We start from the raw sequence: 288,358 nt of genomic DNA on the forward strand, positions 1-288,358 counted from the left end.
GAGAAACACTATCGTTGCGCGGATTGCATAGAGTCACGGATGTCTCTTTGTGCGGAATTTAATATCGGTGGTGCTCGATTATTTTTACATGTCACTCCTTCCCACCCTACCCCTTGGGGTGCAAGGAGTGTCTTACCCCAAAATATTATTTCCAGATTGCAAGTGATAGGTGTACCAAGTTTGGTCGAAATTGCTCCAGGCGTTCGAGAGTTATGCCGGAACAAACAAATATACACACCCACACACACACACACACATACATCCATTTTTATATATAGATATATGTAGAAATAGATAGCATGTTAGATAATGAGGTTAAATGTAGCTTGTTGGCTGGTTGTCATAGGAAACTCGTAACAAAGCATAGATGGTTACGTTCTCAACTTGAAATCAAGGAGTCGTGCTTTCAATACCCGTTGGAGGCACAGGATAGTTCAGATCCAACTTTATAACTGTACGCCCCGTCCTGGTTAGCCTGTCTGTGCATAAAATGAACTTCAAAACAAACTCAAAGAACAGGGTATTTGGAAAAGATCCGAGTGTCGCTCTAGTCACAATTCCACACACAAACTACACGCATTAGATAGGGAATTGTCCAGCCATCTAATGCTTGTACAGTACCATATGTATAGTGATACGCAGCGCCATCTGTACGTAATAAATGAAACTAGCATTTTGTAATGAAGAAATAGTGACAAAAACTATAGAGGATTACAATAGTCGGTTCATTCCTAATTTACTGCACCAACGTACCTTCGGTGAACACCATTTATGCGGTATAGGCTTATCAATTGCTTGTATATTTCTCGCCGGAAAATATGTAGAAGAAAGAAGTTTGAACGAACTAACTTCAGGGTTGATCTTTGAAGAGACACTGAAGATTTCAAAGATAATTCTTGCACTCTCGCAATTCCATGAATCATCAAAGAGTATTAAGATAATAAAGCATGGTAATTTTCATCACAAACAACCATAAAATCGCTTTCGTGGATGTGAGCCGGACGTCGCCCGTCGAAGATTTGCATTGCTCAAATTCTGTCTCCTCGTTGCCTGGGAAACAGGCATCAGTTGGACGAGTAAGCAGTGTTGCCAATCCAAATTGATAGAAAAGAGCTAAATTTCATCTAAAGTGGAGATTAACATTGCATACGGAGAACTGAATTCACAAAGACACACACTTTTTCTTGTCCTGGGTATGTTTTAAGCACACTTGTGAGACAACTCAGGTTGTGTATATGGGACACTCAGCACGCACATGGATATCACGTTGAACAATACAGAACCGCGCTTAGGATTATACTGGTTCTTGATTCAATCGCCAGAACCTCGTTTGTCTCTTAAAATTGTATGATATTGATGGAAGTAACTACTCGTAGTTGCTTTTAGCATAGTCCATTTTAGTATTTTAGTTTTCATAAATAGAAAGTTAGTACAAAATAGTTTTCTTTAACTATATATACAGTAAAAGCTCATTAATCCAGACTAAGGGGGGGGGGATAAGTTGACCGGTTTAGCGAAAGTCCGGATTAACTGAAATAACCTAAAAGAACAGTAGAAAGTGCATTAAAACTCCGTTTATAGCAACAAAACACGTTTATTATGGTGTATTTAAAAGACATAGGCCTAAATACACTATACAGTACAGTACAAAGTCTGCGGGAAACAGAATTTCGTCAGTGGTTGACTGCTTTTCTTTGGGAAGTTCTCTTGTTGACTTCTGCCCACATTCAAAACCTTGTATTCTGCTTTTTTTGTTGCCTTTTGCCTGTCCGGATTAAGCGAAGTCCGGCTTATCGGGGTCTTGATTAACGAGGTTTTACTGTATTTTAATTTTTTTATCTGACATGAAGACTACAGGGGGAAAGGAGGCAAGTCAGTAAATGGTCGAAAATGAGTTAACAGCAGATTCATGTAGCTTGAATGATATAGTTTATGTGGACTCAATATCAGAGCAACAGAGAGGTTAGTCACTGAGAAATTTAATCTTGAAGATTTCGCATACAGGGGAAGAAGGAGGTAAGTCAGTTGAATACAGGGGGAAAAAGGATGCAAGTCATTTTACTAAAGTAACTTCACCGTCTGATCATGCATCTGAAACACTACAATGCAGCATGGATTTCCACAATTGTGTGCGGGAAGAAAAAGACAGAAGCCTTGCACCTCATCTGGAATCTAACGAATTTCTAGACCCTGCTAGAGCTTATTGGGGACTTCTACAAATATCAGACGAAAAGTTCTAAGATCTTCAGGAATTTGAAAGTGTTCTGCACAAGAGAGGCTCAGTTTTACTACACAGACCTGCCACATGGACCTAAGGGGCAGAAACAATAAGGACAGCACTGCCTAAACCTGAACAAGTGAATTTGTGCACCACTTCATAATGCTGTAAACTGTTACATTGAGAAAGTTTTTGTCATAACTTGTGTACTCTTCTTGAATCAATTTCTTTCATATGTCATTTTCATACAAAGAAATATACGCTTGCTTCATAATACATGTAATGAAGAACATACATTAATAAGAATAAAGATTATTTGGTTTCAAACTTTAAATTTGCTATTCTGTACAATTATGGAAAACTGACTTGCCTCCTTTTCCCCCTGTAGTCTTCACATCTAAACATATTATTTTATGAAAATCGATGAAAGAGAAGCAGTGCGTATTTTCTACAAGGTATAACTTATTTTGAATTGTAATTGCAAATGTAACGTACAGTTCATAACTTGTAAGGTACTTTTACATTAACATCATGTGTACGTTACTTCTACAGTTGCTTCATTCTACATAAGTAACAACTCGTAGAACGTGCTCCATGGAGGAAAAGCAAGTGAACTGTTCATTTGTTTCACAGATGACCACATCAATTTACTTCCGATGAATTTTAATACACGTACATTCTTAGGTATGAAAATATGGAAGTAAAAAATAAAAGGGAACATAATTAAGCTACTTTTCCAAATGTTACTTTGGATGAAAGTAACCTTAAATGTAACCAAGTTCGTTTTAGAAAGTACATATCCAAAATCTGATACACAACCATGAATTGTAAGCGTTGGTAACTTTGTTATTTTACATCATTCTTCTGATAATTTTGGTTAATCGCAACAATGAAATATGATTACGTGAGAACGATGAAAGCACACGCCAACGACACACATGCGTAGGCAGAGACCGCCACTTAATGGGCTCAGCCACCGAGGCTGCCTGAATTATATGCATTTCTTGGTAATGTGATGAGACGTTGATTTCATTTTAAATATACCATCGTAGAGACAGAAAGCTGCCTGAGGAACATGGCAGTTTTAGGATCTGAACCAGGTTACGGAGTTATATATCTTATTATTCAACTTCCTGATCCCTAGAGTGTGTACCAGGCTAGAAAATGTTCCTTCCCACGCGCTGCGAAGGTGGATATGGCAACTGGAACGCGTTCTATGTATTTCGCTACTATTCTTGGCTAGATGCTGGGAGCAGCCAATAAGAATCAACTTCAATCAGGCTGTAGCCTATATACAGCATAATTAGTGACTGCATAAACAGAATGTGTCATTTGAAACATTTAACTGCCAATAACTTTTGAAGAGCGAACAAAACAGGTACTATGTGGTAATATGCACATACTTCTTATGGTTTAGAGAAAACATGTTTTACATATTCCATTAAATGAATTAGTTGACAGAATAAAAACAAGAAAACGCCTACGTGACAGTCATATTTAATTGACACTGATCTATCTCTATCTCTCTCCGATCATAACATCCTAACAATTTGCTTCAAAAATCATATAAACACGGAGCAAACGAACCCCATAAGCACATTTTCGAAATATCTCTGAAACTTTTTATTGAAGAAGGAAAATAACACTGGTCTACAAATTTTCATGAACTTTCTGCTTATGTATATTTTTCAGTCTTATTTTCATAATTTGGACCCGCTGAAGACGAATATGACATTGGTTTTGCTGTAATGTCAGTTTTTAGGATAATATGGGTTGTTTATTATTTCTTATTCAAAGTGCAACGTGTAGCCTATATGTCATATGTATTATGTAGAGAAACATAAAATTACAAACACAGTACAGTCAGTACCCAGTAAATTAAATATATAATGAACAGTATAACAATTAAAAATAGCTAAAGTAATACAATGAAATGAAAATAATACATTAATATTACACATCAGTCCCTTAATTTAGTTCATCTTATGTGACAACATGCTCAAGACTGAATATTTTTTTGTTCGTTGTCTTTTTTGGGAAACAGTACCTTCCCCTTCGTCACGAACTAATCCCCAAATGTAATCACCCATCATCGTACAGTCCCATCTTCCCTGGTATCTGCCTTCCATGAATTGAATTCCTTTTTAAAGTGCTGGTCGTGTTCTTCGCTTATCTCTCCCAAATTCTGCCAAAAGAAATCAAGATGCGAATGAAGCATGTGTAATTTTACAGACATTATACAGCTTAGTGCTCTATATCTATCAATTAGTGTCTTAAACTTGATCGTCAAGAGCTTTACTTTTGTTGTGGACAAGAAATCCCTTCACCAAGTTGTGGAAGGCCTTCCAAGCATTTCTTGCCAGCTTAAGTTTATTACTATTTAGCATGAAACAAATCTGTTGTCCTGTAAAAATGCTACCCACAAGTTTTGCCTCTGACAGAATAGATTTTTATTTCATGTACTGTAGAGCAGCTGACTCACTATCCAATGCTGTCACAAATTGTTTTGCCAACCTCCGTTTAATATGCAGCGTTGGTAGGGGAATCTTCTCTCTGGGCACTTAAGCTTCGCTTATCACATTGTGTTTTCCTAGAATTAGCTTTATTCTTTCAGACCCCACAGTTTGTTCGTACTGTCCCAGACACAGAGAAAACAAGAATACTTTGTATACCCACTTTGTAACCCAAGAAGAAAACCGATTATTTTGAAATCACCACATAGGCTATGTCCCACTGGTGTTAATCATATTGGATTTTCTCCAACATCAACTTCACACTTGAGTAACTTTCCTTCAAGTGGATAGATTACGCGACTGGAATTAGTTCTTACTGAAAGTCATTTGCACTAAAGAGACCACTTATATCAGAACAGTAGCACAGCGACTCTTCCACAGATATATATATATATATATATATATATATAAACACGAGAACACCTGGTGTCTCTTTCAGAATTTTGTTACTCTACAGGAAGGAAGTAGCAAGTTGCATTCCTTCAGCTGTGAAGCTAAAAGTTCGGACTTATTTTTTGGTAAATTCAGGGCTCGAATAAGGTCGTCTAGCTCTTTCTGGTTTAGTAAATGAGGTTTCTTGCTATCCTCATCATCAGTAACATGGTCAACAGAACTGTCCAAATCACTACCTTCTTCCGCAAACGTGGTTTGGATTGGAGGCGATGGTATAGGAAGATCTTCACTCTCAGGAACAGGTGCTCGAGAGGATGGTATGTCAAGGTATTGTAGCTGACGCCTGTTCATTCCTCTCTTGAAGTGTGGCAGGTCGATCATGCAAAAATAACAATCATCATGATGATTTGTAGGTTCCCTCCACACTCGCAGAATCAATGACATGTTTAACTTGCTTGTGCACAATATACAGGGTGGCTCAAAAAGTCACTTAACAACCTCGTTACAAGGCCACTGCAGCGTGCAACGTGGAAATGGTGATGACCAATCGTTGCCAGGCCAAGGAGGAACCACATTGATGCCACCTGCGCGGTCGGCAACCATCTTGATGTCCGCCATCATCAATTCAACTTCAGAATTTTAAATGGGAAGGGGGTGATATGATATATCAAATCAGGCTAGAATTTAACGAGAAATGCAATGGTGAAGGTTTTTTCGACGTATCTTTAACCAGTAAAACGTTATGACTGAATTCTTGTACCAATTTGCTCCTTTTCGAGGTGTTAGAAAAATGCCTTAATATTTGTTTGGCGCATCGGTAATGCATCGAGATCAAAGTGATGTCTAGGGAGATAAGTTCGCATGCCATTGCACACGATTTTAATGCGATACATCCATGAAGAGCTGCGCATTATGAATGGTTGTCGCGAACAATCACCAGTGTGATGCTTCCATTAAATGAAAAGTCCTTCACAGTGACAAGGCTAATATTTATGTTCATAAGGAAGTTCATAAACAGAATATTCGATGCTTTTTATCTGATAACCCATTTTCGACAGATCAAAGCTGAATGGTTAGTGCTGGTAAGTTAATGGTGTGGCGTGCTGTGTGGAACACGATTGGATAGTCAATTTTCCATCAACGGAACCTTAAATGCTTAGGGCTACTTGGATTTGTTAAATAAACAGGTTTTTTCATCCTTGCTTATGGAAGAAGGTACTTTTTACAGAGTTTTCTCAATACTGAGGAACGCCAGAACACTATTGAAACGTTGTGAAGTAGTTTCTGTCCAAAGTTATTTTATCAGATGACAAGGGTTGCATATTCTGTTTATGAACTTTCTTATGGACATAAACATTAGCCTTGTCACTGTGAAGGACTTTTAATTCAATGGAAGCGTCACACTGTAAATTGTTCGCGACAATCATTCATAATGCGCAGCTCTTCGTGGATGTATCCGATTAAAATCTTGTGCAATGGCATGCAAACTTCTCTCCCTAGACATCACTTTGATCTCGATGCATTACCGATGCGCTAAACAAATTTTAAGGCATTTTTCTAACACCTCGAAAAGGAGCAAATTGGTACAAGAATTCAGTCATAACTTTTTACTGGTTAAAGATACGTCGAAAAAACCTTCACCATTGCATTTCTCGTTAAATTCTAGCCTGATCTGATATATCATATCACCCCCTTCCCATTTAAAATTCTGAAGTTGAATTCAAGATGGCGGACATCAAGATGGCCGCCGACCGCGCCATGTTAAGTGACTTTTTGAGGCACCATGTAGTATCCACATACATAACAGAACGAGTCTGCATGTAATTTGCACTTCCGACCCTCTGACATGCTGTTCCATAACAAAGCAAATTAATTTAACACAGATTAACACACACCCAGACTGAAGTAGTAGACATGGTGGCGAAGAAACAACTTTGAAACACACAACCACAAAACCAAATTAGGAATTCAGGTGAGCGCTTGTACTCTTCAAATTTGCTACGCACCGATAAAAACACACACATACAAAAAATAGATAAACAACACAGACGGGGTAGACATGAAGGGGGAGTTTCGAACCTTTACACGAGTTAAAATCAACAGCAACTGTGCTTCCATCTAGGGACTGTAAGAGTAAATACATCCATATTGTTGTAGCTAAGCCAGCAGTGCGAGAGAACAAAACATTCTAATATCTTTCAAAATGTTGATATTTCGACAAAATCGTTGCCGGATTCGTGTTTAGTGGACTGAAAACTTCTAGGGGGTGGGGTGACACTTCATCTTCTTTCTCTGTAGGTTCTGATGATTGCTGATCTTGATCATGCACTTCGTGGACAGTTGAAGGAACAATTACTGTTCATGCAGGCGCTGTGGACTAAATGGAACACACATTGAACCCAGGTTCTATACACATTAAACCCACAGCGGTCGCACACTTCAGAAAATATGCTACAAAAGGTTCCTTTATAGATATTTTCCCCCGTATTTCTTTCACGTACACTCTACTGCCTGATATTCCTTAGATGCATGTTTATTTGCCTCAACAGTAGCCCGTCGGTAGCCTCTGGCTGTAAATTATTTTTCAAAAGCATATTTAAAAAATGGCAGCAGAGTGTTTGCAGTGCCCGAGTATCTACGGAGGAAGGACCGTAGTCACCAAACTTCAAAGCAGAACTTTGGCCAGACTATCATAATCCATACAATCCTTAGGTTCGCAACGCGTTTCTTACTATTCAGGTTTCTGCATGTAACATTGTCCTTACCTGGTCAGGCATTAAGGCTTGATTGCCGTTTAGGCCTCCCCGATGGCGCAGTGGTAGCATCGTTGCCTTGTAATCAAGGAACTCCGGGTTCGATACCCGGTGTACTCACACAGTGGTCCAGATCCCACTTTAAACTAAGGTCAAGTCCCGATTATCCTTACTGTGCATAAAGTGGAATTGAAACACCAACTCAATCAATGAATTGAGTGCCATTTGTTCTTCAAGATTTGTACCGATGATGTTTAGCCTACACCCGCTCGCACACGTTCTTCAGCTCACAAGTACAACTGATGCACTTTTACCAATGCGTAAATATTCGTACCCTTCTTAGGGGATGTCCGTTTCCCCCTCGTTACCCTATAATTTATAATTTAAAATATAATTATCATATATACCATAATCGAAAATATGAGATGAATTGAATCTTCTGCAAATTTACTGTAATAGGAAATGAAATACACGGGTATGAGCCAATGCCGCGGTAGAAGCTGTGTGAAGGCAAAGCTAACAACAAAGTAACAATTTGGTACCTAAGTAAGCTCTCAGAAGGACTTACTAGTAAATATTCTAGCTCCGTGGGTTTTGTGAGAGTGCGACAAGGGAGTGAGGTTGGCAACACTTCGGGCTAAATCCAGTGGCGCCAGCAGCGTCTAGCGCCCGAAAAATAGCCGAACCGCGGGAGCATGCGCCGTCACCATGGCAACGGCGAAAGGCCCCCACGGTGGGATGTTGATATTGAGACGTGAATCAGTGACAGGGTCCAGTCGGGCTAGGAACGTTGTGGCTAAAGGGTTACCACTGCACTCTCTCTTTCTCTATCTTCCCTTCTCTGCTGTTCTATCTTTCCACGTCGTCGATTCCAACAACCTCGCTTCCTAAGGAGAGTGAAGATGACCTAAAACAGGCGACTTTGCTGTTCTACCAAGTGAATCTAGCCAGAGAACCAGTCTCCATCGCAGCTGTGTTTCCAACATGCAGGCCACGTGATATAAACACCGCGACCGCCAGGACCTTCTATCGCAGCCGTGAGGACACAGTGACTGTGTATCAGACTTACCTATCCCTGCTTACCTTGCTATGAAGCTGAAGCAAGTGCTTGACGTGGGGAAGATTATAACACACTTGTTGGCAGGACGGAAGAAACCGGACAAACAGGTAGGTGCATTTCCAGAACAGTCCTCCTAGGATTTTCTATTTCTGCAATAGTATTCTAGAGATACAATAGAAATGCTGTTTTTGATTCTCATAATTTTCAGTCTGACTTGTTTTAATTGGGTAACGTTAGCACTAAACTGAGGCTTTTCTGAAAACTTTCGAGGGGTGTGCCGTCTTTTAAGGGCAACGGTGTTGCGGTGCGTGAATATACATTGCTGAAATATATGATATAAACTCAAAACATAAATTCAAAAAGCATCCAGTACTTCTTAGGTTTTTAATTTAGTTTATCGCGCTATAACCAGGAGTAAATTTCTCCTGAAGCAAAATATTTTTTTTAAGATGTATTTTAGAACAAAATTCTTCACGTGTTGTACTACTATAACCATCACAATAGTTTCTGGTATGAAATCAACCAGTGCTTTGTTTACATTAAACAAGCATTGCAGAAGAAAATATGTTATAAATGCTTGTTTAGATGGTAGTTAATACTTTGAATACGACAATAATTAAGTATATAGCTATATATATACACACGTCACTGGCCTCGCCAATAGCGTAGTGGTAAGGTACATAGTGACATGGATCCCACTTTAATTTGTAGGTCCAGTCCCGATTAGCCTATCTGTGCATAAAGTGGACTTTAAAGCAAACATATGAAAACTTTAGAACCCTAAAATGCCAACCTCCGTGGCGAAGTGGCTAACGAGACGCTCAACGAAGCTAAAGGTCCCACTTTGAAACCCTCATTAAGTCATGAATGTATCGTTGGCAGTAGAGGCAAAAATGTTTATCCACCCCAAGGATTATTTTATCCCTCTCTTAATAAAATATATTCACATTGGTAACAAATATTTCCTTAATGTTAACTTGTTAAAGCAAGTAAGAATCTTTCAAGAGACCATTCGCTGGCAACAAATCCATATATTGTGAAACTGACAACAATGCCCAGGTTACATCACGAGATTTGTTATTGTGGCTAAAACTGAGTAAAATATAATAAATTTGAGGTAGAGAGTTGATAAGTGTGGAAATATTAGTGTTAATTTAATTTGAATATTGACCATAAAATTTGTTGCTTTACAAATAAATACCTGTTACAAAAACTGCAATATCAATTTGTAAAAAATATTAAATTCAATAGTGATGAACAGTGGAAAGTGATGCAATCATAGCGCTACAAATGGTATTGACAGCTATAGCCCAAAAACCAAGAGACAGATTAACAATGACAGTAATTAAACAAAAAAAAACACCATTAAGCCTTGTTTCCATGATAACCAAAAACTCAATATGCTGACCAAGGGAGAGATTTATTTAATTTTAAAACACAAACTAAATGTTACGTTTCAACCTTCTAGCAAGGTATTCTTTAGACTCTGTGCCAAACTACAGATAAACTACTTTCTAATAATCTTGTGTCTGGAGGGGAGTGATTTTTGTATATATCTTCCTGTTTTGTACGTTACTTCTTTTGTACTTGGTACAGAGTCTGAAGAAGACCTTGCTAGAATGTTGAAACGTAACATTTAGTTTGAGATTAAAAAAATATTCTGTCTTGGTCAGCATAGGTATTGAGTTCTTAATAAAAACATGTTCGTTCTTTTTATTTGAAAATATAAATCAGTACAATTCAGTTCTGTGCTTATGTAAATTGGGATTAGTTTCCTTTGTTTCGTATATTCAACTTTCTTTCTATTTATTGAATTAGTCCGTTACTAACCACTTTCATGTGATTAAATTTATCCAATTTGTTCTTATTCTAATCAGCTTAATTTCTATTGGCAATCTGTGTCAATCCAAATTTCAAATACTTCACTCACTCAACTTCAACCTCTGAGAGTACCTTCCCACCAGATTCACATGCTTGTCTTCCTTCCACGTGTATCTTAAGATATTTTGATTCAATTATTGTTACGATATCAGACGACGTATGTAGTTTTACTGTTTCTTTTTCGTGTGGTGTTTCTTTTTAATTTACTTTCTATTTTTTCATTAATTCTGCTTTATTGTATTTTCAAATACCGGTACCATTAAATTTTATTCCAATTTCTCTACAGGACATGTTCGATAATCAGTAAGTTTGCACAAACAAAGAACTCTGATAATGTGACATATAACACGGAATAAATATAAACTAGTTAAATTTTAATAATTATGTGTTCCTTTTTATCTGTGTTTATCACAACGAAAGTCATGGTAAAGTGAAAGAAATAAATTATGAGAAAAGCAGGAAAGGAAAAACTTGCCAAATTTGAGAACCTAACTCAAAATTCCTGATGTATGAGTAAGTGATTTCAAACCCCTGATGAAATGACTAGGAACGCTTAGTACGTAGAAGTGCAATCAGGAGTTTTACAAATTGGGGGGAAAGGGACAAAAAGTCAAAATTTGTTTTAAACCCACTTCATGCTAAGATAGGCAGATCGGAACTCCACCTACAGTTTAAATTGAAATAGAATTGTTCAATGTACACCCACCGGCAAAAATATTGGAGACAAATCATGAAATGCTGGCTTACCTGCAAAGGTGTTGTGGGCGTTGCCTAACTCTATGGCGATAAGAGGATCTTTATGGAAATATTTTCAATGACAATTCTACCACTGCCGAAGAGTTAGGCAACACACATAACGCCTTGGCTGGAAGCGAGTATTGCAGGATCTAATTGTCCCATTTGTATTACCGGTGACGATATCTTTTTCGGAGATCGAACAAGGGTCCCTTCCATTACAAGGCAACAGCGGTATTCGTCCGGGAGAGCCGGATTAGGAAGTAAGCTACTGAAGAGAATTCATTCTTAAATCTGTAAAAGAAACAAATTGATAATATTTAAGGAAGGCTTTTCGGCTGAAAGTCTCTCAAACACAAGCCTAAGAAATATACTTGCTGACATAATTTCGTCTCATCAGTCCACTAACTTTGGAAAACGAAAGTTTGAAGAGGAGAGTTCGGCTTGCCAACAACCACCTTTCGGCGCGCCATCGTTAATAACAAAGCAGTCTCAATATTCGTGTTTACGCGGGAAAGCACATTGTTATTTCTAGAGGTTATTCCACTTAGCCTAAACGTCCAAACACACCTATGAATATATTACAAGAGTAAATTGCTTGTGGTAAAAGCAACGTCGTGCAATTCACAGTTGCCAGATATAATTAAATCTGAAATTCTATTAAAGAGCGATGAATCCGAGGAAGTTGCCACGCAAACCACCGATCAATGCTTAAAAATATTTTCCTTGCGTGCTGTCGAAGAAAAAGAAATAAATCTTGAACTCAACAAACCTTGTGGTCGATATGGCAAGGTCGAAACATGGTCTAGGGGAGTCTGCGAGGAAAGTGTGGAGTGATCACTGGCATAAGTGTAGCTTCCAGAATGGGAGTTTTAAACGGATGAAGAGAATGGATTTTATAAAAAGTACGTTTTGTGTTTATCATTATCAGTTTCGTTTCAATTCAACCGTAATTTAAACCAAAAGTGGCGTTTAATTCATTGGCATAAAATTGAACTCGCAAATGATCTTTTGGAAAACTACTGCATCTGAGAAGAGTGAGATAACGGTTGTTACGTGCCAGCAGGCTGACTTATTCCTTTGCAATTTAGGGTTTGATTTACACTAAAGGAGGCACATTGCATAGTGGCATAAAGTCCACTTTCAACTGTACACTCTTCATTGCGTGAACATAAAGTGCACTTAAAAGAATATTTTGCAATTCCCGTAGTTACACCAGACCAGTATGAACTTGCTTATTGATATTGACACGTTCTTTTAGTAAAAAGAATATGATTATTTAACTAAAGCACAATAAAGATGATCACACGAAGTCTCGTAGCATCCACGTGATGCCTCTCAGGGTATTGGGTAATAATATCTCTGATCGTTCATCAAATAAGAATAAAAGTCAAGTTTTCACTAAGAGAAAAGAAGTATATTTTACCTCTTAACAAAATAAATACTTATGTGCATAAAGTTTCATTTCACTCAAAGAAATAACAGCTTCTTATAATCCAACTTGATCACTCTCTCCAAACTCAAAGCCCGAACCAAAAGTAAAGACAAAACACAATCGTAATTCCCATGGCAACAGCTCTTACAAGATATGAACATAAAGGTCAGTCACTATCCTGACATTATCAGTGATAGGTTTGAATATCACATACCACAAGAATCACAAAATAAATAACAGAGATTAAGGTTAATAACAATAAACAATTGTATAATAAGAAATGAAATTAACAACAATAAATATTGGTCCAAGCGGAAAGGACTTGTCAGTAAATTACTATAATCAATCCTATTTTTCATATCTTTTGGTGAAGGGGTTCATTTGTCAAGGCTAGCCTTAAATTTTAAATTTCCGGATGCTCATTTGCCTGTCTACGGAATTATTCTCTTCTAGCTCCTTTTCAATCGACACTCAATCCACCATTAAATATAATTTTCTATGTTTATGACTGATTTCAGTATCATACATTCACAGAAACTACAAACCTTACAATAGATCTGCTGATTAATCTATAACAATGAAGACTTCCAATGGATTGGCACTTTCAATAGTTTCCAGCACTGAGTTACGCTTGCCAATTCTAGTTCCGAATTCTAAAGTTATTCTAGCTCTCACTGAATTTTTACATTAACGGTCTTCATTTACATCCAAATTCATTTTTTTGCTGATTTGTTACAAATATCAGCTTCGTATCTTCGTCACCAGACTGGGAAATCTCTCTTCTTGCCACCAGTTCCATCCGAGACTGCCTAACATAAGGAACATTTCTATGTCAGGCGAGGGGTGAAATCCCGATCAGATCTGCTGTCCCACCAGAAGTTGCTCGTTACGTCCACACTACGTGCTTGCTAAGCGCTTGGATATGGTTCAATAAGTCTGCACGCAACTACTAGTCACTTAATCCTGGGAGAATTATTGCTATCTCTCGGTGGAGATAAACGTTGTCTTGGCGAGGAAAAAACATTATGATATGGTCTATCATAAGGATTATCTCTGGATGTTGAATATTCTCGTTGAGATCTAAACTGACGCTGCTCACGGTTTCGATTTCTTGGGTCTGAACTTCCAACTTGGTTACTGCTGTTTTGCCGCTGAACTAAGCAAACCCAAGATGTTCTTTGGACATATCTGATGTCTTGTTGAGCTCTCTTATCTCGTCTCCATGCACACCACCAAGCATCTTGTTCCTCTGCTTCCTCATCTCTCTTAACAAAATCCGCTAAATGATTCATGGTGTTCGGAGCATGAGCCAATTGATTTACTCTACAAGGCAACTGTCGCAACTCAAAAGCAGATTCTGTGAGCTTCAAACAACCCTGTGAAAACTTCTCTTCTAAGCGCCGTTCCAATTCCACCAGATTTCTACCACTTTCCTCTAACCTTAAGTTCAAACTGCGTTCCAACATGGTTACATTCTCCTGAATCTTAGCTTCAAAACTTCTGGAGTTTTCGCTAATGTTTTCACGAATTCTTGATTGAAGAGCACTGAAGTTTCCTTGTATCTTTGTTTCCAGATTGCTGGAATTTTCTCTAATGGTTTCCTGAATTCTTGATTCCAGGGAATCCAGAGCACTGGAGTTTTCTTGCATCTTTGTTTCCAGACCCCTTTTACATTCCTCCAACATAATCCGTAAGGAAAAAGCGGGTCCGCTGTAACTGGAACTGGCTGCACTGGAGATTCATTCTCCTCAGTGGACGATTTACATGCACTTCTCAATATCTTCTTATCCATATTGTTCTAGTACAAGATTTCCATCACAATCACAAATCAATTACACTTCACGAACACACAAAAATCAACACCACTGACAAAATAACAGATTTCGAGCCCCGCGTTGTTGCGCCAAAATCATGACACGTTCTTTCAGTCAAAAGAACATGATTATTTAACTAAAACACAATAAAAATGATCACACTCGTAGCATCCACGTGATGCCTCTCAGGATATTGGGTAATAATATCTCTGTTCGTTCGTCAAATAAGAATAAAAGTCAAGTTTTCACTAAGAGAAAATAAATATATTTTACCTCTTAGCAAAATAAATACTTATGTGCATAAAATCCATTTCACTCAAAGAAATAACAGCTTCTTATAATTCTGCTGACATACCTAAAAAAAGCATTAATAAAATTTCCAAATGGTTTAAAAGATTATTTAAATTAAAAAAAATTCTCTCGCCAAACTCAAAGCGCGAACCAAAAGTAAAGACAAAACACAATCGTAATTCCCATGGCAAAAGTTCTTACAAGATATGAACATAAAGGTCAGTCACTGTGATAGATTTGAATATCACATACCACAAGAATCAGAAAATAAATAACAGAGATTAAGATTAATAACAATAAACATTTGTAGAATAAGAAATGAAATTAACAACAATAAATATTGGTCCAAGGGGAAAGAACATGTCAATATTATTATATTTTGTTATATTGTATGTTCTAACGTGACGGCAACTCATCAACATTATATCTTCGTTCCTTGCATATATGTGGGTGTTTCAATTAAAGGGTAACTGAAAAATTGTGTTTTGGATACTTTCAATTACTTTCTCATTGAAAAACCCTGCATCTTATAATTGCAGGGTAGCTTAATTTGTCTTTGTCAGGATGTAATGGCGTTCTTGTAATGTAAAGTGACCCGTGATATTGTTTTTTCATTACTATATTGTCACATGTTTCAAATTGTTTGTCGTCATATTGATCCCCATTTTCAGAAAGAATACAAATTTCGCGAGTGAAATATAACAAGTGTAATATTTGTAAAGAATTATGGCCCATGAAAGAATTTTGTTCTTTAGAATGCCTTTTGCATTTCTCTCTCTCCAAGCCTGTATGTACATTTCCCTTTTTGTACATTGTATATTTCGCGAATTAGAAATGTTACACAAATGGACTCACAAAATATATTTCATTTGAGCGATAATGGTCAAAACATTTCAACATACAGGACGATGAACATATTTTTCTGCTGTCGGAATAGATTTTTCAAATCTGCTGATAATCTCAGATGCTCCCAGCAACTTTAGATAATCGCTTTAATTGCAATTTACTAGTAAAAAATACAAAATATAGTTTTTGGTATATAATGGACTTGGAAAGGGTACCGGAGGTGGCAAGTCGCCAAAAGTTGTAACCATGCCAACTGTCGTAAATTTACAGCTTTGAGCCAAAGTTTAAATCACTGCAAGCAAGCTATCTTTGAGTCCAATTATATTCTAGTAAAATCGTTTTCTTTTTTGTAGATTGCAGACAATAAGACAATTTTTCTTGTATTTTGCTGATACCATATTCTGTAAATTGAGGAAAGTCGGAAAAACATTTAAGAGAGCAAGACACTCCAGATTTACATTTGACCCAAAATGTTTCCACATGTTCTATTTTTGTGACGTTTTTACCTTACTTAACTGATCTTCAAAATTACACTTACTCTAGTGATATATTTTGTTAGCATGCAATGTTACTGGACATTATACAGGGTGAGTCACCTAAAATTACCACCACACAATACGTTCAACTACGTAAGGAAGTACGATTTTCAACAGAAACTTAGTTTTTTTTAATAGAAACCCCATTTTATTTTCAGCTCATTTGAAAGTACGGAACAATTCATTAAGAATGGAGTTTGTTACATTGAAATACGTCAAATAGTTCTCAAGTAATTGTAACGTGAAATTGACGCTTGAAACAAACATTCTCAGAAGTTGAGTCGTGTGTCCTAACATACATATCCCACTTTTAACGCCATTCGAGTATCGTAACAAACATGTTACTCTTCTGCATACTGTGCGTTGTGGTTTGGAAAGTTGTTACGTTCAAATAACTGCGTGTTACAATAAAATGTGTAGTTTGTACATAAGTAAGCTTTGACAAATTATCTAAAAGGTTCAGATACATCTTTCTAAGTTAACAAGTATTTGTTAATTAAAAAGTCAACTCAACTCAACAAATGTTTATTGGACTTACAGTTTACAGGTGGCTGTTTATGCCCAGCATACATTATAAGTACATAAGATACATTTTTTAATATAAATTTTACACACAAATTTCAAAAACGTTCTTAAATACAATTTTATATAGCTACATTAACTCATTCAGTAACAGAAATACATTATAATTTTATATCAGATTTTCTCAAAAAAGCAAGTATAACATATTCAATTCTAACATCTGGAGCATACAACATAGATGTCATATTAATGGGAAAAGGAACATTAATTTTTAATAATGTTTTGCGATTAACTTTATCCTGACAAAACGAATACCGGTATTCTACTGACTCCATATATACCACTACATTAGGAGTACTGGTCATTAATATTAAACATCTTTTTAAAATTTTTCGTTGCTGGACTTCTAGTGGAGAAAGTTTTGTTACTGGAAGATTACACAAGACCATTAATCCATAATCTATTACTTCTCGATAATAATTCTTATAAAACATAAGCATGCTGGTAGGATGTGCTCTCCATTTGGTATTCGCCATAGCTTTAAATAAATGAAATATTTTATCGGATCTATTTTTCATCATATTTATTTGATAATGCCATGATAACGAAGCATCAAAGTATACACCTAGATATTTTACTTGTGAAACAATTGGAATTTGTAATCTCCTAGGGATAATGTTGGAACTATTTTGAAGACCCTTATGCTTATACTACTATTTTGGACTTTTCTAAAGATATTGATATTTTTTTCTGCTTTAACCAATCGTTAAATTATATTAATTTATATTCAAACATTGAAAAATCTTTTAAGTGATTGTTTGAGTCTAAATATATACACACATCATCAGCATATTGTAGAAACTGAAATGGGGAATCTATTATTGTTTTAATATCTGCTAAGTAAACATTAAATAATAATGGGCTCAGAGGACTTCCCTGTGGTAGTCCTTGTCCAATATATATTGGACCTACAAGTTCTGAACCAAAATGAGAATAAAGTTGTCTTTTAGATAACAATTTCCATGTCAATATGAGTATACAATGTGGCACTTTTAGTAATTGTAGTTGTCTCAATAGAATAGTATTATCTACGTTGTCATAAGCACTTTGAATATCAATAAGGCTGAAAGTACGGATTGGTTTATTTTAATAACGTTATAAATATGAGAAGATAATGTTACTAATGCATCTTGGATTTCATGACCTTTACGAAATCCCATTTGTCTAGGAGAACATACCTTTTGACCTTCCATAAACCATTCTAATCTTTATAATAAAATCTTCTAGAAAATGTTTGCCAATACGGAACTAAGAGCTATTGGGCGATATGCCTGAACTAAGGAAGGGTTTTTCCTGGTTTTAGAATTGGAATAATAATTTGAGAGGTCCATACAACAGGAAATTTACCCGATAGGAAAATATGATTGGAAATTTTACGTAATATGCTTAGTGCATTCTGTGGAAGATTTTGTACCATAGAACACGTAATTCCATCAATGACAGGAGCAAAATCTTTAGACCCTTGAAGAATTTCATGAATATCATTAACAGTGATAGAGGATGTGAACACCTTTGAGTATTTTGATGTAGATGGGAACGTGTAGAATATATTAGGAAGTTCACAGGTTGATTTAAAGGTTGTAGGAATTACTTTATTAAGAAAATCGGTTTTCCATTAAGTGGACAAAGATGAAGTCCTACTTGCATGTGCTTTTTAAAGTGATCTGAACTTGTTCCATACGACGTCTAATTTTGTGTTAGGGTTTATTTCTTCGCAATATTTTTGCCACGAAAATCTCTGAGCCTTTATATATACTTTTCTAGATTTCGCAGTAGATCGTTTTAAATTTATCAAAGATGCAGGTGAATGGACACTTACAATTTGTTTTAGTGCTTGTATTCGCTTCCATTTTGCTTGAATATTTTCTACATTCCACCAATCTATTTTATGAAATTTTCGATCACATTGCGGTTTCAGTCGGGGACAGGCACAATCCATAACTTGGGTTATTATGTCCACAAATTTTTCATATTGTACAGTATATTGGTTTTGATATTTTTAGCTGAAATTTTAAGTCTAAAACTGAATTATATTTCATCCAATCTGCCCTCTTTACGCTACACTTACGAATTGTTGTCTATTTTATTAACTTTGGAAACTTTTCAGATGATGTTAGTGTGATGAAACATGGAAAATGATCACTAGTTCGTAAATCAAAGTCTATTTCCCACACAAATTCAAAACACTGATTATCAGATATTAAAGTTAGATCAATTAAGGACATATTGTTTCCATTTGGTGGTGCATGTGTTGGAAATCCATCATTTATAACTGCCAAGTTATTAAATTCCATCCAATCTACAACTGACTTTCTCAAAGTATCAATTCTATGATCATCGTACAATGTATTATGACAATTAAAATCTCCTGTTATGATAAACGGATGTTGAAAACCGGACAAGAGAGAATTTAGGTGAGAGCTCTGTATTTGTTGCGAAGTATAATGAGATGGAATATACAAGCTAATAATATTATAAAGTAAGTTGTTCAACTGAAATTTTATACCGACCACTTCCTGCATTATATTTGGAAAATAAATCATGTGTTGAATTAAACTGGATTTGTTGAAATGGTACACTCTCATGAAAAAAAAATTCCCACACTCTTACTTACCACATTATAATCATTTAAAATACTATGATAGTGAGCAATATGAATATTTTCTGATTTTAAACCCCATACCTCACCGACGCAAATAATAAATGGGTGACACTCATATATTAATTTAATTAATTGGAGTTTCCTTGCAGAAAAGGATCTTAAATTACATTGTATTATTAATGGCAAGAACTTTCTTTGCTGGTAACACATTGTTGTTTTCATTTAAGGGGTGTCCCCGAAATCTTGTAAGTCTTGAATTAGTTTTAAAATTTGTACAGAAATTTCGTTACAGTTTAAGATTATTTTCCTAATATATAATAAATCATCACTCACTGAAATTGTTGTGGTAAGTTCAGCTATTAGACGTAGCAGATTTACTAGCGATTGTTTCTGAGAAGGACTCTCCGCTGTTTTCCGGCGTCCAATCGAATCTGATTGTCTATCCTGTTCCTTAGAGGAACACGTCGTGCTCACAGGTTCACTTGAATTAGCCAATGCTGATGATGTTGACGCAATTTGTGGATCCTTGTGTTTATTTTTGTCCTTTATCAAAACAGGTTTAATTGTTTTCCTCAATTGTGAAGCAGAATGCATTCTAAAGTTTTCCCCGTGTTGTTTTTTAAAACTTTCATAATATCGGTCAGATTTTGATGTCACTTTCTTCCAACAGAGGTTACTTAGATATGTGTCATTTCTTCTATTTTCCAAATCGGTAACAGAATTAAATCTGTTTATATTAAGACATTCTGATGTGCAAGGGGTTTCTTTGTTTATTGATTCCTTCCTTATCTCTAGAAGTTTATGAAAGTCTTTAGCAGAGGTCGCATATGTTGGCTGCTCATTTCGTGGATCAATTCCAAAAAGTACTTGTTTCCTTGCATCTTGATAAGAGATGTTGTTATAAGCAATCAGCCTTTGTATTTCTCTATCTTGCTCACATCTTACACAAGACTTATCCGTAGATAAGTGGTTTCCCTTGCAATTAATACATTCAGGACTGGCATTGCAGATTCCATGTGCCGCTTGACGGCATCTATAACACACGGGAGAGGATTTACACTGTGTTTGTGTGTGTGAGAAACGGAAACATTTCTTGCATAAAATCACAGATCTTACTTTTGGCTTTACTTCAAATATTTGTCTCCACAACTTCACTTCTTTTGGTAACTGTTGAGATTGAAATGTTACACTAATCAGTTTAGTAGGTTCTTGACGTACTCCCCCTTCTTCATTGAAAAATGTTTTCTTCATCCTTATTACATCTATTATTGGAACTTCAGCTCTGATGTCTTCGATTATCTCGACTACGGGAATGTCGGTGGGTACACCATATATTAATCCTTCTCTCACTAATAGACCATTTAGGGATTCTGGCTTCTAAATTGTATTTTTCCTTTATGAATTCATTTTTAGCAAATTTATTTGCATCATATGCTGTGCGAGAGATCAATTTTGCCTGCTTCAAACCACTTTCTTTAACGTATTCAACATCAATCTTCTCTTTACACAAATTATAACCCAATTTTACCGTATTCAAGCTCTGTGATCCAGGTAATGTACTGTCCACCAACACTATATATGGGCCTTGATGTCGCTCATAATATAAAGACATGTCATATTCCTCACTGCTGTATTTAACGACACCAATATTTGTACTTGCACTAACTTTAGGATTTTTTGGGTTCTTCTCCATTTCAGTTTCCGTGCATTCTTCAGATCGACCTCTTTTGAAAGAAGTCTTATCACTAACTTCCATTTCCGCTAAATTTTCAAGTACAATCACATTCATTTCACTCTGGATTGCTTGCAGTATATTTTCATCATCAATCTTCACATCCTGAGCCATGCTAGGAAATTACAAGCGTTTTTATTTCGCTTTTCTCCTTCACATTCAAATGTGAAATGAACAAATAGTTTTAATCTTGTAACTCAACAGTTGTCTTTAAATCAAACACACAAGATTCAAATCTTAATTCTCAAATTTAAGAAAAAGACAATTCAATTCAATTCACAAAGAATCACTAAGCGAACTCACAACGCACACCTCTTTTTTCTCCTAATTTAAATGTCAACTCAACCCAACAAGGTTTATTGGACTTACAGCTTTACAGGTGGCTGTTTATGCCCATCATACATTATAAAGTACATAAGATACATTTTTAATATACATTTTACACACAAAGTTCATAAACGCTCTTAAATACAATTTTATATAACTACATTAACTCAGTCAGTAACAGAAATATATTATAATTTTATATCAGCTTTTCTCAAAAAAGAAAGTATAACATATCCAATTCTAACATCTGGAGCATACAACATTGAAGTCATATTAATGGGGAAAGGAACATTAATTTTTGACAATGTTTTGTATAAAGTCTTTCTTCTCTCTGAGTGAATTGGACATTCCAAAATAATATGATGACCATCACCCCTTAAATCACCACAGTCACAATTCGGAGATTTTAAAATGTGTATTTTAAATAAATGATGATATGTTCTCGCGTGACCACTTCTTAGTCTATTTATTAAAACGATTGAATTTCTTGAACCTTTACAATTATAAAACCAAGGTTTTTTCCTAGTGTAATCAACATAAGGACGATAACTTTCACCAACACTTTCTAATGCATTATTACACCATAAATTCCATTCTTCAAAAAATTTCTTCTTAACCCTCGGCAAAAGATCTGTGTAATGCAATGGTAACTGGATTGTTTCATTCATCTGAGCAGCTTGTTTTGCATATCTGTCTGCTTGTTCATTTCCGTAAATATTAATGTGTGATTTTACACACACATAATGAACTACTTTTCCATTGCTAATTAAACTATTAGTTGCACGAATACAATTGATGATATATGGTGATATTTTAAATAAATTTTTATAATTAGATTGTATTGCTTGTAAAACACTTTGCGAATCAACTAGTATTAGAAATTTCTGTTCAGGAACTGTACCAATATAAATCAAAGCTCGATATACCGCATATATTTCTGCTGTAAATATGGATGCCTCCACTGGTAACCTAAACATTTTTTATATATTTCTTTCAGTATCATAAAGAGCTGCTCCTACTCCACTTTCAGTTTTAGACCCATCTGTATATATGTGATAAAAGTCTTCCCAAGATTCTCTAAACTCAGCTGAATGATTATATTTCGGAAAATATATATTTTGAATTGGTTGTGTGGGAAATTCTAACGAGAATACTGGCAATGTTCTTGCTATGAGTACTTGACTACATTCATGGTGATATTTACTAAATAGTTGTACCCGAAGCATAGCTGATTTATCATTGGTTATTCATGAATCATGCAGCTCTAAAAGATTTAACAAAACATCATTGAATGGATGCCATGGTGAATGTTGTATTTTAAATAACATTTTTATTGCGATTAACTTCATCCTCACAGAAACCGAATATTCTACTGGCTCCATATATACCACTACATTAGGAGTACTGTTCATTAATTTCAAACATCTTTTTAGGATTTTTCGTTGCTGGACTTCTAGTGGAGAAAGTTTTGTTACTGGAAGATTACACAAGACCATTAATCCATAATCTAATACTGCTCGATAATAATTCTTATAAAACATAAGATAGCTGGTAGGATGTGCTCCCCATTTGGTATTCGCCATAGCTTTAAATAAATAAAATATTTTATCGGATCTATTTTTCATCATATTTATTTGATACTGCCATTATAACGAAGCATCGAAGTATACACCTAGATATTTTACTTGTGAAACAATTGGAATTTGTAATCTCCTAGGAATAATGTTGAAAATATTTTGAAGACCCTTATGTTTAAATACTACTATTTTGGTCTTTTCTAAAGATATTTATAATTTTTTCTGCTTTAACCATTCGTTAAATTCTATTAATTTATATTCAAACATTGAAAAATCTTTTAAGTGATTGTTTGAGTCTAAATATATACATACGTCATGAGCATATTGTAGAAACTGAAATGGGGAATCTATTATTGTTTTAATATCTGATAAATAAACATTAAATAATAATGGGCTAAGAGGATTTCCCTGTGGTAGTCGTTGTCCAATATATATTTTGCCTACCATTTCTGAACCAAAATGAAAATAAAGTTGTCTTTTAGATAACAATTTCCATGTCAATATGAGTATACAATGTGGCACTTTTAGTAATTGTAGTTGTCTCAATAGAACAGTAATATCTACGTTGTCGTATGCACTTTGGATATCAATAAAGGCTGAAAGTACTGATTGGTTTCTTTTAATAACGCTATAAATATGAGAAGATAATGTTACTAATGCATCCTGGCTTCCATAACCTTTACGAAATCCCATTTGTCTGGGAGAAAATATCTTTTGACCTTCCATAAACCACTCTAATCTTTTTAATAAAAGCTTCTCGAAAAATTTTGCCAATACGGAACTAAGAGCTATTGGGCGATATGACTGACCCAACGAAGGGTTTTTTCCTGGTTTTAGAATTGGCATAATAATTTGAGAGGTCCATGCAACGGGAAGTTTACCCGATAGGAACATTTGATTGAAAATAATACATAACGTGCTTAGTGCATTCTGCGGAAGATTTCTTACCATAGAATACGTAATTCCATCAATGCCAGGAGCAGAATCTTTAGACCCTTGAAGAATTTCATGAATATCATTAACAGTGATAGATGATGTGAACCCCTTTGAGTATTTCGATGTAGATGAGAACGTGTAGTATATATTAGGAGGTTCGCAGGCTGATGTAAAGGGTGTAGGAATTATTTAAAAGGTGTACATTTTAAATATTCCGCCATCAGTTACATACATAAATGTTAGTACATTTACATCTTTCTCATTTTTAATTGGCGTTCATTCGTTTACGTCACAATTTTTAGTAAAGCAAGGGCGTAACAAAGTACACTGATTAACCAGGCGTTTGTGGTTGTGAACTTACCTTAGAACTGTTGCTGAAAAATAGTATTTTCAAACTCTGAAAAGCCCAAGATGATACTTATCTATAGCGAGTGTAGGGAAAATGCAGCACAAGCGTGCAGGCTGCATGTGCGACGGCATTTGCGTTCGGCTATGCCGACAGGCATACTGACGTTGCACCTTCACGCTCAACTTTACGTTACAATTACTTAAGAACTACTTGACGTATTACAATATAACAAAGGCCATTCTTAATGATTTTTTCCGTACTTTCAAATGAGCTAAACATAAAATGGGGTTTCCATTAGAAAGCTAAGTTTCTGTTGAAAATCGTACTTCCTTACGTAGTTGAACCTATTGTGTTCATTAATTTCATGAGCCCCTCTCATAATTATATATCTGCAAAAGCTGATTTTTAATATTTTTTGTTGTACATGAAATATTTCCGGTGGTAATTTTAGGTGACTCACCCGGTATACTGCCTAATGATTGTACTACTTATAATACTCTAACACTGTTTCGAAAGAGGATCCGTTCTCTTCAGGTGAAGAATTTCAATACCCCGTGGATGCACATAGTACTTCGAATTCGACTTCAAACTGTATGTCCAGTCCCGATTAGCCTTTCTCTACAAAAAGTAGAATTAACCCTAACTTACCCAAGAGAAAATGATCGTCGCCTTGCAATCAAGGGGTCCCGGGTTCGATACCCGGTAAAAGCACATAGGGGTCGGATTCCACTATAAACTGTAGGTCCAGTCCCAATTAGCCTATCTGTGCATAAAGTGGACTTAAAACAACAAATACATCAAGAGAGAATGAGGGGCTGTGAGGCTCACCACTTCTATTTTTTTTTTTCAATTTTTCAACTTTGAAAATGTTTATAAAAATTGGAAATATATTACAATGTTCCCTAGGATGTTACCAATATTCCTGTATTACTTTTATTCACAAAAACATAAATGTAATGTATATAGGAGGCAAAATGTACATGGTGGGTCTATCAGGCGCCATCTTTGAATGCGTGTTATTCGAGACACTCATGCCAGTGACAGTGTACAATTGGCTAGTAATGATGGTATTTTTTGTAAATATTATAATTAATAAAGAACTGCACCTCTATAAACAAAAAGGTATTAATGAAAAATTATTATGCTTTTTGTAAGTTACAGTGGCGGCGATTGGGTTCCACCTCTGCGGGGCAAGGACGGTTTACTTTCCGTCCATACATAAGGTTTAGCAGAGTGCGGGGGCAAAAGTAGCATAAAATGGAGGACAACTGCCCCCACGCCCTCTTCCTAATCGCCGCCACTGACTGGTTATTATTTTTTATTAACGATGATAATTTTTTTAATTATTATAATTAATAAATAACTGCATATATAAATAGAGGAAACAACAATTCAATAACAAAATGTTTTCTTGAATTTTGGTGATAAAGAAACTGTGGGCTATGATCCCCCCACACCTCAGGGAAGTAAGTTTCTCGTACGGCACGGGTAAGCTAAAGCTCTCGCCACGAAAACAGTCCAGTCAAGGTCATGCCATCCACATACAGTGTTGGCAGTAAGCAACAATTTCATTGATTCATTGATTGATTGATTTTGTGTATCTTGGCTAATTTGCGTAGATGGGGATAAATGACGAAATGATGGAATTGATGAATCGACATTCACAAACAACCAAGCCCGAGCTGGATTCGAAGTTTAAACGCGCGAAGTGTCGACTGAGCAGCTTAGAAGAAGTGTGGCAACCCTGGAGAGCCAGGGGTGTGGAGGAGGCAAGGGGAAGCTCCGACCTTGACTCGACTGTTTTCGTGGCGAGAGCTGTAGGGTTAAAAACAAACTCAACAATAACAACTCTTCCGGTTAAAGGAAAGGCGCGCAATCAATGAAAATAAACCGTTGGTTTTTCACTAGCAAACAGTAAAGTGCAACTTTGTGTGCTTGGGGTAATAAAATGATTGACAAGTGAACAAGAGGGGGAAGTTTTAGAACTCGTGGTTTATTCCAAGCCAACCACGTGAGGTGATGAGAAACATGGTGTATGGAGAGGGGGAGAGGTGACCTTGTAACGTAAAAAAGAATGAAGTTTTTAAGAAATGTACATTCCTCTGTGTGTTCTGCATGCTAAGCAGACATTTTATCGCCACGACAAGTCCAATGCATTGTTAAACATTGGAAGCGATTTAAATACGAATGCCTTCTGCGGAAAGAATTACGCAACACAAAATCCAAAGAAAGCGATAAAACGGGCGTGCACAAAATTCATAAACAAAACTTTTATCTCCAATTCGCCCAGAAAAAATACAGTGATAGAGAGAATGAATTAGTTGAATTTGAATATAAGAAATATACATATATGCATTATGTTATTCAAATATCGCAATATTTCGTCAACGTTCTCATACAACAAGCGTCTGTGCTATCTTTCAAGACATGTGCTTCACAGGAGCAATTTGTCACTACATGTAAAAGTCTAAAGGTCACACTTTCGTCCCAGTAAAATTTTACAGTACGACGTAATTTATACATTACTATATTTCGTTAGTATTATGCTTCTTTTGCTTCAGTGTCCAATTCTGAGGTTTCTTTTCTCACGATTTTTCCCTCTCACTTCGTATTTTCCTTCATTTATTACATTCCCTGTTTCCTGTACTTTCATATATACGCAAAAAGTAGGCGATGACACTAGTTTATAGTATATAGTCTTACTTTGCTGCAAGTCTAGATTTTACCAGTTTTGTCAGAAGCAGCAGCTACAATTTACGAGGTACAAAAGTTCAGTTTTCATCAAAATCGTATCTTTTTTTCAGAAAGGAATGAAATCACGATAACAAAATTTTATCTGTTACTATTATAAATAGTAGTAGAATTATTATAATTATTTACGTTCATTCATTGTTTTCTGACCAGGGGCAGGCTTTTACTTGCAACCTTCATGCTGTTCGATCTTCAGACTTTTCCTTTGTAGCAGTGTAGTACTAATTTATTTTGACGTCGTCAATAATTTGGTTTCTTCTCATCCAGTGGCCCAACCAATTTCTCTTTCTCTTCATGATTATCTCTATCATTGATCTTTTTCCCCCAACTGTTTCTAGCACTGTTTCATTTCACACTTTTTCTGTCCATTTAACCCGTTCCGTTCGTCTCCATAGCCACATTTCTAGAACTTCCAATCGCTTTTTCTCACTTGTTCTCAGTGTCACATGTTTCCGCATCAAGTACAGCTACAAAGCATTTCATTAGTCTTTTCCTCAGTTCTTTGTTCTTAGATCCACAAAAATATTTTTCTATCTACTGAAGTCTTCCTTCGGCATTGGCACTCTCACATTTATTTCTTGCCTGCATTTCATATCACTGCTTATGATACATCCAAGATATTTGAAGTTGTCTACTGGTTTCTTCCGATCAATATTGCATTCGTCTTATTCATATTTTTTCTCATCCCGAACAGTTCACATGGGTATTTATTTTTGCTAGCATTGCATTTATGGTCCTTTCATTTTCTGCAAACAGGGCCATGTCATCTGCAAATAGTACACAATATATTTTCTTTTCTCCTACTACTACTACCCCTGACTTTCTTCTAAATAGATGTTGAATAATGTAGAGGAAAGGCAGCAGCCTTGTCGTGCCCCTCTTCCAATTTCACTTCCTCGGCTCATTTCTTCTCCTATTCTCACTTTTACACGTTGTTTCATACATACGTAGGTTGCAGATAAGCCTCCTTTCCTTCCAATCTACACCAATATTCATAAGGATCACTGAGAGTTCGGTCCAATTCACTCTATCAAAGGCCATCTCCAAGTCAACAAAGACTACAAACATTTCTTTACCTTTTTCGGTGTCTTTCTCCAATTGTTCTCAGTAGTACTATGGCGTCTCTTGCATCTCTTCCCTTTCGAAAACCAAACTGTTCTTTCTCTATATCTCTTATAGGCGTCTACTTAAAATTCTCAAAAGAACTTTTGCTGATTGTGATGTCAAACTGATTGTCCTGTATTCAGAACATTTCTTGGCGTTACTTCTCTTTTTTAGAGGTAATAAGATTGTGTTCACGAAATCTTCTAAATCTTAGTTACGTTGTCTCGCAAAAAATCATTGCTCACAGAAGTATTTATATCTTATTGAATAGACGCGAGAAAATAAGAAGTAAACACTTTAGCTAATTTTCTCAACTTTTAAGTTAAGATTTATGAACCTATTACAACTACTTAACTAGTCATATGATAATGGGAAGATATGAATTGCTCCCAATAGACGGTGTTAAAGGCGGAGCTACTGCGGAGCATGCGCACTCGTCTGGCCCCCCTCGAACATCCGGTTACGCTTACGATGCCATGGACGTTAGTATGAATGGGCAAAGTGGAGATTCTTTTACAAGGAAATAGGGTGTCAGCTGTGTAGCATATGTTTGTACAGTTCGATCGGGAACAAATTTATTGAGTCAAGTATCACTTCGTAGGTTTCCGAAGGACGTAGACGAAACCTGTTGATACAAGCAGAACGAAGAAAGGATTGCTATCCGGGAAGGATTTGTACGATTTGCATTTTGTTACTAATATGTTGATCGTTTATCTGCGTATTGTGTATTGGGGAAAAGCACGGCTCTTAGTGAGGTTTCAAACCGAAGCGACACGCGACAGCAGTGGTTCGTAGCGAAGTGACAAGCGACACAGGCTCATTTAGTCTATAAATAAGCATTTACCGCTCATGGCAAAATCAAGTCTCAGGCAGCACAATACACGCCATTGGAATTCTGAGCGACACGTGCAGCTTGTCGTGTCGCTTCGGTTCGAAAAATTTCATTGATCACTGAGGATTCACTTTTAAGTGGCACGGAGATTACACACCGAAGTGACAAGCAACAGCCCCTTTACTCTAAAGGAAACATTTCACCTTGCATACGAGTACAACAGACCGACGCGACACAATGCATGGTACTGAGAAAACAACATTCCAGTCCAAGCCATACGTGCATTTTCTCGTGGTGAATTGGTTCGAAAGGAAGCTTTCAGACTGCAGCGATACGTGTCTCTTGGAAACCAACATTCAAAAATAAACAACACCTTCCAAATTAAAAAGACACGACAAATTGCAGGTGTCGCTTGTCGCTCGGAATGGGCCGTTTTATCACTACCGTGCATTGTGTTGCCCCGGCCTGTTATTTGCGGAAGCGTACTGGTGAATGGTTTGCTTTAGATCGAATGCTTCTGTGCGAAATCGCGATATCGCTTGTCGCTTCAGTCTGAAAACTCCCTTGTTGTTTGAAGTAAATTCGTGCAAGTGAAAGTGGCTTGCCATATCATAAGTTTCCCCTAAATCCCTCAGGCGGAAAGGCGACGTTGAAAGCACATATATTTACTAGCATTTGATATGTGTAATTTCATTACTTCTGCAGATTTGTTGGCAAAGATTCACTTAAGCATACTTTATAATATAATAATATCACTAGTTTAATAGAATTATCTTTCCCTCACTTTTCCATTTACAAACTACGTAATTGAATATATCTAAACTTTCGTACGTTTTGAGTTCACCGTGCGTGTACATGAGATACTTGTATGTAGTATGCTACACAACTGGCGGCCACAAAGACACATCATATTTTAATAATCTGCTCTGCAGTTGATAATCCGACGGATTCTAGACGTCCACGCCTTCATAGTAAAACTCTAACAAATACCTTTCTTGACTATCGTCTCACAACTGATGAAAACAAGCGCCCATTTCATACTTCGTATGCCGGTGAATATGCACTGGCAATAACGGGGACTGGACTAAACCGGAAGTTCCGGGGGGACCGGGCAAGACTTCACCAATGTTTATGTTTACATTTTTAACACGGTCTTTAAAAAAAATATATTTAAATTATGCTCTCGTTTTGGAGGTGTGATATACTAAGCAACGAAATTAGGAATATGTGTTTCACATTTCAATCAGATTGAATTTCATGCGTGAGATAGACTTCAAATTGCCCAGAAATGTTGATACTTTTCATGAAATATCTCTCTTCCCCTTTTTACCTAAAATTTCCCTTATATCTTCTCTGCAAAAACATTTGGTTTATCTCTATTAATACACAAACAAAATTGCATGTCCGACCCTAGTAAATTATATGAACTTGACCACACTTTCACATATTTTTATATTACTGTCGAATTGGGCCATAATTACTAAAAAGATCGGGCTGGTGAAAAGTAATTGATTTGTTGTTTACTTAAGTAATCGTTTGATCACCAGCGCTAATTTTCCGGTTATTCCAAACAAATATTAACTTCTGTGTAATACAATACGAAATTGTCTTGTAATCAAGGTGTCTCGTGTTTGAGTCGGCTCACGGGAGCGAAAATTGACCGTCTTAGACAGTAATATCTCCAGTCAATTAAAAGTACACTCTGGAAACTGTAATCTTCCAGGCGAACGAGACTCTAGCGCCTGGATGCACAGCAAATTCTTTGTGGAGTTTATGTTCTGTGTTGTGCCGACCAGACTAGTCTCACAATAACAAAAAAAATAGATAAATACATGTCTCTTAGCCAAAATACGAACATTTGCATACTATTTAGAATATATTAAATATGACTATCACCAGGAAAAGAAACTCTATCGTGAAGGTTCATAGATACTTTATAGATTTTGTTGTTTCTAAGTCAATTCTATCTTGATACTATGATTTTAGTAGGTTGTTTTAGTTTCCTAAATATATCTACAATTGAGGTGACAAATCCTGTTTTGTATACTACTTATGTTTTTTTTTCTAAATTGGTGTATTTGAGGAGAATATTTCCAACTTTTGGAAAGTGCAAGATGGAAATTAAAAATGGAAGTTTTGTATATGGATGAATTTAGTACAGCATCGCTCCTGCTGTTCTTCCGTTGGTGGATTTGGGTAAGGTTTCAAAGCCTGAAAGTTGACCTAGATCGCCATCTTCCTCAGTGGCGCATTTCTGGAAAAACAAACACCGGGCCATGCGGCTGCAGAATCCTGATTCAGGCGCCCACCTTCCATACAGCTCAGTGGCCTCATTAGGGCAAATTCCATTTTTGTCATTCGCGGGTTGTTTACGTTGCGGGATGTTGAATAACGCACCGCAGAGGGAAGGATTTGGCTTCCAGCCCAGGTCAAGAAACCGCAGGCGTATTCTTACGACACTCAACTTTACGTTTTCATCTGACAGTTCATCTCCGACTCAGTATAAGAAAAGCACTGTTCCAGCTTGTTAAAATCATTTTTCGTGCAACTTTTAGCAGAGTAAAGGGGTGTCAAAAGTTTATTTTTAGAGCTTTTCAGCTCATAAGATTAAACTGATATTTGAACCACTATACCCCTCGCAATTCCAATTGGCGCTGGGAAACAACAAATCAGCGATCAGTTAAATTCTCTTAGACTGACATGGGACATTTTCGTGTCACAAGGCACCGAAATTTCCTGGCGGGACGAGGGCAAGATTTGGGAACGAATGCCTACAAGATGCACTGCAGAATTATCTGCCTAGATTCAAACCACCTTCCTCTTCATACGGAGATGGCGTAACTATAAGTCTGGCAAGATTTAGTAGTTATTCATGGATCTGCTCTACCGTTCTTATACACAAAAATTACTACATTTTACAAAAGTTCACTTTTACAAATATGAGAAAAATGTTTTGACAGCCAGGGAATGACAAGTAAAGGCAACGGGCATTATATTCCCATGACTACAAGCGTTTGTTATATGTATAGAATGATGATGGAGTGGAATATTATATTTTTGTGTATTCATAATTAAATCAGTGTTGTCACATTGAGAGTTTTTATACGCGACTTTATTATCAAATGCGGTACGTATAACAAAACGGATAATATAACCAAATAAATTTTAAATATCTAAACAAAAAGTAAGTGTCTAACCCTTGAGATTTGATTTCCTCGCATATATTGCCTGTTAAAAACTAAAGCAACGTCAAATGGACAGAACTAACATACACATTGTTGTTGCAAGGGAACCATAGCACCAGTTTTAAAATTTACGATATTGTACAAATACTAAATTTTATTTTTATAATTTATTTTATTTGTTTTCCGTTAGTGGATTTATACGTCAGAATAAAGATAAAATACATTTCTCATGGTTAAAATTTTCTAACATGTCCTTGACCTTGTACGTTCCTTCTCGTCATGCTTTTCTGAATTTTTTTTCTCGGCTGTCACGCTACTTAACATGACCTCTCTTTTATTATTCCTTACGCTGTTTTCTGAAACTTGTTCTTATCTTCTTCTATCGCATACAGGATTGAATGTTCATGTGTAATAATAGTACACTACTTTGTTGCACGAAGGTAGCAACTACAATAAAAACCTACTTGTACGATAAAAAATTAATCACGAACACACCTGTAAAAATAATTACACTATCGTACAGAACCAGAACGTGTTTGTAATGTTCACCCATCACGAATATTTAATCCAGAAACAGGACAAAGGGAATTGGGAGATTCTTGTTAGTTTGTTTACAATAAATGTAAATTTCTATTTCATATGAACTGTTTAAATACCTCTAATTTACTTTACAATTAGTAAAAAATAGGTATTTCCAAGTCAAAAGTTTTGTTAAAAGATCAATATATCCTTATAGTGACCTACTATTTCATTCAGGAAACTTTCAAATTCATCTCGATTTGTTAACAATAAATACCTCACATTCCTGATAGAAATTCTAATTAATTGAATTTTCAACATCGTTGCCAGGATTCTCTTCCAAGCTATTAATAAAATGTATTAATACTTAATTATCTAAATATTTCACATTATTTTATTACTTTAAATAAATATGATTTGTTTATTATACATATATTCTATTTAACGAAATAACATGTATGTTGTGATTTCTTTACATCCAATATATATATTATATATATATATATATATATATATATATATATATATATATATATATATCCCCAATCCCACCACTCACTGACATAAATGTTCTCCATGAAGGAAGCCCCGGAGGCAAGAATGTTCGATTACAACCCTCAAAATACCGAGAAAATTAAGAAATCGCTCAATCGGCCCTTTTTAAGGGTGAAAATGCCCTTTTTTCACGTCCTTAACAACCGTTTTCACGGGCATTTTTTGCAGAACATATTGTTTCCTTCTTAATTGTCTAGCTACATTATATTTCTCACAGATCACACGCAGATGAATGAACTCCAGGTTTTGAAAAGGTGCCTCAAATAAGGGTGACCTCTACATAAGAAGTAGATTCAGATACAATTACGTATATATTAGTGTACTCCATGCGAAAATATCTACATCGTGCTTGTTTTAACTAAATGTTTAGAGACATAATAACAAACAATTCTTTAGAGCTTGTCGTGCTTGTTGTTGGAAACGGACGTTGCTAGGGAACTTAAAGAAAGTTTACTTTCACCCCGAAAACTACTGTAAGGGAATTATGGTAGACTTTTCGAATTTCAAAACATGAGCATCAGAATTTATTACAGAGGAGAGGTAGAAATTATATGGGAATGACGGAAACCAATTATTTTTTCATTACATTTAAAAATGTGAAAATGACAAAAGACGTAAATATTGCTTTTTCAATTTATTGTCGCTGTTGAATTCGTTTATGCAAGAAATCTAACCAACTATTTTGAGACGGTTATTGCTTACTCACTTTATTATTAAGAACATAGGCAATTTTGAATATTTTGTATATTTGTATGCTCCATATTAGAGCCCGTACACACACAAAATTACGTTCAAAACTTTCCAAATATGCGAACCACGTCGGCGAGAGCACGAAATGATGGAAAACAATTATTTTAAAATTACGTATAAAAATGTGAAAATGACAAAGAACGTAAATACTGCCTTTCCAATATAGTGTCGCTATTCAATTCGCTTATATGAAATATCTAACTATTTTCAAACGGACAATATTTACCCAGTTTATTATTAAGAAAATATACAATAATATATTGAATATTTGTACAATATTAGAAAACACACACAAAGCTATTTTCTAAACTTTTCAAATTAGCAAAGTTATACACTTGTTCCCCTTCATCCAATACAACATGCAGATATTTTCAAAGTGATTAAGGTCATTGAAAAACCCCATCTATAACGTGATTGCGTTTCACAACATGGCCGAAGGTCATGCATGCGAGCGTATAAGACGTGGCCGAAGGCCACGTCGAAAGTACGCGAGTATATGTTATAAAAATGCATCTAGTAATTGAACTATTGTAGAATTTATGTTAATATTATATAACATTAAAAATATTGTAATATTTATGACTTGTAGAAAAGAAAACGATATTTTTGTAGAAAAAAGTTGTCACATTATACGTGTTTAATGATCAATATTTAAAAAGCAGGCAAATTTTGCTGATTGCAATAAAGTATTCGATCACTTAACAATAACATGGCATTAATTTAGAAATCAATTTCGTTGACTTAACCTCTGATTATGACTATTGTAGATTTCTCCGAAGCAGTATCGAAATCAATTTAAAGCTAGATAGATTTCTCATAAATATTCCAAAAAGTAATTTATTCAATTCTCTTTCGAAATTTAGTAGAGCCAATTGACGGAGAAACAAAGGAAAGTCGTATACAAAACTCCAGATACCCTTGCGTGTTTCCATAGAATTCCTATCATGAATCTTTCCTGACTAATATTTCACTCGCATGGTTATGAACGTCGTTATCAATATCTTTCTTTCACACGCACAATCATAATTGCAAATTCTGGAATATATTTTGTTCTGCTCAGAAGTTTTAGTGCTTATACCAGTATGTTTCTTGTCAATAATTTCGTGGCGCATGATCCCTCGAGGATCAGGATCTGCGAAGCAGTTTTTTCATTGGGTGATGTGTGGTCAGCGCAAAGAGTCCCCTCGACACTGTTTTCTGGTTTACGAAACCGGAGCGTACATTAGGGCTGAGGCAATACCAGAGGTGTCAGTATAGAAAAGAATCGGTTGGACTTCATCTACCGATACCAGACGATACTTTTACGGCATATTGGTCTTTCACGGGATCAGCAAAAATGCAGCGTGACATTTTCGCGGAGTCTAATTATACTGGATATTATGCAAAATTCGAAGTTTCTTTTTAATTTGCACAAATCTTGCACGAAGAACTGTATTGTTTTATAACATAACACCTAATTTAATATTCTTGAATATTCGAAAGCAAGTTTCTTCGTAAATGTTTACACACCAATATTTATCAATATTTTGAACAAATTTCAATTATTGCTATTTTCATGTATCGGTATCGGTGGGAATCGGTAAGAGTAACGGTTCAAAGTGGTATCAGCTCAGTCCTAATATATATATTAATTCCATGTGTATAATTATTTTCGTGAGGTATTATATAGGGCTGAGCCGGTACCGATGAACGATGCTAGTGGTTGACCACATCACCGTACATTAATCCAAGCAAATGTGTTTAGATGAAACACAATACTTGTAAACTTTATTTGTTTTTATCTCATAAATACATTTCAATCCAATTTTATGAATTTGACTGTAGTGCAGATTTTAACGAATATATTTTCTTAATTTCATCCTCATAGAATTGGTTTGCATTAATTTGTAAAATTGGGAAGCATTTGTTCTTTCACTTGAATATATGAGAATAATATAACGTTACAGTTTTCTTGACATTGCATTGCGATGAATACATCCGGCAGTCTGAATGAAAAATGTGATATTGCAAAAACTGTTTCATGAACATTAAAGTAATTACGGTCCGTCGAGTCTACATTCGTGAATATATATTAAGTCAGAGCTAGTGCACAGCTGTATTGGCTAAACTCCAAGATGCAGCCGACGACCGTCCGTTTCTCTTCCGATTTTCTGAAGCAGAGGAACGGAAAAATACGAACGTCTGTCCCTTGAAGCATTATCCCCTTAACCTAGCCCTCAAATTTAAATAAATATCATGACTCCAAAAGCCGAAGGATTTATGCAAGAAACTAGTAGCATAAACCGAATGAACTGACAGATTTGACTCACGAGATACTCCAAGAAGTAATTTCAAGTGAATACATAGCACGTGCAAACTGACACTGAAAGATTACCATTCAAATGCATGCATTTGTTCATAATTAGTATTTTATTTGTATTTATTCGAAAAAAACTATATAAAAATTAGTGTTTTGTTTCTCACCAGAGGAATATGATTTATGATAAAGCATTCACTGATTTATAAAGGCAGAAGCTTCAAAAGCATACGTTTATTATCGATATTTCATTCATAGATCATCGATTTGAATCATTTGTCACCTCTTCCACATTTAATATATTGTATTTTTCTTCCTGAATCTTGAAAGTAGCTTTGGATCTAATGGAAAAATTTTCTGCGAAGTGGGGAATAGGAGGAAAAGGACACTTGTCTGCAAGAAATACCATAGCATAATTTTCTATAAGTAATAGCAAAATATTTGTTCGCATAATAGTAACTTGATATAATTTTCTCAAGTCAAAAAGAAAAATAATTCGTGTAAAAGGCCCATAGTGTAGTAGTGTACCAGAAGAAGTAAGTTTAAGCAGAAATTCTGACTTTCATTTAAGCAGACTGAAGCTAAGTAGAAGCAGGAATACAGTCATTTACTCATACATGAAAAGAAGCTGCTAAGTTTCAAACTGAACTTATGTCTGCTATATGTTCTATTCTGTGCCAAATTGTAGATATGGTGGCTTTTATTTATGTACCTAGACTCATTATAGCCTGAGATATGTTGTTTGTTATCGAAACTAACAGAATATGTCTCCAAATACCAAATATTCGCATTCTGTCAAAGCGAACCGTAGATCCTATGCTGTGATAATGATAACCAGCGGGCTACGAATGCACTGGCTACTACTCAAACAGTTTTGTCCTAGACGCTTCACTTGCTGAAAATAAAAGATTAGTATTTGCAATGAAAACCGATGAATAAATAACCCCTGAATACCTTTAGGTTTCAATTTAACATGCTCATACATTGCGTCCAGAGATGGGATTAATTGATTTCTATTTTTATCACTTAAGATAAAGTTAATGTATTTTGCCTCGCCGTTAATCGTGAACTTTGATTAGTTTCGTGCCCACGCAATCCTATTGAACCCTGCCGAAGCACTCTGAGGCTCACAGCAAAGGTTTTATCATTATTAATCACTACTTGAACGGAACATAGCTTTGTCTCGTAACATCTACCGTCCTCATTGTCGACAAAGAGAGTGTTCTACGGTGATAAAGGCTTACGGGAGACTTATTGCGTAATATATTGGAGACTCAGGTTTCTCTACGATATTCAGCGACGCTCTGGGTGGTTTCGGAATGAAGTGCTAAGGTTACTTCAGGGCAATGACACCCCGCACATCTATCATCTCCACTCAGAGAGAAAAATATACGAGTATGAATCATATTATATTATTCCTGAGTTTTTGCAAACGATTTAATCTTTCACAGCTGTCACATTTCCCCTTGATTGAAAATGGAACATCGAAAGCTCATTAAATGAAGGACATGCTATATATTTTTTTCATTAAACAAATATATCATAGTACAAAAAGGATTAAAGTGTAATGTTCGATATGCTTACATTCTTATTGATATTTTAATCCTTACATATCCATTGATGAAAAATGATTTTGATATTTCTGACTACCTTGAAAATACTGAATTTGATGTATTCTCGAGGAAGTGAGTGCATGGTTTACGGTTAAAAGAATCGATTTACAAATTCGTCTGAAATACAACGGGTCGACTTCTTAAAGTTCGTGTATAATGAATTATTACGGACCATTTCCAAATTATCATAATCTACCTCGAAATATGTCATTATTATTATTATTATTATTATTATTATTATTATTTCTACTATGTTTTTATTATTATGTAATGGATGAAACTGTTGACCAGCATTGAAGCCTTATTACAATGGTTCTTTATTTAAATACAATTATACATATATCTAACCTCCCCCAAGCGTCATTGCCTTGTAATCAAGGGGTCCCGGGTTCGATACCCGATGGAGGCACAAGTGGTTCGGATCCCACTTTAAACTGTAGGTCCAGTCCCGATTAGCCTTACTGTGCATAAAGTGGACTTAAAACACCAACTCAAACCAAACCATACATATATCTAAGTTTAACAGCAAGATATACTATAAACACAATTAATCATTAAATAGAAATGAAATTAGAAAGTTCATATTATAAGCTTTGACGAGTTAATTTAATTAAATATTTTATTTTGACCATTTTCAAAACAAACGATTGTGTGTATTTGTGTTTTTGTGTGTGTGTAACTCTCTTTTTATTAATGATACAGTTTCCACTAAAGATTTTCTAATGTCCCAAAATGTAATTGAATATCTGAAATGTGTAGTATTATTATGTAGTAAATTACGCGGCACTTTTCCCTTGCATAATTGTTGCTATCAATGGAAAATGAGACCAAATATGCTAATTGGTTAAGCAAAAGCATAATTCCCAAAACACCCTGTGCCACGATAACAGGACGGACGTTTCTTTTGTAACTTACCTCAGTGTTGAAGACATTGACTCAATAAGTTCCCGCGCAAAACTCTGAATGCCGTAGGGTGTAATTAAGTTTTAATTAAACGTGCTCAGAAAATCCACCTCGAAGAGGCAACTTTCACTACAAAGCGGAGTAGGTTAGGAGTTGCACTAGCAACAGACGGATTTACAGAGCAGCGCTGTGAAACTTAATTGATGCTTTGTTAACTCATATTCTTACTCTCTCTCTCTCTCTCTCTCTCTCTCTCTCTCTCTCTCTCTCTCTCTCTCTGTCTCTCTCTCTTAGTTCCTTTCTCTCTTCCTTCTCTCTCTCCTATTTCAATCATCTGTGTCTTTCTCTTCCTCTCTCTCTCACTTTCTTTATATATTTTAACCTATCTTTCTCTCCTCTTCCTTTTCATTCTTTTGCCCTATATTTCCGACTCTCCTCTCTCTTTTCCTATTTCTTTCTTCTCAATCTTTATATTTTCTATATTTATTTTACTACTTTCTCCCTTTCTTTTTATATCTCAATCTCTCTCTATTTCTCTCTCCCCATTTAATTTGAGAGAGAGAGAGTTCTGAATCTTGTGCCTTGTTAGATATTCCAACTCTAAAAGTGTGTCTGGGTGTTGTGTGTCTGTACTGAAACATATAGAAAGAGTATCTCTCACAAAGCTTCCCAATTTTGTTTCTTTACTATCAGAAATATAAGGTTCACGTAGTTACAATAAATTAGTTGGCAAATATATGTAACTCGCCACATTTACTTACAAAAGTTAATAAACTTCGACGTGTGTTTCTTTGGTGCCATAATATCCAATAGGTTCACTTTTCACCAATTGGAGGAGCCAAGGCGTTTTTTTTCTTGGATGTTCCATCGATGTTGGCATTTCTTATAACACGAAACGCTACAACCTGAAGATTATAATTGCGCAGATCGCATGCCGTGAAACTTCGTCAGATATACAATTACACGCTTTCGCATATTGATAATCAGGTATCCTATCCTGATTTGAGAGTACTTATGTTCCAGCATTCGAAACTAGATTAGGAGAACGAAAATCAGTAATAATGGCACTGATTCAAGGAATTCAAACCTACTGAATTCCTATTCACATAATTTTGGATTGAGGTAATTCAGAATCTAACACCTATCTCCTAAAGCCCGAAATTATAAGAACTATATCGAGTTCTTTGATTGTGAATGCTGTTTTCTCGTGTTTTCTCAAATCCAACACATTTTCAAACATATAAGCCAACTGGGGCACACCATGGCACACCATGGCACACCTATGTCTGAAATGTCTATCTTTCAGCAATTGTAACAAGTTGTCGATGGTTAGAAGTACATTTCGAATCTTTTCACCACGAAGATCAAATAACAGATTTCCTTTCGATAAATTATTCTATGACAAATTTTAGAGACATTTGGAATCTTACGTGGAAGAAAGTTTCTAATCGTGGAAACCAGTGGCGGCGATTGGGTTCCAAAACTTGGGGGGCAATGTGCAAAAACTGTGGGGGAGGGGGGGGGCAACCGGCTCCCTCGCCGCTAGTGATGGAAACAGATAATGTTATAGCAATGACAAATTATTTATTTATTTATTGTGAATTGAAACGTTTATCTGTATTTAAAGATTATACATCTGACATCTGTACACAGGAACAAAACTAACTGGTACTTATGACATTATCGAAATTTTAGAGGTTGGGTCTGTTAAGAGAAACCGAACACATTGCTACAAACGTTTATTCCTGTGTTTGTATTGTTGATTTAAGAACTCAAGAATAAATATGCAAATATTTCCATCTCCATGGGCCACTCAAAAATCACCTTTCTGGTTGTCGTTTCAAGCAATGATGCAGCCAGTCTTTTTTCTGCAAGACTGGTCGAACAATGTGATAAGCGTCAAAGAGTGCTCCTATAGTCAAGGACGTATTTAGGGGAGGGTCCTGGGGGTTGGTCCGGACCCGCCCTCCCCGATAGACTTGCCAAGTACTTAAATTAAATAATGAAAATGTACTTGTTTAGTATTTGTTGTACAATCGATGCGTATTTATTTCCTCTATACTTACTGGAAGGTAAGGACTATATTCGGATCATACGGCTTTGGAGGACAGTGCAAAAGAAGAATTATGCATGCTACTACTTATGATAATTTGCACAAAATAAAATATTAATCACGAACTTTACTTTTCGTCAACAGGTTCTAACATACTTTTTTGTTATTCATTAAATATTAAATTCTATTTCTATTTGGCAATAATATTCTTGCCAGGGCACTTATTTCTATACAAATTTTGGTTACCTTGAATACATATGCAAGCTAGATTATGAATACGTGTTGTTGTATCTCTATTCTCACACCGTCTTTTTACCTATTGATGCAATAATAACAATACATTATTAATTAATTTATTTTTTAAAAAAATAATTTAATATAATTATAATTTAATAATTTTAATTTAAACATTCATGTATATTATTATTATTATTATTTTTTCTGAGAAATTGGTTCTGACCCCTTCCGAAATATATTTCTAGATACGTGTCTGTCAGAGAGGTAATATGTGGGCAAATATACGAAATATTAGGCAAGTACTCGCAGTCGTTTTTTTTCTGTCTTCCGTTTTGCTACTTATACAATGACTTAACCTTCTGTGATAGGCTACAATAGGGGAGGATATTACTGCTTTAAGTTTGGTATAAAATTTAGATGCAAAGAATCTTCACTTAGATGTAACCTTACACCTTTACCAAGAATGGCCTTAACCTTTTCAGAAGGCGAGTGAGATTTCAAATTGTGTTTTCAACTTTTCAAGCAGTGGAAGTAATAAATATGCATGAAACGAACCTTGGCCAATAGAACAAAGTTGATGTAAGAGACGCAGAAGCCATATATCTCAAGTACCAATTGAAGGGTACGGAGGCAACAAAATTGGTCAGGGGAACAAACAAGACAAGATCTTGATACGGTATTTTCGCATGCAATCTCCAATTGCCGTGACGCCAGCCATGGAACGGAGCTTGGCGTGGAAATTTCTCGTCTAATAATGGCGTCCTTGAAAATGCAAATTGACTTGCAAATTAGCTCCTCGTTCGGAGCTAAGATGGCACCACTTTACGTGATCTGGAGACCAATTCTTGTCATCCAGCACGAGCGCAAACATGGAATGGGGGGGGGGGAGAAGTATGAATATTATTAGATCCAAATTGAAGAACTCAACTTGCAAATTTCAGCTTTAGTATTACAATCTAAAATACATGCAAATTTACCGAAAAATAACTTCGATATGGCATTGTACCGCAGACACTTCTATAATGGCTCGAGGACATGACATTTTCCCTGCAGGTTCGATCCTGTACATGAAGCATGTCTAACTCTTAGCCGGCGAGACGAATGGGAGAGACCCTAACCAAATATTTCAGAAGCCCTCTTTAACTCAATATACCGGGTGATCCGTTTGGGATATCACAAAAGTAAAGTATTATACACACAAGATTAATGTACATATCTCTGAACAGTTTGCCGTACTCTAAGCAGTAAGGTCGTAAGGTTCGAGTGAGCGGAGGTTTTCAGACTTCTACCGCGTGGCGGCGCTAGCGCGCGTGAATGAGAGACAAGATGGTGGTCACGCCACAAAGCGTGCTCAGAGCGTCGTATGGTATGCAAAATTGGGATACTGCACAGTGTGTGCAGTGCACACCATTATCTTTCAACAGGACGGTGCTCCGCCACATTGGGCTCTCATAGTGATGGATCATCTTAATGGGATATTCAACGATCGCTGGTGTGGTCTTGGTGGACCCATCCCATGGCCTGCGAATAGCCCGGACTTAACGCCTCCAGATTTTTTGTGTGGGGGTACGTCAAGTCATTGGTGTATGCACAAAAATCACAAACTGAAGCCGACCTGCGATTGCAAATTAGAGCAGTCTTTCAACAGATCACTCCAGAAATGCTGCAGGCCACGTTTGCGCAATATGTCTGCGCGGTTTGAACTGTGTCATGACCGCAATGGCGGACCTGTTGAGTGCTAATGAGCTGGGATACAAAAACTGTGACTCTCCTAACCTGTGCGTCAAGATAACTTTGCAGCAGGTTCTCGCATATGTAGACCAAAACGTTCGCACATAAGATAGTTCCTCTGAGACGGGTTCTATTCCGACATACCTGTATACTTGAAAGAAAACAGTTATTTCATTTGTAATATATAGACCAAATAATACATACATTAATAGGTATGGATTTGATTTGTTGCAATCACTGAGCAGACGAACTTGGGACCGCAGATCCGCCAAATGGACTGTCGGTTGCACGAGAGGAACACTTAAACTAAAGAGCGAGTCGAGAGGGACTGGATCACGTTGCATGGTGAGTGGAATCAGTGATACCAGTGTTGCACAATCCACTATTTTCACCCTGTATTTATCGTGAATCGTTGCTAATCGTGCTACACAGTGACGAGAATGGCTGAATCGAAATCTGTTCAGTGAGCGGTTTTGCCCGAGTGTTACTTTGGAAAAGCTCCTCAAAGTCAAGCAAGTTGTTTTAAATGTATATTCCTCCTTACAGCAACAATATCAAAATGAAACAAAGCTTGAGGTGACGAAAATAACGCCAGTGCTGACAGGTGCCAGTAAACATCCCATCGCCGCTGTTTTACTGACTTTCCACTATGAAGTTTGGTACTATTGCTTCAAAGCAGCTATCCAACAATACCCAAATTTTGGAGTTCCGCCGGGGATCGAACGCAGGATCGATCGCAACAAATGCGAAAGTGTTAACCATTTTTCGCGGATCGTTTTCGAATGTTGAAACACATATATTAGTCACTGTGTTCCTTGTACAGAAGATTTAAATGCTTTTATAGAACTCAGTATTTAAAGATAATTAACATTTGTATATGAAAGTTCCGAACGGTTATCAACTCCGCTTTCAGTTCAAAGATGTAATGTGAGAATAATGAAATAATAAGTCTGTAAATGGGGTAAATTTTCCACCTCTAAGATCTTTTTCAATTAACTTTATTGTGTATTGCTCTTCGTACACCAAATAAAGTATCAAACACTTAAGATACTGTTAAGTACTTGTTGATGATAAGTTTTCATATCTGGCGTACGCAGAGGGTGCTGAGGGACTACAGCCTCCTCCGAAATTTTGAAAAAAGGAACATATTCAAACAAAAGTAGTGAAGAGCTCGGAAAAATCAGATTGTTAATTGCAAACTCGCCTTAAAGTGACCTCCAATTGCCCTTTTTGAGAGTGGAATTTCATTTTAATAAACGAAATATCTTATTGTGTATGCTTCCACCCTAGAACGCACTATCCACCTTTACAATTCCAGCCCCTCCCGAAATTCCTGCGTACGCCAGTGTCATAGGCTAGTATCGTAAATAGTTTTATACATAAATTTGGACAAGTTCTTTCGGCAGTTTGTAGCAAGTTAATTCCAGAGAAGATAGGGATCTTATCTTGCTACCATCTGAGTACACAAACATTACATGTACACTACCGACAAAAAGTTTAAGACCACCATGAAAAATGGCCAAAAAATCAGTGTGGAGTGTTGTATGGAACCAACGGTTCCTGTCCAAGAAAGACGTGACGATGATACAAATGGAAAATTCAATGTAGTCTAGTTTGAACCTCGCAAGATGCGAAAACAAATTTTTTTCCGAATTGTGTAGCATGTAGTTGACAAAATGGAAAGTGACAAAAACGTTGCTGAAGCTGGCAGCATTTCAGCTGTGTGTGTGAAACCGGTCAGTACAGTAGCCAGCCTTATGCACATCCTTATCAGTGGCTCAGAGTCATTTGCTCTTCATACAGGCGACATTGTGAGCCCATTATTGTGTGTGAGGTGTGCAAGGTAAGTGGAGCTGTGTGAAATGGGCCGTCATCGCGGGGAACAGGCAATTTTGGTTGAAAAGCGTGCTGTGATATGTGCACTGAAAAATGAAGGTTATTCGGAATGCGAAATAGCAAGAAAACTGAATATTTCCAAGACTGGTGTTCATTGTGCATTGGACAGATACCGTAAAACCAACAGTCATGCTGACCGTGAACGTGGTGGAAGAGCTGTAACGTCTGCAGCTGACGATAGATATATTACAGTAACTAGCAAATGGAACAGGCACCTAACAGCACCAGTCATCGCTGCTTCCCCGAATAACAGCAGACTGGCACCTGTGTCTGTGTCAACGGTGAAGAATAGGTTGCGCGAAGAAGGGCTGCATGGCAGAGTAGCTGCTAGAAAGCCATTGTTATGACGTGTGAACAAGACGAAACGATTGCCTGGGCTAAAACACATCAAGGTTGGACTGTGGATAACTGGAAATGGGTACTCTGGATCGACGAATCCAAATATGAATTATTTGGCAGCAATAGGCGAACCTTTATGCGTCGAAAGGTCGGCAAGAGAATGAAAGAAAAGTGTCTTGTTCCCACATTGAAACATGGGGATGGAAGTGTAATGGTGTGGGGATGTTTTGCCAGAAACCAGATGGGGGGACCTTCATAAAATTCAGGGAACATTGGTAAAAGAAGGGTATCATCAGATATTGGTGCACCATGCCATCCCCTCTGGTCGTCGTCTTGTTGGTAATGGGTTTATTTTTCAACAAGATAATGATCGCAAACATGCATCCAAATTGTGCACATGGTATTTGGAACGCAAGGCAACAGAAGGGGCATTAGTTCTCATGACGTGGCCACCACAGTCTGCTGATCTTTCACCAATTGAACTGCTATGGGACCAAATCGATAGGGACATCAGGAAGAAGTTACCCAGCAACACTCAACAGCTATGGGAATTCATCAACGATGCCTTGCGTAACATTCAACCATTCTATCTGGACAAACTGTTGGAGCGCATGCCACATGTTTGCGCTGCTGTCATTAAGACCCATGGCGGACATATTGATGAAAGCAAAATATGAGGTGACATTAGTATGTATAGTGGATGTGCCTATGTTTGTACATTGCCAAGCAGATTCTTACATCTGTTTCTTCTACATTAATTACAAAATACATTCATTTCTACTGATTTTGGCACTTTTTCCTGCTGGTCTTAAACTTTTTGTCGGTAGTGTATTAATAATAATAAACACGTTTTCTCGTGATATCCACCAAGTGATTTCCGGATAGACTTCCGAGCTTTCGAGAGCTAACGTCACTCTCATCATCAATCCCTGAAGTTAAGAGTAACGTTAGCTCTCGTAAGCTCGTAATCCCGAGGAAACCTTTTTAGCATTCAACGCCAGGAAAACTTCAAGTATTATTTTATTATGTTATTAGCTATAATGAGATACGTTTTCATTTATAATATTCGAAAGCATGAGAGGACATTAACGAATTAATAATAAGGTCTTCTTGGGTACTCTACTGCGAACTAAAAGTTTGTAGACTGGCATCAAGTAAATCAAATTTCTTTGCAAGCTTCATTTATTCCTTTTGAAAGATGCATTCAACATTATTTACATTATTTTGAATTTGGTATTTAGTTCTACGAAATAAATATTTCTTTATTCAAGCTTTGCAAACTTACTTGAAGTCCGCTACAAGCCTTTGCATCACTCTGAATATCAAGTCTCTTCAGTTCTAGCCCGAGAACAAAGGCTTGATTAAAATATTCTTTTGAAATGCTAATGTACCTGTAGATGCTTCGTTACCTCCCTCGCTATCCACCCTTCATCTCCTGGTTCTCGTCGAAAGCAGGTGAGGGAGGCGAAATCTGGGTCACCAACAACAAAACAGCGCATGCGCAGAAGCTAGGTAGGTCATTGCTACCCTCGTCTCCCCCGGGGGTCTTGGAGGGAGTATTGCCCTCACGCACTGCCAGGGTCACAGCGGGTCAACCTTCCTTCGGTTCTGCTGTAATCTAGCAGCTTGAAACTGTGTCACGTACTTTATGTTCATAAGGGTGCAATTACACTGCGTTCTCGCACGATTCTGAGCTTTGCGGTTTCGCTGGAGTAAAATGTGGAGTAAAATTATGTACAGTCATTCGGCTCGGGAATATTTTGCGGGCTCTAATCAAGCTTAATCTTACACAAGAGAACCTAACAAGTAGGATTGTATAATTAGTCGTGATAAGCCAGCTTGTAAGGCTGAAAATGTTGGAGATATAGTCTGTTTCAAGATTATAATTCAAGAAATTTGTGTCATGGTTGAATAAGTTAAAATTATTATTATTATTAGATTTGAAGTGTTGTAACATGCCTGTCGCGGATTTAAGAACTAAGAACATTATAAAAGTAAATAACTAAATAACACTCTGGCATTCCTAAACCAGAAGGTTTATTGACACAGCAACATATATATCCCTATCCTGGGCAAGACCAATACACTATTGGCCATCATTACCAATTTCCTTCACACTCATCCTAATGTTGTCATTCCATCTTCGTCTTGGCCTTCTCACAGGTCTCTTGCCACCAGTTTCCAAATAAACTTTTCTTTCCTCTCTAATGCGTGATACATGATCTGCACGCAGAATTCTTCGTCATTTAATTATTATAATAATATCAGGAAATGATTGTGTAAAGGGACATTAATTAAATTTGTGAACAGTTATACAGGGTGATTCAGAATTTTTATTACACATTTCTAGGGGTTGTAGAGGGGACTTAGTAGACAAGTTTTGATAAGGAATCCATGTCCGGAAACGTACTGTTTTGGTACTACACAGATGACAAGATCACATAATTTCACATCTCCCGCTTCACGGTAGGCAACCCGCATTGACGGAGGACGACGTCTTCAGTCACCTGATGCCATGTGTGCTGGTTCCAACGTCCTCTGTTTACAATCCGGTATGCTTCGACCTTCACGTCAGTTGCTATTCAGTCGTTGTGGAAGACAGTACAGTGTGCTTGAATACACGTTTGCCGAGAACACCGACATGTTGTTAATTTACGGCGAAGCTGAACGTAATGGTAGAGCTGCGCAACATCTGTATGCAGAGCATTTTCCGCATCGTGTCACTCCATCACATGCCATTTTTGCCTGATTAGATGATGATGGAGATGTGAAATTATGTGATCTTGTCATCTGTGTAGTACCAAAACGGTACGTTTCCGGACATGGATTCCTTATCAAAACTTGTCTACTAAGTCCCCTATACAACCCCTAGAAGTGTGTAACAGAAATTCTGAATCACCCTGTATGTATCAAGATATAGTCAGTTATTTTAATCAATATAGAAAACATTTTATTACCTGTTTGAAATTAGATATAGCATATCACATAAAATTGACATTTCCTTACACGTTTTCTAAATAGTCAAATCGAAGTGATTAATATTTCACGAAATTATTTTGTGAACATTTCACTCCATGAAAATCAATATTGGTGTTTTTAATTGGTGCATTTAATTTACGGTCCTTTCAAATTCGCAGATTTCATATTTGAAGCTTGAATATAGCGCATAATTAAAAATTCATCGATTGATGATGATCATTGATTTTCGTAAATAGGCAGACGAGGTGGCGAAATTCAAACAATTCATGTCGCTTTAAATTAGCATTTGGTTAGTCGTCTTCAATTCTAGAAAATTTCAAATCTTCGCATTCCCTAGCTTTCCGAGATATGGACAGGTCGATTGTTGTCTCTCAGTGCCATTTATTTTTTTATTGATCTAGCTATTATTTGGAAGATTTATCTGTGCATCAGATTTCACCGTTACAATTCTGGTAATTTCCAAGATTGCAATAATTGGCAATTGAGGACAGACAGATTGACACAACCATTGTAGAAGGGAATTTTGAATATTTTGCTGATAATATTCCAAAACGTGTTATCCTGACAAATTAATATTTTTTTAAAAAAGGTTATATTTCATAATGTATAACGTTTATCTTTTGAATATTTATTATCCTTATTTTGTTTCCTTACTTCATTCCAACATTATATATTTCCTTAGTTGATCCTAGTTTATTTTTTAAAAAATCTTCTTCACACTGTTATTCCAATTTCTTTAAAAATTTCACTACATTATACGTTTAACTATTCTAAATATTATTAACAATTTGTATGTATGGTAATAAAAATAGTGATTGAATGATTTAGTTTATTTTACTTCACTTTTCTGCCACTTTTGGCTAATCGCTAACATGATCCAATTGATGAAGGAATACCCATGGCAAAGCTGCAATTCGAACCCGGGGACCCTTGTGTCGTCTCACGCTGTGATTACCACTCTTAGTAGCAATATAAATACCAAAATATTGACGACTACTGGAATATGTGTCAACAAAATAAGGATAATAAATATTCAGAAGATAAGCGTGATACATTATGAAATATAACATTTTTTTTAAAAAAAAATATAAATTTGTCAGGATATCACGCACCTAGTAGCGATGTACCCTTCAAAAAGTTTCTGCCATTTATTTAGCTGCGAAACCCACGCGTCTACGTTTTGTGAGAGCTTGCTGAAGGCACTCTGTAGGCCTACGCTATTCATGTTTAAAACAGGAGGAAACTTGTGTAATGATTCACACCGAAGGCATGACGCCAAAGATCTTGTAAACAAACACTAAATCAACAAACGACGCCGACTTTCCTGGTCGGTTAAATGCTGGAAGAACCCTTCTGAGAGAACAATCGAACATCCTAGCGTAAACACTTAAAGGTTACGAGCGGTAGGAAAAGAGATGATACACAGAGACGAGTAATCTGTGACAATAAATCATTGTTCGATGTGTCAAACGTCATACATAAGATTCATGTTTCAAATATAAAAAAAATAGTTACTCGAATACGGAAAAATGTTGAACACAAATGGTTGCCGAACACCGTTGCATACGAGTAGAATTAATGAATGAACAAAAATAATCAGTTAATTACAGTATTGGAATATTGCAAGACGTGTATGAAACAACGTAACGTGAGATGTGGTGATAATTATTGAAAAAAAAGGAACAGAAATATAATTACCTCATTATTTTTGAGAGAACCAAACCAAATAATTTAACTGCCAAAAACCAACCAATTCATCTGATATATTGGTTCAGTGTCGTCGTGGATGAAGGGTTGTTTTCTAGTGCTGTAGTTATACTATTTTCTACATAATGTACTATTATTGAAGAAAATATATTGGGATTTTAGTTCAATATTGTTACGTATTTGTGTCCTGCAATTACAACTCTTTGGTTCCTTTCAGAATAATATTCGCTTGGTTTGTTTTATTATTTATTTGTTTGATTCGCTTTTCTGCCACTTTTGACTAAGCGTGAAGTTGAGGATGATATGATGAAATTGATGAAGGGACACTCACAAAGAACACAGCCCGGAATTCGATCCCTGTTCTGAGGTCGGCAGAATAATATTCGAAATACTTCTTTGAAATCATTGTTTGCTAATAGTACTAATGGTAAATTAATACCACTTAACTGCCTGAGTGACCGAACGAGTTGATATTGGAGGTTCCGGTTTCGCGATATAACATTGGTTTAGGTGCTCTTCCATAATTTGATCTCATCTTCATCCCGCAATTATACTGAAGAGGCAATAAAGCAAAGTATAATAAGAAATATTTCAATTATAATAGTCCATTTCTTTGTATTTTGGTTGCAAATTTCTGGATAGCAATGCTGCACTCTCTATTAATTTTCATAATGACAATTTTCTGAGGCTATTAATGCTGACGCATTCTATGTGAAAGTACCCTTGAAGATCAATTTGTAAAATTTAAAGCAATGCTGTAAAATTATCATTTATTATGAGTGAGCAATCTGAAGTTGTCTGTTGGATAAAAATTCAAGTATTAGACATACCTAATTAAGTTAGAAAGCAGTACATATTATTCGTTTTTTTAACTTTTTCTATTTAGTTGTATTTTCTATTGTGTCCCACCAGTGACACCTTTAATTGTTACATTTCCCCCTTCAACTCCACTACAATATTCAAAGGTCCATTACTTTCTCTCTTAAATAATATATTCTTCATAATTTGACAATTCACATAAATTAAATAAACTTCTTATTAAGTGAAGATGCAGTGTTTCGTCTGCCCCAACACGTGATACAAAATTGTTCACTTGTAGCTACAGATCTGGGACAATATTTTAAGGGTAGTTATGTTTAATCAACAGTGATAAGTTTCACATTTCATTGCACAGAAACTGTTAGAAAAAAATGTTGCTTAACTATCAGTAGAATAGTTACTTCAATTAAAAAATGTAGTCCGCGTGTCCCACCCGTGACAATGGAATGCCCCTGCTATAAAAGTTAAGGGGGGGACTAAAATATTATTGCAAAATAGGACCTAGATATCAATTTTGCAACCCTGCCCTGATATAGGGGTAACATTACCCACACTTACTCCCATTACTAAATCCAGATTCATTTATTTTGAAACACTCTTTACTACCTAACTACCTCACCCAGACCTTTGACATATACGTGTCATGTATTTCATACCCGATATACAGTAAAACCTCGTTAATCCGGACCCCGATAAGCCGGACTTCGCTTAATCCGGACAGGCAAAAGGCAAGAAAAGAAAAAAAGCAGAATTCAAGGTTTCAAATGTGGTTAGAAGTAAACAAGAGAACTTCTTAAAGAAAAGGTAGTCAACGGCTGATGAAATTCTATTTCCCGCAGATTTTCTACTGTACTGTATAATGTATTTAAACCTATGCCCTTTAAATACACCATAATAAATGTGTTTTGTTGCTATAAATGGAGTTTTAATGCACTTTCTACTGTTCTTTTAGGTTATTTCAGTTAATCCGGACTTTCGTTAAACCGGTCAACTTATCGCCCACATTAGTTCGGATTAACGAGGTTTTACTGTATATTTTTAGTTAGACTTAACAGAACATCATCTGAAGATGAAGTAAATGTGCTTGGTGTTGAATGAACTCATGAACTTTGATTTATATTTTACCCGTTCCTCTACAAAGTTCAAGACACTGGGAGGCGGTTTCCTGGAAGGATTTCTATGAAAAATAGACCATTAAAGTGTGTTACAATAACGAGAGTCATATTGTAGCTCCCGGCATTTTCATTGTTTACGAAGTGGTCTACTTTTTCAGAAGAAACTCGCGTATGTAAGGAAAAGATTCCTGGAACCTCCACCAAAAATCTGCTTGACAAACTTCAAGGGTATTTTACTAAGTTACTAGCTTACTTGGAGAATTTAATTATGAAAGTCTTTCTCATACGTAGAATTCATGTATTGCAACAGGTATTCTTGATGGCTATTTTGCACCCATGGCATTATACGGAGTCCAGCACCTTACCATAACTAAAATAACATAACTGTAATGTCAGAGAACTAAAATATACTTACTTTTGTTAAACGCTAGAACTTTAAAGGGGCACTCAGCACATATAAGGATTGATTGATTAATTTGCTTTATTTTACTTCGCCCTTTGTGACACTTTTGGCTAATTTGCGAAGATAAGGATGAGTAATGATATGATGAAATTGATGAATGGATACTCACAAACATCCATGCCCAGGCCAGGATTCGAACCCGGGACCCCTGGCTTCGTAACGGGGGCTGGCTCATATGCGGATAAAACACAGGACTGATGTGGTCTTATTCCCCGATGATTAAACTTATTGCATGATAATTAAAAGTCATTAGGCACATTATTGAACTTAACATGATTGGTTTAATACTGTAAACTTACACATAACTAATCACAATAATAATAATATATGCATGCATCCTTTGAGTCCATTTTCAGCTGCAAATATGCAAATCGTGTCGTCATGGTAACCAACACAGAATACAAATTCGGTTACCTTTTCTTTATAAACTGAACCTATCAGTCGTTATGGCGTTTGACTACCATGCGAGAGACCAGGGTTCGATACCCGGCGGGGGAGAACCAGGACTTTTTCAGCCTGTTCAAGCGGGTCCGGCGCCCACCCAGCGTCGTATAAAGTGGCTACCTGGAGGAAACTCTGGGGAGTAAAGCCGGCCAGGGGCATGGTGCTGATCACATCACCCCCAGCTCGGTCGAGATCAAGAAAGTGTGGGGCCCTAACCCCACACACCCTATATGACTTCATGGCGTGGTGCAAAGCACAGGGGAGCACTTTACTTTTACTTTTTTACCTATGACAACACATGCACAGTCCTATAGATGATTATTCTGGCCAGGCGCCAGAGCCTCGTTAGTGTGCAAAATGCAGTCCAGGGTGTATTACGTGGAAGTGAGGTTGTCAGTTGGGTGTACTAAGTGAAGGGTCACCTCTTACACCCGAACAGGTATTCTTATATAAGACAATAACTGGTACATTAGACAATACAGTATTTCTTCAACGAATGCACCTTACGTTGGAGACAGTTACTGAACAAATAATTAATCCAAAACAAAAACACAAGAATTGTCCATTTTTTAAAATGTTATTCACAAAACGGGTACAATAGAATCTCGAGTTTAGAATCAGACATTGACTTCTCATTTACAAAAACTGATTACAGGATATTGAACTTTGCTGTAGCGTTGGTTCGGTGGGAGAGTGCGTTAAGTGGTCGAATTTCGAACTCTCCACCGATGTTTGAGTCCCTTCCTGGTCATAGGGGTTTCTTGCAAGTGTCTCTTCACAAATTTCATCTCATCATGATCATTCATACTCATTGCCACAATTAGCCAGAAACGGCAGAAAATATAAACTATGTAACAAAAATAGGAATTCAAAATACACTAATTGATAGCGTCCAAGATTATAGGCATTTTGAAAGGCATGTGAGGGCTGAAAAATCGTGATATCTGAAAATATTTTATGCACCTTATTTCTCAAAGCGTGATTATTATAAGTGATTGCTATGGTTATGCAACTCGTTACAACATTCTATAAGTGCGACGCTTATGTTGATGAGTTGAGTTGAGTTGGTGTTTTAAGTTCACTTTATGCACAGAAAGGCTAATCGGGACTGGACATACAGTTTAAAGTGGGATCCGAACCACTATGTGCCTCCACCCGGGACATCTCGATTACAAGGCAACGACGCTACCACTGCGCCATCGGGGAGGACCTGCGCAACACTTATGTTAGCTTACTTTTTGCAGGTAACTTTGTGATTGTCTCACATGTTTTTAATTTCCTTTCTGTCATTACATTAGTGCAGTATTATATATATTTATATTATTTTATTGCAATTTTCTGAGTTTATATAATAGACCAGCAAGAGCTGACCATTATGTAAAAATAATGAAGTAAAGTCCGAGCTGCAAAAGTTATTGGATGGCCAGACGAACAGATTTTAATTTAGTCCCATCGCCATTGTTATCTAAGTTTCTAGACAAGATAAAAACTACTACTCTTTGAAGCAGCACTTTCAATTATGCCTCCATTTCATAGCTGTACGATAAACTTGGCAACGCTACATCACATGCTCTGACGTCACGCTATGTAATCTCGAGGCCTCGTGCCCGAGCCAGTAGAATCGTTCGATCACTTGGTCTTGGGTAGCGAAGCTACACACACACACACTGGGGGAAAGTTCTACTGCAGTTAAGTATTTCAATTAAACTATGAATTAATCAATAACATAATCCGCGTTAGTGTAGTTATTGCCATTAGGCCAAAAATTAACCTACTTTTTTATTTTTTTCTTACAATAAACTTCCATAGTTGTTTTATGGCAGATAATATTACGTGTCTTAATGTAAAGAATTAATATCGTCCTATTCCAACATATACAGGGGGTGAACACTTAATCTAACGTTATTTACTGGTTATTTATAGAAACGTTAATGATGTTAGAATTCTTGTTATTAGTACTGTAATTACTATTTGCTTGTCAATACTTTGGTTGTAATAAACATGAAATTGGAAAGACACCTTTGCTTGTAATTTACGATTACTTGATATGGTCTATTGCTCTCACTACTAGGTGCGTAGTTGTAAGGCTCTAGGAAAATGGGGGTCCAGTCAAACTATCCACTGCGTGGTACGATGTTTGCACGTAATTTACTTCTTATATAGAGGCAAAATACGTAGGGATGTCATAAGGTACTGGGTGTGCACAGAAATTCAGCGGTTCCCATCGGGAGTCAAACACACACGAACGAAACGGGAGAATAGAAGGTATATTTCAGTACACGGACCCAAATCAATTGGATCCAATCTACAAATGATTATTGAGATTTATATACATCTATTTAATATATAGCTATCAGACCAAACGTCGAATTTGTATTTATAGACATGACTCTGGACATACAAATTCTTCTTCTTCTTCCTGTCATGTGTAACCAGGAAAGTACCTTCCCGGTCATGTGGCTATCATCACCGACAGGAAAACTCCGCCACGCGTGAAGCATCACTCACTCGATCAGAGTGTACAGAAATGTAAACCAGCTTTGTGTAGATAGCTCTAATGTTCTTATATCAAAAACATAAGAGCTACAATCCCACCACTTACTGACATAAAAGTTCTTACCCCTTTTCTTAGGGTGAAAATGCACTTTCTGACGTCCCTAGCATCGTCATATATCCAACATTCATTTGTCATACTTTCTCCTCGAGATAATCAACAAAACAGACGATTCAATTACTAGTTAGAAAACGTGCGTCATACAAGAGTGACATATACATAAGAAGATTCAGTCCAGATATTACATTAACAGTCATGGCTGTTTTAGTGAAATGTTTAGGAATGTAACACTGTGTTGTTCGTCAATATTGTTGCTGATCATAGAATCGGACGTTCCTAGGGAACTTACAGAAATATTATTTTAACCCCAAAAACTACGGTAAGTGAGTTATACTTGCTTTTTGGTATTTCAATATATGAGCAATATATAACAATTATCTTTAAAATATTTATTTCAAAAAGTAAAAATGACAAAAAATGTAAATATTACATTTCCAATTTGGTGTCGCTATTGAATTGATGTATGTAAAACATCTGCCAGACTATTGTGAGTATTTTTTACACTATTTCTACATATATATGTATATATACTATACATGTATATATATATATATATATATATATATATATATATATCGGTACAAGTACCCCTTGTACATCGCAACTTGGCATGAAGGTATATGGTGTTATGACCACCATGCTCCATCCACGAAACCCCCCCCCCCCCGCCTCATTTCTGTGGTTGTCCTGGGGTGTCCATTTCTTAGAGGCTGGGCAAACCCCAGAGCCGCCCTGAACTTCATTTCAGCAGTTCCCTAATTGTCCGCAATTTTAGGCTCCCTGAAACCCGAGATACTCGCACCAAAAGAGGAGAGCTCTAACGACTTGCCTTCGCGAAGTCCATATATGTACACACAGTTTCACATGTACATACATACATAGGGTGATTAAAAAAAACATACCATACTATTCAAATCTATGAAAGATATAAACACATGATCAAATGGTAATTGAAGAAATTCAATAAAACTTTATTGCCATTTAAGAGCCATTAATAAGAGCCATTGGCAATATGTTCTGGATCATCAATAAGGTGATTTCTGTATCATATGTAGATGGCAAATCTCCTTGGAGGAGTGGTGAGCACATGTGTTACGACGCCAGGGGCCTCGGGTTCGAATCCCGCTCTAAGCATGGTTGTTCTTTGTGAGTGTCTCTTCATCAGTCCATAACTCATCCTCGCGATTAAACAACAGTGAAGAAAAATTAACCAAATTATCCATCACCTGTAGGGACTGTAATGCAGGCTGAGAGATGAGTGTATGGAATTGATAAAGTGACACTAAAGAAGAACAGCCATTCCCACGTGGGAACTCGAACCCGAGACCTTTTGTGGCGAAACTGAGGTTGACCACCTAGCCTGAGGCTGTAGGAAGTAAAGCAGTGTATGCCATTACTGAACTCGTCCACTAAAAGAAAAAAAATTGTTATATTTTTGGGGTTTTGTCATAAGCAGATAATTGATTTCAAGCAGGTTAAGTTGTTCGTAACAAGATGATATATGGATAGGTACTGAACAATCTACACAATGCTCTTATTATAATTGAATTTCAATATTGTAATTTTAGTTACTGCCTTCATTAAATTTGCATCCAGTCGAAAAGAAAATTTCCCATGTGCAAATAAATGGAAATTTCACATTCAAATATAGAACGGGTTAGACAAACAAAATAAGCACTTTCCTGGTTTTCGAACCGCATGAACCCACGTGTTGCCAATTCCACAAAAGCGAAAGGTCAGAGGTTATGTGACGTCACATGGCCATTTACCAAAACGACGGCTTCTCCACGACTGCAATCCCCAGGCATTATTCCAACACGTGGTGTGACTTTGCCACAGACCATTCTCCTCCTCTGCTAGTCGTCGGCAGGCTATCGATCTGCTCACTCACTCTTAGGCTCTGTCCGAAAGGTACAAAGTACGGACTTGACGTATGGTCTCAGCGGAAGTGACGTCACCTAGTACAGTTCGAAAGCGCCAAGAACAGGAGTACGCAAGTGCACAGCTTGCAGTACAGACGGGAGCTGACTAGGTCACGTGATTTCCACACTCGTTGTTCATTTGTTTAAAATCACGGAGGTAGAAAGCAAGCAACACAGGTAAAATATACGTTATGGGCAAGCAAGTTGTTGGTTAAAGTTGGTGAAAAACAAGTGTTTAAAACGCGGGGAAAACAGTGAGTCCTCAGTTTTATCTACTGATCGTATTTGGCGCTGCAGTCGAAGTGCAATTCGAAAGACTTTCACTTCAAGTCCACGACTTGAAGACCGCACTCCAAGACCATACTCGGAGGATTCTCGCTTCAAGTTCGCTCTTGTACCTTTCGGACACGGTCTAAGTCGCTTGGTGCATAGTCTAAAGCACTATTAAAGAAAACGTGGCATTGTGAGAATCAAAAACTATTTCGCTTTGGGTGCTGAGAGGGAAACCGTAAATTTGCTGGGTTAATTTATATTATAACTCTGGCCTATATTGGAGCTCGTACACACATGACGTGGAAAGTGTTCAAATACAGTTTGTGATATGACTGCGCCTCAATGTGAAAAATGTTTATCACAAAAAGGACTACAAAACGTTGTGTAAACATTTTGGTTTGGACACTTTATTTAACAGAAGAGTTGTCAGTCACGTCATTTTTCTACAGAAATTGATTAAAGGTGATTGTTAGTGTACCGAGCTATTACAACTACCTATAATTTTTAATGTAGGCCGCCACAGTGCAGGACAACGAAATATATTCTACACACAGAGATCAAGAGCCAACATGCATACATAAGGCCGGCCCCCGTGGCGGAGTGGTTAGCACATCGCGCTACGACGCTAGGGGTTCCAGTTTCGAATGCCGTCATGGGCGTGGATGTTTGTGAGTGTCCATTCATCAATTTCATTATATCATCACTCATCTCCATCTTCGCAAATTAGCCAAAAGTGGCACAAAAAGCGAAGTAAAATAAAGCAAATGAAGGAACCCTAAACGTGGCCGAAAGTCACCTTGGCGAGCGTACAAGACGTGGCCAAAAGCCACACCAAAAGTGTGCGAGTCCAACATCCCCAATCTCACTGACTCGTTCATCCACTCAGACAAGAATTCTTGGCAAGAAGGAAGCCTCGGAGCCATAAAATGCTTCATTACGACCTCTAATGAAATTGCCTCAGAAGAGCGAGGAAATTCAGATATCGCTCATTTTCCATAGCTTTAACAACTTATTTCCAAACATACTACTCCCTCTGTCCCATAATTATAGTCCGGTATGCCAAAATGGTGACTTTTTATTTATGTTCTTTTGGATACTTGATCGGCAAATTTGTACTGATCCTTGAGTAATAACGTTGTATGACTCATTCCCGTGTTTAATTTTCTTCTTCTGTATACACCAATGTCACAAATTTCCTATCGGACAAATATTATGGGACAACAAACAAAAGTGTACCGGACAATAATTATGGGACAGAGGGAGAATTTTATTATGTGATGTTCCTCTTAGCAGGCGTTAAAGATATAAGGGCTTTATACGTATACGTTGGATTATTTGAGAAATTTTAACTATATTGTTGCCACGACAATACCTTCTGTACGTACAAAACTATTTACTTTATATTTACTTCTTTGGTATCACTCGAGAAACATTCTTAGTAATTCTCTCTTCTCACACACGTAAACTAGGAAATAATTGGAAATTCGATTTCATCAGGGCGAATCCTGGCTTTTAAAGAGCACATTCTAAAATTACGCGAAGAATAATCTTAAACGGACATTGGGAACTACGCTCATTTCTACATACATTCCAGGATGTTTTCTTATCTCATTTACAAATTTATGAAATATGTCTGTCAAAAAGTAGAGAAGAGCCAACTAAAATTCTAAACGAATAGTGATATTATTATTATTATTATTATTAATAATAATAATAATAATCTCCGTATCGAGTTGGGTTGAATGATGAACTTCAATTCTCACTATATGTTTTCTTTTGTTATTGTATTACATCACCAATTTAATTTAATAATCGTTCACTTTTATGAATCTAATAAGTGGAAGTACTACTTTCTCCTTTGCTGTCTGACATGGTTGCTGTTGAACTATTACTTCATACGTTTTGCTCCCAACTTTTAGGAAACGCAGTTGGTAGTCTTCCGAACACCGGGAACGCATCTGAAATAGTAATATGACAGGAAATAAAAGTCATAAAGCACAAAAATATCCTCTGAACAAATACACCTGTGTGTCCTGCCGCCCCCGCTAGCAGGTGTAGCAAAATTCCGTTTCAAGAGAAGATAACTTTGCGGTTTTCGTTCGCTGGCGTCGTGCCTCACACGGCGTAGAGAAAATTCTGACAAGCCGAGGAGATTTATGTCCAAGCGGACACTAAAAATACGCTTGCCTCATGATATTCGCCACCTGAAGAGTTTCTCTCTGCTTGACCTTGAAGTCTCTGTTACTGTTACGGAGGACAAGCCGGTGCTTGAAGTCGTCTTTTGTTGGCTTCCTTTTTTGATTAATCTCGCGCATATTCCTGGCAGGCGACCATGAACGTGGTCGAGTGGAATTCCCTCGCCTCTCCACGACCCGTAACTTCGCTGACGTCTTTGTAATTGAAGTTGCTGTGACCTTGCTCCCCTTTGCAAACTTCTTCCCGAAAGGACAAGTCAGAGTCGTTCTTACCTCAAGTTCAAGCCGGTGAAACAAATTCCTGCGGACACCTTTGCGGATCTTCTGTAATAGATCAAAGGAAGAGAGTTTCGCCACACCACCAATGGTGTTACTCCAAGTCTTCTTTACCCGATTTTCATATCGTAAGGAACTGTGAGGTTCGTGGGATCTTAGCAAGAACGTTAACCATTGAGGTTGGTGTTGTAGCTCCCACCCCAACAATAAATCAATGGGTGATGTAACTTATTCATCATTCATCATCAATGATGAGAGCACTCGTCATTGACATGACAAGTCAAATGCTTGGCAGTGCGAAAGGCACAACTAAAACTAAACAGCTTAACAACTAGAAAAGGCAATGGTCACTCATTGGGTTTTATGAACCTTCGAACCTGAATCATGACTGGGTTAGGATAATTACCTGTCTATCTGAAGAGTGATGATAATTTCGAAGAATAAAATAAACTAAGTCCTCTCTAGGCTTCGTTGCAGGTTGACCAGGACTCGCCTCACTTTCCCTCAAGTCCTTTCTCCAAGCTCCTCTCCTCCATCCAAATCAAAAGTCAGTCCCTTCTCAGTCTGTCTGACCTCTATATCACCCAGGCTATGGAGACCTTCCTCCATGCCGAATCTTGATCATACTACCTCTATTGCAAACAGCTGACTCCATAGGCTGATGGAACTTCCTATATCTTGAATACATCAGGAAGTTTGCATAGCACAACACTGTGCATTATTTACATACAACAGAGGTTGAGACAACTGAGATAAACAAGTGAATGCCCTGGTCAACATGAAGCATCCAGAGAGAGTTTAAATAAAATATAATCTTATGGATTAATACGATATCCTGCAAGCCGCCCCCCGTGGTTAGCACATCGCGCTACGACGCAAGGGGTCCCGGTTTGGAATCCTGGCCTGGGCATGGATGTTTGTAACAGTCCATTCATCATATCATCACTCATACCCATCTTCGCAAATTAGCCAAAAGGGGCACAAAAAGCGAAGTAAAATAAAGCAAATCAATCAATAATTTCATATTTTTCCGCACTTTTTGACACTAGGTGTAGTGCAGGTGTATCCCAGTGGCAGGCTGGTGCAAGGAAAAGACGTTCAACCAAGTAGACGAATAACGGTGTTCAAGTTCAGAAGATTAAACAAATGCCTGTCTGTTGCCTTGAACGTTCACTTCATTAGTTAGCACGCACCACATGGTCATACACCACACATTACACCGCTCCAGGACGTAGTGCAAACGGTGCAGACACCAAACTACACTACTTGACACCAAATCAACTAAATAGACGAGTCGGTGTTGCACCGTGTAACCAATTAGATACGTGAGTGCAGAGAGAGTCAAGAAGTGAAGCGAATTTCTACAGGTTACCTTACGCCTTGGAAAATTACAAATCTGCATTGAAAGAATTGCCTGTTACTAAATATGTGTTTAAACATTCAACGACCAATTTTGGTGAATTGATGGATTTGGTTCATTTTACTTCGCTTTTCTGCCACTTTGGTTAATCGTGAGTATGAGGATGAATGATGACATGATGAAATTGATGAAGGGACGCTCACAAAGAACACCTATGATCAGGTCGGGATTCTAACCCGGGTTCGAACAATTCACAGTACATTTTGATTTATGATTGCCTAAAATATCAATCAATATATTTGACTAATTCAAAGTAATTCGTGTTTTCTTTATTTTTTAATACCTCTTTGGGTATGGTAGATGGAACAATCCCATATCTTTCTTTGCCTTACTGTTTACTAACCTAGGACTTCTGGCCTCTTAATGATCGTTAATCACTGTACCAAGTGGATGAATACATATTCTTTTTATTATATTATTTATATGTAATTTCGCCGTCTCCCCCATTAATGTTGCTGGGTAATCACCAGCATAGATGCAACATTACAGTGGTCAGATCACACTTTAATTGTACATAAAAAAAAGTAAACTTTGATTCACATTTGATAAATTACTGTTATCGGTACTACCTCGTTTGATTAGCAGTTAGCAACAGGAAACTGTTGATCACGTGACAGCGGGTAATACTGCGTCTTAGCGTGTTGCATGCCTTCTATTGATTTCCTCTATCACTGTTCGTTTGATTCCTAGCACTCAATCTCTGCCGGTAGGTGGATGCTTTCAGGGGAAACAAATGTACAGGGTGTAGCCGTACAATGTCGGCAACGCTTTTATCACGTGTGGAGAAAATAAGGACTAAATACTTCTCTCAGCAGCGTTTTGTTTATTGAGTTAAAGTTTCCATGTTATGAGTCCTGAATAAACTGCATTTTCTATCATGTATTTATCCAGTTTTTCTGTATAAATTCACAGTTCGTACTGTGATCTTTTTCTATAGAAAGACGATACAATTTTTAATTCATTACGAAGAAACTGTGTCAATAATAAAAGCAAGCAAGTGTGAACACCGTTGGACAGAACTTTCGAAGCTTTCTTTGTTTCTCTTTCCTTATATTCCCTTCTATTCTCCTGTACTCTTTTCTCTTCCCTTCTCTTCTTTCCTATTCTCTCTCCTCTACTATTCTTTACTACAACCTACTCTTTCCGCTTCTCTCGTCTTATCTACTCACCTCAACTGCACCCTATTTGTTTGCTCTCTTTCTTCCTCTTTTCCTTCACTTCCCTCCTCCTGTCGTCCCCTCGTCTCTTCGCTTTTTCTCCTGCCACCTTTCCCCTATCATTTCTTCCACGTTTTATTCCTCTTCTCTTTGCTCCTCTCTTCTCCTCCATCCGATTCCCTTAATTTATTTTCTTTGCTTCTCGTCTCACACTCCTGCTTTGATCTATTAACTTACATTTTTCATTTTCACAGCCTCTTTTTTACTTCCATTCACTCAACCCACCATATCCTTCCTTCTCTCCTCTTTTACACTTTTCTCGTCTCTCCCTCTCTTCATTTTTCTCCTATTGTTGACCATTCTCTTCTCTTCCATCCTATTCCCTGCTTTTCTCTTTTACTTCTATTTTCACCTCCTCTCCTCTTTTCTTCTAACTTATATTTTTAATTTTCGCAGCCTCTTCTTAATGAGAAAGTCTAACCTGCTAGCTTCATTGTATTCTTCCATTATGCTCGCCGGACCGTTTAATAATGAAAGTGCACCAGGAGATGTTGAAGTTGAATAACTTCATAGTCCTTTCCCAACATGCAACTTTCCTCGAGTTGATGGGCGTGGCGGGCTGCTGTCAGAGTTTTCTAATTGGCTGCCAGAGGATTGAGTTGCGGATGTAATTTGTCAGCGCAGAGACCTTGACACTGACCGCCGCCACTGACAGGCGGAGGCGCTATCGTCCGTTATTGCTTTTTAACTTGATTAGGCAACCGACTTAAGAGATGAACGTGCCGCAAGTTCCGCCTCAAGGTTGGGCTCAACGCTCGTCGATAATTAAGGGGATCCGCGCGAATCGCCTTCAATTAGGCTTCCTGAGAAGATCTGTTAATGTTTATTGTTGAGGGAAGAAGCCTTTTCTTCTCTTCACTAGAGAGGCTCTTCTGGAAAAGTATCTCTCGTAAGTTCATTTAGTAATGAATTTCTTTGTCATCGTGGGTTGGCTTCAGTTCCTAGCTTGTCAGTATTTTAAATCCAAACGTTACTTTCTTTCTCGTATTTCGGAAGAGTAGATACTGCAACATGCCATGGAGACATAAGAGAATGTTTTCGGCCATTTGTGAAGGTGATGTTATCAGCACCACACTTCCACTACCATGCAGGTTCATATTTCCTAACCTAGCACGAATCTCCGCGTTCGTAATCTTAGAATAATTCTGTGTAAGAAATAGTCTGTTTTCTGCGTAAGCACGACAGCGTTCGTTAGTCTGAATTTCTAACATGAACAACCGTAAGAGACACTTCTGCCAAAGATGTCTCTCTGGCATCTGTTTTAATTATCGGAACAAATGCTATGCTACACAACATACTAACGAACTAATCAATTTTACACAATTAGTATTCTGCAATTAGGTTAAAAATACAAACATGATAAAATTGTACAATGTCTGTCCAGTAAAAATGGTAAGAAATATTTTTTGTGAATTTTATTTGTAAAATTTTACTTACCATTTAAATTACCCAACTTTCTTAAACACAATTTATAATCACTAAGCTGGGAAATGGTAAATTTCTGATTATTGTCGAGATAGAACAAATTACCTTTACATGTAAACGCAGTCTCAACTTCATCTATTTCTCTCTCTCTCTCTCTCTCTCTCTCTCTCTCTCTCTCTCTCTCTCTCTCTGGGCCTCCCCGATGGCGAAGTGGTAGCGTGGTTGCCTTGTAATCAAGGGGTCCGGGGTTCGATACCCGGTGGAGGCACATAGTGGTTCGGATCCAACTTTAAACTGTAGGTCCAGTCCAGATTAGCCTTAATGTGCATGAAGCAAACTCTCTCTCTCTCTCTCTCTGTCTATCTGTGTCTGGCTGCAACAACAGCTTTCCATCTGTCCCTATCCTGGGCAAAGAACAATCCAATCTTTTCCATCCTTACCGATTTCCTTTAGTCCCATTTCAACATTATCTCTCCATTTTCTCTTGAAAATTCCTGCAGGTCTCATACCATCAGGTTTCCCAACAGGAATCCTGTAAACTCTTCTTCGTGCCACATGACCTGCCCATCTAAGTCTTCTTCATTTAATAATTGTAATATCTTCTATTTCGCATGACATTACTTTGATGTGAAAAACATTTTATATTTCTTATAGATATTAATAGTATATCAAGTACATATGAGTTTATGGTGTTATATTTCTGTTTGTTATTATATGAATGAACGTTATATTCTAGGTTAGCCTGCGTGGACTCCTTCCAAAATAAATTTCTGAAATCCAGACTTCTGAAATCGTATTTCCCTTCTGTACCTAAGAATAGAGAATGAACTTTGAAATGAGTCACTAAGAATGTTCTTTTTACTTAGATGGTGGATCTATAAAATGTTTGACATGACATTTGAAGTCGAGTTATTTGAAGACCACTTGGGAATCAAAACGCAGCATAAATCCCTGGAATTAAGGTCCGCGAAGACAAGACTTCATGTTCTTTTTCTACTAAAACTGCAGCTCGTCAATCACAGTCAGTTAGATTAATGCTTCTTCCATCAACCGTCGCGCCGCTCAACCATTAAACAAGATTTCACACACTTCCGGAATCTCTGTCGGGTTCCCGGGTCGTCGACCTCTGTCCCTTTGTTACGGAGCATTATTGTGGGAAGAGGAGGAAAGAGATTCCGGCCATCGTGCAAACTTTGCGAGCGGGTGAATCCGATGCACTGCTTCGCAAATGCTCCGGTAGGGGGGAATTTTGCGAACAATGACTCTTTTTCCTGTTACTGCCAGACGGTGGAAAATTTTGCAAGAAGCCAGCTGTGCAAATCGCTTGCGAATCTCGTCTTTTGCTCGGTCCGTGCGCCTCTTTGGAAGTAAATGGCGCAAGCAAAACGCCATGAATAAAGTGATTCTGTACCGAAGACGCATTGGGATGCTTTGAATCACTCAAGAAGAAGAGGAAACTTCATCATTCCTATGACAAAAGGCACGGAGAACATTTCGTTGATAAAACTCCACGAAGAATGCAAGCCTGTCTCTTGCACCTCAAAAAAAGAATCAGGAATATTTTAATAAAATAGTAGGAGAAAGTTAACATAGACATTCTTCAAACTTTTTCTACGTCCCTGGGTTCAAAAACCTTCAGTTGAAATTTTGTTACCGAGGCTGCATACCTGCATACCTCCATACAGCTGCGCATTTTGAATGGAATCATCGATTCATTTCCAGAGATAGCGACACGTTCATTTTTAAAAATATTGATTTTATTTCACGTATTACAATTGAATATTTTGCACGTCACTTTCTAGAGTGAGCATTATAGTATATTTCGTATTACTTTCATGCGAGTTTCTGTTTGGCATTTGTAATGCTCTATTGGTGTGCTAAATCTGCCATTCGTCTCTTAAAGCAAATTTTACTTCATCATTTCAATATGTTGTACGTTGTAGTACGTATCTTGTGGTTCTACCCTGACTGTCGTGAGGGTATATGTTGTTATCAGCGTTTTGCATATCGAACGAACCCGGCTCTCTCGCATGATAGTCTGAAACTCTACCAACTAACCCGAGCTTCGTGGTCCAGTCGATATGGTTTCATATTGTCGCGCGGAGATGGCTGATTTCAGACGGAAAATTATCCAGCATTGTTTCTGCATTGAGTGGCTCTGGGGTTCGCCCAGCCTTTAATAAATGGTAACTGATGGGTTAACGGCGACTGGAGCGCGATACTGATCACATCGCCTGAGATCGTGAATGTGTAGGCCACACCATCCTTATAATCCATCTATAATGTGCAGGGGATGCTTCGATTTTCTATTGCTTCTGGCTATATATTATTGATCGGATTTATTTTATTTTTTTCTTGCATTTTCTGCCACTTTTGGCTAATCGGGAAGATGAATATGAAGGTTGAATGGTGATGAGATGAGATGCATGCAGGGGAAATTATAAACACATAAGAACAGCACACAATACCAGCCCAACGGAGGATTATACTGTGGCCATGAGTCAAGACGCCAGAACCTAGCTAGTCTCCAAGTGCAGTCCAACGGAGGTTGAAAATGGGGTTACATGGGACTTTAACCGAACTTCAACGTAAAGTACATAACATAATTCCAAGCGCTCTAAACAAACATAAAAGCTTTCTCTCTGTCGACACAGCATATCTTGTTACAGCGATTGATAAGACGCCGTGAGCCATTACCCTCACATAAGTGAATTCCAAAAACAGTCCCTCAATGGATCTCATCCGGCAGATAGGAAAAATGCTATTTGACGAGAAAGAAAAAGGTGGTTGTTCCACCAGAAGCTTGTCGAAGAGAGAGCTTTCACTTCGGGGATAGAAATGTCGTCAGCCGAAACGTAAACAGGAAGTGCTTTCCTTTGACACGGCTAACAAGGGAAGATATCGATCATGGCTTCCAGCTATCTGTTCCCGTGTTTATCTTGTCAGCGGAATCCTCTTCTCCTGTTCTGGAAACAGGTCAATTTGATTTTTCCATCGAAAGCAAAACGTGTAGGCGGCTTTTATGTAATTTCCCTCAGAGACAAAAACACAATTTTGTCATTGTTATTACGGAAATGTTTTAAAGTCATTTTCTTTCCTTTACAAGATATTTGAAGTATGAGCGGAAGTTTTCTTGACCTCACGAGTAAAATTAGGGTCACGTCAACTACACATACGGTAAAGAGATTTTGAATGGGTACGTCTCCCTACACACCCTTATATGCTTCCAAAACATGATGTAATGTCCAGGGGATATCATTATGTGTATATGTATGAGAAAAATTGTTCATCTTAAGTTTACAATTTTAGTTCCTTGAAGCAAATTGCTAACGCCAATTTTCTTTTATTGACCATAATATGATCTGAATTACTTACACCTCTTGACGATTTATATTCACAAGAATGGAAACAAAATGACAGCTTCTTGTACTAGGCTGCAAGGTAAAGTGATGACAATATTACCTATACACCTCTATCGGTATGCCTTTACAGTACGGGTTATTCTGCGAAATTCGTGTTATTTTCTGTGCTGGAAAGTTCTAATATGTTTACCTATAAAACACGTCGCTACCGAAAATTACAATGGTTTTTCTTGTTTTTAAAGGAGTATCATAGGCTAAATCAACCTTGCGAAGTTTATAATCGGGTTCTCAGTCCTACGTATCCTGAAGAGAAACTTCCCCCATTACATTCCCCCCAGGACCCGCCCACTCCACATGACCCTAAGTTTCAAGGCTTTATTAAAGCGGAGATGCTCGCTTCAAAGTAAGTTAAATAAACAGAAGTGGATGCTGAGAGGAAACGTTGATGTGTAAGGTCACTCGAGTATCTCCAGAGAACGGCTGTCTTCGTTTTTCATCAAGAGCTTTTACAGGCATTTACGAAACCTGTAATTTTTCCTTGCCCTAGGTTAGTATTCGCTAGACCTTCCGAAGTCTGATTTTACGTAGGAACGTAATTTCTCCTAACCATATCACATTCGTGCTCATTTTGTTCCAGCTAACTTCAAAGAATGCATTTAAGTTCAAAGGATAAACGGAACATTCATGGATTTTGAAAGTACAGGGTGTTTGAAAAGTACGGTATACTACAGAAACAAAAGTGGTTGTATCATATATAGTGTATTTCGTACTCTGGGCTTACTTTCACATCTTGAAACGCTTTCAACATTTCTGGAATTTGTTTATATGACATTCTTGTAAAAGTTAGAAAGCTTCGGATTAACTATTACTGCTATTTCTTTTGTGAAACTAACATTCTACCACATGGAATATTTTATGGGATTTATTAAAGCATTTACCTTAACGTCTTACATTTGTGTTAGCTTGTAATTGCCGCTGTAGTACAGTCACGGATACTGTTGAAACGATTCCATTGAAAGTCAATTATATCTTTACAATTCAGAAGTGTCCGTCACTGTACATGGGCAAAATGATTTGAGATTGCTTCTGGGACATCAAGGCGAATAACTTTTCCAAATAAAATGCTGCTCATTGAGACGTTTTTGAAGCTTACAGACCTCACAAAATGATAATTTTATGCCATATGTGCATAGTAAGGTGTCACAAAAACATCAGGATACCGTTTGTAATGATATAAGAATACTAATGCTTCATATTAGTCTGTTTTAATTTATTTAAAGTGGTAAAATGTTTGTGAAATTTTGAGCATATCTCATTAACACAAGACATTAGACAAACTTTAAAGTGATATGTGAATTACTGGGAATGTATCCATGACATAAAAGGCTGACGAATTAAATACCTTCTGCAACTTTTGTGCTAAAGACTCCAAGTCAGTCTACTAGTCAAACAAATTCTTCCTTTTACCATCTGAATCAATAGATATTTATTTGGAACGCTACATCCAAATGCCAGATCTCAAGTGTCTACATTTCACTTACAAAATTACATGAACATGAAGATAAGGTATAATCAAGTTGAAATTCATTATTCAATTTATATCTTATTTATTTACAATTTACAACTTTAAAGTATTTACTTACAAAACTACTAGAAAATGCACAGAGATAGCTGAATTTTCTTAATGAATGAAATCTCACTAAATGAAATTCAGAAGGAAAATATAACATAAGAAACAAGATTTACGATTTTGATTTACGAAATCCCACACTAAAGTTACATTTACACCTACGTAAACTAGGCTCAATGACTTGCACATCCTCCTCATGGATTCCACTTCTTCCATCTGCGTTCTTCCATAGAGGGTATGAATATCATTTTAATACCCTATCTGGGTATTAAAATAAACGTCGGATCTTTGGAAGTTATTTTCAAGAATTTGAGAAAGATGGATGAATATATGTTTCCAGTAACATGATCAGTACACAACCAGTTCCTGTAATTTATTCACTCGCAAGGAAATATTTATCCCTCGGTAACAATATACGTAACGAAAGATTAAATTCTAAGCGCGTGACCGTGTCTATTTACACAAACACTTCGGAGAGAGAGAAAAATGCAGCAGTTGTGTGTCACTTTCCACTGCATCCTGGAAGCGACTCCACCCAACCGACGCTACGGTTATGATGGTTGCATACAACAAGGCTGACATTTCGAGCTCGGAATAAAAGCTTCTATTACAACAATTTCACCCGGCTACGGCCGACATTTACGAAGCGCGGAAGTGCTCGTTTTAGAGAGAAGCGTATATCAATGTTTTTCATAAAAGTCACAGCGTGCTTTGCTTGTCCCTCTCTGCAGAGCACTTTTTTTTTCTTTGGCATTAAAATTTTCATTCTCTTCATCTCGCTGGAATTTAAATTACTAGGTCACCGAAGTCGACCAATACCGTGCCATAAGCAATAAAAGGGTTCCATTATTGATTTGACTCCAATCGCTAGGCGGTTGGGTGTCGAATCCTGCAAGATGCTGGCTTTCGCACCTCGGCAAGTTAACCCTGGAAAAAATGGTATGGTCCCTTTTTTAGGTTGCAATATCCGTTGTACCCATTTTTTTTCTTTTTCTATAAATGATCAACGATGGCCTTGATTTTTATGTAATTGCAAATTTTTCATTTGTTTGCAGCCAATCGAAAATAATAAGTGTCGTCGAATTACGATGATATGAACTAAATCTGTGAATTGTATACATATTGCATATTTTCCGATTATCGCACCATATCTAAAGTGTAAAGTAAAAAAAAAGTAAGTAAAGTGCTTCCCTGTGCTTTACACCACGCCATGAAGGCCGAAGGTGGGGGTGATGTGATCAGTGCCACACTCCGGGGTGCCTTTATCCCGCTGAGTTCCCACCAGGTACCCACTTTATACAACTCTGGGTGGGCATCGGAACCGCTTGAAAAGGTGAAAAGTATCACATCTCTAGTGTCCATTGAGTATTTCAGATATATTTGTGCGAAAAATATATTCATAACATTTACCAAAACTTTTGCTCATTTTTATCTGAGTATGTTCATTGTCCAAGACTGGATACAACATGTTCATAAAACCTTCAATGAGCAAGTCATCTATGTTTAACTGTTCTAATGAAAACTTTAGAAGCTGGAATTCTTTCTCAGCCTGTATTGTAATGCGTTCTGTAAATAGTTGTACAAATGTCAGCTCCGTACATCAATATGTAAATTGTACGGAGAAGTAATAGGTTCATTAATATGAAATATCGCCTTTTTATTTACATTAAAAGATGTTATTATGTTGCTTCTCGCTTCCCACGAGTAATCCAACTGAAGCAGAATCACTACATAATTCCAAAGCTGATGGATGCACGCGTATTAACTGTTTTAGTATTGTCCAAAACATTACGACTTGTGACAGCAGCCCAGTTTTATGTTGAAATGAAATTTAATTACTATCATTTCATTACATAATCTTTGCTGAATCTTGTGTATTAAATTTGAAATGTGTAAATTGCATGGCGCATTGTCATGTCAAATATTATGACTTATTAGAATGCTAGTTTTCTTGGTGCACCATAAAAATGTAAGCTGTGGAAATAGTTAATAAAATGTAGCAATGAAAACTACTCTTGTTTTCCTTTTTGCGTCCTTATTTCCATACGGAAATCTTAGGCACACTCATGATCGTATTTAAGTGGGGGTTCAACGGGTCCAAACCCCTCCCTTTGGTTCAGTAAAATTACCAGATTACCTGTTTTATCAGATTGTTCATAAAAGTTTCTTCGGACTTACTTCTCCTAAATTAGAGACATATAGGACGTGATACGGATGGGAAGGAAATTACGTAATTTCACACACCAGATCGGGCTGCAAACTAAATGTCTAGAATTTTCTTATAGTTTTGGAATTTCTGCTGTAAGAAACTGCATTGGGAATGTCAAATCAGTTATAATTTTTTCCCTTGAGTTCTCTTAAAGCAATTTGTTTTTTAAAAAAACGCAATGCAAGAAAACCAGGGAAACAACGCAACATTCTCAAGTTCTTTGACAAAAGATGGATAGAAAAGTATCAATACTAAGTAGCGTGAATTGTTGAAATGTAGAAACTTTAGAGGCTTTACAATTTACCAGTACAAGAGAAACATTTCAGCAAGCTCTTCCGATTCTTCAGTGCGTAACCTGTAGTGTGTTAGAAATATCGCCACTTGTTCTAACTAAATTGCTTTATGCAGTGCAACATAAAGTGGCACCTCAAAAGATGGACTGTTCAATATTGTGAACATGTCAAGATTTTTTTTACAAAAATCTAAGAGAGAGTTCTGGGAACTTAATGAAATTTATTCCAAAGCAGAGGAACTACTTAGAGACTATGATAAAGAAATTAAGAGACCTACAACTCTCAGCCGTCAAATAGGAGGAACAATGCACCAGCTGAGAGCAGAAAAGAAAATTACAAACTAAACCATTATTGTCCATTTTATAACCATTTTATAGGGGAATTGAACTCACGTTTCTCTGAACACAGTCAACACATTGCAAAATTGCAACTTATTCCAAAAATGTGAAATGGCTATCCCTTATTCATTGGAACAGTGTGTCAAACTGTTGGATGGCCTGGTTGATAGATTGGATTTTGATAGCCTGATCATACCTAGGCCTGCTGTATGTCCCGGATTTTCCTGGGCAATCCCGGAATGATATCATTTGCCCTGGTGTCCCGAATAGTTTATTCGAGATGTACAAATATCCTGGAAACGGGTGGGAAAGAAGAAATGAAGAAGACTATACTTTCCTGAACTTTATTTATATTTAAATGCGTAATATTAAAATGCTCATTTTACTAAACAATCGAACTGTACATTGAACAGCTCCCTCTCGATGATACAAGAGTTATCGAGTTACAAGAAGATGCTGCAAAGTCAAACTTCACGACAGCGCCGACGTCTGCTAGCAGCACTGAATTTCAGTTGCACGTCTCTTCCATTGCATAGTAAGCTCTGTAAACAGTCAGTGCTTGGGTGCCCGCACTGTTCAGTCCGCAGTTCTCAAATAAAGTTTTGACATTGTGAAATAGCAGCTTAGTTTATTACGACACCGAGAAGAATTGCAAGATTAATGATATAGTTCGAAGTGGATTTCTGTTGTTTTTTTTTTTTAAGAAGTGTAAAGAATATGATAATGGATGTGCACATACACACAACCCCCCCGCTCCCCAACAAGCTTCCGGTTAGCAGTGTCCCGGATTTTCACTTATGAAATATAGCAACCCTAATCATACCTAAAAGTTGACCCCCCCTTACGTGAACTATATATACGCCCATGGGCACACTACTGGTTCCATTTATGTGTAATATTAATTTCTTAATGTTTAAAGGTGCATGGTCAGAGTATGTTTTAAGTTTAGCCTTGACGAATTGTACGCGATGTTATCGTTTGTTTGTTTGTAGGGGAGACCAACAGTTCTTACCCACGCCATGACCAGAATGTGTAATCGATCTACAATTTGTAACACTTTCTCCTATTTGTGTGCATATCCACTCGTATTGCCACCCACGTTTCACACCTGCGGAACAGCTCTTTAATGCCAAAATTGTAGAAGGTTGCAGATTTTGAGACAAACTACCTCTCCTCAGCGGTAATGAGCTCCTCATCATGGTGGAAACATTCTTCCGGTAAATGTGTTTATTTTCTTATATTTGGGAACAGATGGGAGAAAATACAGTGGATGTGTTAGAGATTCATAGGCACAACTTCACTCAACGGTTATTCAGCTCGGTGTGCAGGTGTATTTTCAGCTAGTTGCAAGACCGGGAGACCTGGTTCCATTTCTGGAATGGACGTTTTCAGATGTGAATTCTTCATATAACTAGTCTGAGGTTACTCAGCCCCCAATAAATGGATACTTGAAAAGTGAAGACGGCCGGAGTGTGCTGCTGATAACATTTCCTCCAGAAATTGCCAAGACTCTGAATATGTTGGACCCTATCTCCGCATCCCCACCCATGCGCCTTCACTAAATGTTATGCAAATTTGCAACTTTACTATTTACCTCGTACATGTGTGTGTATGTAAGGTAAAGGTAAATGTCCCTGTGCACATAGCACCGTGCCATGATGGCACATTTTAGGGGATGTGAGGTTAGGGCCAAAAAAATTCTCGATGTCGCCCATTTTGGAGGTGATGTGATCAGCACCACGCTCCGGTCGCCTTTACTTTTCACGATTACCCCCAGGTACCCATTGATTTGAGGCTGGGTAAGCCCCAGTGCTCCTTTGTGTGGGGAAAAGACCGAAAATATTCCACCCGTACATCACCCACCCCGGGAATCAAACCAGGGTCTCCTGCGTGGCAGTCAGACGTCATACTGTCTACACCACCGGATCGGCTAATGAACGTTTATTTCCTCCCTCAAAGAGATTGAATATGTTGCAAAATGAGTTAAGTGCTTATAAGTCTGACTTCTTCAAATTGAGGACTGAAAGTTGAATCAGTGACTAAAGCTTAATTGCGTTATTTCTCAGGAACACTAGGCGAATGCTAGAATGGTAGCTTTAAGGAAGGACACTGGTGATTCCTTACATTTTCTTTGCCCTTTTTTCCTCGTCGTCATAGTTACAAATGATAATTCTGTGATCGATTTAAAATCTGACTACATTCAGAGCATCTAGAACCATCTGGATTCAGAATGAACGTTATGAAACACTTTCGCAGGATTCTATTTTCGGGAAATCCCTTCTTTCCTCTACGGTCTCATCAATTCCCGCTGACGTCAGGATTATTTCCTTTCCGAAAGAACGGAGAGAGGACAGTGGACTTCCGTAAACCATGTGGAACGGTGATAGGATGTCACAAGCCTCAATTGGGTCAGTGGAGGAGGATTGTAGAAGGTTCACTGACCGGGAGACGGAGCTTCACTCTTCCCTTCTACTGAATGGTTTGTTGAACCAACAAAACTCGCATCTCTCGTTCGCGATTGAAGATAATGGACGCGGAAGTTGAGTAGAGGCTTCAATTTTAGCCGGGGTTTATTATTCACTCAATCCGTCGCGTAAATTTCAACAACTTCCAGTAGATATAAATCCGCATTTCTGAGACGATTCCTTCCTGAATGGCTTGTCTGCTATTGCATGATGTTTATTTAGCCATTAGGCTGAATAACGCTCATTTAACGATTCGCATCTTCCTCAAATATTAGGAATGGCCCATTGCTTCTCATTTGACCAATACACGTTAGAAAATGTAGGTTATGTTGTGCGTGTGTACGTTATGATTTTTGGCAATAAAATTGGTTCTTACTAGAGACCTACATTTTAGATAGGAAAATCATGAAATGCTTTGTTGTTATAATCACGAAATTCGAGTTGAAACGGGATATAAATCATTCATTTATCACTACCATGAATATTTCAGTTATCCTATTTCATGTCTTTTTTACCTTTATTTATTTGCCTTCGGGGAAGCATTTTACCAACTAGGTCGACGTTTACAAACAATGAAGTCAGTGACGGCTTGTAACCACACATTCGCAATTATCTCGAAAACGTACACCCCCCCCCCACACACACATATATATATATATATATATATATATATATATATATATATATATATATGTGTGTGTGTGTGTGTGTGTGTATGTCTATGTATATATGTATGTATGTATGTATGTATGTATGTATGTATGTATGTATGTATGTATGTATATCCCGAATGCGAGCAACCTCTGCATATGTTTGCAATTGCCACTCATGGATTAACTATTCAATCACATTAAATACATTATGTGACGTAAACATGAATAATCTGGTAAATATTCGCTTGGCCTGTCTGAATAAGTCCCATAATTCTGGTTTTCAAATGTCATAATTTATAATTGACCAAAGTCTCTGACACTATCATCTCAATTTTACAGTGCCCGTTCTCTATCATGGCTGTATCGATTTATATGGCTGTATCGATCTCGGTGTCGTCGTCTCGAATATCGCGAAGCGACTGATAAGAGACCGAGATTTGTACCTTTCCCTATTCCATCTTTCATTGGAACTTGCTTCACTAGTTAGTCATAACCAGAATATTATACAGGGAGAAGAGTATGCTTGAAAAACAATTAGGGAATAAAATTTTCGGGTGGCTGAGACCGTTTAGAGCATACACATCTAGCTTACGAAGCTCTGTGTGATGAATATGCTGTGTGCAACACCACTGGCGTACGTGAGGGAAGCTGATGCGGATACAGCACTTCCAGAAATTAGGAAAAAAACTTTTAAATGAAAACAATACATAACTCCGAAAAATTAAAGTGGTAGATGCAAACCCAGATTAAAATGACCCGTCTATCATTTTTGTCTTTCAATAACGAAGGTAAAAATGGTAGTTGAGATATATTTTACAGCATTTAAAGCCAACAACTTGGAACGAAGAAATGTTATATGCACCTTCATATTGATTGATTGATTGATTTGCTACTTCGCTTCTTTTGCCACTTTTGGCTAATTTGCGAAGATGGGGATGAGTGATGATATGATAGAGTTAATGAATGGACACTCACAAACATCCATGCCCAGGCCGGGATTAGAACCGGGGACCTCTGGTGTCGTAGTGTGAACCACTCCGCCATGGGGGCCGGCCCACCTTCATATTTCCAGCCCCCTCCGAAAAAGAATCCTTCGTATGCTAGTATCTAATTCTAACAAGTTTCCCTCTCTTTCTGTTTCTATGTTTGTCTTATACTCTCTCTCTCTCTATCTCTCCCTATATCCCTCTCTATATCTGTCTCTATCTCTCTCTCTCTCTCTCTCTCTCTATTTCTCTCTATCTATCTATCTATCTATATATATATATATATATATATATATATATATCCCTATCTCTCTCTCCCTCTCTCTCTCTCTCTCTCTCTCTCTCTGTCTCTCTCTTTCACTCTCTCTCTACCTATCCATCCAATTATTTTTTTTCCCATCTCTCACGTTCAATGTCTCTCTTCATATGCAAAAAAAGTAAAGTGCTCCCCTGTGCTTAGCACCACGCCATGAAGGCGTATAGGGGGTGTGGGGGTAACGCCCCACACTTTCTTGATCCGGTCGTGAGTGGAGGTGATGTGATCAGCATCACGCCCCTGACCGCCTTATGCGGTCTCTTCATATTCATCTTTTTCATTTTGTCCTCCTTCCTCTCCGTTTATACCTTTACATCCTGATTATGACTAACTGGACCAAAGGAAAAGTAAGATAAGTTGTACAATGGTTACAATAGGTAGAGAAAAGAAACAATGAAATAATTGTGCGTCAAGTTATTAGAACAAATTAATTGAAGTTTTAGTTTGAAAAGTTTCTAGGAACTTAAAAAAACAGCGGAGTCGTGTGGAACGTTCCTTGGAGGAAGAAAAAGAGGACGAAATTGAAAATAAGTCTTGAGGACGTCGATTGCGACTTGAGCTAAAGCCCCGCCGCTGCAGAGAAACAAGTGTTGAGGAGGAAAGAGAAGTCCTAATCTCCGAACGGGTCAGAGCGAGAGGATTTGTGTCGGCCATCTTTCTCCTCCTCCGACATCCGGAGCGCCAAGGTCTAGGTCATTTCCTCCCGTAATGGAAAGACTGCCCCGCGGAGATAACAAACACTTCCCTCCAGACGATCTCCAACATCTGAGGCCGCTCCAGCCGCCTTGTACGAAGGGAAGCAAACATAATAGGAAAACAAACCTCGGTGTCGCACAAAGTGGCAACAGTGATTTATTTAGGAAAACCTCCCTGGAATTGAAATCCGCATGGCCTGAATTTTTAAAGACCTACAAACCTTTGAAGGTGATAAGAAATTATTCTACCCTTTTCCACGATTGACTTCATCTCTTGAGTGTAGAAAAGGTCTGTCGTTCACTCACTCTGCCTGTCCTGGAAAATTATATCATTCATTTCAAAGCATAAAAAAGTAAAAAATATATGATATATTTTAGTTAATTCGTTTTTCAGCAAAAATAATCTAAGAAATTGTAGCGTATCCGTTCGGTTTAAGAGATATTGACCTTGGCAGACCTTGCCAGAGCCTACTTAGAAATGTGTAGCATAAGACTTTTACAGGAAATTGTAAGAACACTGGCCTCTGGCTAGAGGTGACGGGAGCCCAGGAGAGGGATTAAATAGATGCGCATGAGAGCGACACGGGATCTTTTTGCCTGGAATCGTCGGAGAAGCAGGAGCTATTGGTCTGCTTTCTAAACCGATCAGGGTAAGCTATCCTTCGCCCTTATCTGCCATTCGCATTGCTTAGTTCAGTATAAAACCTAACCATGAGTTTATATCAATGTTAATTTAGATATTTGTACCTGCCCTTTCAGGGCTATCTCTACCATAAATAGGATTTATCTGGAGGGGCAAGTTACATCTCTATTTAAGATCCCCGCGTTCATGTTGGAACGCTACGAAATAAACGAATTAACCAAAGCGTAGAGTGTAAAAAGCAAATATAAATCTATAACAATTTCACGTTAAAATGTTCTGTACTTGTTCAAAAGAATAAATGGTTCCATAAAGATGAGAAAGTTTTCAATATTTTTGAAAAAATATATATTGTTTTGGAAAGGAGCCAAATAACAAACTCGTGCCTGAAATTTTCTCCTAACTTTCAAAGATTGATAACGAAATATACGAAATATGAAAATGTTTCTGTGTATTATTGATTCGTAATCAAGAAAAAAAAAACAGTTGTAACAAATATTTACTTCGTAGAAAGTTAAAGGGAAAATGCGCCCAGAACTCAAACCCGGTCCTCCAGCACACCGTCCCTTATCTTTATGAACGTTTCTAATTTTAGAAGTGCTTGTCGTATTTTATTTTCATTTTCTTCTTTCTGTTACCCAATTTCTCTCCTCCACTTCCGACAGAACTAAAGACACAAATATCCATGTCTTACCCAGAATTCGAACCCGAGATCTAAGGAGTAGTAACACGCTTTGCTAACTACTTCTCCATCGAGGCTGACTTAATAGACAGCCTCCCCTCCCCCTCACAACACGTAATTTCTGTCAAAGCTCATTACTTTAGGGCGGTACGAATATGATACTTGGCCTCGTCTTGTCTCGTCTCGTAATAAATAAACCAGTAGCGTAACTAACACGCTCTGCGCCCCTTAGCAACTTTCAGTCTTGCGCCCTTATCCGTTTTTTTAATAAAAGCTTTACTTTCTAAAGTATTAATTCACGCCTATTAGGTATATGGTACAAATCTGTAAATACATACATGTAATTTGAATTAATGTAAAAACTGGTACGAAAGGTTAAGACAACAGATAAACTGTAAAATTTATATATTATAATTATGTATGAAAATACACTGTTACTATAAAAAATACGATATTGTTGTGAGCTGAGAATGTCAGCGTTGCCAGCGCATTTAGCTACTTGCCTGTCATCTATCTTTCGGCGACGTAAACCATTCAGTTAATGAAGGTTTTCTTCTAATCTAATTCACTTTCTACTTTTCTAGTAACATTTTCTGTTTGCAGTTCTAGGGACATAAAAAAATAATATGTTCGTTTGAAAATATATTTTAACGTCGAAAGGAAAACTGGTGTGAACCCCGCGGGGGTTACGGAGATTTTATTTATGCCACTGAAAAAACCTAGTGCGTTCTCGTCTAGAATTGAAAGCCTTAATTTCCTCTCGGTCGTTTCACGATTTTGAGTTTTTGTTTTATGTTCACTCTATACGCTGAAAGTCAAATTGGGACTAGTTTATATTGAAACCCTTTATTAAGATGTGAAGACAGGTCATACCACGAGTTTCGAAAGTAATATTAACTCATTGGTAGATCAGGCGTTTGAGAACCAAGGTTTAACAAGTGACTTTCCATTGGATGATGATGGTAGTGTGGAGCCGCTAATTCTACTTTATATGTAACTCACTAGGATAGAATGAAAATAATATTGTGGTAAGTGGTCGATCAATCACAAGGCTTACTACCTAATTTTCATTTAGGAACTTCCTCCGGTTTACCAGATGTTCTACGTTTCAAATGTGAACCTTCATTAGATCTTTACGTTAAGCAAATAAATAAATAAGGAGTCGTGTGAATGCATCAGTACAGTGGTCACTGTTTCAATACTACGCACTGGCATTGTTAGTTGGTAGTTGCTTTTTGGCATTCTAGTCTATGGTCTACAACATCTATTTCTCTTCATAAGTGCCACGTCCTCTCACGTAAGCACCTACCAGCTTAGCACAGGGGAGAGACAATGAAATACCTCTGGGTACAGACCAAGGTTACTAACGCTAAGAATATATGAAAGGAAACAACAGATTTAACCCACTACGGAGGGTACAATTCGTACTATATTCTTGAATCATTATATACAAATATTAATATCTTGGTAAATCCTTTTATACAATATTATTCTTCTATTGTAGCTAATCTTCTTTAGGCTTCTTCTTCTTGTAATCAATATGGCCTCTTCTTCTTATGGCATCTTCTTCTTATAATTAATGTGGCATCTTCTTCTTATAATCAATATAGCATCTTCTTCTTATAATGATTAAAGGCTTCTTCTTCTTATAATCGCTAAAGCTTCTCCTTCTTTTAATCAATAATATTTCTTCTTCCTTTTCTTTGTCCCAAATTGACGGAAATATTAATAAAATCAATCCCCCAGACAAACAAAGAGAAAGGGGTTAGTTAAAGATCGCCGCCTAGCCGGCGCTAACCTTAACTTGGAGCTACAATGTATGCGCTTCCAAATGTGCTTGGGTGCCTGCCGTGAGATGGCGCTACACCTGGGACAAAAACAACCCAAAAGCCGCACGAAACTCTCAGTTCGTGGGAACCGAAAAAGACACAGAATGGTAATTACCATTCGACTTCTTTACTTTTGTATATTAATCACTTATGCCATTACTGAATGATAATTCCCCTTTTCTCCTTATTTATATCCTGTTATAATGTTAAATTTATTTATTTATTTCCTCATAATTAGTATTAATATATACAATCACTATTTCATCATATCTGCTCTTTCCGTTATCTCTATTTACAATCGTATAAGTTCTCCTGGGTGGTGCCATCTCTTAACCACTTTATAAACTGCTTTATGCATCACCTCATATAACCGTTGTTCCTTTTGCATGCTGCCATCTATGGTTCTTTATTTCAAAGAATAGCAATGCAGTTTGTGTACGTGACATAAGTTGCACAAATGTGAATTGTGAATGATATTTAAGATACACTAATATGTGCCAAAATGATTGCAGTTTGTTTGTAAAATGTTTTCCCCAAATATTATTTTGATACATTCTATTATCTTCTTTTTATTATTTTCGTGTCGCTTGTTTGTCACTTTTGTCTAATAGCCCAATGAGGATGAATAATTATTAGATAAGTGCGATGAAAGGACAATGAAATAGCAGCAACAAAGTTCATAACTCGAACACGGAATCTTCGCTGGCAATATCTCTGTTAACACCGAGAATCCTACAGTAAAAGATGCTGATTGGAAAGAAGAATGTTTAATGTTCTATCCTTTACTCAGTGTTAGGTTGTTGAGAGATTTCTGTACGTAAGTATTGTTCATCACAGAAATATGTTGTTAATGTCCACTTCCTTTCTGGAGGTAGGGGGGGGGGGCAACACTTTGTCAAGTTCAGCAATTATTTGAGGTTATGTGATCAGCACCAAGTTCCCGATGTCTTTATCTCCCAGTGTTGACTCAAGGAATACATTTATTAGAGACTGGGTGAACCCCAGAGCCTTTCCTCACTATTGGATAAATTTCCTACCTGAAAACACCTATTCCAGAATTCGAACCCGGGTCTCTTGCATGTCAGTCAGATGCCGTGCCAACTTTACCACAGAGGATATAAACCGTGTGTATTGCGTATACCTTTGTCGGCATGATTGACTTAGGGCGACGAAAAGAGCGACGATAAATTAAAATGGAAACAATTTTTCAATTTCCGTAACAGCTTGGATCCCATTAGAATTCACGGTTGGGGAAATGATATCAGGAGAAAAAGAGGACAAGAATTTTCACACGTACAAAGCAGTGATAATAGCAGACTCAACCCCCCTCCTCCCGCTCCCATTGCTTCCGAGGGTTACAATTTTCGATCATAAGTCACATCCCTGGCGTGTTTCGCAACCAGTGTTAAAAAAGGGGGCGCTCTAAATCACTCGGAGAATCTTCTCTTATCTCCCTAGCTGTGCTTTAAGAGAAAAAGCCGGCTTTCTCGCGAAGCATGTTCCTTCGAGGCCGACATTAGCACCTTCGCGTGATGGAAGATGAATTGAGGATCGTCTGCAGCGCTTCCTGGGAGCAAGTGGGGACCGTGCCCCGCCCACACACTCTTAAATCCACTCGTACGCTGGGTGGGTCACGGATGATGCGCCTGCAAGTTAGGCTTCCCGTACTACTGATTTCATTACCACGCCATCTGCTCGAAATGCTCAAGAAGGGGCGTGGCTATCTGGAGCGTGGTGCTGATCACTAAGGCTACGATTTCTATAAACTAAAAACGTTAGGAGCATGTATGGTATTTGTGCTCTCAAATGACGAAAATATGATTTCAAACCTAACTTTACAACTTAAAAATATTATAAAAATACAAAATATAATTTTTTGAGTAAAGCGTACTTTGCGATATATTACTAACCCTGTGTAGAAGGAAATACAAGCTGAAAGACAAAAAATAAATAAAATGTTATGTATTTTAGATTATTTAAAAAATAGATCATGGTTGAGCATATACAAGTAACGTCATCTGCGAACAACACTCAAGCCTAACCATGTTTAAATAATCCAACATTGAGATATAAAAGACAGAACATTAAACATAATAAACAACATTTGATTCTCACGGTTTATTTTGCAGAATTGTCCTGGTAAATTTGATTTCATATTCTTAAGAAAAGGTGGAAAAAGCACACAAAATTCTCTTCATTATCGGAACTAATATTATTGGAAGGACAATATATTGTGAAATGTTAAGATGAAACAAAATGTAACTACAAATATGCTATTTTTTAAAAAAAAAATAGTGTAATCTATTAATTTACCTAACCACCGTGTTCACATAGCTTAGAAATGTGTTTTGCCTTCGGCATAGAAAGACAGGACAGGTTAAAAATATGACATCATAAAAATTCGAACAAAGTCCATCTGTTTTGTTCTGCACAAAATACTTATCAAAAAGTATTATTAATATCATATTACTCAACTCGCGAAAAAGCTTTAAACTATTATGTAGACTTTCTTCCGAACAAAATTAAATTATTTTGAATACTTAAAACAAACACCTGATAGAATAAGTCAGGAAATAATGTTCTATATATCATAGAGTATAAAATATTAGTCATTTCCAACTTTAATTGTAAGAGATCTTCATCAAAAAAATTAAAAAATGGTATTAAGAGAAACAGAAGAAAATTAATTAATGATACAATGAAATGCATAAATGCAAGAAAACGCATTAATATTTGATTCACGTACAAGAAATCATAACGCATCGTTGTCAACTCATACATTAAAAATGCCTGAGAAATTTCGATCAGGGACGAATCAAGGAACATACAATTTCATGCACAGCAGAATCAATTGATTTATAAATGAAATTCGTGGCATTTTCTTTCCTCTGTATACGTACAGTACGCTGTTGAAAAACTTTCACAACACATTTAGTTCATCAACTTATTTTAGTGATTTCTCTTGTTGGAATTCCCTTGCTGTACCCTTTTTGTACCCAACAAACGTTTCCACGAACGCCTCGCTTCTACGTACTAAACTACAAGCTGTTACGTCCTTATCAGGACTCGTGTTGCAAATTCCTGGAACTCGTGAGCGCCCTTTCGGCGAAACTTCAGGCCTCACAGTGGAAAAGGTTGTACAGACGCCAAAGCCACTCCTGCTTGTGAATGCTCTAAAATAATAAAATTCTAAAATACTGAAACTGTTCAGAGTTAAAGAAATGTTTTATTTTCTATTTAAGCCAATTTGGACTCTACGTGTACTTTCGAAATGGGATCCGACTCAGCGAAAGGTCAGTCTATAGGCAAGCTGTAGTTCCGTTTCCCGTGTAATCGCGATGCGAACTAAACAGAACATACACTCTGTCCCAGGTAACTGTGGAGCAGGCGAACGATAACAAGTCCAAGTCTCTGTGCAAGTAGTGACGTAAGAGGGGTCCACCAATGAACACGTGAGAGGAACGGGATTGCGTGGAGGGGAGCGACTGCAGTTACCAGCCTTCCCAGCAGCATGCTCTGCTTCGCTCTGCTCCTTCGATTTTCCCCTCCTTAATTTTAAAAACAAACACATTCTCGAATTGTTATATTTTTTTTACGTTCGTAGCGATATCCACGTCAGACAATACTTCACAAATGTGCTTACAAGGTTTTTCTTTTAAATTTTATTTTAAGTTCATATTTATACACAGATAGACTAATCGTGACTGGACCTACAGTTTCAAGTGGGATCAAATGGGATCCACATATAACCACTGCGTGTCCCCAACGGGAATGGAACGCAAACGAGTTGGAGAAGCCAAATAGGCGTCTCCATCAAGTTAATTTCAGGGACTCGTGAGTGTTGTTCAGATTTAAAATTAACAAACAACATGGAAACAACATTAAGAATATAAAAAGCTTGTAAATACATTTTTTTATTATGAAAATAAATGTATGATTTTAAAATACCTTTAGTTACTTTCATAAACGTAGAAGGTTACTCAACATGAAATAAGAGATAACGTAATGACAGCATTTTAATTGGATTTCGATATTTAATATTTAAAATCGGTATTTCTCGACATTTGCTAACTAGCCAAAAGGAGATAATTAATTTCTGGTAAAATTATTACTCTATTGGTATTGATCAAGATTTTAAATATTTCATTATGGACAAAATTGGTATTTCCTTCGACACCGAAATTTCATATATGTAGCTCCTGATTTTTTTCAGTTATGAAGAAGTGTAGAATATTTCGACTCCAACAGATTTGTCCATTAGGGAATATTTTACCAAATCCGTTTGTCACTGGATATTTCTTTCGCTAAACTAAATTATATGTTTCGGCTTCAATAAACAGATTGATGTACAGAATAAGATCTTTTAGATTGCAAATAAATTTTTCAATTCACTAAATTTAATCTTTGTAACGCTAGTCTTTTCTGAGTAATTGATAGGTGTCAATTGCGTTCACTAGATGGGATAAATGGGCAACTCAATCTGGGATATTTATATCGTATTACGATAATTACTCTCGGTTATTTCAACTCGGCTAACTTCATACTCGTGTCTTGAATATTTTCGATGACATCACAATGTAAAATATAATCTATCGTTGACGTTCGATTTCACTTTACTGGAAATCTATATACTTTAAGTCACTTAAAATAGGCAATTGAAAGGTGTTCAATTTTGAAAAAAAATATCCACATTTTCTACTATATGAGATATTCACAGGTCAGTTTAGACCAATCGTTGCCAATCACATCCTGCGGATGGGACAATCAAGTTAGTCTATATTGTTTTTGAGCTACTATTACAGCAAAACCTCGTTAATCCGGACCCCGATAAGCCGGACTTCGCTTAATCCTGACAGGCAAAAGTAAAAAATAAAAGCAGAATGCAAGGTTTTAAATGTGACTGGAAGTGAAGAATCGAATTCGTCGTACGTACTGCATTGAATGTGCAGTATTGCTTTACATTTTACTGTACTTAGTCCCATCAAGTGGGACTAATGTGCATAAAACTTGTATGTACAGTCACCGGCAATACAAATTGCACTTAGATCCTGAAATACTCGCTTCCCTGCAAGGCGTTATGTGTGTTGCCTAGCTCTACGGCGGTGGAAGAACTTTCCATTGAAAATGTGTTATTGAAATTCACTTATCACCGTACAGTTTGGCAACACACATAACAATTTGCAGGGAAACGAATATTTCACGATAAAGTTGTCTTTTTTTATTGCCGGTGACTGTACCTTTGCCTATGGAAACCCTTCTAACGTGGAGAACGATGTGGCCTTGTAAACAAGGGGTTCCGGGTTTGATTCCAGGTGGAGGTACATTGCACATTGGTTTAGATTCCACTTGAAACTCTACGTCCAGTCCAATTACCTTATCTGAGCATAAAAGGAGCATACACATAAAAAGAAAACAACTTTGCCAAACTTGTCATTTGCTTAACTGGAAACAGCACAAGAAAGTGTTCGGTAGTAAACACGGTGCACTATCTTTATTTAATTGTATTTCTATGTCTAGTACATAATTCTCAATTACGAAATATTATATTTTTTAGGTCCATCTATAAAAAGAAGCTTGAACATGACGTATAAGTTATATTTTATTTTTTAAATACTTTTAATCTTAAGAAAAGTTTTGAAAGTGTAGTTGATAAAACTTTCTTTTACATTCCAAAATGTCTTCCTTATACAATCTGTTTTAGTGACAGTGTTGTGTCTGGTAATTTTAGCTTATACGTTTCTATAATTTGGATTTACCATAAGTAGCCCAACAATATATTATTGGAATCTATTATTATTATTTTTAAATGAATAGCTATCATATTAATATGTCTTCTCTTATTTTTCACAATATATTTCAATTTCTTTAAAAACTATTCATTTACCATTTCCACAAATAGGTATTGATTAGGCTTTATGATATTTCAGAAACATGAATAGATAAAATTTGGTAAACATCACTGAAGTGACAACAATTCGTTCTTGAAACATTAACATCTCCTTTGAAATAAAGATGCGTGAATTTTGTTATGTTATATTCTGAAGGCTTTCATGGTGCAATCTGACCCCAGGGTCATCTTAAATGATTCTCTCTAGCAGAAACAACGTGATCTAAAAGTTGCAAATAAAATGTATGGTTTACGAGGATTTAAAGTGGAGAAAAGTCTAATTTTACAACAATTACTTCCGTTTATTTGGAGATTTTCAGCTGAAATTAGCAGCCGTCGTGTACCGTGAATCATTAATCGAAGTTGGGTTTTGAATTCAGCTCACATATTCAAATCTATGTATAAGTTGTCAGAGCTTAATAAGCCAAACTCATTACAATTTGAGGGTAGCACTCGTAGTACTACAATTCGATTAATTAAAGAAATATGGAAATGTAGCGCGTGGTTGAGGAAGCATGAGTATACAAAGAGAATAAGCCATTATCTTTTGACCATGACAAGTTCCGTAAATTTAAAGATTGTCATATCCTATACATTTCTATGACGACTGGTTTAATATTATATTTGGGCTGAATCAGTTGACATGTTCCAAGCTTCACCCATTTATTTCGTAAATAAATATAATGCCTTTAAGAGAGTGACTATTTTTGTTCAATATTAACCCATACCGACTAGAACCAGTGTATATGGATTTTGTGAAAAATTCATTGTGGAACTGGGCAAACTGCGTCTTATAGTTGTGTATTCGGAAAAAATGGATGAATTTGTAAATTAATGAATTCTTTATCATAATTATCGAAAACTAACGAAAATCAACCAATCTGGATAGTTTTTTGTTTAAATTAAAAATGTGTCGGTACAATTTACTCGAGCCATACAGAGTGTCCCAAAATAGTGTTTACCCTCTTTGAACGTCAATAACAGGAACACTAATAACAGCAAGCACAAACTATTTTTGGTGTTACTACCTTGAAGATATAGATGATCAAAATTACCATCATTTTTAGTAATATATTATATCGTATTAATCCATACGATTGTATTTTATTTAAACCTTCTCTGGAAGCTTCATATTGACCAGGGCATTCACTTGTTTACACCAGTCGTCTACCCTCTGTGGTATTTCAATATTGCACAGTTAAGCGTTAAGCAAAACTTCCTGATGTGTTGAGGATACAGGAGTTTCATCAGGAAAATAGGTGGTCAGCTGTTTGCAATAAACAGCTAGAAAACTCACGATTCGGAATGGAGGAAGAGCTCCATGGCCTGGGTTTTTAGAGGGTAGACAGGCTGGGAGAGGACTGACGTTTGATTTGGATTTGAGAGAGAGAGAGGAGGATGTCGAGAGAGAGGACTTGAGACGAGAGGTCAGAGTGTCGCTGGCCAACAAGCAACGAAGTTCAAAGAGAGTTTAGATTAATTGTATTCTACGTCATTTTAAATCCATCATTATCATTCTTCAGATAAATAGGTATTTATCCAACCAACAGGTTTGAAGGTTCATAAAACCGAATGAGTGACCATTGTCTTTTCTAGTTGTTTAGAGATTTTATTTCAGATTTGCCTTTCGCAGCCAAGCATTTAGACTTGTCATCTTAATGACAAGTGTTCTCCCGTCATTTATGAGGATGAATGATGAATAAGCTACATCACCCATTGATTTATTGTGGGAGTCGTAGGTTTCGATCCCATCATTCAGTAGAATGATACGATATGCAATCTGATCAGATCGATAAACAACGCATACGGTTTATGCAGGAACGAAGGGTAGATGGTCTCAATTGCACGTCCCACGTCACTCCGGTGTCTGTGGCCTTGTGATGTACACAACATTCATCACAGTTCCCCACATGTAGTAATTTAACTGTGTTGAATCAGGAGATTTCAATGGATATTTCTCACCCCTGCGGTTTTGTGTACACAAATGACTACCGCTTGGCAGTCTCTGACGGACTAAAAACAAGAGAAGGCCTATGAGCTCTCACACATGCTCAACATGGACATCGCAGCTTCAAATGCAAAACAGTACAGTCAAGTCATCATTTATAGTTTCTCTGTTATTAAAGTTGAAAGAATTTAAACATCATTTTGGGACACTCTGTATATCGTTACGTACATGAAACACTAAAGGGTTGGATTATATCCTATGGGCAATGAAAACAGGTAGGACCAAATTTGCAGATATATAAAGGTATATATATTTTAAAAGAAACTTTACACTTGGCCTGGTTTTCGTGCGGAAGCGATTTTTTTTTTTACAATTTCTCTCTCCACTACCTACCATTGACGTCACACTTCTAGAGTAACGAAGTTACACGGGAGAAAGAGAGAGAATTCTTACAAGAAATTCGATCACTTGCCATCGGCATTGACTCATCAGCAAATTTATCTTGGTATTGATATATGTCCGAATTACAAAGAAAGAACCTTCCACATCCATTGGTTGCTCGCTATTATTGAGTTACGACCATGATTCCGATTTATCTTGAGTGCCCGTCTGTTAATGAGAGCCAAAGGCCGAGACAAGAAAAATGAAAGAATTCAAGGTTTCTTGTGACTGCTGACATTGATCAACTCCCTCGCAGCCAAAAATCAAGGTCGCCAAAGAAATCAATGAGCACAGAGCTGTGACTTCGACTTCACTCGCTTCTTCTTTTGGAAAAGGGATTTGAATAGACTGTGGACCAAGGACTCGGCCATACGTTCTTCTGCCTAGGACGTCCTTAGCGGTAATAATTCCCCATCCTTGATGAAGCTATTAAATCGAACATCTTTGACCTTTTACCCTTAGATTAATTTAAGAACAAATTCAGAAGAAATGGTAGCTTGGAGGTAAAAGCTAATAGAGGAAAACGAGGAATAGCTTGTATTTTCATTGCTAATTTTGAACAATTATAGCGATTTCTAAGTTAGTTACAGGATGGGTGAAAAGTAACTAGACATTGAAAATTTGCTGTAGTTTCTGTACATATACGTTATTGTATAGGATTACATAGGTGTCAGCTCAGAATTCAATGCACCGCCGGCATTCACAAGCTTCCTCCAAAGAACGGGGACGGAATCCACGGTGCTCTGTAGGAATTCCTTCGGGACGTTTGTGATAACATCTCAAGTCCGTGCCTCCAATTGTTCCAGAGTACGGGGTTTTGTCTTGAACACTTCCTCCTTTGCCCAGTTCCACAGGAAACAGTCGCGGTGCGTGAGGTCTGGACTTCTGGCAGGCCATTCGTAAGGCCCTCGTCGTCCCAGCCAACGTCCCGGAAAATTGTGGTTCAACCAGGCCCGTACGGTAAATACTAAGTGTGGCGGCGCACCGTCTTGCATGAAAACAAGCTCAGCAATGTTTCCCCAGCGAGATCCGATAGACCAAGCCTATCCTTGCAACGTTTCATGGTGTCATGTAGAAAATATAGACCTACGACCCAATCGGCTATGTTGAGAAATTTATATGCACATATGTGATCCTATTCCACAATGTATGCGTACAGAAAGTTTCGTTCGATTCCCGGTGGGAGCCCTGAAAATTGTTGTGTTGACCCAGCATAGTGAGGACAATTAAAAGCTACAGGGAAAGAAGAAGAAGCAGGCCTCCGTCTCTAAAGCCAAAAGGCAGCGGTAATGACGCTCGAATCGTTGACTGTAATGTTCCTTGAAATTTCTAAAAAATGTTTAAGTTCATTTTCCTACCACAATTTGTCACGAAGTAATACAAAATTAAGTTTAAAATGTGAAATAAAGTCTTAAAATAACAGTTTTAGAATTCATGGACATATTGTACATTCCTGTGAAAATAACGAAGATATGCGGGTCAATCCATATGAAATCATACCAGCTGGTTGCTTGACCATTTTTTAAAAAGTTTATTTTTTGAGTGGTGTGAGCCTCGTATATTGACAGTTCAGAACCACTCTTATTTTATTTTTACTATCACCGATTTGAAGATGGCGGGCATTTTTTTATCATGGCGCGCGTCATTTTCTCCATTCGTAAGCATAAGCGGAAACTTTTTTTTTCTCAGCTCTGGTAAGTCCTACGACAATGAGACAAAATCTGTGATGTTAAACACATTATAGGCTACAATTATATTTCTGTGTAATTTTCTAAATATTATTCCTTCATAATAAATTTTAAGGTTAAAATTGTGTATTTTAATCGCTCAAAATGACGTTTTCGGACATTTTTTTGAGGGGGAAGGCAGTTTACTTGACACTTGAATTTTTTTGCGCAAGTACCTGTGTACCAATAGAGTGCGTCAAAATTATTTGAAGCTTGAGACTTTAATATTTGTTTTTCTACAGGGTCATAAACATGTACTTTTTGTTAAAAAAAAATCCAAGTTCAGGGTTAAATATCTCTGGTGGGCAGTTGTTTAAAAATCTGAAATTTGTACACAATACAGTAGTTCAGGATAAGTAACTTCAGTAAAAATTTTGAGTTTGAGATTTAATTGGTTTAGGAGATACAAAACTCGTGAAAAATTCAAAATTTTGCATTAAATATGGCATGCCTGAAGTTACTTATCCTGAGGTACTGTATTGTGTACAAATTTCAGATTTTTAAACAACTGCCCACCAGAGATATTTAACCCTGAACTTGGATTTTTTTTAACAAAAAGTACATGTTTATGACCCTGTAGAAAAACAAATATTAAAGTCTCAAGCTTCAAATAATTTTGACGCACTCTATTGGTACACAGGTACTTGCGCAAAAAAATTCAAGTGTCAAGTAAACTGCCTTCCCCCTCAAAAAAATGTCCGAAAACGTCATTTTGAGCGATTACAATACACAATTTTAACCTTAAAATTTATTATGAAGGAATAATATTTAGAAAATTACACAGAAATATAATTGTAGCCTATAATGTGTTTAACATCACAGATTTTGTCTCATTGTCGTAGGACTTACCAGAGCTGAGAAAAAAAAGTTTCCGCTTATGCTTACGAATGGAGAAAATGACGCGCGCCATGATAAAAAATGCCCGCCATCTTCAAATCGGTGATAGTAAAAATAAAATAAGAGTGGTTCTGAACTGTCAATATATGAGGCTCACACCACTCAAAAAATAAACTTTTTTAAAAATGGTCAAGCAACCAGCTGGTATGATTTGATATGGATTGACCCATGCATTACTTTTTCGCATAAAAGTTTATAAAAAAATAATTATGATTTTCGTTAAACCATAATACGGATTCTCATAATTTCTGAAACAGGTGCTGCATGTCTATAAAAGTTAGTAACTATACTCTGTCCCTCATCTCTCTGGGGCAAGGCCGCGTATAGCAGCAGACAAGGGGGAGGAATCGAGTGGGCAGAGCAAAGCAGTACACGCTGCTTCGAAGGCTGGTAACGTCAATCGCTTTCCTCCCCTCCACGCAATTCCATTCCTTCTTACATGTTCATTGGTAGAGCCGTCTCGCGTCAGTACTTGCGCAGAAACTTGTTTTCGTTCGATTCCTCCAGAGATATAGCTGGGACAGAGTATGCATCGATAAGATGTGATATCGAAACAATTACTTATTGTTCTGTAACAGCATTTTTGAAATGAAATTGACCTTACGGAAGAAGAATTCTGCAAGTGTAAGTTATATTCTATAAATAGGAAGATTACAACTTACCACCAACGAGGAAAGCGAACCATCTATCATTTCCATGTTGGCGAGTAGACACTTCAATTTACTGAAGCACATTTGCGTGGAGCTCGCAGAACTTCCGTTTGTGTGAACGATTAATGATCGCCCTGGTGTTATAGTCTCTCCTTTCTTCTGCTCACCACAAAATGGCTTATGCTAGTCATGCGAGATTGCAACTAAACTTATTAGCACAGTTTTGTCAATTTCTTTCTAGGTCTACGGATTTATTTTAGCAACTCGGGTATTAAATTCGATCCTTGTCTGAACATGAGCATTTCTGTTGCACTAACGTCTATGATTATAATTATTATACAAATGGATTTTCATAATAATCGCACTGTAAATCAGTGTGTCGCTCTGCAATTAAATATAGTTTCTTCATGAAACAATTCTTTCAACAATTATTTTAACCTTGTCTTAATTGACGGACATCTGATAATATTATACATGACAAGAAGAAGAAATAGAAGGGGTAAGCTAGAAGAGAGCTTATGTTCTCTGATAGCTAATTACAAAGAATCAGACTCTGGTTTACAAAAGTTAAAGGTACAAGGGATGCGATAGCATTGCTAAATCGTATTAAGTTAAGACATACAACTACTAAAAGTCATTTACAAAAGATTCCGATTGTACAAAACCCAAATTGCATGTGTGGCAATAAGGAAGATGTACATCATATTATATTTGAGTGTAATAGACAAAAGATACATACATGAAAGAGATACATCCTACAAAACACTTATAAACTGTGCAATTCCTCTTCCACAGTATTTGGAAACTTTGTTTTGTGAACCTAACCTTACAGTTTCATATACATATATATTGTTATCATTGTTTAGAAAATGTGGTAAATCAGTACATGAATATTGGAAAAACTGCAAAATGCGATAATCCCAAATGAAGGTAAATAAAATAAAATAAAATAATGAGCTTGTGTTGTGGAGAGAGAGATAATGGAAATTACGGAAGAGTCCAGGAATTCGAATGAAGTTGAAGTTTTGAGTTAGTGACGTCAGTACTTCGTAGAATCTACACAACCGTAAACACTCTTTGCCATTAAGGTTTTTCCACGAATACGCGAATGTAAAGTTGGGCTATAGATTAATTACATCACTGACTTACATGTAATTTATAAGGTAGAAATGAAAGTGCAGCAAATCAATCCTTGTAGATACATTTTATCATCCATTACGGTAACTGTTATTTTTGTTACCATAGCAACGTCATGTTGGCAAATACACGAGTGCTATACAACTTATTATTGATTCAAAAACATTGTTGATCCTGTGCATTGTACGTGAAGGAAGTATGAAACTTGGAAGATAATTTGTGAATGATACGCATCAAGTTTGCAACTAATGATGAGAGAGCATTTGTGATGAATTTGTGCTCTTGAAGAGGACAGAGGCAGGTTAGGGTTGAGCTGGAGTGAAGTTCTTATCATTGAGATGTTACATAATTGGGGATTGCACGGAAAATCAAGGTAAAGGATCTTAAATGTGCATTAGCAGTATTTTTAGAACTAACATTTAGATGTATGCGAATTAAGATACAGTGTTAAATCATTGTCATTGGAAAGCATTTAAATCAATATTGTTGAACCATTTTAGACACATTCACCATAAGCCGGCCTCTGTGGTAGAGTGGTTAGCACATCGCGCTACGACGCCAGGGGTCCCGGGTTCGAATTCTGGCCTGAGCATGGATGTTTGAGAGTGTCCATTTGTCACGGTATCTAGTGACATGTGAAACGCAGTTCGATATAAATTATTTTTTTGTTTATCGATTCATTGAATGTTCAAATATAAAAGTGTGAGGTTTGATTTTATTTTGTGGATAAATTTGTATCCGAGCCAGACGTCGGGAGTTGGGAGACGGGTTTTTCTTGAGTGACAGCCGAACTGTCATTTCGGCTTAGAACATAACATATTTGCACCAACACGGAGAAATGGAAAGATTATTTTCGTCGAGACCGGGGCCAGAAATCGCAGAAGGTGGCGAACCCATTTGTCACGGATGACCAGGAAAATCAGCTGGAGCCCAAGCCTGAAAGGATCGAAGACACGTTGGTGAACGCGTTTCAAGACAATAGACAGAGGTCATTTCCACACCCTCAGAAACCGAAGCCAAGCGACTTTGGCGTGCTTCTCAACGGACGAATTTGAATATCTTATAAGAACAAGCGAACTAGGATTCCAGACATAGTTTTTACCCGGATTTCATAGAGAGAGCATCTCCGCGCTACACTCTCGCGTGATTATTGTTTTGTGTCCGTGGACTTCGTTTTCTTACGTACCGTGAGCGAATTGCAGATAGAGAGTTACCAGTGTGCGCCTTATTTTTGTGAAGATTACGCGGTGATTTGTTTTTGCCAAGCGTGGACTACATAATAATGGAGGGCTAAAGGAGATAGAGAAGGGGGGCCGTCGCCTCCCCGGCACCCGCAACGATGCGTCGCTACCATCCGGTGAAGCCAGCACCAAAGACGACATCAAAGCTGAAGACTGTCCAAAGCCCGAAGGACGTTTCCAGATCGACGTTCCAACCGAAGTCCGTTACCAGAGAGAGAGAGAGAGAAGGACGACTCCAGATCGACGCCCAATCGAAGCCCGTTACCAGAGAGAGAAGATTCCAGATCGACGTCCAATGGATACCCGACACTAGAGAGATTCCGGACCGGCGCGTGACCACGTACACCCGACGCTAGTGACAAAAGGAACGCCCGAAGTACTGAGGAGGTGCAAGTACACCATATCGTCTCAATTATTCTTCGTCGCGATCGACCTCGGAGAACAATTTGGCCACAAAGGAACCGTGTGCAAGTCCCGCGTCCAGGAGAGATGAATGACCACGCAATGTAGCAGAGTCCGGTACAGTATTCTTCAGAGGGTCTATGTCCATGTAAACGTGCATCGTTAGTATCAACACCGTACTTTTAACGCCGAAGTCTCACTTATTTGCAAAGTGACTCAGGAACCCCAAACCTAACTTCCGTGTCTGAAAATTGTTTGGTATTTTTGTAAAAAAGGATTTTTTCATGTTCAGATGTTGTAATTTAATTGTCTGCATTCAGGGTTACAAGCTCCATTTCATTTCTTTAATATTTAGTGTAAATTGTCAAAGTGTGCTCCATTTTTTGTGTAACCGACCGCCCCAAAGCGCCATTTAATTTGTCAATTGTTGACTGATGAGTCCTTTTTAATAGTGGAAAGCGTAATTTTTATATTGCAAGGTCGTGCGCGTGAAGTAGTATTATTTGTTGCATAGTGGTTATTAATGTAATTTTTGCTTGTGCCGACGATTGATTTGTGTATTCCGGCAGCTGGAGCCAATTAAGTTTTTGCATCACTATGTAATTGTGTAGTTGTTCTCATTGGACGAGAGAGGCTTATGTATATTACCCCCGTCCGAGAAACTTGTTAAATGTCGTGCTTACGACTGGATGCATACGTTCATTCGAACGAAAGATTTAACCACGCCGACCCAATTGTCTTAGTTAACCGCTTTCCGATGGCTGGCACTTAAGTTAATTTAAAAGAGGACAGGAGCTGGCAGACAAATGCCCTATATTCACATAAAGATTCAAAAACTAAAAAGGAATTATATGTTAATGAGATCCATGATTTGTATCTATACTTCACATGTAAAAATACCTCATAGGTGTGAAAGAGAGAAGAGTGAATGAGTGAGCGTTTGAGGAGGCTTTGTAAAGAGTTGTTGATTGCAATATTTTTTTTGTTGTTACAATATATATTCACTTTTTACCGTTCGTCAGTGTTGTTATTTGACGTTTTTCGGGTACCGGATATTATGCTATTAGTGTGTTATGATTGTTCGAATCTACATATCAAAGGTAAACAAAACAGTGCAACATTTCAAGGTATTTATCTCCGCCTCGCAATAGTACGACAATAAACGACCGTCTCAGTACCGAACTTAAAAACCTGGACCGTGAGAGTCAAGACCGGTTTCCCGTACACATAACGATGTTTGGCCCCGTGCCGGGGTATGATTGACACGTAATTTCGGGGACCGTGAGTGCACTCGTTACACATTCATCAATTTCATCATATTGATTAGTTGAATATCATGAAGGAGTCTCCCAAATGAACACACTATTTTGGTCAGGACTTCAATCAGGAACTTTCTGAGACGATACGAGTCAACCAATCAACACGCTCGGACACTGAGACACTGCGTTCCACAGAAAATCAAATATATTTCCTTTGTATAATATTGTTAGATATTTATGATGATGATTATTATAGTATTCAATTCAATTATAAAGTAAAGGCAAAGCAACATCCTGCACGTTATAACATGCCGCGAAAGCATGTGGGGAGATGTTGAGGTATTTTTCACACATTCACAATGTAGACCATGTGTGAAAGTGTGGTGTGCACTTCCTTCCGGACGCCTTTATTCACCCGGGTTACTCCAATGTGCATTTATTAGAGACTGGGTGAATCCCAGAGACACTTTATTATGCTGGGAAATTTCTTATCTGAGATCACCCATTCCCCAGACTCACAACCGGATATTTTGCCTGGTAGTCAGAGACAGTCAATTATGATACTATTTTTATTAATTATTAGTTTACTTATGATTTTGTTATATTTTCGGTCCTTTGAAGGTGCATAAAATATACCCTTCACTCAGTAGTACACTTAATTTGGTAGTATATTAACAAAGAAATATTTTCAGTATTTCGTAGAAGGACAATTAATAATAATAATTTAATTAATAATAGAATGTATCGCTTTACGCATTTAGAATTTTTTAACTTCTCAATTGTATATACGTAGTATATTTTGGGGAAATGCCATGCGTACTTGTGCTCATATTGGTCCTGTTATAAAGAACGACATATCTTAGAACCTTGGATTAAATTCTGGTTTAGAAAGCGAGACATTTCGATCAACGAACCCAAAGAGACAACCATTTCCCATTATGAGAATACTCTCTTTTTAATACAGTTGAAAGTTTTGTATCAAGAAAATCCATTTCCTGGTGGTGAAAAGAACTCTTTTTTCCCCCGGTACATGGCGAGTGGTGGATGAAAAGTCTTCTGGAACTGTGGCTGCATGTCCGCAGTGCAGTGCCAAATGTCATTTATGCAATAAGCGCTGTTTCCCCCAAGGTTAGATGCAGCAACAGAAATTGCTTCATTAGGGGGAGAGAAGAAACAAGCGGGGGGAAAGTGGGAGCAGGGCAGTGGGGGGAATGGGGCGGGAGAGAGAGATTAAGAGAGGGACGAAGGAAGAGAGACGGACAAATAAAAAGGAAGAAAGACATCCAGACAGAGAGAGATAGAGAGAAAACGAGGAGAGGGAGAGAGAGAGAGAGACCGGAAGAAGTAACGGAGAGCTGGCAAGCAGTCAGAGAAGAATGCAGAAGGACCCGGCCTTATGGTCGTCTGCAATAGTTCCCCTGGGAACCCTGCCAAGCGAATGGGGCATTGTATACGTACAACCTCAAGCTGTGTGTATTACTACGAATGAAAAGTGAATGAGTAAAGCATGACGGAGCTTGGAGTGTTTCATGTAAAAACGTAAGTATGGTAACATGAAATCTCACTCTAATCAAGCATAAATAGCTTATCAGAGAGAAAGTGCGAGAAATAAATTCCCTCTTTGAAAATTTTAAGTATTTCATGCTATTAAATAATGTTCACAACCAAATGTTTAGTAATTAAACATTCTTATTTTGCATAATACGGTGTGTCTATAAAGTCACTTAACATTTCAATGAACTAATAACAAATCTTTTCGTTTTTCAAAGTGATCTGATAGAATGTACTCTATAGAAGAGATAATAGCCGTTGTTTGTGTTTGTCTGCGTGGAATGACGTATGAACAGGTGCGGACGGACTTCGCTCGGAAATTCAGAAAACCAGGCCCCACCAGGCTGGCTATTAAGAACCTGGTCAACAAATTCAAGTGAATAGGTAGTGTAGAGGATGAAAAACGTCCTGGTAGGCCAGCCACAACACCACAAATTGTGGAAAATGTACAGGACGCGATCACACGTAGCCCCACCGCATCGACTACGCGATTGAATATCCATAATCCCAGTATCTACCAACTGTGGCTCATAGCACGGTGGATTGGGGCACACCAAGCTTCTTACTATGCACCAACAGGATGGGGCACCACCCCATCTTGCCATTATTGTTCATGATAACGTAAGCGAAGTTTTCACCGGTAGATGGATTGGTCGTGTCTCGCATCGGGGAGTTGCCCCCACCCCTCGATCTGACTCCCTTAGACTTTTTCATTTGAGGATTTATCAAGTCTAAGGTGTACGGGGCGAGGTTCCACAGCATAGCCCAGTTGAAACAACGCATTACGGCCGCAGTTGCTGAGATTACACCAGCTATGTTGGAGAAGGCGTTTCGGGCTGTGGTGGATTGTTGGCATATGTGCCTAGACGTGAGGGGTGGTCACATTGAGTTATACTGATTTTGTGTCCTACTGTGATATATGTTTCAGTACATATTGTATTTTGTACCATAAACCTTGTTCATGCAGAAATGTTAAGTGACTTTATAGACACCCTGTATAATTTATTTATGGTACAGCTACCGACAATAAAAATGGGACACGTAGACCCTTAAATTCTCGCTTCCCTGCAAGGCGTTATGTGTGTTGTCTAAGTTAGCTGTCCCATTTTATTGCTGGTGACTGTACATAGCATCTGGCTAGAGTATTGATATTTCTATGTGAGTGTTCGTGACAAAACAATTCATCTAATTGCTATATTAAAGAAGGGTAAAGGTACCGCTTACACATTGCAACATGCCATGGGGTGTGTAGACAAGGTCCCACACATTCACAATCCTAGCCATTTGTGATTATGTGATCAACAGCATGCTGCAACGACCTTTATTCCAGAGTTGCTGTCGACTACCAATATAATAGAGGCTGGGTGAACCTCAGAGCACTCCATGCAATGATTGCTGCAATTACCCTAAAATTAGTGAAGAAGTTACTAAAAAAAACAAAATTAATTCGGAAGTAATAATGTGACAACATTGCTATTAAGAATCAAGGTCATTCCCAGGGGAAATATTTCGGTAGGGTTTTCAGAACAGTGCACTCACACACATACCAAGTGACGTAAGGGGGTAGCAAAGAAAGCTAATGTTTCAAGTCTTGGTATTAGTTTCTTCGGTATTTTGGAAGTATTTCGGGTAGACTGACCTCTCATGTCCCTCTCCCGGCACACCATTGTGATAAATAGTAAAACTGTTAACTATTGTAAGAATTCTACTTCGCATAATACGTTTGCCCCTTGAAATGAAACGATATGAAATGAAAGGAGACAACAATCCCTAACACATAAGACCTTGGTTTGGACTCATTTGGAATGCGATGTGTAAGTGAGAGCTATTATTAAGGGACAGAAAACTTTTTGATGATACTGCTCCTCTCCCCCCCCCCCCCCCGTCAGGTCCGAACTTACGCCCATGCGCGACATTCAAGCTTATCTCCTTGCTATGCACCGAAGCAACAAACTTTACTCATTTTCACCCAAAAAGGAAGAGTTTTTTCTATTAGCTGCGTAGCCGATATTGTATTGAAAGCATCATCAATTACTCCTTCTCCTATTTTTATTGTTTTTTTTTTCATGAGATATATGTTCAAATTACTATTTGAAACCTTCGTTTTAAATTTTATTCAAAGACAAAAATGGTTATCTGGGGTCATTTTAAGGGGGTTTGCACTTACCACTTTGGGTTTTCCAGACTCCTTTACTGCCTTCATTTCAAGTTTTAATTTTTATTTTTATTTCTCAAACTTTTGGGAGAACTTTAGCCCATTCATCCCACCCCAGTTATCTACAGAATACATTTTTACACGAATTTGACCTCTCCTTGGCTTACCCATGGTTTATATAATCCTTAGGAAACGTAATGGTAAGAGGCCATTAAAATCGGAGAAGGGGTGAAGGAGAACTATCTTCAGATAGAACTAAAAGCAACTGGTTAATATGGTCAAAAGTTTATTGAACTTGATTTTGATTTGATTTGATTTGCTTTATTTTACTTCGCTTCTTGTGCAACTTTTGGCTAATTTGCGAAGATGAGGATAAGTGATAATATGATGAAATGGATGAATGTACACTCGCAAACATCCTTGAGCAGGCCAGGATTCGAACCCGGGACCCATGGCGTTGTAGAGCAATGTGCTAACTACTCCGCCACGGGGGCTGGCATTATTGAACTTGCAAGACAATGCAAACGACAGTCGACAGATAGCTATGCTAAAGAGTCAATTGTCTAGTTTTAAAAATGAGTGAATTATTTTTCAAAGTTAATAACGTCAAATGAGATATAAATGTAGCTGTAGTAACTAACTAACTCAGTTACATTCGAAAGTAATATTCCAAGAACTGCGTTAGTTGTACTTCTGATTTACCCGCTAACGTGCTTAATCCTGTAAGTAACAGATGTGTCCGCAGTCTGGAAATAATCTGGAAGGAGGACTTTCGCTTCCCTTGGTTGAAATTTCCATTACGCCTGACTACAAGCTGGCTCATTGGTTACCCGCAGGAGCTTTGGCTCGAAAACTGCTCTCTGATTGGTACCAAGAACTGAAGGGCAATGTCCTAGGGACCGGCCGTAATGAACAACCCTTTCGCGACAATTGCAGAACAATTGTTTTTCGGCGGCGTTCAAGGCACAAGAGATCAGATCGATATATCGCAGTGCTTCTGCGGTTTTTCCCAGACTATTTGACAATTATCGCCGCAGTGAAGGTTACGTTTATGATAGATAAATTCTCTTATTCGTTTCTAGTATACTTATCACCAAAGGAGAGACACCAAACTATCAAATCAAACTTGACGATCTAATTTAAAGTCTTAGTAAATGTTAATAATAACGCAACAAAAATTATTGTGATTGGGCCATCTGCGTACTGGGATCAAACAATTCAAATTGACAATCGACTCATTTTTAATGCTTGCATATCTCCGAAACCATTCGACCTTTAATTATGGAAACCTGGTGGATTGAAATAAATATGAATTATCTGATTCATGCGATTTTCATCTTCTCCTTAAGCATCTCCGTTTTTTATTCTCTAGTGAACAATGAAAACCAATTTTAACGTATTGTTTTCTCAGAAACCACTGAAGATAGAAACATAAAATTCAGTGGACAGGAGCATCTACCTAACAGTAAACCTAGCGTGACATAATGGATCTTGATCTGAAAGTCTGTCTGTCAGTCAAACAATCGATATCAACTCGTATGTCTCTGTCGTTCGATATTCTCGGAAACTACACATTATAGAATGGAAAATGCATAGTGTATTCGGATAAAAATTATCCTCAGCTAGTAGTTCGTTAAAAAAATATATTACCAATGAACCGTTGTACTGGTTAGTGCCGACTCGTAGGTACTCGTACTAAACGCAGCTCTTGATTACTTAAAAAAAAATGAGCACAATGCTTTCTTCAGAGTTCCCACTCAGTACAATTAGTGACGGCGGCAGAAAAAAGTAACTGGGGGGGCGGAAGAGGGGCGATAAAACATTGTAGAGGGGGCAGTCACATTAAAATGCACGAAAACACTACATACATATAATATATATAAATATATAATAATAATATAATTAATATTATATTCATTACGGTCTTTTGTGTTTGTTCTTTATTCAGAGTGGACGTTTACTGCCTAGTTTAGATCCATATGATTCGTTTTAATAAATGCATTAATTATTTTTTTATTCGTAAGTTTCGTTGTCTCTAGTGGCCTATTTCAGTGTTGGAAGACAGGTAGAAAATGGTCTAAAATAGTTTCTCCTTTTATAATTTTATAATTCATCGTCTTTCTTGAGATGAAACTACTGTTATAAGATAATAATGTAAATTACGGAAAAAATGTTTCGAAGAGTTTAATTTTCTTGAAAAATAAAAATGATGTTGGAAGAAATTAATTTTCTTAAGTATTAGAAACAACTAAAATCACTTAGTGAAGTGGAATTCTCCTATAGGAGAATTCTTCTACATCTGCTCTTGAGAACACATTGTCCACCGTCGGTACGTCCAAGACTTGACATGTTCTTCTCAATAGGAAGGACATCCAAATAAGGCAGCTGGCATCCAGAATCCTGTTTCGAACAAGGCTTTTCAAAGGTTTCAAACAAGAAGATTTTTTCGCATGAGGTATTGGAAACTGGGATTGTTACAGAGAATACAACTAGAGTGTGAACCTTGTGAAATGCCAATTTATATTTTCCTAGGATATCGAAGAAATACATTATGACTACTTTCATTCCATCTTCGTAACGCTGAAGAGTTTTGGGCAAAATCTACGTTTCACCTTTCAGGGAAATCATATCACAGGAATAAAAATCTGAAAATGTTTACACTTATTTCATAATTCAATATTCTCTCTCTACTACTCCAAAACATGTTTGTGCTACACAATTACAGACATCTATGGAAATCTTGGAAATAAGTTCTTTGATTTTGATGTCTGCATAGAGCGAACCTCATCTAATGATTGAGGAACTGCAAATCCTAAAAAGCGTTCTTTTACCTGCACCCGATACAAATATCTGTCCTGTTCCTTTCTCGCACTGTATTTCGTTTCATCTGACATCAGTGTGAATACTTTCGCCTCTTCCACTTTCAGGCTTATTTTGCTCAGAATAAGTGTGGACATTACGCAAATTAATTTGCTTTGAATCGAATTTTTAGTGTGAATTTTAAGGTTCAAGTTCAATACATTTCCGAATAATATCGCCTCAGTTTGAAATTAAATTCAAGAGTTCCAAGAAAATTCTTTTGTTAAGGCTTGCGTCAGTCTCATCATCATCTCGAAAAGCAAGTCCCTGAATAGTACGAAACCGCGATGCGTCCACAACAGCGTCCATGTAGTGTCGGTTTTCTTGAATCACTTTTGAATATTTTCACTAATTAGTGTCGTCACTAACGATCCTATATTAGAATACGCGACCAAACGCACCAGCGACAAAACGAACCTACCACCTGACCGGCCTGTGAAGGGTCTTCCAATGAGTCTAAAATTATTAGCGATGCGACAAAACGTACCACTTGATGGTTTTGCTGATTTCCATCACACTTTATCCACGCTTTAGACTGGCAAAAGTACTTAATAATGCATATATAGCCATTTGGCGGGTTTAAAATCAGCTGTGGTTAAGCTGTTGTCCACAATTTTTTCTTTTGTTTTATCTTTTCGTCTTTTTTCGATTTTCGTTTTAGTTATGTCAGTTCTAACCTAACCTAACCTAACCTAACCTAGCCAAACCTAACCTAACCAAACCTAACCTAGCCTAGTCTAACCTAACCTAACCTAACCTTTGTCGTGTAGGTTGCCTAGAGTATCGTTCTAAATCTTGGTAATTGGCGTGTCTTCCTCTCGAACCCTTTTCTTCGTCTCATGCATACGCTTCATCACATCTAACTGAGCATCATTTGGGGCTCCACAAACGTGATCACTCGGTGGGCCACTAACCACTTTATTCTCTTTTGATTTTAAGTTCAAGCGTTTTCCTTGAAGTGGTACGTTTTGTCGCGGAGTAAATATCTTGAAGGTAGGTGTTTATCTCAGTGGTACGTTTCGTCGGGAAAACCCAGGTGGTATGTTTTGTCGCTGGTACGTTCTGTCGGGACACCATTTTTTCGTACTACAGGTGACGTTTTGTGGTCCTCAGAATGTTCGTGATGTTTTAAAATCATCTACATTTAACGCTTTTTTTCCAGTTGTTAAAACTGCTTAAAACTTAGGCTAATCGCCACGATTACAGAACATAAATGAATGAGAAATCCCCTATCCGCAGGTTGGCGCTGGAATCTTGAACGAAAGTCAAACACACACATATATATATATATATATATATATACTAAAACAAAATTATTTTTTGTTAGTCATGTTGGTGTTATAAGCAGGAAAAGAAATATCATGAAGAATACACCACTTAGAAAAGATGAAAATCGTCATAATCTTAGAAATGAAATCTCTTATTATATGATATTTCATTACCGTCAGTTGGGGGGCGGAAGTGGGGGCAAAGTGTTTGATGGGGGGCGCCCACTGCCCCCTTCTCTGGCGTCGTCACTGAGTACAATAAGCTTCCAGAAAAATTGGATGTCTTTCTAGAAAAACACCTTTCGGTCAACCAAAAACGTCAAACGTAAATTTCTTAATGTGTGCCACATTAAATCTATTATTCTGATTACCATGTTTTCCTTTGAAAAGTATGTTGTTATGGACAGCCATCATGAAGAAATTTGACACCCAAGTTTGGTTTTATGCATCAAATTTGAGGTGTAGAACACAAGAACTATTGGTTTGCGAAGGACATGCGTATCTCGAATGAAAGAATCCAAACACGAATGGGGAAGTAGGTAGAAAGATGGACTAAAACACACTGTAGATTTCAAATCGGTTTTTCGGTTGTATGTGTTGGATTGTTCATTACAACGGTTTCTTTTTTTTGTGTTTGTGGTTTGTAATAGCTGTTATAGTTGTTGTTAAAAAACGCATTCGAAGTGGATGAAAGACGATTTTAGGTGGAGCAGACTTCTCTATCTGCGTGCCACTTGTAACCATCATCCCCTGTTTTGCCACTGAACTCCTGAATGGAACGCATTCCAATGAACACTTTCTTTCTAAACCTACCAACGTTCCATGCAGATGATTCTTGCAGCTTTCCTAGTACAAGACATTCCGACATGGTTTTAGGCTGACATTGATGTAGGGAAGTTGTGTGAGATCCAAAGGGATGTAACTCCCAAGGTGTTTTTTTTTCATTTATTATAGGTATTATCAAGGTTCAATAATTTTTGACCCACACGAAAATTCATATGACGCAGCCTCATCCTGATACCACCTCTGAGCATCTGATAATGCCCACAATAGGCCTTGATCTCGCTTTTCCAGCTTGACAGTCTCACGTCATACTGATTTTTTATATCTCCGATCAATTTAAATACAGCCATGTAAATCCAAAGAACTGCATTAATGTATATTTTGGAACACATGACAGTATTCTTGAACTGTATTTAAAATAATGTTTGTACCAGATTCGATTGAAGGCATTGTACTTGATTACCTCCATTTTCTTTGCTTCCAGGTGAACCTAGCAGAATGGCAGGTACGACAGCTTTGCTTGGTGACAAGGGAGATCTATCTGGAGCAGCCAATGCTTCTGGAACTGGAGGCTCCAGTGAATATAGTCGGGGATATCCACGGCCAGTATGAGGATTTGCTCCGTCATTTTGACAAGCTCGGATACCCACCTGATGCTAACTACCTCTTCCTTGGAGACTATGTCGACAGGTAAATGGTCAAGATACTTTATGTTCAACACACAAAACTGATTATTACGCAAACATTTACACATACTGTCCTCTCTTCATATTTTTTGTGAGCCCACAATTGAAGACTAAAATTGGTAAACACTGTAAGTGCCACAATAATTCAAACACCGTTTTCCACGTTAAACTGTGAAATGTGCCATGCTTTATAATGTGGTAAACGTGAAATGTGGCTGGTAGCTCTCTAAGTACTTCAAAGGGCGTGTAACGAGGTCACTAGTGTGCACGTTCTTACAGGCTGATGTGCGGAACTATGCGATTTCCCAACACTTTCGCTTTTGGCAGTTACAACGTTTACCACTTTTAGTCCTTAATTTCATTTCTGTGTAACACGAATGTTCAGTTAATGTAGATGTTACTGTGCTATTTCGGAGTGTGGTCTACTTGTTGAGAAATTACCTATGTGGCACTCTCTCATTGTCTATCTCTCTTCTCTCTCTTTCAAAGGTTTATTTTATTTGTCCTTTATTTGTTTCTTACTCTGATCTCTCTCACATTGCTGATATTTCTCTTCCATTCACTGTGTTGTTCAAATTACAACATCTTGAAGGTGCTGGAGACTAAAAAACTCTTTTCATGCACTAACTATCCACCATTGACTTTCTCTCTCTCTCTCTCTCTCTCTATCTCTCTCTCTCTCTCTCTCTCTCTCTCTCTCTCTCTCTATATATATATATATATATATATATATATATATATATACACACACACACACACGCACAGGGTTTGTCACCTAAAATTTCCACCAGAAATATTTCGTGAACAACAATAAATATTGAAAAACTGCTTTCGCAGGCAGATATGAAGGTGTGAGAGGGGCTCATGAAATTAGTGGACACAATTCGTTCAACTATGTAAGGAAATGTGTTTTTTTTGTGGTTTTTTTTTATGGAAATCACATTTTATTTTTAGCTCATTTGGAAGTACGGAAAAATTCATTTGCAGGTGACTCACACTGTGCATATATATATCCCTACTATTGCTTACTCTGGGGAACAACAATTACTTTTTTCAATTTCCATAGTTGCTACATCTCATTGGTAAGGTTACTTCTTTCTGACATTTTAATGTTCTTGTGGAGAGGTATGTGAAGTACTTCGTTTCACTCATCTTGTCTATTAGGTCAATGTCCAGTTTATCTTAGTTGGTGGCATGTTTTTTCTTCGATTTGGATATCGTTTCCTTTAACAAAACGTTGTAAGTGACTCTTGCTGAATCTTCATATCTTATTATACATGTCTTGCAGTGGCGGTGAATGGTGTGTTATGTTGTTATTCTTGAATTGAAGGTTAAGACTTTGTGCAGGTTGATTTGTTGCGGGTGGTAAAATGTAGCACCTCCTAATGGTATTTTCACATGCACTGGAGGTGAAATTAATGTTTAGTTTCTTACGTTTCTCCGGCTCGCAGCCAGTATATACCGATAAATGACCTTTGATTCCTTAAAGACGAACAGTAAGACTTAAGCTGCCTACTGTGAAAACGTCTCAGATGTAGGACAAACAATATGATCTAATACTATTCATACTAAAGTACATAGATTCATTCATTAACTCTAAACACTACTCTCACTAATATTCGTTTCATATTTAAAACATTTAAAAAAAACATTAAAACAAAGATGGAAATTTAAGTGATATTGAAAATTATAGACCAATAACCATTCTAAATGCAATAGCTAAAAATTTTTGAATATATAATTGCCTATTACATAGGATTTGAACATATAATTGCCTATTACATTGGATTTTCTCTCAAACAATATATACATGTAAATCAGCATGGGTTCATAAAAGGTGGATCTACGGTTACACACCTTTTAGAATTAATTCACTCTATACAAACAACTGTTCTGAAAAAATCTCAAACTGATATTGTATTTTTAGACCTGGCTAAAGCTTTTGTTACTTCATAAACTTGATATATTGGGAATTTCCCCAAGGTTTTTGAAATGGTTTCAGAGTTATTTAATGAATGGAACATTTAGAGTGAAATTAGGTCAAACAACATCCAATATTGCAAAAATATCGTGTGGTGTACCACAAGGATCTCCTCTTGGTTCTATTTTATTTGCAATTTTTATTAATGATGTTATATTTAGTGTTAGAGAATCATTCTGTCCTTTATATGTCGATGGCCTAAAAATATTCAGGGAGATAAAAAAATGGATCGGACGTCTTAAAATTACAGGATGATCTTAATAGAGTAGTAAAATGGTGTGACTTAAATGGCATGTAAATTAATTTAGCTAAATGCAAATTATTGAGATGTACGAGAAAAACAAATTGTATTGTTTCTCAATATGTTATTAAATCTTATAAGGTTTCTATTTGTTCTAGTCATAAGGATTTGGGAATAATTATTGATTCTAAATTGCTATTTGATGAACATATAATTGAAGTTTGAAAAAAAGCTAAAAAGGTTGTAGGTTTCATATTTTTCTATTGGACTTCCTATAATAGAATGGAAACTTTTAGATTCCTATTTATAGTTTTGGTTCGACCATTAGTGGAATATGGAAGTCAATTATGGAACGTAGCAGCGAAGTCACACCGAGAAAATTGAATCAATTCAGAAATTATTTATTAGGTTACTTTGTATGAAAATGAAGAAAAGTTAGATTTCACTAAATTATTTGAAGTGGTTGCAGATACTTAATTTACCAAATTGAGCTCAAGAAGGAATTGTAAAATTAATTTACTGATACAAAACATTTTGTCAAATAGGATTGATAGTGAATACTTTATAAATGCAATAGTATATAACGTTCAAAAATACAAAACAAGAAAAAAATCATTATTATCAGTAAATTTGAAAAATTGTGGTAAATTTATAAGAATATTATTTGATGATTTCAACTATGGCTTCCCTTAAAGTATTTTCTTTAGGTATAAGATGAGATTTACTGTAACAACCATTATGAGTTACTCCATTTATATTATTCATTGTGACATAGTGCTGTACAAGGTTTATTTTTTTAACTGTTCTCAGTACTTTAAAATAAGCAAATATTATTATTATTATTATTATATTTTTGTTCTACTGAAAGAAATAATAATAATATCAATATTAAACAACTCTTATTCAACCACATTGGTTAAAATTACACAAACTAAATCATAATACAACATGACGCCGGCATATCTTCCACTTCGTAGTCTCAAAAATAACAATATTAATAACCTAATATTATTTTCTGAAATTAAATAATTGCGTCATGTACTAGAATTGACGTCATAACATAAGAAGAGCCTTTTGTTTTACCTAGCATTTTAATGGTCCAACTACTCAATTATACGGAAACGTAAGATATTGTTGTTTATGCAATCAGCATCTTAGTTGATGGGAATGTCTCATAAATTTATTCACCCTTCGTGTATATATATAATACGTAATCTTCAGGCAAAATTGAGAAGGTTCCAATTTTTATTACATCATTATATCACTACATAAAATCTACCTTTAAGGTACCATGTTTTTCAAGATGGCTTCCAATATGCAGGAATTCTAGTTAGAGCCTCATCACGTTTTATTAAAGGAAGTATCACAAAGAGAACGATTATTCCCAACGTCTCAGAAGCCCCACTATATTGTGTACCCTTTATTACCGCTTAGCTCTTCCGCCAATGATTACTCAGCCATCAAGATCAAAGTTAAAGGAACTCTCTGCAGATTCCACGACTTAATGAAATTCCTTAAATTTCTAAGGAAAGTATCTTTCTAGAAAACGTCCGGTAAAGATTAAATCGCGAGCGGTAACCTAAGATGGTTCTGTGCTCAAGTTTCGATAAGTCTTTAAGTTCTCGGTAAAACTGTGACCCACTTTCTGCAAAGACGTAGAGCGCAATTATTTCCGTAACATCACTGGCTGGTCCGACTGTACATACACACAACTTTGTCGGGCTCAGCACCCCCCCCCCCCACACACACACTCCCAAACAAGCTTCTGATCAGCAGTGTTCCGGATTTTCACTTATGAAATATATCAACCCTAATCATACCAAAAGTTGAACCCAACTTTATGTGAACTATATATACGCCCATTGGGTAATGACATTGGGAAGTCGTTGTCCCTTATAAACCTTTCTGTGTCCGAATATCGTGCAGGCATGGGCGTTTAGGTATAGTCAATTCTTCATATTTTTAACTACATGCCAATTACAGGCTCTCCCGTAGGTCACCTTACAATGAAGGGGTTATTGGATGGAGACACAATTTACACTGTAGGTCTAGCGCGGATTGGGATATCGGAGAAAAAAGTGACTTAACTGTGACAAACATATTAAAAATTCATTCCCAAGATTGAGGTTTACTCAAGGAAGTAGAGAAGCGCCATCAAATAAAAAAAATACAAAGAATCAATAATTGATTTTAATAATCCTACTCGTATATTTGGTTAACTTTTTTCGATAAACATAAGCAATAACACATACCAGAATTTTCAAAATTTGGAAAGGCTGACTAAATTATTTGGTGATTCTAAATAAATAGGCCAGATATAGTCAGAATTACTGAACAAAATTCATATTGACGAACAAAGATTTATTTGTTGACATTTAAACAATTGATTCTTCACTACGACGTACTTTTATTATTCCATGAAAACATTCTTCTATAATTTCTCTAAACGAATAACCTTTCACTGCACACTATTGATTCCCTTGAATAAATTATTTTTTTTTTACACAAGGAAAAAACATGTAGATTTTGTGTTATGTTAATAACTTAATTGTATTATTCAACTCCATCGTCAAGAATAAATTTGAAACGTCATAAAAGCGACGTAAATTAGCTGAAATTGCAACGTTCCCCGGTTGAACACCAGTCGTTACAAAATTAGTCCGCTGCCCCTTGTGTCGGGAACATGAGACTCTCTTAAATTCACTAGGGCTTGCTGGGTAACAAGAAATACAACACGGTTTTCAAAGTTAGACGCAGTTTTATAATTACTTATCACGTGCGGACTCACAAGCAATGTACAGATTTACACACATTTATACACATATCACATCACAATCACTAACACACAACGTTAGACAAAACAAACCAAAATACACGAAGGTTTCTGCACGTAATCATTATTTCAGCGTATCGCCTTAAAGAAACACAATTAATGCAAACCAATAAAACTATTCTTGCATTCCATTTTCTCGTTACCACATGCTTATTGATTTTTCTACCTTCGCTTGTTTTTCAAATCAGTCCGTCGTCAGGAGAAAACATTCAGGAGGGTTCATACACTTCCTCCGGCGAGATAGGAAAGTGACGTCAACATGAACAGATTATGACGTATTTTCAAACATATATACAAATTCCAACCACAGCTGTATAAATCTAAATAAAGTTGTCTGTGACAGCTTGCACATTATTTGAAGTAACAAACATTTTAAAACTCTTAACTTCTTACAAATATAAAACCTTAAACGCTCAGGTTCGTTACAAAATGCACAATATGTATTATTAAGTGTACCCAGAGGCAGGAACCAAGTTAAGTAACAACCTATGGTATTAGATATTCAGCTGCATGATGAGAAACAAATGAGTAACATTACGCGATTTAACCTAAATCTATCCAGATGGGACGAAAATTCTCTCCCAACAATCTCGCATTAAAACTTTCCCCATTAAGTCGAGTTTTAAATACTTGGAGAGTTAGCGAAAGAGAGGAATTTGCTTCGGATAGAAAAAAACTGCTTTGGAAATTTTTAAACCAGATATTATTTAGGTCCCATGAGCTTAGCTGGCCATTCCAACTATGTGCGAAGTTAGGAATTTAATTATTTGACATTTTTGTTCTAGTTCCGTAGATTCTAAATTTGGAATTCATATATCCACTTTTGTGCGGGCGGTTCTGAGGGTTTCTATTTGTACTGTTACTTGTCTTATTTTACGACACTTTCCTGCATCTTTTTAATAATAATGACGATTAAAATGAATAGTAGGTAGTTGAAATTCGTGACGAGACATAAGAAACACACATACCCACAGCAGGAATTGAAGCTGGAACCTTCGTTAGCAGAGGTGAGTCGATCGTTCTACGCGCTCAGCCACCGAAGCGGAACCTCTATTTATGTTGTTTTCTTTCTCTACTACATCCCTATTTTTTTATTTATTCCTCGGTGTATTGTCTACTCTCTTCTCTCCATATCTTATGTCCTCTAACACCCTCCCACCTCATTCTTGACTACACTCCGACCTCTATTATTTTAAATTCTTAATTATTTTGACTGTTCTTTCTCCTTTCATTACGTGGACATGATAATGAAATTTTATTCTCGTTAATTTTTAATATTCTTTCCATCATTTTTACGTACCTAAGTTGTTTACTTATGTATACATGAAGCAATTCTTAAAATATTTCTGTTGATTTGCCTTATACCACGACATTATCAGTATATATAACAGCTGAGTCTGTAACTTATAGCCGACCGCCGTGGCGGAGTAGTTAGCATAGCGCGTTACGACTGCCGGGCTCCTGGTTTGAATCCCAGCTTGAGCATGCGTGTTCTTTGTGAATTTCCCTTCATCAGTTTCATCATATCATCAGGCACCCTAATCGTGGCGATTAACCAAAAGTGGAAGAAATAACAAATGTAAGTTTGTAACAGGCTAATAGCTTTGAAAGGGCTACTATATTGCATAGACTATCAACGCCATATTACAAATGCGCAAAGGCGAGATCAACATATGTGGCGCCCCACTACGAATGTATGCAAAGATACCTGGAAAATTCAAGGTGGCAGGGTGAAATCTCGTTTAATAGGTCTTTCCATTTCACAAAATTTTTCACATTAGTTTTTCGAATCAGCGACCAAAAACGATTTTACGGTTTCATTGAGTCCCCAACATTGTAAGAAGCTAATTTTTCAAAGCGGAAAACAAATCGTAAACATTTTAATGTCATCACATGAAAGCATTTTCTGTGACGACAATTTGAAACTTGAGGAGACCACGTAGGAGTAGATGTGTGCCGGGGATACCTCGAAAGGTTCAAATGTGAAAGTTCTTCAAGTAACATCTTTTTAGGTTTCATGGTTAAAATGCATAATTTTATCGATTAAAGCATTTTTTTCAGTAGTGATCTCCAAATATCCTTAACATATAAAAGAGAGCAAATTTATTAACAAAAGTAAGCTTCTATTTTAATTGTATTTCGGGAATTGTTATAGTTATAGATAGATATCCTTAGATATGTCTAGCTATGTTAATGCCCGTATAGTTACTCCTTTTTTGACACATGATTCCAACATCGACAATATACTTAAAAATCAATTTGTAATGAACAATCACTATTTATTGGACTATTTTCATCTTTATTGTTCTTACACGTGCTACTATGACTTTGTAAACTGTTGCCATGGATTCGAATCGATGCACAGTAATTTACAGCGTTCTGTAATATAATTCATTGATGTAAGTTTTAATGCCTTTTCAAGGTCGTTCGAGGTTACCTTGTAAATCCAAATATTAATATTTCTATTTATAAGTGAATCTGTAACTAATTTTAAATGTTCCTGCATTTCAGGGGTAAAAACTCGATAGAAACCATTTGTCTACTGCTGGCCTACAAAATCAAGTACCCAAACAACTTCTTTCTCCTCAGAGGAAACCACGAATGCGCCAGTATTAACAGGTACGTCTGAGAAATGCACTTGTCTTGCTGCACGTACTAGTAAAGAAGCACCTATTGGCGAGATCTTAAGGAATGCAATGTAGATGCTGTATTTTTAGGTGTAAATTGTTTGTAACTAGAGTCCACCTACATTAGTACTTGAATCAGGAGTGAAACCGAGACAGCGCAGTCTCGTCCCGTTCTCGATCTGATCTCGCTCCAAAACATTGTCATCAGTCGTACAATCAAGCATGCATACATGAATTGTAATTTTCTGCGGAAATGTTTTGTTTCCTGCCTTGGAAAAACATTAACGCGCTTCTGGTAGGTACGGAAGCAAATGTATCTTATCACCAGGGAACGATGTAAGATATGTAAATACATATTCAGTTATTTTAATCAAAATATGGAATTAAATATGGATTTAGAATTGTCAAAAATGACGATTTTAATAAAGTAACCTGCTCATTTAGGTGAATAAAATATATTAGACTTGCATAACATTAACTGTAATGCAAAACCGAAACACAAAAATAGATTACCAACATTTGCTTTGAGTTCTGAATCTTGAATCTCTTTATTGGCCCTCCATTGACCGAAACTGCGTTCAATATCGCATGAAATAATGGGACTGGAATGTACGTAAAATATTAAATGGATTTCACCACGAAAGTTCGAGCTTATTGTTGACAAGAAAGTTACAGTGACCGATGCATTGTCTATTGCCACGTTTCAAAATAAACAGAGTACGAAACGAACAAAATATAGATGAACGGTAAACCTTTGGTACTTAACGCAAGAAAATAAAATGTAGTATTAGCATGAAAATGAAATACATGCCGGAAAACGTGAAAATATGGACATTATATGTAAAAATTACTAAAATATGTAAAATATGGGCTAATTGCTTATATGTAAAAATATGGAATATAAAAACAACATTTCTGGAGCTTATATACCACGATTCGCAGAGATAAAACACAATAACATTGATTTTTGCATTGTATGAAGATATGTATTTACATATATATCCGTTCCCTATTATCACAATCTCGCCATGACCATCGACTTACCCTCAACGTGGTGCAAGGACGCCTGCAGAATAAATGAACTGTGGCCGGAGGAAAAAAGTGTGAGTCACTTTCATTGGTGGGTCACCTATTGTATAAAAGCGGAGAAGCATATAATTACTTCACAACGAACACTTTGCGAACGACAATTATTAGTGCGTAGTTAGATATCGGTGAGTTCACGGAACTCTCCAGCCTAACTATTGCCTATTTTTGAGGGGCCTCTCCCATGGCGCAGTGGTAGCGTCATTGCCTTGTAATCAAGGGGTCCCGGGTTCGATACCCGGTGGAGGCACAAGTGGTTCGGATCCCACTTTAAACTGTAGGTCCAGTCCCGATTAGCCTTGCTGTGCATAAAGTGGACTTAAAACAAGAAATCAAACCAAACCAAGCCTATTTTTGAGGGAGCAGGAAAAGGTTGTATAAGTCCTTGCCTTGTCTCATTCTCATCCAACATGTCGGTAGGTGCGTAGCTTGCCCCGAGTTGATACCTTCCTGGAGATGAGGCCTGCTCGAAAAATGTTTTATAAAATATATAATTACTTCCTGGAAAACTTATCAACTTAGATAGAGGTGAATGCCTCGTTAGACAAGTACTGATAATGTATTCTGCTGCAAATACGCGAAGTCGAAATGGAGGAAGTAGGGGAAAAAGAGAAATGGGGCAACTCTGTCATTAGCTTCGGGAAGTTTGCCTGTGTCTGCAAGAGTGCAAATACTGCGTTATTGATTTCCTGCAACAAGAAACATTGATTGTAACAGGTGTATACCTTGCCTGCTTTAGAGCCTTCATTTTAACACTATAGACCGGAAACTGTTACTGACATTTTAATGCCGTTCTTGCATACAAAAATAATTGAAATCTGATTTTGAAAGATTTTGATTGTTTTGCTTAATTAAAAAAATGATTTTTTTACATACAAATCACCGTTGGGGCATTTGGAACCTGTAGGGTGTTCAAAGTTCATATCATTTTGAGTTATTTTCGAAATTTACATTCAGAATCGGTTAAATGTTGTCATTGGAATAAATAGGCACGATAATCGATTCTAATTTTTATGTTGAATTGAAAAACTTATTGTTATCAATTTAATGAACGTGACCCCATTAAATTTCAGGTAACATCTTCAGAAAATATATTCCACTTATTATGTGTACAGAACACAATCCAGCTTATTTGTCACCTGTCAAGTTGGGGTGGGAATATTCAAACTATTTATTCATAATCATTCCAATTTCTACGTATTACACAAAGAAAATCCTCCCTGGGGAAAACTTGATTTTCCATTACAATGTAGGGAACATTATTTTCCATGGAAAGTGATCGTTAAATGGCAGGACGGCTTTTTCATTAATGTGGTTTGAACAAAGGAAAATGTCTCTATGTCTTTACATTGATATTGCACCAATTACGTTCATTCAAACCCGTGCTATGTAGGGAATGACCGGGTGAGCCGAGCAACCCCTTAGGACACCGATGGAACTATTTGCTGAAATTGAAGGGGCAGGGGGGAGCTTGGACCCCACTAAAGGCTATGTTACAATTCCTCAATATCCAAATAGTAGTTGTACTAAGATTATAGGTCTTAAAGTTATACCCGGGATAAGTATTCTCGTTGGGAATTTTCCAGACCATGCTACTCCATAAGAGGTTCACCCAGCTTCCATTTAAAATGTGTAGTAGGGGAGGGATAAAGGCGGTCGCAGGTGCAAATTGCCTAAGCGCTGATGCACAAAAAAGTAAGTACAGTGCTCCCCTGTGCTTTGCACCACGCCATGAAGGCGTATAGTGGTGTGGAGTTGGGCCCCACACTTTCTTGATAACGGCCGAACTGAGGGTGATGTGATCTGCACCACGCCCCTGGCCTCCTTTACCCCCCCCCCCAGAGTTCCATCCAGTACGACGTTGGGTGGGCGTCGGAGCCGCTTGAATAGATGAAAAAGATCCCGGTTCTCCCCCGGCTGGGATCGAACCCGGGTTTCTCTGATGGTAGTCAAACGCCGTAACGACTTTTCTATTTTAAGGTATACTCCTAAGCGCCAGTATCCCCAGATTTTCACATGATTCACAATTTTCTCTGTATTCTCATTGGGACAAACACAAACATCCGTTTCTTACCCGGGATTCGCACCCGGGACCCCAGGAGTCGCTGTGCTAACCACTCCGCCACGGAGGTCCACAGACGATTGAGCCTCATCTGCGCCGACGCACCTAAAATTTTTATTTTAACCAATCAAAACATGTTCGACGATATCTTCCCCACCTTCTTGACGAGGCGTTCTCTAATATGTAACCAATAGTTGCGTGGACACTTCAACTGCCCCTTAAGGGTTTTAAGTTTAAACAAAATTAATTTTAAAAACCGCCAGACCAAGTAATGAAAACTTCTATTCTCTCAATTTCGCGCTAACATCGGCTTATATTCCGGATAAAAGTGCTGCTGGAAAAGTTAACAAAATTAAATTAAGGTAATTCCTGAATTCCTGGAAGATATCGGAGAGGTTCCAATACTTCCTGTAATGTATTTTTAGCTTTCGACAACGGAGATATAGCGCGGCCCTTTTGAGGCAAAGCAAACAGTCCTGGAGGGGGGATTAAGAGTTGTCGAAGGAGGCCGGTGCTCGATCATCACTGCTCTCATCTTTTCCCGGGAAAAGGTTGGCTCCAGACAATTCCTGGAATCCGACCCCTCACCCTCCAGTGTCAACGCTCGCCAGGCATCGGAGGTATATGATCTGAATCTCAATTTCCTGTTCTCTTCAGCTCCGTGGATTTCGCCGAAACTCATCTAGAATTTGCTCATGGTGGTGTTTCCAGTGTTGCCATCCTATTGCTTCTAGAACCATGTCTGGTCTCTTAAACAGAGGCGCTATTTCACAGGGTGGGTTCTAGTATGTCCACCCAAATGTTACAAATGAGATTTTTTATGGAGCATTTATAGTAGAGCAAGATACGTGCGTTAAAAGTAGTAAGAAAGAGGCAATGAGATAAGAAGAGGGAAGTATATAAAAAAGTGATAAAGATAGACGGAGAAAAGAGGAAGAAAATTGCAAAGAAAATGTGGAGAAATAGAGAAATACATATAGTATATTGATTGACACAGAGAGAGAGAGAGAGAGAGATAGAGAAAGAGAGGGAGAGACAGATAGAGATAGAGGCAGAAGAGAGAGATAGAGAGAGAGAGAGAGACACACACACACACACACTCTCTCAGTAACCATGACAACCGATGCAGATTCACCTGAAAAGACTTCGGCCACTCTTGAGTCTATCTGAACTCTCTGTTGATGCTATTGCTCCTAAAATCACAATGTAAAGTGGTTGACTTGATTGCAGGTTCTACTCCTGACTCCTGACCTGGGCATGGGCGTTTCTTAGTGTCTCTTTTCCCATTTTATCTAATTTCCATTCATCCTCATAGTAAGAGTACATGGTATTTCATATTCAATGGAGAATGGTTTACGCTGCTGTTCGTGGAGAGCATCGCATACGAACAAAGGACAGGCGAGGAACACTGAGGCATTTCTTTCCTCGTGTTTTATGAAAAATTCATAAAAAATACGAAATCTTGGAGGAGCATACTAGCTTAACGAACGAAGAGCTATAGTCGGGGACGCAAAATTAGGCGGCTGACAAAATTTGCACAACAGGTTTTCTTCCCCAACATTGGTCTGTTTCCCTTTGGCGTGAGGGTTGACACTTTAATTAAAGAATGGCGTTTGAAAGTCGCTACTCCGTGAATGGGAGCCAACGATTCTTCTGCTTTGCTAGCTTTGCATTTCCCTCTTGTGACACCAGCACACTTCCTCCAAAGTCACATGAATTAATACCGGTAGATTTCAATATTATGACTGGAGGGTATCAGTTCACTCATCCACTTTGGCGTTGCGTGTGTGGCACCGATACACAGGGAACAGTAATATAATGAATGCATGGCAGTTTCATTTCGTGAATCTAGTTCCTTGGAACTAACTCCAACTCCATTTTTGGATTCATTTAGCTCTTTTCTACTAATAAGTCCTGGCAACCCTGCTTATTTGCAGAAACGGAGATAAAGACTCTCCGTCTCCAGTGCACTCTGGTCCTCCTGTCAGAAGCCAGACAGAATGTGATGTAATTAGTCACTGGCTGTGACAGGATGACCTAGCTTCACAGGAGCAGATGCTTTTTCTCCCACGAGAGCTCTGGAAACTGAAATAAGCTCCAGGAAATAGAGGGACAAATTGACGAATCTCGCATGTTCTTAATTCTCCAGCGTCCAAGAAGTTTATATTTTTTGGGATCCTTTTGAAGGAATTTACTACCGCGCGAGGAGGCTGCAATAAAATAATACATTTCAAATTCTTTTTTTGTAGATGGAATTCTTTATGAGTAGAGATTGTATTTTCGTGTTCCTCGAAACGTTTTAAAACCTTTGCCAACATTTTATTTTCGAACCATCAATATTGGCACGCTGTTAATGTTTGTAAGGTCTCGGAAGTTGGAGAAATGCATTTAACTCTTGCTAATTAAGTCATTCTTTGAAAGTAGGAGATTAGTGAGGGTGCACAAAAGAATTTTCTTTAATTATTTATTGTATCTAATGTTTAAAGTTTAAAGGAGTATGTAAAAAAAAAAAGTTAAAGCTACCCCTATGCATTGCAACATGCAGGCATGTTTGACGTTTGACCCTAGGGTCCCATCCATTAGAAGCTGGGTGAACCCCAGAGCCGCTCCACGCGGGACAGTCCTGGAAACATTCCCCTGGAATCAAAGCTGGGTGTCTCGTGTGGCAGTTAGACGACTGTACTATGAACTTTAACGTAAATAAGACACAAGGATTGCACGATGATGATGATGATAAAACAGTAATGCCAGTGGTATCACCTTTCAAGCCATTTCATTTATTTTTCCAAAGGGGTGTCTTGTTGTGGATGTGTTTGTAAATCGGAAATTCAAATTGTTAATATTAACAATAACTAAAAATGTAAAATAATGTCAAAACAGCTTACAGTGGCGTCACCAACGGAACTACCTTAGCCCACACAAATAGGCTACGTCAGAAATTTTCATATGTATTTATAGTAAAACAATAAAATTGCGCAGGGACAAAGAGATGACAAGTAAAAGAGAAAGAGAAAATGAGATACAGAAATAAGTAGAGAAAATGATAGAGAAGTGGATAAAGAAAGTAAGGAACAAAGAGAAACAAAGAAGAGAAAGAGTGAAAAAGAAAGATAGAAAGGAAGAGTCAGAGTGAAACGTGGAAAGATAGAGATAAATAGAAAAAGAAAGAGAGAGAAAATGAAGAATTGATAGAAAAACGGAAAGAGAGACAATGATAGAATCGTAGTAGGATAGAGAGAGTTATAGAAATAGAAACGTGAGGAGAAAGAAAGTGTAGTCAAGAGAGAGCAAGAAAGCTACGTAGGAAGATAAAAGTATGGAGATAAATGGAGAAAGAAGGATGAAAAGGATTAAAAGAAGAAAGTTGGAAAGAGAAAGCAAAGGGGGAAGGAAGCAGAGAGAGAGAGGGACAGAGGGAGATGAAAATTGAAAATAGAGAGAAAGGCGATTCTTAATAGCCATGATTAACAAAGCAGAATTCATCTAAAAATATTTCGGCGACTCTAGTATACCGACAAAAATGAAATTCTGGTGATAGATCAAATAACTCATTTTCTCACAAACCTCTTCATTCCATTTTTCACTCCAGACATTTTAATATTAATATTTAATAAATAAATAACACTTGTAATGCAGGCATACTACAAACAAACATTTCTTGTATTTTTACACTTGAACTTTCGAAAATAATCAATCCATCTTTGTGCATGAGGATTTAATGTGAGTTTTATATCTCTGTGGATGTTACCATTCTTTGAGTGTATTGATACATTATTATATTTTAAGCGACAAATAGTTCATTTTGGTTAAGTTACTTCGCTTTCCAACTTATTGGGTTAGTCGCGACGATGAGTATGAATAATGAACTGGTTAAATAGACGATACTGCAGAGGCAACGATACAATCATGGTTCAAACCTGGGACATCTGCCTTGGCAGCGCTTTCTGCTCTCCACTCCACCACGGAGACCAGCACCAGCAATAACAAACAATTCAATATCGTTAGCCTATTTAATAATACGTTGTCTTGCATATTGCATATTATCGATTTTAAATCAGCTCATGCATTGATGACTTTAAAAGCACGAAAGGATATTGGCTTTATTAACGCTTCAAAAATCTAATGGGAATGTTTCCGCTCCAAATGACTCTTACTTTTTGTCTTCGTTGCCATGGATCCTTCGATGGTGGGGATAAATATTCCCCCTTCCCTCTCCTATTCTTCCTTTATTGATTTGGTTTTGTTTAAGTCCACTTTATGGGACTGAACCTACAGTTTAAAGTAGGATTCGAACCACTATGTACCTCCACAGGGAATTGAACCCGGACCCCTTGATTAAAAGGTGACGACGTTATCAATGCGACACCCGGGAGGCCCCTCTCGTTCATTCATGCCCTGGAATAAAATCATGGTCATCTCAAGAGTTTTTCTTGTAGGGTATATCACTACAATTGAATAGTAGAAATATTAATAATCATCAACTTAACTATTATTATTATTATCTAATAACAATAAAATATTATTGCATTGTCAAATTATTCCATATAGTTACTGCACTAAGTGCATAGTTATTACGTTACTAACTTGTACACACATCATTCAAAAAATATAAATATGCTGACCAAGGCAGTAATTTATTTTATTAAAAACATAAACTAAACGTAACGTTTCAACCTTCTAGCAAGGTCTTCATCAGACTCTATATCAAGTACAAAAGTCTTGACTTTGACTTTTGTACTTGATACAGAGTCTGATGAAGACCTTGCTAGAAGGTTGAAACGTTACGTTTAGTTTATGTTTTTAATAAAATAAATTACTGCCTTGGTCAGCATATTTATATTTTTTCATAATAATGGAAACAAGGCTTAATGGTGTTACATCGTTCAAGAGAAGTCTTTGAGAGCAAAGAGCAAATTTTAGTCAAATTGTTCATGTTATGGCATTCCTCACAAAAATCGCATCTTTGGAATTTTTAAAACGAATGTAACAATTCATTCTTTGGATTAAGTAGCAGAATATCAAAATATTAAATTCTGACCTGTTTCCTGAGTGTTTACACTCATTTTTTCCCCCATCTAAAATATATTTACTGTGTTTTCTTGAAATACTAATTTAAGTTAACTTTCCGTTATTGACGATAAAGAATAACATTTTTTTTCTCTAATATATAATGAACAATGCCATTTCCCGATAGGGGGGCGGGTGGGTGGGAGTTAACTGACTGCTTCAACCCCCATCCTCTTGACGTCCAGGAATAGGATCCACACACAAGTAAATCCTTTTGTTTAAACTCTGCAAGAGCAAGGTAGTATTCACAACTTCATCGGAAGTTTCCTTGATGGTGACCGATTCGACCTTGACAAGGTCAACTAGTTCCTTCGGCGGGTTTCGATTCTTTTGCAGCGAGGGAGGGAGGGTGTGGATTCGGAATGCCGGGAATCCTGTATTGATCAGAGCATGCGGTTTCCATGGAAACTAGTCTCGTGTGCCGCTCGCAACATCTTTCTAGTTCCACCGTAAATTTTATCACCTGGTCACGAGAGTCCAGGTGCGCGAGACTCGTTTTGTTTACATCACATCCTTTCTGTCGAATTGACGCGGCCATGATCACTGGAAGTATATTAGAACTCTGAGAATAATCTCCAAGCAACGGATTTACATGTATATGTAAATACATACCTTCATATGATGCTAGAACCAATGTCATTTTGTATCATCTTTGCGAACCATGGTACGTAACTTCGAAAATGCTATTTTTATTTTACGTATTTTTACATACATTACCTTTAGTACATATTTCAATTAATATTACATGTAACTTCAATATTTTCATATTTAATATCCATTCTATTGCTACATTTCCTTTCTTGTGTTAAATATCAAACATTTTCCGTTCATCTGCACTCTGTTCGATTTGTACTCTGTTTATAATAATCTAGACAATGCATTTGTTATTCTAATATTCTTTTGTACAATGAAGAATGGAAGCTCAAGCTTTCGTGATGAAATCCACATAATATTTTAAATATACTCCCATTACTTCACGCGATATTGAACGCAGTTTTACTCAATAAAAACCTGTCTTTAGCTAGATTCATTTTAGGAGATTTGTTATTCAGCATTAAAAAGTTTCCCAATCCATTGTTTTGATAACAAAAATAAACCACATTTTTAATTCTGAATTTTGCATTACAATTAATGTCATGCAAGCCTGTTTTGGTAATCCATTGTTTTGGCAACAGAAAATAAAGCCCTTTTTGTAATAGAATTTTACATTACCCTTAATGGCGGATTAGTCTAATGCATTGTATTTACCTAGGTTAGCCACCTGCTTAATGAACATTCTCATTTTTTTTACAAATGTAACTCCATATTTAATTTCATAACTAAATATATATTTTCAAAACACTTTGTGGGTACATATAAATCCGTCCATGAATGTCTTACTAATGTAGAGATTTTTTGGATGTATGTGTGATATTAAAATATAAAGCTACGTTAAATTGCTTTGGTCATTCGAAATATTAAACCAGATATACTTTTCAAGTGTTTTACCACTATATGGTTTGTATGTAGCCAAAACATACGAAGCATGTACGTACATGAGAATGTAGAAAAATCTGAAATGTGTAAAAATATATAAGTAAATTAAAATAGTAATAATATTTTTCGAATTCGTGGATCATTTCCTACATTATTGAATTTTTTTAAAAGTTTGAGCGGATCGTCGAAATTCGGTGCGTCTGTTCATAGAATCAGAAGGAATTATTTGAAAATATGGCAGAAGTGTTAAACAAAGATTTGATTTTCTACCATGTGATTTTCATTGTTTAAAACGAGATTAACTGAAGAGTGAAGTGACGGGGGTGTCACATTCAGGTAAAATACCAAGGTTCATGAAATTAATATTTTTGTACATTTGTCCCGGTGATGTATCCGCATTATTCAATGATGTATAGGAACATGGAGCAAATACTGCGGTTTATATAAAACTGTACCTCAAAATATGCATGTAACATGAAATTCATGTATATCTCTCGAAACATCGTAATTCGCCAACATTTGCCACTTTTATTTACTACACACAGAGAAACGTTTTATCACTAAAACGACACGGTTTTGCGGTTCTTTGCTAGCAAAAAATTCATATGCATTTAACAGAATAATAAATGTCCCTTGATTTTCATTACTCCGGTTTATGATACTTTTCTGAATGTTAGTCATGATAGTTGTTTATCATACAGAGTTAATTTTACATACGAGAGGGTGTAGTGTTTGCTTAGCATAGTAAATCCCCGTCGTAGGTTTGCTCCCCCACCAAAAGAAATTTGTTTATCTGATGACGAGGGAAGAGGTGTTCTATCGCAACATAATGCTAAAATACAGGTGTAAATAGTACAAGCACTAGGAAATGGAAGTTTACAGTTATTATTGAATGATACTCTGGTGAAATTTTGTAGTGCATATTTGAGATATTTGTGCATATCTTAGATTAACGTACAGTGGGATCCATGAGTATTACCGTCCAAATTGTCCATCAGCATGTTTGTGCAATTTATTTTACCCAATAAGAGCTTCAAGAATGAAAAGAAAACTCTAAACAAGCTGTTGACAACTTCCGCACAAGCATACATAGGAACACATCGCTTTTACACATAGAATGTAAGAAAAAATTAATGAAAATAGACAATTTTCCGAGCAATACTAGCGGATCACACTGTACATATAAATTCATATAGTGGCAGTTATTTCCACATAATCGTTCAATTCAATCTTCGTTGCTTGAACATAAAGGAAAAAACTCATAGCATTCCTCGCCTGGTTTTCCAGATTTTGAGTGCGATGTTTGTTTTTCGGAGATAAGTCAGGTAAAGGTATAAATAAAGAGGCAATATACGGTCTAAGGTTGTTTTTCATGATTACTGTAAAATAATGACAGCAAAATTACTGTAATGTAATACTATATAACAACTGCCTTCGGTAAATGACTGAAGGCAGTTATGACACCAGTGATGCCACCGTAAAAAAAGAAGGCAAACACTCACTAACTGCAGAAACAACAGGATAAGCACAGGATAAGCAATTCCTCGGTGTTCTTCCTCTTTCATTTGGTGCTCTTCCTTTGCAGTAGCACAAACTCGTTATTAAACTTTAGTATCAACTTTCATGTACTTTTATTTAAATTATTATACATTTTATGTCATTCTGCATGTTTCACAATAAGAACAAACGTTTTACAATTCTACAATACATGATAACTCCTCCTCCGTGGCCTTGTGGTCTAAGGCGCTATGCTTTTGACTCCGACAGCTGGACGGCATGGGTTCGAGTCCGCCTGGGTTCAGTCTGGGTTTTTGGCCTGTGTATAGGACCGATGGCAACCCACCATCGTGAAGTAATTGAGGAGCTACGAGTGAGTAGCGTAACCCGGTCTTGGAACTCTGCTATAACAGCTGGGGGTTCGACGTGCTGACCCCATGTCACCCCATTACTGGTTGAAGATCTCCACATCTCTAGGTAGGATTGTTGGAGTAAGACTGGCAGTCGGGAGATAGACCACGGGTTATTATTATTATTGTTGTTATTATTATTATTACAATACATTATAAATTGATTCTCGTTTTGTATTGTACTTGTAGTTTAGAAGTTGGATTCAATGCTTTTTAGTTTCTTTTATTTACCCTGAACCATCATCAGTAGATATTACAGTGTCATCACAGTCAACTTACGAAAATTTCTTAAAATGCACAGTGTAAGTTGTAGAAACTTCAGCATGTTTTTCAATATTGCACAGCAATGGCAAACCATTCCCGACTGTGGAGCAGCATAAGGAAACTTTAGTGTCCTGAAATTGAATATGTTTCCCAGAAGGCTTCACCGTAGATTTAAAGCGATGAGTTATATTTGATTAGATATATTACATTTTAGACAAACTGCAAGAAATGTATACTACGACTGTACCTCAAGAGCCGTCTTATTGGGATAGCACTAATATGTATAAGTTGTTCGCAAACATGTGTTACTGATATTGCTGTACTTTAGAGTGCATAGGATCAATATCCAGGCGCGGTTGAATACTTTTGCTCCGAACTGTACGTATGTCCTCTTTCGATGACCTACCTCTAAATTAGCATATTCTTTCGTGTTTCACGACATTTGCAGAAGGGAAGGGCAACGTTGTATAAAGGCTTTATCAAGCGTTCACGTGGCTCAATATTGGAACAATCAAGATTCTCTCACTCCACGTGGCCTATCTTTTCAGCTCCTCTATTCAGCAGCGACAATGGGCTGTCAACAAAGCGAAAATCGATCTCTTTTTAAAGAAACGCTGTATTCAAAGGCAGATTATATATAGGCTTGGGGTTCAGGGTCTGACATTTTAAAATACGAGTTTCAAACACAATTCGGAAAAGGTATTAATATGTTATGATTAATTACGACACCGGAAGAAGGCAGGGTGGGTTCCACAAATGAAACGTAAAAGAAAATTTGGTGACTTATACAGATTGTCTCCAATATAAAGTTTACAAGGGGTTCAAAAAATGGAGAAGTTTGTCCTCAGATGGGAAATATTGACATTATGAGAAGAAACAAATTTTTCAAAGAGACAGAGGAAAAATGAGATAGGAAATAAGCGATAGAGAGCGAGAGAAAGGAAGGGAAACAAAAGACACAACAGACAGAAAAAACAAAGAGAAGAGAAGGACAGACAGATAGTTACAAACTATAGAAAAGGAACAGGAGAATAGGAAATGATTAAACACAGAGAAAGTAAAAGCAAAGAGATACTAAGACCAAGAAAATACATAGAGTCATAAAGAAGCGAGTCAGAGGAAGAGAAATAGAAATGATAAGAAATAAAGATTTCACGAGGGAGAGAACGGAGAGAATAACAACAAAATATAGATAGATAGGCGGAGGGAGAGAAAAGGAACGACAGTGGCAGAAAGAACAGGGAATGTTCAAGAGAGAAGGGGTTCTAAGATCGGTAAAAGAGAAAGAGCGAGACAGAATAAGAGAGAGAGAGAGAGAGAAATATAGAAATACAAAAATGAAGAATGGAGATGGAGAGAGAGCAAAGGACAGAAAATATTTAATAGGAAATTATAAAGGATAGAGAAAGTAAGCAAGAACAAAGGAATACCAAGATCGGGGAAAGACAAAGGAGCGTTATGAAAGTGGAATATGGGAATTCCGTGGAAACAAGCAAATACTTTCGAAACGGAAAAATAATTGCACGAACTACCAACGTCACTTCTCGAAAACGCATCGATATATGGTAATTTGCGGTCCAAAAATAATTTTGCAGGAAGCATTTTTTTTGTTTTCGCTAGCAGTTTGAGAACGGCCAAGAACGAGTTTAGGGGTGTCCCAAAACAGATTCCTAATCCGAGAATAAAAATGCAGAAAGTATCACTTTTTTAAAATTTTGTAAACGTCAGTTTGCTGGAATAAGCCGTCAAGTGGTAGACTTTCAATCTCGCGCCCAAGTTCGAATCTGGCCATGAATGTTCTCTGTGAGTGTCCTTCCATCATTTCAGCTAACCATCACCCATTCCCATCTTGCTATCAACCAAAAGTGACAGAAAAGTGACTTAATAACAAAAATATAAATGCACACCTTTTCTAGAACCAACAATGTCAGTGTATGGATTTCGAAATCATCAAAACAATAATGAGGGCTGAACGAAATACATTGGCTCATAAGAAAATTAATCACTATAAAATCTGCTATGTTAATTAAGAAATCTATCAAATAATTGCCACTCGACTCCTTTACTATTAGAAATTGCTATTTGCCCCTCTCCTCTCTTTCACCTAATGCCCTTTCTAATTACAGGCTTTGGACTCAACTCATGCGGTTTATTGAAGTAACGATAACTTATGTAATTTATTATTTGTCTTCCAACTATGAACATTTTACGACGTTTTAGGTTACTATACATATGGTAAGCGTAACGCACTAATATTCTGGAGATCTCAGGTTCAAATCCAAATCCCTTAATGAGGTTTACTTGGTTTTTCCCAGCCACTCCAAGTGAATGCTTGGATGGTTCCTTTAAAGTTCGTCACGTACACTATCTGGCCATTCGTCACCGGACACCCCACCAAAGGCGTGTGGAAGCGCCTGGGCACGTGACCACGAGCTATAAAAGGCGTGGCAGGTGGAGAATAGCCACACAGTAGGTAGAGCAGCCACTATGGACAGACGACGCGAACTTGGCGAGGCGGAACGAGGAATGATTATCGGAGCCCACAGGTTTGGGCATTCAACACATGAGATTGCCAACAAATTTGCGATACCCCGATCGACTGTGAGTGATGTTATCGGGAAGTGGAAGCAGGAGGGGGTTGTCAAATGCCCACCCAGACCACCTAAACCGAAAATATTAACAGATCGGGACCGTCGAAGCTTGAAACGTGTGGTGAAGTCAAATCGGATGGCCTCGCTCCAGACGGTGGCACAAGAATTTTGTGCGGCTACCAGTAGTGTTGCAAGTGATCGTACTGTCCGCCGGGAAATCAGTGCACTTGGTTTCCATGGTCGTGCAGCTGTTCACAAGCCGTTTATCACATCCCGCAATGCGAGCCGGCGTGTCAAGTGGTGCAACGAACGCCGCAATTGGACCCCTGAGCAATGGAAATCCGTCCTATGGAGTGATGAATCGCGCTACCAGCTGTGGCGGTCCGACGGACGCGTGTGGGTGTGGCGTATGCCCGGAGAAAGATTGCTACCAGAGTGTCTCGTACCCACGGTGAAATTTGGCGGAGGTGGCATCAAGGTGTGGTCGTGCTTCTCCTGGTATGGTCTTGGTCCTCTTGTGTTAGTCCGTGGAAACATGAATGCAGATGCATACCAAACGATCCTGGACAATTCTGCGCTACCGACATTATGGGTACAATTCGGTAGTGGTCCTTATCTGTTTCAGCACGACAATGCCCCATGTCATAGGGCAGGTGTGATCAACACGTGGTTCGAGGATATGGGTGTGCAAAAACTTGATTGGCCCGCCCAAAGTCCTGATCTCAACCCGATTGAGCATCTTTGGGACGAGTTGGAGCGCCGGTTGAGAGCCAGGCCACACCGCCCAAAAAACACTAAAGAGTTGTTCGCTGCTTTGCAAGAGGAATGGAGCAGGATTCCCGTCGAAACCCATCGCAATTTGGTGGACAGTCTTTCTCAGAGGGTTGCGGCTGTACTTGCTGCGAAAGGTGGCCCCACACGATACTGACGGATGCCTGAAACCGGATTAAAGTACTCGTTCCAGGTGTCCGGTGACGAATGGCCAGATAGTGTATTTTATCTCCAACCTTCTTGCCCCTTTACTTTCATCAACTTGGATCTCGTCGTTGGCATAGTCGACTTGTAATGAGGACGTCAATGATTCGATACCCAGTGAAAGCACATGGCAAGGTGATTCGAATTTCAGTGTGAACTCTAGATTCACTTCCAGTCGACTTGTCTGAGCATCAAGTGGAATTAAAGCAAAATTTGATAGAGAAATTTTGACTTTTGAATCAGTCACTGTAAAAGTGGCTACCTTACAAAATCGAGATATTGTTTAAAATAATGATAACTGATTTTATCAAAAATCAAATGTTATTGAAGTTATACGTTTATGTAAGCGAATGATGTAAGATAAACTTATATAAATGTTTAGTTGGCTTTGCTGCGACGCTTTGACAACCGACTCTTGTGGTGCACGAAACCAATTTAAAGCCCTATAGGTTAGGTGAAGTAGGTCTGGTTTGATGTTCTCAGATTTTAGTCTCGACGCTAAAAGGAAAACTGCTCTCTCTCTCTCTCTCTCTCTCTCTCTCTCTCTCTCTCTCTCTCTCTGATATATACAATCATACAGCACATGATGACAATAGGTACTATCGGATTGACTTTGTAATAACTATAAACGAAATGTATAACTGGCTGTAAATAATCAGGGACTCCCCGATAATTAGGTGGTAACGTCATCGCCTTGTAATCAAAAGGGGTGCCGGGTTCTATACCCCGTGAAGGCACCCCGTGTTCGGAAAGCACTTTGAACTGTAGGTCCAGTCCCAATTAGCCTGAAATGAACTTTAAGGAAACAAAGTCAGTAAATAATCAGGTACCGAAATCTGGGGTGAATTCGGATGAGAGTGTATTTCTTCCGTTGTCGAGACTGCAACACTGCAACAGTGTGCTGTCAGTTCCTGTCTTATCGCTTGTGGCATTGCTGAGGTTTGTGGCTGATAACCTTCAGTTGAACTTCTTCACGTGTGTCAATGTGTGTGTGAAACGTGTCGAAAGTTAAAATAAAATTTACATTGTTGTCCTTAATAGCGGAAACTTACGGCCAAAGCTTGCACATGATGGGAGTTAGGAATAATTGTTCCAGGAATGTGTCAACAATGGAGGTGTGAGGACAGTTCTGTGATAGTATAATCTAAGTGCATTTGCAAGTGAACGTGTAGCAGGAATCAAAGTGAACGACGGGGTGAATTCGGACAATGCTGCGTGTGTACAGAAAACAAGTTGGAGGACAAAATTATGGAAACTATGACAAGAAAGATTTAGAGAATGCCATAAGAGATGTGAGGGCAGGAAAATTAGCACAGAGCAGTGCACATACATCAGTGATGAATCTGAAATGCCAGTTCAACAAGAGGGCCATGTCAGAATCCAGCAATCATGTTCTAGAAGAGGATGTGTTTGTAACAGTGCGTTATACACGTAGACAAAAAAAAAGAACAAATACGAACATATGCTGGTGTTGTAACTGGTGTGTGTGCAAAAAATGTTGATTTGAAATTTCTATGTCCTTACAATAACAGTATAGAAGAGTCTTTGTGTTTCTTGCTGTAGATGATGAGGATTTCATTGGAAAAGATCAGATCATGGAGATTCTTCCAAAGCCGCAATAGAAGAGAGGAAAATTCACATTTGGACATGATGTTATGCCACTTTTTTACTGGAAGCATGCTTTAAGATAGAACAATTAAACACGAAGGGATGTCATTACGATTGTCTTGTTTAATATGCAGACTATGTAATGGATATTTGTATCTATGCATGTATTTTGTCTCGGTGTTGCCCTTAACGTTTTTTAAAACTCATTTTTGTGTCCGAAATCAGCCATAGAATGGTACAAATTCAGACAAATTGTTCGAACAATTTGTACACCCCACAACACGAGGTGACTTCGGACATCAGATATGGGTTAATAAAATTTCAAGTATTCACTTCTCATGAAATGTTTTATCTTAGTTTCGTTTTTCATCAATATACCCAACAATGCAATGCATAACGATTACCCATACTCGAAGCTTGTTTGATATATATGTGAAAAACTCACCAAAGCGTCCGAATTCACCCCAAATTACGGTATACTCTGTCTCCGGAATCTGTAGAGTAAGCGAACGGAGTAGTGACTCAAGAGGGCTCGACCAATTAACTTCGTGAGAAGGGAGGTCAAAGCGACAGTCATTTGCAACAGTGTGTACTGCTTCGCTCAGGCCACTTTCTTTCTCCCCTTCTGTACCGCTATGCGCGGCGTTGCTAGATTCATGACACAGAGTATACAGTTTCGTTTGTCCGAAGAAACTTATAGTAAAGGAAATTTAGATCATGTAAACCTTTCAAGCGAAGTCTCGAGAGAGTGTTGGAGACTACGTGTCTGTGTCGTCTCGACAAGCCTTGAAGAACCTAGCCTCTATTTGCCGGTGACCGAGACCTCAGCAATAACGATACACGTCTTCCGTCGGTACCATCCCTGCCAAGGAGACAAACTCACAACCTGCCGAGTCCAAGGTCACGATGAAAGGAGACTGGAGTTTGTTGTAGACATAGTGGGCGGCCAATCTTACTGTTCACGGTGAATTATAACTTCAGGGGGAAAGGAAAGGGGGGGGGGGCGAGATTCATCGCTCTCTCCACACTCTACACAGGACACTCGGCGCCTCGCCTCTTTCCGCACAGAAAGATCAGAAAACGAATCGCTTCTCTTTCTTTTATGCACCCCCTTTAGATCTTCAGAGAGAGGCAAGCTGTTACTCCCAGCTATCTTTTATGAGTTCTTTTATGTCTTGCATGTCAGACCGCTCCCTGCAGTGTGAAGGGACCGCTTCCAGATATCTCTCCTCGGTTACGTCAATCTGACGACGAATAACGAAAACTATCTCTGCAGAACTTGCATTTCTCTTTCATTTCTGTGGTTTATTTCTTCGCTTCTTGTCTCGAACTTCTTCAAATGTTCCACGGACTGCTAAACAAACACAGCAGGCTGCAGGGCAGAAGTACGTGGGTTGCTTTTCGAGTAAGTTACTGCGTAAACATGACAAAAATTGCCTAGCATGCTATCTTCATGATCTCATTAAGTTCAAAGATTCATGTTTCAATTCAATTTGTTACAAACTCTCTTACGGAATAGGTAATTTGTTTCGCAAGCAACAACCAAGGGTCCTGAGTTTGAATCATTCGCAAGCCGTTGGTTATTAAAAGTTGTATTGAAAGTTTAAAACCATCAAATGTCATTTTCACATAAATATATTGTTGATTCCTTGCAATTGTGGCCAAGGTAGTATACTTAAAGTACCTGAACCGAATATGGCCTACCTAAGGTTTGCGATTGTTTCAAATGGTGTGCAAAGTCAGAAAGATAAAATTAATAGCAAGATTCAAAAGAGGGAACATTCTGTATGTTCGCTGAAAATTAGAGTCAGTTCCAAATAATATTATGGGTGCAGAGAAGAGTTTATTAGAAAGTAACGTTTATACCATATTGGATACATATTTACCCAATATGGCCTATTGGCCTATTGACATAAAAAAATCAAAAAGAAACTACCACAGTGCTGTTTTGAAAGGTAGATAAACATATTGATACACTTACAGATTATTTACATAATGGCACATGAGATTTGCACAAAGAAATAACATTGCTTACAAACCAATTAACAAGGGAGTGATGTGTTACTAGAATACCATGGGATTTCACGTCACAGTCTGCGAAATAAAAGTCCCTTCATCATCCTTAGTGAGTCTCACACACTCTACTTGAACATAAGAATAACAAATGTCACATTTGCTCATGTTTTTCACGATATATTCTCATGTAGGACATATAGGCCATATAGAGTCTACCTTGCATAGTGTTCCCGTTATAAACAGGACTTTAGATTGAAGTACATTGTTGTAAAGTACAAAATATGAGCTATCATAATGTGTACTAGAGATATGAACACCCAATACTTAGAAGATGTGGTAAGTAATAGTTTTCATCTGAAATATCAGATCACGAGGTCCAGCTATTTCGCTTTATTATCCTCAAGTTGCTGCACTGTAGGTACAGCCAACAGATTCAACCCTGTCATTGAGACAGACTAAATAACATACTAACGTCATCTATTCACCTTGTAACTAATTGAAAACAGCAAATAGGCCATATTGGGAACTAGACCATATTGGGTTCAGATACCTTAGTTCATATTAAATTGAAAAAATTTGCATTTGATTAATATATACACGCGCTTATAATTGTGACGAGTACAAATATAGATTTGTTGACCTGAGTTGTAATTGATGACTTTCTAAAGTAAATTTATGAATGCGGATCTAAAAAAACATCTGAGAATCGAAAGAAGTAAACAGTGAGTGAAAACCTATATACGGGATATGCATAAAGATATCTACTTTATTTGAAAAATAAATCTAATTACTTTTGTATTTATTGAAGAAATTTGGTTTCTTAATTGTACTGAGCGCCTGTGGCATATATTAACGTTGTATGCTGATTGAAAGACAGATGATCATGAATGAGTTAATCGATTTGTATGAAGTAACAAAGTGATATCTCATGAAACAACAATGAGGCATTACTAAGGTAATGGGACCTCAGTTCCCCTGACAAGATTTGTCCATTTAGTTCTTCAGATATTTAGTGTGTGTAATTAAAGAACACTATTATGGTTCTTTGGACAAACTGTATGTTGGATGAAATGAAGCTTTTGGTACGATTACATTCATTACACATCATATGAGAAAATTTTCAAATATTGTATTATATTTATGTATTACGAAATATATAATGTTGAAATTTGTTATTGTTTCAGGATCTATGGATTCTATGACGAGTGCAAAAGACGATACAGCGTGAAATTATGGAAAACTTTTACAGACTTGTTCAACTGCCTGCCTGTTGGTAAGTGTATTTAGTTAGTCATACTTACCTAATTGTCTTAATAGCTTGATATTAATTAAGTAATTAATATAATAATAAGATATTAATCAGCAATTACAAAGATTGTTTTCAAAAATATTTACCTACATTTGAGTTATCTTGTACACGCACCTTTCATTAGGCAGAATGTAACAGAACATATAACTGTGAAATACAAAACAATCAAAGGTAAACACATTTTATACAAGTAGATTTGGAACAATAATTTGCATTTATCTAAAATGTTAAACAACTTTGATTATTTTTAATTGTTGGCGTTAAAACTTCAAATATATTCATGATAAATGCTTCAATTTTTAAAAAATATTAACAGGAAAGAAATATCAGCATTACTTCACTTTGAGGTTAATTAAGTTGTATTTATGTTCCAATTTAACTTGATTCTAAAATGTGGGTATTCAGTTTTATTTGTGATATCACTTGATTGGTTTATGTAAAGTTTCGTAATGGAAACTGCTTGAGAACGTTCTACATTATGTTAATGCGAAACAGGCCGGGTCAGACCGCCGTATATGTGGAAAAGTTCTCTCAGATGCACCCGTGGATTGATGAGGGATCAGCGGTACTGAGGCGTTGTGATAGAGGCTCAAATGAGCAGTGAGCGAGGTAGGTGGTTTCGTACAGTGGGAAACAGTGCAATGAAGTATCACAATCATGAAGAGGAAGGGTTATTGTGTAAAAAAGGGCACCTTCCCCCACATTATTTTTACCTCTAGATGCAAGAGGCTCCTACGCTCGCCCGACCCTGTGGCCGAGTGGTTAGCACATCGCGCTGCGACGCCAAGGGTCCCGGGTTCGAATCCCGGTCGGGCTTGGTTGTTTGTGAATGTCCATTCATCAATTTCATCATTTCATCAATCATCCCCATCTTCGCAAATTAGCCAAGAGACACAAAAAGCGAAGTAAAATAAACTAAATCAATCAATCAATCAAGCTCCTACGCTCGAACTCTGCTGCTTACTGGCCTTGAGGTGCAGTGTGCAGGTTGTAAGCTCGCACAGCATGGAGGGCTCATTGGTCTCCACAAGTGCAAACTATGTAAGGCAACCCCAGTAAACAAAGCTATTGTATATTTTGGCAATTTAAGTCCTATAACACGAGTAGAGGGGTAGAAAAGATAGGAAAGAAAATTGATTTGGTTTGATTTTATTTTTGTTATTTAGCATCACTTTTCTGCCACTTTTGTCTAATCGCGACAACGAGGATGAAAGATGATATGGTGAAACTAATGAAGGATAACCACAAAGAACATCCATGCCCATGTCGCCATTCGAACCCGAGACCGCTGACTTTGGGAATGAAATACATAAAAGTGTGTAGGGTATGAAAGAGGAGACAAAAGGGAGACAAAAGTGGAAGAGGAAAAGATAGAAAATTAAACTGTGAAAAAGAGGATAAATAGGAAAGAAGTGAGCGGAAATGGAGAAGTAAAGTACAAAGAGAGAAAATAAAAAAGAGGAAAACATTCGTACAAAATAAAACAAAGAGAATGAATAATGAATAGAAGAAATAAAGAACAGATGATGAAAACAGAATTAAGAAAATGAAGTAATATTTTAATACAAATGACGACTGGGAGATTTATTCTCTGTTCATGGGCACGTGACCCCTTGGCAGTCCTCTGTTGGCATGCAGAAACTTGCTTTGAAGGAAACATGTGAAATCATGCAGTATAACATTTCTTACATCTGTTGCATACAACTGCCTTTCGTATCCCGTGTGAAAGTACACGGCATTGCGAGATCTGAGGGCAATTCAATCCCAACCTGTTTTGTAAGTTCAACATAACGTATGGGAGAGATGCAGCTGCCCCTGCTTAGCATGTGAGATGAAATACTATAAAATGCAACGAAAAAATGAACGCAGGTGTGGCAGTCCGCATGCTAGGCTTTAGAAATACACAAAGGAACTCGGAATATTCCCATCATTTAAAAAATATTCAAAACGTGGAAAAAATATAACCATATTTATATTTTCGCAGTAGTTCTTCTGTTAGAAATGTGTTGACGCAGAGCTGTCGCATACCCGTCTAAGTGAAGGCCCTGCGTAATCAGAAAATACTAACAGATGATAAATTACTTCGTAGAAATAAGAATTATTCCATTGTTTTAGATATATTGATAGCTTAATACGTAGGGTTCTTGTTTACGTATATACACACAAGCACTAATTCGCTCACGTAATTCACATACTCGTATACTTCATATTTCCACCGATGTAGATGGAACATATTCTCCAGGTATTTGGAGAATACTCAATAATATGGAAATATACAATATATTAGAAATGGGAGATATAATGAGATTTGTAAAATCAAATAATTTAAGATAGATTCGGCATATTGAGAGAATGCAAGAAGGAAGGATACCAAGAGCTATTCACCGTGCCAAGATGGAAGGGAGAATAATAATATGAATACCACGAGACCGCTGGCTAGATGAAGTGGAGAGGGATCTGAAAACCCTAGGAGTTAGAAATTGGAGAAATGCTGCAAAGAATGTAGAACTGTAATAGGGTATATTAGTGGTGACGTCACAGCAGACGACAAACCGGGATTTGAGTCTAACAACGGGCGAACGTGTTCTCTTCCTATCCAAATCAATGGGATTTTCCATCGGAAGGGGTACATTTAATTATTGTGACAGCAGTTATGAAACAAAATTATGATGCGTATCGCACGTCAATGTAAAGATGAGATTTCGGAGAATACGTCTATATATAACACATACCTTACAGAAAATAATGTAAAGAATAACCGGAGTAAGAAAATCATGCATTTTTATACAAAAGTTGGACATTCCAGTTCCGAGCACAGCCGAAGCCGGCCCGAAGCTCACCCGATCTCAAGTCGGTCAAGCTGCCGCTATGGATGATGGGAAACCAGCAGCCTCAGGCGATTGAAGCGACGGCGCCCATTGGCTGCGATTCCGGGCCGGATTCCGTTTGGACCATTTACTTTAAGCGATTTCCTACTCCTTTTATTCTTTACATTCTCATCTGTAAGGTATATGTTATATACAGACGTATTCTCCGAAATCTCATCTTTACATTGATGTGCGATGCACATCACAATTTTGTTTCGTATCTGCTGTCACGATTCTCAAAGTTAGTCTTTGCAATGGGAAACTGAATGGATTTGGATAGGGAAAGAACACGTTTTATTTGTTTAGACTCAAATCCAGCTTGTCGTCTGCTGTGACGTCAAACTAATATAACCCATTGGAGAGGCGAAAGTTCATCCATAACTGTAGTGTCGGATAAGAAGAAGAAGAGGATGGAAAATATTGGACTATGAAAATATAAGATAATTGGAGAAGCTCATTCCTCTTGATTAAGTAATTCATTGTCCTTAAAAATAAATCTTCGACTTGAAATACGAGGAACAGTAAGAAATTACCGCAATGGGGGAATTCCTTTTTTTACCATTGTGGAATAATGGCCATCAAATACATTGAAAATGATATTACCCTGAATACCTCTTACAACTCCAATAAAACCACATGGTTTTTCCAATACAGGACATTCAATATACGGGGCGAGTCAAAAGTCCCAGGGCACCCTAATAATTTGATAACGACTTGACGGAGGGCAATGAAATTTCAGGATATGGGTAATTGGGGTGAGAGCACACCAGATGGAGCTAGTATGTATCATGGCGGCCATCTTGAAAGCCGCCATCTTGGAATTACATCCAGATTTTCAAATGGGAAGGGGGTCAGGAAGCATTTCATTTTACATGTGCGTTTTCTCACAAATAAGAATATGCAGTTATTTTTCCACTAACCTTATTTGGTGAGGATATGTTCACAGTTGAAGTAAACATTTTTCATCCTACAAGATGTACTCTATGTGTTGCCCGTTCTCTGCTACCCACAATGTAAGACGTTTAAGCCAGTCCTCACGAACACGCAATAACACTGCAGGGTCGACAGAGTCACATGCTTGTTGGATCCGGTGAGATCAGTTATTTTCTCTTGATAAACTATGGCTTTAAGATGACTCCAAAGGTAAAAGTCAGCAGGAGGCGCGCCGTCCTGCTGGAAATAGGCGGGTAACTCGCGTCTAGGTTCATCAGTGAGGGGAACACATCTTCCTAGAGAATATTCAGATATCTCTCCCAAATTCAAGTTGCCATGGATGAGGACAGATCCCACAATTCGGGTGGTCCATATCCCACACCACACCATTACCTTTGCCGCACCGACTTCCTTACGAGGTCTGTCCACGATGAGTTGGTATCTGACCAATAACGATGATTCTGCTTATTTACCTCACCGTTAACGAAGAATATGACCTCATCACTAAACAGCACACTTTTCGGGAACTGGGGATCCTCGTTGCAACGATCCAAAGCCCAGTCTGCAAACTGTAACCGCCTGTCTGGGTCATCCTCAGTTAAGAACTGTTGCATTTGAATTTTGTAGGGATGCCACTTGTTAGTATGCAACACAGGGAGTATGGATCTCTGACTGACTCCTGACACTGAAAGCCAAACGCCGGGTACTGCGTTTCGGGCTCTTGACCAAGGATGCTACGATTACCGTTGCTGTTTCCTCGTCGGTAGCTGTTCTCGGCCGTCCACTACGTTCTGTGTCGCACACGGATCCCGTCTCCTTAAACGTCTGCATTACACGCAACACTGTGCTATATGAGATGTCCTCTCTCTGGATGCCGGGCATTGAAATCTTCTGCAATGACCATGGCACTGCGTACCCCACATAACAACAATTTCGATCCGTTGTTGGAGGCTTAGAGCCATGTTCTATCACCTGGAACAAATAAATATCAACCCATTACATTACGCCAAATGTGAACTTAACTGTGAAGATATCCTCACCAAATAAAGTTAGGGAGAAAATAACTGCATATTCTTATTTGTGAGAAAACTCACATGTAAAATAATATGCTACATGACCCCCTTTCCATTTGAAAATATGCATGTAATTCCAAGATGGCGGCTTTCAATATGGCCGCCATGAGAGACACTAGACCCATCTGGTGTGCTCCCACAGAAATTACCCATATACAAAATTTCATCGATCTCCGTCAAGTCGTTTTCAAATTAAAAGAGTGTCCTGGGACGTTTGACTCACACTATATTTATATTATATTATTATATGGTTTACTTTAACAGTAGTTTTAGTTTATTTGCTCAACTCTTTCATGAACTCGGAAGTTGGCATACAAAGTGGAAGTGGGTTGAATTCTAAATCCTTCATCATGTTTCTTGTTTTTCTGACCATTTTGAAGTTTTTATTTAACTCATACACTATTGCATTTACAAGGGCCAGATATGAATTAAATGCTTTCGGTTGTAGGAACTATTTTGTTAGTTTGGACTCGCAACCACTAGGGTAGATTCTCGTTGGTGACTTGATCGTGCCTCATGCATGCATGTAACATATCAACACATATATATAATAAAATACAAAGGTACTTAATAACCTTGTGCTAGTTTACCTCCCAATCAGTGTGATAGAGGCTCACAAGTTGCTTCGAACATTTCTCTCTTTGTAGGAGTAATTGCTCACTTACTTTTCTTCGTTGATATACCAGTGTAATTTGTAGTTGAAAATAGTACAAGTTTAACAACTGAACTTTCTCCTCTATGCTATCCGAGAGGCCAATTTTCCTCAGCTATGACATTCACTGGAGTGTAATTTCAGAGCTTACAGTAAAGGAAATTGAGGTGATAAAATTAGCTTTTCATTTTTATGTATTGAGATTTTATTCAATATATTTTTTACGTGAGGCACTTTGAGTTATCACGTGTGAAATTGGTAGCGATGTCGAGCCAAGATCCGACGAACACGTAACTTAGAAAATAAAGAATTGGTTTAATTTCTCCGACAATTTTAGTTATAAGAACCGCTTCTATAAGCTGTAGATAGGTAAAATATTCCACAACTTTTATTACAATTGTCCGGACATAATCACTTGAGTACCTATTGACACGTCTTTCTGTTTCTTTTCAGCTGCCTTAATTGAGGGAACCATCTTTTGTATGCATGGTGGTCTCTCGCCAGAGCTTGTCGACTTAAATCAGGTAGGGCATTTTTCAATATAATATATTTATGCACTTGAAAAATATCTTATATATATATATATATATATATGTGTGTGTGTGTGTGTGTGTGTGTGTGTGTGTGTGTGTATGTATGTATGTATGTTTGGAGAAGAGGTATATTCTCTTATCTCTTGTTTTCAGGTGAAATATAATACTTGTATGTACATCGACGGAAGTGCGCATGCGTAAGCTGGGCGAGTCCAGTAGTAAAATAGGAGTATGCGATGCAAGTTGAACGCGGATGGAGAAGCAGGTTTAGTGAAAATCGTATTCGTTCCACTCGTATTATTTAGCGCAACTTTTCAGTCACGTTTGGCTAATCCCGACGGTGCTGATGAATAGTGACTAGATGAAATCTAACTCGAAAGTGAAAGCGAAGTGATTACATGGAGGGCAGTCATAAATATCACGCATGCTCAGGCCGGGAAACAATCCCGACAACTACGGTGGCGAGATCGCAAGTCGACCGCTTAAAGCCAGCTTCTTCAACTCTAAAAGGATTTGTTATAACAACCACATAAACAGAACAGAGCGAACTGAACTGAACACATATAACTCGACCGAAATTCGAATCTGAAATACACAAAGCAGTTTCGCACAAATTTCTACCTACTTCCCCTTATTACGTTTGGATTCTTCCAGCTAGGTGTGATGTCCGCGGTCGAACAGTAGTACAGAATTCAAGGTTCTGAATTTCACCACTATTAAACGAGTTGAGTTGAGTTTTTGTTTTAAGTCCACTTTATGTACAGATAGGCTAATCGGGACTGGAAGTACAGTTTAAAGTGGGATCTGAACCTCCATATCGAGCCCAGAACCTCTTGATTAAAAGGTGACCATATACTAAGGCAAAAATCCAAGTGGTGGCATATGGTGCTTCGGATCCCACACGTTCCTTTAGGTGTGCGCCACAATATTACTACGTCACGGTAGTTGTCCAATCCTATTGTGCGGCAGAGTTATGATGAGACTCCTTTATCTTTGGGTTACGACGAGCCCTCTCAGAACGTGATAGCGGAAGAATTAAAATATATTTTTCTTACCTTTACTAATGTTTATTGTTGTTCTATCACTAAAGAACACTCGCAGTTATTTAAAACCACTATATGTACATTATACACCATAAAAATTCAAAGAAACTTTCTGTATAAAAGAGTTACTTAAAATAGAACTTCTTACACATCGTAATCAACATTCTGTTTCATCGTGCACTGTTGTCATGGCAACTCAATCAACATCAGATATATCTATGACAGACTGGATAGTTTTTCAAATGTCTAGAAACAAAAAATAACTTCCGCTTCCGGTATCACTTTTAATCACAAATAAATAAAAGAAAACTATAAATTTGATAACACAAACCAATAAGGACAGATTAATGTCAAAATAAACAAAGAAATGAAACATATTCATTTTGAAAATAAACAAGGCTTAGCAACTGTACGTGGAGACCCGATTATTCTTTTTGTCCGTAAAGTGCGCTTAAAAACAAATTCAAAATGCAAAGGCAAAGAGTGGCTGAAACAGAAATATAAATATGCAAAAGTAAGAAAGACGTAAGTGGAAAGAGTGAATGGCAAGGAAAGGATTAAGAGAGGAAGAAAGGAAGAGAAATAGAGAACGATAAGAGTTAATGTAAAATATGGAGAGACAAAGGGAATAAGAGGGATTAAAACGTATAAATAAGATAGAGGGAGAGAGTTTAGGATAGACTTACAGAGAAAGATATATAGAAAGAAAGAGAAAATGATCATGTAGGAGAATAAAAGAGAACAAGATCGTAGGGAATGAAATCGAAGAGAAAGATCGCAAAAAGTGTGAGGAAGATGACCAGATGTGCCACACAACGGGTGTATTGTAAAAGAATCTGTCCGAACAGACAATTTTATGAACGATGAATTTCTATGATTGGTTCAAAATTTTTTTTCGGAATCGTCCACTCCCCTCTCAATAGCTCCATATTTACGTTTGTTAACGTCTATGTTTCTGCACAGTATGTGTAAAAGCCTGTTGGAAAATACAAGAGGCAATACTATTATATGAGTATAGCCTAATGATGATATATTTTCTAGAAATATTTTCGATCTTCTAGTACCTTATAGTGAGTAGGCAAATCTATGTTAATGTAATATTGATAAAACGAAATACAACTCAAATTAGCAGTGGTGGCTATAACAACCCCCCCCCCCCTCAATTCTACGTAGAACTCAATAAGGTGCCTTATATTAATGAAGTTTCATGACTTGTCGCTCTAGCTTTCAGTACATAAGGTACCACACTTCTTGATTTTGCGCGTGAAAATTTAACGAAATACATCAATGAAAACGGCATCGTTAATATAAAGCTTGTTTCAAACCCACTTCTTCAGATAGGCCAATCAGAACTGTTTAAATTGAACTCCTAACCTGTCCATTTGGAATAGACACCTCGATTACAAGATGGCAGCTTTAATATACGAGGGAGAATCGTTGAAAAGAGCAATCATTTTTTCCCACTATTTTACTGCAGCGATAATGTTTGTTTGTACATTATATTTCTATATAGTCCCCTCCCAGTTCAATGCACTTACGCCATCGGATAGGTAGTGCTTCGATACCGCGTGAGAAAAATTCTTTCGGTTGACTGTGTAGCCACTCGTGCACCGCCGATTGCATGTCTTCATCAGTCTTCAACCTCTGCCCTCCAAGCTGCTCCTTTAATGAACCAAAGATGTGGAAATCAGATGGTGCCAAATCTGGTGAGTATGGCGGATGTGGTAGGCACTTGAAGCGTAGGTCATCGATGGTTTTCATGGTTGCACGAGCAGAATGAGGACGAGCGTTGTCGTACAAGAAAAATAACATAAATGAAATAATAGTAATATGGTTACTTGTTACATGCACTGTATTGAATATGACATTGGGAAATAAAAGAACCCAATTTCACAGAACAGTTCCTGCATATCGATCGTTTTGCAAAATATAGTAACTATGCATTGATAGTGTGTTTATTAGTAACAAAATGTTGGTTTGACACTCAACAAAGAAATAGGAGCCCTTTTAATAACGTAGAATTTCTTCGATTACAATGTCGGTGATGTTTCATATTTATTTTCTTTGCACACACAAAAATAACTTTCACGTCTGCAAGGAGTTTTGTAAGCTGAGTGTTGTTCTTTACGGACAACTTCCGCCACACTTTTCAACTACATCAATTGAAAAATAGATTTTAAATATACAAGTTATGATTCAAGATTCCTTCTGTTATAAATCACTCCTCCTTCCGGTAACGTAGGTTCCCACGGGCCCTTCGACTGTTTGCCAGAATTGAATATAAGAATAAAACATAAAACACACATAATGGAATCCTTTAAAACTACATTTATTTGTGAATAATATTGAAAACTCCAAAACGTTTTAATTATGAAACAAGGAGTTCCTCTAAAGAGCTATGCTTGACCTTGTTCTGATGTTGACATTGATAACCTCAAAAGGTCAACCTTTAATTGTTAATTATAGTACCAAATTGTGGGGTCTCTTTGTAGCTTCAATCTAATAATTGGATATCAGAATTACAATATATCGGTTTTCATGGAACTTATTGAGGTTTGATAATCCAATAATTTGACCTTTTAAACTGTGTTTCACTTCTTAACATTGTCAAGTTCAATGTTTGAAGCCCACTTTATGCTCAGATAATCTAATCGGGACTGGACATACAGTTTAACATGAGATCGGAACCGCTGTGCAATGTGCCTTTAATCCATGTATATATATAATGGGACCTCCCCAATGGCGTAGTGGTAGGGTCGTCGTCTTGTAATCAAGGGTTCCTGGGTTCGATTCCCGGTGGAGGCACATAGTGGTTCGGATCCCACTTTAAACTGTAGGTCCAGTCCCGATTAGCCTTACTGTGCATAAAGTGGACATAAAACAGCAATTCAATCAATCAATCCATGTATATTGTGGCATATAGTACTATTGCTTTGGTGGTATGACGTGGTAAAGGTAAATTTTGCCTAGCTCGAATTTAGCCCACGGATTTTTTTTACCACTGTTTGAACATATGTAAAACAGAGTACTTACTGATGACCCATTTATAAGGCTACGATAGGCTGTCGATGGAATGATATCTCCTTTGCATCAGCTTCTGTATTTGTACAACAATCCAACTGTAGACTATCCTGGTTTCTAGAAACTTCTACGAGGTTCTAAATATCTGATGGCCGTTTAGCTTCCGGTGAAATCGTACTACATATCCATAATAACTCCCTTGTCGGCATTGTTATCATAGTGAAACATTGTTGCTGCCAATATTGGGAGAATTGTTTAACGAACGAGTCATTGACAATAGTCTACAACGAATAAAAATAACATAATAGTTAGCATTGTCGCTTTGTAATCAAGTTTAATATCCTGTGTAGGAATATTGAACCTTACTTCAGATCCCACTTTAAATTGTAGATGTATTCTTAATTAGCTTATCTCAGCATAACATGGACTTAGGCCCTCATTAGACGAAAGCATTTTCCTTGGCAATTTTCTTAACATTTATGCCATGACCTAAAAGCTACCGTGTAAAGTGAGAAATCTTATGGCATTTCAGATGCCATGGCATATTTCATGGCATTTCTCAAGGATAGAACCGGCTTTATTTCCGTAACATTTTTCGTAGCATAACCAATGAAAAACGACGTCTAGATCACGAGGGTAGTTGTAATGGCGGCCGCGCGAGATGTAAACAACGTATCACTTCACATTTTTAGAACACGATAACTATTCAACCGAGAGGAATATCGCTTCGTATTAAATGGTTTCAGTTAGAGAAGAATGGCGCTGATTAAATACATACTTTACAACGTTTACTGTACACGTACGGAAGAATATATTAGCTTTTTCAATTGTAAACATCGTGAACACACAATTGACGGTGTAACTCGACGTGCCTTTCGTGCTGTATGTATTGTATACATTGTAATTGAAACAGCTAACCGAAATGTTCCATAAAATGTTTTCGTGTAAAAGTACTATCTGTTATAACATTTTTGGAAGCATTTACCTAGCATTTATGCTAGCAAAAATATTAAAGGAAATGCTTTCGTCTAAAGCCGGTTTTAAACGTTTTTGAATTTGCAAATACAGGGTGAGTCATAAATATGGCTACACATTTGAAGTAAATATAGTGTGTTACTGTACAATGTAGATGAAAATAGTTATTAAACTTGAAGAGTCATGCGCACGAGCTTACGTCATTAGGCATGATGGCGCTCGTACTACCCATTGCATTTGGAATGTTAGCTGCAGGACCATGCTCAAGGTGTGACAAGGGGTCCTTTCTCCTCACTTTGAGCTACGAAATATTTAAATGTGAACCTATAAAAATCGACGAAAATAACATTGACGATATTTCAGATTTTGCAAGAATTTATATTTTCTTCCCCCTCCCTGTCGTGTGGATTGACGATAATAAAAATTGTTGCTTAAACTTCGAAATTATACTAAATGCTTCAAAATTGTGATAGGATTTATTATTAATTATTTATTCTTTCGGATAATTGTAATTCTGCATCTGCTTTTCTAGAGTTTTGAACTTGCGTTACTTATTTTTAACAGTTATGTAATAGTGTAAATTTCCCCCCAAAATTGATTAAAATCGTGCAGCAAACGACATGGGTTCAACATCGAACATATAAAGGTTTGAGAAAATTGTTTACCCCAATTTTCTACCGATTTCCTACCATAAAATCTCCTGACGAACTAAATCGGGCAGGATGAAGAAAAGACAGAGGATGGATTGTGACATGGTTGTATAAGAGCTTTCTGCTGATTCGGCATACTTCCTTTTGTTTGAAACATGTCCGCTGGTGAAGTAGAAATAAGATTTGGACATCATTTTATTTTCATTTCCCGAAAACATATTCCTCTGAATTCGATTTCCCTCTCTCAGGGATTGGCGTTTGCAGATTATGCTAGAAACGGTGCTAAGTGCCAACAAAGATCAAATTGTGTTTGGTTTAGTAACATTTTGTTGGAGTTGGCATCGCTGATTGAGGAAAGTCTTGCAGGTTCCTCGATCCTCGCCGATCTTCGCAACCATTCCCCACTCCCTTGCACTGCCCCTTCCACCCCCACCCATCTGTCTGTAGGATGGCCGCCGAGATTCCGCAGCGAGCGGCAGAAAAGCCCGTGTCCATCGTCTTTGGATTGCTACTGGAGCGACCGAGAGCAGTCAACTCTTGACAGTAGCTAACCTAGGCAATTGTACGTACATAATTTTATAACACGCATTAAACTCCTAAAAAGTAGAGAACTGGAAATAAGTAAAAATGAACTGTAGGAAGCTCACTTCCTACATGGAGGAATCGCCCCTGCTCGCCAGTCTCACGATCATTCTGGTATGCAATTGCCCACGCTCCAACTGTAACTTGCTGCTGCATGTTCAACGCCATATTTGCTAATGACGTAAGCTCGGGCACGTGGCTATTTTGAAATGATATAATGAAGTTTAATATGCCATTCACCATTACCCTCTGCATTGTACAGTAACTCACTCCATTTACTTCAAACGTGTAAGCATATTTATGTTTAACACTGCATATTAACATGTAAACTGAAGTTATTTCAAAAATGAAAATAACCATATGATGTTGATGAATGAATCTACTTTAAGGAAGCTTTATGCATTTAAAATTAAAACTGTCTTATTTTTAAACATGATGCGTAAAGATTGTCTAAGTCACCGGGTACATTAAATAAGATTAAATACCAACTGCAATGAGTGAACAGAGGTTTTGCTTGCTCTTAAAATAATAAGCATCAACCTCCGTATATGACGGAGAGCAGATTCGTTTAATCAGTCTGTGATAATCAGGAAGTAATCTGTGGCGTTTCTCCCATGAAAGCATCAACTCCACGTTTTTGCACATTCTGCAGAGCGTGGTTGGAGTGAGCCTACCCTTCAACTCTTGTTAATTCACACTCTCCAGGCACAATCATTTCCAGTTTCGGTGTCTCGGAAATGTGTGCCAAACCTGCCCTTCATGACGGCGCTTTGGCTCACTTCCAGGTTTCCTTCTTTCCCAGGGAGTTTCGGAATCAAGTTTCATGTGAATAGAAACCTGCCGTCTCAGTGACAGATTAAAGTATCACCGTCAGGTTTATGATGCCCTACGGGTGTTTCAGTTACCCTGTTGTTTCGTCTATTCGATCGAATTCTTATTTCTTTGTTGGAAAAATTTGAGATAATGGTCATTTTTATGCTGAAACCAATAACAGAAACAACAATAAAAAATAGTGCCAAAAAAATGGGGAATACTACCCAGGACCGGATTTACCTCTTTTCCGCTCCTATACCAAACAAGCTCTGCCGCCCCCGTTACAGTTTATCAAAAATGAAAAAATCATTATTTTCTGTATTATTATGTTTACTATTAACGGCATGGAGTATTAGTTAAATGATAGTTACATACAAAAATGTAACAAAGCGATATGACAAATTATATAAATTACATTTTAACATTTACCTTATTTTTCAGAGAAGAATTTTAATTTTAATCATTTAAGTGATAGGACAGAACACGCTCATCAACGGCACGTTCCTCACTTTTTACCTGATTACATTTCTGTATAAAAAAAGAACTGATTTTCGCAACCTTCTTCAGAAATGCATCCTGCTTTTCATCTTTCTCCGCTTTTTTCTTTTTGTATTGTGGCCCACCGAGTCTTACTCTTTGATCACTCGTAATGAGCGTAATGACGTTTTAAACTTACCCCAACAAACGCACGTCGGACTGTCGGACTCTGACACATGCGAGACGCGGCACACTACCTACTTCTTGAATAATATTCTCGAGCAGCTAACAGTAGAATTGTACAATGCAAAACCTCTTTAATAATGCTTGCGCCGACAGTTTAATTCTCAACAATTCAACGCGAATCACATGCTTTTGATATGCGACCAATGCCGGCAGTAATAAGGAACGGCGAAGGGTCCCGGTTTCGAGTCCCGCTTGGGCTTGCTTGTTTGTGAATGTCCATTCATCAATTTCATCACTCATCCCCATCTTCGCAAATTAGCCAAGAGGCACAAAACGCGAAGTATAATAAACTAAATCGATCAATCAATCTATCAATCAACAAGAAACGGCGTTCCTGGAAAGCAGCCAAGCCGGTGTTGTCTTTCAAAATCAAGCGGCAGGCTCCACGTTCTTGCCGCAATCGCCGACCCGGATCAGCACAATACTGTAATAAAATAAAATAAATAAAACAACAAATCAGTAAACTAGTTCCGAGCCCTGCTAGCCTATCTCTCTTAAGAAATATTCTTCGTTAACTTATATTTACAATACAACTACATTAAGTCATTCCATTCGTGTGTCCGGAGGAAAAAAGAGGCAATCCGAGAATTGGGTATTCCTTATAAATTTAAAACCGCCCCTAGTATCACTCAAGGCCCGGGTCTATGAGGCCTATTGGGAAATCCAGGCCTGATACTACCGCATAGGGGTATTTCGTTCTAAAAAAATCGTTGACGCATGACTACCATGCAAGAGAGCCAGGGTTCGATCCCTGGTGGGGTAAACGGGGATGTTTTTCCACCTGTTCAAGCGGCTCCGGCGCCCACCCAGCGTCATATAAAGTGTGTACCTGGAGGAAACGGGGGAGGGGGGTAAAGGCGACGAGGGGCGCGGTTCTGGTTGCACCATCCCCGCCTTCGGCCGTGCTCAAGAAAGTGTGGAGTCCCAACTCCACACCCCCTACCCTTCATGGCGTGGTGGAAAGCACACAGGAGCAATTTACATTACTTTTACAATAAAAAATAAACGAAATAAGGTAAAATACAAGGAATTCAAAGATTGCGCGATTTACATTATCATTTAGTCTGATTGATGAGAGAAAGGCGTACTATAGGGAAAATATACTCATAATGATGGGAGGTCATATTAAGTAGACAAGAGATCGTGTTTGGCTTTCAAATCTGCTCCGTAAAAAAATCCTTCACTTTACGGTGATGACACTGTGAAATTGCTGATGACGTTAAAAAAATTTAAATGTATTTTTGAACCGATATAAAACGTATATTGGTAATTGAGCTTTGCCCATAAATAATTTATATTTTTTAAAAAAAAAAAAAAAAGAAAACAAAGAATTGATACACTTGAACTGCTGCCGCTGGAGAGCACGCATGCGAACAAATAAAAGACAAAGAACACGGAACCATTGTTTACCCTGTGTTATGGTGTCGTTAGTTGTTTCTGCAGTTAGTGTTTAGTTTTTGTACTGCGGGGTAACTATAATTTAACGGTGACATCATTGGCGTCCTAGCTGTGATTTCACTGTAAAATTACGTTTATTTTTTTAGTGTGATTTGCCCCGTAGAAAAGATGTGCGCATAGGAATTCCAAACTAACATACTTGAAGGAGAAAGTTACAGCGAATGTGTAAGAGTATATTTAGTTTAAATCATTCAACGGCCGGCGCTGATAGGGATAATGAATTTTAATAGTAAGTTCTCAATGGCAACTTCTACCACCGCCGTAGAGTTAGTCAACACACATAACGCCTTACAGGAAGCGAGTATTTCAGTACTTAGATGTCCCATTTTTATTCCTAGGCTCTTCTCGAAAGGTTCATGTTGAAATAACCCTGAAACTAACTACACATAGGAAAGTAATGAAAGCTGAATCCCTTCTAAAGATAAGAGAGGGCATAGTTCAGATTGGAGAACAATGTTCTCTTATAGGAGAATGAGTGATTTGTAGTAGTGAGATATCACTGGTTTCTACTCTTACGTCTAGTTTTAAAGTTCAGTTTATGCACAAGTAGGCTAATTGGGACTGGACCTACAGTTTAAAGTGAAGTCCAAATCACTGTGTTCTTCAACAGGGTATCGAACCCGTATCCCTTCATTACAAAGCGAGGACGTTACAATTATGCTATCGGGGAAGTCTTGAATTGTGCGGTAGCGATTGAATAAAAGAGATTAATAAAAACCAAAAATAATTAAATCATAAGAATACAACCAATTGAAATCTGTGAAAATTGTTAAATTACAGCAAGTTTACCAGGTTTTAAAACATAATAGATTAATGTTATTCAATAATCATTAGTTTCAATATTGCATGCATCTAAAATCACCCTTGCACCCTTGCACTTGCTATTCATGGTAAATAACAAACATAATTATGAATACGATCTATCGTCCTGGAAAAATAATATCAATAGTACGGAAAAATACTCTTACGCTGTGGGTAGGGTTAAGCTAGGTGCAGTTATTAATTTTAAAATGTAACTAGTAAAAAGTATGAGTTGCTTTTTATCGACAGAAGTACCTCGTTTCTTCCAATTATACTTCTACTGACCACTTTTCCATGTTTTCTAACTAGCCAATGTTTACAGTGTAACTTTTTAACATTCGAGCAGCATAGACAAATAACCATTTTTCAGCTAAACATTTCTTCAACATGACCTTGCCCTTCAGTGCCCTCTGTTAATGTTCTATGAAGCTGCCAGGTGTAGGATGAAAGATGAGTGATAATTGAGACAAGGAAAGCAGAGAAGAAAATTACTCAGAAAATAATGACCGAATACAGGAAAATGTATTTTAATGTATGCTACCAGTTTATTACATGACGGCACTGGACCACGTGAAGGGAATAATTACTAAGTGAACCTAAGGTTACGTGCACGCCATTGTAGTCCCGTGTCGTAATTTACATTAGACGTAATTTGCATATCCATTCAGGGGGAAAAAAGGTTTAATAGCGTCTTAATAGCAGTGTTGCGTGTCTCGCGGGAAGCCCGTGTGAGGAAACATTTGCATTGTCTCGCAAAGTTTTCTTCTCTTTTTCGTGTACTCTTTTGCGACGCAGAAGAAGTGTTATCCTCTATTTTGTAACCTTTCTAAGCATCACTGACTTAGAAAACCACGATACTTAATTGTGTATTTGCTTGATGATACTGTATAATGAAGTAAAATATAGGAAATGAACATGGGCATAATACCGAGAAGGAAGCAAGCCTCGATATCTTAACAAACGAGACGAAAGCGAGATCAAACATTTGGAGACTCGTCGAGACAATACCAAATACGAGACAGGCTCTGGAAAATCGAGACTAGAACGAGACTTAGAGTCTCGGTCTCGTTCTTGACTTGAAAAAATTGCCAAATCCAAATTTACTTTAGTATGCTACTGATTCAGTCATACGAAGCAAATATTTTCAGTCAATCTTTTAGTAACAATAATTGTTATTGTGAGCCTCTGCTGTGTCGTTGCATATATGCAGGACAATTTCGTAGCGTCGAAGTGAGGCATAAACTTTGTTAGGAATAGTTATTTGCCTTAGTGTCCTCTATATGCTGTGAAAGTTTGTGTTGTAACACGCTGTATATCGTAATAATCCACAAATAATGCAAAAACATTAATATAAAAGAACTTCCAAATTTTCCAGACAGGAACTCGACAATAAGGAATGCAGTGTCAGACATGACCTAAGCTTTCCGGGTCAGCAACGGCGTAAACATGTAAACATGTGAGACTCAGGAACATGTCAGGTGACTGACTCTGCATTGCTTAGTAAAATCCATCACATTAAATATCTGGAACAATAGAGGTCATTGGTCAGTTTGAGCAATCAGTCAGAAGGTGCAGGATTACGATCAAGAAGGAGAGTGAAGTCTGAGGATTCAGACGAGCATCACAGACAGACACCTCGTTCATTAAGCAGTCCGTAGTCCGACACTTCGATGGAACACTTCCACACGGTAGAGACACATTTACCAAGCGGATCTAGTCCTTGAGGGCATCGAACTCAAGTGTTGTGTTTTGCTATTCTTATGTGTATTTATCACCTCTCGCACTATACCATTATGCTCACCATGAGCAGCGAGTATGCCATCATCCAGGATGAGTGATGAATGAAGTACACCACCCAGATTCGATCCCAGTTCCTTTGAAAACGTTACGATATGTTGTTTGTACTATACAGGGTGACCAGAAACAATAGGGACAAACTTCAGGAGATGATTCCTGACAGGTAAAGGAACAAAAAAAGTCCATATCAACATATGTCCGGAAACGCATATTTGCCAAGGTAGATGGCACTGAAGAACGACATCATCCTCTCATAACAACACTCACAGTGTGCTTTCTGTGTTGTAGATTGTGTGATTTTAGCTATGCCGAAGCACCATGGTCCGTTATTCTTAACAGAAACAAGCCGAGATGGTCTTCGTATACGGTCAACCATATGGAAACGGTCGAGAGGCCGCACGGATTTATTGAGCCACGTACCTGGACAGGGAGCACCACCCAAACCACAAAACCTTTGCAGCCATTCTTGGGCCTTTCATACAGGCGACCGCGGCATGTGCGTACACCAGATCTAGAGGAACATGTGCTACACGATATTGAGAACAACCCCAGTACAAGCTCCAGGAAGTGACCCGCCAGCATGGTGTAAGAAAAACGCCTGTGTTGTGTATCCTGTATGAAAACCGCAACGTGTTCAGGGATTATCACCAATGGATTTTCCTCCAAGAGAACGGTTTTGTCGCTGCTTTTTGCAACAGGCCACCACCCACCACCATATTGAGATTTCTGTCGTCAGTCCTCTTCACCGATGAAGAGATCTTTGGTAGAGATTGCATCGTCAACCTTCACAATCGTCTGCTGTGGGCTACAGCCAATCCTCGGGGAATGGTTGAATCGTCTCATCAGCAACTGTTCAGCATCAATGTTTGGGCAGGGATTATTCGCGACCACCTACTTGGACCATTTGTTCTTCCACGACGCTTTAACGGACAGACGTATCTGGAATTCCTGCAGAATATTCTGCCTCTTTTGCTTCAGAATGTGCCTTTGGCAATACGACAGGTAATGTGGCTGATGCATGATGGAGCGCCAGCCCACTTTCGCATTATTGTTGGTCAACACCTAAACAACGCCTTCCCCAGAAAATGGATCGGACTAGGAGGCCCTGTGGCATGGCCCGCTCGATCACCAGACTTAAACCCCTTGATTTTTACTTGTGAGGGCATCTGAAAAATGTTGTGTATGCTGAGCCAGTTCCTGATGTGCAGACCCTTTAACAGCGTGTCCATGTAGCCTGTGACGCTATTCAGGTACAGGCAGGAACATTCGAACGAGTGAGGCAATCCATGACGACACGTGTGGACGCTTGCATTGCATCTTGGAGGCCACTTTGAACACCTGTTGTAACATGGATGAAAGTTATGCCATGTAATGTGTACCGGTACTAATTGCTTTATTGCAGACTCACCGTCCATTTCCGGACATATTAATATATAATACTATTTTTTTTGTTCCTTTACCTGTCAAGAATCACCTTATGAAGTTTGTCCCTATAGATTCTGATTTGATTTTGATTTTGAATTTAAAATTTTGGGAGCGTCAGCACTTTAGCTATTTTGCTCCCGTCACATTATACGGGGGCCAGCCCCTTATCATTACAAATAACAACTCTAGCGTTGCATAACGAAAAATGTTAAAATGTTCTGACTTCTGTTAAAAGCTGAGGCCGTAAACGGGCACTCAGCACACACAAGGACAACAAACAGGACAACACACACAAAATTATACTGGCCATAGTGCCAGTCGCCAGAGCCTCGTTAGTCTTTAGTCCAGGGTGCACTACATGGAAGTGAGGTTGACTTTTGGGCGCCTACGTGGAAGGTCACCCCTTACACCCCGTCCCTATAGATTCGATCCCAGTTCCTTGGGGAACGTTACCATATGTTGTTTGTACTATATATTCCGCGATTCGAGACGAGACCAACACTTGTCCTTCGATAGCGAGGCGAGAACGAGGCTGAAGTTTACAATCGAGACGACACCGACAATCAGATCCATCAGATGATAGTTTCATTTAACCAATCTCGTTTAATTGATGGATTGATTGATTGATTGATTTGGTTTATTTTACTTTGCAATCTGCCACTTTTTGCTAGCCGCGAAGATGAGGATGAGTGATGATACGTTGAAATTGATGAAGGGACACTGACAAACACCCATGACTAGGCCGGGATTTGAACCCGGGATCGATCTCGAAGTTTTGGTCATATGTGTCGTAGGCTTTTTGCATCTTCCGAGTTTATCCCAGCTTGCTGACCTGTGATAGACAATGTAAACAATAATTGTCAGCATAGATACATATGTGTGTGTGTGTGTGTGTGTGTGTGTGTGTGTGTAACAAAGTGACATGATAGATTGTTACGTTCCCCGGATTATTCTCAATGGAACAACTTACGTTTATTCCTCAACGGCGAGCCTGAGACTTATCAGCCTACTATGAAACCCTCAGGTTGTGGGAAATGAGATAAGGATATGCTTACCTAAACCTAACTAACTCTCGCACACAAAAATATATTTAGAAGTCAGTTAATGTTAATATATTACACTTGCACTCGCAATTAAACTCCTTATTAGAAACAAAATTGTATTAAGATCATAATTTTCTCTTCACTACACAAATTAACACATTCACATTTCCAAAATCACTTCCATTATTCCAGCAACATCCATAATAATATATCTCTCCTGACAACCCACAATCAAATGTTTTTAGGTTAGTCCATAACCATAACAGACTACCCAATTGAACAAAACAAATTACGTCATAATAGACAATCAACATATTAAACATATCAAACACTTAAAATGATACAATAAGTGGGTGCGTATCAAGATTTCAGGATATTGACAATCCTTCTAGGTATATTTCCATATTGTCGAAAGCTTTAGTTCTAATTGTATCAAATCCAGTTGTATTACAAGGATTCGATTGAGAACATCACCCCTCATTTACATAGATTGGTGAGAAGTGGAAAGGAGAGGGAAAAGGAATATTAATCAGGATGGTTGGGGGGAAGAACATCAGACATGGATGTCCTGGAAGGAGCAAGAAACACTACCCCTTGATCAGTGCAGTAGTTCCACAGAGTATATGCTAAGCTTCGTGAAGCATTAAACGGAGACTACATTTCAAAATTACTGATAACTGGAAGTAACACTGACATAGAATTTCAATTAGATTTTTCAGTGGGTGCACGCAAACATGTTGCAAGTTGACACACACACACCAAAAGAATCTAAATTTGTCCTCACGGGAAAAAAATCCATAACATAAAAATCAGCGTCTTCATTTCTTTCAGTTATTCCATTTTGTGATCAACTTAGACTGTAGTTAGAACCAGTGGCGATCTTGGAAACAAAATACATTGCACTGGCTCCCAAGACGAGGAATGTCGTGATGCGGAGAATAAACATTGCGTGAGACTGAATGCAAATGCTTCATGCGAAGGAATAATCTGAGAGGGGAGGGGATGGATGGGCCAGATGGAATAATGAAGGACAACGAAGTGGATATTCGACAATAAAAAAGCCATTACCATGCCCTATATCGCGACGTAAAATCAAAGTGTTGGTTTTGAAAATGAATGTTATATGATTCCATTATAATATTGGTACACTGTAAAATCTTTCTTACAGGATCAGATAAATTCTCGACTTCTATTCCTTGCCTGAAATCTGTTAATGCAAACAGTCCTCGATTTAGGGTGGTTTAGGAAAGCTACACCTGCTGGGAAAATTGTTTTGAAAAGGGACACAAATGTAAAAAGGAGAGATACTGGAAATGTGGCAAAAATATAAGAATTATATCTAACTATGCGGTATAATCTGGTATAAATGTTATATCTGAAATTGAGTTGATACCCTCGAAATGCCTATAGGTTAATTTTCGTGGATCCTACATTGAGAAAAGTTATTAAGGGAGCCGTGGTCTCCGTTCATTTGCAAGTAAAGTTCCAAGTGATGATGAAGTAGCACTGTGTTACATAGCCTATAGGGTGATCATAATATTTTGTCCGAAAAACGGGACATTCCAAGGAGGTCCGTTTACCCCTTCCTGAAATATCAATTAGGCCTAATTATAAAATTATTATTATTATTTATTGAAGTGGATCGTATAAATTGTACATCATAAACAACCTATATAAAATATGATCTCCTGTTGTCAAAAGAGTATTATTAATTGTTCTAATGTCTGCATGACTTACATAGTGTTTCTGGTCTCTTATAATCAACCTTTGATGTTAGTCCTAGAGTGAAGTTGAGGGATGCCAGAAGTATTTGTCAGAAGAACGAATCTTCTTGATAACAACCTTATTCTTCATTAACCGTTCTCCCCGAAAACTTACCTCATATATCTAACACAAAAAGCGAGATTTGTCTTTTGAGATCCTGTATAGACGCAGGAATTCGTTCTTTTTAAGACTGTTCGTGCTAAAAATTCTAAAATACTGTAATTTAAGTTTTTTGTTATCATGGACTATCTCTCAAATTTAGACTTGGTTTTAAAGCTAACTCCTAGACTTTTATAAAACGGGACAAATAGTATATTTTGCATACAATATCGACGGGACGGCCGGGATACGTCTCTGAAACGGGACGTATGGTTACCTTAGTTATAGTTCTAATTAATAGACATCCAGATTTTAAAAAAGTAATGGACTCTCAAGGCAATTACAAACTATTGCATTTACCAATCAAACGTTAAGTTTTGCAGTTTTATGCACACCATACACTGCGGAAATTGCAAGGAATTAGTGAACTCTTATATGAAAATAGTATATCGAAGTATTACCGAATACAGTTTTAATGACCATTAACCAACGGAAATCAGAGAGAGGAAGATATCTGATAATTGTACAGTCACGCTATGAGCGCGATATATAGCATAGCGCTAACTCGCTCTTGTACTTTGTCTCTCAGGAGTCTCTACAAACGCCATTTATGAGAAACTAGCGACTGAATCCTATCGAACTGTATGCTCAGCTGTGGTATACTGCACTCTCCTGTAGAATTGAAACTGGGTATAGGTCTATGACGTCATGCTTTGGGCACAGGTTCGAGTCTACTTGGGGAAGCGAACAACTTTTCCTCTGAGATTTCGGCCTTTGTATGTGCCATCGTGAGGATATTGGGGAGCTACGAGGGAGTAGCATACCTCGGTCATGGAAACCTACAACAAAGACTGGGGGGTTCGTCGTGCTGACCACACGTCACCCCAAAACTGGTCTGATGATCTCCCACCACGGCAGGTGAAAGTGAGGCACCGGCAAACGGTAGGTAGGCTCTGCCCGTCAAGGGCTGTTGTGGCACGGGTTGATATACACCCGACAACTTGAAGTTCGAAGTTTCAAGTCCACTTTATTCACAGATAGGATAATCGGGACTGCACTTTCAGTTTAAAGTGGGATCCGAACCTGATCCTCTTGATTATACCCGACACTGTTAAAACACACACAACAGTTGGTATAATAAATAAAGTTATAGTATTTATTGGCACGCCAGAATTCATCCAAGTTTTTTCGGATACATCGTAAACTTTTACGTGCAATTGAGTATCATTAAGTGCATATTCGCCTGAATGTTCTTGATTCCGTGTGAGATTGTAATGTTTCGTGAATGATGTGGTAATTAAAGTTTGCCAGCCGGTTGCACTTTGAACCGTGGAAGTTTCAGTATTGAAGAACAACCACGCCTACTAGAGTGGTGAGTTTGAAACATCTCTTACGAAATCCCATTGACTTTATTCATGGCGACGCGAATCTAGTTTCACGGCATTTTCGTTTCCAGCTGGTGGTGCGGTGGAACAGCTCTTTCCATTGAGGCGTCTCGTGTGTATTTAGGAGCGCTCACAAAAGCCGATCTGTTTGCTTCTCGCAGGAGGATCTCCCATTTTTCTCCGGAAGATTTACTTTGAGAGAAGAGAGCCGATGGTGGACGGCTTCTCTCCGGTCGTTGCCCTTCGGATAATTGAATTGCCTTTCCTTCCTTCCAACACACGGGAACCTCTGTTATTTTCATTCATCTGTGGAGTTATTTCGGATTCATTTCATGCAACTCGGCTGAGAGAGGTAGCTCAAATAAGACTTTTTGCCTTTCGTCGTGTTTCTTTAGCCTCTTCTCTAAGACCAGTCGCACACCGGATCCGACACGACGAGACGCAAATGACAAGTCACAGGCGACACAACACGACGCCGCCAGACGAGTAATTTGTTGGCTAAAATCTGATAGCAGATTTCATCTATGTATGCAGTAGATCTAGGTCTGTCTTTTACTATAATTTGGGAAGCGGGTAACGCATTATAAATATAACGATTAGCAGCACCATCAGTGTATCAGTGTGTACGTAGAATTAAAGTATCAATTTTTATGTTGTGAACTGAGTATATTTGTAACAATTAATTGTTTAGAAAACATGATATTAACCATTTGATGTAAGATTCAATGACTAAATTTAATTACTGGCTTCAAGTTGCCCCCATTTCTGGTCTGTGCCTGATGTGAATTGATTGGCGCATGCACAAATCCTTTTGTCCCAAGCTGCTCCACGCAAGACCAAATTCCACGGACCTTCGTTGTTTTGTTGCAAACCGTCGCAACCTGTCTCAAGGTGACTCGCGTCAAATTTTTCGTCCGGTGTGCGGCCTCCCATAAGGGACTGTGATAAAACCTTCCCTGAACGGTCCGGTGAGCGGCTGGCCTAACAGAAATAGTGACATGGTGATTTCAAAATTTAGCTCAAGTGCAGTGGAGTCATGCGGGAGGATGCTCATTTACTAATACAGTAATGCTACGTTGCCGCTTTTACAATATCACCCATTTGTAAAGGGCGATGTTGGGGATCCGAAGCACCAAGTGTCCGGCCGGATATCAAACGCTGGATCCTTTGATTACAAGGCGACGACCTTACACTTCCCCTTTCGTGTTTGGATTCATATGTTCCTTGGTGGCACAGGCTTCGATACCCTGTGGAGGCACATAGAGGTTAGGATCCCACTTTAAACTGTAGGTTCAGTCCCGATTAACATCTTTGTGCATAAAGTAGACTTAATCAAACAAACGTTCCTTGGTCGAACAGTAAATGGGTGAAAAGATGCGCTTGTTTCAATTAATTCTAGGAAGAGAAGATTAATCGGTACTCTACGTGCTAGTAGATATGGACATACAGTTGTACCGGTAAAGTTACCTTAATTCTACCATTTCTGTTATTGTTTTTATGTACTTCAAGGTATGATGCGTTTATCCTGCTTTTGTAAGTAGGTTTCTAAAGCAAAACTCTTGCAATCACCTACATGAGAGCCTTGAGAATAATTACCAACTCACACAAATTAGTTCATTGTAAGCCACTGTTCATTAAGTTAAAATTTATGACTGTGATAAATCTATATATTTACACTGTGCCGTTATATTTAAAAAAAAATTGCCAGAACTGAAAAGTAGACAATATGTACATTCCTACACTACAAGAAACAGCAGGCGTATAAATATACACTCTCAAAATCCCTGAATAGTTATGAAGCTCTAGGATTAAGACTATTTAATAAGCTACCTCTTGATGTGACAAATATGCCTATGAATGTACACGTATTTAAAAATAAACTGTATGCCTGGTTAGTTGTACTCAACTCAAGAATTTCTTGAATTTTAAAATATTGTATTTTAGTGCAACGTAAACATAAATGGGTTATAATTTTATATTATTTTATAATATATTTCACATTTATTTTGTTCTTGACAAAATATTATTATTATCATTATTATTATTAATTAAGAATGTGAACCAACCGTTCACCTTCTTCATCGATAATTGTTATTTAAAATACCGGATCAGTATAATATTGGTACTGATAAAATGTTATCCGCACTGTATTAAGTTTACAGTTCCAACACTTGTAATATCTTAAAGCATCCACTTTATATTTAGCCCTGACCTCGCTTAGTGTTTTTAATACAGCGATGTACCTTTTAAGTGCGTACAACGTGATTTTTATTGCCTTCCTCGGACAATTTTGAAAGCTTTTAATGCATATTAATTAGCCTCTTAGTGATTATGTATGTAGTACGTGAGACGATGTTACATCACCAACTTGTTTATTCTCTTTTGCATTGTGGGTGGAAACTTCTCTGCATAATCCCAACAAGGTGCGTGTTGACTTCGAAGGAAGTTAGGAGGACACGGAAGAATCGCAATATTCTTGAAATGTGAATTTATAATGACTGCGTTTCGTACATAATTCAGGAAGTAATCTTCTCTGAGTTCACCTCTCTTGATACTAACAACCTTTTTTTTTCGGAAGCTAAGCGGAAGACAACACACACACTTTGTTATTGTTGAATATTGTAGATAGGTTTCGCACAGTCTCGTGTTGTTGAAGCTTCTTAATGAATAATCCGTTCTAATGGACGTAAAGTCTGTCAAAGTTTGTTTTTAGTCCATTGTACGCCCAGATAGCCAAATCAAGTTTCAAGTGAGATCCGACCCACTGTACAATATGTCTCCGAACTCAGGACCTCTCGAATAAGCTAACAAAATGCCGTCAGTGAGGCAAAATGTTACGGAGAGTCGAAAATGAATCCATTTTTTGTGGGAAATCACAAATATATTCGATCTCCGTCGTAGCTCCAGAAGTTTGATGTTGAACCCAGCAATAATAGCAGACGACGATCTCGAAATCCAGAAAACAGCGGCGATGGGACTTGATGCACTGAACACGTTTCACTCAATGATAAGTCGCTTATGCCAATTGGTAGCCCTAGACATCAAAAGGCTGTTGTTCCACATAGTTTAAATTGTAAAAGTTTAATTCACAAAGATATAAGGCTAAATGTTACCCTATGATGCTATAATAGCTATCAGAAAATATTACAACTATAATATTTTTCAAAAATTAATTTTCGTTGTGATTGAATGAAGTAACCCGTTGGAACTGTGTTTACTGTGTAAACTCAAAATACTCCGTGGGTACTAATCAGAAATTGGGATATCAATTTTCTTAAGAATAAGACTACCATAATTTTCATCAATGCCATTAATTGCTCAAATATACGTGTATATATATATGTGTGTGTGGGGGGTGAGTGTGTGTGTGTGTGTGTGTGTGTGTGTGTGTGTGTATGTATGTACAGTATATATGAATGCACGTTGATTTATCCTTGCAAGTCTTAACGTAATAAAAATGTAGAATTGTGAAGACATCCAACTCACATCACTCGAAATTTTTCCGGATCACTCTGCCACACATGCACAGACACACACACACACACACACACAAACTAAGAATATGACTACGAATTTCAAGTAGTTCAAACATAATTACTTCGTTTCATCATGTTGTGAATGTAGGTCTGTGTCCATTTTTATGATTAGCTATCAAACACAAAAACATCTTTACGAACACAAAAACCTTAGAAACACATTGGTTTAATAGTGATGTTATGACGTAGCATATTGTAACGACTTATCATTCGAATCGTAATTCGTTATATAAAGTAAATAATATTTTAAATTTGTAATTCTCATAGTTTCTATATAACCAAATCGTTTCTGTGAAATTGCTAGGTATCGATTAAGCTCGATCGTTTACAATGAGGTAAAGAAGTTAGAGATCTCTTTACGTTAAAAAATCACTATTCTTTCAACTCATTGAACCTAATATTTCTAATTCTCATAATTCGATGATATTGCAAGTAAAAAAATTCACTGTTGAAGTTCGATTATTTTACTACGATAGATAGACGGACTTGTGAATCGATATAATTCATGTCTCTTTAAATTAGCAAGATAATTTCTCAGATATTGACAGGTTTCTTTAGGTGCATTGCTGTTTCGCTCGGTCAGACGGATTACACGAGTCCAATAAAAATTGTAAGGCAGACTGTATACAGCTCACATTTACATGAGGTATCAACTCTTATTTTCAAAACGACCTCAAGGCTGCAACACTAATCAAGTGCGCTTCAAAATGCCATTTTTGTTATTTTAAAGATGGCGTTTCCTATGCACACTTGCACTAGTGAAGAGGAGTGGTTTCTTGCGCTCTATCAGCCGAAAACTTACAGAAATTTCTTGGGAAATGAAAATTCAATATCTCTGTGCATGCTTACCACACCAGAAAGTTAGTAATGGACGAGAAAGTTCGACAGTGGCCTCAGTTCGCAGGCAGATGTATGGAAATGCCTTCGCAGTGGCTCATAAGTGAGTGCACGTGGATCACAAAGACGTATTCTTCTTAAGGTATACAGGCACTAACTCAAACTTGAAAATATATGTAGATGAGCAATAGGTCTGTGCTAAAGTGCAGCAAACTTGTGTAACCCTACATACAGAGATCTACTAGATAAGAAACAAACACAACTTTTGACTCTCCCTTGTAAATTGCGTTGATCTAAGCATGTCTCTTTAGATCTTCTGAGATACTGATAGTTGACACAGACTGACAGATGGACACAACTTTACCTATAGCTTATTTCTCATTTCTTTTTCTTTTGTTGGATGAAGTATCTCCCATAAATTTTCTCCTTCGTGCATCAATGTACCGTTGGAACCCATAAACCTAGACACAAAAGCGAAAAGTTGATCCTTAGTCATGATCTTACCAAAGCGTTTGATTGACATTAACATCTTAAGAATGCAGAACTTACACGCATAGTTCCTTTGTTGCTTGCAGAAATTACAAATAGGGTTGGAGTTTCGAAGCATGGCCTTTTGTGTACCTATGGGAAAGGTAAGCAAGACCAACGGAGTCCCTGCTTTTATCTCAAGTGGCGTGACAATTTGCAACGCTCCCAAAGCGTCTTTGGAAGTGAAGCCTTAAATGCTCGCGTGCCTTTAAGCACACAGCTGTTCCTGCATTACCCGCCTCGCCACTTTCTGCTATCGGACCGTGTTGTGATAAATGTCGTACGCCTTGCACGCGAGGAGGTAGGCGCCCAAGGTCATGTAGAGGTTGACGGGTTGCTTCACGTCTACCACCAGAGGGCAGATAATGATCTGCCGCTCAGCATTGTGGGTGAAGATATGATTATCCATAGTTCATTAATCGAAATTAATGCTAGAATTAAAATAATGTGCTATTAGTTTTGTTAGGCATATATCTATTTCGATTTTGACGTTACCTAAAATGTGAAAGGCCGAGCCTACCCATACTCTGTCCCCGGAATATGTGGAGCAAGACCGCGTAGAACGGGGAGAAGGACGAGTGGGCGGGCAGAGCGAAGCAGTACAATCTGCTAATCCAGTTGCTTACCCCTCCCCTGAAGCAATACCGTTCCCTCTCACGTGTTCATTAGAGGAGCCGTCTCGCGTCACAACTTACGCAGAGATTTGTTTTCGTTCGCTTGCTACAGAGGTAGCCAAGACAGAGTATAGTTATTTGTGCCAAAGACCGACTGACTCTCATTTATCAACTTTAAATGCATTACTGCATTAAAGAAATTATCAGCATGCATAATGCACGTATATAAATCGTCCAGAAGTCTTTAAAATTCTCTTTTGGAACAAATATTATCGATACGCACCCAGGTGAAGAAGCACGATCAGCACTGAGAGGTATTTTGGAGTCTACTACAGTCTACAGATGCAGTGCAATCTTGTATAGATACAACCATCTTATCAAGGGTAATATAACATGTACAATCACACAAACATTTTTCATGTAATAATAGCCTTGGGTTGGCGGCTTAACACACTCATTATTCAGATAATTTTCGGCTCTTTTATTTGTAATTCATTAACCTGTAGTCTCCTAAGATATACCTTAACTGTAAGTACGAGGTAACAAAGGAAAGAAGGAAACTCTTAATTGAAAATATATTTTTACACTCTGACACTTTTTTTTAAGGGAAGTTCAGCTATATGCACTATTCGCCTGCAAAGTGACCCCCTTCATCTCCACTTAACTCCAAAAGCCACCATAAGCCTGTCAACCTTAAGGTCTATCAGGTTCTCACCCATGCCTGGTGTGAGGTGCATTTCCTACCATATGCTGTTATCAAAATACAAAATGAGGTGCAAAATGAACTTTTAAACACAAAAGTTTGGGGTTTATTTGCCAACACGAGACTAAAATATACTGTGAGCTGTAGAAAATAAACTTCATAAAACTCATGTACGGGGTGGGAAATAACCTTTTGCTAGGGGTCCACAGTAAAAAGTAACAAGAATTAAGAAATTATGGTAATACTAAATGTTTACTAAGACAATTGTGGTTACAAAAACAAAATTAAAAGTTAGTATGTCCGCCGTTTGCTTCTCTCACAGCACGAAGACGATCAGGGTAGGAGCTCAGAAGATTCGAAAACAGTCCGTATTCCATTCCATGTCACGGAGGACTTGTTCCAGATGTGCAAGGAGTGTTGGCCGGGAATAGCGGTCCGGTCCGCGTTCCACTATCATCAAGGACTCAACTGCGACCTTCAAAATAGCCCCAAAGTGCTCCGCTGCATTCAGGTCCGGTGATGCACCCGGCCATTCAGAACTGCTGAAGAAGTCAATGCCACTTCGCCGAAGAAGGTCTTGGTTTTAGCATTTGCCTTGAAGCAAGGTGCTTTGTCGTGAACTAACTTTTAATTTTGTTTTTGTAACCACAATTGTCGTAGTAAACATTTGGTATTACCATAATTTCTTAATTGTTGTTACTTTTTCCTGCAGACCCCTAGCAAAAGGTTATTTCTCACCCTGTAAGTACATAAATGAATCCTGATGTATGTTATAGCTGTTGTCTAGTCTTACGGAGGACGCCCTGCATGCTGGCAAGAGAAGTGGGGAGCGGGAAATACACAGCAGACCAATCAGACAACAGCGGTGGCGCCGAGAGTTACGACGTCGCAGGACGAGATGCTGCGTGCACCTCGTTCTACAGGCTGCTGCGTTTCATATCGCCCTGAATTGATTGCTCCCCATTTTCCTTTCCAACATGTAGGTAGTATGCTGCAATATATGTGATTATTTAGCTTAATTTAAATTTCCGAGAAAGGATGAAAAATTCATACGGCCAAAATTTGCATTAATAATGTAGTTTTTATAATCAAATTTAACACCGAAATGTAATTTTAATCACAGCATTTAAACATGAACATGTTTATATCGCCATTTTGATTTTTGAAGCACCATAAACGTGCTTGTAAAAATCGAGAGGAGATAGAGGCCTGACACTTCGATACTTGTCGAGACGAGACCGAATGTGTTAGCATGTGGCACGTCTTATAAAGCAGGCAACTGGCTATTTATTTATAGATACGATATTTTATTCAATGTGGTAAAATCGATGTTGTGAGCCCCAGAAGCGCTCCTTGCAAGACAATTCCTGTGAAACGTCCAACCGGAAATCACTCAAACTGGGAATTGAACCCGGGACTCCCGCCTTGTAGTCAGACACACGATCGGCTGGACCACAGCAGCTCTCAACTCAAGTAAATATAGTTATAATTAAAATTTCAAAAGTATATGCATATGTGTGTGTATAATTAACGAAAGACGGGAAGAGACAGTCACAACGACAAAATTGGTGGACATTATTTCAAGAATATATTTTATTTTTACTTCAAACAGGCAAACTAAAACCCTGTATCCTGCACACAGTTAGCGGGGGAATGCCGGAGATCCCCCCCCCCCCCAAAGTTATCGTTGGTTAGGTTAGGGTTGCCAGATTTCTAAAATAAAAAAAAACGGGACATACAGATTATATAGACATGGATATAGTTACATTTATTTTTTATAACATTCTTAAACATTACAAAATCAATTGCTGTTTAAAGCATTGTTAATACCTAATTTTTAACATTTTGACAAAATATATTAATATTTGAGTGAACTCTTGGCGTTCTTTAAGAGGGACCTTTCTTTCCAATGCATTAATATAAAATTCAGAACATGACTTATTCTCATTCACTTTAACTTGCAATATGCTTTCCACTGTCGTTAAGTCCAGGCTATTTCGTTCTTTGGTCCACTGAACAGTCATCATATTTTTTTTCTTTTTTATTCTTGGTAACATTGCTAGTCTGAAATATTACACTTTTTATTTCGTGTATCAATAGAGCAAGAACACTACTTTCTGTTGCTTAGAATGTTGACCAAGAGAAGAAACAAGTGATAGCTGTATTAGAACCAGAACTGCCTTTGTCAGTCGTGAGTCGCTTGTTATTGGACATATCGATAAATGGTAATTGGTATCCAATTACGTTAGTTATAAATTGTTTTTGTTGTATAAAATGATTTTGAAATTTGAATTCGTTATTTCTTTAGCTAAATACGGGACAAATAGGCGTCCCGAGAACATTTTCCGGGATACCGGGACATTTATTTAAAAAATGGGACAATCCCGTATATACGGGACGTCTGGCAACCCTGCCTGCCAGGAATGTTTTTATCCCCCCTCAAAGAAAATGAATTGAAAGCATACAGTATGTACTTTCTTAACTATGGAAGAAACGCCTCCTAAACGCATTCGGGAACGGTTATGTAACTTATAAAATATAATTGTATCTACTTCTCGTCTAAAGTTCTATTTTTAAATAGCCCATTGTTTACTCGTTAGTATTGTCGGGTGCAAAGGTTATAGAAAAGCTCCCAGACTAGCTCCTTTGCTCTGCCCATTGTTAAATAAACTATGAAAACCTGAAACAATGAAGAATTAATTTTGTGAGCTTTTTTCGTTAAGGGTAGATCACATTTCTTGCCTTGAGTTGAAAGTGCAATGGAAATTTTTCAAGATTTTTCCAGTATTACCGGCATTATTTGAATAGCTCTTTTTGTGTATGGGTTGGGGTTTTCTTAGAATGTAAATAACTAAGTATTTCTAAATTACGTGTAAATGTTACCAAAATATTTAATGTCCTAGGTTTAGAACTACTGTTCTAAAGTATATACAATAGCAAGGCAATCGTTTAGTTCATCAACTGGTAACATACAAATTTTCCTACCAAAAAACCTGCACCCCCTCGCAACGAAATCACAAATAAACCACCGTGTAAGCATTCCCTCGAAGCAAAAAGGCTTAATTCGCACACTGCCTGCACATCACCATCCAACTATTCCAGAGACGGGAGAAATGTCCAATCACTTTACACCCTCGCCAAGTGGCACGGTGAGGGACACTTTGCTCTCCATTCTTCTCTTCCCACCTGCCTCGCTTTTACGACTTCCTCCTCACTCGCTCCTGCTGTTCCACTGGCAATTTAGAGAACCTTCGGCCCTCTCAGTGGATCCGGACCCGGAAGACGGTTCTTTTACCTGGAGAGGCTCCGGCCTGCTTCCGGAAGCTCTCCTAAAGGTCAAGGCCGCGTCCATCGATCCCCGGAAAGCTCATTTGACATTTGACAACTCCGGCTTTAACGACATTAAAGCTGCCGGCAGTGTTTGTGTCTCTGTTTGCATTTCTCGTTGTTTTGCGTTGCTTTTTCTGCCTCGCTGCTTCAATTGCGACGATGAGAACACAAGGCAAGCAAACAATCACAGGAAAACTTAATTTGCATCATTGTTATTTACAGAGTTCTTCCATTCTAACATTTTTATGCGTTCTGTCGTGTTACTTCCTATACGCTGTAGTTAAAAACGGATTCCCACATTATTCACGTGTTTGAAAACGAAACCAATAAATTACAGGGTGTCCCTAAAGTCAGCATCTACTTCAATGGAGAAGACCGTACACACACCATGTAATCAAGAGGATCCAGGTTTCATGCCCGCTGTAGGGACGTTGTGGTTCGAATCCCAATTATAATTCATAACCAATTTACCTACCAGTGGATAAAATGAACTTCAAACAAAAATTCAAACTAATACACCCCCCCACACACACTGTGTATAGAAAGAAATATCTATGTCTAGTCCGGGATTCGAGCCCAGACCTTTCAGTGACGAGATCCTGTATTAACCAATCAATCCTCTTTCTGCACCCCCCCCCCCTTTCTCTAGGCAACCATTATGTTACGTACTTTACATTGTACCTCGTAAATGAATACCTTTACAGAGTATCAATATGTTGATGCCTCAGGGTGTAAAGTTCTGTTTCTACTTACAATATGCTTTTTGCGATCAGATTTCGATCAGATTTATAACCATGAGGAAAGACATCACTGAGAGAACATTTTTAGTTAAGAGAGAAAGAGAAGACAATAAATAAAGAAAACACGGAAAGGATAAGATAAAGACAACTATTTATGAGAAAGTAGTATGAAAATGAAATACAAGGAGAGCAAGAAAAATGAAAGATTTTAAGAAGATCTTTTTAATATGAAAAACGGAAAAGGAAAAAGGAAAGATTGATAGAGATAGACAGAGAAATATACTGTTCTATTTGTTTAACGAAAGAAGTATACAGCTAACTGCCTTCTTCTCAAAATTAGTTGGAGTTCATATTCTATGTCCTATTGTTGCTCAGATACGTTAATGGGGCTGGACCTACAGTTTAAAGCAAGACCACAACCACTATGTGTCTCCACACGATATCAAACGCAGGATATCTTGATTGCAAGGCAACGACATTACCATTACGAAATCGCTAGACTTCTGAAGATACGTCCTAAAAATTAACATTAGATGTAGTTGGTTGTTAACTAATAATAATAATAATAATAATAATAATAATAATAATATAGGCACTGGTTTTGGCTTTCCTGAGAATTTTCATGTAAAATAATCTCCCCAAGCAGCTGGACTGAAACGATTTTGCTAACCCCATAATCACAAGGAACCATTTTTCCCAGTGTGCATTTAAAAGACTGGGAATGAGTGCTTAGCAGTTGCTCAATCCAGACAAACAGTCAGAACCTAATTCTAGGGTGGCGTGCTCCGCAGCACGAAAGAACCAATCTCTCTGGAAATGGTGTCACCCAATTAATGCAGGTCAGTTTTGATAGGAACCCACGATCAGTAGTCACGTGATAATAGCTGGTGTTTTAATGTAATTTTCTCTTGGCAGTGTCATAACGTGGAAGCATTAACGGAGTAAAGGAAATTGTAGTTTACTGATAGTGGCTTCTAGGTTCAAGTTGAAGCTACGTTAACGACTTAAATAGTTTCAAGAATTGCATGCTCAGAGGGCTGGAAGGAGAAACAAATTGATAGAAGTGGCAGAATTGGAAAGAAAAGGAAGATAGAAGGGAATACGAAAAAGTAACAAAGATAAGGTAAACAAACAGGAAAATATAAATAAACAAATGAAACAGTAATTAAGAAAGGGGATAACGAAATATATCAAGAAGATGTAAGGCACAAATGGAGAGAGCAATAAACAGGAAGAAAGATAGGAAGAAGGAGACATAGGAAGATAAAAACAAACAGGCAAGAGAGAGAGACAAAGAAAGAGAGAGAGAGAGGAATGTAAAGGGATAAAGAAAGAGATGGAAAATACAGAACAACAAAAGTTTAGTAGAAAGAAATACATAAGGAAAGGAACAGAAGAAAGTTGAAAATGAAGTATGACAAACAAACATGTTTATGTAGAAATGTAATAAATTCATTAATTCATTTAATTATTTTTCAATCTTTTTTTAAAAAATAAGATGTCCTCCTTTTCACTTCACAAAATAGAGTAACTCTGGCGATACAAGTTCTCAGGGTAATACATTTTCAGTAAAGCGTATCCCACCTGTTTCACTATCGCTTTGTTCAACCATATAAGTACACACACACAAACACACACATGTCCATATTCGAGCAAATATACACGACGTAACAATGTTCACTTGGAACTCTGCATGGACGATTTGAAATGTAAATTGATAAGGACAAAAAATATTTAATGGAATTTACAAATACCATCTTACATTTACACCATTATAAGTTAATCGTATCGTTAAAGTGATCGGTAATTTGGCAACTGTGACTCCATAATGGTACCTTGTTTTACGAGAGAGCCCTTCATATATGTGTGTGTGTATTTATATACGTATATGAATGTGTGTGTGTGTGTGCGTGTGTGAGTGTGTCACCTCTTGGGTTCACATATCTTCTAATAAATGGGTACCAAGAGGCTGGAGAAGGAGAATGTGCTGATCAAATCACCTCCATAAGAGGCATGTTTGTTAATGTGAGGGGCCATACCTACATATCTCCCATATGCAGAATGCAGAGGGAGTTTTAAAGTAGTGGTAAAATCACATGCACACAACTCTCTTGGCGTAGCTATGAATTGTTATAAAATAACTTTTTGATGAGCTGTTAAACAAGAAATATCACATGTATTTAAGTTCGTACATTGTGTTAATAATACAAGTGATATTTTTAAAATTGCAAATAAACATGATAAATATTACTAAGATTAATTTGTTGAATGATTGATTTGGTTTATTTTACTTTGCATTTCTGCCACTTTTGGCTAATCGCGAAGATGAGGAGTGATGATATGATTAAATTGATGAAGGAACACTCATGCGCAGGCAGGGATTCGAATCAGAGACAAATATTACTAAGAACTTGTCAATGTATTCTCCTTTTTTTGGTTACTGTATGGTGTTTATATAACCATTTACTATAATCACAACGATAAGAAATAATATTATTTGGTGAGTTAAATTAGATGACAGACATCAGGAAATGTTGGTGATTTAACCTAGAAAAGAAAATTATCTCATTATATTTCACACTCTACAGTCATTGACACTTCTGTGTTTTAGCAATCCCATTGAAAGTATATGGCATTGTTACAACCAAGAAGTGTCCGTGACTGTACTACTTATACAGGACATGATGTAATAAATATTATTTTTGAAGATTCCCATTGTTTTTGATCTAATATAGAATCTTCAACAATGATCAACAAAGAATCAATAGTAAGAATAAATAGTATTTAGTAAAAGTACAAAACTATGGAAATTGCTAACAATCTACCTGATTATTTCATAGTGTCAGTTGCATATTAAATAGGAGTGATATTTGAGCATTCTTTAGAGACCTAGAAGAAGCAGGATATAATGTCCCATACGCATTGTCAACACTTTTGAGGAACCCAACAAAGAAAATAATATATGTACTTACCAACTATATTGTGAGAGAAAATATTGTATTATAAAATTATGAAATCGTAAAATTATGAAATGTAAAACAAATGTAACTGGTGAAATGTAACTGGTGAAATGTAACTGGTGCATAGCAGCAAAGCTACAACCAAATATACATTTATAAAAAAAAATATTTGAGAATTTGGTTACATTTTATATTGCTAGGTATGCCTGTAAATTTATCATGAGAATGAGTAATGAAGAAATAGACAGAGCAACATGATAAAGATTTTTACATTACGAAAGATACGAACCTATGGCTCGTGGTTAATATCTCGATACTACTTGTGATAAGCAAATAACAAGAGATTTGTGTAAATTCTTTCAAATGCCCCAGATTCACGAAAAGCTTCTATTGCCCTCGAAAAACTTGACGTCCCGATAGATGCCGAGCACTTGAACCTGTGCCAAAACATGTGGATCCTATTTCTCACGGATGGATCAATGTCTGGGAGGTTCTCCCATTCCAAGACGCATAAAGAAGAAGCTGTGTCTGTTCCAGCGAAAGAGACAGCGAGGAGACTTCTCCATTTGCATAGATATTTTCCTCGCTTAATTCCTGCTTGAATACTCCGCAACTGGGACACTCCCCTCTGTGCAAATGAAACAACTGAAAATGACAAAACAACGGCGCCTCTGTGCTAAATTTTCTTCCTGCAGGTTTATGGTAGGACCAACCATTGATAGTTCCAAACTAATGGCGCTTCTGAGCTGAATTTTTCAAATAAATGTCAGGCACTAACTGAAGAATAAATATGAAACGAACATGTAAAGAATATCACCAGCGATATCAAATTTTGCGTCATGGTACACGTTATCAAAGTTACTCATGTTATAAAAAATATACTTGGATACATAATTTCCTGAACAGATTGGCTAATACTGGACTTTGGTAATGGCGTAGTGGTAGCGGCGCCGCCTTGTAATCAAGCGGTCCCGGGTTCGATACCCGCTGGAGGCACATAGTAGTTCGGATTCCACTTTAAACTGTAGGTCCAGTCTTGATTAGCCTATGTGTGCATAAAATTGACTCGAAACACCAACTGAATCAATCAAGGGACTTCGGTACGTACAGCCATCGGCAATAAAGATGGGACACCTAGATCCTGAAATGCTGGCTTCCCTGTAATACGCTATGTGCGTTGCCTAACTACGGTGATGAGCAAACTTCAATAGCAACTTTCCAATGGCAAGTTCTGTTGTAGCCGTAAAGTTAGGCAACACACGTAACGCACTACAGTGAAGTCACTATTTCAGGATCTAGGTGTCCCAACTTTATTGCCGTTGACTTTACATCAGGCGAAATACAACGTCAAGTGAACGTTGTGATGAAGGATGGAAATTGTGTTCGGGAATCATAGTTTGGACACAGTTCAATGTTCGTATCAAGTTGCAGCTGTTAGAAAGTGAACCCATGGTAATTGCCTAAAATTGTACTGATGTCATCCTACGTAATGTTCGCATATTCCAAATTTTTATTTTGGTCTTCATGCTCTCTCCCAATGTTCACTCACTGTAGTCGGCGTCCTTGTAGAATAGAAGAAACAATCTAATTGAATGGCCAGCATGTCCTATATAGAGCATGCATGAGATTGCCACCATGAACGACGGTCGATACCTTAACGCAACAAAAACTTCGAGGTGAAGTTAGTGTACCAAAAATAAACAACAATTCATTACGTACAAGAAGGAAAGTGTTATACTAAAATATGAATAATAATTGAAGGTTTAAGGTGCTCGAGTTAAATTATAATGTAATAATTAGCAAAATGAAACGGTCGGCGATTCACGATTTACGCTAAAACTGCGAAACACTGACTACTTTCAGGTTTCGATCTGGGACTACTTCAATGAATCAATACTGCGAAGCGAAATACTCAGTTTGAATGGCATTGTTCCTGGCGCGAAAAAAGCGTGAACCAAATGCTTCTGTAACCTATAAGTAGCGCCAGCCACAAATTACAGAACCCAAATAATATTAGAGGAGTAAAGCTTAAAAACGAAACAGAACATATTTGCTAGGACTTGGCAAGACTGTCAAATGTGTGTTTTAGCCTACTGGACTTCTCAGCATACACAGGTATACATGAAACGAGTACCAAAGAATTCGCAAGGTGCTTCCAGTGTATACAGATTATGCCCAAAAAGCGAAATTGCAACAGGAGAAGACATGCTGCGTATCGCGGATGTATATTGTTTTCAGAAGTTAAATGAAATCCTTGCATATCTCTGAGTACAAAAAATTCAATACCACCTGGCACACACACACATAAATCTATGTGCTCCTTCAAGAACGTTTATTAAATATAATCTAACGTTTCATTTCTTCTATACCAATGGCTTTATTATAGAAGAAACCAATAACCATGAGATTAAGAATGTTTACGGACAGCTAGGAACAAAGGAAAAAGGGGAGATATCTTCTTTTTTTTAACTAAAGAACAATTCCTGAATTCCGAAGAGCATTCATTGAAGACTGGATAGCTCTGTCACTGGAACTGCTCAAATATCTTGTTTACAGTATACAAAGCAGGCATCAAACATTCATAGATTTGAAAAGGAGGGAATACCCATATTGATTTTCCTCTAGACGTTCCTGGAAAGTGCATCTACATATTTCTTCTGTGTCTGTCCGTTGCAGGTCGTCGTACACACCAGCTTCGCAGGATTATGACGTCAAGTACTGGATATTAGTGTCAGATTATTGGTAAATACGTGATACATTGTGTTAATTAGTGACATTAATCATTATATGTACTCATCCGTGATTAAAGTACGCATCACAGACTTTAGTAGAACGTTGGTGCGGGCACGTTCCCCTCAATATTCCAAAACAATATAGCCGGCCCACGTGGCGAAGTGTTTAGCACTACGACGCCAAGGGTTCGAATCCCGGCATGGACATGGATGTTTGTGAGTGTCCATTCATCAATTTCATCATATCATCACTCATCTCCATCTTCGCAAATCAGACAAAAGTGGCACAAAAAGCGAAGTAAAATAAAGCAAATCAATCAATCAATCCAAAACATTACATAAACTATTTGTAACACCATTAAGCCTTGTTTCCATGATTATGAAAAAATAAATATGCTGACCAAGGCAGTAATTTATTTTACTAAAAACATAAACTAAACGTAACGTTTCAACCTTCTAGCAAGGTCTTCTTCAGACTCTGTATCTGTATCTGTACTTGATACGTTGAAACGTTACGTTTAGTTTATGTTTTGTACTTGATACAGAGTCTGAAGAAGACCTTGCTAGAAGGTTGAAACATTACGTTTAGTTTATGTTTTTAGTAAAATAAATTACTGCCTTGGTCAGCATATTTATTTTTTCAAAACTATTTGTGTATTTGCAGCATATGTCTTCAATAACTCAGAGATAAAAAGCTTTTGCTACACATGTATGCGCAACTGAAGTAATTCAAATGTTGCGTATTCAATACTTTAAGACTATATGATTAATAAAACTATACAATGCACAATGCATTTGTATATTGCTGGAATATCGATATGCCAAAGTAACTGAATATCTATGAAGATTGTAGAAAAAGTTATTTCATTTCCATAAAATGTTGGGAGAGAATTGCCACGGTGACGTCGCAAACACAACTAAAGATTCAGACTTGATTGCGCTAGTTGTATAAAGGTGACTTAGGTTTGAATATCACATCATAAACTTCGATCATGAGTGTAGTAGCCAGGCCAATAATATTCCTGTAACGATATAATAGGTAATGAGAGAACACCAGCGGAAATACAAGCAGTTCATTTCACTCTTTGGGTACTGTAGCACATGCAATTCAGACGACATGATCTGCTATTTTAAAGAGACTTTTCACTGCAGTATAAAGTTAATGCGAGAGGGCAACTTTTTTGTGAGCATATTAAATAGAGTATCCAGTTTACTTCATGGGTAGAAGCCATAGTTTTGTATTCATTAACATTGGTACTTTACAGTTCAACTTTAGTTTTTTGTCCTGCAAAAACAAACAACGAGAATATTTTCAAAAATACATTTCAAATTTAAGGTATAGCAGCAGGACGCTAAAGAGAGGCATCTCACTCCCGATGATATAAAAATATTTTTGCTTACAGAATTTATTTCAAAGTTCAAGAATGTGTGCAGCCGAACTCAGTAAGATTTATGTGCATTTATACAAAGTTGATTATAAGAATATTATCAATTGCGACAACTTTAATATTAATAATAGACTAACAAATATATATCAATCTTGCAACGAGATTTGCAAATAATTGACAGTTAAGTTGAGACAAAATCGGATATTACCACTTCTTTTTGAAGTGGTTGTATTTCAAGCATTTCTCCTATCGTTGGTTCATTTCCCGTTGGTCTACTGGACGCGTTCCTAGTCTCGTTTTACATCACGTACTGGGGTTGGTAGTTCGTCATTATTCACAAAAGTTGTGTGTTCCTTGCAACACTACCGTGCCCGGTTTTACAGCAGGAAATGACGTCAGAGATTTTGAGTTGGGTTGTCAGCATGCAGGCGGCAAAACGGGCTTTTTTGAACCACTGTCGCACCGAGAAGACACACCAACGATATAAATGTTAGTGAGAAAAGTTGTTTGTTTTGATGTCCTCTATACATTTCTGTGGTCCTTGACACCCTGTATGTTTCCAAACCATGAACAGCATTCTACATGAATTTTTAAATATACGAATAATCAAGTCCACCATACTGGAAAATGGCGTCTAAAGGGAGATTGTAAAAAATTTGGAATCTTTCTAAGAGAATTTTAAAGCAACATTACAAACCAATGTGCACCTTACAAAGAAACTCCTTGCACGTAGGAATTTTAGAGATGCCTATGGTTTCTAAGGACTGCCCCTCGCAAGTCCAGAGATTTTTTTTCCATACCTGGATAGTTGCAAATTCCTCTGGATCATCTGGTATACAAGATTCTGTACTACTCATGCACTTTCCTTTTGATACATTGTGATATGTTTCATGTCCATACCAATGTCAATTACTTACCTTTTGTATTTCCTGTGCGAATGTGTTTTAGCTGATCCCATGCCGTTTGTGTGTACGTATATCATTGATGAACAATTCAGATTGGTCGGATCATAAACTGACAACCATTAAACCGAAACTTCGTCGTTCTAAATTTCCCTCGTTTTCTTCGCTTCTTCTTCTCTCGGTTTATCCTTTAAGATTACATCTCCGTATAACCTTTTATTCTGCAGTCCTGCACTTACCTTCAACGCTCAAACTTGGTATGTTCCGTTCCTCAGTAATTCTATTTTGCTTATATCTGCCATTCTTCCGACCACGCGTTAGGTGTCTACATGGCAGTTTTATTTCTCATTTACAGAAAATTTACCACCATCATCAACAATGCAACGTCCTCCAGTTGGACACCAGTGGACACAAAGTTAGTTCCCTGCCCTTGTGGGAACATGAGACTGTATTTAATTCTCTAAGGCTTGTTGGGTTTAAAACACGACACGGTTCTCAAAGTTATATACAGTTTTTATAATCAATTATATCTTCTATAGTATTGGACTTACAAGCAACGTACAGTTTCGTCATTTTATGCCTCAAGGGGCGAAAAGAACAATTCTTATAGCATTTCAAATCACAAGCACTAAAACACAAGTGCATATAGTAGAATTAACGTTGATAAAAGACAAACGAATATACACGAAAGTTTCTGCACGTAATTAATATTTCCGCGTGTCGCCAGAAAGAAACAAATTAATGCAAACAATAACACTGTTCTTGCATTCTATTTTCCGTTACCATGTTACTGTTGATTCTTTACCTTCTCTTGTTTTCCGACAGCCCGTCGTTAGGTAACAATATTCAGGCGGGTCCATTCTCTTTCTCTGGCGAGTTGGAAATGTGACGTCAACACTGACAGATTATGACGCATTTTAGATTCTTTCAAGTTCAATTAACTGCTTTACCGTCTAGTTATAGTTGTCGGTGATATAATAACAAACGTTTTTAAAAGAAAATCTCAATATCTCAAGAAATATTAAACCTTTAATACTCAGGTTCGTTACAACAACAATGTGCAAGAATATTCAAATATTTCCTCATTCCAACCTTCTGATTCAGCCATCATCGTAATCACAGACTATCTTCCCCGCAAGGACGTATTTAGGGAGGGTCCAAGGTGTCCGGAACCCCCCGAAAGATTTATCAAGTACTAAAATTAAATAACGAAAAATAATATTCGTTTAGCCGTTGTTGTGTAATTTCCTCTGAACTTTTTTGGAAGAGAAGGATTGTATTGGGATCACGGAGCTTTGAGGGACACGATGGACGTATTTAGGGTGTCCGGACCCCCCCCCCCCCTCAACACACACCCGAAAGACCTATTAAGTACGAAAATTGAATAATGAAAATTTACTCGTTTAGCATTTGTTGTATAATTTCTTCCTTAACTTATTGGAACACAAGGATTATATTGAGATCATACGGTTTTGATGGACAGGAAGGACGTATTTAGGGGGAGTCCAGGGGTCTAGACTCCCCGAAAGACTTACCAAGTACAAGAATTAAGTGTGTTGGAAATCGATGGTTATTAATTTCCTCAACTTTTTTTAATCAGAAACTTACATTTCTCCAACTACATGTGACATCATTTTTGTTATTCGATAAATATTCCATTATTCATCTATTTGACATTAATTTCATTGCCAGAGCACTTGTGTTTATGTAAATTATTCCGATCTTAACTAAAGGTAAACTACGTAATGAATATGCGCTGTTATATCTCTATTTTTATAGCTACAATCTTTTTACCTAACCGTGTAAGAATAATATAATATTAATTTATGTATTGTAATTAGTATTATTTTGATTTAATATAATACTTTTACTTTAAACATTATTATCATTATTATTATTATTATTATTCCCGAGACGCTTGGTTCGGACCCTCCCCCGAAACATATTTCTAGATACGTGCCTGCTTTCCCCGCACAATACCCGCATTGTTTCCAGGCCACAACTGTTGGTCCAGTCCATTTTAGCTGATAAACGTTTTCTAGTATTTGTTGTTGATCCTTTCTTTAATATATTACTTAGCATGCGTATTTACCGTTGCGTTTATAGTCAATATATGATTCCTTATGATACCGAAAACAATCAACAAATATTCATACCACATTCAACAGCAGGTCCATTATTTCGCTTGACGTGATCCTATCAAAGATGAAACTAGATGCGTGTGGTGGGAATTGTATCGAATGAAACAGTGTGACGTCACACCCTTACTTCCTCTACTGATGTATACGTAATTCCAACTATTATGATGTTACAAGTATTTCTACATTATATCAATTAAAGATAATATTATGCTAACTTCAATATTTGTTGTCTTTTTTCCTTTCGTTATGTCTCTACATATTTCTATTTCTAATCATATTTTTCTGCATTCCAATGTCATTTTTTGAATTTTTTATTAGTGTTAAATTACGATTGCTGTTATTATAACGGGTATGTTCTTAAATGCAGATGTTTGTGATATTCTTTAGTTTCTTCATCATTGTTTCCTTTTGCCGTATTCATGTCCTCATATTATCAATGATTATATTATTATTATTATTATTATTATTATTACATATTTATAATTATGTATTCAATTTTTTAATTTTGTATAACCAATTTTGACAGTGATATACCTGGTTGTTTAATCGTTATCATCACTTCAATAAATATGATTATTATTATTATTAGAACAATACACAATTATTTGCACAGTATTATATAACAATAAACAATTATTAGTATCAGAGATATAATAGATCTCGTTGAAAACTGTAACTTGAAGTGTAAATATGCTAACTTGTTATGTTATGTTATTCTACAGCTTACGTATTTTATTCGTGTAACTTTGTACTTTTGTATTTGACTGAGTGCTGTATTAGGTTTCATACTGTGCTCAACTCTTAAAATAAACGATTATTATTATTATTATTATTATCGTATTTTGCCCATCATAAGGGTTAGGTGGTAAGGCAACCCATGGCTGAACCTCACTCGCTAAAAGAAGGTATTATTATTATTATTATTATTATTATTATTATTATTATTATTATTATTATTATTATTATTATTAACTTTGATCTACATGTCAATGCGTTATTTTAGTGCTTCAACAATCTCTGCTTCATACATTTCTGACTGATTGATTATGTGTATTTTACCCATGCCCGGACTGGTATTCGAATCACCGACCACTGGCGTCGTAGCGCCCTGTAATAACCACTCTGCTACGAAAGTCGGCTATACATTTCTGAGGGAAAGCAGAGTCACAAAAAATAACACCTTGTGGGTGTTGCTAGACTAGTGTATTCTTGCTAGGTTCGCTCTATTTTAGGACTTGAGTTCCTGAAGAAGAAAAAATAGAGACGGCAAGAGAGAAGAAACTTTAAACACTCTAAGTCACCCAAAAGTCTCCAAGGAAGAAGACACAAAGACTTCCAAGGAGGCCAAAAAACATGGCGGAAGACGCCGAAACTTCCGATGAACGAACAAACTAAATGATCTGGAAGACCCACTTCAAGAGGCAAGAAACTTTTCCGCCTTCTTCCGAAATTAAGCTTGTGCGCAAAGTCTGGTGTGGACACAGCATGTGTCGCTGTGGATTAGCTTGTACTAAATAAGGAAGACTTTTTTTTTTAACACGAGCACAATGTGAATAATGTAGTGTAATGTTATCCAAGTCTATATTCTAAAATGCTCAAATCTTCAGTGACTGTAGCATTTCTTCTGTACACAGAATCCAAAATGTGTCTAGTCACACAAATATGTTGACTCAAATGAAACATTCAAATGCATAAACAGCTTATGATCACTTAAAGTGTATAGAATACGCACATAAATGCATGAAAGTGTACTTTTATCAGCTGCAGGTTCGTGTGATGCACTACAAATGCATCCATTCAGCAGTGACGCCGCCAGTGGGGCTACACTTTTCCATTTCAAATTCTCGGTGCGGGGGGGGGGTAACTAAAATGGGCGTAAATACCGTTGTAAGTTTTAACATTTGAAAATTTTGGGGATCAAGTGCTGCCCTTGTCCCCCCAAGTTACGCCTATGCCAGGTAATATTTACTTAAAATTCTACAACGGTACAAATTTACCAATGACATAAATATGTCTTGGCAACCTGAAAGAATCACTATGTAAGTAGTTGCATTCTGTTCCATTTGCTTTAAAATACCATAATTTGTATTGTTTCATTTTCTTAAGCCATTATTTAGTGGAATAATACCTAGCAGAATAGAACACTTAGCCTCTAGTTACCAATCCTATTACGAAGGAAACACTTCATTTACCGCAAATCTAGAAAATGTTCTTTCACATCCAGCTGTTGATGGGGTATCCACATTGCAATAATACAAAACTTATAAAGTTCCTGAAAGGAAATTTTGAATGTTTTGCTCATTGCAAAAGTTTCCTTTCTGCCTCGTAATGTAATGGAACGAATGAAAACGAATGAGAGAACATAAGTGTTGGGTTAAGAATTTTTTTCTATACTATCCAACCCTGGCTTTTCGTGAGAAAAGCGTCAATTTCCGAATTTCAACAGTTATCTTGAATTAACACGTCACTGTCCTTAGTAAACCTTTCTTTTAATTTATCAATTAGGTGATCAGGAACTGGAAAATATATCCTAATATATATCCTCTTGCTTTCACATGCTGGAAACGAAATGAGCTAGTATGACAGTACTGCAGTAACAATTGTCTAGCCTCACAAATGATATTCATAATTGAAGCATTCCACCGAATAACGCTCTATGGCACTTTTGGGAATGTGCTGAGTTAGAGTGAGATTACTTTAGTAACATCTCTGGCTGTTTTGCATTGGCAGCTTTGGAGCGAGTCATAAGTCCCGGAGCAGCCAATCAACAAACGAGCCGCTGGCGTCATCTCTACCCAGCACCTATCGCTATCCCTGTTGCTCGCGCTCTGGACTGTTGGTAGGCTCACTAACTGTACTCGCGCGGTCAGCTGGAGTTGTTATGAAAAGAATCTGACTCTACCAGTGAAATCATGCTGCGACCCTGCTTCTACAGGCTACAAGCTGGCCAGTCATGAGGTCGGATGTTGCCCAAAGATTGCTACTGTGATTGCATAAGGTTTTATGTTGTTTCTACTGTAGTCCAGTAACGTACAACAGGTTTTTTTTCCCGTTGTTCTCGCATTCACTGAAATGTGCCATGTGTAATGCTTCAATTAACTAACGCATAGACCTAGGAATACGAGCAATAAAATTGCCCAAGTGGGTTGGGTTTTACACTGTTTGAAGTGTTTCATTGGTCGGATTTGTATTAACGTCCACTACATGCACAGAGGCTAATGGAGGCGAGACCTGCAGCTTATAGTGGAATCCGAGCCACTTAATGAACTGTGCCTCCACTGGGGACCGGATACAAGGGACTACTTGATTTCAATGCAGCAATCTTAAAGCTAGACTTCCGAGGGGGGAGGGGAATTTAATATTTTTTAATTCTTAGCATTTATTCGTCTACTACTTTATTTCTTACCGTTGTATCTCTCCCTCTCGGATATTTGCCATGATAATATAATGGAACGAATAAGAGAACATTTATAACACTCATATCACTGTACTGGTCTCCGTGGCGGAGTGGTTAGCACATCGCGCTATGACCCCAGGGGCTCGGGTTCGATTCCTGGAATGGGCATGGGTGTTCTTCGTGAGTATTAATTCGTCAATTTAATCGCATCACCACTCATCCTCATCTCCGCGATTAGCCAAAAGTGGCAGACAAGCGAAGTAAAATATACCAAATCAATCAATCAATTGCTGATATTCGAATGAGGAACTAACAAACAGAAATGAAACTTGACGATTCTTTAGATGTTGAACATCCTCCAACTTATAAAAATTAATTTTCACATCTGTAAGACCTATTCCTAAAAATAGTGATTTGATTTATAGGGGATAATAATCATGTGCATTTAGCTTTATACCCATATGTTCTAAACCACCAACAACCAAGGGACAATCTTAAATGCACTGAATGCATCCGCTTTCCAGGCAGGCAGCAAGTATCAAGTAGAAAATTTGGCGACTCATAATTGGCCACTTACTTAGTATATAAATAATCAGTGGCTGTTGTTGATCTAGTCAGATGGGCGGGTGTCCCTCCCCTAATACGATCTTAGAACACACCGTAATAAAGTAATCTTGCGATCTTACTAAAGTACGAGATGTACTGAACATCGTAATGGCCTTGCCCCAATGGAAGTTTTACAATGCAAAGTATTACGTTAGAAAACTTCTAAGTTTATTATTTTCGGTCCGGTTTCGGTCACATGCGTCTGTCTACCTTACTATAAAAATCTGGGGACTACAAGGGAAGCTGATGTTAGTTTTGGGGGACTTCAGCTCCTCCTAGCCCCTCTGTAGCGCCGTCCCTGCATTTGAGAAGGTCAGACACAATTGTTTCAAAGAAACCAAAATTACATATTTAACTGTGTCAGTTAATGCAACAAAAGTGCATTAATATTGGTTTTGTGCATTTCCAGTACTGTATGTGAAGTAAAGCAGAATTTGGGCTATAAACAATCAAATTTCGTACATGATAATTTGACTAACAAAAGATCAGTGTCAAGTATGGAAGTTGCTATATTGTAATTCAGAGCATTACCACTTGACGGCTTGGAAGATAGGAGGTGTCAAGTAGAATAGCCAGGCAACGATCTTTGACCAAATTAAATAATTATAAACCTCGAGAAATATTAGCTATAAGGAAGACGTTCCTAAAAGCGTTCGTCTGGAGCACGAGATAATCAGATTGAAACAAAGATGTTCTGAGACCCTCACCTAGCAAGAGAAGCCTGTGGAAATCGATCGTCTAGGAAAGGTGCTGGATGGGAGAACATATCCTGAAACATGCTGTAATAATGAAAATAGTGATCAAGTAATACACGGAAGAAACCAAATTTGCAGACAAGATGGAGTACGTTGTATAAATCGCTTAAGGTGTGAACTGCGAAAGCTACAGAGAACAGCGGAGGACAGGAACAAATGAAGAAATGTAACAATGTAAAATGAACATGTGAAAAACAATTTTCGCAACCGCTTTCTGTAACAGCGAAGGCATGGAAAAGAAAGGAACGGAAAAGGAAGTGAACAGAAAAGGAAGTGAACAGAGATAACGGAATGGGAGAGTCAGTTTCTGGAAGAGAAAAGAAGAGCCTGAGCAAACGAACCTCGAGGATGGGCTCCTATGAATTGAATGATTTCATTCATTTGGTTTTTATTTTACTTCGAGCCATTTTTGGCTAATGGCGAAGATAAGAATGAGTGATGATATGATGAAATTGATGAAGGGACACTTACAAGGTACACCCATGTCCAGGTCGGCTAACCACTCCGTCAGGCACCTATGATGATATTTAACGAGGAAATTAAATCATGCTAAAATGTAATTAAAGTGGTTCAAATCATTCAAACAAACGTTTTTTGCAGTTTACGCTGTATTTCTCGACTGTGTAAACTATGCCATCTTATGCAACACCAAGAATGGGGCTCAAAGAGCGCTGGGACATCGAAACTTAGACTAGCCTACGGTTTGAAAATACAATAATTGGGAAATTTTGTCACAAAAACGAAAAAATGTGAATAAATAATGATGGCTATGATAGAGAACTTCCTTGTTTCGGTTATGTAATAACAATGTGAATGTCAAAATATATTTTTTTTTAAAGATGAGGCTGATCCAAATTTCTGACAGTCATTGAGTGACCCATTCAAGTAAAAGTCTATCGCCACCCTTGACTGCAGTACATTACGTGTAGACCACACATGTGAACAAGACGGCATATCATTGATCATCACGATCTCACCATACATACGTAGGAATTAATGTTTCAGTGTGATTTACGTACTTAGAGAACCACTTGTTCCAACGAATAACCTGACGTTGATTTTACATCTGACCATTTCAAGAATCTTCCCCATTGCATTACCAGTGTAAACTGTTCGCCTCCCATTAATATCTCACCTTGATTAATGCTTAGCGTGTGGAGCTAGAATCGGGGCCTTTCAGTTGCCCAAAATAATCATTTCCCACGTCAGAACGTGGCAGGTAACTTGTGTCCTCATGCACTCGGGCAGATACTTTCGTGCCAGCCGCTCCTCAGAGACACCCGTCGGGGAATATTAGCCAAAGGAAAAGAAAACACGGCGGTTGCGTGCACGATCATTTTATCTTGCTGAGAGAATTACAACGAACGACCCTGATAATGTCTTGCAGATATATGGCTACGTAATCTGGGAACGTAAGCATATGATGTTGGCCCGAAGTCATGCCATGGATATTTCTGCTGGCCAGGTTCCGTTCAGCATTCATAACATGTTTGGACATGTTCCTAATTAATTTTTGTGGTGGCCCTTGTTGCGAAATCGACATGAGATGCTCTGATAGCGAAGACATAGGAAAAGCTTTATCGAACATCGTAAAGTGACGTCATTGGTAGTTATTTCTGGCAATTCTTCTTCTGTACAAACACGAATTAGCTGCTGAAAGGCCTTTTTTTAAGTCTCCGGAAGTGGGACATGAAACTAGTTATGAAAATAGTTATTTAAGCCATGCCAAAGCTATAACTGTTTCCAGTTTAATGAGGTGTGACTAACTTGACAAATGTTTCTTATTTAAATTATCTTCGTTACGTAGCTATACCACATAAATATTTCACAACGGTCCCATAGTCAATTTGTTTAATGTAGTTAGAATGAAAATAGCCTAAACTTACACTCCTGTACAGCCAAATAGTCTACATCGTAGATTTTAAGAAGATTAACAACTTAGTTAAGTGTTTAGTATTTCTGCAACATACTTAGGAACCATTGGCGTCGAAGCCGGGCCTACCTGACCATACGGAAGACAGAGGAAAAACTCAAGGATTCAGCACAAAATTTATTTAACAGTAGTACATCTGAAAAATTAACCAGTTCACTTAAATGGCTGGAATATATGAAAAGGAGTGTACAAACAGACACGTATTTATCTTTCCCCCCTTTTTTCAATCTTTGTTTTAAGTGTTCTCAACAAATTTTAGTCAGTAAGTGAGGTGTGCTGGTAGTGAGATTCCAGCTGAAAAATTTTACCATTATTTGGAAATGTATTTTTTGTAAATAATTTAGTTGCAGTTACAGGAAGTCTTTATTGAAATGTAACTCGATTAGAGTACTTTCTCCCATAAACTGCTGGCGAGCTGTTGCCCTAAATTGTATTTGCAAATATTTGGCGACAAGAATCCACTTCACTGTTTATACTATATCACAATTTCTTCTGCTCTTTCGTTTCAGATCCGGTCCATTCCCCGTCCTATTGATGTTCCAGACTCGGGGCTCGTGTGTGATCTTCTGTGGTCAGACCCCGATGAGGTAGGAATCGTTAATAACCTTCTCCTCTTATTGAAATGCATTTCCTATGCACTATCAAAAATGTAGTGTGAAAACATCTCGAGAATTTCTCCCAAGTCATTCATGTAAATTCTTTTAATTTCTAAATATATACAAGGTTAGTACAAAAGAAACAGACACTTTCATTGTCTCATAAAACAAAAACTATTCGTAATATCAACATGAATTTTGTGCTGGTAGGTTGAGGAACTGTGGAAGTTTCGATAGGACACATTGTTGATGTTTCTTGTTGTTGCTGATTGTTGTTCCGGCGCAACAATTGCTAAGATGGCTGCAAACGCTGTTGAAAAATCATATTGTGTTCTTGAACTAGCCAAAAGAAACTCCGTTACTGTCGTACAACGACATTTTCGAACACGTTTCGGTCAGTCGATCTACGATTGGAACAGAAAATTTGAAATTTGTTTATGTAAAGGCAAAAGTTCGGGAAGACCCACCGTGTCAGTGGATCCTGTTCGTTCTGTTTTCCAGCGAAGTCCACAAAAGTCCACAGCAAGGGCGACTTTGGAACTACAATGCCACAACAAATTATTTTGTGTGCTCAACATTCAGAAAACGTTTTATTTTATTCCACAACCTTCCAAAAGTGTAGACGCAGGCATCTTACACCGGGTTTGGGTTGAATTTGATTATCGTCTTGATGTGTGCCGTGTGATCAGTGATGTGCGTCTACGCGTAAACAACGATAGTCTACATTCTACACGTAGACTAATTTATACACGTAGATTACGTAATCTATGTAAACAACATGGCGAAAGGTGATAACTTAGCAAAGGGCGTCGTGGAATTAAAAGAAAATTATACTGCGTAACAGTTTCTGATATGTGAGGAGAACTTTTCATACTCTTTCTTCCAAATTCGAACAATTTCTCACCTAGGAAGAAACCTAACATAGGAAATATTCTAGTGTTTTATGGAAAAAAGACCACTATTGCCTCACGACTGCCATCTGTTGTCTTTTTTGCATACCATTTATCTTATTCCATAGAAGAGATGAGAAATTTTATTGTAAGTAGGATTCTTTTCATTTCGTTAGGAACCAATATAGTTAAAAATGTCACTTTCCTTTCATGAAACCCTTGAAAATGCAGTTTAGATTGTCTACGTAGTCTATGTAAACTACAACCAATGTAATCTACGCGTAGATTACGTGTAGACAACGCATGTAGACGAAAACTTATAGTCTACGGCACATCACTGCGTGTGATACAAGGAGCACATATTGAACATCTGTGAGTACCCGAAACAAAAGTTAAGGAATTAGTTTATAAAACAGTGAAAAGTGTTTCCTGATAACATAAATAGTTTTGGATTTATAAAGCATTGAAAGTGTATATTTATTTTGTAGTAGACCTGTATTTTTATTATCATTCATTAATACAGGTTAACAATGTGATTGTTTCCATTAACATTCCATCGTTAAGTGTGGACAATGACAATTTGCTATTAAAATCCACTTCCCGCAATAAAGTTAGGCAACACACATAACGGCTTGCAGTGAAGCGAGTATTTTAGGATCTACGTGTTCCATTTTTATTGCCGTTGACCGTACATATGCAATGAGTAAAATGTCATAAATTTGTTTTCACGTAAAACTATTGTGCGTACATGTAGACTTGGGTGTTTTTTTTTACCTAGGTAGAGTACTTATAACTCCACGATTATCATGTTTGCATCCATTATATCAAACCCCAATAGTGTACTTAAAGTTTTCCTTACCTGATGTCCAAGTTTGATAGTGCAAATCCCTTTCATGAAAGATATGAAACAAAATTTAAGTATTTGTACACTGTATCAAGATCACAGGTATTTTACAATAAACACAAGTATTAATTATACTTATTTTGGTTAGAACTTAATTAATGTTTCAACATTTACGTAATCAATACTTTCTCTCAAGAAAGAAATCACAAATTAACCATACAGAAAAGATTTAAGGAATGTTAACCACACAAAAAAAGGCAAAATGTACACAGGCATCATTATTTGTATTTTTCTTCTTCTATGTCACTTTTCTGTCTCTTTAGCCTAATCACGTCGATGATGATTTGGCAAAAAAGATGAAGGGGCTGAGTCCTAACCAGGAACCTACAATCTGTGTCACACCAAACAATTTAGGCAATGTGGAAGTTTGAAAAAAATACAACGAAATTTTTTTTTGCATCCCCAATTCAATTCGAGTGTCTATGACTAATATTCATACTTGAAGTACGTTTATTATTAGGCTTAAGGTTTTCATTACTTTGCATTTTACTTAGATTTCTAAGTTTTCCAAGCATGTAGAAATTAATATCATGATAACGAATTAAATTAAGATGCTTCATTATTGCATACTTATGCATATTTGGCCATATGTACGTGCTTGAGCATATTTTAACCATTGTCGGTCATACTGAGCTTACTTTTTCAAGGTATAAAGAACTCTCTATGCACTAAGCTATTTCTGAACGGATTTCGTTCCTTCTAAGTGTTCACTAATGTTGTGAATTTTGTAGAAGTATGTATTCTCAACTATGATGCGTGGCGAAAATAGAGGAGGGAAAACTGTTGTAGGGTGAAGAAGTTGTTGTTACTCTAATATCCTATCACTTAATATTGATATTTAGAATATAAATAGGACTATGTACATTCAAACTCCAAATAGATACTTCAGTGGCGGTGATTAGGAGGGGCGTGGGGTGCAGTTAGCCCCCACACTTTTTGTCACTTTTGCCCCCGCTCTGTGCTAAACCTTATGTAGGGAAATTAAACTGCCCCCCCTTTAGTTTTGGAACTCAATCGCCGCCACTGAGCTCATCCCATGAAATAAACTAACTTAAAAAAAAATATTAATTAGAAACGTATAATGTTAGGCCATAAATCCATCTGTTATTTTGCATATTTTATGTCATACAATCCCATGTTACTCTTATATTGCGTCCTATTTCCTCACAGAATATTGCCGGCTGGGGCCAGAACGACAGAGGCGTGAGTTTCGTCTTCGGCGGGGACATCGTGAAAGCCTTCCTCAAACGCCACGACTGCAGCCTCATCGTCAGGGCTCATCAAGTCGTCGAAGACGGTTACCAGTTCTTCCAGAAGAGGTCACTAGTCACGCTCTTCTCGGCGCCCAACTACTGCGGGGAGTTCGATAATGCAGCCGCCGTGATGGGAGTTTCTGAAGACCTCACCTGCTGGTTCAGCATTCTTCCGGTAGGTGTCAGCACTAGGCGGAATTTATCTGAATCGACTGCTCTTTATTTTTCCATCTAAACCCTGTCCCAACTAACTGTAGAGCAGGGCCGCGGAGGAGGAGGAGGTAAATCGAGTGGTGAAAGATCAGCGTTGCCAACCGTACGGTCCTGACCGTACATGTACGGAAATTTCATGGTATAGATCCACCAAGCTTTCTGAAACCTCGGAAAATATGCGAACTAACCGGCCTCCCCCACCCCCTTCTTTCACCCCCGGTGTTTGCTCTGGCGCTGGTCAGGCAAGGACCTTCCCACTTCCGCTGACACAGTGTTGCTAATTTTACTCTCTTCAAGAATTCGAGGAGTGTTGTTGATGTGCGTAGACGTGTTTTTGAGTAGGCTAAGTGTAAAGTGTCGAAAGTTGTGCACAGCAGTGAGCGAAATTTGCTACTACGAATCATCGAGAAGGGTGGAATTATCCTCGCGATCAATCCCTAAAGAGAGCAGTATATCTAACGGGCGCTACGACGCCAAGGGTCCCGGGTTCGAATCCCGGTCGGGCTTGGTTGTTTGTGAATGTCCTTTCATCATTTCATCACTCATCCCCATCTTCGCAAATTAGCCAAGAGGCACAAAACGTGAAGTAAAATAAATCAAATCAAACCAAAATATCTAACGGGACGGTTGGAGTCATTGCTTAAAAAACTGAAAAGAGAGAAAAAAATTTACAAACCCATAACCAGAAATTGTCCATGAAATGTACGTAGTGAAAAGAGAAGTTCCTACAATATTGAAAGTTTTAGCTATTGCTAAGGAAGAAATTAATTATCAGGGGGGGGGGCGACAAACATTACGGAAAATTATGAAACAAATCGGCTTTAAATTTAAAAAATATAGAAACTCTCGCTTAGCTCTGGTTGAACGAAGCAACATTGTGGTTTGGAGAGCAAGATATCTTCGTGCGATCAACAGATTCCGCAACGAAGGGAGGCCTGTTGTTTACATTGATGAAACTTGGATTCATGCTTTTTTCTTTTTTTTTTTTTACATAATTTTTTTTATAGTTTTCATAATTTAGAATATTAATCTTATGTGTTTAAATTGTTGATATCCTTCTGCGAGACAGCAGGTGTTTTTAACTTTAGTGTCCCCCTCCCTCCTCTCTCTTATGCTATGTTATTTGAATTACCACGTCTAGAAACGAAACTTAATATTCGGCCTGCATATTTGTTTACTTGCAAACCTTTCACGGCACACGCCCACTTCTAGATTTGGCAACACAGGGGGAAAACACGTGTTTCTGCCATCCCTTCCCTTGCCCCAGAGAACCCGAGCTCCCCTCCTAAACATTCGACACTAGCGCCACTTGTTTCTGGCCAGGGTTTCAAATAAGTTGGTGGATCTATATGTACGGACGTACGGTCAGTTTGCCAAGTGCGTACGGCATTAAAAAAAGTTTGCAACGCTGACAGAGAAAAGCAGGGAAAGCGGGTAACTCCCGTCGCCCATTACGCAATCCCGTTTCTCTCACTGCTCATTGGTGGAGCCGTCTCGCGTCACTACTTGCGCAGAGACTTGTTCTCGTTCGCCTGGTCTACAGTTAGCTGGTACAGGGTATAATATTTATCTTCCAAATACACGTGTCATGTAACATATTTTCAGAATATGTGTATTTAAACTAATATTTTAGCTGAAATACTATATTACGAATAGAATAACTGTAACTCTACTTAAGAAATATTTTACATCCCATCTGATCCTTCACATTTTCTTGGCGAAGCTACACATTATAAATCAGAATACGTAACTCATATCTAAGTAAGATTTCAGTTCGAAGCGACACTCGACACAAATACCGCTTGGGAAGGTTATACGTCAAAACATCGACGTAAAAACATCGACAACAAAAACATCGCCTACATTTCATCGACAGTACAAAACATCGACAGCACAAAACATCGACAGTACAAAACATCGACAGTACAAAACATCGACAACAAAAACATCGACGGTAAAAACATCGACGGCCAAAACATCGACGACAAAAACATCGACGGCCAAAACATCGACGACAAAAACATCGACGGCCAAAACATCGACGACAAAAACATCGACGGCCAAAACATCGACGGCAAAAACATCGACAGTACAAAACATCGACACCAAAAACATCGACGACAAAAACATCGACGGCAAAAACATCGACGGCAAAAACATCGACACCAAAAACATCGACGGCAAAAACATCGACACCAAAAACATCGACACCAAAAACATAGACGCCAAAAACATCGACGCCAAAAACATCGACACCAAAAACATCGACGCCAAAAACATCGACGGCAAAAACATCGACACCAAAAACATCGACACCAAAAGAATCGACGGGAAAAACATCGACGGGAAAAACATCGACAGCAAAAACATCGCCACCAAAAACATCGACGGGAAAAACATCGACGCCAAAAACATCGACACCAAAAACATCGACGCCAAAAACATCGACACCAAAAACATCGACACCAAAAGAATCGACGGGAAAAACATCGACGCCAAAAACATCGACGGCAAAAACATCGACAGCAAAAACATCGACGGGAAAAACATCGACAGCAAAAACATCGACACCAAAAACCGCTATTTTTTTGTCATTAAAACTGTTAATTTATAATGCAGTCATGTTTTATTATTATTAGAGGAAGGCGGAAAGTAGGAGTAGCAGAGTAGAAAGATGGGGGTGAGTAATAGGGTGGAAAGTAGATCGGTGCTAAAACTTCAACTCGCCCAGGTGAAATTTATATCTTGATTCGCTTCATGAATAGGATTTAGTGTTATGATAATAGCATCATGAAGCTACAGCTCTTCTTTGTTTCTACCAAACATGCCTACATTGGTCGATCTTGTTTTTAGATTTCTTATCAGCCATGGTTGTTGTGCAAGAGCGGTATTTTCATTGATTCGATAATTTCGGGCTGCACGCGCACCTTCTGACATCAAAACAATATTATTATTTGCACCTGATTCTTGCCCCAAAGCTCAAACAATGGAATCGTAAACAATGCGAAGTGTCATGTTTCCTTCTGCTGCTTTTAACTTCATAGACGGGATAGTTGTCTGCTCGTTATATTGTGGATGTGGAAGAAATGTTCTTTTATGACTATGGTACGAACCGACTGAGGGCCCCTTTGCTTTACCTCCCCCGCCCACCTTCACACAGCAGACCCCTTGTGACAGCCACCGGACAGAAGCCTTCAAAACATCGTCTCTCACAAACATCAGGGTTTATCTGTAACTGATATCAATTCTACCAGTCACACCAGAAGGGTTTCTAGAATTTTTGTCACAAATGTAGATTGTGCATGAAGGGTTTTTAACAAACAACGTGTTTTATTTTTTAAAATACACAGCCTTATATGAACTTAAGAAAATAAGGAGAATAATTTAGCTGTAATTTTTTGCTAGTAGTTTGTGTTAGACATAAATATACAGGTTGTCGCCATACACATAGGCGGATCTAGAACTTGTTTCTGAAATGATGTCCTCCTGCATCCACATATTTATAAGAAATTTTCACTAACACGTATCAGTTCCTCTTTCGAAATTGCTTCAATTTATTTCTTCATATTTTCTTTCAATTCTTCTGATATATGGCTTCCGGTATAAAACTCGCCACGATGACGTTAGAAATATGTCTTTCTTGTGCAAGGCGTCTGAGAGATTTCTGAGGAGTATGTTTCAATCATGTTCCAACGTTGTCTATTTTATCCTCAGTAAGCACGTGCCGTTTTACCTTAACAAGAGCAGACCCCATTTTCCTAAATTTGTTCACAAGTAACAGATCACTCACTGTCTCTGTGTGAAACAGAAACATCTGGTAATTCTGCTGCAATACGCATTCTAACTTCACTACAAGAATTCGTAATGACGTAAGAGTCATATATAAAAATTCCTTGTTTAAAATTGTACGGATAGCGTGGCATTATTAGATTGCAGAAAGAACTGGTAATACATAAACTAAAACAAAACAATCTAAAACACTTGTTAACATTTTAACACTTCACAAACACGTGCAAACTGGACAACAGCTGTTTGGATACTGAAGTACGGACGTGTCCAATGTCAAGGTCAGCATACAGTTGTGGGTTTAAATGCCGGCAGATGTGCTCTTACTTTCCGACGCGCTAGCCGCCGCCCAACGGCCACCTCGGCCGTGAAAGGCAGTGTATACGTCTATCCTTATCACTAAAAATTCCGAGAGAGAGAAATACGACGTTATGAAATCAAGGAGTTAACAAACTATGAATTAGAAATATTAAAATTGAGTTCCACACCTAGGTAGTCTGGCAATAAGACTGTTGCCTTGTAACCAAGTGTACCCGTGTTCAATCCCTGGTGGGGGTACATTTCATTAAGTGGCTTGAATTCCACTATAAAATACTGCAATTTGTGCAAGAGTCAGCACGCTTGGGCAAGTTAATGCTCTTCGGAGTCTTAGGAGTATGCCTACATTCCCCAAGCGTGCTGATTTTTGCACCGTATTGCAGTATTTAGTTGGTTGGATTTATATTAACCTCATTTCTGAGGTCAGAAAATAATTTGTGCACTGTCATAGTAGCCCATTTCGATTCCAGCATGTGAAAGCAGAAGAGCTACATGTGAAGAGAATATTAAAATTATGATTTATTAATTTCTAAATTAAAGGAAAGCTTTATTAAGGACACTAAGTGATGTGTTAATTGGATTTGGCCGTTTCAGTTCAGAAAGTTCCGAATTTATGAACTACGGAAAGCTACAATCCTACGCCGCTCACTACTGTTGTGATATGGAAGGGAATTAGCAATAAGAACCCTTCAGCAACTGCTTGCAATGGTTGAAACGTTCAAAATTGCCTTTAACGAACTTTATAAGCTTTGTGTTATTCATCAACAGTTAAATGCAGTGGAGGGGATTGGGTTACAAAACTTTGGGGGGGGGGACAAACAATTTACTTTCTCTTCGTACATACGGTTTAGCATAATGCGGGGGCAAAAGCGGCAAAAAGTGGGGGGGGGGCATCTGCACCCCCATGCCAACCTAATCGCCGCCACTGCACTAATCGATAATCGAAAAGTTGTTCCATCCCATAAAAATAATATCCAGGACTATTTTGTTAAATAACTGTTACATTTAAGGGAATAAATACAGCACTCAACCTCCAGTTACCAATCCCATTACGAAGGTAACCCATGATTTGCTGCAAAGTAGAAAAATGTTCTTTCACATTTAACTAGAGGCGGAGATTATGGGGACGTGGAGGGACAGTTGCACCATCTCATACATTTTGCCACATTTTCTCTCGCACTATGCTAAACCTTATGTACCAAGGGAAAGTAAACTGTCCTTGTCCTCCCCCTCCCCCTCTCCCAGTTTTGGAAACCAATCGCCGCCACATTTAGACATAATATTGCCACGTATTATCTATTTTTTTGTTTGACGAGGAATTTCTCTATCCACGTTCATGGGTGTAACTTGGAATCTAACTTTAGGTGGTCACAATCGAACTTGCCGCTCAACTTTTTTGGGGAGGATGAAAAAGTTTTCTAGGCCATAAAAATAGCGTCCAAGATTATTTCTATTTTGTGAAACAACTGTCACATTTGTGAAATCATAAAAATTGCTCCTCTGGCCCGAAGAGGTCAATAAAAGTACCATTGACTTGTACATTTTAATAAACCTGAAAATTTTAGAAGGCCAATGCCCCCCTTGCTTCCGCCATTCTCATTTGCGAAAGCAGTCCTCTTCTATTGCCTTCACTTCAGTTACTTTTGTATTTCAGACTATTTCCTGATGTCAAATATTTACGGAAAGAATTTATGACTGTCATAGCATTCGCACAGCAAGCCCATCTTGTTACAGATAGGATCTTTAAAGGAATAAGTTTCTATCCTGCATCTCTTAAGATGCTTTCGAAGATACCATGCCTTGTTGGACTACTTGCAATTAAGCTATATATGTATTGCATTATTAAAAAAATATCACACTGTTTAAATTATATGTGACTTTAAATTAATCTCTCAGGTTCAGATTCAAAACAACTACACATATTTTATTAATTTCCAAGTATGAGCCATTTATTCGCCAGCCATATTAAGCTACACAGCTCACAACTTACAGCTAACGTATAAAGTATGTGTGAGTGTAATTACAAGAAATTTCCTAGAAAACGGAGTGGAATAGTTCAATTATATAAAAAGTAATACAAGCAACCCATTCTCCCGTAGTTGCTTGGACATGTATCGACTTAAAAATAGGTAACATTCTTTTAGAGTTTAATATTATAACTGCAATAAGATTACATTGCATTTCTAAGTAAAGGATTAGGGGAGACAGTCGGCCACCTTTGCCTCCCGTGCGCACGCCTATGAAAATGAAGCTTAAAGGTTCGTTAGGTGTTGAACGTTCTCCTACTTATAAAAAAATATTTTCGCACCTGTTACACCTATTCCTAATAATGGTGATTCAATTTTTGTAGCAAGTTTGGTGAGTTTTGATTGGCCAAATGGAAGTTTGTTAATGGAAAATATTGAGTGAGAAAACTTCTAGTTTTTCCTATTTTTGGTCGAAATGCGTCTAACCTACTATATAAATCTTGGGGAGAAGGGAGCCAGAGATGTTTTGTCCCCTAGCCCGCCTGGAACGCCGTCCCTGATGAGGTGGACATAAGGGAATAAGAGCGAATATTCTGAGGGAAAGTAACTCACTAGATGGACAGTTTGATTCAGATGGTCATTGATACCCATCACTGTAACATTTGTAAGAGTGCAGTGAAAAATTTAAAAATACTTTCAATCACCAATTACTTTACTTGCAAAAGAAACTAATTTTTCCAATTGTCTCTGCAAGAAACGCAGTGTTACCCTGTAATCAATGGGTCACGGGTTCGATACCCAGTGAAAGCACATGGTGGTTCAGATCCTATTTTAAACTTTGGGTCCAGTCCCGATTAACTTCTCTGTGCATAAAGAGGACTTAAAACTCTTATTATTAATATTATTTTATGGGTGCACATGTAACATTGAAATTTTCGGTATTTGGAATGTTATTTATTTTGTCCTGTATATTTATTTTTAGAAACTGAAATATGCAATTCGTAGTTTTATACAATATCAATTGTTTGCAAATATATTTATAACAAAAAACAATATATATTTAATCGTAATAATTGAGGATTTGGTGTGTTAGACCTTTAATTTAACTTATATCAAGATCCCGGTCTCTGGCACCGTGGGCGATCAACAAGAAAATTTTTCTCGTGTGACCCACGAAGGGTTAATCGGAACTGAACCTATAGTTTAAAGAATCCATACCACTGTGCCACTTTCCTCCATCGGGGATCGAACCTCGGACACCTTGATTCAAATACAACAGCGGTACTGATACACAGTGAAGGCGCTTCGTCGTGCGACACCCGGGGAAAATGTCTGGAGAGGAAGGGGGCAAGACAATATTGCAAGGGGGCAGTTATATTACTTTCACACGGTGTGTAGAGTCCAGCGCAGATAATTCTGCCGTGCAATGCGCGACAGAACTAAAGAAGCAGTGTTGCTAATGGAGCAGATAGAAAAATCGCTGCGGTGCGCCGATGCACAGCTGTTACGTACAACAATAAAATTAGAGAATTCAGGTCTATCTAACGTTGAGTTTTAAACGTCATGCATTATACCAGGACTAGGATTAATATGTACTAACAAGTGACTATGTATGTAGCTACATACATATGGACTAAAAATTCGCAAAATATGAACTAACACATAAGTAAAATTACCAAAAATGCTGCAAAGAAGACTTCTTCATACGATTCCTTATTTGAGTGATTTCAAACAAAATAAAAAAATATATATATTATTTTTCATTGCATTAATGCACTGGTGGCGTTCTAACTTTTCACTCCCAAAACCCGTATACACTGGTATGGAACTGCAACGGCAGATAATAACATGCCAACGTGTTAAACCGCTACAATTGCACCATAACACTCCTCCTGAAGCAGTATTATTATTTCCTCTCTGAGATCGGCGACAGTCGGTTGCCTTTGTTGTACATTTACAAAGGATGCCGGCTTCCACAACAATAACAAGTACATATACTGCCACTAGACGATAAGCTGCGCGGCTTTTTCTTTTGTTATGAACCAGGGCCGGCGCTAGTAATTTTGCCTCTCTGGGAGGTGGCGGCAGATGCCGCTCTATTTCGACCCCCCCCCCCCCCCCCGGTCATTACGCAGCAACGGAAAATTGAAAATCAATATATTCCTAACTAAAACATCAAAATATAAAATAAATAATGAGACTTCTTATGCTATTTCAATACTATTCAGCGCAAAAGAATATCTCGCTCGATCACAGTTTTCAATAGGCTTATTTTTTTCTTCTCTTCAAATTTTGCCGCTCTGGGCGATGGGACGGTTCGCCCTCCCCTTCCGCCGGCCCTGCTATGAACTTGGTCACCCATCAAAGCATGGCAATTTTAACACAGAAAACAATATGTATCGCATTAAGCAGCAAAAATGACAGCCTCCTCTATGCAATTTCTACAAGAACACGTGCCGGAGCCAGAGTTGAAATGATGTTGGAACCACATAATTTATTTATTTTGAATAATTCCAAAATTATGAAATATGAACAATTTGTTGCTGCTGTTCGCTGCTCTCTTGCCAAAATGCTTTATTGGGATGCTAACACCATGACTGGCTTCCTCCTTCATGAACTCGTGCACGTTGCTTAGAATTTCCCGAGCTTGGCTATGCAAGGTTTTTGATTTCAACTTCGACAGAACTGGAGGCATTATGGAATTTAACGTTCATTAGCAAACACACACTTTTACATACACACACGCAATACACGCACACAACGTCAAACCGGTCAAATACTTAGTATAAAATAAAAATATGGTGCTTCCAATCCAACAAAACTCACCGCCACTTTACCTGCCTTTTCCCCTTCCGTGACAGAAATAGTGCTTCATTATTACAGTTGGCAACACTAGTTACTAGCTAGCCAATGAACATGCACTGCATAAAAGAAGCAAGCACTACGCCGTGCTATATTGCCACATTAGCGTCCCTACCGAACGGTGGGAACCGCGAGCTGGAGAGCTATTCAATTGTTTTCAATGATGTTTGCGCGAGTGTGTCCAGGAATGGAATGACAATGTGGCAACAATAGCGAAGGTTTTCGAGCAGGGTAGAACACATGATGCTAAGAGAGAGGGAGACGAAACGAAAATTCGTTTCTACGCAACGGCAAATTTACGTGTGTGGCACTCTACCAGTGCATGAACCGAAAGAAAGTCACTACAGAAAAGTCAAGTTGTATATTGGTCCTTTCGGTCTCCTGCGTCTAATAAACAAGAAATAACAATAGTCGTTGGTCTTTTCATGTTTCACACGGAGGAGCCTTCCTTTCCCTTTCCCCCGACCACAAACGCTGCCGGCGAGAAGTGATAAATGGTTACCAGAAACTAAACAATCACGTTCACTGCGCAATCTCATTGTTTGTAATTTAATCAATAATAATAATAATAATAATAACGTCTTTATTGAGAGGGCGTGTTTCGGCCTCGCGGACCGTTCTTAAAACAATGACCAGTATACATTGGTAGCACGGTAGCACTATAAGTTGGCAACTTGAGTTGGCTCATTACACATTGTTCGTTTCACTGAAACACTTTATAATTTAGGGTAGCCCATCTCAAAATATTCGGGATTAGATATGAATTTATTAGTGTGGAAAACTTTGTCAAAAAATGATTTTCCCGTCGATGTTTTTGCCGTCGATGTTCTTGCCGTCGATGTTTTTACCGTCGATGTTTTTGCCGTCGATGTTTTTACCGTCGATGTTTTTGATGTCGATGTTTTTACCGTCGATGTTTTTGATGTCGATGTTTTTACGGTCGATGTTTTGGATGTCGATGTTTTTGCCGTCGATGTTTTTGGCGTCGATGTTTTTACCGTCGATGTTTTTGCCGTCGATGTTTTTACCGTCGATGTTTTGCCGTCGATGTTTTTGCCGTCGATGTTTTTGATGTCGATGTTTTGGCCGTCGATGTTTTTGATGTCGATGTTTTGGCCGTCGATGTTTTTGATGTCGATGTTTTTGCCGTCGATGTTTTTACCGTCGATGTTTTTACCGTCGATGTTTTTGCCGTCGATGTTTTTGCCGTCGATGTTTTTGGCGTCGATGTTTTTACCGTCGATGTTTTTGATGTCGATGTTTTTACCGTCGATGTTTTTACCGTCGATGTTTTTGCCGTCGATGTTTTTACTGTCGATGTTTTTGCCGTCGATGTTTTTGCCGTCGATGTTTTGGCCGTCGATGTTTTTACCGTCGATGTTTTTGCCGTCGATGTTTTGTACTGTCGATGTTTTGTACTGTCGATGTTTTGTGCTGTCGATGTTTTGTGCTGTCGATGTTTTGTTGGCGATGTTTTGTCGGCGATGATTTGACGCTACACCGACACAAATACCGCTTGGGAACGAGCCAATCGGCAGCAACGTTTCACACATCATGACAGGCCGCACAAACCTGCGTTCGATTGGTGAAATCCTCAAGCGACACGTGTCGCCAGTCACTTGTCACTTCGGTGTGAATTCTCCATTAATTTCACTACAACTACCAAGAGTCATACGAAAGTACAATAACAGTCACACATACATACATACATACAACCGGACATCTTAATATTTGACATCTGAATTGCAATTACTTATGAATTACGCTCTCAGTTTGGTAGTTTTCTGTAACTTTCGTTTTTGTTCTAATTTAACTTATTAATTTATGTAGAAAATCCTCAAAGTTTGTTGAATATATTTCCAATAGTTTAGTTAGCCTTCGAATCAGAATTTATGAGTTATCACAAAAAATGCAAGTGTCCGTTTCTTTTTTGTCCAGGAGTGTATTATATAATATAAGATCCGAGCTGCTGTGCTATGTTCCACCAGAGTGGAGTCGAATCCCGGACCCTTCAATTACGAGGTGACAAAGTTAGCAATCACTATATGAATTAGTGAAGCGGATGATTCGATTATGCAGTACACCAGCGTTTAGAGATCGGTTAGTGGACATGAACTGTCCAGCCTAACAATTGCCTAATTTTTGGGGAGTAGGAAAAGATTTTGCAAGCTCTTGCCTTGACTCATCACCCAATAGGTCGGTAGATGCTGAGCTTGTTCGAGTAAGTTGATACGTTCCTGGAGATGAGGCCTGCTCGAAGAAGGTTTTGCAAGATTCGATTATCCAGTTTAGGACGAAGACACAGGAAATATCTTGAAGATTTTTGCATGGTAAAATGAGCGGGTAAAATTACATACGAGGAACAGCTTGTTTGACAGGTCGGTGAAACAGGCATTTGTAAGATAATATATTTTATGTGTGTGGACAAGAACGTATTTGAGGGGGGGGGGGCGGATCCCTCCCTCCCGAAAGATTTATCAAGTACTAAAATTAAATAATGAAAAATATATTCGTTTAGCCGTTGTTGTATAATTTCCTTTGAACTTATTGGAAGGCAAGGATTATATTGGGATTATACGGCTTTGAAGGACAGGAAGGACGTATTTAAGGGGGTCCAGGGGAACGGATCCCCCGAAAGGCTCACCAAGTACTAAAATTAAGTAATGAAAATATTAGCATTTGTCGCATAATCGATAGTTATTAATTTCCTCTGAACCTTTTACAAGGCAAGGATTATATTGGGATCATACGGCTTTGAATGGCATTACAAAGAAAATGTATGTACACTACTACTCAAAATAATATGCATAAAATTTTAATTTTAATCAGAGACTTACTTTTCTCCAACTACATGTAACATCATTTTTTTATTCGATAATATTCAATTATTCATCTATTTGACATTAATTTCCTTTGCCAGGGCACTTGTTTTTATGTAAATTATTCCGGTCTTAACAACAGGTAAGCTATGTAATGAATATGCGCTGTTATATGTCTATTCTTATACAGTCTTTTTACCTAATCGTGTAATAATAATATAATATTAATATATGTATTGTAATCAGTATTAATTTGATTTATAATTATTTTAATATAAACATTGTTATAATTATTATTATTAATCATAATATTATAATTCCTGAGACACTTGGTTCGGACCCCCCTCCCCCCCAGAAACATATTTCTAGATACGTGCCTGTATGTGGATTACCTATAAAGCAAGCGCCAGAAGCTGTCCATAGAATGTTCAAAACATGTTCTTACTGAATATCCTATGGATGTCCCTTTGACGGGCATATGGGATATATACAATGGATGTCTACTGGACACCTCTGGATATATAGAATCTTGGCAAGAATATCCAAAAGATATATATTAGATGTCACCCTCAAAATCACTATTAGCCCTCACTTCCACATAATACACCGTGGAATGCATTTTGCAGACTAACGAGGCTCTGGCGTCTGGCCCTACGACCAAAATAATCGTCGTAGGACTGTGTGTGTGTGTGTTTTTTTTTTTCTGTGTTTTGTCCTTTGCAGCCTCAGCTTTTAAGTGAAGTGAGAATATTTTAGTTTTCGACATTACAGTTTTGTTATATTTTAGAGAAGGTAAGAGCATACACCCCGTATAAAGTGACGGGTGCAAAATAGCCTAATTGTTGGCGCATCCAAGATATTAAATTCAATCAGTCAAACCACGATTAGCAAAACCTTTCCGAAAAGCGACGTTAAATAACGAAATTACAAAAAATACAAACCCGTCAGAGCAAAAGACGTCTGATTTAGGAAATTTTCCGTCCCAATATCTAATTTTGAGAAAGTATTTCAAAATTTTTGAGATAGCAAACAGTCTGGAAATTTTGAATGCATAGTAGTGCTTAATTGTTGAAAACGTCTTTGAAATGCCAATTTTCATTCCAGAATTGTGAAAAATATCAGTTCAGGAAGGGAATTTTCTTTCCTGAAATAATAAAAACAAGAATACACACAAACACTACATACATTTACCTTATATAAATACATATAAACGCATGGTTCATGAAAATCATGAACACACCAAAATTTCTCTCGATAATATTTTGTGGAATCGTTGTTTTTTATGGATTGAAATATTATTCTCTCCATTTTTATGTACCCAAAATAGTATATTTCAGTTTAACGTATAGGCTAGTTCAATTACGTAACGATCAAACATTTTATATATGTTGGAAAATTGTATGTGTTGTTTATGTTTTTCTATAAGATTTTTATTTGTTTATATTTAAGTTAAATGAGGAATAAGATATTCATAAATTGTGCTTTTTCTTTTGCAGCCTGACAAGAAGAAGGTATTCATCAAATACAAATGAGATTTTAGATAAGGCAGTCAGTCAGAACTGCCTTAATGCTGATAATGAATTGTATTATACAATGAATTGCATAGGAGATAGAGGTTTGCACAAATAACAAGGTTAAAAGTATATGCAATAGAGTAAACTAATTTTGGAGCACAGAAATGCACGTAATTTGTAATTTGGCTTCGCAGTCCAAGAGTATGAAAAACTGTAAGTAGAGAATTACTTGATACAGAGACCAATTACTCATTTCCAAAAGGTTTGATAGGAAGCTTTTGTTATAAGTATTTTATTATGGTAAATGGTATGTGAACTTTGAGTACAGCATTGTGAAGGTTACAATGAAGCTACATTATAAAAGTAAGTAAAACTAAACATCACAAGGAAGATATATAAGCTACCTACGTATATAGAGCTTGTGGTGATTAACAAATACACTGCTAAATAGGCAAAAATAAAGTTCATATATACAGTGAACAAAAGGAAACAATATGAGGGTTTTAAGACGCTAGCTTGCTGCTACCTCGAAGTATTTAGTGAAACACCATAAAATTAACCAAATGGTATGCACGCTCAATAACGAATTATGCAGGATATTTACCCTTTTATACCTTATTGCTTAAGCTTAATATGGCTAAATAAGAAATTGTTCTACAACTAATATTTAGATACTTTTTAAAACCAACCAAGTGAAGCCGACATCTTACTTGAATACATATATATCCCTGTTTAACAAATGTGATGCAATAAGAACTGAAATTGTACATGTAAGAGTTGTTTGAAAGTGTAAAAATGCTTATTAATGTAAGAATCAGGCTCATGGTGTACAATCACATGTATGCAATGTTCCCCTGTATTTAAATTGCTTTTAAATGTACACAGAACTATATGGAAATATATTTTCAACGATGTTAAAAATATGTATTTCTGCTGTCAGCTTTCTTTGTAAAAGAAGTGAAAAAATGCATAGAACAATTGAAACATCCCGAATACATATATTTAGTCTCATGCACATTCGATGTACAGCTATGTGATGCACAGTTTAGAAATTTACTAACAACTATTTGTCAGTACAGAAAAAAAATACACTGCATTTACAAGCTGCATTGGAATTACATCAACCGCATAGTTCATGTTAAATGTTAAATTTGGCAGTAGCCCATAGCACATTTCATGTTAAATGTCTGACAGTTTTAGTTAGCGATGACCACAATCCATAGTAGTAGATTGTAGATCGACGATGTGTAATATTTCCTGGGATGTTGTGAAATAATGCCTGTCTATTTTTGTTAAATGTACAGCTTCATTCATGCCTTAGCACAAATTGATTGGGATAAATAGAAACTTTTGATTCTTATACAAATAAATACTATTGACTTTGACTAGCGCAGATATAGTAGCTTTACCTACAAGCGTAATTATGACCAAGGAATTATGGATTGTACAAAACTGTAATTACTAGAAACTATGCTTGCTTTGAATTATGTACTTATTTTGAAGATAGTTCACTGCACTAGGCGGAAAAATAATCAATAAAACTAAATTGATATGTACTTCTTTAGATAAAATTTACTGCTGTTTATATACTACTTTCATGTTGTATAATAAAGATCCACAGAAATGGGAGCTTTATTTAAAGAACAGGCATGCTATTACTGTTATTTATTTTAGATATTTATGCATTTTTCTTAAATGTTCACCTTTATGTTAAATTATACATTATAATTGCTCCCAGAAAACCTTCATGTACCACATTCTGTTTAACAAGGTATATTTTGTAACATGAACTCAATATAAGTAAAAAATAAGCAATGCAAATACAATGCTGTATAGAGTACTGAAGTAGTTTGATAATTTGTGATCATTATTGCGTGAAATTATTATAAGTATTTTTAAAAATGTGTTACTGCATGAGCAAGAATGTCAATTGTTAGTGACTGAATAGGTTATCAATCATTATGCATGAGTCATATAGAGGTTAACTAAATATAGCCTATTACATGAAAATGTAATTAATATTGTACATATGCGTCTGTGTGTGGTATGTGTGTATGTATGTCTGTGTGTGTATAGAAAACCAAGTACCAATATTTACAAATGGATATGTTTTATACTAAAGCAATACTTCAAGTTTAATCCTTACATGCACATTGACGAATGAATTAGATATAATTTCAGATTTCAATGGTCAAACTATATTGTAATATTTAGCAAATGTTTAAAAGAGAATTAATTTAATAACATTTTTCCTTTTATATTTGCTACAACGAAGTATTATGCAAACATATTAATAAATTATGTAAAATAAGGTACTTATGAAATATAGATAAAAAGCCATATGGATTAATGAAAAGCAAATAAGATGGTATTTAGTCATTAACTGGAATTAATTAAAATCAATTGATTATAAAATACTGAAGCATTATAGTGAAACAATTCCATTCTAAGTCTTAAATCATTTTGTTAGCGTAAAGAAGCATGATGATGACGCACTACTCTTTGAATATTATTATATGCACATTAAAGCAAGAGTTATATTTATTATTAAGATTACAAATGTTTGTTTAAAAAAAACTTTGTAATTCGAAAGACAAGTTGTAATAAAAGTAATTTTGTACTAAATCGATGGCTTGTGATTCATTAATATGTTGATAACCCCAAAGAGCTCTCCATAACAGAGGAGGATAAAAAATTAAAATTGAGATATCCAGCGACTCTTATCGTATTTTACCCACCGCATGCAATGGTGCTAACGGTTTCCTAAAACAAAAATGCCTTTGGTATTTTGCGTATAATCTTTTATGGTTGTGTTTTATTATATTTTATAGCTACATTATACTCCGCTGGAAAAGTTGAAATTTAAGAAGATTTAGGACTGGGTTCACCAACAAATAGCATCAGAGTTGCTAAGGCCTGTTATGTGAGAAGAGGTGGTTAAGGTACAGTGGGATCCATGAGTATTACCTTGAAAATTGTCCATCATCACGTTCGTACACTTTATTTGACCCAGTAAGAACTTCAGGAATTAAAAGAAAAATCAAAACAAGCTGTTGACAACTTCTGCTCCAGCATACATAAATATCCATCGCTTAAAAACACATAGAATGTAAGAAAAAAATTAATGGAGATAGTCATGGACAATTTGCACGGATCCCACTGTACTAGCTGCTTCCTCCTATTCTATGCCATTTTCCTTCCATCTTTCAACATCTCACATTTGGTTAAGAGATTTTGAGCTGTGTGCAAAATAATTGATTTTTTTCTGTTTCTGTATTAACCAGGGTTGTTAAAGTTCCAGGAACCAATAAATTCCAATTGGTTCTATTGGGTTGAGCTGCAACACCGGAACCTTTTCTCGCATAATTTAAATTCGGTCCAAATTGCGAATTGTTTCATTGGGAAAAGGTTCCTGGACCGTATTTAAATTCATACGGAAGAAAGGTTCCTGGACTGGATTGAAATACTTTGCAGATTAAAAGGTTTATTACGATCCAGAACTCATTTACGTTTCCTGATTTTCTCTCCTGGACCGGAATTGAATCTATTTAAAATTCCTGGACCTTTAGCAAAGGAATCTACGATTTAATTGATAGAGGAAACAATAGACCAGCAACATAGAGCGGCAGTGTGTTGAGGGAACAGAGGAATGGATCAATCACCAGCCTATTCAAATTACAGTTGAAGTCCTGAACGCCAGTTCGGTATCTTCGACATGGGTCGAGAGGAAGTCGACCGGACGCGTAGCTGGTTTTGACAAAGCACCTGTTCTTATGAGAAGCGCTGTTGTATCTTTTACCTGCAGTCATTAGACATCCAACACGAACTGCGATGATATTCCATTCCATTGCAAAATATAGCGCAACAAAATAACACAACCACAATCTCACGGTATGAAATCTCTAAAGAAACTAAATTGGCAACATCTAAAGAGTTATGATTCAGAACTGTAATAACAAATGTCGTTGCAGAAAACAGTATTATAACTTCCCATCACGTCTGTTCCATGACTGTTAATGTCCAATTCACTGGACTCCGAACTGTTCATGTTTTCTCCTGGTCGTTTAAGAACAAAATATCCAATCTATCAGACGGTAAATATCCAACTAACATTTCACTCTGATCCATATTATTATCGATGCTGCGGGTCATAGTTTTCATTCTAACAAAAATTTCAGTAGAGGGCATGTTTCATGCTTCTTCCAAGTATATCAGACAAAAATGTATGTGGAGTATACGGTGAACTGCATTTTATATTTTCGTATTGGTGGTATTTGGAAATAACCTTTAGTGGGTTATTATTAGAGACTGGATTTGAATGTAACTAAATATATTCTATTCCTTTGTAGAAACATACCTTGAACAGGAAAATGTCAACGAATTATATAACTCACATGATTTTGCATAAGCTCTTTTTTACATATTCTTACATATTTGCCAGGATATTACATATTTTACATATACTTTCTAATTTACTTTACACATAACAACATATTTCGGTATTTCTTTTTCATATCATCATCCCTTTACCTATATTTTAACTTTCTTAAACATGATTAAGAGAATTTGTAGCTCATGTGATGTCATATTTTCTAATCAATGAGATGGTGAGTGTTTACAGTCACCTAAAATTGACTGCCAAGTCGAAAGGCAGGCTGAAGACCTAAAAAAAGAAACAAAATAAGTAAATTTAAAAAATACGGAACTGTTATTTATCGATAGATACTGGAGTTTCTCCCCCCCCCTTTCCCATCTCCTTCTGGTTACATATTTTCGGTTCACTTTTAGGATTAGGCAACGCACCTAGTAACTTGTGATCGGTGGACAAGAAAGCTACTTTCCTGTACGTTGCAAGTTACACAGTATGTTCCCTTCTGTAGCTGTAATACTTTTTACATTCGAAAGTTACTAAGAGCTCTCTTACATATTTACATATTATACAATAATTTGCAATGTGTAAAGTAATTAATAGTTGGCAAAATTGGTTTCTTAAATACGAGGTACACGTTGCTGTGTTTTTTGAGTTTATGAATCTAGTACAAATTTCAATTTGAACAACTGATGTCCTTGAAATTATGTTGAATATGTTCAAATAAAATAAATATCTAACAGAATTCCTGAAATTGTCTCGATACTCGATTGTTATTACATATTCGTTGATACTACATATTTAGCTACACATCCTTCTGATAAGACATATTTAGGTACATATTTTATCAATTATAGCTATATATTTATGTACATATTTTGTGCTTTTATATTGCATAAAAGTTCATTGTCTAGTTATTTTAAACACTTTCAGCATCAAGTATTGATGAGTCATTGTAGAACCTTATGTTTGTATGTATGCTTCATTGCATATCATTCGCAAAATCATTTTTAAACTTTAAATTTCAGTTGGCCCTGACTTTAAGTTAGGTTAAGTACGTGATTGAAAGATTTAGGTTATTTCACGTCGCTTTTCTGATTTTAGCTAATTACAGGTAATTATTTATGCACAGGCACACTCCACGGCAGAGGTCCCATGTACGAATCCCGGTCTGGTCATGGGTGTTCCTTGCGAGTCCCTTCATCATTCATCCTCATCTTCGGGATTAGCCAAAAGTGGCAGAAATGCGAAATGCGAAATGCGAAATGCGAAAATATAAAATAAACCAAATCAATCAGTCAATGAACACACACATCCGCCACCGAAGATTCAACCAAACTGTCAAAAAAAATAAAATAAAAGAACCAAACCAAATAAAATGGTATCGTATTCTGGCAACAGTGCAAAGAACTATATCTAAACTTCCCGTTAGTGCATGTTTCAACCTGTTACAGGCAGTCGGTATCGAGGCAAGCGTGCGTCAGATCCAGATCGTGTGCAGGCGGCGTACAAAATACACGTAGCAAGATGGAACATCGTTACAGTATGACGTTTTGTTACAATTTGGGTGAATCGTTTACCGAAATTTACACATGGTACGGGCTGTGTATGGTGTTGCAGTATTATATAAAAAACAGAGTGCGCAGTGCAAATGACAGTTCTCGCCCGTAAAGAAAAAAGCACGGATGTCGAAATCGAAGACAAAGGTTCTGCTGATCGCATTTTTTGGTTCCTAAGGACTCATCCACCATGAATTTGACTCTGAAAACCAAACAATCAATCAGTGGTATTACAAGGAAGTGCTTGGTCAACTCAGAAACAGGATGAAGCGGGTTAGGATCATCCTCTGTGATTCTTGCCAATGGTTTCTGTTACACGATAATCCTCGGCCTCATACCGCATTGTCGTTACAACAATACCTTGCTAAACATTCAGTGAAAGTGATCAATTACTCTCCATATTCTCCGAACTTATAACCTGCAGATTTTTTTACTTTTTCCCAAGCTTAAGATGGCTATGAAAGGGCAAAGATTTGTCGACGCCGCGGATATTAAATTAAATGTTACGCGTATTTTGCAAACACTTACTGTCAATGAGTGCCGACTGTGTTTTCAAGACCTGTACAAACGCTGGTCAAAATGTATTGCCTCCTATGATGATTATTTTGAAGGTGATAAAGTCATTTGAGGGTAATTACTTGTTTCCTTTCATAAAAAACTAAGTTCTGTTTTATATGGGCGAACCTTGTATGTGAATCCTGGCATATTTTTCTTTCAGGAAAGAGTTGGTTGGTTGATTGAGTTGGTATTTTAAGTCCACTTTATGCACAGGAAGGCTAATCGGTACTGGACCTAGAGTTTAAAGTGGGATCTGAACCACTATGTGCCTTCACCTGGTATCGATCGCAGAACCTCTTGGTTATAAGACAATGACGCTACTTTCAGTAAAAAGAAATGAATCGAAGAATGATGAATGAATATTTTGTTCATGAGATATAAGTTGATGAAAAGTAAAACACATACACGTGTGCACTTCACACAGAATATTAACGCCAGGGGTCCCGAGATCGAATCCTGGCCTGTGCATGGATGCTTATGAGTGTCCAATCATCAATTTCATCATAACATCACTCATCCCCAAATTAGCAAAAAGTAGCACAAGAAGCGAAGTAAAATAAAGACAATCAGTCAATCAAAACCTCACAAATGATTTTCGTGTCTGTGAATCCAGCTACCAGAGCCTCGTTAGCCTGTGCTACAAAACTTTGTTAGTAAAACGAAATTATTATGAAGAAATGTAAATATTAGTATTATTACACTTAAATATATTTTCACCTTGATATGGAAACTAATATGTGATTTTCTTTCTCATAATTCAGTCTGTCTTTAAAATATTAACGCCAAAGGAAGCAAAAAGATTTAATATGTGAGAAAATCTCAAGAAGGTGCATAATCAGTGGCGAAGCGTGCTGTCTCTGGAAGGGTAGGCACAGGACGGAGCAGGGATTGGGGGAGGGGAAGATGTGATTTTTTTTAACAGTAGTATGTTAAAATATAGCCCCTAGAAAAGAAAAGATAACATATTGCCTGAATCTAGTCTACTACTGTTCGATAGTGATTGTAAAGGATAATGTAGTGATTAACGCTCTCGCCTTATAATCAAGAAGTAGAAGGTTCGATTCCCACTGGAGACATTGGTTCAGAGTCTACTTTAATCTAGTCTCGATTGGATATCTGAGAAAAAAGGCACTTCTGTCTCGAAGGTCAGAAAACAGTGACAATGGGACTCGATGTTCTGACCACGCGTCACCCAATGAAAAAGCCGTTCTGTCAGGCCCTAGCCATTACATTTGTTAGATTAAAGCTGCTCGTAAAAATTATTTGCTGCTTCAATAACAGTATTGTAAATGTTTCTCGCATTACAGGAATGGTTGGTTCACTTGATTGTCACTTATCGTTTATTTCTTTTTAATGCTGACCTCCCCGGCGGATTGGTTATAACTAGGGAACGGAACTTTATGTGCTAAAAAACACAGAAATATTTATTTTTTATGTGTCATAAATGTTGAAAATATGTGATAAAAACAGGAAAATATGTGACAAAAATAAAAACATTTGGTAACAAAAACAAACTATAACATGCATTTTAAACACCTGAAATTAGTTTCTAAATGATTACCTCTTAGCGAGCAATTTTTTGGAAGAGTTGCAGTGGATCACCATAGTTTTTCCAAATTCTCCATTGTAAATCTGTGACGATTATCTCTAAAAAGCATCTTATATTGTGAGAAAGATCGCTCCACGTCACAAGAAACAATTCTTGCATATTTGAATCACGAAATGTCACTAACGCTTAAGTTTTCCAAAGCTTCCTCTTCCTCTACTTCACTTTCCAAAACACATGCAATTTGGCACAAAGTTTGAAAACCTTGTTTTTTCCCAAAAAATTCTGTACATTTAGACACTTAGATCCAGTGAGTTCTTGCAGTTTCGATTCTACTATACGGACTTTAACAATGGAAGCTGCCAAAGTGTTCGCGGACGATTCAAGCTTTCATATGGAATTAGAGAGAATGGACAGGTTTGTTGAGATGTATGCCAATTCGACTTTTACGGAGGGCTCCATCAACAGTTCTTGCAGAATTCTTCTTTGTCGAGATCATTTACAACAGATACAATTTTTTCAAACTTCTGGGCATAACATCTGCATCCAACTAAGTGCCCCATCACGTAACTACAGGTGTAGGGGGAAGGGGAACCTCAGGACATTTTTGTTTAAAATTGTCTATTCTTCTAGCCAACTTGATAAAAACTTTCTTGCCATTTGAAACCAGTTTATCGACATTGGGATAAAGAGCTCTTATCTTTTCACATATTCTATGCAACGCATGGGCCACACATTTAACGTGCACCATTTTGGGGTAGCTAACGGCAAGGCCTACTGCAGCTTTTTTCATGTAAGCTGCAGCATCTGTCACGAGGAGAAGAACATTGTCAAATGTTATGCCTTCCGGCCACAATAGCTGCATTGCTTCATTAAAAAGCCTTGCTATCATTACGTGTAGCCAGCCCCAGCTACTACTTACAGCTATTTTCTCCCAATAGGATCGTAGGCGAGGTGCCAGAAGTCTGCCAGCGAGGGTGTTCAAAGACAAAACAAACCTAGCACTCTCGATATGAAAGAGGTGCAGAGTAGCCTATAAACATTTTTCCTTCGAGGATTTCGAGGTGGATGAAGTCAATGAGCGATTTTATGTATTTAAAATGAAAATTCGCAAAATATGTATTTACATACGGAAAACTGGAAAATATGTGTTTTTATGTAAAATAAAATTTGCTGTGTTGACATATAAGGCTATAATCAGAATTTTGGCAAAAATGAGGGTCTGTATCTTATCAAAGAAAAAACATTTAATTACCTAAAGTTCCTTTCCCTAGTTATAACAGCGTGCTACGACAAGGGCCTCAGGTTCGAATCCCCACCTGGGCATAGGTGTTCTTTGTGAGTGTCCCTTCGTCAATGTCATCATATTATCGCTCATTCTCATCTTCCCAATTAGCCAAAAATGGCAGAAAGCCAAGTAAAATAAACTAAATATATCAATCAATTATTTCTTTTTAACTCTTTTATGCATATATTTCTTCTTCAACAGGCACCATTTTTTTAAAAAAATTATAATATGATTTAGAAAATGATGAAATGCTAAATGAGAACACGGACACCTTTCTGTGTAACACACCGACCAGAAAATTTCAGTAACATGGATTTTCTCTATACGTTTGCATTTTACGTACTTTGCCCCATTTTAAAAGTAGCGTGTTTTCAGTTATGTCACTAATCATGAAAGGAAATTTCGCTTCAATATCCCTTTCCTCAAATAAATAAAATACTTTCCCTCTCTGAATTGAGATTGGTGTGGGGCACATCCAGCAGCTAACACTTCGCGAAAAGCGGTTGCTCAAAAGAACTGAAAGCACCAAACGTAACACTGGTAACCAACTTGCATTCATTATTTGCAGTTAGAATTCTAATAATACCTACTATGATAGGTTAGGAGGCCAGGCTTAGAGGTGTTAGCAACACATTTTCGCTACACGTTAGCAGCTGGGTGTGCTCCGCTCCCGGCACAGCTCTGAATCTTCCATGGAAACGCTGCTTCTCAACAAGCTCTGTACGTCCACTGCCTGCTTCGTCACGCGCTCGTACACGATCGGCACTCTTCGGAAGTCAGGGAGAGAGGGTGAGAGAGAGAAAAGAGGCCGGCCTCTCAGGTTACATTACAGTCGTACGCGCCCCTGAAATTATGCTTTCCCGCACGAATCACATAGGCTGTTATGGGACCAGTTGAGGCACTCTCAGGCGGGCCTCGCTGAATGCGCAGATACGGTTCCAGGCAGGGTTGCAAACTTGCGGTAATTATAGGAAGACCTAGAATTTCAGTTTTCTTTTATTAAGCGTCGTTTAATTAAATTTATAAGTAATAAAATAATCCGTAATAGTCAAATATAATAGGGTAGGCCCGGCCTCCGGGCCTCATAGGACGCTTCGCCACTGTGCATAATACCTATATTCTTTTCTGAAAATCACTTCAGTATTAATTCCAGTCACTTCATTGTTACAACTAAACAATGATTTATCGTAGCAATAAAACACTTAACAAAACCATGACTAAACATGGCAATTTAAAGGATCCTTAATTTGGACACTAAATGAAATATGTATCCTGAAACATTTTTTCGGTAAGTGCTTGTTGTCATCTATTAACCCGAGACCATCCAGTATAGCACTTGTTAAAATTCCCTGAGTGCATTTTTGGTGTTGTGTTACGAGACAACATTCCATCTCCATCAAAGCTGATCTGTAGTAGATATCGCCCGTGATATACAACTAACTCATCGCTTCCACCAAATTGACTTGCATAATAACGCTGATTTCTAGAAATCATAGTTTCGAAGAAAATAGGACATATATAAATTTACCACCATTATAATGTTTATGCATTGGCGCTTTTAAAAGGGGCTATCGAGCTTGAGTTATTTTGAAATATTCTGTAACGAAAATCACTATGATTCATTACGTATTGAGTTGGAAACTTAATTTATGAAGATCTATCCACATAGCATGGTTTCCGGAAGTTCCAACTGCAATGGAATTGGGGACAGGCGGCACGGGTTAAAGACACGTAATTAATTGGCACAGCAGAAGGAAAATACATAGTTAGTATCGCGGATCTTGAAATCAATGCCACATTATGCATCTTAGAGTAGATTGATTGCAAAAATGCATCTGCAAATAGTTTGATTAAGGCTAGTCCCCATTGTAGCGGATCAATTTCTATGTAGCTGATGCATGACTTTCCACACTTTAAGTATATTTATTTAAGCACAGTAAAGCAAAGGTGCATTATATACAAAATTAAGTTAGTACTTCCTGGAATATTACATTTGATATTTGTATAGTATATTTGACGGGTAATAAATAACGCAAATGAGCATCCATGCTTATTTTGGTCGACTTGTTAACCGAGTCTGTTAAGTAATTAGCTTTTAATCTCGCCATCAAAGCTCCCGAGTTCGAGCCACTGCCGAGTGGTAGAGATGTGACGCTAAATATGTATAACAAAAATAAGAGAACTCTCTGCTCTTAATAGTTTCTAAAATCTAAAGACTAAATCAGAGAAAGTTTAATTTCCTATTTGTAGTTGCAAGAAATATTTGAACGGGATTTTAAAAACTCTCCTTAAGTTGAATTTAATACATGAAATAAATATACCCTCATTATATACGTTGGGTTGTAAGAGCAGCTCTAACTTTCATTTCTAGATTGTAAACTTATTTATTGATTTAGTGTTTTAAGTCAACTTTAAGCACAGTAAGGCTAATCAGGACTGGACCGACAGTTTAAAGTGGGATCCGAACCACTTGTGCCTTCACCGGGTATCGAACCGGACCCCTTGAATACAAGGCGACGACGCTACCACTGCACTAGATTGTAAAGAATGCTACGGATAACAATAAGAGATTTTCTTGCTTGTGTTATTTGGCAACGTTTTTGTACCACGTTTGGCTAATCGAGACGTTGGGGATGAAATTGATGAATGTACACTCCCAAAGAACATCCATGCCCAGACCGGGATTCGAAACCGAGACGCCTGGCGACATAGCGGATTGTGCTGAGATCAGCCTATATAAAATGTTGGTTAGCTATAGAGTACTCTCTTCGAAATACGTAAACATGAAATATAAATATATGCAGCTTGAAGCACATGAAGGATGTGTTTCTTGTTACGAATGCAAATCACTTTTAACATGACGTCATTGCACAAGGAAATAAATGACAGTTATGCACCATATCCAAGTACTATTCAGAAACAACAATGTAAGTGCATTTGTTATTATTTTCTACCCCTGCCATTATTGCCATTAAGTATGCTATATTGATCAGTGTCTGGATAACTCGCTTTATTCGAAGACTCTTTTGTGCCAATAGAAATGCATGATATATAATGCATGAAGCGTGAGAAGTAACAGTCAATAAAAGTTTACAGTATTTCCACATTAGGGATGACCAGATCCGGATCTTGGCGGATCCGAAATCCGTATCCGGTTGGTTCCGGATCCTTGGGATCCGGATCCTAAAATTTTTCGGATCCGGATCCGGATCCGTTTTGCCATCCCACATGCTCTTCTTGGGAAAGTAAGAATGTGCTTATAACATATTGTTACCCGCTAATATACATATATATATATATATATATATATATATATATATATATATATATATATATATATAGTGTGTGTGTGTGTGCGTGCGCGTGCGCGATTTGTAATTAATTAATACAAGGGAGGTCTAAGTCTCCCCCTCCGATTTGCATGAAACTTGGCAGGTGTATAGAGGTCCCCCCTCAAATGTCAAGATGAGGAGAAATTGAAGTGGGGATCTGACCCCGAAACCACCCTAAATATGGCATAGGAAGAAACAGGTGGCATAGGCCCTCTCTATACACCTGTCAAATTTCATGCAAATCGGATGGGGACACAGGGGTCAGATGATCCCCACGTCAATTTGTCCTCATCTTGAAATTTGAGACGGGTTTTGCCCCCTAAAAAAGTTTTTTAGCCGAAACAAAAAAAAACACTTATTTCTTCCTTTGGGCCCCTCTATACACCTGCGAAGTTTCATGAAAATCGGAGGGGGACACAGGGGTCAGATCCCCACTTAAATTTGTCCTCATCTTGACAATTGAGTGGGTTTTGCCCTGTAAAACCGTTTTTTTTAGTTGAAACAAAAAAACACGTATTTCTTCCTTTGGGCCCCACTATACACCTGCCAAGTTTCATGGAAATCGGAGGGGAACACATAGGTCAAATGCCCACTTAAATTTGTCCTCATATTGACATTTGAGGGGGGTTGCCCCCTAAAACAGTTTTTTAGCCGAAACAAAAGAAACACGTATTTCTTCATTTGGGCCCGTTTATAAGTATGCTATATTGATCAGTGTCTGGATAACTCGCTTTATTCGAAGACTCTTTTGAGCCAATGGAAATGCATGATATATAATGCATGAAGCGTGAGAAGTAACAGTCAATAAAAGTTTACAGTATTTCCACATAACAGCCTGAACGTCAGGACATACATGGTTTACCAAATTTCCAATCTTTGTTGTTTTGTGTTCATATTGAGGTATGTAGCTATAGGTTAAGCGCTTTGTAAAAGTTCGTTTCGGGGACGTGAAGAGAAGATTTCACACGTAAAGATTTGGAATTATTTGCTCACTTCTACAGTATTTGTTCAGCTGTCCGGCAGCTGAGCTCCAGTTCTTTGTCCCCTTTTCATCGATTGGCCACCGTGACTGTGCAGTCATGGTAAGGATAAAGGTTAGCCCTGCACATTGTTAAATGCCGTGGCATATGCGGAGGATGTGAGGGTATGACACTATACATTCACAATCTTGGCCATTTGAGGAGGTGGAGTGATCAGCACCACTCTTCTTAAAAAAATTCGCGCATCCGTCCCATGCACTGGAGGACAGATGAACCCTAGAGCTGTTCGTGTAATATTCCCACCAGAAATAATCCGCTTTGTTTGCTTATAACTTTATTTCTCATCGCCCTTCTCCTTTGCTATTTTAATGGATGTTTTGCAAAAGAAACTTCACCAAACACATATATAATTTAGAGATTGAAAAGTTAAAGTTTTTGACTGAGTTTTTCTCTCTGTTCATTTAAAATAAACATTCTTAGCTTAACTTAAATAAATTCTGAAGGAGCTCCACTTTGAGATTATTGAGAAATCAGAGAGTTCCTCACCAAACATGTCGGTGTCTGTGAAGTGAATTAAGGACGACGTTTGATTCAGAGAGGTTTAACAATTCCAGATCTCTAGCCACTAATAAATGTTCAGCAGGAACATGTTCTGTTTTTTTTATTTATTTTATGTCGCTTTTAGTCATATTTATATATTTATCTTAATTGGGAAGATGGGTATGAAAGACGATCAGATGAAATTGACGATTGGACAATGACGCGATACTCTTACCACTCCGCCACAGAGACCATCTCTTCTTGTGAATAAGAAACAAATAAGAAAAACGACAAACTCGTGGATTAGATTCCTATGACGTCATGGGCTCTGTATTCTAATCATTGACCAGGTGAGTCCAATGTTTTATTTAAAAAAATATATTATAAATGTCATCATTTCACCCCATTCATTGTGTTTAATGCAGAGAGGTAGGGAAAGTGATATGAAATAAACAAATAAGTAATTGATACCAAGACAAAGAGGAAAAATAAAACAAATTCCAAGCTAAAATATGTGCCCTACAACCGCCTATTGTATCGGACCAATTATCTGTTGTCAATGTATATTTTCTTATCTTTTCAAGTTCTCTCTTGGCTGGTTGTGAACTGAGAACAGTCATGGAGAGTGACTCAATCAAACTCTCTGACGACTACAACAAAGAACATCCGCCATTTGTTCAAACTAATGACACAAGTAAGTACTTCTGAATCTACATTTTCCAATAATTTTCCTTGTAGTTTCGAATTTAACAATATTCTAATTTTCCTGTTGTTGAAGATCCCTGACGTTACCACTGTGATGGACTTGAAATATAAATTTGTTAATATCTTGCTAACCATGACATCTCGATTTTCATAAAGTAACAAATATAAAAAGCTCTTATTTTTACTCTATGTTTGCTTTAGGACCATCACCATGACCTCTTTATTGTAGTCCCTCTGTAATGCTATTTCCAATGCTAGGTAATATGTGTAATTTCCTATTGCCATGAGTATGTTTTGATTCCTTTCCGTCTTTATTAACAATAATGATAATTTATTCCTAATAGCAATAATCTGGTCCTTAAAGTGCCTTCGAACATTGTGTGTGTGTGTGTGTGTGTGTGTGTGTGTGTGTGTGTGTGTGTGTGTGTGTGTGTGTGTGTGTGTGTGTGTGTGTGTGTGTGTGTGTGTGTGTCTATATATGTATATATATATATAAACATCTCAGCCCCTCGCTCGGCAGTGCTTGGTGTTCCTTGGCCTCCTCCACCACCAGACTCCAATCCTCTCTCTTTCTTTGTTTTCATACCCCATTCCTAATAGCCATCCGTCATAAATGTGTCATTACATCATCCATCCACTTTAGCCCTGGCTGCCACTCCGTCTCCTCTGGTAAAACAGCTCCAGTGCAGAGGCACAGTGAAATAGAAGGCTGGGAAAGACATTTCTTTGAGAAACTGTACTATTTATTAATTTAGGGTTTTGTCATGTTTATCATGTTTGTAATATTTGTATTTCCTTCAAAAGGAGAAATATAGTATGTGAATACTTACTTAAATGCATGTTTTGTTTGCACCTGAATTACCAATGGATGTATCCAACCTACACCAAATACAAAAGCAAGAAGATCAATTCGCACATTGCTCTAGCGTAATGAGTCTTGGTCGGTTTTCTAGTCATTCGGTTTTGCTTCGTGACGAAATCGTGACGAACCCTGTCTCGGTTCCGCCCTTAACATGTTAATGTTAAATTTGAATATGGTGGCATATTAATTTGGAGAAAGATATTCATAAGCGAGAAAGGGCTTTTTCTCAAGATATTAGTTTTGAGTGCCACAATTTTTGCCTAATGTCTCAGACCAAAATCATATGGAAGAGATTTGAAGGTGATTTTTTTTTATCTGTTTGGGGTTGTGTGCTGATTGATAAACTACCTCCCTCTGTGGATAACCACAATTGTTTTTGTAACAAATACTATATTTCCCAGTTTGCAACACTTTCAAAGAAAGGTATACTTTTGAACAGACCATGATGGCGGAGTCAGGTACCCAGATATATAGATAGATATAGAGAGAGGAGTGAGAGAAGGAGAGGGAGTGTGTGGGAAAGAGTTCTCAAGGTGTAGAATACGAGGGTTGGAGCATAAGTCAAGGCAACTATTTTATTTCGTGAGAATGCAGGACCGGCACAAAAATTCGATATATAAAATATTGTACTTTTGTGAAAATTTCAGATGTAAACATGTTTGACGTTTATAATTAATTATAATTCATTCAATAATGTTGTTGACAAGAAACTGTAGTACAAATATCATTTATTTTTATTTCAGTTACACCCGCAACAGTCTACCTATATTTAAATATACTCAGGGATCCGATAGTGAAAGAAAGTGAGCAGGTAAATTATTTTCCTTTTCATAAAAACTCATTCTTATAATTTTTCGTAAAATCCATAAAAGGGATCCATTTTGTAAGGTACTGACTGCTAATCTGTTATATCAGTTCTATATATATTTACGTTATTGTTAAAGAGTTTACTCTATATACAAACAGTAATTATTATTCCATATTTTCCTAAAAAAAATAGTAGCTTGGAAGAGAAGAAGTAAGCATTATTTGTACACCCGTTTAGTAAAAGTGCTAAAATATAACTGTAGAAATGGATACGATAATTCATCACAATCTATTATACATTATTATAGACTCATTATTAGTAGGTATTAGGTGTATAAATAAATTCTTGACCTTTTTTCAAGAAAGAAATGGTTATTCATGAGAAAATAATCTTACATTTTATGCAATCTTCTTTACAATATATACACTTTTTACTATATCTCTGGTAGCTGGCGAATCCCCTTGCTATAAAACGATGGTTGTTCAGAGACTATAGAATCAACAATGCTATTTTCCACCTCTTGAAGGTTTCTAAAGTGGAAATCCACTTGGTGGTGCTGCACGGACAGGAACAGGTGGTAGTCTGAAGGGGTCAGGTCAGGGAAGTAAGCAGCGTGAGGCATAACTTTCAGACCCAATGAATATAGCGTCTCCTTAGTTCCTTTTGTCTCGTGCGGCCTGGCGTTATCATGCATAAAGATCACCTACCTATACTCGGTAACGGGAATCTGTAGAGCGAGCGAAAGGAAACAAGTCTTCTTGCAAGTAGTGACTCGCGGGAGCTGGACAAATGAACGTGTGCGTATTCTAACAGCAGTAGCTGTTCTCCACCAACTCGCTTTCTCCCCTTCTCTTTTATTCTGCGCAACCTTCCTCCACAGTTTCCAGAGACAGAGTATAGACTCACTGCCGGTAAATTATTTTCCCCCTCAATTTCGTTACTCCAATGAATCAGTTAAACTTATTATTTTTATTTTCGTTCAACAATTGCTCCAAATCTGTTGTCCTCCACTTTCTTTGGTTGTCCAGGACGTTGCTCATCTTCCGGAATGATATTTCGTCTCGCAATAGCTGAAGCCACTATTTCCAGATGCTGTATGATACACATCTTCAGCCAAGGTCGAACAAATCATTTCTTTCGCCTCAGCTGCAATTTCCTTCAGTTGATATATGGAACAACCTTCGGTGCCTGACGTGCTGTTTCTCGAACGGGATCGTACTCACAAAATTATAGTTTGAACAATCACAACAGTAAAGCATAATAGATGAATCAATTTAGGGACCGAAAATTAATTTTTACACCTAATATTAATAGTTTGAAATGGAGAGTTTAATTGTCTACTTACGATTACTAAAAATACCTATGGATTTATTATTGTAGCATTTTCGGCTAGTTGTTTATTTGAATTTATGTGTATAAAATATGCTAACAAAAGTATTATTAATTAGATTATGTCTTAAACATATTCGTGTACATTTCCAAAATAAATGTGCTTTAATATTCCAATTACACTGACTAATAAAGATTTTACACCAGGTTTAAAATTTTTGTGTTTCTTAAGTAAATTCGCATACTGAATTCAAACATGCTTTCAGATGTTCTTCATCATGCACTGTTTTAAGTTGTATTATATGAACATATTATTTAGTGTGGTACTAGTTATGTATAAGGAGAGCGTGTAACAGCTACTGTATATTTGCATATTATACATACTACATCTTTGGCATACTTTGATTGTTTTCTTGCTTAAAATCTCTGTCTAGCAGAATAATTCTGAAAGCAGATCCGGAATCAGCATAAAAGCACTATAAAGCACTGTAAAGTTAAAAATTAAAATACAATTTTTGTGGCGGGGTGTTAGTTTTGTATACGTATTCCAGAATAGTCATTTGAAATGGGAAAAGTCCAAAAATATAATTCTAATCGGTTAGAAAATGGGCTCGAGAAGATGTATAGGAATGTCATATCTAATTAGTCTACTTTTGTGGAAAACGGGCTTCAATTTTAAAAGTCTGGAAGATATAATACAGTAAATAAAGGGTTAAAATTTATTTTTTAGTAGCTTTTACTATTTTTAACCATTTCTCTCGGATGAAAAGTATAACCTCACTCAAACCCTCTCCGCATATGAAACTAAAGTTTTCAAAGCAACAATTGAAATTAATAAAACATTTTTGATCTACTTGGACAATGTTATGTTGCGTATCTGGGAAATGAACTCGATTTGCACAGTCTGTTGTATCCAAAGAAATGTGGACATTTCTATGTTGCAATAGATAGTATTATCTATTTTAGGATTCAGAACAATTAATTAATTATTCTTAATTTTAATAGACAATTCTTTTGGACGCTGAAATATATTTCCTTTGGATGGACAAACGAGTGATGGCAGATAAAGGTGACATGATCTTGGTAAACGAGGACTTCGTGGATAAACTATGGCTACCCAAAACTTCCTTATACCCTGCAAGGAGTTTGAATGCAATATCTGGATTGGGAGCTTCGTCGATTCGCATGTACTTCCTAAGGAGGCTGAAATATTTCGGTTACGAAACAAGGTAAAGTTCACATATTATTTCTTCTGAGAAGTCACAGGTTCAAAGCTTTTCTCCCAGTTTTACTTTTTCTTTTTCTCCAATTAAAAAAAGAGTGCAATTGCTGTAGTAGTCCCTATCCACGAATCCAATCAGAAAACATGTTAAGCTACATGAGCTCCTCTTGCATTCCTTGTCACAAAAAACTTAAAAACATAAATTAAGACTGGAACTATTTATAACAGAAGACAAATTCCATTAATTAATAACATAAAGAAATCAAAATAATATAGTAACTAGTTACCGTAAGTTTTCAAAATTAGGCGTTTATGTACACAACTTAATGAAATCTTACTTCAACATTTATTGATATTGCTAAGTACTTAACTCACAATGATTGTTAATAGGGCAAATTATGTTTCTTGTAGCAACAGTAAAAAGTTTGTAAAATGTATTTCTGTGACAATGAATTTGTTTTAATTAAATGGAAGTATCGATCATGAAAATTTTTAACAGGGTACGAGAGTATCATTTTCCCCAAACCCCTCTCCAAGACAACTACTGTAACATAGGTAAAGGTAAAGTTCTTCGTTCGCATTGAATCGTGTTATGTAGGAACATTTTAGGGGAATCGGGGGTAGGACCTCACGCATTCTCGATCTCCGCCATTTTGAGGTGATGTCATCAGCACCAAGCTCCGGCCGCCTTAAGCGACTATGGGGCTCGCCCTGTTTCTGATCAGTTGGCACCTGGAGAAAACATGGATTTTAAAACAGAAGGAGCATCATGCTCACCAAACCGTCTCCACTATGGCCGACATCGAGAATGTGTCGAGCTTACCATACCACCATATCTCATACGCGTATGTGCTTTTAAGGGGTGGTGAAATGAACTCTCTTGACAGTGAGAAATGAAAGAATAAGTTTTTTTTATTTTCGTATGATTACTTATGATGATTACATGTGATAAATGGTTGAAAACTCACATTTGGATTTTAAATGTGATAAATGTATATATTATTTCTATTTAAGGAACTTTTTTTTTTTTTTTTTAAGATTATGTATATGGAATTATGTAATTTGCATTTCTAATTCCAGATGGTCTCTTGACTTGATCTGCGAAATGCAATTTGATTCATTCCCAATGGACATTCAGACGTGCTCATGGATTATAGAAGGGAGTAAGTGCTGCTCGTTGCTTAGTTCTCTTTCAGGAAAGGTTTCTTCCGTCTTGCAGAAAACGAAGCAGCTACCCTTTGCTCCCTTACTAGCAAATTTTACATGAGAATTATAGAAGCAGAATCACATTGTTTGAAAACATTTTCTGACACATAAACACAGTGCGTTCGTTTTGACTCCTGGCCGAAATAGCGTGTGGCTGCAGAACGGCGAGGCACGGCGCGGATGTCGGTAGTTTCAGCCGTGACGTTCTGCTTATTTTCACACACATATCTTTTTAGCATGTGTGAATGCAGTTGGCCATCACCTTGAACAACTCTTATAGCTAAGGTTAGTACTCGCTATGCATTATAAATACAATTTTCTGCATGCTAGAGATATGTGCGTAAAATTAAAGGGGACGTAACCGGAAGAAAATGCCGGCATCTGTGCCATGTCTTGCCATCTGCAGTCACACGCTATTTCGGCCCCGAGCCAGAATGAACGCACTGTTTATTGCATATCTGTTCCTGTAGTAAATGCCACGTTTCTCATGCAATAAACAAGAATCACTTTTTCTCTAATGGCTGTGTTGACAAGTACAGAGATTCTACATCCATTCAGAAGTGTTTATTTTATATACAGGATATATAAATTGAATTGAACTTTTAAGCTTCATGCACAGGTAGGTTAATATTTTCAGTTCATTTTATGACTCCTTAGCTGCAGCGTCCGATCACCACTTTGTGCAAAGTTTCAGACGTAAGTGGTATTTTATTGTCAGCTTACAAAACCTTGAAAAGTTTCTTTGCACTTGGAATTTCACAAGAGAAAAAAATAATCCATTTTTGGAATATCAAGTGTAGAGGAAACTTTTAAATAGCTTTAATGAGCGAAAGTATGCTGAATATGACCAAACATTATGTTCCATCACATATAAAATAGTCGATTGTGCATATATATGCCCCATATATTAAAGTATTTTGGTTTTTCATAACATAAATTTCTATATAGTTCAGTTACATATCATGCTTACAAATAAGTTAAAATGTGGAAAGTTAGGAAAAAACGCTTGATAAAATTCCCTCTGGGGTCTTCTTCTTATTTCCTTTCAATATGTAAAAGATCTCCATATTTTTCTGATGTAATCCACCATTAGCATAATCTCCCCCCATACTAAATTAAATACATGTACTTAACTTTTTCAGTATACACGAAATTACATTTAAATTTAATCAACAGGCCTAATCATATTCGCTCATCATGTCTACAAATGTCAACAAACGATATATCAGAAATTACTGAAACAACAAATATCAATTTGATATTTGTTGTTGCAGTAATTTCAATCTGACAGACTTATCAAGTAATAAGTAAATTAGTCATTAGTCATCTCGACTGGATCCTCTGTCTGACCGTGAGAGATATATATCGATTTCACAATTTTGTAAAAAATCATTTTTCCAGCTGCATCTCACAAATATCTGAATCTGACGTGGTCCCCAAAAGGAGGACTGAAGATGAAGGACGGTTCGTGGGGATCCACCGACATGAAGCTCCCGAGCTTCAAACTGAGATTCAAGACACACGCGAACAATCCCAGGGAAGGTGAGTGTGATTCAATACCATTTAATCTGCAGACTGAAGTCAGATAACATGAGCGCTTCAAAACACAATGGGCAGCAGACCACTTTTAAAATTCTTGTCTTGAAACGGATTCTATACACTAAGAACGTGCCAGTGGCTGTTTTTTTTCCCACTTTTTTCCACCGACATTGATGAAAAAACAATAGATAATGTATGACGGTATGTGTATTAGTGTATTATCCAAAATAAAATATATTATTGACTAGATTTGCATGGTTGGATCTGAGCGCCTATATGCATTGATCATCGATCATCATACCGCTACATGGAGCTAGACGCCAGATCCTCGTTAGTCCTCAAAATACAGTTCAGGGTGTAGTACGTGGAAGTGAGGTTGGCATTTGGGTGTCTTGAGAAAGGGTCACCCATTATACACCTCGAAACTTAGAGTCGACCACTACAGTATGCATCGATCCCGAGGAGCAGAACACATACATACACACATCACATAATAAAAGAAAACAATATCTAATCTCGCATTACATAGGTATGATGTCTGTTAAATTTTTTCAAGATGGCTTACTTTAAACCTACAAAACTTTGGAATGCAACACTTGGCACGGTTGATTTGTAGTAGCGATAATTTTTGAACGATACCTTTATGATATTTTGCCACTAGAAACCCTACACCTACTTTTAGTTATGATACAGGCATGATTTTTGCCCAGGAATCATACACATGCTTTGAATGATGTATGTATGAAATGTTGCCACCAGAAATCCTATGCATTCTTTTTTCATGATGCCTGCATTATGTGTTGCCCCAGGAATCCTGTACGTGCATTTTAAATTATTCCTGTATCATTTCTTTTGGCCCAGAAGTTATATCCATGCATTTTGAATAATGCCTGTATGACTATTTGTCCCCTGAAATCCTATACATGCGTTTTGAATGAAGGCATTATTTTCTTGATCCAGAAATACTATGCATGGTTTTTGCATGATTCCTATATATGCTTACTTACCACTGAAATTCTAGACATATTCCTTGCCAATATGATTTTGTGTCTGACGAAATCCTACACACTGTTTTTTTCAATTATACCCGTTTGATATTTTGCCACAAAATCCTGCACATATTATTTTAATAATGTCTGTATGATTATTCTCCCTGACATTTTACACACAATTTTTGTTTGCCCCAGAAATCCTATGTGTGGTATTTGAATGATCCATTATGATCTTGTACCACCAGAAATCCTACACATACTTTTGTAATGAAGCATAAGAATTTCAACACGTATTTTCTGAATGATGCCTGTAAGTTATTTTGCCCAGAAATCCTATACATGCTTTCTGAATGATGCCTGTATCCTTACATTCTACGCATATTTTATTTTGGAATAATACTTATATGATTTTGTGTCCCCAGAAATCCTACAATTTTTTTTACGTAATGCCTGTATGACTTTTGCGCCCTGAAATTTTATACTTCTTTTAGATAACGCTTGCGTGATTGTTTGTGCCAGTGTTTTTTAATGATCCGCGTATGATTTTTTGCCACAAGAAATTGAGTTGTAGACATATTTTTAAAATGAGGCCTGTAAGACTTTTGGCACCAGAAATCCTAAACATATTTTTTTGAGAGAGTCTTTCAGATTTTTCTGCCACAGAAATCTTACACATACTTCTTGAATGATTCCTGCATGACTTTTACCCTAAGAAATCCTATACATATTTTGTTAATGATGCCTGTATAATTTTTGGCACCTGAAATCCTATACATATTATTTTGAATGATGCCTGTATGATATTTTACCACAGAAATACTGCACATACTTTTGACTATTTTTACTCTGAAATCCTACACATCACTTATTAATAGTGCCTGTATGATTTTGTGTCCTCAGAAGCCCTACATACATATTGAATTTAGTCTATATGATTTTTTTTGCAGAAATACTGCACCTTATGTTACAGCGTAAAGACACTGTTGGTTGATACGATATATGCGAGGGGAGGAGTAGTAAACTAGTAGTCTCACTGCCAAAGGTTTGTGTTTCGAGTTCCGCCCTGAGTGCGAGCGTTATTTTTCGATTCCCGCTTAATATTTTTAGTTACCATGCATCTCCGTAATGACGATTACATAACAACGACGGAAAACGAAAAATAATAACAAAAAAGTAAAAACAGTTATCTACAGTAGTGTAAGTTGAGCGCTTCAAAATAGTACTTGGTACGAGCTTTTTTTAGCCTCTTTTTTTATCAGTTGAAAATCAGTTTTTGACATATTTTGACAATTTTTTGTCGATGTTTTAGCGTTTAGCGATGTTTTAGTAATATTTCCCTTTTTTCCCACTCGTACTTGGTACGAATGCCACGATCTTACGTGATATAACTTAACCTATTCGTTTTTTTTCGTGCTAAACTACACGAGAGCCTCTACGTGCTTTGACCTACTTTAGAGTAGGACCATAAAGACAGTTCTGCAACCGAAAGTGAGGCTCGAAGTGAGGCTCGACTTAATGGTTTGCTCTTGTAAGACATAAGCCTTATTTTCTCGCAGTGTTGCCAACACCTTACTCGAAATAAAATCACCAAGGTTTTTTTCTTGGTCTAACCTATGTTATTGAACTGCGTCGTCACGTCCAAACCCGCATGAATTCCGGAAACTATTGGTTCTATTCATATTTTTTCTTACGTATAGGTGTACATGATGAATCAGCAAATAGATTTGTCCTAAGTCTTACAGTTTCCAAAATAATCCCACATCCGGTCGCCATTTTGGATTTCCGAGCATAGGTTCTATTCATACTTTTTCTCACGTATAGGTGTACATGACGAATCCGCAAACAGATTTTTTCTAAGTCTTACAGTTTCCAAGATAACCCCACTTCCGGTCGCCATTTTGGATTTCCGAACATAAGTTCTATTCATACTTTTTTCTCACGTATAGGTGTACATGATGAATCCGAAAATAGATTTTTCCTAAGTCTTACCGTTTCCAAGATAACCCCACTTCCGGTCGCCATTTTGGATTTCCGAGCATAGGTTCTATTCATACTTTTTCTCACGTATAGGTGTACATGATGAATCCCCAAACAGATTTTTCCTAAGTCTTACCGTTTCCAAGATAACCCCACTTCCGGTCGCCATTTTGGATTTCCGATCATAGGTTCTATTGATATTTTACTTACATATAGGCGTACGTGATGAATCCGCAAACAGATTTTTCCTAAGTCTTACCGTTTCCAAGATAATCCCACTTCCGGTCGCCATTTTGGATTTCCGAGCATAGGTTCTATTCATATTTTACTTGCATATAGGCGTACGTGATGAATCCGCAAACAGATTTCTCCTAAGTCTTACCGTTTCCAAGATAAACCCACTTCCGGTCGCCATTTTGGATTTCCGAACATAAGTTCTATTCATACTTTTTCTCACGTATAGGTGTACATGACGAATCCGCAAACAGATTTTTTCTAAGTCTTACCATTTCCAAGATAACACCACTTCCGGTCGGTATTTTCGATTTCCGAACATAGGTTAGTAGTATCATAAATGTGACTCCCACGCCAATTCTGATTTCTTGACCAAACGACCACAAAAACCTGAAAAACTCACTTTCTCTCCCCGTTCCGCGCCTCATTTATTGCGCTGACGATGTTTCACGGCGCAGAAAAGCAGTGATGAGTGAAAGATGCACTCTCATCCTCTCATCCTTCAAGGATGAGTGCACCTTATCGTAATTTTCCAAGTCCCGGGGACCAAAATGTTTATATATCGTGACCTTTGTAAACCTCTTTCTCTCGGGGAAACGATGTGCCTCTCATTATTTCCGTATTGTGACGCAAACAAACAAACAAATAATAATTGTTTTTTTTTTTTAGGATTCCCTGGCCCCTATATAACCTCGCCAGGGGTGCGTGGTGCCCAACCAAAAAAGTAAAAAAGGTTCTAACGGCTGCGGTTAGATAACCACACCTCTGTAGAGTTTCACGTGTTTTATTTTCTCAAAGGTCCTATGGGACACCTCTGTTTGTCAAAAATTCGAGATATTTGCAATTTAACGCAGGACTTAGAAAATTTTCGATTGATGAAAAAAATTGGTTCTATGACGACCTACGTTTATTTTCGTATGGGTGGACAGAGGACACCGAGACTCGACCGACGCACTAAACCCGACCTCTCTACGACTATTCGTTCAAAAGTTACGAGTGATCAAAATTTTTGGGAGGGGGTGGGCTAACTTCTTAACCCTTGACCCCAAAACCACCAAAACTTGGTACACGTATCCTACACCTCCAAAATCGACAGGGGGCATCTAACGATGCCGTATGGGGGTGTTTTTCGATATATTTTTTCGATAACTCTTACCATTTTCGAGATATTTGCAATTTAAGATTTTTTTTAACGCTGGACTTAGAAAATTTTCGGTACATATTTTTTGTTTCATGACGACCTATGTTTATTTTGGTATGGGAGGACAGAGGACACCGAGACTCGACCGACACACTAAACCCAACCTCTCTACGCGTACTCTACGTCACCAAAAAAGGTTAAAGGTTCCAAATAACAATAGTTAGAGTTTCGCCAATCTAGTAAAGTGGATTGGTTGAAATCTCCAAGGCGTATTTTGCATTTTTTTTTCTTCAAATATGAACACGTTAAAACTGAACTGTCTTGGATTTTTGAGTTTTGTATTCGCCCTGAGAAAATTCTATATAAAATAACATACCTGAAAATTATATTCGCAGAAGATTGATTTTTTTGAATTTTGTAATCACCTCAAGAAATTCTATATAAAATAACATACCTGAAAATTGTATTCACAGTAGATTGAATTCTTGGGTTTAGTATTCGCACACAAGAAATTGTATGTAAATAACATACCTGAAATTCTATTTACAGTAGATTGAATTTTTGAGTTTTGTAATCACTCCAAGAAATTCTATATAAAATAACATACCTGATAATTGTATCGCTATATACTAGATTTTTTTGATTTCTGTGATTTTGGAGAAAGCAATGGCATCCACCACCAGTTTCAATCATAAAAATGATAAAACTGAATGTGTTACTTGCGAAAAATTAATATCTAAAACTAATATTAGCAAACACAGGGCAAGATGTAGCGAAACAGGTTCGAGAATTAATCGTTCCTTACCTTCTAAGTCTTGTGCTCGATGTGGAAAGATGATTAGCATTACAAATTTAAGTAAACACCTCAAAATTTGCAAACCATCGACCGGACAAGCATCGAAAAGGAAAATCGATAATGCAGATACGGAAGCTTCCACTTCCAAGCAAATTAAATTATCCAATGAACGCAAACCAATTAGATCTGCATTCAACGACCAACTCCAGGATTTTTCAATTAAGTCAGAAGCAGGCCGTGACATCCTTAGTTTCTTGCATGAAACGAAAACATCTGTACTAAATATTTTGAAAGATAAACTTGAAAACAACTCTATAAAAGTATACGTTGTTCTGTTTTCCGAATACGAGAAAGTTGATGGCACAACGAGTATTTTTTATCATCGTACAAAAAACCAGACTCTTTATTTTGCTGACGTCGAAAATTTGGACAACTTCTATTATAAAGTTTCCAACGAGCTGGTTAAGAAACATGACGGTTTTGAGGCTAAAGGGTCGGGATGGTCTCTGTGTGGAAGTCCTCACACGTTAACTGTTTACGTGAACCGATTCTCGCCTCTTCGCGCTTCCAGCTACGTTCCTCTTCCACCGAACATTCAACACAAGAGAGCTGTGTTAAATATACAGAACAGCGATAACAAGTGTTTCCTTTGGTGTATATTGGCTGCACTGCATCCTGTTTATTGCAAAAATAATCCACAGTGGGTTGGATATTACAAACAATACGAGTCCGAATTTGAAAGTGTAATGTCTGGCATCGAATACCCGGTGACATTGTCGGATATAACAAAGTTCGAAAATCGTGCAGGAAAACGCATCGCTATTAATGTATATTCCTTCACGTCAGATAAATATCTCGTGCATCCCGTCAGGATAAGCGATATCGACGATGACGATGCTCGTGTAATAAATCTTCTTCTAATTTCAAACGAGGATGTTCATCACTACACGCTAATTCGTTCTCTATCACGTTTGGTCAGAAGTCAAACTACCAAGTATAAACATTGCATCGAAGTTTGCCCGAGATGCCTAACCACGTTCGACGATCGACAACAACTCGATTATCAAAATTACACCGGACGTCAAATTGCTATCGAGAAACTTGCCGAACATAAAATTTATTGCGGTGACAACAGACCGGCTAGAATGTTGATGCCCGAAACGAACGAAGTCGAAGAATTCAAAATGCACAAGGCATTGTTAGAACATCCCGCAATCATCGTCGCAGATTTCGAGTCTTTCCTGAAACCACTCTCCTACTGCGAACCGGATCCTGAAATTTCCTCCACAACGCCGTACCAGCTTCATCAACCTAATAGTTTCGGCTATGTTGTTGTGCAACGTGATAAAATAAATGAAGCATATATATACCGCGGACCAAATGTAATCGAACACTTCCTGGAAAAAATGGTGGAGGAGGTTGAGGTAATTGGTAGCGTACTGCTTACATCAAAACCGATGGCACCTTTAACTGAAAATGAACTTCAAAATTACAATTCCACTGAGGTGTGTCCGGTATGTGATCAAAGTTTCACTGATGAGAACAAAAAAATATTCCACCACGATCATTTCAGCGGAAACTACATAGGTGGAATTTGCAACACGTGCAATCTTAAAATCCAGAAACCTAAATTCATCCCCATATTCTTTCACAACGGAAGCGGCTATGATTTTCACCACCTGGTGAGACATCTTGGCTACGATCCGAAACGTATAGGTGTCTTGGCCGAGAATGAAGAACGCTACATTAGTCTCAGCAAGCAAGTGTCGATTCCGGGAACGAAAAATACAATCGAGATGCGCTTCCTGGATTCGTATAGATTTCTCTCTGCAAGTCTGGATGCTTTAGCGAACAAACTCACCGACGATCAATTCAAAATAACTAGAGCTAGTTTTCCCAACGTAGACACAGAACTCGTTAGACGTAAAGGGGTTTATCCTTACGAATATGTTAGTGATGGTTCTAAATTTAACGACGATGCTCTTCCACTTCCAAGAGAATTTTACAGCAGACTCAGAGAGAAAGGAATCACGGACGAAGAATACCAACACGCGCAACTCATGTGGGAGAAATTAGAATGTAGGACACTCGGAGACTACCACGACGCATACTTAAAATTAGACGTGACGATACTCGCGGATGTTTTTCAAGCGTTCAGGAAAACGGCAACGAATATTTATAAATTAGATCCAGCGTATTTCTACAGTCTACCGGGATTAGCGTGGTCGGCAATGTTATTCCAGACAAAGGTCAAGCTGGAACTGATATCGGACGTTGACATGTTACTTTTCATCGAAAGAGGGATACGAGGTGGAATGGTGCAATGCGTACAGAGACATGCAAAAGCTAATAACGTACACATGAAAGAAGATTACGATTCAAATCGAGCATCGAATTACATCTTCTACGCCGACGTTAATAATCTCTACGGACATGCCATGGTTCAGAAACTTCCTTACGGGGGATTCGAATGGTTAGATCCCACTTCGATAGACATTATTCATTTCGACGATAGCGAGTGTGGTTTCTTCGCAGAGGTAGATCTCCAATTCTCCAACCACCTGCACGACACGTTTTCGGATTTGCCTCCGACTCCCGAAATCAAATGTCCACCCGACTCGGTTCAAGACAAGCTTTTGTTAACATTGGACCCTAAACAGAGATACGTCGTCCACTACAAGAATCTCCGGTTTTTGATTGGGAAGGGTGTTCAGATAGTAAATGTTAGAAGAATACTAAAGTTTAAACATTCCACGTGGTTAAGACCTTACATAGAAACTAACACACAACATAGAACAGCTGCCACTTCCGATTTAGACAAGGACTTCTTTAAATTAATGAACAATGCGGTGTACGGAAAGACCATGGAGAATGTTAGAAAGCACGTAGACGTGAAATTAATTTCCGATAAGAATAAATGTCGGAAGGGGATAGCCGATCCTAGATTCAAGTCGAGAAAAATTTACAACGAGAATTTGGCACTTTTTAATCTAGATATAAAATTGATGAAATTCAGAAAACCAATTTACGTTGGCACAACGGTTCTCGACTTGTCGAAACTTTACATGTTTGAATTTCATTATGACGTGATGAAACCCTTCTACAATGATAAGATATCACTTTTGTACACGGACACCGACAGCTTTATTTACAGCATACAAACACCTAACCTATACGAAGACATAAAAAATCCTTCCATGCTTGAGTATTTCGATACTTCTGCGTATCCTCAACCCAACAGATTTGGAATTCCATCTCGTAACAAAAAAGTCCTAGGTAAACTGAAAGATGAATGTAACGGTGATATTATTGTCGAGTTCGCGGGTTTGCGTTCGAAGATGTATGCCATGAGAACAGAGAGTAGCGTCACGAAGAAAGCAAAGGGTGTGGGCAAAAATACGGTGGAGAACAAACTCACCTTCCACGATTACATCGATTGCCTTTACTCACAATCGACGATACTAAGTATAGAACAAAGAATCCAAAGTGTAGACCACGTGATTACAACAAACAAAGTTAGGAAAGTAGCACTAGATCCGCATGACGATAAAAGATGTATTTTGTCTTGTGGAATCCACACGTTCCCTTGGGGACACTTTCGTTTAGAAATTAGTAAAAATTGTAGGCAATGCAAATGAAAAAAAATGAACTTAAATAACTATAACTAAAATAAAAAAAACTTTAACTATCTCACATACACAATAAATAACTAGCAAGGACAATGAATCACTTTGGTTTCCGAAAGCAAACAATGGAGACTGTACACCGCACGGCAGATCATGAATTTCTACCTTCCATGTTATCTAAACTCAACGGCCTGTTGATCAATCAATTTTCGGAACGCTGCTCTTCTTGCTGGAACAGTGACGATTTCGGATTCGCGACGATCGACGTGACGAGGAAACCCAACGACGGAAAATACAGAAAAAAAATCAACGACTTTCTAAACGTTGCAACGTTCGATATCAGTTCCAGCTTGACCTTTGTCTGGAATAACATTGCCGACCACGCTAATCCCGGTAGACTGTAGAAATACGCTGGATCTAATTTATAAATATTCGTTGCCGTTTTCCTGAACGCTTGAAAAACATCCGCGAGTATCGTCACGTCTAATTTTAAGTATGCGTCGTGGTAGTCTCCGAGTGTCCTACATTCTAATTTCTCCCACATGAGTTGCGCGTGTTGGTATTCTTCGTCCGTGATTCCTTTCTCTCTGAGTCTGCTGTAAAATTCTCTTGGAAGTGGAAGAGCATCGTCGTTAAATTTAGAACCATCACTAACATATTCGTAAGGATAAACCCCTTTACGTCTAACGAGTTCTGTGTCTACGTTGGGAAAACTAGCTCTAGTTATTTTGAATTGATCGTCGGTGAGTTTGTTCGCTAAAGCATCCAGACTTGCAGAGAGAAATCTATACGAATCCAGGAAGCGCATCTCGATTGTATTTTTCGTTCCCGGAATCGACACTTGCTTGCTGAGACTAATGTAGCGTTCTTCATTCTCGGCCAAGACACCTATACGTTTCGGATCGTAGCCAAGATGTCTCACCAGGTGGTGAAAATCATAGCCGCTTCCGTTGTGAAAGAATATGGGGATGAATTTAGGTTTCTGGATTTTAAGATTGCACGTGTTGCAAATTCCACCTATGTAGTTTCCGCTGAAATGATCGTGGTGGAATATTTTTTTGTTCTCATCAGTGAAACTTTGATCACATACCGGACACACCTCAGTGGAATTGTAATTTTGAAGTTCATTTTCAGTTAAAGGTGCCATCGGTTTTGATGTAAGCAGTACGCTACCAATTACCTCAACCTCCTCCACCATTTTTTCCAGGAAGTGTTCGATTACATTTGGTCCGCGGTATATATATGCTTCATTTATTTTATCACGTTGCACAACAACATAGCCGAAACTATTAGGTTGATGAAGCTGGTACGGCGTTGTGGAGGAAATTTCAGGATCCGGTTCGCAGTAGGAGAGTGGTTTCAGGAAAGACTCGAAATCTGCGACGATGATTGCGGGATGTTCTAACAATGCCTTGTGCATTTTGAATTCTTCGACTTCGTTCGTTTCGGGCATCAACATTCTAGCCGGTCTGTTGTCACCGCAATAAATTTTATGTTCGGCAAGTTTCTCGATAGCAATTTGACGTCCGGTGTAATTTTGATAATCGAGTTGTTGTCGATCGTCGAACGTGGTTAGGCATCTCGGGCAAACTTCGATGCAATGTTTATACTTGGTAGTTTGACTTCTGACCAAACGTGATAGAGAACGAATTAGCGTGTAGTGATGAACATCCTCGTTTGAAATTAGAAGAAGATTTATTACACGAGCATCGTCATCGTCGATATCGCTTATCCTGACGGGATGCACGAGATATTTATCTGACGTGAAGGAATATACATTAATAGCGATGCGTTTTCCTGCACGATTTTCGAACTTTGTTATATCCGACAATGTCACCGGGTATTCGATGCCAGACATTACACTTTCAAATTCGGACTCGTATTGTTTGTAATATCCAACCCACTGTGGATTATTTTTGCAATAAACAGGATGCAGTGCAGCCAATATACACCAAAGGAAACACTTGTTATCGCTGTTCTGTATATTTAACACAGCTCTCTTGTGTTGAATGTTCGGTGGAAGAGGAACGTAGCTGGAAGCGCGAAGAGGCGAGAATCGGTTCACGTAAACAGTTAACGTGTGAGGACTTCCACACAGAGACCATCCCGACCCTTTAGCCTCAAAACCGTCATGTTTCTTAACCAGCTCGTTGGAAACTTTATAATAGAAGTTGTCCAAATTTTCGACGTCAGCAAAATAAAGAGTCTGGTTTTTTGTACGATGATAAAAAATACTCGTTGTGCCATCAACTTTCTCGTATTCGGAAAACAGAACAACGTATACTTTTATAGAGTTGTTTTCAAGTTTATCTTTCAAAATATTTAGTACAGATGTTTTCGTTTCATGCAAGAAACTAAGGATGTCACGGCCTGCTTCTGACTTAATTGAAAAATCCTGGAGTTGGTCGTTGAATGCAGATCTAATTGGTTTGCGTTCATTGGATAATTTAATTTGCTTGGAAGTGGAAGCTTCCGTATCTGCATTATCGATTTTCCTTTTCGATGCTTGTCCGGTCGATGGTTTGCAAATTTTGAGGTGTTTACTTAAATTTGTAATGCTAATCATCTTTCCACATCGAGCACAAGACTTAGAAGGTAAGGAACGATTAATTCTCGAACCTGTTTCGCTACATCTTGCCCTGTGTTTGCTAATATTAGTTTTAGATATTAATTTTTCGCAAGTAACACATTCAGTTTTATCATTTTTATGATTGAAACTGGTGGTGGATGCCATTGCTTTCTCCAAAATCACAGAAATCAAAAAAATCTAGTATATAGCGATACAATTATCAGGTATGTTATTTTATATAGAATTTCTTGGAGTGATTACAAAACTCAAAAATTCAATCTACTGTAAATAGAATTTCAGGTATGTTATTTACATACAATTTCTTGTGTGCGAATACTAAACCCAAGAATTCAATCTACTGTGAATACAATTTTCAGGTATGTTATTTTATATAGAATTTCTTGAGGTGATTACAAAATTCAAAAAAATCAATCTTCTGCGAATATAATTTTCAGGTATGTTATTTTATATAGAATTTTCTCAGGGCGAATACAAAACTCAAAAATCCAAGACAGTTCAGTTTTAACGTGTTCATATTTGAAGAAAAAAAAATGCAAAATACGCCTTGGAGATTTCAACCAATCCACTTTACTAGATTGGCGAAACTCTAACTATTGTTATTTGGAACCTTTAACCTTTTTTGGTGACGTAGAGTACGCGTAGAGAGGTTGGGTTTAGTGTGTCGGTCGAGTCTCGGTGTCCTCTGTCCTCCCATACCAAAATAAACATAGGTCGTCATGAAACAAAAAATATGTACCGAAAATTTTCTAAGTCCAGCGTTAAAAAAAATCTTAAATTGCAAATATCTCGAAAATGGTAAGAGTTATCGAAAAAATATATCGAAAAACACCCCCATACGGCATCGTTAGATGCCCCCTGTCGATTTTGGAGGTGTAGGATACGTGTACCAAGTTTTGGTGGTTTTGGGGTCAAGGGTTAAGAAGTTAGCCCACCCCCTCCCAAAAATTTTGATCACTCGTAACTTTTGAACGAATAGTCGTAGAGAGGTCGGGTTTAGTGCGTCGGTCGAGTCTCGGTGTCCTCTGTCCACCCATACGAAAATAAACATAGGTCGTCATAGAACCAATTTTTTTCATCAATCGAAAATTTTCTAAGTCCTGCGTTAAATTGCAAATATCTCGAATTTTTGACAAACAGAGATGTCCCATAGGACCTTTGAGAAAATAAAACACGTGAAACTCTACAGAGGTGTGGTTATCTAACCGCAGCCGTTAGAACCTTTTTTACTTTTTTGGTTGGGCACCACGCACCCCTGGCGAGGTTATATAGGGGCCAGGGAATCCTAAAAAAAAAAACAATTATTATTTGTTTGTTTGTTTGCGTCACAATACGGAAATAATGAGTGGCACATCGTTTCCCCGAGAGAAAGAGGTTTACAAAGGTCACGATATATAAACATTTTGGTCCCCGGGACTTGGAAAATTACGATAAGGTGCACTCATCCTTGAAGGATGAGAGGATGAGAGTGCATCTTTCACTCATCACTGCTTTTCTGCGCCGTGAAACATCGTCAGCGCAATAAATGAGGCGCGGAACGGGGAGAGAAAGTGAGTTTTTCAGGTTTTTGTGGTCGTTTGGTCAAGAAATCAGAATTGGCGTGGGAGTCACATTTATGATACTACTAACCTATGTTCGGAAATCGAAAATACCGACCGGAAGTGGTGTTATCTTGGAAATGGTAAGACTTAGAAAAAATCTGTTTGCGGATTCGTCATGTACACCTATACGTGAGAAAAAGTATGAATAGAACTTATGTTCGGAAATCCAAAATGGCGACCGGAAGTGGGTTTATCTTGGAAACGGTAAGACTTAGGAGAAATCTGTTTGCGGATTCATCACGTACGCCTATATGCAAGTAAAATATGAATAGAACCTATGCTCGGAAATCCAAAATGGCGACCGGAAGTGGGATTATCTTGGAAACGGTAAGACTTAGGAAAAATCTGTTTGCGGATTCATCACGTACGCCTATATGTAAGTAAAATATCAATAGAACCTATGATCGGAAATCCAAAATGGCGACCGGAAGTGGGGTTATCTTGGAAACGGTAAGACTTAGGAAAAATCTGTTTGGGGATTCATCATGTACACCTATACGTGAGAAAAAGTATGAATAGAACCTATGCTCGGAAATCCAAAATGGCGACCGGAAGTGGGGTTATCTTGGAAACGGTAAGACTTAGGAAAAATCTATTTTCGGATTCATCATGTACACCTATACGTGAGAAAAAAGTATGAATAGAACTTATGTTCGGAAATCCAAAATGGCGACCGGAAGTGGGGTTATCTTGGAAACTGTAAGACTTAGAAAAAATCTGTTTGCGGATTCGTCATGTACACCTATACGTGAGAAAAAGTATGAATAGAACCTATGCTCGGAAATCCAAAATGGCGACCGGAAGTGGGATTATCTTGGAAACTGTAAGACTTAGGACAAATCTATTTGCGGATTCATCATGTACACCTATACGTAAGAAAAAATATGAATAGAACCAATAGTGTCCGGAATTCATGCGGGTTTGGACGTGACGACGCAGTTCAATAACATAGGTTAGACCAAGAAAAAAACCTTGGTGATTTTATTTCGAGTAAGGTGTTGGCAACTCTGCGAGAAAATAAGGCTTATGTCTTACAAGAGCAAACCATTAAGTCGAGCCTCACCGAGCCTCACTTCGAGCCTCACTTTCGGTTGCAGAACTGTCTTTATGGTCCTACTCTAAAGTAGGTCAAAGCACGTAGAGGCTCTCGTGTAGTTTAGCACGAAAAAAAAACGAATAGGTTAAGTTATATCACGTAAGATCGTGGCATTCGTACCAAGTACGAGTGGGAAAAAAGGGAAATTTTACTAAAACATCGCTAAACGCTAAAACATCGACAAAAAATTGTCAAAATATGTCAAAAACTGATTTTCAACTGATAAAAAAAGAGGCTAAAAAAAGCTCGTACCAAGTACTATTTTGAAGCGCTCAACTTACACTACTATCTACAAACACTAAGGCCTCCTCGATGAAGTAGTAATAACGCTGTCGAATGGCAGTGAAGGCGTCCCGGGTTCAATCACTGTTAAAGGATAATTGCACAGTAATACGGATTCCAATTTAGACTGCATATGCAGTTTCTATTAGCCTATCTGAGTAAATCAGATCAGTTACTATGATGTTCAATTTTGTTCAAAATAGTGCATTGAGGTTCAATTTAGGAACATTTCACCAATGATTAGAAATTTTAGTTTATTTTCCTCAGTGAAATATTTTACGAAAATATTAATATATATATTTAACATAATTTATTTAGGTTCTTTTGGATAATACTGTTAGGGACCTATCTACACACATTTACTTTCAGATTATGACATGAAACTACTGTACCTCACCGTGTACCTGTACAGGGATCTCTCCCCCCACTTGCTGATGACGTACTTCCCCAGTGGACTCCTGGTTGCCCTGTCCTGGTGCAGCTTCATTATAAACCCAGAGATGGTTCCAGGGAGGGTGACGCTGATGATGACCACTCTCCTCACTCTCGTCACAATGTTCAACTCCCTCCGGTAAGTGAACTAAGACTGACCTTGAGATGTGATTTCCAATTCATTCCCAATTATGCACTCAGCACCTTCGAAATACGATGTTAACATACATAGGCGCCGAATTTAAGATCCAGGCAGTTTCTGCTCCTCTTCCACCACGGTAACCACCCATATTATATTGGTCAAATAACATTCACTAACACAATATATTTGAGTTTAGTTGTAAGTTCTTGACTGGAAATTCAGATTCTGCACAAAGACCGCGTGCTCGTAAGTATTTCCAGACATCATTTTTTTTCGCAGTAGCTTCTTTATTTCAAGGTGTCTACGGTAACCACCTACAGAGTAGCAACAATGGAGCATTGGTTACAACTGTAAATTTATCATCCTCCCTCTGTAGCGACGCCAAATAGACTTCTAACAATAGATTAATAAACTTGAGAGGGAACACCCGACAGTAGCCCAGCCTCCATCCTCATACATTCAGGGCTATGTGCTTGTTGTCCTGGCACCTGAAATTTACACCAGGACGTCATATCCGTTGTATTTCTGTTCCAACGTCTTAATTTTCCTCTATTTCTTTATTTTTCAATTGAACATTACATGAATGTACATCGTTGTTCAGAGATACAGAACAACGATGTTAATTCTTCAAATAATACAGTTGATACAACTAGACATTCAGCATTTTTGTTGATGATGAAACATACTGGAAGAGGTGCTTATATTTTTCTATTTTTTTTTCTTTAACATTTTTTTTCTATGTTCGTTAGTGGTTTCATGTGGAAACTAGTGATAGTAAGAGAGTTAGTTTGTTGTTTAGTAGTAATTAGAGTAAAGTAATATAAAGTATAAGTATAGATTTACAACACACAATCGCACTTATATGCATGTGTGTGTGTGTGTGCTATTTATTATTTTGCAACCGTTTACAAAGCCATTTTGCCTCACAAGTAGAATCTATTTTATAAACAGAAGCCTGGGATAGAATTTCCTCAATCCAACCTGGTGTACGTAAGGCAACACCTAACTGCATTACTCATGAAGCAACACATAGTTCCGATGTATCAAATGCATAGAAAAGTAAGATTTTGAATTTATTGTATCAAAAAACACCTGAAAGAAAAGAGTGATTACACGTCGAACTCTCAAATTTTGATCAATTTTCGTGGGTGTAGATCCCTTTTTGTTAAATCTGTTGCAAGAGTCATTTTTTTTTAAAAAAAATCGCTTATTCACGAGACACGATATTTTCAAATACGTATATCTTTCAAAGTAAATGCCACGAAGGTTTTGCAAGCATTCTCCAGGAAAATAATAAGTAAAAAGGAGCATGTTATTATCAGAATTTCCATGCTAGGGGTGTGATATTGTTCCTAGAATAGTGGAGAGTTAAAACCGGGGTTTGAATTAGAATAAAATAATCTGTTGCAAACATTTAGGGGAATATCGTAAAAATTTTAGCGGTGGTTATGGGGTATGTGGAGAAATTATTGGGGGTGTAGAAATTTTGGGGAATTCTTGGGTTGAATATTCTTTGACATTTACACAAATAAAACTCTCACACTTCTCTCTTTTGAAACTAGCTATACAATAAGGAGTTAAATGGGTAAAGTTGTGTTGTATTTACTCCGAAGTATGTTATAAATTGTTATTCAACGCAAGACACGTTTCAGAATGAATGGCTGCGTCTACTTGCAATTCCAAAACGCCAAACACACTATACGTAAGAAATATAGAAGCTCAAAATCCAAAAATGAGTAAAAAAACGCTTGAAATATTTTTTTTATTATTGAAAACTTCCAAAATTGAACACATCGAATACTTGAGCGAATAATGTTAGAAATACCCTTTGACTCTCTCGATGTTCAAAAGATGACCAGTTTCATCTCTGTAGCTTTACACCGAGATACACGAATTTGAAAATAACCCGTTTTTAAAAATCCTTAAAAATCGGACAAAACCCTTGTCTTAATATGGGGTAAAAAATCGACTCGCTCACCAAATATTGTCAGATCCGAGGGTTAACAGTTAAGACCTGCTTATTTGTCTTGGAATCACGTAAACACTTTTTTAAAATATATTTTTTAACAGGCAGAAGCTGAGTCCTTCGTTCGAGGTGAAGCCCGTGGAGCAGTGGTTCATCGCTTGCATGACGTTCGTGGTGGGAGCCCTTCTGGAGTACGCAGTCATTCTGTTGAGCAGCCGCTGCTCACTCATGCGGGAGAAGGCACCGGAACCACATTCCTACGCTGTTCCATCTCTGACGCGCATCAAGCTTTTCGTAAGTATTTGTTTGCCATAATAGCCGCCACGAAAGTGGGTGTATGAGCTATTGCGATTTGTCGGGAAAGCAAAGGGAGCAAGATACGAGAATCGCTGGTTCCTCCACACAATAACGTCGTCTAGTTCGCTGAACCTTTCTCGTCAGTTCGCAAGCCACCTACTGCATGCAATGCACTAGAAGCACTGCTCAATATGAGCTCAAAATGTTCATAAAATTATTTTTCAGTTCATAAAATATATTACTTCAGTTATATCCCTCAAGAGGGTCCCCTTGTTTAATTTAGATGAGAATACGGAAATAGACGCCAAGAAGATAAAACTTGCGACAAAAGTGAACATTCAACATTCATAACTTCAATGAAGATTCTTCATGTTGATTGGTATGTTCTTCCCATGAAAAACACTGCTTTTCTTATAGCTAGTAAGACTTTCATTATCATATACTTATCTTTCTTTTATTTTTGCTTAACTTGAGATATTGAATTTACTACTTTGCAGTAATCCATTTTTGCAATTCCTTCTATTAAAAAATTGTTGTTGTTTTTCTTTTCATTTTAATATGGTTGGACTTCATCGACGGCACTTTGCTGTTCCATTTCGACTTCTTTCTCCCGCCAACCTCTGTGGCAGAGTGGTTATCACAGCGCGCCACGAGGCCAAGGGTCCCGGGTTCAAATTCCAGCCTGGGTATAGGTGTTGTGTGTGAATGTCCCTTCATCAATTTCATCATATCATCACTCATCCTCATATTCACGATTAGCCAGGAATGGCACAACCAAATCAATAAAACATTTTCTTCCATGCGGTATTAATAATTTTGTTATTATTATTATTAGCTTTGTATGGCCATGAGGTTATCTGCTAAGCTATTCCCTTGAACATCATGCGATCTTATGACACTTCAATGCAACATGTGGTAATAGAGATGATTTCTCGGGTCAAACCAGTCGTGTGGAGATGTCTTATTCAACTCTTGCAGTAAAATCGTTGAATGAGAACGAAAGGAACTTAACTCCAAAAATAAGGTTTTCATTTTGTTTTAAAAATATTCTTTGAAGAGCCTTATTTGTACTCAGATCGACATATCTTCACTTCTAATCCTTAGCAGAAAAGTGCAGTCACGTATTCCTTAAAATACATTATTAATTCCTATCTCCTGTATTTGTTGAGTTGTTGTTTTAAGTCCACTTTATGCACAGTAAGTCTAACTGGGACTGCAACTACAGTTTAAAATGTGATCCGAACCACTATGTGCCTCCACAGGCTTTCGAACACGGGACCCCTTGATTACAAGTCAACGACGCAAACACTCCGCCTTAGGAGTTGATTTCCTTTCGTCCTCACACGATGAAATATGCTCCTGAAGTGGAGCATCAGTATTCCTCTCTAGGAACACGTATCTGTTGGAATAACAGTGCCCTCTAAATATTGTATAGCCACACAAATCAAAGTTCTCACTAACATGCGGGGGAGAACCGGGAGATTTTCAACCTGTTCAAGCGGCTCCTGCGCCCACCCAGCGTCGTATAAAGTTGGTAGCTGGAGGAAACTCGGGGCGGGGGGGGGGGGGGGTAAAGGCGGCCAAGAGCGTGGTGCTGATCACATCACTCCCAGATCTGCTTAGATCAAGAAAGTCTGATGCCCTAACCCCACACCCCCTATACGCCTTCATGGCGTGGTGCAAAGCACAGGGGAGCACTTTATATTACTTTTTCTTTACACAAATAAAAGTAAGGTCTAACAATATTATCCACGATGATATTGCTATTTCATGTGTGAAATTGTCCACAAAATGTTTGAGTTCGAGTTAAAGTAAATTTTAATGCATAAATCAGTTGAATGTATGTTAAACATCTTCTTCTTAAAACACATTTATTATCTCCAGGAACACTTACCAAAACACAGAGAAAGACGGATGGTGCAGTTTTGGAAAAACAGAAGATGTGTGCAATCCGTCAAGAGCTTGTTGCGTCGACAGGGTCTTCTTGATACATCATCATTCATCATCTTCCCTCTGGCGTTCATAGGGTTCAACTACTGGTATTGGCACAACCACCTGGACAAGATGAACAAAACATGGAAGGCCTTATCTTCAGACAACTAACAGAAGGAGGAAATGAGATAAAGATGTTTAACCTGTTTTGTTACATGCAAGCAGTGTACATACTATATCTACACTGTGTTGTAGCACATATGTAGTACGATATGTCGTACCAGCAATCTATATCCTACATTTGTTTGTGATATTTGTTATTGTGAGTTTGTTAGTTTTGATTTTAAAGCCATTTAATGCACCGATAGGCTAATTTGGACTGGACCTAATTTTAAGCAGCGTTGTTAAAGGTCCGTTAATGTAATTGGTTTCTGGACCACAAGGAACAGATTTCTTTTAACATGTATCAATTCGGTCCCGGGAGCCAAATCTCACGCACAGCTTTAAAAGGTTATAAAAAGATTCCATTGAAATTGGACCTAACTTAATTCTCTGCACAGGAGGTACCATAACACTGGGAAGATATATTATTGTGGCTCATGTTGGAAATAATAATAATAATAATTCCGGTCCAGTCCGTTGGATAAAGCTGTGGTTCATTCGTCTCAAGCAAACGTGGTTTCCACGTTCGTGTGAAAGGGTCATTGACATTTTGAGAGTATGAAAGACTATTCCAGCTGCTAGACGTAAACACATGCAATGTGTCCTAAGGTCGACTTGCTTTTTGGATTTTTGAAAGAGTGACGTGTGGGTGATTGTTAAAAAAAATATGTATCCGTCGCTAGGATTCTAACTTGCGAGTAGTGGGGTAGAACTGTTAGACCACTTAGTTACAGGATCTACACAGTATTATTATTATTACTATTATTATTACTTATTAGTTCAGTACAATATGCATCTCCCAATTATGTTCAAAGAGAAAAGAAAATAATATATAAAATTAATATTTATATACACAATATTTACACTAATTGATGCACTTGTTGATGTATTTTTTTCTTGAGTGCACTAAATGAATCTCTCAATATGTTAAATTCTACAGTTTTCAATAGTTCGTTCACTGTGTCCTGCACTCGCACTGCAGGTGAGAACCTATGCACATTGTAACCACCTTAAACCTCAAAAAGATAGATACAAATGGTAACTACACTAAATAGCAAAGTATGGCAGTGGACCCATGAATATTTTACCAGAAGTCTTGTTGTTTCATTAATTAAAACATGTATTTCATTTTGGATAATTTGCTTGTTTATTACAAATATGATTAACTACTTGAGCCACAATTTGATTTACATTCATTATGTATCATCATAATTTAACACAACTCAATGTATTCATTTACCTACAGACAAATAAAGTACAACCAACATAACCAACCTAGAATATAAGTGTGCACTCTGCGGCTGCTCAGGAAGGAAGAACTCCGTAACAGGCGGAGCCTTCTCTCGCCGAGCAGAGAACGTCACGTGATCAAACAAAAGACAATCTATTACACGATAGTACCAGATCCTTTTTTATATTGCCTCGTAATGAGTATGTTACAAAAATTCCCCCTCCCTCTAAGGGAGAAAACATATACACGATACTCGTTATGGGGAATATCCATATCTCAAAAACAAAATATTACAAACACCTTTTTTTAAAAAAAAAAAAAAAAACTTCCCAAAGTATTTCTACTTACAAACCAAAATACAGGTACATTTGTTTATATATATATATATATATATATATATATATATATATATATATATATATATATATATATATATATATATAGATGACATTGAGATCTCTTCTTACATAAACCCATCAAGATCTGAAAGTATAAAAATACCTGGAACAGTCTCTACATACAACAAATTTGAAGACAAATGCACGTGACATTATGTACACAATCATGAATATTACATATTATAGTAATTGAATATTAAACATGAAATCTCATCATTGAGCATTGTGATATTTGAACATTTGAATATTGAATATTATAATATTTGAACATTGAACATTATGATCGATCATAAAATAATAAATAATAATAGTATAATAAAAATATCCATTGAATTTATTCAACTTTTTTTTTTTTTTTTTAACACGTCCGGAACTTCAGATTAAATCAAAATGGTAAACATTGTATTTTCTACTTCCTTTTATCAAGGTCAAAACTAACCTAGGACAACAAGCAGCGACTTAGCTTGCTTGTTGGCTTCCTTCCCGAGTCATGTACACCGAACCGGTTTCTGCAAGTTGGGAGGGTGGTGCAAAATACCTTTTAAGCTTAGTTACGTGTGTTCGTCTTATCTTATTTTCATCAGAACAGTCTTGAACCATGACAAACATCTGTGAGAAATTTCTTGATAACAAAAGGACCCAGATACTTATAACACAGTTTCTTGGTTATATTTTCAGCCCTTTTTGAAATGATTTGATTCTGAATCATTACCTTATCTCCTACCTTAAAATTAATTTTAGAATACTTCCTTTTGTAGAGAGATTCCCTTCTTTTCCAGGCAATTTGCAGGTTTTTAAAGGCTTGCGATAGAACTTCTTTTCTCTGATTATCTGATAATTGATCTGGATCATGATTCAATTCCCACTTAATTCCCAAAATATCGCTAAGATCTCTACCCAAAAATAATTGAGCCGGGGTATACTTTGTTGAGTAACAAAAACAAGAATTATGTGCATACTGAATCTCTTTTAAGGCAGTAACCCATTTAGTATGATCCTTAGCAAATAAGGTACGTAAACTAAAGTTTAGATGACAAATATATTTCTCGGCCAGATTGGCTTGACTGTTATATGGACTGATAGTAATATGTTTAATACCTAGATTAAACAAAAATGATGTGAAATATTGCGAACAGAAATAGCTAGCGTTATCTGTAACCAACTCACAAGGGATGCCATAATTCATGAATATATTGAACAGCTTTTGCGTAACAATTTTTGACGTAACATTTTTCAAAGGTTCGTATACAACGAAACGTGAAAAGGCATCTACAACTACCAACACAAATCTATATCCCTTTGAGCTAATTAAAGGACCAACACAGTCAATATAATATCGTTGTCCACTTACAGATACTATTTCTGATGCCAACCGATTGACAATAGGCGCGTTCCTAGGCTTACACTTCTGACAAATAATGCAACTTTGAACAACCTTTTTAATATTTTCACTCATTTTTTGCCACGTAAAGTGTCTTTGAATTTTCTTCAATGTTTTAAGCCATCCACAATGTGAACCAGATACAACATTACTATGAAAATATTCAAAACAGACTTTCTAAGATGTGTCGGTACAACTATCCTATAAGGCATATTATTAGCTTTAGTCTTAAAATACAAGATACCTTTGATAAGCTTATAATTAGCAACATTTTCATTTTGTGAAATTTTATCAATAATAACTCTCAATTGATCATCCTTTCTTTGTTCATCCCCGATTGAGGCGGATAACAAAGGATGAGCCCACATAGCTAAATTAATGCCTTTTAATTCTTCCACATCAATTTCTTCAGTGTTATATTCCTTGTTGTTAAACATTCTCGACAAAATATCAGCAAGTACATTACATTTAGATGGAATGTGTTCTATTTTGAAATTATAGACAGAAAGTTTCTCTAAATATCGAGCATACTTAGGAAATTTAGCAGATATTCTAATAAGCCATGCAATACTCATGTTGTCAACTTGTAATAAAAATGATTGACTTCTTAGATATACATCAAAACGTTCTAAAGCCATCATAAGTGAATCAAGTTCTACCTGATATATCGTCGAATTCTTGTCTTTCTCTTTCATTCTTTTAGAAAAGAAGAAAACAGGACAAAGATTCTTATTTTTGTCTTCTTGTAACAAAATAGCACCATAACCTGATAGTGAACCATCAGCTTGAACAATGAAAGGTTTTGTCATGTCTGGTAATTTTAAAATGACATATTTTTCAAATGCCTGTTTAATTGAATTTAGTGCATTTTGTTGGGCATCCCCCCATTCAAATTTCTTTGCTGATTTAGCATCATTCAATGGTGTTATTATTTTTTGAAAATCGGGGATGAATCTCGAGAAGTAGTTAATTAATCCAATTAACCTATTTAAGCCCCTTAAATTCTTTGAACTAGATAGCTTTTTAATAGCTTCAATTCTAGAAGGATCCATAAGTAATGAACCATTCTTTACCACAAAACCTAAAAATTTAATTTCCCTCCTTCCTAATTGCATTTTATCTGGTGATAGAGTAATTCCAAAATTCCTAAATCTTTCTAGAACAATTTTCAGGTGTTCCAAATGAGAGCTTTCATCCTCTGAGACAATAAGAACATCGTCACAATAATAATGAAGAAATGTTCCTTTTAAGTCTCCAAGAACCATATTCATAGCTTTCGCCAGGCAAGCACTCCCCACTTTCAATCCAAAAGGCAAAAAACGATATCTGAAATGACCTTGTTTTGTTACGAAGCTAGTAACATCACGTGAATCTTCACTTAAGAATATCTGATGATAAGCAGATTTGATATCAAGAACAGAATATATTTTACCTTTACTTAAACTACATAAGGTATCTTCTAGATTATCAGCAGGATATCCGTCCCACAAAACATGTTCATTGGCTTTCTGAAAATCTACAACCATTCGCTTTTTATTATTTTTACCATATACAATGAAACTAGGCGAAGCGTATGCACTTTCTGTTGGTTCAATGATACCCCTTGATAGTAAATCATTAACAATAACATCTAAATCTTTTTCTTTGGCTGGTCCCAGATTGTAGGGCATACTACGGACAGGAATATTATCTATTAAAGGTATTTTGTATTCAAAGTTCTTAATCTGTCCAATATTGTTGTTTAAAACATCAGAATAATTATTTTTCAGCTCACCTAATTTTCTTTGAAAATCTTCAGATGAAATGCACGTTGCTGCCATTCCAATCCTTCCTTCTGATGAAGACGGCATCAAGTTTTCATCATTTCCTGGTTGCCATTGCTGTTGCGATGACCGAGGAATAAATGTCCTTGAGATGGTGCGTTGTGGCCAACTTCGTCCTCGAAGAGCGGCTTGTGGTCCTCTTCGTTGCCATGCTTTCCCTTGTGATGAAGGAAACACTTTCTGAGTATCTGGATGAATATGTTTTTTCTGAAATGACACATTCTGCATTACAATACTGTCACAGTTCCAACTTATCGGCAAACGTACGTCACCAAAAGGAAAAGTTACTTCACTTTTATTTAAGTCTATAATCATACGAGATTTAATTTGAAATTTTAGTCCGAGAATGCAATCTACCGGCAATGTTGTTGCCACGAAGAATGTCTCAGGCCACGAGCATGATTTACACTTCACATTTAGTCCTACCCTTTTTTTCAGTTCCAACTGGGTTCCATTTCCCACTGTAAGTTTTTCATTACACTCTGTTATATTCAATTTTCTTTTAGCATTTAACTTAGACAATACGTCTTCCCTGATAGTAGATACCGTAATTCCTGTATCGCTGCACACATTAACTGTCATATTTTCAATAGTTATGGGCACAAACACTGCAAGTAATTTATCACTTTTACCTGAGTAGTATAGAAATACGATAGTGGATGTTTGTGCCCTCGGGCGTTTAATATTCGCAATTCATTTGCACGGGTGTTAATTAATTTGCACGGGTTTTAATTAATTTGCATGTACTTAGAATTTATTTGCATGTACTTAGAATACTTTACATTTATGTATTTGCATGTTTATAACTTTTTATGAATATATAATTATTTATTTTATGAAAAATATGTATATAGAAGGTAATTAGAGGTACTAAACGCTATGCATATGTTTTTATATTCATTACTGCAAAGTATGTAATGTATCAATCGATAATATTAATGTTTATAATATTGAAAATAAGAGTTTATGGTTTATGAACCGCTATGAAAGGTGGTAATGATACGAAAGAAGACGGTCCCGGTACTCGAACCCGAGATATGTAATATTATTAATTAGCACTATGTAATAATGTATGTTATTATGGTATGAAACACGATGGTGCAACACGCTAGACAGAATACTGTCTTAGAATCTCGACTCGGCTCTGATGCCAGACAGAGAATGAATTAATATTCAGCGCAGGTAGAGGAGAAAGGAATTTTGGGGAAGCGCGTTCAAGGTCAAATGACGTCACAACGTCAGAACAAAGAAGGAATCTGATTGACCAATCAGAGAACGCGTCGGTAGATTTTCAGAACCGGTTTTTTCAAGGTTAACCAGTACGCAATAACAGGGGAAAGCTATGCAATACTGTAGGGCAGGGGAGGGATTCAACCAGACAACAAAGGATGTCTGAAGCTATGCGTCGCTTGTAGAACCGGTTTCAGCCGCCAATTAATATTCCGCTCAGGTTTGCCTCCAAGGCACAGGACGCTTTAGCGCAGGTTTTTTTTATCTGTACTATGAAGAAGGGAGAGCTATTAGGGACGGGGCCTACAGTTTTCACCATTTGCTTTTATCACGGGGTAACGAACCTAGGACCCTTTGATTATTGATTTAGGTAGTAAATGTATGTTACTGTGTGCTATTTAACTTAATTTTGAGTTTATTTTTTACCAAACTTTGACTTTATGTCAAACATTTTCACAGCTTATCCTTATTTTTACCAAAATAACACTATTTGTACTATTCAAGCAACATTTTTTATTAAATTTTGCACTCACAAAAAACATTTTTTCAATTTTTAACTTATTATTTTACAATTTTATGTTAATTTTTTACCAAAATAACACTATTTGTACTATTCAGGAAACATTTTTTATTAAATTTTGGACTCGCAAAGACATTTTTTCAACTTTTAACTTATTATTTTACAATTTTATGTTAATTTTTTACCAAAATAACACTATTTGTACTATTCAAGCAACATTTTTTATTAAATTTTGCACTCACAAAAAACATTTTTTCAATTTTTAACTTATTATTTTACAACTTTAAGTTAATTTTTTACCAAAATAACACTATTTGTACTATTCAGGCAACATTTTTTATTAAATTTTGGACTCGCAAAGACATTTTTTCAACTTTTAACTTATTATTTTACAACTTTATATTAATTTTTACCAAAATAACACTATTTGTACTATTCAAGCAACATTTTTTATTAAATTTTGCACTCACAAAAAACATTTTTTCAATTTTTAACTTATTATTTTACAATTTTATGTTAATTTTTTTACCAAAATAACACTATTTGTACTATTCAGGCAACATTTTTTATTAAATTTTGGACTCACAAAGACATTTTTACAACTTTTTAACTTATTATTTACAATTTTGTACCTATTTTTAACCTAAATAACACTATTTACACTATTCAGGAAATACTTTTAGTTACATTTTCGGCACACAAAGTGTGTGTTCTCAACTTCTATCTGTTTATTTCACAAGTTTAGGCTTATTATTACTCAAATAACACAATTCTATCTGTTCAGGAAAGATTTTTAGTTACATTTTCGACACACAAAGTGTGTGTTCTCAACTTTTATTTGTTTATTTTACAAGTTTAGCCTAATATTTACTCAAATGACACTATTTATATTATTCAGGCACCATTTTTATTACATTTTGGACTCTCAAAGACACACACACACACACACAGAGAGAGAGAGAGAGAGAGAGAGAGAGAGATTTTTTCCAAGTTTACAGGATTATTCTCTAGTTTACTCAAATAACACAATTTAGATGTGTTTTGAATTATATTTTGGATGCAAAAGTATGTTTTGACAAGTTCTATCCTCTTATTTTACAAGTTTAGGCTTATTATTACTCAAATAACAAAATTTAATCCAGTCAGGAAGGATTTGTTATTATATTTTGGATGCACAAAGAGAGGTTTTCAACTTTTTTATTGATTTTTTGCAGGGTATGTATTAATTTTTATTTATTTTGTTTTGTATCATATATACATTTACAAATTTTTAACTTAGAGTTTAGTATTTATTTATTTTTTTCAAAAACACTAAAAAAAGTACTTTTAGCTAAAATGTAAGCCACAGAATATATTATTATTATTATTATTATTAGGGTTTACTGATTTCCACTATGCTATTTTTGGTTCTGTATTTCTATATGTATTTATTTAGGGCAGGTTACGCCTGCCACGTAGGAAAGTTTGTTTATTTTAGAGTTTGCTGAGTATTTTGTTACTGCTATACTAGGTAAAAGTTTTCTAAATATACCAGATAGAGCTCTATATACTTTTGTTTTTGCTATTTTGGAGATGATGCGATCAGCACCACTCTCCATCTGCTTTTTATTTTATGTACCCAATATTATTTTGAGGCTTAGTGAATTCTAGAGCCTATTTATGCAGGAGAGAGGGCTTGAAAATTTTGATTTCAGATAACCCACAACTATTTGTCAGAGTATTTTAAAGGATATTTTATATTTATTATGTGCCACTAGAATATCAAAGCTTGCTTAATTTTTATGTCTGTAACGCTGTTATTGTATTTCTAGCTAAGGCTTACTGGATAAAGTACACGAAATGTTTAACATTTCAACTATTTGCTTTTATACGAGGGCAATTTTTTAGTGTAACGAAAATTATGATGTGTCTATGAGGTCTGAAACCCCTTTACCGAGGGTCCATATTTGGACGCTTACGAACATTGTTTCTTTTATTTTAAAAAAATATAACAATTTAACAATATAATTACAATACGAAGTTAACAGACGGCTTAGGGGCCTAGGTCCACTTTCCAAACTTTTTTTCTATGCTAGAAGAATAATTTAGCCTTATAACCTTTTTCAAGGTATTTTTTAAGTATTACTGGATTTTTTGGGTGCATCAACATTTGGGTTATTTTCATTTGGCTTATTATACGAAGCTACAATCACTATTTGAACACTGAAATCCTCAGATTGAAACTTAAAGCTTAGGCTGTAACTAGGGACTTAGTATGTATATCGACAATTTATAGGAAACACGAACCTTACAAAGGATTGTAGGTGACGTAGGACCATACGCCAGAGCTTTGTTAATCTGCAAGAAGCACTTACAGCTAATATTACGAGGAAATGAGGTTAATTTTTACTGTTTCACAAGGAGGCTATTTTTTACACAACCAATATTTGCTTTTTCAAGTAACTACATGTACCAGAAGCACTTACAGGCCAACTCTAACTACACTTCGATTTATGTAAATGTAGCAAGAACTATATTTCTGAGGAAGCACGCAAAAGCAGATTACCCGATTAAAGTATCAGAAAAACAGATTTTTCTATGCAAGTATATTTTTATTGACTGGATTATTTAACAGATCAAACAGGAGGACTGCAAAATTCATTAAATGTAGTTCTATAGTATAGGTGGTTTCAGAGATATAAAAAGAACAAATATAAGATTTTGCTTTTTTTGCTTCTGAGGCTAATCTGGACGCTAAGGGTAAATGGCGAGGAAATGTAACGGAGGAGAAACAGTCCCAAGAGTTATGGGCTGTATGTAAGTTAATACCACAGAGATATTACAGTAGGTGTAGGTTCTACTACCAGAACTTTTCTATCATAATAATACTGGTTATGCTGTACTGTTGGTAAAGATGCTGATATTTGAGAAACTTAAAAGCTTACTTACGACTTACTGTTGCACAAGATCCGATGACAAAATTTAAAAATTGTTATCGTCAAGACAGGGACTCGAACCCTGGACAGATAGGTTAAAAGCCTAACGCTATACCAACTAAGCTATCTGGGCACAAGGTATTTTTTTCTTGAAAAGTTAGTTATGTTAAGAAATATATTGAAACACCTGAGGACACTCTTGGTCTGGTTCGACAGAGAAGGAGACAACATTTCCAAATTTTTACAGACTGGGTGTATTTTTCCACTATAGAGGCCTTCACTATATGTAATTCGAAACGCTAAAGTTCAGCTAGCTTCCAAAATCCAAAATTGAGGTAAAGATTGTGTTTGGCGAGATTAACAAGTTACAATTATATCCAGTTACGGACAAATAAAGCTAAAACTCTCAGATTTACTGTACTAGCCAAGTTTTAGTAACATTTTCTTCACTTTAGTACTAATACCAAAGAAATAGGTATATTTTATTTATAATTTGACAAAATGTACTAGTATTTAATTCACAAAGTTAGGTAAAAAAACAGTATTTTAAAAAAATATTGTTACTGCCTTCAAATTTTATGTTATTTAGCCACTAACAACTGGTTTACACTGTTTGACATCCTTTAAATAGCAAAAGAAGGAATTATTTGTTTAGTATTTTTACTACTTTATATTTATTTAAGAAAACAATACTACGGTTTAACTTAATTTTTAACAAATTGTTACTAATTTATATATCAAAGTTATGTTATTTAGAGTGTTTGAAGGCGTATAAAGTTAATATTTGTACTTATCAGTTCAACTAACAATTATATTTTACACACAAAAGATAATGTTTACAGTTAAATCACTTGAATCAGAGAATAATATTTTACAGTAATTGATTCATTCAGCACTAGTCAGTACTTTTATGCATCAGAAAGTTTTCTTAATTTTCTATTATGCATGCTATTTTGTGCTGTTCTTAAAATGTATTTCTAAGGCAAACTGGTTTAATTTTCTGCTTATAATGGAAAGTTGACATAGTTTTCGCACAATGCTTTGTACATTTGTTATATTCACTACTTACAATTCAAATATTATGCTTATTTAATGTATAACTAACTAACTCTCTAGCCTTCTTAAACCCGAAGGTTCATGGGTGCAGCAACACATGCCTCTCATCTGTTCCTGTCCTAAGCAAGATCTATATACTCCTTTCCTTCCCTACCAATTTCCTTTAGGTCCAGCTCTACATTATCCCTCCATCTTTGTTTTGGTCTTCCTATTGGTCTTTTACCATCAGGTTTCCCAACAAGAATCCTGTATATTTTTTTTCCTTTCCCATTTGTACCACATGATCTACACACCTAAGTCTTCTTGATTTAATTATTCTAATAATATCTGGACATGAATACAAATTATGTACTTCTAAATTATGTAATCTTCTCCACGCATCTGCCTCCTCATCTGTTTAAGGCCCAAATATTTTCCTAAGGATTTTATTTTCAAATACTCTCAATTTATGTTCCTTTTTCAATGTAAGGGACCAAGTTTATTTACTGTATTTAACTTTTATTTTTGTAATTAACAAAAATTAAAAGCTTATACTGTAGTTATTATATCTTTTTCTATCATCTTATTTTGAAATTAATATTATTAGGTATAGTCTTTGATTTATAACTATATTGCTTTTTATCAATTTATCTAAGAGTACACGCAGACAAACACATGTGTACACACTTTTATGTAAATAGATATGCCTTTTTTCAATATTTTAGTATGAAGATTGCACTTTAGCTATTTAAGCAAGGGTAGGAAAGGTAGGATTTCTGAGAATTTGTTGCAGGATTTTGTTGTCCAAGTATAGATGAGAACTGAGCTGGGAGACTGTTTTGAACCTTTTCATGAGAGTTTGCATGTGAACTCTATGCAAATTGAGCACTATTGACTGTGCATGCTTCTAAGTTTTGCTGTTATTTTACATCAAGTCTGTGAGACTGTAGTCAGTTTTCCCATTTCATGTAGTTTTTATTGATTGTATTTGTATATGTTGTGGGGACTTAGCAGTTTTATGTTATGAGGCACTTTGTTGTAGAATGTTTTTACATGATTGTTTTGAGATATTGAGTGTCTGCTGTTTTACTTGTAATTATTTTCCTTCTTGTGTTGTGTATTTGACTATATTTTGTCCAAGTTCGTATTATTTAGAATAATTGTTATTGACTTGTAGATGTAGGGAGTAATAATCCTTTGCAAGATGCCCTATACTTTAGGCTGAACATTATTCTTAGTGTTCACTTTTGAAGCCTTAGTATTCTGGTAGTATTATTAATGTAGAGGTAAAATAGGCTGAAACGTAGGCATTTTTTCTGATAAATTATACTCACTTAGTTGTTTCAGCAGGTAGAAGTTGCATGCTGGTTTACTGCTGATGATGTTAATTTGCTCTTCTTATGTACTACGTATGATGTAGCTTACTTGAGTAACTGGAATTTTCTACTGAAAAAAGGATTGCTTGTCTATTTTATTCCTATGTTGTTGAGTTTGTCCATAAGCAAGCCATGTTTTTACTCTATTCTATGCCTTGGAAGAATCTAGATATATTGTGTTTGCAGTTTTATGTTTCTCTAAGGTTTCAGCTATGTAGTTTTTTAAAATGTGCTATGGCTTAACTATTGATTTCTTTTTCTGGATGCCATGTTGGTTCTGTGTATTCCTTTTGCTGCTTGAATTTGACTTCATACTTCATACTAAAATATTGAAAAAAGGCATATCTATTTACATAAAAGTGTGTACACATGTGTTTGTCTGCGTGTACTCTTAGATAAATTGATAAAAAGCAATATAGTTATAAATCAAAGACTATACCTAATAATATTAATTTCAAAATAAGATGATAGAAAAAGATATAATAACTACAGTATAAGCTTTTAATTTTTGTTAATTACAAAAATAAAAGTTAAATACAGTAAATAAACTTGGTCCCTTACATTGAAAAAGGAACATAAATTGAGAGTATTTGAAAATAAAATCCTTAGGAAAATATTTGGGCCTTAAACAGATGAGGAGGCAGATGCGTGGAGAAGATTACATAATTTAGAAGTACATAATTTGTATTCATGTCCAGATATTATTAGAATAATTAAATCAAGAAGACTTAGGTGTGTAGATCATGTGGTACAAATGGGAAAGGAAAAAAAATATACAGGATTCTTGTTGGGAAACCTGATGGTAAAAGACCAATAGGAAGACCAAAACAAAGATGGAGGGATAATGTAGAGCTGGACCTAAAGGAAATTGGTAGGGAAGGAAAGGAGTATATAGATCTTGCTTAGGACAGGAACAGATGAGAGGCATGTGTTGCTGCACCCATGAACCTTCGGGTTTAAGAAGGCTAGAGAGTTAGTTAGTTATACATTAAATAAGCATAATATTTGAATTGTAAGTAGTGAATATAACAAATGTACAAAGCATTGTGCGAAAACTATGTCAACTTTCCATTATAAGCAGAAAATTAAACCAGTTTGCCTTAGAAATACATTTTAAGAACAGCACAAAATAGCATGCATAATAGAAAATTAAGAAAACTTTCTGATGCATAAAAGTACTGACTAGTGCTGAATGAATCAATTACTGTAAAATATTATTCTCTGATTCAAGTGATTTAACTGTAAACATTATCTTTTGTGTGTAAAATATAATTGTTAGTTGAACTGATAAGTACAAATATTAACTTTATACGCCTTCAAACACTCTAAATAACATAACTTTGATATATAAATTAGTAACAATTTGTTAAAAATTAAGTTAAACCGTAGTATTGTTTTCTTAAATAAATATAAAGTAGTAAAAATACTAAACAAATAATTCCTTCTTTTGCTATTTAAAGGATGTCAAACAGTGTAAACCAGTTGTTAGTGGCTAAATAACATAAAATTTGAAGGCAGTAACAATATTTTTTTAAAATACTGTTTTTTTACCTAACTTTGTGAATTAAATACTAGTACATTTTGTCAAATTATAAATAAAATATACCTATTTCTTTGGTATTAGTACTAAAGTGAAGAAAATGTTACTAAAACTTGGCTAGTACAGTAAATCTGAGAGTTTTAGCTTTATTTGTCCGTAACTGGATATAATTGTAACTTGTTAATCTCGCCAAACACAATCTTTACCTCAATTTTGGATTTTGGAAGCTAGCTGAACTTTAGCGTTTCGAATTACATATAGTGAAGGCCTCTATAGTGGAAAAATACACCCAGTCTGTAAAAATTTGGAAATGTTGTCTCCTTCTCTGTCGAACCAGACCAAGAGTGTCCTCAGGTGTTTCAATATATTTCTTAACATAACTAACTTTTCAAGAAAAAAATACCTTGTGCCCAGATAGCTTAGTTGGTATAGCGTTAGGCTTTTAACCTATCTGTCCAGGGTTCGAGTCCCTGTCTTGACGATAACAATTTTTAAATTTTGTCATCGGATCTTGTGCAACAGTAAGTCGTAAGTAAGCTTTTAAGTTTCTCAAATATCAGCATCTTTACCAACAGTACAGCATAACCAGTATTATTATGATAGAAAAGTTCTGGTAGTAGAACCTACACCTACTGTAATATCTCTGTGGTATTAACTTACATACAGCCCATAACTCTTGGGACTGTTTCTCCTCCGTTACATTTCCTCGCCATTTACCCTTAGTGTCCAGATTAGCCTCAGAAGCAAAAAAAGCAAAATCTTATATTTGTTCTTTTTATATCTCTGAAACCACCTATACTATAGAACTACATTTAATGAATTTTGCAGTCCTCCTGTTTGATCTGTTAAATAATCCAGTCAATAAAAATATACTTGCATAGAAAAATCTGTTTTTCTGATACTTTAATCGGGTAATCTGCTTTTGCGTGCTTCCTCAGAAATATAGTTCTTGCTACATTTACATAAATCGAAGTGTAGTTAGAGTTGGCCTGTAAGTGCTTCTGGTACATGTAGTTACTTGAAAAAGCAAATATTGGTTGTGTAAAAAATAGCCTCCTTGTGAAACAGTAAAAATTAACCTCATTTCCTCGTAATATTAGCTGTAAGTGCTTCTTGCAGATTAACAAAGCTCTGGCGTATGGTCCTACGTCACCTACAATCCTTTGTAAGGTTCGTGTTTCCTATAAATTGTCGATATACATACTAAGTCCCTAGTTACAGCCTAAGCTTTAAGTTTCAATCTGAGGATTTCAGTGTTCAAATAGTGATTGTAGCTTCGTATAATAAGCCAAATGAAAATAACCCAAATGTTGATGCACCCAAAAAATCCAGTAATACTTAAAAAATACCTTGAAAAAGGTTATAAGGCTAAATTATTCTTCTAGCATAGAAAAAAAGTTTGGAAAGTGGACCTAGGCCCCTAAGCCGTCTGTTAACTTCGTATTGTAATTATATTGTTAAATTGTTATATTTTTTTAAAATAAAAGAAACAATGTTCGTAAGCGTCCAAATATGGACCCTCGGTAAAGGGGTTTCAGACCTCATAGACACATCATAATTTTCGTTACACTAAAAAATTGCCCTCGTATAAAAGCAAATAGTTGAAATGTTAAACATTTCGTGTACTTTATCCAGTAAGCCTTAGCTAGAAATACAATAACAGCGTTACAGACATAAAAATTAAGCAAGCTTTGATATTCTAGTGGCACATAATAAATATAAAATATCCTTTAAAATACTCTGACAAATAGTTGTGGGTTATCTGAAATCAAAATTTTCAAGCCCTCTCTCCTGCATAAATAGGCTCTAGAATTCACTAAGCCTCAAAATAATATTGGGTACATAAAATAAAAAGCAGATGGAGAGTGGTGCTGATCGCATCATCTCCAAAATAGCAAAAACAAAAGTATATAGAGCTCTATCTGGTATATTTAGAAAACTTTTACCTAGTATAGCAGTAACAAAATACTCAGCAAACTCTAAAATAAACAAACTTTCCTACGTGGCAGGCGTAACCTGCCCTAAATAAATACATATAGAAATACAGAACCAAAAATAGCATATAAGAAATCAGTAAACCCTAATAATAATAATAATAATAATATATTCTGTGGCTTACATTTTAGCTAAAAGTACTTTTTTTAGTGTTTTTGAAAAAAATAAATAAATACTAAACTCTAAGTTAAAAATTTGTAAATGTATATATGATACAAAACAAAATAAATAAAAATTAATACATACCCTGCAAAAAATCAATAAAAAAGTTGAAAACCTCTCTTTGTGCATCCAAAATATAATAACAAATCCTTCCTGACTGGATTAAATTTTGTTATTTGAGTAATAATAAGCCTAAACTTGTAAAATAAGAGGATAGAACTTGTCAAAACATACTTTTGCATCCAAAATATAATTCAAAACACATCTAAATTGTGTTATTTGAGTAAACTAGAGAATAATCCTGTAAACTTGGAAAAAATCTCTCTCTCTCTCTCTCTCTCTCTCTCTCTCTGTGTGTGTGTGTGTGTGTCTTTGAGAGTCCAAAATGTAATAAAAATGGTGCCTGAATAATATAAATAGTGTCATTTGAGTAAATATTAGGCTAAACTTGTAAAATAAACAAATAAAAGTTGAGAACACACACTTTGTGTGTCGAAAATGTAACTAAAAATCTTTCCTGAACAGATAGAATTGTGTTATTTGAGTAATAATAAGCCTAAACTTGTGAAATAAACAGATAGAAGTTGAGAACACACACTTTGTGTGCCGAAAATGTAACTAAAAGTATTTCCTGAATAGTGTAAATAGTGTTATTTAGGTTAAAAATAGGTACAAAATTGTAAATAATAAGTTAAAAAGTTGTAAAAATGTCTTTGTGAGTCCAAAATTTAATAAAAAATGTTGCCTGAATAGTACAAATAGTGTTATTTTGGTAAAAAAATTAACATAAAATTGTAAAATAATAAGTTAAAAATTGAAAAAATGTTTTTTGTGAGTGCAAAATTTAATAAAAAATGTTGCTTGAATAGTACAAATAGTGTTATTTTGGTAAAAATTAATATAAAGTTGTAAAATAATAAGTTAAAAGTTGAAAAAATGTCTTTGCGAGTCCAAAATTTAATAAAAAATGTTGCCTGAATAGTACAAATAGTGTTATTTTGGTAAAAAATTAACTTAAAGTTGTAAAATAATAAGTTAAAAATTGAAAAAATGTTTTTTGTGAGTGCAAAATTTAATAAAAAATGTTGCTTGAATAGTACAAATAGTGTTATTTTGGTAAAAAATTAACATAAAATTGTAAAATAATAAGTTAAAAGTTGAAAAAATGTCTTTGCGAGTCCAAAATTTAATAAAAAATGTTTCCTGAATAGTACAAATAGTGTTATTTTGGTAAAAAATTAACATAAAATTGTAAAATAATAAGTTAAAAATTGAAAAAATGTTTTTGTGAGTGCAAAATTTAATAAAAAATGTTGCTTGAATAGTACAAATAGTGTTATTTTGGTAAAAATAAGGATAAGCTGTGAAAATGTTTGACATAAAGTCAAAGTTTGGTAAAAAATAAACTCAAAATTAAGTTAAATAGCACACAGTAACATACATTTACTACCTAAATCAATAATCAAAGGGTCCTAGGTTCGTTACCCCGTGATAAAAGCAAATGGTGAAAACTGTAGGCCCCGTCCCTAATAGCTCTCCCTTCTTCATAGTACAGATAAAAAAACCCTGCGCTAAAGCGTCCTGCGCCTTGGAGGCAAACCTGAGCGGAATATTAATTGGCGGCTGAAACCGGTTCTACAAGCGACGCATAGCTTCAGACATCCTTTGTTGTCTGGTTGAATCCCTCCCCTGCCCTACAGTATTGCATAGCTTTCCCCTGTTATTGCGTACTGGTTAACCTTGAAAAAACCGGTTCTGAAAATCTACCGACGCGTTCTCTGATTGGTCAATCAGATTCCTTCTTTGTTCTGACGTTGTGACGTCATTTGACCTTGAACGCGCTTCCCCAAAATTCCTTTCTCCTCTACCTGCGCTGAATATTAATTCATTCTCTGTCTGGCATCAGAGCCGAGTCGAGATTCTAAGACAGTATTCTGTCTAGCGTGTTGCACCATCGTGTTTCATACCATAATAACATACATTATTACATAGTGCTAATTAATAATATTACATATCTCGGGTTCGAGTACCGGGACCGTCTTCTTTCGTATCATTACCACCTTTCATAGCGGTTCATAAACCATAAACTCTTATTTTCAATATTATAAACATTAATATTATCGATTGATACATTACATACTTTGCAGTAATGAATATAAAAACATATGCATAGCGTTTAGTACCTCTAATTACCTTCTATATACATATTTTTCATAAAATAAATAATTATATATTCATAAAAAGTTATAAACATGCAAATACATAAATGTAAAGTATTCTAAGTACATGCAAATAAATTCTAAGTACATGCAAATTAATTAAAACCCGTGCAAATTAATTAACACCCGTGCAAATGAATTGCGAATATTAAACGCCCGAGGGCACAAACATCCACTATCGTATTTCTATACTACTTACCTGCTTCATAATTGATCGATGCCATTAAGTTTCTTGGACGCATCTTAGGGCAAAATTTTTGAACATGACCAAAAATACCACAATATCTACACTGAATTGGCTTTTTGGGCACTACATTTACACTTCTGTCACCAGACATTAATTGAAAATCTTTTGTTATACGTGAATGAGCATGTATTAATTGTAAGGTTTTCTTAAAATCTGATATTTTGACTGGAATTCCATGTAACATGAAATGTTGCGAATATTGAGGCAACATTCTTTCAACTAAACGTTTTACAAATTCATGTTCCGGCCACAACAAATTTAACAAATTAAATGCTCTCTCACGAGACTCAAGAAAATGTAAAGGGTCTTCTTGGACTGATTGCAATTTAAACACACAATTACTTGCGATAACTTCCTTGCCAATTGTAGTAACAAAGTTATTAATGACATTTTCAACAATAGTTAACCAAGCAAGGTTACGACTAATTTGATGTAATATAAATGTACAAATTTTACTAGGCAATTTATGCAAAACAGACAATAGAATTTCCTTAATTGGAAAAAGTTGCTTTTCTCGTATTCTTTCCACTTCATACAAAAAATTGAAAATGGATACACTATCATCTTCTTTTACAATAGGGACTTGTGAAATTAATGATGACAATGTTTGTTGAGCAACTACATTACTTAGTTTATCCAAACAGTGGCCACTAAAAATTGGCAAATTTGATCGTACAATGTTTTCGTCGTCACTAGATTCACTAGAAAAATCAATCAGATTTCTTACTGGTTTCTTATCTACCCATTGTGGCTTACACGGAAATCGTGTACGTGATTGTTTAAAAACTGGTTCGTTCTCACCTTGAATGTTATCAGTCGATTCCTGAGCAGCAGCTTGGCGACCTTCAGCATTGCACACAGTCGAGGAAACAAGAGGTTGTTCCCGTGATACTGGCAGAGGCAACCCAAAATAACCAGTTTGATCGAGAGTAGTAAACCTGGACTGCAATGTACTACTAAAACGTTCCATATTAGCAATGTTACCGACCAAATTATTACATGCATTTAATCAGAAACAATCTACGTGAGAGAACCATGCTCTCTTTATTTGTAACCACCTTAAACCTCAAAAAGATAGATACAAATGGTAACTACACTAAATAGCAAAGTATGGCAGTGGACCCATGAATATTTTACCAGAAGTCTTGTTGTTTCATTAATTAAAACATGTATTTCATTTTGGATAATTTGCTTGTTTATTACAAATATGATTAACTACCTGAGCCACAATTTGATTTACATTCATTATGTATCATCATAATTTAACACAACTCAATGTATTCATTTACCTACAGACAAATAAAGTACAACCAACATAACCAACCTAGAATATAAGTGTGCACTCTGCGGCTGCTCAGGAAGGAAGAACTCCGTAACAGGCGGAGCCTTCTCTCGCCGAGCAGAGAACGTCACGTGATCAAACAAAAGACAATCTATTACACGATAGTACCAGATCCTTTTTATATTGCCTCGTAATGAGTATGTTACAACATTGACCCTTGATCTCTCTGTGATTTCGCAGACGCTTGTATTTCAGATCTTAGGTTGTCCTGGGATTTGTATTGAAGATCTACTTTCAACCACGATAGCATGAGAGTTGACAACACTATAACTTAACTAAACTCTATGGCGCAGGCGCAACAGGCGTCTGAGGGTCAGGCTATCCCAAGCGGCTTTTTGTTGGGTGATCCGTGGTTAACTCAATGAGTCCCATCGCCGCTTTTTGATGGCTTTCAAGACCGGAGTTGGAAACAAACGCATTTGTTATTTGAGAGATGTGTGCCACTGGAAGTTGAAGATCGCATGACTCAGACATGCTGTGTTAGCTGCCCCATTTCTCATCTAATCGTTAATTCTTCATCGCCTATAAAATAGCATGAACAAAACGGAACCAGCGGCGAAACGTGGTAGAAGCAGTGGCGTAGGCAACGGGGGGTTACCGGGTTTAACCCCCCCCCTTGACCTTTTGAAATATTATGGAAAATGCTGCAGAAAAAAATTAATAATGGCTAATTTGTCACAGTCAAAGATCTTTGACAGTAATAATAATAATATTAATAATAATAATAATAATAATAATAATAATAATAATAATAATAATAATAATTTGAATTATTATTCCCATGCAGCATGAAGAAAAACTTTACATTCCAAACACAATCTAAGAGGCCGCAAAGTTCAATTTTGCAATTTTTTTTTGCAAAACGTCGCGCAATGACTCTCGCGAGAATTGTGAAAATTCCTTGCTGCGTCGCAGTGTGCCGACCTTATTGCAAACGTTCTTCCCGGTACTGATTTCACATCCCCTTGCGAACTTTCAAGTGATGCTGAGTCTACATCCACATCATTAAATAGGGCCTCCCCGATGGCGCAGTGGTAGCGTCGTCGCCTTGTAATCAAGGGGTCCCGGGTTCGATACCCGGTGGAGGCACAAGTGGTTCGGATCCCACTTTAAAAACTGTAGGTCCAGTCCCGATTAGCCTTACTGTGCATAAAGTGGACTTAAAACAACATATCAATATCAACATCATTAAATAGTGTTAAAGAAGTGCTTTGTGAATCACCTAGAAGTGATAAATGTGTTGGAATGTCTATAAACTTACTTTTCAACGAAAACATATACTCAGTGGAATTTAGCAACATGTATTCTCGCGCTTCATCATTATCCTGGGCGAGTTCCATAGGTAAAGGTAATTTAAATTCCCCCGTGCATATAGCACCGTGCAATGAAGGCACACGTAGTGGTGTGGTGGGCCCCAAAGATTCTCGATCTCGAACAATTTTGCAGGTGATGTGATCAGCACCATGCTCCGGCAGCCTTCATCCCCCAGGGTTGCTCTCAGGTACCCATTGCTTTGAGGCTGGGTGCGGAGACAAGGCTGGATAAATTCCAACCAATTCCGGGAATCGAACCCGGATATCCCACGAAGTTGTCAGACTAGACCAGCGTGGCTCCTTGAATGAGTTTCATATTTCGATTATTTCATTAAATTTAATATATTTGCCTGTCTTTATGGATTTTCTTCACACTTAAAATGTCTCACTTATCATATACAAATAACCGTTGACTAGACAATTATTTTGTAACAGAGAAACAAAAGAAATGTTATTTTGTTCTATTTCTTTCATAAATAGCAGCTGCGTTAGTAGTAATTATTAGTAGTAATTAAACTAATTAACTAATTCATTATAAGAATTATTAATTAATTTATTATTATTATTATTAATTAAAGTGTAATAAAACAATGGAAATGTGAATTTGTAGAAAGTTTTTGAAATAACATTCCCTTGAAGAAATCCTGCGTACGCTACTGGGTCGAAGACCTACATATTTCATACGGAAGTATTTTGAATACTGTACTTCAGTTAATCGGATTTAAAACCCAATATCCACATTTTCATTCTGGATAAGATTTACACGTTGAGTTAACGCTTCAAGAAGGAAGGTATATGAATGTGGCTCATGATAGAAAAACAGCCATGTCATTGCTTCGCTGCGTTACGTCTTTTTACAAGTGTGCCCTTCCAATATAAAACGTTCTCCCGGATCTATTTAAAACGCAACTTTAAACAGGGACAGGAAGAGCATAGAATCAATTTGGAATCCATTTAAAACCTTCGTGGACAAATACCTTTTTGTTCGGACGTTTAAATACGGTCCAATTTCTGTACCGAAAAGAAACAATACCAAACTTGGACGGCATTTAAATGGTGCCAGGAAGAATATTTACATCCCTCTTATCAAATCCAAAAGAAATCATAACAATTGATGAGTTACTGGACCTTTATCAATCCTGATTTCAAGTGGGATCGAAACCACTCGGCGCCTTCACTTGATACTGAACCCGGGACCCCCTGATTACAAGGCAAGGACGTGGTATTTGGTATTGTGGTAATAACTTTTCCAACTCCGTAACTTCTCGGTAATATTATTATCAGTTTTATATTTCAAATACGCAAGTGGAATATATAATAAAACAACGTATGTTCCATTTAAGAGAATTATAACTTTTTATTAAGGCGAGTACACAATCCCATTATTTTACATGGCGTAGTTACAGTCTAGCTAAAATAGAACGTCGATATCTTCTTTAGTTTGTATATTAGTGGTTTCTTTTTAAAAAGCGGACATTGACATTTGTGTACAGCATGACAGTTTTATCGCTCTTCCTCCTTAAATGCATTTCATATATATTAATTTTGTTGAGAAATTGGACAAAGTTTAAAATCCGTTTCACAGATTGAAGCCTACCAAACTAAAAATGTTCTTCATAATTTAAATTATATGATATGGATATAGAAATACTATCATCCATATTTATTTTCAGACGAATGTAATCTGTGGATTATGTATAAATATTACTTTTCAGCTTTGCATCTCCTTGATATAAATCCCAAGAATGTAGTGGTTGACCAAGCTTTCTTGTAATCAACTGTTTTGGGTTTGAATCCTGTAGAACTATGTTGCAGAGTAAACTGTAAACTGTAGGTACATCTCCGATTTGTCTATCTGACCTTTCATTGATATCAAGCCTATAATGTAGTTTCGTACCATTCTTGAAACAAATGCTATTGTAAAAGCAAATGAAGGCTTGTGTGAGAAACTTTCAGTAGAATGCACGAACTTTTGTTTTCGAAACATCTACTAGTCATTATCATATATTATTGATAAAACTAAACAATAAAGTATTGTAGAAGTGAAAAACACGCAGCAACAATTTCAAACTAAAACCATGGAAACAAAACACGCAGATTTATAGACATGATAAAAGTATTCACCCTAAGACAATTTTTTCGGTAAGTACATGGCATTCTTCATAAACTTATAATTATCAAATTCTGCTCTGTATTATGGCTCGTTAACGAAAAGAACTTTTGCTTTTGTAGAATACCGTGCTTACTGTACTTGTGCATAAGTAGACACTTCATATTTTGCAAGGAAATCAATTCTGATTTTTCAGGGTAGATAATGCTTATTATATGGAAGTGGTTGTAGTAGAAGTAGTAGTGACAATAAGTGTAACAAACAATAAAATAATAGGTCCTATTGAATCAATCACTTGCTGACAATATTTCCCGAATTTCCACTCTCAATTCCGAACTTGTTATTTTAAATGAATTGTTAATGTGCAAGATATTCTTTTGCTCTAATGAAAATTATCCTTTTTCATAGAACCAAAGTTTTATTTCAAGTAAAACTTTACATATATATATCAGTAGAATTAAAATTTAAAAAGTAATGGAAAATATTTCATACAAATGCCCCTGTTATTTTTGAATGGATATGATCATCCTTGGGCAGGGATGAAAATCTCTCTTTTGTGCCATGTATACTTGGATCTACTTGAGGGAGAGTGCGAATTGAAAACTGGTGGCTGGAGGAAAATCTTAAGTTACACACACAAATATGTATGCATATGTATATGTGTGTGTGTGTGTGTGTATACAGGGTGATTGGTAATTCGACCTATTCCTGGAAAGGGGTAATACTACAACACATTTGCAACAAATTTGACCCTATACACCGGGGATCGGAAAACAATGGGTTTTGAGTTATTGCAGTTTGTATATTTTGGTGACATATTCCGACTCTCGACAAAAAACTACTAATTGTGAAAAAAGTACTACACCCTGGGCACTAAATCAACATGTTGCTAACAGCTGACGAATGAGTGACTACTGGGAAAATATTCATGCACAAAATTCCCATATCCACAGAAAGAAACAGTTATTGGAGTCCACGTCATGAAGAAATTTGGAAATTATCGTTTAAATCGAAGAGGATTATTCAAAAAAATGGTAACATACTTAGCGTAAAAATTACGGAAAAAACTTCCTCGTTTCATAAGCTCTCCAAAACGATACAAATGTTGTCAAATGTCACTCGGGTTGTCGGAAAAATCTGAATAAAAACCGGAGAAGGTGCGTCGTAGACCCCAACATCTGACGAGAATTCTGTGGACGAACGAATCCAAATTCGACCGCGATGGTATTACGAATTTTCATTGTGCGCATTTTTGGTCCCCTAAGGGTCATAACCCCAGAAAATCTAAAGAAAAGGCTCACCAGAGAAAATTCTCGCTAAATAGGAATCATCGACAATCATGTGATCGGGCCATTCTATGTGCCACAAAACCTAGACGGCATTACCTACGAAAACTAAGGGAAAAATTGACGACGCTGCTGGAGCATGTGCCGCTCGCAACAAAAAGGGGTATGATCTACCAACATGATGGATGCCCAGCCCACTATTTTCGGGGTGTGCGACAGTGGCTGGACGAAAATTATCCCATGCGATGGATTGGTAGAGGCGGACCGACCCCCTGGCCGGCGAGGAGTCCCAATTTTTACGCCATGCGACTTTTACATTTGGGGTCACATGAAAGAGTTAGTCTACAGTACGCCAGTGGATTTCCAAGAAGAGTTGAGAGAGAGAATTGTGACAGCCGCCTAATACATAAGAGACTGAGTGTCAACGTGAGTGATTGTGTCTGAAGTACGGCGCAGGTTTGTTTGAACAGGATTTGTAGTTTGCGTAACAGTTAATTCTGACATCCTGCAATCATGAGAATGGTAAATAACATTATCATTTCACTCATTTTCGTTCCTTTATTTCTCACAACCGACAACTTCTTTGCACTTTACAAAGAGGTCTACAAAGCGCCTTCTCCGCTTTTTATTCAGATTTTCCCCCCAACCCGTGTGACAGTTGACAACATTTGTATCTTTTTGGAGAGCTTATGAAACGAGGAAGTTTCTTCCGTAATTTTTACGCTAAGTGTGTTACCGTTTTTTTTAATAATCCTCTTCGATTTAAACGATAATTTCCAAATTTCTTCATGACGTGTGCTCCAATGACTGTTTCTTTCTGTGGGTGTGGGAGTTTTGGGCATGAATTTTTTTCACAGTAGTCACTCATTCGTCAGCTGTTAGCAACATGTCGATTAAGTGCCCAGGGTGTAGTACTTTTTTCACAATTAGTAGTTTTTTGGTCGCAAGTCGGAATATGTCACGAAAATCTACAAACTGCAATAACTCGAAACCCATTGACATCCGACCCTCGGTGTATAGGGTCAAATTTGTTGCAAATGTGTTGTAGTATTACCCCTTTAAAGAAATAGGTCGAATTACCAATCACCCTGTATGTATGTATGTATGTATGTATATATATATAAATTATTACATGATTTACATATTTATTATTTTGTTACATATAAAATAAATAAATTACTAAGTATTTCAATATGTATGTATAATACTAAATTTGAATAAAGGAACTAATTTGCTACTTATATATAAGACATTTGTAAATTGGCAGAGTAATTCCAAATGACTCAAATTGTCAATAAATTGCAGAATAGTTGAAGTTGTTTAAGTTTAAGCATCTTATAGTCATCGTTTAATTTTTACTTTTTACTAACAATATAAATCAATTATACGTATTTCGTACAATGTCTTGCATTGTTGCTTTAAATTTATCGTGCATATTTTGTTAATGGCCTCTTGAATAAAAAGAGAGAAAGAGAGAGAAAGCATGCAACACTCAGAAACACATATACGAACAGACATTGTCCTTCGTTCTTTCTATGTGTTTTGATAATTTCTTAGAAAAACATATTTCAGCAAATTGTGTATATTTGTTCTTATATATTAAAAGAAAGTCTTGTTGGGAGAATTTTTTTAGAACAAGATTCTTGGTGGGGGAAATTCCCCCTATCCCCTTAATTTCGCACCCTTACATCCCCTTCCCGTAAACTCGAACATTGATTATTGCTCTGGTATACTCGTATAAAGTTTGTAACCTTAGAACTCTACTTGAGAGAAAATGACTACATCGTATGGCACGATAAAACAAACATACGCTCGGCGATGTACCAAATATGAGAGGAGAAGAGTGCAGTGGAGTCGGAAATCTTGCATTTCTTTTCACCCTTATTTGCATAGAGAGAGCAGAGAAAAAGAGAGAAGGGAGATAAAGAAAGGAGGAAGAGAAAGAGAAATAAAAGTGAAAAGAGGAACAAGAACAAGAGAAATAATGAGAAAGAGTAAGAAGAAGATAGAAAGAGAGGAAGAAGAAAGAGAGAGAAAGAAAAGGAAGAAGAAAGAGAAAGGAAGACAAAAGTGAAGAAGAAGATCGAGAAAGGGACAGAAAATAGGAAGAAGAAGAAAGAGATAGAAAGAGAATGGGGAGGAAGAAGAAAAGAGTCCCCACTAGAGAATGTACGTACGTCTCTAGCTTATCTGTTACTGAATATACACAAAAGAAATATATAACAACATGGTATAGGTACAAATAACGGAATCTGAGAAAATATTATGTGGAGGTTTTCATATCTCTCTACGACCTTAGGGAGCACTTGGTTCGAACCCTGACTAAAGCGGGAAAAGGTGGAGCGTTTGTCCTATCATCTATTTCATAAATCCATCATTCATCTTAGAAGTAGCGATTACCCTGGAGAGGTAGGATAGGCTCGTAAAATAACAAGTATTGAAAAGAGAAAGTATTATGTTAATTATGAATATGCGTTAGTTCATAAGTTCATATTGGTATTAGTAATTTCTTCCCAATTCAGGTAAATATGAAAGTTAGAATATGAATGGAGACTAAAACATGTATATACGAAATGTTTACTATTGCATATAAACTAGTCATTTCTCCACAAAGCAATACAAAGCCAATTCATCCTATGCAGCACTAATCAAAACAAACAGTGGAAAGTCATTCGTCCTTTCTATTATCTGCTATTTTTGCCATTAAGGAGCAATTGATTACTTTACTGAAAGCCTTTTGTGTATTAGCAAGGAGAGTTATACATAAAGCGAGTGAAGTAATTTGTCATTTCTGTTCAGTATCATGAACAGTAAATCAGAACAAGAAACAATAACAGAAAATCCGAAGCCATTGATAACAAACTCGACAGTCAACGTGTCTTCTCTTTTTCTTATACACTGCCAATAGTTTATAAATAAAAATGAACGTATGTTCAGCATAAAGGTGTTGGCATAAATGATTTGCCAAATTATGGATTTTTGTTGGTTCTTATTCGTTAATTGATTGATTGATTGAGTTGGTGCTTTAAGTCCACTTTATGCACAGCAAGGCTAATCGGGACTGGACCTACAGTTTAAAGTGGAATCCGAATCACTATGTGCAACCACCGGGTATCGAACCCGAAACACTTTTATTGCAATATGTGTGACAAGTAAGAAGCACTCTCTCTCGCACATACATATATGTGTGTATGTATGTACGTATATGAGGAACAGCCAAAAAGTAACCTTTAGAAACTGTTTCATCAATTTTCAACATAGTCTTCACCAGGTTTATTGAATGCAAGTGTGGCAGCCTTACATAATGTCCGGATTCCATGAGAAAAATTATCTTCCGACTACTCGTGCACCAACTATTTCACCTCGTTGTCAATGTGGAAAATCCTGCCACAGCTCCATATTTGTTTCTGGTGTTGCATCAGCTGTGTGTGTCCTCGCGTTATCTTGCTGCAAGAGCACACAACAGCCGAGCAAAAAGAGAAATTTTGGCTTGATTGCACGTTTCAAGTTATTCTCAAGCAGATCGCAACATGTTTGGCTGTTAACATTTTGCCCTCTATCCATACAATGTTCCAGGATTGGCTCTTTAGGGTCCCTGAAGAACGTGCGCATCACTTTGACGGCAGACACAGCAGTATGGAACTTGGCGATGATGAATGCGTCCACCACTGCTCGCTCACTTGTTCTCTGGCTTGAAATAATGGGCCCAGTATTTGTCACCATATGACTGATCACTTGCCTTGGTACGCAAGATTACGAGCGGCTCATCCAAGCAGCGATCAAGACAGGTTTACCTAGTACACCACGTAGTCTGCTGGAATAAAATATTCGGAGTGTTCCAAGTACATTGTGTTTTCAATTTCTTCTCAATATGTATGATTATGACGAACAGTTGCTTTTGTTATTTGCACGGATTTAATAAATCCGAAAAGAGAAATGGATGCACACAGTTTACAACAAACTACAAGAATTGAGGGAATTCCATGACATTTTTGTGGTCTGGATGACTCACTTCGTACAGAAGTACAGCATCAGGTCGCACACTGTTTGACGAGTATGATGCAAAATCGGTTGAGTGAGCGAGCGCAGGAGTTAAAAGTTCTTTCTTATATAATATTATCAACCTGGAAGCCAAATGAAGAAGGGGGTGGGGGGCTAGGGAAAATTGAATCTTTCAGTCTCATTTTATTATTAACTGATCACTGTAAAGTCTTGTAGTCGATGAATATCACTTTTACGTCATTACGTGCAGACTCTCTTGATGTGGCTGGGAACGCCACAAGACTTAGGGAACGCTCTCTTAGGATAATAGCTGGGATAATTTGAATCAGCACTTGTTGAAATGATGAAAATATGTGCAAAGTAGGAAGATTTAAAGTGAATTCTCTGACAAAAGAACCAAAATATAAACAAGCATTTTAATGAAGTCTGTCCAAAGACTTGCCAACGTATCAATTCTTTACCCGACGCACAATTTGCTCACAAGTGGACAATCGTTTTGAAGATCGCAAATGAATATAGACACGTAGAAAGTGATACAACCTTCCACTGGCGTGAACAGGATTTTCGAAGGCTTACACATCCTTTTTTCAGTATTTAGCCCTCATTTTACAATCTTTTCCTGCCTTTGGAGTTCTATTTTTAGGAATACGCCCACCAACATGTTCTTGGGCTTGCCACTGCAATTTTCTTTTTGTCAAGATCTATAAACATTGAGCTTCACAGATAACCTGAAAAAATTGTAAAACCATTCCAAAACTTTTATTTCAGTCACCATGTATTATCAGAATTTCTTTCAAACAGAAGATAGAAGACATGGATGATGTGAAACAACTTGCTCATCTCCTTGTGATACAATATAGTTCATTGACTTCCAGTTATCCTTATACACGGTTTGTTTTATGCAGAGTCACCGGTAATAAAATTATGACACTTAGATCCTGAAAAAAGCCAGCCTCCTTGGTGGAGTGGTTAACACAGAGCGAATTCCGACCTGGGCATGGGTGTTTGTGAGTGGAGTGTCATCATATCATCACTCATACTCATCTTCCCGATTAGCCAAAAGTAGCAGGATAGCGAAGTAATACAAACCAAATTAATGAATCCTGAAATGCGTTATGTGTGTTGCCCAATTCTACGGCGATAGCAACTTTATAATAGAAAGATTTGGTATCGCCGTAAATTTAGGCAACAAACATAACGCATTGCAGAGAAGGCTCTAGGCTTCTCATTTTCATTGCCGGTGACTGTACCGTACTGTTCGTCTCAAACTAGCGAAGGCGGAGAGATCGTTTTCTAATGTTAAAATTATAAAAACCTATTTACGCAGTACCATGAGTCAGGAACGTCCTAGTGGTCTGGCTTTACTTTCAACTGAAAATGACAGCCAGAATAGTAGTTTTTAACAAAGTAATCCATGCTTTAGCATATATAGTAATATAATTAATCTACAATGTAAACATTGTAATTAATAATTAATCTTAATTTGTTAATGAATAAAGAATGTTGTTCACAGTATATATTTTGTTAGTTATTTTGTACTATTCGTCTCTAGCATTTATCAAAAACAAACATATCATTATAAAAAGAATTATATATTTGCTTAATACTAAGTTTACTAAATATATGGCAAAATTATGCAATTTTTGATTCGTAGATCAAGCCAGTATCTTGGGGCGGGGGTCCACTAGAGTAGTGTGCTCGTTACGCCCCTGATTAGAAACTGAAAATAAGTAAAATAAGTGTTTGGCGTTTTTGATGAATTCAACAACAGGTTAGTAATATATTACCAAAGCTATTCCCAGTTTTTACAATATTTATTATAAATAGTACTTCATCTTAATGTTCTATTAAAACACTTTGCGCACAAATTATTGGACGATTTTGTAAGACCATATATTCACCAATACTGAATACAAATACATGATAATGCAGCCATTTGAATGAGAAATATAAGTTTGCCACAGATCTCAAATACATTCGTTATGCACCCAAGGTGTGGCACAACAAATGTCCATTCACTTCAGACCTTCTCAAGCTTGTCTTGTGGGAAGTTTCCCATGGGATGTGTCTTTGCACCTTCGCAATTATGGCACTGTCTGTGGAAGTTGAGGAACGTAAACATTATATTTGATGAAATCCTACAGGAAGATATCGCACACTGTGAGGTCCCGAATATAAGAACTAAATTTTAATTAATTTTAAGCAGCTAAGAAATAAAATTGCATTAAAGTTTGTACAGTATATTTGTTTTTGTTTTTAATTTACAGAGAAGAAAAATTCTAAATTCGGGGATTGCATGCAGCCATGAAAGCACGAACATGCAGGGAAAGTAAGTGTCACTGAAATGCATTCTACCATCTCTCACCTCCGTAATCATAATGGATTATTCCGTAAACAGAGAGGTAGCTGCGAGAGCAGACACGTTTTTCTATTGTTGGTTGTGGAGCTGCTGCGAAGTAAGAAACAGAAGCATGGATATTCAACAGCAGCGTACGAACATTGAATTTGGTCAGCGTCTGCGAAAAAAGCCGTCGCAGACTTCCAATTTGCTAAGGACAGTGTACAGTGAGTCTACCAGCAGCGACTCTTTTTTTCATTATTATTATCATCATTATTATTATTATTATTAGGAAGTACTGAACATATATACAATATGCTATTTAACCATTGGGTGAATGTCCGGCACTAATAGGACATCGTACTAATTTTGTGACGCCTATAGGAGTAACTAGACGGGGGGCAAGGGGGGAGGAACTTGCCCCCCCCCAACAAAAAAAGCTTTATTAAAATTTACAAGTTATGGGGCAAGTTACAAGAGCAAAATAATAAAGATTAATATATGCGATGTTAAAAAAATACAGTTAAATCCAAGTAATAATGAAAAATAATAAATATTAATTAATGACAACTCACCTCACTGCAGTCTTCATGGCTTTACTTTGTTGAAGCAAATTTGGGAGGGCGGAATGTTACAATGTTCTTTTTTCCACTGAAACAGAAGCTCCCGAAAGGTTTTTGAAAAATACATTCAATTAAACAGTCACACGTATCACTTGTACAGTGTCTCTCACTAGGCAATCCAATTTACACAAGGCATTGGTGGGTTGTGTGAAGACTTAGGCTCAATTTCAGGGTTGCAACATGCACAATAGATATTTAAAAATAAGCGAAAGAAATAAAAACAAGTATTATTGTATAAAATTATAAATATATCGCTATTATATCGCAAGTGACAAAATTCTTTCTCAAAGAAAAAAATAGGTTTTCTAGTATTTCATCGCTGATGAGTCTACAGAAAGGAACAGAGGTGAGAAAAAACGAAAGGTGACAAAGGAGAGGAGAAAGAGAAAGCGAAAGGAGAAGAGGAAAAGTAGAGGAGAGAAGAAAGAGGGGATAGACGAGGAGATGAGATGTAGTGAGGAGAATGGAAGAAGATTCTAGGAGAGGTGAGGAAAATGGAGCAAAGAAGAGATAAGAAAAGGAAAACGAGATGAGAGAAGAGGGGAGTGGAGAGTAGAGTAAAAAAGGGAAAAATAGAAGAACGAAAAGAAGAGGAGAAGAGTGCAGTGGAGTCGGAAATCTAAGACAGGAGAGGAGATACGAGGAGTGGAGATGAGTGGCTAAGAGATAAGATGCGAGTACAGTAGGGAAGGAGATATGAGATAAAAGCAGAGCAGAAGGAGGGGAGAGAAGAAGGAGAAGAAGAAGAGAAGAACAGAAGGGACTGAAGAGAATAGGTAGTTGCAGAAAATATCGTCTCAGCGTCAAGAATTGATGCATTGGTCAAATTATCGACATGAAACATTCAATAACATTTTGAAATGTATTGGAAAATGTATTACATCGGTGCGAAATGCCTTTTGGCTTAGTTCAGAGCAAGATAGAATCTTTCATGTAAGATCTTTGATTTTACCTGCGATTATACCACTAAAAACATGAATGTAATTTTAATATTTATAAGAATTATCCAATTTTTGTCCACTTCTCGGTTTGTTGAAATGGAGATTTTTTAATTTAATATTTCCCCTCCCCCCATCGTTAATTCCAAACTGAATCATTCCTTTTCACACGTCGTGGACAATGAACACAATAGGATAGGTCTGAAACTTACGAAAGTTATCTGCCATCGGAAGGGTTTGAACCTACGACCATCTGATTGACAGTCCTGAACGGTAAACACAACCCTACAAGCTTTCGCTCCTGAAAGTAAGCAGAAGGAGCTGACCAATGTGAAATGTAGATGCAACTCTCCTCCTACATGTAATGTGCTAAGAATACTTGTTTGTAACAAAGAAAACGAAGGTAGTACGACTTGGCGAAAACATTTTATGGAGAATTGCACATGATGACAACTTTTCAGTCGATATTTGCGGAGGTTTCCTTGCATTGAACTCGAGTGGGAAAAGGGGTAAAATTAGTATGTCCTGAATTGCCACAAATATAAATAGTTATTTCATTAATATTTGTCAATGTATTTGAAGCAGTTCACAATTATCGTTAGAGTATCATAATTCACGATCTTATACATGAAAACATGAGAATATCCCTTTATCTTGCTCTGAACTAAGCCAAAAGGCATTTCGCACCGATGTAATACATTTTCCAATACATTTCAAAATGTTATTGAATGTTTCATGTCGATAATTTGACCAATGCATCAATTCTTGACGCTGAGAAGATATTTTCTGCAACTACCTATTCTCTTCAGTCCTTTCTGTTCTTTTCTTCTCCTTCTCCTTCTTCTCTCCTCTCCTTCTGCAATGCTTTTATCTCATATCGCCTTCCCTACTGTACTCGCATCTTATCTCTTTGCCACTCATCTCCACTCCTCGTATCTCCTCTCCTGTCTTAGATTTCCGACTCCACTGCACTCTTCTCCTCTTCTTTTCATTCTTCTTTTTTCCCTCTTTTACTCTACTCTCCACTCCCCTCTTCTCTCCTCTCGTTTTCCTTCCCTTTTCTTTTCTTTGCTCCATTTTCATAATCTCTCCTAGAATCTTCTTCCATTCTCCTCACTACATCTCATCTCCTCGTCTATCCCCTCTTTCTTCTCTCCTCTACTTTTCCTCTTCTCCTTTCGCTTTCTCTTTCTCCTCTCCTTTGTCACCTTTAGTTTTCTATCACCTCTGTTCCTTTCTGTAGACTCATCAGCGATGAAATACTAGAAAACCTATTTTTATCTTTGAGAAAGAATTTTGTCACTTGCGATATAATAGCGATATACAGTATCTACCAAAAAGTAATTGGGCACCTGTACAAAATTGTTGTTTGGTGGTACGAACCCTGTTAGAACCTCGTGGAGCCACCTCTTGGTACTATAACAGCAGCCACCTGTCAGGCATGCTCTTGACTAGTTTTTGGAAGAAGTCCATGGTAATAAGTCGCCATTCCTCTTCCAATATCTCACTCTGTTGGACAATAGAATTTGGCCGCATCTCCCGAGACCTCACCCGACGGTCCAATGCATCCCAAAGGTGTTCTATGGGATTGAGATGAGGACTCTGTGCAGGCCAGACCAATCGGTGAACATTGTTGTTGGCATACCACTTCATAGTAGCTTCCGAAACATGGCACCTAGCTGAGTCATCCTGGAAGTAACAGGGGTCCATTCCGTAAAAACGGAACAAGGTTGGGAGCATTTCATTGTCTAGTATTGAACAGTATGCCTGTGAGTTCATTGTGCCACGAACAACCACCAGTGGTCCCACAACGTAGTACTAGAAACAACCCCTAACTATTACTTCACCATCACCAAATTTCCTGGCAGGCACTATACACTCTGGTAGAAGCCGTTCCCCGGGTAGCCGCCACAACCATACACGTCCATCAGACCGAAAAATTGTGAATCTCGACTCATCACTCCACAGAACCGCTTTCCACTGCTCCAGTGTCCAGTTGAGACGGTCCAAACACCACTTGAGATGCTGAGCTTTATTCACTTTGGTGATATGCGGCTTATGTACCGCTGCTCTTCCGGAATATCCGAGTTGGTGGGCCTCTGTTCGCAATGTTCCAATATAAACTGACGCCCCTGTTGCTGCCGTAAAGTTCTGTCTGATGGTAGCCATCGGCTGTGTCCTGTTTTTAACAATTTCACGTTTTAGGGTTCTCCGATTTCTATTAGTCAGTTTTTTTGGACGCCCGGAACGGTCACCATTGTTACAATGTCCATGCATCTTCCACTTACGAAGCACAAATGCTATTGTTGATTTGGGCCTGATTAACTTTGTGGCTATGGCCCTGCTAGACAGCCCACTGAGGTGGCAGCCCACAATTATCCCCCTATCAAATTCTGATAACTTTGCACTACGCGCCATCACTTTCACAAGTGGTTCTCTTGCTCAAGGAACAACATGAAGGCCACACGAATCAAATTAGATACTAAATGATTCAAATTAGATACTAAATTAACCACCATCATAGGTGCCCAATTAGTTTTTGGTAGATAGTGTATTTATAATTTTATACAATAATACTTGTTTTATTTCTTTCCCTTATTTTATAAATATCTATTGTGCATGTGGCAACACTGAAATTGAGCCTAACTCTACACGCAACCCACCACTGCCTTGTGTAAATTGGGTTGCTTAGTTTAAAATGTCGTTGTCCTAAAACTTTTGAGAGACACTGTACTAGCCATTGAACTTCTCAAGTAAAAAGACTGGACACACTACACATACTTCCACAAAAATGATAGGCTATTGACATCTCAGTAAGAGATATCACTCGCTGCACTACCAGAAGGTCGTCACGACTTTTCGTCTCCAGATCACTGATGTTCCTGGATCAGAAGTAAATTTCCCTGTCGTATTCCAGAAATTTCTCTTTTCGATCTTAAAATTCCCTCTTTCGCAAACAATAATTACAAAAAACCTATTACGGATTTATCCATAGACTTTATCTAGGAGGCTGTATGAACTTTTTTAAGGGGTGTGGAAGCAAATTTAGCTTCAAATTATGCTTCTGTGGATACTTTTATGGGCGCATGTCACAAAAAAATGATTAGGATGATAGTTGGAGTAGATAAATCTTGTACTATGTATTTATTTTTTCTATTTTATTAGACATTAAAATTCCAAAATTTGCTATATCTTGCGATTTCAATATTAATTAAACTTACAACTTGTAAGGTCTTACACTTCTTATCACAATTAATCAGCTGAGCTCAGATTGATTCATATTCAGCAGGCACTATTCTCCACTAGAAGAGAAAAAAGCGAGTATGGGACAAGCAATTGTTAAGTGCATTAATGCACGATGTCTGACTTCCCTGTTTCTTGCACTTTTGGGGTGTAGTAGAATGACAGCACTTCGTTCCTACGCGTCAGCAAAAATTCGATGCGACTGGTGTTATGTTACATCCTGTCGTAGCGGGGTGCGAGCGGTTTTATTATTGAGTCAGCAGAACGTGTCTGATCACGTTGAAGACGTCGGAAGCGGGAGGGGAGGGGATCAATGGATCTGTCACGTTGTTTCTTGATGTATGCTAACCTAACACGTGCGTATGTTTGTGTGTGTGTGTGTGTCTGTGGGGGAAATGCGCGCGCAACCATTGCGTATGATTCAAAGACATGAAGAAATGATTTTAAGATGGCGCCGAAGGTGCTGTACCCCCGAGAGCTTAGCGGCTAAGGCTATTGCTCTGTAAAACAAGAGGCGTCGAGGGTTCGATTCCTGGTAGAGTCAATATTGATTGATTGATAGATCAAGTTAGTTTTTTTAAGTCCATTTTATGCACGGCAAGACTAATCAGGACTGGACCTACAGTTGAAAAGTGGTGATTCGGACCACTATGTGCCTCCACCGAGTATCGAACCTGGGACCCCTTGATTACAAGGTGACGATGTCAATATTGAATGGTCTCGATTAGCCTGTGTGTACATAAAGCCAACAAAATGGTTGAGTTCGAAAATCGAGTTGGGTTAGTGGTTAATGTTGTCACCTGGAAATGAAGAGGTCGCGGGTTCGATTTTCTAGCTAGTTAAATTAGGCCAATAGTTTAGTCCCGCCATTATAGGTCCCGATTAGTCCATCTGTGCATAAATAGTGTTTGAATAAAATCAATATGGCGGCTTTGGGTTAGTGGTTAATGTTGTCGCCTGGTAATGAAGAGGGTCGCGGGGTTCGATTTTCTAGGTAGTTAAATGAGGCCAATTGTTTTGTCCCGCCATTATAGGTCCCGATTAGTCCATCTGTGCATAAATAGTATTTGAATAAAATCAATATGGCTGCCGCGTTTTGTGTTTAGCGGCGGTGGCGGCGACGGGGGCGAGGCGCGGGGCGGAGCGGCGCGGCGCGGAGTGTTTTTTATTCCGCGAGATGTTTTAACCAAGTGGTTGAGGGTTCGATTCAGAATGTTGGTGAAAATTGGATATTCAATTGTATTTGTTTAAAAGTTCCGATTAGCTTTTGTGCACAAAGAGAAAATGAACTAATTGGAAATAGGATGTTTATGCTGTAATGAAAAGGTCCCGGGTTCGATTCACAATGTCAAATTGGCTGATAATGATGTTGTTTTTAAAATTAAAAAAAGAAGTGTGTTGAGTCCCTATTAGTATTTATGCAGGAACAGATATTAAAAATCAAAACAAAGTGGCTGTTACTGGTGTTTAGTATTCGAAAGGTTCCAGGTTCGAGTTCCAATGTTGGCAAATTGCAGAATAACATTGATTTGATTAGGAAGTGAGTTACTATTATTCCCTATTAACCTTGATACACAAATATAAAATGTCTGATTTTGGAGTTTTGCAACCAAGGGGGTCGAGGGTTTGATTTCCACTGGGGGGGTTAATGTTGGCGTTTTTTAACGCAGTCCCGATTAAGCATAATGCATAAAGTTGTTTCACCGGATATCGAACCTGGACTCCTTTTGATTACAACGCAAAGACTTTACCGCTAGTGTATAAAGATAAATTAGAATCTGTTGTTTTGCCGTGTGCGGCCCCGGTACCGATTAGCTTAAATGCATAAAGAGTAGGTAAAATAAGCAAGATGGCCGTCACTATTGTTTTGTGATCAAAGAGGAGTCACAGGTTCGATTCAATCAAAGGAGGCAACATTCAATGTTTCAATTCCATGTAAAAGTCTAAAGTTATGTTTCGATTAACCTCAATGCATAAAGAGGAATTAAACTAAAAACAAGCAAAATGGTGACAGATGTGATAAAAGAAAAATTGAATTAGTTTTTTTATAGTGACAAGAAAAAATAGCGAATCACTATTAGAAATAGAATGAAAATAAAGATACTTGCCTTTGCGTGTCCGTGCAGAAAAGCTCTCATGCTTTATCTCCGAAAAGTCCATAATACACAATTTTTTTTTATTGTATAGTTAATTATTAATGTTGTTTTTAACACAGATTTTTACCAGTGTGAAGAAAAGCTCTCATGCTTTATCTCCGACAAGTCCACAATACACATTTTTTCATTGTATAGTTAATTATTAATGTTGTTATTAACAGCGATTTTTACCAGTGTGAAGAAAAGCTCTCATGCTTTATCTTCGACAAGTCCACAATACACATTTTTTTCATTATATAGTTAATTATTAATGTTGTTATTAACGATTGTTACCAGTAAAAATATAAACCATGAGGATTTTTAAAGGGCTGATAAGTGAAAAAAAAAGCCAAGGGATAAAATATAAGACATATATTTTATCCCTGTTTATTACCAATATTTACAAAATTCAAAAGAGCCGCACGCACACACATACATATGTAAAATGTTTATATTGTGTCACCAGTTTATCAGCATGTTATTTAACAAGTTTTTATTCTTCAAGTTTGTTTACTCACCCACATAAGGAATTGTGTCACTATCATATCCATTTTCTGCTGCTACCACTGAATTAAAATGTTTCACTATTTTTTCCACAAGCATGTTCTCGCAAAAAACAAACACTTCTTTGGAAAGTCTTTTTCCGTCGATGTTTTGTATAGACAAAGGCTCAGGTTTTGTACATCCATGTAGATGGGAAAGCACAAACTTCTCCTTATTACATGCATGGACAGGGGAAATATCTGTGCAACCGAAACATTGTTCGCGAAGGTCGAGAATGCAAGATTCCACACAGTTTCCAAAATATGATTTCAGATACGGCGACACTGTTTCACACATAACTTTCGCATGCTCGATGCACACAAATATTTTCATAAAGTTCCGCCACGAACTTTCTGCGATGAACACTATCTCCAGGGAACCGTAAGCTGGTTTCTTCCTTATAATGATCTGACGGCGATTGTACAGTGTGGTTATCAGCAATTCATGTTGTTCACTTAGTGGGTAGGAAACACGAGGCTGCTCACCTGGAATAGCGATGTAATTGTCGATTACTGGAAACAATTTCTTAAGGGCGTGCCACTCCTGCAACTGTAGTTCAACACCGGCCGCCCCGCTTCTGTGTAGCCTGACCACAGGTTGGAAATCCAGATGAGAGGAAAGTCCGATTGAGATAACCTTTGTTTTTGAAGCATTCAAATAGTAGACATGATCAAATAATATCGACTGGCGTATAAGACTAGTTACTTGTTTTTGTTCTTCAGGTAAATGCTGATCGCTCTCTTTCTGAAGAACCCCCTTGAAATTAGTGTACGGTTGAAATTTTTTTTCAGCGGCATCGAAATAGAGGATTCCATGACTAAGAACTGCGAGATACTGCATGTCGCAGCGTGCAGGTATACATTTGAAGAAATGCGTGGGTGTGTTTTTGAGACGCATGCGCGCGTAGCAAACCAAGCATGTGCTGGACAAAGAGGTGGAGGGGGCGGGGCTTTACAAAGATCAATGGTGAGAGAAAAATCAGCAGAATATTATAAACGTCATATTGAGGAAATATTGGATAACAAATATTAATTAATTTAATTAAAGCATCAACCGCATTGTCGATCTGAAATTAGGTTTATAGACAGGGGGCAAAATGGAAAATATCGACGATGTTCTAGTATTGGATTGTTTCTGTATTTCCACCGGTATAATCCTCCACCACATTTGAAGCATACTGTTTTATCCTCTTTTTGAATGTAAAATAATCCTGCTTCGGACAGAGCTTCTACAAACGGGAATTCTTTTGATTGCCAGTTTCTGAAAGAGGACAGTCTAGCATTGAAAGATCCCATCTCTTGATATTGCGTCATTGTTCTGTAAAGACACAAAACAAGATAAATATTATAAGTAAGCTGTTGTAAACCGTAACGCTACAAAATTATTAATATACTATTAGGACTATATGTAATTTGTATAAAATTTCAAACAGTATTTACTGTCAACATTTTCTAGTATACGTACCGAGTATTATAAATTTAATTTACGAGTCAGCAAATACGTTGTTATAATATTGTCGTTTTTTATCGGTACTGGGAATAAAATTTGAAATTTATGCATGGGTTTACCAGAGGCTCTATGGAATAAATACAGAAAACAGTAATGCCCACAGTACACAGACCCGTAACTTTGTATCTGATGAGTTTTGTACATATAGAATTTAGAGTTACTTTCCAAAAATCGCAAATGGTTATGCACATGTGGAGGTTTTCCGTTACTATCAAGAAATTCCCCCCGGGAGTTACTGTCTATGTAAATTGCTACCCAGTGCTTCCCGGGGCTATCTCTGAGATCTGTATTTACAATCAACGCTGCTGGTAGTTCCACATGTACAGGTAATTCATTATCTGCGAAAACCCCAACATGATGATTGTCAAAGGCTCTATTTGATATTAACCCGTGAAGCAAATTTAAAGTCGACAGCATTGCTGGACACTAAATAGTAATATTGTGCAACTCACCTTTTTATACTTCAAAGTAGACGGTACACGTCACAGTAGATTCCAGAACCAATTTGATCTGGACCACCAAGCTATTTATCGTTGTTGAAACAATAGAGAGCTATCTAACACAACGCTGATGCTCGGAATATGTAGGCGGGGTTTTACAAACGCGCATGCGTGCGGTGTTAATGCTACCTGGCATTTGTTGTGCTGTTGTAAAGTGAATTTTGTACTACTGTATAAGAAAATTGTCTGTATTTATTGATGAAGTATATATATATATATATAATACAATACAATATAATATATATATATATATGTATATGTAATTTGAAGATACAACATATCAGTAAAATCTAACAACTAGAAAAATATTCATAACATTCGACTTTTATATTATATGTAATTTAAAACATTCTTCACAGCTTGAGAAATGGAGTGCTTGTGGAACACCCGTTCTCTGCAATATTGGCTGGTCCATCAGGATGCGGAAAGACATATTTTGTGAAGCATTTTCTCCAGTGTTTACCCCAAATGGTAAATGTAAAATTCAACAATATTTTGGTGTGCTACGGGGAATGGCAATCTGCATACAATGATTTCCCTGGTTTTGTACAATTTCGGGAAGGAATGCCTAATATTGACCAGTTTGTGCCAAATTCTGGACCTCATCTTATTATTATCGATGATCAGATGAGGGAATGCGATCAAAGAGTCACAGATTTATTCACAAAAGGGTGTCATTATCGTGATATTAGTCTTTTCTATATCACTCAAAATCTATTCCATCAGGGAAAAGGGAATAGGGATATATCTTTAAATAGTCATTATATTGTATGCTTCAAAAATCCAAGAGACAGAGCCCAAATTAATTATTTATCTAAACAAGTATACAAGGAGAATCCAAATTTTATAAAAGATGCATATTACAATGCCAACGCTGAACCCCATGGATATTTGCTGTTTGATCTGAAGCAGAACACTCCGGAAGAAGTACGTTTTCGGTCGCGGATATTTCCCGACGATGATATCAATTATGTATATATTCCTACAAAAAAAGCAAGCATAATCACTAGTCGTTTATTCTGTCATCATGGCTCCAAGAGTGAAACACGCTAAAGTGCTCCAAGTTTTGTCGGATGCTAAACCAGCTCTTCGCACAGCGATATTACAAGCTGCTGATTCTTCCTTAGTTAATTCAATCTGTGAGTGTTGTTACAATGTTCTAAAAGGGAATGTTCCTCTTTCAACACCTCAGAAAACAAGATTGAGCCGGTACAAGAAGGTGATACGTAATCTCTCTGCCAAAGGACACTCTACAAAGCAGAAGAAACAGATACTAGTGCAACACGGAGGATTTCTACCTGCGTTATTAGCCCCTTTAATAGGAGGTGTGTTATCAAGTTTATTTAAGTGAAAAAAATCTGAACATGGAGCATGCCAAAAAAATGATTATAATACCTCAAGAATTTATGGATAACATGAGACATCCTGTTATGTCTGCACCGTCTACATCCTTATCGCAATTGGATCAGGATATGCAAGTAATTTTGAATCTCAAAGGTCTTTCGGATGATGAAAAATGGAATCGTTACAGCATTGTGCTCCAAAAATTTTTGTATATTACTCGAAAACAAAGAGAACCTGTGTCGCTACCGATTACAGAATCTACTGAGAAGTTGACTGATATGAAAGAAGAAATTCTAGCTGCTACACCTAGCATGTATCGTAGAAAAGCCGAACTGTTGTATGAACGTCTTTTACATAATAGTAATATTGATTGGGATAAATATGGGGCAGTTTTTATTAACAATAATAAAATTGAAGGCTCAAATATTGTCGATCTAGTATCGGATATAATTCGACCACGAGAAACAAGCAATCCTGTTGGGTGGCAACTGTTCAATAGAGCTCTGGCGTTATCTAATATTCCTCAAGAATATATTGGAAACCCCCGGAGACAGGAGTTTATTCAACAGATTGTTTTTGGCAACCCCGGACGCCATGTTCCGCTGTCCGGAGCTAACCAAGAAGAGGCACAAGAATTAACAGAAGCAGAAGAAGAAGAAGAAAAGGAACCAATTTCTTTTGCATCATCATTTCCAGGGCACAAGCGTAAACGTACTGTTCCAGTTTGGTCCAAATACAAACCATGAGCGAAAAAATATTAGAGAATATCTGGTAATATCCATCTCATCCAGCATCCTATTCTACAGCTTCAACACTATGGAAAGCTTTTAAAAATATCCATACCATGGTCAACAATCAAACATTGGTTTACAAAGCAAACTGCATACACTTTGCATAGACCTGTAAAGCGTCGATTTCCGAGAAACTTTTATTTTTTGCATAATATCGATGACCAATGGCAGGCTGACTTGAATGACATGCAGAGTTTGCGGAATCACAACAAAGGGTACACATATATACTCACAGTTATCGATATTTTTAGCAGGCATGCTTGGGCTGTCCCTGTAAAAAATAAAACTGGTGTATGTATAAAAAAGGCTTTCCAGCAAATTTTCAAACAAAGCAAAAGAAAACCTTTGAAATTACAAACTGACAAAGGGCGTGAGTTTACCAACAGTATTGTGCAGGAATATCTCAAAAAACAAAATGTAATTTATTTTACAACAAAGAATCCTGATATTAAAGCTAGTATTGTTGAAAGATTCAACAAGACTTTAAAGGAACGCATGTGGAAGTATTTTACTAAGCAAAGAACCAGCTGTTATGTTAATGTACTCCCAAAGCTTTTGAAAGCTTATAATCATAAAATTCACTCGAGTACTAAAATGGCACCAGCAGATGTTACTCCTGAGAAGGTTTTGAAAGTATGGCACAATATGTATGACAAAAAACTCAAATCTGATTCATCTCCACTATTGTCATTGAAGATGCCATTCAAAATAGGAGATACAGTGAGAATAACAAAAACAAAAAAACGCTTTGACAAACATGGAAAATTGGACAAGAGAAATATTTGTGGTGGAACGTATTTTGAAAAGAAATACTCAAGTGTATGAATTAAAAGATCTACAAGGACATAAAATCGATGGAACATTTTATACGGAAGAGTTGCAACTGGTCCGCTTACCGGATATGCATGAAATTGATAAAATCCTTGCGACCAAAGGTAAAATAGCCAGTAAAAAGTTGTTAGTTCATTGGAAAGGTTACTCCAGATTATTTGACATTTGGATTAGCGCATCGTTTTTGGAGTCAAAAAAAGAGAGAGAGAGGCATAAATTTTTGTAGGTATACTCATCAGTGGTACAAATAACCTTCATAACACATCATGAGAAAAGCAATCGATTTCTACCTTACTTTGCCTAGTAACAGTTCCATGAAATATTTCCCAAGTAATACTCTAACTAATTACACCACAAAGCTTCAGAACCGTGTGGAGTTGGACACCAACAAATGGGAGATGGCATTGGTAGAAGTGCATTATCCTTATTCAATACTAAACATTACAAGATTTAACAACTATATTCAATATAAATCTATGGATGATGTCAAATGGAACAAACTTCGAATATCCGAAGGCTATTACGCATCTATAAACAGCATTGTTGCAGAAATCAATAAATATTCTGAAACATTAAATTTTAGTCTCCGAAATCATCCTGCGTACAAACATGTGACTGTTGATATGTCTACCAAGCAGAGAAACATAAATGTACGATTGTCACCTCAACTGGCACGGATATTAGGTTTTAAACCGACCGATGATCTATCAGAAGTAAAAATTGGACGCCCGCCTCCAAATGTTGTGAGAGAAATTCCTTCCCAGATGTATATTTACACAGATATTGCGGAAATACATATGGTGGGAGATTACGTATTATTACGTATTATAAACATTAATCCTATGGAACATACTTTTGGAAGTGATGGTGTGCAAATTTTCGATTCCCCACATTACATCCCAGTGCAGAAACATAATTTCGAACAAATAGAAATTGACTTAAGGGACAGCACTGGTGCACACATCCCATTCTCCTTCGGACTAGTGTGTTTGAAACTTCATTTTAGATGTTGTGGTGAAAAGCTCTGATTATGAATGACCCATATTTTCAATACTACCATCAACAAGCTGGATCTGGTGTGGGTAACATATATTACGGTGCTGCCTAATAAAAAGGACATGGCATTGGAAGTTTTCTTGGAGGACTTTTTCGGTCAGCTTTGCCTCTTATCAAGAAAGGAGCGAAAGCTGTAGGGAAAGAAATGTTAAAAACAGGGGTAAATGTGTTAGGTGATGTTGTAGACAAAACACCCCTAAAACAGCACTACAATCCAGAATTTCGGATGCCAGATCAAATCTTAAAAGAAAAGCTGAAACAAAGCTAAAGGAAATGATTGGTTCAGGTTATCAGGGGCATAAACATTTCAAAAGGAATCACTCTGTTTCGGGACAGCGAACTGGAAGGACCGCTCAAAGAAAGAAGAGATCTAGTGCCAATACAAACACCAAGAAAACAACCAAACGCAACCGTAAGAAAATTCAAAGAACATCAGATATTTTTGATTAGATATGGCGCTAATTAGAGAGAAATCATGTGAGTGTTTCAAAAGTGAATTAGATATTTTCTCGGTAAAACCTACTCAGACAAGCATCTTAGAACACCACACCATCGGATACAAACCTGTTAGTTCTCTAGCCGATAATGCCCCCACCGAGTTTGTAATACCTGGACATGGTGATGATTATATGGGTTTAGCACACACAATGTTGAATATAGATGCCAGAATTGTAAAAGCGAATGGTCAGTTATTGCTACCCACAAATAAAACAATTGGGCCTGTCAATGATTTTCTCAATGCAATGTTCAGCGAAGTACAAATCTACTTAAATAACAAACTCATCTCGTTTCCATCTCACATGCACCCATACAGGTCTTATTTTGAAAAAGCACTGAACTATGACATATCTGCAAAATCATCTCATCTCCAAAGTGCACTGTGGTACAAGGATACAGCAGGCGCTTTTGATAACGTTTCGGAAGACAACAAAGGCTTTACAAAACGTAACCAACTAACAAAACAGAGTAAGACATTTGATATGTTTGGTTACTTGCATTCTGATATTTTCAATCAAGAGAAATTTTTGATCAACGGAGTGGAAATGCGAATAAAACTGATTCCTTCGAAAAACACTTTCTGCTTGATGGGATTAAATGACAGTGAAGGCAAAGTGGAAATTCTGGATGCTACACTATATGTGAGAAAAGTATCGGTCAGTTCATCCATCAAACTTAGTCACAATCGCATATTGCAAAAACATACAGCAAAATACCCTCTAACAAGAGTACAACTTAAAGCTGTAACTATTCCAAAAGATATTGTTTCAAAAACAATTGACAATGTGATACTTGGACGTCTTCCGAAACGATTAGTTGTGGGGTTTGTTACCAACGATGCATTCAACGGCACTCTGTCTACAAACCCATTCAATTTTCAACATTTCAATTACAACTTCTTTACTTTATATGTTGATGGAGTCCAAATTCCCGGCAAACCACTTCAACCAGACTTTGAAAACAACAAGTACATAACACCATATCACACATTATTCTCTGGAACAGGGATACACTATATGGATGAAGGAAACAATATATCGCGTGAGGAATACCCCCAGGGATACGCATTACTTGTTTTCGATTTAACACCAGACGCAGCTGCAAGTACCATATCCCACTGCAGTCTTCAACGGCAAGGGGCTGTTAGCTTGGAAGTCCACTTCAAATCGGCTTTGGAATCTACTGTGACTTGTGTTATCTACTCATGGAAATTAATAATCAAAGAGATATTCATCTGGATTAATTGTATAATAAGGTGAGTTGCACAATATTGCTATTTAGTGTCCAGCAATGCTGTCGACTTTAAATTTGCTTCACGGGTTAATATCAAATATAGCCTTTGACAATCATCATGTTGGGGTTTTCGCAGCTAATGAATTACCTGTACATGTGGAACTACCAGCAGCGTTGATTGTAAATACAGATCCCAGAGATAGCCCCGGGAAGCACTGGGTAGCAATTTACATAGACAGTAACTCCCGGGGGGAATTTTTTGATAGTTACGGAAAACCTCCACATGTGCATAACCATTTGCGATTTTTGGAAAGTAAAGCCCTATCACACGGAACTGGATTTCTGGTAGGAACGCTCTAGCTGACGCTGGACTGGCTACCCATTTACTAGTTTTCGCCTCACACGGTACTTGTTATACTGTACTTGTCGATAATGTTTC

General features: G+C 37.2%; 2 protein-coding genes across 2 annotated transcripts; both read left to right on the forward strand.

Annotated features, from left to right (window-relative positions):
• Positions 1 to 8,658: 8,658 nt before the first annotated feature.
• Positions 8,659 to 203,698, forward strand: LOC145991987 (serine/threonine-protein phosphatase PP1-alpha-like). The gene is made up of 8 exons (XM_083127977.1): positions 8,659 to 9,044; positions 105,001 to 105,206; positions 112,769 to 112,876; positions 133,121 to 133,209; positions 139,224 to 139,294; positions 184,494 to 184,571; positions 187,545 to 187,802; positions 201,089 to 203,698. The coding sequence occupies exons 1-8, from the start codon at positions 8,967 to 8,969 to the stop codon at positions 201,122 to 201,124; spliced, it is 924 nt and encodes a 307-aa protein (XP_082984103.1). The 5' UTR covers positions 8,659 to 8,966; the 3' UTR covers positions 201,125 to 203,698.
• Positions 203,699 to 214,604: 10,906 nt separating this feature from the next.
• On the forward strand, positions 214,605 to 242,994 carry LOC145992604 (glutamate-gated chloride channel alpha-like). The gene is made up of 9 exons (XM_083128957.1): positions 214,605 to 214,658; positions 215,863 to 215,972; positions 217,589 to 217,656; positions 219,988 to 220,211; positions 221,285 to 221,367; positions 222,812 to 222,952; positions 237,651 to 237,852; positions 239,926 to 240,115; positions 242,003 to 242,994. The coding sequence occupies exons 1-9, from the start codon at positions 214,612 to 214,614 to the stop codon at positions 242,219 to 242,221; spliced, it is 1,284 nt and encodes a 427-aa protein (XP_082985083.1). The 5' UTR covers positions 214,605 to 214,611; the 3' UTR covers positions 242,222 to 242,994.
• The last annotated feature ends 45,364 nt before the right edge of the window (positions 242,995 to 288,358 follow it).

This window comes from Lepisma saccharinum, chromosome 9 (assembly GCF_977018435.1).
Source record: "Lepisma saccharinum chromosome 9, izLepSacc3.1, whole genome shotgun sequence".
Taxonomy (NCBI): Eukaryota; Metazoa; Arthropoda; class Insecta; order Zygentoma; family Lepismatidae; genus Lepisma; species Lepisma saccharinum.

What these genes read in the sequence shown, in the direction of transcription:
- LOC145991987 (XM_083127977.1), top strand. Translation starts at nt 8,967, where the DNA reads ATGAAGCTGAAGCAAGTGCTTGACGTGGGGAAGATTATAACACACTTG. An exon ending in CTTGGAGACTATGTCGACAG is followed by an intron (nt 105,207 to 112,768) that starts GTAAATGGTCAA and finishes CCTGCATTTCAG; the next exon opens with GGGTAAAAACTCGATAGAAA. An exon ending in GAATGCGCCAGTATTAACAG is followed by an intron (nt 112,877 to 133,120) that starts GTACGTCTGAGA and finishes TTATTGTTTCAG; the next exon opens with GATCTATGGATTCTATGACG.
- LOC145992604 (XM_083128957.1), top strand. Translation starts at nt 214,612, where the DNA reads ATGGTTTACCAAATTTCCAATCTTTGTTGTTTTGTGTTCATATTGAG. An exon ending in TGTTTTGTGTTCATATTGAG is followed by an intron (nt 214,659 to 215,862) that starts GTATGTAGCTAT and finishes TATCTTTTCAAG; the next exon opens with TTCTCTCTTGGCTGGTTGTG. An exon ending in CTCATGGATTATAGAAGGGA is followed by an intron (nt 221,368 to 222,811) that starts GTAAGTGCTGCT and finishes TCATTTTTCCAG; the next exon opens with CTGCATCTCACAAATATCTG.